We start from the raw sequence: 288,358 nt of genomic DNA on the forward strand, positions 1-288,358 counted from the left end.
TTGGAGAAGGTGATACTTGAAAATCATTCAGCAGGTACTCCAGACATTTGCAGTCAGTAGGTATGTCCACAATGGGAAGGGCAGACAAGGCGCTATGCCTGCATGAACAGGTGACCAGAAAAAAAGCTGAACCCATCTAAGAGCTGCCCATTTCCGTTATCACCTCAATACATCTGATAGGCTATGTCAACATTTTTATGAACCCAGGCTGCTTGTGTCTGGCCAGTTTAGGGCTCAGGCAGCATGAGATGGTGTGTCTTGATACGTATTGGTGTGGGTTTATGTCAGTTCAAATCAGGATCTAGATGCCTTCTCCCATGTTCAGACTACGTCAGACTCTGCAAGGTGATGTACCTTCTATGTTACTCAGAAGGGTAAACGTGCTGGCTAGGATGAGAGTCCAGCTCTTTGCTCCTCAATGTCTGAGCTGCTCAGACTTTATTCCATTTCTAGAAGAGCTGATGGATATAGAGAATTATTCTCCAAACCAACCAAGAAAAGCCAGAACAAGTTCATCAGCCGCTGCTGTTTAACACAGACTTTGCTGTCCTTCCGGCTTGAAAATTAGGTCATTAATTTTTATCCAGGACATGACATCTTGTCTTGTGCAACTCCTAGCATTAAGAACTGCAGTTCCAGTCTTAGATCCTAAAATGCAAAATAATGGCAGCCTTCCAGATCTCAGTGCCGCACCGGGCCAGGCTTAGGCAGCAAACCCTCCTTTCACTGGCCCAGCACAGGGAACCCACACTGCAAATCCTATAAAGGAGGATCTCCTAAAACCTCTGAGATTAGTCTAGTTAAGATGTTCCTGTTCCTGCATGATAAAGTGAGGATTAAAATCATGGGGTTTTTTCTTCATGCTCTCAGGACCTAACATTAACTAAGTTCTGTTCTTAAACCAACTGCTTCCTGCTTGACATTTATCTGTAGCTTTGGCTCAAAAAGTCTATTTGCACCATCTGTTCTGTTTTCCTGAAGGGAAATCACCATCTGTATTTGCCGTTGTTTGATGATTAGCTACAAATAGTATCACACACTGCTTTTTCAGGTGTTTGCTCTGGATAAAGATTCACCTGTTTTTGTTGTTTGACTTATTATGGAGCTTCTAATTAATCCAAAACTTTCTGTTCTAAAGATCCTGTTTTCTCCCAGTGGCATTGGTTTCCAGCCATGATACCATTCAGCCATAGGGTGCCACTATCAGGAGTGACTGTGCAAAAAGTCTTGAGGACTATTGCACTGGCAAAAGCCAAGGCCCAGATAACAACTCCCTGTTTGCAAAAGATATGGCTCATTATTCTTGCCTTATAGTTGTTAACTGCACTTGGCATTACAAAAACAGCAAAAATACATACGGAAAAAAAGACCATGGGAGATTTCCATGCTGAGAACACAATATTTCAAAACCACATTTCACTGTAACACTCATGCAACTGGTTTTAGCATCTCTGCAGAAGAAAGGGGAAGCAAGACGTTCTTGATGAAAGAGGAAGGCTCTCCTCAAAAGCAATGCCTTGGAAAACAAAATTTTAAACAAAGCACCAAAGTAACACTGAGCCTGATTTTTCTTTTCCTTTTCTGGCACAATATCCCTACTTTTTAAGGTATTCCTTCTGTATTAGACTATTAATATGTGACATAACTCTTTTTCCACAGAAGGTACAGAGAACAGTGAGAATTATGTACTGGTGGCATAGGAAAAAATTTCAGAGAGGAAGTAAAAAAACCCACATTATTAAATGTACAAAAACCAGTTTAGTAAGGTCATAACAAGAACTTCAATGTTTGCTAACACATTTTGCAAGCTCTGCGCTTGCCACCCATAGCCCAAAGATTAGGGGTACTTTCTCATCTAAGCACACGTACAGCAAGATTTAAAGCCCAACTCTCAAAACCAAGTGCAGACTTAGACTGAGCTCCAGAGCTTCCTTGCAGAGGAAGCCCCAGTGCATTCAATATATTCGCATGGTTATAAATTCTGTTACGTATAGCAAGCCAGACAACATGGATACTTTCATCTGACAGAGAAAAAGTACCTAGCCCATGGGAATTGGTACATGGGTACATTAACCTTCATCACCCATCTTTATGTATACCCCTGGCAGTGCTAGTTGTGCAACAGTACTACTAATTGATCTTATTACCAAGGGCAGAAGTTTGAGGTGAGCCGCATAAGGTATGTGTGCTTTGTAAGGCACGTGGCTATGGACTTGGTGACAAGAGCTATCTTCACCCAGATGGGATGATTAATGGCTTTAAACTGAAGGAGGGTAGATTTAGATTAGATATTAGGAAGAAATTCTTTACTGTGAGGGTGGTGAGACACTGGAACAGGTTGCCCAGAGAGGCTGTGGATGCCCCCTCCCTGGAAGTGTTCAAGGCCAGGTTGGATGGGGCTTTGGGCAACCTGGTCTAGTGGAGGGTGTCCCTGCCCATGGCAGGGGGTTGGAACTAGATGATCTTTGAGGTCCCTTCCAACCCAAACCATTCTATGATTCTATGATAGGGTAGGCAGCTGAGTCCTCCCCCACATCAGTGGTGAGGACTATAGGGATTTTTCCCCTGTGCAGCTACTGTTGCTTCTTTCCCCCTATTGTTTGCTTCTCCTCCTTTCCAGGATCATAAAAGCAGCTCAGAAATAGACTTGCCATTTGTGTATATGTTAGTCAGGTGAATAGAAATGCAGCGTATTGCTGTTTAGACACCAACAGACAGCTGTGTGTCAACACCCAGCATTCCAAAGACCACGGCTCCCTTTAAACATAGCATCCACCTTTATGAATTATTATTTTGCATTTGCTAGTTGGTTCCTTTCTTGTCGATGTGCTACAATTGACCATGCAGATAGCACATGCTTATCTGGTATACCTGGAGCTGTAGCAGCCTGCAGATTACCTCTGTGCTAAGTTAGTTAAGTAGAAGCATCCTGGATGTGCTAGGTATGACCTCCAGTAAACACCGCCTGTGTCCTCACTCTCACCATGGCACTCCAGCACAGGCCCTTTGTGATTAACTTAACTTGTACAACTTCGCTTTTCTTATTCGCAGTTTTTGCCATTGGGTGTGATTCAATTGCCTAAACGTAAACAGCTAGTGTCGTTTGAGACACTTTGGTGCATGAGACATCTGCATGGGACTGACAGCTATGGCAGAAAACCTACTGATGATGCAAACCCTTCTGCGGAAGCACCTGGAGGCCAAGAGAGATACTCGAAAGCATTTCAAATGGCACGAGACAGCTGTGTATGGAGCCTGTAATAATCATTTACAGTCAATCAGGCACAGTCTTCATGGAAAAATGGGACCCTGCCAACCATACGTATGCATTAATAGAGAAAATATTGCTTTTGATTATACGTTGCATTTTGTTCCCACAGAAACTTTAGCAGATTCACATGCTCCCCCACAAATTGAAAGGCTGTGAGTCAAAATAATCAGAGGCATCAGGAACCCCCACCTGGACATCAAAGAACCCACAGTGTGTTTGAGCTCAACTTGTCAAAACTGTCACTGTTATAACGCTTCCCTTTGCAGCAGAAAATCAGAGAACAGCAAAACCAAATGAAAATAATAAAATAAAAATATGGGTAAACACATAAAGGAAATAAAAAAATAAGGAAATTACATGAGGTTTTATGTCACCTAATATTTTTTTTTTAATATCCAAATCTCATCTGCCTAGGGAAGAACATAAGTCCCCCCCATGGTTTATATTTCTCTAAAAGAAGATATTAATCTATTTAAACGACTCCAGACTGTAATTATCACCCTTTACTGTGAAACTAAAGCTTGAGAATTTTTGATCTTTGGTATTATTTACTGAAGCTGTCCCTGACTCAATAGTAATCTCATAAGAAAAACTGTAATCAATATCTTATTATGGAATTTTTTTGAGGCAAATTGGCTTTTATTCCACAGAAACCTCTACATTTTCTTGTTTTAGTGAGCCTTTTCTCTCTGGTTATCTACTCCCTTTTCATTTAATTTCAAATAAAAAAAACAGGTCCAATATTTATTTTTCAAGGAAGCAAAACAAATGGGATTTTTAGATGAAGAGGAATATCTCTACAGTGGAAGCAACGGGGACCCAAGAGACCTGAATGATGCCTCCTGACTGTGACATGAGCCATCTGTGACTGAAGGCAGCCTTCGCTTCAAGCTGGAGTCGCCTCTTCTTTTGCAGGGATGGCTATTCTGTGCCTCTTACTGGGAAAAAAAAAAAAAAAAAAAAAGATAAGTTGAGCTGCAGCTTAAATATCACACAGAAAAAACGAGCAGGCACAAGAAATGAATTGTGGAGCAATACTGAACTTCTGTCCACGTTGATTCCTGTAAACAACATTCCAGACAGGGAGAGCTCACAGCTCCTGTCCCCAAATCCTTACAAAGTCAGAAAAATTCAAATTCCAGAGCAGACCTCTTGTTATCAACCTGGCTTTCCTGAGTCTTTATCTTTAATTAGCGTAAAAGTAATAATTTTCCTTTTTCTTCCATATTCAGTCAAACTTGGATAGAAAAACTTGCAATGTGCAACTAAAACAAATGACGAGCATGTAGGAGTGAACCTGTAGCAAAGCAAAAGTCAATATGGAGTTATTATTATAGCTGAAGGGCAGTAAGATTACAGTAAGGATACTTTTTAATCTTTGAAGAAGTCTTTATCACAACCTTCATTAAATAAGAAATATGTGCAGCTAGAAAGAGTCAACAAATTATGTTCAGACTACTATGTAATGTGTTAAAATAATAGAAATTGAATTGGGAAGCTTCCAGCAGCAACACAAGACCGAACTGAAGTGTGATGGATGGGTTCTGAGATATGAAACTCATTGGAATAAAAGAGGTAAAACGATGGAATGCCAACAAGAAACTGTTTAGAACCACGAATATGCTTGATGGAAAAAGGAAATGGGAAAAGTAGCAGACTGAAACTGCAGAGCAGGAGGCATCTGTGCTGTCACATTGATGCTCTCTCCATTTGACGCTTAAGTTCACGTGGTCTGTAAGTCGCTGTGTGCTCCAGATCTTCTCTCAGGTACATGTATTTGGCCAGGGAAATCAAAAGCAAAGAAGTCAGTGTTCGTTTTGTGTACCACATGGCTTTGTTTATGGACAAGACTGAGCTAGACCTGACTTCCACCCTGGCTTCCACCAACCTCCTGCTTCCAACTCATTGCACCCATAAGCACCAAGGAAGCCAAGTTCACCATGGCACAGCCCTCGTAGGTCATATGGCACAAGCCCATCTTGATCTTGCATCAAAATTATCTTGCTCTGCAGAGGCTTTTCCAAGATTTCTCATGTTACTGACTGAGCAGATTGATAAATTCAGCACCCCACCTTCATTTCTTATTCTATTGCCTAGGTGAAGTAGTCAGAGGCAAAGCCCTTCCCTGCTATACCCTCCACAAGCTCACAACTCAATCGGTTATTGCTGTAAGGAGTTTACAATCTATACGAGTCTTTTACAAATCTTTTCTTTTTCACAGGGGTAGGTGATATTTATGGTATGTTTAGCAGCTGTGGGGAAAAAGGGACTAAAAATTTATGATACCCTTCCCACCCTGCAGTGTCCAGGACATTTTCAGTGTCTGGAAATGTTCAGCACTTCAGAGAAAGGCACTCTGAAGGGATCTCAGTGCAGCAACCAACATTTGCTTAATGTTCTGTTAATATTTAAACAACAAATCTGTCAACAGATTAATTGGCACTGTCACTTTCCAGCAGTTTTATGGGTACTTCAAACCACTAGCAGTCTATTCTTAAAAGGAAGCATGTAGCATTTAAATATGTATGCATATGAGATAATAGGAATATTAAGCATCCTAAAGAAAGGCTGTAATTGCTATCATGCTGTTCTTGTGCTGCATTCCCAATGCTTCCTTCTTTCTCTAGAGAGGTGTTGAGAGAAAGAGGTCATCAAAAATATTTAGAAATTACTTGGGCACTTCTTCCCATGGCAGACATGCCATTGATACCAAGGACCAAGCATGAATTGGAACAAGCAAGACAGAAGATGTTAGATTATGTAAGAAGCCATTTTTTATATGCCTTTCAGGTAGTTGTAGAGAGTGACCAGGTCTCCCCTCAGCCTCCTTTTCTCCAGGCTAAACAATCCCAGCTCCCTCAGCCGCTCCTCATCAGACTTGTGCTCCAGACCCTTCACCACTTCATTGCCCTTCTCTGGACACGCTCCAGCACCTCAATGTCCTTCTTGTAGTGAGGGGCCCAAAACTGAACACAGCACTCGAGGTGAAGCCTCACCACTGCTGAGCACAGGGGGACAATCACTGCCCTGGTCCTGCTGGCCACACGATTTCAGATACAAGCCAGGATGCTGTTGGCCATCTTGGCCACCTGGGCACACTGCTGGCTCATGTTCAGCCGCTGCAGACCAACACCCCCAGGTCCTTTTTCGCTGGGCAGCTTTCCAGTCACTCTTCCCCAAGCCTGTAGCGTTGCCTGGGGTTGTTGTGACCCAAGTGCAGGACCCGGCACTTGGCCTTGTTGAACCTCATACAGTTGGCCTCAGCCCATCGATTAATTACAAGGAATTAATTGTAGTACTCTATCCTATCCAAGTCACCATCTCTTGAAGATTCATTTCAACTTGCTTACCATCCCACACTTAGGCATCTATTTAAATCTGTTGATCAGGCTCCTTCAGGAGCCAGTGGTGACATAGTAGCTGCAGAAAAAAGTCAGCTATTGGATGCCTATTTTAGGAAGCAATGGATCATTCTCTGAAGACTCTCCTATCCTTTTTCCCCTCACTATTGAGGGAATCTAGACAGTTAGGTTTGAACTGATGCCTAAAAGCTGAAGTTAGGTGAGAGAAATCTTAACTCCGGTATCTGGCACCACACAAACCACACTTACTTAAATACTCAACGGTTTTCCCACCTCTGCTTTGACAGGCACATCACAGTTAATTATGGGAAGAATTCAGTGAACTGGGCATAGATTAATGCATGGACTTGCTCAGAAAATTTTGCAAGAGTGATAGAAACTGCCAGTGCATAATCCCCTTGCTCCGCTTCATTAGCCAAGCATGTACCGGTTTCAAGAGCAGTGATGCAGCCTTATTTTCTCTGCAGAGAGATAAGATCCACAAAACAATGGAAAAGAGAGTAAAATGGAGAAAGAAGAAAAGGCTGCAGCCCCTACTTGATCCTTCACAAAATATATTTACTTTGTTCTCATTCCCTGGTGAATTCATTAGCTTGCACTTAGCACCATTCTTTGGTCAAATGCTCAGTGGTCAAATAAATTGCAGAAATTTATTCAAGTACTCATAAAATACTGCTTTATTTCCACCTTTTCACTATACAGTCCAGTATAGTGGAAACCAGTTCTCTTCCTGCCCTCCGGAGATTTTTGTAGAAGCAGCTCATACAAATACGTGTGAGTGTGTGTGTGCACGACAATGTAAGAGACGAAACAATTGCATGGTGTCACTACTCCACTGCAAAGAGCTTAGGGACAAAATAAAATCAAGAGTCTCAAAGTTTTCTGCCAACCCTCCAAGCTTTTCGGCTGGAGCCTTTCTCGTTGGCACTGCAAATTAGATGGGGTTAATCAAGCCCTCTTGTGCTCCATCACATTTCCTTCCTCAGCCAGAGGGTGAGCAAATGAGACATAGTTACATTTTATGTTTATAAAGATTCATAGATCTTAATTTTACTTTTAATTTTAAGCAATCAAGTAATACATGTGTTCGTTCAGCAGCTGTTCAGTGTCTCTATGGTAAGGCAGGTATCTGCCCATTTGGGAGCTAAGACCATATTTATGCAATGTATAAACGAAAAGGAATTTGATATTTACCACTGAGAAAACTTTTAAAAGTTTACCTAGTTACCCTACCAAGCCATCACTCCTTATTTAATGAGTATTTTCTGGCTGCATCTTAGATCTGTTTCTTCACTGAGGATTTCTGTAATTAACATTTCATTTAAAACTCAACAAGATTATTTGGCTTTACACCTGGCACCTTAATTGAAAGCTGAATTTTAGAAAAGCCAGGTTTTGAGATATTTGTTGCTTACTTTTATTTGCCTTGTTGGACCATTACTGAACACACTCCTTCCTCCTGTAGTACTATGTTCCAAATGCTAGTAGCTTTGGTCGAGTGTTTGAACTTCAGAAATGGGCAATATCTGAACTTCCAAAAGAGTCTTTGAACCTCTAGGAGCTCATTAAAGTTCCTCCTGAATACAGCAATCCGTTTCTACAATCACTTTCTCAATTACTCCATGCTAATGTCACTTGTTAGTAAATGTGTGTGATGTCATGACCCATAGAGCTGGTTATTTAGAATAAGAGGCTATTACTGGTTTCAACAAAGGAGCTACTTAGATAGAACTTTCATAAGTATCTGCTATATGGCTGCAAATAAACTGGCTCTGCATCATGTGTAAATTATTTAGGAATAAAAGAGACAGATTATCTCCTAGAGCCCCATTTAGCTAGAAAGCTGGCATCACTCTCCCTTTGCCAAAGAGTCTTTCCAATGGAAGAGAGGAATATTACTTCAGGATGATAATTTTTTGTTCAGTTTCATTACTATTTTTCTTCTCCCTACAGAGGAATTGAGAAAATTGTTGATTTGAGGATTTCTGTCTTCAAAGGAATGATGAAGAGATATAAATGCCAAGGATAAACCAGGCATGGTTATAATTAATATCTCCAGTATGTCCATTCTCATTTCTTTCTGATCAGTGTTACAGCTTTAAGTATTAGCAGAACTCAGCCTCAAATTTACAGTTTCAAGGCTCAAATAGACACAGCTTATGGTAAATTGTATCAGAGCTTAAAATACAGTTATAAATCATGTATTTAATTACATTGCAATCTTTTTTATACACAGAATATTCCAGTTTGCATAATCAATAGGAAAGACAGAGAAAGCATCAGTGTGAACTTTGAAATCTCAAATATAACAGTTAATTTGCCCAACACAAGCAGTGAAGCCAAAACAGCACTGCTCAGCTGTCAGCTACAGCAATGAACATCTGGAAAACCATTTTACCCTCAGAATATATTTCACTCGAATTTGGCAAGTTTTAGTTAAGAGAGAAATGAGAGGAAACGCTCTGTTCACAGGATTTATGAAGAAGAACGGGGTGAAACCATGCTCTGTTTTTGCTGTGCTCTGCAAGCACAAGTCACAAAGATGATCTTTTCCCTGGCGATCGTACAGATTTCCCTGAGAGGTTGCGATGTCTTCACCCATGGAGATATTTGAAACCCAACTGGACAAAGTCCTGTGCGATCTGCTCTTGCTGGACCTGCTTGAGTAGGGGGTTGTACTAGGTGATCTCCAGAGGTCCATTCCTGTTTCATCCATTCTGTGATGTTATGAATAGCTATCCCAGTACAACACAAAAAACAACTGTCGTCTTAAAATAAATTTAATGGGTTATATTTGTAAGACCAAATTTCTGTTCATTTCACCACAGCAGATCTGATGGGCATGCCTCACCCACTTCACTGAAGGACTAGACATGTTCAGTTGAACTATACTCTTGGAGTTGATGTGTCCACGCATACTTGTACAGCTGTTGTGCAATAAAAGCATATACATGCCTGGTACTTAGACTTTGGTTGACAAACAGCAACTGATTTAAATGAACCCAATCAGGATATCTTCAGTGCCTATGCCTGAGGAGAACGTAGATGAGAGAACGTGGCGCACATGTCTTGTGCTCTAAAAGCACTTGTCTTGCACTGGCATATATGGAAAAAACCAGGAATCAGTTCTAAGAGAATAAGACCAAGAAAGCAATCTTAAATACACTTAACAAGATTTTTAGGAAAGTTTAAATATATGCATGGAGTGGCTTTTTAGTTTTTGGGGGTAATTCTAAAGAGATCTTCAAATGCAAATTTAGCAGAACTGGAAGGAGATTTGCAGAATATTGCTTTACCAGGACAAGCAGTTAGTCTCGTACAAACAGGTAGGATGAAGCGAGACAAAGAAATAAAAGTTAAATAACAAAAGAATTAACCTTAATTTACCCTAATTAACCTAGAGATAAATTGGTCTCTGCCACTATATTCTGCCATCACATTATGGTTTTTATAAGTTATTTTTATTGGACAATCCATCTTCACTTTGACTTTCTATCTTAAGCCCTCATTACTATTCCACAGCTCAATAGCCTTTTTTTTTTCACTGGACAAGTTAAATGGTGGAAAAATAAAATGGATCAATACAGTGACTCAATTAATTCCTCATCTTAAATTCTAATAAAATCAATTTGGAGAAGTGGCGTATCATTTAGCTTACATCATAATGCAGTAATTAGAAACAACTTTCATCTTGCCAATTCCTTTGAAGATTTTAACGGCAATCAATTAAACATGCCTTGCTTCTCCATTAAAGAGTTTCAAAATGGAAATTGGATGAGAAGTTAAAGATAAGCTGGCTGATTACACAATCTTACCACCCACTCCCATTTCAAATACTCCCCACAAAATGTGCAAACTCACCATTAAAAAGTTAGCATAAGCTATGATCCTTTCCCATAGTAACCAACAGTAAGTTTTCTGTTAATATGTCATGTTTTAATAGACAGAGTGGTGCAGTGTTTTGTGGTTTGCATATTTACCAAGTAGAAATTTTGGAGTGGCTCACTGTGATCAAATGGGGTTTTTTAGATTTACACCCTTTCGCTTTTAGGAGTTTAGCTACATTTATATTGAAAGGATTCAATTTAAGATTCACTGTTTACTATTTAAATTAAAATGTCTCTGCAGATCTTAGAGAGAAGTAGATAATTTTTTATATGCTGTTTTATTAATAGTAATAATTGGAGCTTAGTGATGATCCCCCCATACTATGTGCTGCACAAAAAAATGGAAAATGACGGCATCAGGTTCAAATCATCTACAGTCTAGGCAGAAATCACCAGGTACCTCCATTAATTCTTCTCCTGCTAGGAGTTTATGCCCAGAAGGAATTTGCATTCATAAAGCAAACATGCACACCTAGTCAATGGCTGAACATCCAATTAGCTACACTAACTCTCCCCTGCATCCCTCTGAAATCAGAGAAATCCAACTTCCTTGATCACTTGCATTTCTCCTTATTAAACTGCAGCAGCATCTTTCTGACACTGGGATGTCAGCACCGTACACGCTGTTCCTGCTGATGTCCCAGCAGGGCTGCATGGACCACGCATCTCTGCACCATCCTCCGTATTATCGTCCCATGCTGCCTGAAGCAGCACTTGGGGGTTTTTTTCAGGTTTGCTAAGTCGCTCACATCTTGTTTATTAACACTTGCGCAACAAATCATTATAAGCAGACCAGAGATATTGCCATTTAGATAATCATGGGATAATTGATTCCACAACCTGAGTATCATTTATTCTCCAGGTCTCTGCATCGTCTCTTCTTGTTATTTTTATTCATTTGTTTAACTATATGTCCTTTCTACAGTCAAAGTAAAGAAAGGAGTAACATTTAAGTTAAAAACTCTTCCAAGACTTGAACAACTTGTTCTTTAGTCCATGTCATTGAAATTTTATAGATAAAGCTATTTCTGGATGTGTCAGTAAGAGAGACCTCATTGTGCCTACATTTGCATCAGTCTGAGTATCGATGAAAATATGAAATGTTATAATTAGAGTTCATTGTTATAATTAGAGTTCATAACTTTTTATTTCATTAAAAGTTAGCCTTTTGTTGAAAAGGTAAAATCAACTTTTGCCTAGCAATTTCTTAAATTCTTTCTTGAACATCTTATGAAATATTAGTATGTGAAAACAAATCTATTTTTAAGTTTTCCTGAACTTTCTTACATTTTGAACAGTAAGTGAAGAAAAAGTTAGTAACCTGTTTTAAGAAAGAGGGATGTAATACAGCAAAATTAAAAAAGAGAGGAACAAGAGCCAAAGAAGAAAATTAAAACCAAAAATGGAAAACAGGAAAATTTTATTTTTTCAAGAAATAACACCTTCACAGAAAGCAGATTAAAAATTTCAGATTAACAGCAGAAAAAAAAGAAAGCAGATTAAAAATATATTTCCAAGTAAAATTACATTCTTCAGTCAAAAACTTGTGCAATTTGGATTCATCTCATCAAAAGGTGTAAAATGTACATGCCTACATCCGAACTAGCTATCAAAGGGCTTTTAGAGTCAATGGGAAAAAATAGCCCATCATGGGTACAATTGAAATGTTAAAAATCAGTCAGATGGATAGTGCCCGTTCCTCTGCAGTGCCTGTAAGGTGAGCTTGGTGCTTCTCACACCGATAGAAATGCAGGCACCATCTAAGGCAGGCAAAATTAATCCCACCTCTGGGCCCCAACCCTGTCAATGTTACGAGAAAACTTGTTCACAGTCAAGAGAAGTTCAGGGTTGAACACCCAAGAGTCCACGGACCTCAGCAGAATTGAGGCAAAATAGCCACAACGGGAGCAGGTGGAAACTATGACTGAGGATGAGCCGGCGGATCTGTGGGTTACAGTTGGGTTTGTGAAAATCAGTGCAGAGGTTTTCATAGGTGCAGTATCATACAACTGGAACTATCTTCAGTTCATTTTTCAGAAACTGGCAGTAACTTAACCTGGGCTTCGATTTGGATTTTTGTCAATAACCTTAGTTTTCCAACTGAAAGATCAAACGGTAGAAAAATCACCTTTTATATTGCTTGACTCTGCCCTGGTGAGGCCACATCTGGAGTTCTGTGTCCAGTTCTGGGCTCCCCAGTTCAGGAAAGACAAGGAACTACTGGAGAGAGTCCAGCGGAGGGCTATGAGGATGATTAGGGGACTGGAGCATCTCTTGTCTGAGGAAAGGCTGAGCCAGCTGGGGTTGTTTAGCCTGGAGAAGAGAAGACTGAGAGAGGTTCTTATCAATGCTTACAAATATCTGAAGGGTGGATGTCTAGAAGAAGGGGCCTGACTCTTTTGAATGGTGCCCAGTGACAGGACAAGGGGCAATGGGCACAAACTGGGACACAGGAAGTTCCACCTCAATATGAGGAAAAACTTCTTCACTCTGAGGGTGACCAAGCACTGGAACAGGCTGCCCAGAGAGGTTGTGGAGTCTCCTTCTCTGGAGAGATTCAAAACCCACCTGGATGCGATCCTGTGCAACCTGCTCTAGGTGATCCTGCTCTAGCAGGGGGGTTGGACTAGATGATCTCCAGAGGGCCCTTCTAACCCCTACTGTTCTGTGATTCTGTGATTGAGCAGTCGTCTTTGCACTCAAGAGAATACTGTACTTTTACTACATAAAATTGCTCCAGACATCTACAGGTTTAAAGGAAAGCATGTTGCACGAGGGTGATGCAGCTATCTGACAAATTAATTCCACATGAGTGCCAATTCCTGGGCTTCTTTTGATTTTGAACAAGTTTTCTTGTGACATTGATAGGGAGGCATTGCACTCATCAGGAAGGCAACAAAATGCGAATTAGAGGCAACTCTTCTGGAAACCAGCTGCTGGCTAGAAGATGAAGGCCAGGTACCCATCAATGGAAGATATTGGAATATCCACCTAGGGAAGAGATCAGTCTTATGGAATTGAGCCATTTTCAGATTAGAAAATGTGGGACATACTATATGACTACCACACATTTCCCAGAAAGCCTTAGCAGCTGCATCCTCTCAGCCACTGTTTATGCTACAGCTGTGTTACATAAAGATGCAGTGGCACCAGTAATTATACTCTATTAAAACAGAGGTCTAAGACAACTCTTGCTTACCTCTAGAAAGAAACAGCACTGCTTTAAAAATGACCACTCCTGTGACGAGTCCACTGCTGAACTTGTATTTTCAAGACAGAGGATAGATAGCTGTTTGCTCAGAAACTTCTGGAAAAATCAATTAGACCTGGTTAGCGACCAAATTTGGTTCAATTAACCCGGGTACATGATCTGTACTCAGAGAAACAGCAATCGCAGGGTGTATTTGTCAGCCATGAAGGCCTGGAGAAACTATTTGTTTGCAGAAGTCAGATCACAATTCGGGTGCTGGATGGACATCCCCCAACCTCACAAACAGCACTCTGGTCAAGCAAGAAATCCAATTTAAGCTTGTCCACAGCACTGAGCTGGGTGTGAATTCCCTCAACAAAACAATGCTGTATGTCCTTTCTTAAAAGTCCTTTCCACAGCTCTGCCCTGCCAATGCTTTTTTTCCGGCACAGCACAATGCCTCAGCCATGTGAAAAGAGTTGAGATAGCTCAGCTTTCTCCTGTCTTCCAGCATGATGAAGCTGTTTAAGAAATGACACCAACCAACTGTTTTCCCATTCCTGCGCACAGTGACTTTTCCTCCCTGCTCAGCAGCAATATCCTTCTGAGATGCTGGGGATCAGCACACGTCAAATTTGTGGTTGCTTTCCAGCACTGACATCAAGGTTTGGCATCAAGTGCAAAGCATATTAACATGCTAATGGATCATGTCTGTCACTCCTGATACATTTGCAGTGATTTCTAAGAGGCGCAAGGAGACCAAAAGACATAGCAGAGAGGCAGCTTTTCTCATGCCAGCCACTTCACATATGAGGTCCATTGCATTTTGCCAAATACTGTGGTTGCCCACATCCCTCTTCCGGTAGTAGCTAATGAATAGATTCACCAGATACATCTTGCAGTCAGGAGCAGAACAGGAGAGCTGGGAAATCCCATGGCTGGGATGCAAGCAAGAATAATGTGATATTTCTAACTACTAACAAGGGGATTTGTTGGCCTTGAGGATTCACACTGAACATTGTGTTGGCAGTTTATCTGGACAGCATCTAACACTGATGAGCAGGAAGGGCCAGGAAAAAAACACTGTTCATTTGCAAAGAAAATAATTGGAGATATGATATACAGTGTTTCATGCATCTATTTAAGAAATGTAATCTAAGTTACCTTAGTGGTACCGTGAGTCATTACAGACACTAGGAGAAAAGGTAAGATAAGGCTGATTCAAAACATAAAGCCATAAATATCTGAGCAATGCTTACCTTTCAAATATCCACTATGGGATATTCACCAGAGTCAGAATTTCATGCCAACATCCCTCAAGAATCTTGTAATGGGGCTCCTGGGCTATTGATGGTCCTTTTGTTATGCTTTGGAGACAAATCAAGCGTGAAGGAAAGATTATTCAGAACTGAAAAGAAATACCAGTATTTCTTGCTGAGTGCTTTAAATTCCCACTGAGTATCAAAGTACAATGGAAGTACTCTGCTAGTCCGTGGCATTCCCAAACAGGTACGTGAGATTTCACTAAAGTGCAACATGTCTTTTACCGTTCATTAGCAGCACAAGGCACCTCAAATTTTGAAACAGAAGTTTTACAAGCAGTTAATTATTTAATGTTTGAACATCCCACAGGTGTTGTTTTACACCATTAACCTGAAGTCATATGACAATGTCTCATTAGAAGATGAATTTTCATCTATGTAATGACCTGGCAAAAGTCTTAATTGAAAAAACAAAGATCTTTTAATCTGATTCTATCTTTAAATAAATATACGAGGCTCTTAAAGAAGATCACATCGCGTAACCACATTGTCCACATGTAGCCACAGCTAGAATCTGGTCTTTTTGAAGAAGCAACAATACAGGCAAAACAGAGAAACTCAATAAGACGAAAAAGGGAATGGACTGCTTGAGAGACAAACACAAAAATGTTAAAGCTTTTAACTTTACAAATCAATTAGGAAAAGAAAGCAAAAACCCACACAAATTATTTAAACATTAACAGGGAAGCTGCAAAATTTCCATCAGAAGAGATGTTTAAGGAAAGGTTAGACTGGCATGGTTTCAGTCCAAGTCAATAACCTCTTGAGGAAATGGCTTGGCCAGAAATCTTTTCTAGCCCAGCATTTTTACAGCATTCTCACCCTCTTCTTCAGCTCCTCTATGCCAATTAAAACAGCTGAAGCCGCACAACAGGAGTTTTGCATGCCTGATTTCCAGCAGAGCAAGGAGTTTCTCCATGTCAAAACTGCAGGAAACATCAGAGGATTCTTTCTGCAGCTCCATTTGCTGTAGAGAGCATTGCCCAGATCCAACAAGCCATTCTGAGCAGGGCAAGTGCCAGCACCACAGCCCGGACAGGTGGCTGTAACTTACCCCTCAGGTCATCCAAACTCTGTCTTCCATAAAAGTGAACTTGTGGGTAAGATGCCATAGAGTCATTTTCATATAGGGGAAAGCTGTTGCATGCAGGCTGTAAAATGAGATTTTTGCTCTGCTGTGCGTGTAAGGGTCTAGGTATAAAGATCAGGTTTGGTTTGGTTTAGTTTGGTTTGGTTTGGTTTGGTTTTTTTAAACAGAACAAATAATGTTCTTCATGTTATTTTCTGCACATGGAGGAATTCTTGTGTCAGGGAATGGCTTAGATAACAATCAGCCAGAGGGTATCCAACTTTTAAAATGTTAATTACCAATTACTTTAATTCATGCCTCCCATACTGATATTCTTTGAGCAGCGTCCCTTCTGCTGTCTCTTCCCTGTCCCAGAATCATAGGATCATAGAATTATAGAATGGTTTGGGTTGGAAGGGACCTTAAAGATCTAGTTCCAACCCCACGTCTGCGGGCAGGGACACCCTCCAATAAACCACATTGCCCAAAGCCTCATCCAACCTGGCCTGGAACACTTCCAGGGAGGGGGCATTCACAGCTTCTCTGGGCAACCTGTTCCAGTGCCTCACCACCCTCACAGGAAAGAATTTCTTTCTAACATCTAATCTAAATCGACCTTCCTTCAGCTTGAACCCATTACCCCATGTCCTGTCACTACACTCCCTCATAAACAGTCCCTCTCCATCTTTCCTGTAGGCCCCTTCAGGTACTGGAAGGCCACAATCAGATCTCCCCGGAGCCTTCTCTTCTCCAGGCTGAACAACCCCAACTCTCTCAGCCTGTCCTCACAGGAGAGGTGCTCCAGCCCTCCGCTCAGCTTCGTGGCCCTCCTCTGGACTCTCTCCAACAGCTCCATGTCTCTCCTGTAGTGGGGCCCCCAGAGCTGGACACAGTACTCCAGGTGAGATCTCACAAGAGTGGAGTAGAGGGGCAGGATCACCTCCCTCAACCTGCTGGTCACGCCTCTTTTGATGCAGCCCAGGACACGGTTGGCTTTCTGGGCTGCAAGCACACACTGCCGGCTCATGTTGAGCTTCTCATCAATCAATACCCCCAAGCCCTTCTCCTCAGGGCTTTCCTCAGTCCATTCCTTGCCCAGTTTATAGTCATGCTTGGGATTGCGCCGACCCATGTGCAGGACCTTGCACTTGGCCTTGTTGAACTTCATGCGGTTCGCACGGGCCCACCTCTCCAGCCTGTCAAGGTCCCTCTGGATGGCATCCCTTCCCTCCAGCGTGTCGACCGCACCACACAGGTTGGTGTCATCGGCAAACTTGCTGAGGGTGCACTCGATCCCACTGTCCATGTCCCAGACAAAGATGTTAAACAGTGCCGGTCCCAGTACTGACCCCTGAGGAATGCCACTTGTCACTGTTCTCCACTTGGACATTGAGCTGTTGACCACAACTCTTTGAGTGCAACCATCCAGCCAATTCCTTATCCACCTAGTGGGCCATCCATCGAATCCATGTCTCTCCAATTTAGAGACAAGGATGTTGTGCGGGACAGTGTCAAATGCCTTGCACAAGTCCAGGCAGATGGCGTCAGTTGCCCTTCCCTTATTCACCAGCACTGTAACCCCATCATAGAAGGCCACCAAGTTTGTCAGGCACGATTTGCCCTTAGTGAAGCCGTGTTGGCTGTCACCAATCACCTCCTTGTCTTCCATGTGCCTGAGCATAGTCTCCAGGAGGGTCTGCTCCATAATCTTGCCAGGCATGCAGATGAGTGACCAGAAGCTATGCTACAATTAAGAAGGGTCTTTATAAGTCACTTGGTTGTCCCTTTGGCTAGGTTTACTGTGGTAGATCTTGACCTGATAGGCTTACACTCAAAACCAGGAGTGCAATGAATTTCAGGTGGTTAATCAGGTCCTGGAATTAAAAGCCAATACTGTGTTCAAGCTCCTATTTCTTATCAGTGGTGGCCTGTATATGTCCCACCTCACCTTTAACATGGTTTATTTAGAAAATAAACAACAGCTCATTAATATCATTAAATTCTCTTAATTTTTTTGAAGGCATATTTGTGTATGATTTACCTGCTTATGAAGCCTTGATAGACTTGCACAAGGATTTGGCTGAGGCTGAGCAGAACAAATGTCTTTATTTGTCAATGGTAGGCAGTTTTCCTCCTTTACTCTCACACCTTCTCCTCTCTTACTGGTTTTAGACGCTGTTGTACATTGCTTATCCCTGAGGCTGAGAGCTCTGTGATTATTCATTCATACAGAGCCCCACCAGACAGAGCCCTGATCCTTTCATGAGAATCCCTGGTGCTGCAGCAAGGCAAATTCATCATACAGGGCCCAAGAGCTCACAGCAGTAAAAGCTTGGGAATGAGAAGCAGGCACAGAAAAAGCTCTGATGTGTGGAGGGGGCAACTTGCTGCTCAGCAGTGTTTGCAATGAGCATCTCAACTGGGAGCTCTGCTCAGTTGTCCTCAAACCCCAGGTTAGCCTGGTCTCCTACAAACCGTTGATAGGCTGAGGGGCGGCCCAACCTCTGTGGCAGTCGTGATTTTCCTCAGGGAAAAAGAAAAACAACTGGGAAAGTCCCAAGAGTAGGAAGTGGTCCACTTTCATCACAAGCAAACATCTGTGAAGTTTCTGCCCATGGTGCTATAATGTGCCTTTGACACTGGTGGCAATCAGGACTCCATGAGAAATCTTTGTAGTTCTCCCAAAATTCCTATTCAAGGAGAGTAGGAATAGAGCATGAATGAGCAAGAGATCTGCTCCTGCCTTGTTCTTCCTGCTATCACCATGTGGGTGCGTGCTCTCCTGTGACTAGTGCACAGTTTGGGGACTAAGATGGGAAGCTGTTATTGACTTCCTTCATAATTATTTATATACCACTCAAAGCATATAGATTAGCAAAAATATAGATTTTTGTCAGCACCTACTTCACAAACTGAAACAGCCACAGGAACTTCACTGTTTCCCGAGATGACAGGAAGAATAAGAGACATCTCATTGTGCGTGCTGAGTCTATTGCACTGTGCATTTCAATGACTCTTGTCACTGAAAAAATCTTATCGTGTGTTTACTAAAGAATCAACATCTCCTCTCACCTGACCCAAAATTTCCCTCTCCTTTCCTTAATCAGTACAGTTGGCAGAAATACTCAATTTTCTCCGTCAGTCCTGGTATTGATTTGAATCATGTGCCTGTGTCTGAGGAGGAGCCGAATTCAAAGAATGAAAATCAGTACCAGATAGGCACTATGTCCCTTTTCTACCCCACATGGAAACGAAAGAGATTGAAACAGTGAAGGAATCAGGAAAATGAAGTTTGTATTTTTCTATAGTGCAGAGACTATCACCCTGGGCAGTTTCCAGAAGGCATTCAATCTCATCTCTCTCACCATCTTTGCCAGAAAAATGTTCTACCTAAATTAGAGAGATGCAATTATGCTAAATTGTGCAGAGGTAAATGAGACTCAGTCATGCATGAGGGTCTTAGTAGAAGAAAATGGGGCAGATTTTGTGGTTTCCATGGAATTAGTCTTCCTGTCAATCAATTGATCTGAAAAGCTGGGCTGAGCAGTCTTTCTGGATTATATTATTATAGCATCAGGAAATTGCAGTAACTTGAGAGGCTATCCACAAGCCAAAAGCACTTTTACAAATCTCAGACATTTTTGCAGCCTTTCAACAAAATTCAGGGACTAAAAGTGCCCACCTTTTGATGTGCTTTTTCAGAGTTTTGTTGTAAATGGCGCCAATTGATTAAGTAAGTTGCTTTTATTTATTTTTTGTCTTCAAAAGCTGTCAGAAGTCCTGGGGGTTTACCACCATCACTACCTGCAGTTTCTTTGAGAGTTAATAGGCAGAAAAGTGAAGACATCTTATATGCAACTAGCAGCTAGTGGTCCAGGAGGGGGGTTGAAACACTAATGGATCCCTAGAGAAGCAAAGTATCAGGAACAGTGCTGTACCACAGCAAGCAGAAGAAAACACTGTAAAATGTAGAGAGGTTGTAAAATCACCAAATGCATGTATAACAGTAAAGAACTGTTGAAGGCAATGCTGGTAGGACGCTAGAGACTGGAACTAGATGAGGAGGCAAAGAAGGATAAAGGAGTAGAAAGGTCATTTTCATGAGTCATCACCTCTCTTGTCCATGTTGATATTGTCTTTAAATGAATCCCTATATAAACAAAAGAATCCCTGAATTGTTTATTTGGAGGAGGAGGGGTTCTGATCTCTGTGCAGGCACAGACACATGCATGCAAACATAAGTACATGGATCAACCCTTTCACTCCAGGCTGTGTTGGGGCATAACCAAGTGGGGAAACAGGTTCTGGCAGCAGAAGATCCCATAACCTTTCTCTGGACAGAGCTATAACACAAGTAAGTCTGTCTGTGGGAAGTGTTTAGGAAAGCCAAGGGCAGGGCTGAGCAAAATCTCTGCTTCTCAGGTTCCCAAGGAGCTGATATAATCTGTCAGTGTTAGTTTACATACTTCCAGGAAAACAAATATTGCTGAATTTGTGATGGCTGGAATGCCTGGAGCAGCCGTGAGAGATCAGAAATCTCAGCAAACACAAGCACAGGTCAACCCTCCAAACTTGGCTCTGGGACTTGCTTCTGGAGAACAGCCTGGGAGAGGTGTCACAGCATTTATACTCTGTGATTTCCTCTGTCAACCGGGACTTCATAGCCCAGGAAGGACTGCTGTTTTACAGACTGGAAAGCACGACACAGGTATCAACAGAAGGTTGTGTCTCAGAGAGAAATTAGCTGGCGGCCTAGAGGTATGCCAGGCATCTCCCTATCCAATCCTCATCAAATCTCAAATGGAAATCAGGACTAGTTATCTCCAATTATCACAATTGTTCCCTTTTCTTCTTGTCTCCTTGACTGCATGTAGCTAGGCTCAGACTGACAATTTGGGGTTTCCTGTGTCTATCCTCAACACTTTATGTGTCATAGGCTTTGGCTGGTCTTTGAAGCTACTTAATCTAAGCAGGAGCTGTTGTTTTGCAAGCTCTCTTGCTTCTATTAGCTCTCTGCAGGCTCAGCTCACAGCCTCCAGACTCCCTTGAACCATTGTCACAGAAACAAATAACAGTCCCTGTGACTTTCATCCATGGCATTCTGCAAAGGAAAGCAAATGTATTGCATAAAACCAGACTTTTTTCCTGTGGAAACCTGAAAAGGGAGAAAATTGCCTAATAAAGAGTGAGGTGAAGATAACATTCATTCATTTTTTTAAGTTTAATGAAGTCCATGGGAAAGAGGAACTACAGAAATGCAAAGTGTTGACATGACTGAATGCAACACTAACACAAAAACAAAGGGGTGAGACACAGGTTTGAGTTACTGCAGCTCCACACGCTGTAGGTCACTCACTGGTAAAAAATGATGCTTCTGTCATTTAAGTTGACACAAGTCACCTCTTTGTTGCAGTAGACCAAAAGGAGGTCCAGTGAGTCATAATTGCATAGCCACTGCAGGGTAACCTCACTTTGCTGTGGTAACTCCACTTCCTGATGGAGCCTCCAACATGAGCATTTTAGCAAATTATTTAAAATACTGCCACAATAAAAATTTGTCACACTGTGACTTCCTTAAAGTCATAGGAAAAAAGGTAACAACATCAGGAAGATAACCCAAGCCCACTGTCTACTTTCTTTGCTTCTCTTAAGGACCAAGCTGGTACCCAACAGAAATATTTGATGTGAAAAGACCTGCCTAAATACTGCTAGTACCTCAGATCCTATTGACCTGAGCTGTTTTATTTTCTTGACAAACTGCAAATGCTTTCTGCCTTTCTCAGAGTCTTAATGCATCGCATATTTGTAGCAACAGAGTTTCTGTGGGATAGGTCCATTTGGTTGGTTGTACAGCTTGGATCGGAGATTGTTTTAGATGAATGGAGCCTGTCACTTTTAAAGTAACAGCTGTTACTCATGAAATTGGACATTTTCCAGCTGACGACTGTTATGAACGGAAGAGTAAATAGAGTCCATTTAGCAGAGGCAAGAAACTCAGCGCTACTAGAGAGCCATGATTGTCACAGGTGACAGCTGTCCTCTGAGCGGGAAGTAAGGTCAGGTAGCAGAAGTGTCCTCCCATCTGCTGCTTCTTCAACCATAATTGTCAACCTTATGCTTTACATTGGTGATTGCCTCAGGTAAATAAAGCCTTGACGTTTCTCATCTGAAGAACGTTTGCGGAAATAAGAGCATAGATTTTTGCAAGCTGTTTATTCAAGCACCCAAGAACTGGAGGAGCTCACCCAGGTAAAGGTGTAAACCCTCACTAGAAGAGCTTTCAAAAATAGATTAAATTAACTCCTATAAGGTGACAGCTCTGTTTGTTAACCTTTCCATGGAACAAGGAGGTAGCTTCAATATCCCCCTGTGTCCTGTGATATCAACTGACCTGCTAAAAGATGTGGATATATTGAAACGGATAATAAATCAATGGGCCGGTCTTATTCTTCTCTGAGGAGCTTGTATTCAAAGGTCTCGTGTTAGCTGGGACACAGGGATTTGATATCGCATTAACAGTTGTAAATATAATAGTGTCAAATGTAAGTATCTACAATATGAATATCTGCATCTACGGTGGTCTTGCTGGGAAAGATTAATTTACCTACACTTACATGTCTTGTTCCACAAGAGATATAACAGACTACTTGAGCCATCTGGGGCTGACAGATAGGGTAAAGGACTTCTGGGATGCCAGCACCCTTCTGGCAGGCTGGGTGCGGTTAGAGACTAGCCAAAATATCCCAGAGCATTTTCAATCACAGGAGGTATCTGTTATTCAGCCACTGAGAATTACCCTCAAGGCAGCCCAAGTGGCAAGCTAAGCAATGGCAACAGACATTAAAGTGACAAACATGGACAACTACTTTAGGTTGACACAATTGTGTTCCTACTTTATCTACTAGCTAGCTCCCACTGACTGAAAAAGCATCGAAGTGACGTTTTTACATCGATGTCAGAGTCTGAGAGCCCTACAAGCAGTCATATCAATTCTACCCTATACACAACAGGGCAACACAATTTCCCTTGATCTAAACCAACACAAAGGGTCGGCAGCTTGCCCTTGTAGAGTTACGCTCGGTGGAAGAGTTTGCAGCCTACAGGAGAACTCAATCCAGCCAAGTGTCCTACAGGGAGACCTTACTGGTCCTAGTCCTGCCACTGGAATCATCACTGGGAAAACACCCCTGTGAATGAGAAATACAGCATGATAACAGCAGATTTTCTGTAAGTCTTGCAACATTTATTTTCCTCTGGAAAGAACCCTACACACTGTGTGGTCCCCTCTCTTGGCTTGGCTGCTTCACAGTTCTGACATTCCCCTGAGTTGTCTGCTGTGACCACTATGTAGCAGTGCTTTATCCTACATACTGTATTGCAAGATGTGATGAAGGGCCCATGAATGTCCTTCCCAAAATCTTACTGCATTTATTCTCCCTGTGCTTTTGTTCTTAGTGACATTTACTAATAAATCTGTGCTAAGAATTATAGTCAGGATGTGTCTTGAACTTAACAACTGGGAGGTTAATAAATTTTGGAGGAAATTGGAATAGAATAGAATAGAATAGAATAGAATAGAATAGAATAGAATAATTTCAGCTGGAAGGGACCTACAATGATCATCTAGTCCAAACTGGTTAATAAAATTGTCTAACCCAAAATGTTGCATCTATTTCAGTCCAACTGCCCCATATCATGGGTGAGAAACTGAGAGTCAATAGCATGTCCAAAAGTGACATGATCAAACAACTGAAGGGGTGTCTAAGCCCTCCAGTCTATGTCTCAACTACAGAGCCATCATTAAAGCAGGTCTAACAAAACCTTCCCACAACTGTCTCTTTTTTATTCTACATGGAGGTCTTCCTATATCCCAAAATAGCAGCGCCTACTAGAGAGCCCATTCTTGGGCAGAAGCTTGTCCCATTCTGGATTTCCAAAATGTCAAGTACCAGTATGCCCTGCACATAAAAAGAAAAATTCATGAGCTCCATTTTAAAAGCACACACCAGCCTCAAGCAATGTTCAGGTCTGGCTTTTGTTTTTAAAAGAATTGAATGAAAGGCCGTGTCAGTGGGAAGAGGAGTGCTCATGCATTTCTTTGGATTTTAATTCTCAGTCAATGCACAGTTCAGAAAAGCCTAGTTATTCTCATACCTTCCATATATATAAATCTAAGTGAATCGAGTCCAGCAAATGGGTAGAATTTCATCATCTGATTGTTGGTATCTCTTCTATTGAATAATAAGGCATTATCAAAAGCTCCCTGAGATCAGATATTAACTTCAAAAAGGTTCACGGTGTCAGAATTTGCTCACAGGCATGCACTGAGATAGGCATCCCAGAAGGCTGCTTGCATCTGTTCTCAAAGGCACTTAAAGGCGCTCCCTGGCAAACAAACCCCTTTCTCTCATTGCAGAGCGGTTTGTTTGACTGCCTCCCAGAAGAGGTCAGCACTGATGTGTGAAGGATGCACCCGCATCATATAGCCATACAGTGACATTCTTCAGCTCACCGCATGCAAGTGCCTCAGCACTGTTTCACTCAGAGCACATTCCCTTCTGCCACGCAGAAGCATTATTAGCTGAAACTCAGCCCTGTATGAAACGCAATGAAATGGATTCCCAGGTCTCTCTTTTCTTCTCCTTTCTTAGTGACTGAACTATCATGCCAGCTAATTTAGAGGGAAAACGCGCTGCAAACAAAGGGAACAAAACAAATTATTTTCCTTTCACTTCAGATCGCCTCCAATTTCTCAATTTAGACCACATCCAGGATGTGCAACAAGTTGCAGCTCTCAGCATGATCTTACAGCCACATCTGCTGGGGAAGGCTGTGAAAAGATGAACCCTCATCAACACTCTCACTCTGTTACCACCATCTCTGCAACATGGAACCAGCTCATCACTTGCTGCGAATGTGTTGGCTTTATGTCTTTTCTTTTCCAGTGACCTACCATACACTTTAGAGGTCTTGATATCAAGCTATTGGCAGTGTCCTATCAGGTAAATGTATGGGTGGCAGTAAGCTCTCCAGAGCCATGAGGAAAGCACCATAACAGATACTGCAGGTGGGAGTTCCTGTTATACTGCACATCCCAGAAAAGGGTTATCTCTGGTGCACCATCCACAGAGCTATCAATTTCAGAAGTCAACACAGCTTGGCCACTGCTGCCAGGTAAAGGAAAATGAGGTAACATCACTTTGGAAATGGCCACGGCAGCATGGTAGCTCTGCTACACAGCAAAGAGAGACAGCAAGGTGATTCTGTCCCTCTACTCCACTCTGGTGAGACCCCACCAGGAGTACTGTGTCCAGCTCTGCAGTCCTCAGCATAGGAAAGACATGGAGATGTTGGAGCGGGTTCAGAGGAGGTCACAAAGATGCTCAGAGGGCTGGAGCACGTCTTCTATGAAGACAGGCTGAGAGAGCTGGGGTTGTTCAGCCTGGTGAAGAGATTGCTCCAGGGAAACCTTATTGCAGCCTTTCAATACTTAATGGGGGCTTGTAAGAAAGATGGAGATGAACTTTTTAGCTGGACCTGTTGCCACAGGACAAGGGGTAACGGTTTTAAACTAAAAAAGGGTAGATTTAGACTAGATATAAGGAAAAAAATTTACAATAAGGGTGGTGAAACACTGGAAGAGGTTGCCCAGTGAGGTGGTAGATGTCCCATCCCTGGAAACACTCAAGGACAGGTCAGAAGGGGCTCTGAGCAACCTGATCTAGTTGAAGATGTCCCTGCTCATTGCAGGGGGGTTTGGACTAGATGACCTATAAAGGTCCCTTCCAACCCAAACCATTCTGTGATTCTGTGAAATCTGCCCTTCTTGCTGCCTTTGTCCTGCTGGTTCCTATGCTGTAATGATGGGCAACAACTCCATGCTAGTGTCCACAGTCACTCTTGCTTCACTGTGTGATGATAAGCAGCTCCGTGGAAGGGTGAGCAAAGGGAGCAGCATGGGCAGGAAACGAGGGAGGAGGATTCTGCAGGAGGAAGAATGCTAATGTGCAGCTGTGGTCAGAATAAAACAATGACTGGCAAAAAAACAAAGCGGGGAAAAAAACCAAAATGCATATGCTTTCATTATTTAGCCAAAGAATCCTGAGGTCACTAATAGTTTTGGTTGGTCCTCATGAGGTCAGTGTCCAGCAGGAACTGGACCCTTTCATAAAGACCATCAGCAGCATTGCCATCTACCCTGTTTCCACTGAATGTGTCACCTGGAATTTAAATACTTCTAAAATTGTAGCTCCTGGGGGCAGCTTTTATCTGTGGGCCTCGCTGATGGTTTGAGCACCCAGGTGAGAGCTGTGGAGACAGAATGGACACTGGGCTTGCTCCATCCATCCATACTTCCATGCCTTCATCTTTCTGTCCTTCCATCTTTTCATTCCTCTATCGCTCCATCCCTTCATCGCTCCTGGCTTCCCCAAGGTCACTGGAGAAGAAAGCAACAGTGACGAGGCTTGGCTGGGCATGCCCTTCTGTTTTGACTTGGTGGAGGAACACACCCTTCCTTAGGCCCATCAGCTACTTCTCCCACTGTTCCACTTTATTCTCTAGTGGAGATGATAAGACAGAGAAAGAGAATAAGAATAGGTCACAGGCTTCAAATCAACCCATGGAGCAAATACAAAACAAACCCAAGGAGATTTGTTGTGAAGCCAGGGAGTCTTCACCACAGGATGCTGTAGGTGCTGAAAAGTAGTGAGTATTTATGGGCACATTCATATCAAGAGCCGCTGATTTTACAAAATACAGAGAAGCCACTTCCAGGTCAGGAAATGTCTGAACACGAAGCAGCTGGATGTCAGAAGACTAATTTAGGGAAACGTATGCTTACCTTGTAACCTGGTATCACCTTGCACCACTGTCAGAAACAGGACACTAGGCTACAGAGGCAATACAGCCTTTCTTATGTCCTTCTGTTAGCCCAGGACCTGTTACATCCGCCATGTAAGCGATATCCCCTCCTCCCTTCAGTGCACACACAAACACACGACCCTTTACTCCAAGAGACAGCTTTTGGGCTTTCAGCACGTCCCACCTCTTCCCACAAATATCATCCCAACTCCCTACTTTTAACATCAGCATCATGCCTGTCCCTCAGATCTCCCTTTCCAATATTAACCCAGTATTCAGCTCCAGCGTCCTTTCCATCACTCAGATGCTCCAGGGACTATGACCCAGATCCAGATTAGTCCCAGTAATGCCTTAGTCCCTTCTGCCTCAGGCCCCACACCAAGAACCTCAGATTCCCAAAGTCAGGTCTGGGAGACGGCAGAAAAGCGTGAAAGCAAGGAGACATGATTTAGGAAGGGAAGAGTAAGCTAAATATATCCACAAAACCAACAAGATGTCTTATCTTCTGCTACTTCAAAGTCTGGGTTGTTTCTTTTCTCCTAGCTTACACTTTTTTTCCTAGTTGCCAGTGCCAACACATACTCTCAGGAAGATACATTTAAAGCTTTGTTTGCTTCTTAAAATGCGATTTTTGTTGTGAGGTGTAATGACTACCTAAGAAATCTCTTGTACCCCTGTCAAAGAGAGAAATCTATTTAAAGGAGATGTCTTTTCCTAGGAAACAGCATGAGCTCAGTCCAAAACAGGTGTATGGTAGAAAATTACTTCCAACCACTTGGACTATCTTTGTCTCAGAAGCTGTTGGTCTAAGGCATCTTGTGTAACAGGGAACAAGTTGTGGTGGGTTGACCCTGTCTGGAGGCCAGGTGCCCACCAAAGCCACTTTGTCACTCCCCTCCTCAGCTGGACAGGGGAGAGAAAATATAACAAAAGGCTCCTGGGTCGAAATAAGGACAGGGAGATCACTCAGCAAGTACTGTCATGGGCAAAACAGACTCAAAATTAATTTATTACCAATCAAAATAGAGTAATGAGAAAAAAACCCACATCTTAAAACACCTTCCCTCCACCCCTCCCTTCTTCCCAGGTTCAACTTCACTCCCCAGTTTCTCTACCTCCTCCCCCCAGCAGCACAGGCAGATGGGGAATGGCAGTTGTGGTCAGTTCATCACACGTTGTCTCTGCTGCTCCTTCCTCCTCAGGGGGAGGACTCCTCACACTCTGTCCCTGCTCCAGCCTGGGGTCCCTCCCACGGGGGACAGTTCTCTATGAACTTCTCCAATGTGAGTCCTTCCCACAGGCTGCAGTTCTTCATTAACTGCTCCAGCATGGGTCCATCCCACGGGGTGCAGACCTTCAGGAACAGACTGCTCCAGCGTGGGTCCCCCACGGGGTCACAAGTCCTGCCAGCAAACCTGCTCCAGTGTGGGCTCCTCTCTCCACGGGGTCACAGGTCCTGTCAGGAGCCTGCTCCAGCATAGGCTTCCCACAGGGTCACAGCCTCCTGTGGGTGTCTCCACCTGCTCCAGCGTGGTGTCCTCCATGGGCTGCAGGTGGATATCTGCTCCACCATGGACCTCCATGGGCTGCAGGGGGACAGCTTGCCTCACCGTGGTCTTCTCCACGGGCTGCAGGGGGATCTCTGCTCTGGCACCTGGAGCACCTCCTCCTCCTTCTGCACTGACCTTGGTGTCTGCAGAGTTGTTCCTCTCACATCTTCTCACTCTCTCCGGCTGCAATTGCTCCTGGTGGTTTTTTTTCCCCTTCTTAAATACGTTATCCCAGAGGCACTACCACCGTTGCTGATGGGCTCAACCTTGGCCAGCAGCGGGTCCATCTTGGAGCCGGCTGGTATTGGCTTTATCAGACATGGGAAAAGCTTCTGACATCTTCTCACAGAAGCCACCCCTGTAGCCCCCTCACTATGAAAACCTTGCCAGGCAAACCCAATGCACAAGTGCAACATTTACAGGTTGGCTTAGGGCATCTCATTTAACAGTTTATAAACTATTCGGGCTTTGCTTGCCCACAGACTTTCCCCCCACTTCTTCCTCAAACAACCATGTCTTCAGGGAATAGGTGTGCTAGGATTGACCAAATGCCATTGACGCATTTCTTGTGCCAGAAGGGGGGTGTAATACCCACCCAGCTACCCATTCAACCATGATAATTTGATCATTACCATCCTGGAGTTGCAGCATGTTCCTGCAGGTTTGTAAGAAATTGTTCACTCTGATGGCAAACATTACCACAGCAGCAAATACTCCCTTTCATGCAGCATTGCTGGGCATGGCTCTTTTTTTCTAAAAATAGCTCTTTAATAGGTCTCAGAGATCCTGAAACCCAGTCAGGGATGTGTGTGTTGGGAGGGGATGGGGGGCAAGCAGCCACCCTGATTAACAGGACGATGATGAATTGTGTGCATGACATTACTTGTGCCTTTTCCATCTCAATCTGAGAGCTGCCTCAGCAGAGCAGCCATGCAGGCAGGGCACTGGCAAGTCACAAGGCTCTGAAAGATGCACTTTTATGTGCAGAAACAATGGCTATTTTTAATCTGCCTCACATCTCAGGGCTTTGTGCTGCTTTCCCTGCAGCGGGGAGAGGGAGGTGAGACCCTGCCAGGTATCTACTGGCTACGGTAAGATCACACAGGTCCACACTCAGAATATTTATTAAACAGGACAGAAATGAGAAGACACCGTACATGACATGTAGATCAAATATAAGCCACAGAGGTCGTAGAGGTTGCCACAAGCTCAACAACATGTTTAAAAGCTTCCTGGCAAGCTCTGACTACAGACTTGTCCTTGTTCTGCATCCAGCTCTTTGGCTGTACAGAGTGGTCTGCTCTGGAAAGGTAAGAAGGACACAGGCTTGGGCACTGATTTGCCACTGGCTAGACCACTTCCATCTTAACTTGAAGCAATTTTGTCCCCTTTCAAGTAGCTCTTTCCCAGACAATGTGTAAATATCACTTGAGGAGTAGAACAGGCCAGGGACTGCTCCCAAAGAGCAGAACTTCATCACTCATTTCAAGTAAGAGTGTTTAATCATACACATGCCAACTTGTCTTCCGGACCAAAGAATGGACTTTTACTGTTATTTACCCGTGAAACATTGCCACAGAAACTAGACTCTAAACACAGCTGATTTTATTTTAGGATGACTATTGTAGCCCAGTGGTATTTCACAGAGAAGATTAAGACCAAAAAAAAACCCCAGATCTTCTTCCTCCTTAAACTCAGACTGCACCACTAAAGTCAAAGAGGAACCAGCGGGAATGGTGGCCTGAAGGACTGCAGCGTTTGTTCCTTCCAGTGACAACTACTGATGATATGTCTCCAAATTGTGTCAGCTTACCTGGGTATTTCTATGGTTTCCCTTCACCTCTTCATTGAGAAAGATGCTCAGATTTAACCACGTATTGCAGGGCTACATTTCTGTGTGGCAATCTCACTATATACGCAGTGACGCTATGGCCACAGGATGTTTGTAACTAGGGTTTATGTGTTATTCTCCGTGTATAGCACCTGGATTGAATTTACCTGTCCCACTAGGTCACTGTCTGCACACTTCTCATCCTGGAACAGTTTTCTGTCCACACCCTCCTCTGGTGTCCTCTGGAGTCGTACCCACCCAAGCAAAGTGAGTAAGTCTCTGCTATTGGCAATGGGAGGCCAAGGCAATGATTCCTAAAAAATCATAGGTAGCATAAGACTAAAATGCTAAACAATTTGTTCCAGAGTCATACTTTTAGCCCCTTTACCCTTTCCCTGTCTAGATCGACACATTGTCCTTGGATCCATCTCCGGGTCTTTCAGCCTTCCCTGTTGGACTACCACAGCTCTTTGGTGGCCCCAATTCTTATTTCTTCTTCTGGGCTACTCAGCCGCAGTCCTAGCTCTTGCTCTCAGCACCTTCCACTCCTTGTCCTGACTATTTGTGCACCCATGGGGTCCTGCCTTGCCCTTCAGACCACTGCATCCCTTCACTTTGCCATGTCCTCACCTTGGCTTCAGTACCCCAACCTTGCTTCTGTTGTAGCTCCGGGTGTGACTGCCGATGCCCTGATCAGCAGCTCCTCACACAGATATCCAGTGTTTGCCTCCATGCACTTTGTGCTGCATAGGCAAGCAGAGTAAAAACAATTTAGGATAAGGGCTGTTTGCAAATTACAGGCTTTGGATTTGCTGGTAAGGCAAGATATCACTTCTTTCCAGAGAGAAACAAAATCTGACTTTTTTGGCTTTCTGCATATATTGTCATTGAAATTTTAGTTTTCCAAATGAACTCCAGCCTGGCTGAGCTCATGGTTTCTACAGGGCTTTGAGCCCAGGAGGGATCATAGATTTTACTACTGCCTCTGCTGCACTGCAGTGGCTGGAATTAAATTATTGACTTCTTCATGTGGAAGGCTCTGGGATTTGCAAAGTATAACTTCTTCATCAAGAACAGTTGCTTATATGAAATAATTAGAGCTTTAGGATGTGGAATTCCAACATGAAAACAAAAAAATCCTGATTGGGAAAGGATTAATGACTCTGACAAGGGCAGTCTTGGGCTCCAGCCTTTGCTGGAGGACTGCAGTGCCTGAGGGCACTGAAGAATACCAAGGGAATGGAAATACTGATTTTGTTGACAAAAATCCTGACTCTTGATTTCTTTATCAAGTCTGAGGTTTTTTCTGAACTGATCGATACTGTCCTACTCTGGTCTTCTCTTGTGTGTGAAGATGGGCTTTGCACTACTGCTGTAATTTTTATGAGAGAATTCTCTCTCATAAAAGATATATAAAGAAGTTATTTCTCATAAAAGAGAAGTTACCATGAAGCCTAGTGAGTCAGGAAGGAGATTTCTATCCAGCCAAGTGATTTTCAAGCTAGGGAGCAGGAGCAGTTTAAAGTAAAACAAGTCCATTGGCACTTCCTTCCTTAACCAGCTTTGTGTTTTGCTGGCTTCTTTGCATGCATTCAGACATACGCGTCGGCCTAACACTATGCAAAGAGCAGTTGCACTAACCATATACAGTTCAGTGGGGTGACTCACACACAAGTTTCTGCAAGATTGGTATATGCATTAGTAGGAATTTTAGGACTTTAGATGGCTATGTTTCCCTAATAAATTAGACATAGTATACATTTCTGACCAGGGTTTAACTTTTGATCAAGTTTCCGAAAGAGAAGCAAAATGTATATTAATAAAAGAGTCTGGAACTCTGTATAAAGGGAGGCTTCGAAGACATGAAATCAAGTCCACAACCATGATTTCAGAGAGAGAAGTAAATAACGAATACATTTTCCCTCCATGAGTAAGCAAACAGATGGGAAGAGATGCAGAGGCTTCAAAAGGGAAAATCATGAAGCTGTGTTCCAAAGAAAAAAGCTGCAAGATCCATTCAGATGTGTCTTGCTTGCTCATCAAACAGGCAACCCAACAAGCTGGGTGAAATCCTACTTTCTTGGAGCTTTGGTTTTTCTCCCTTGCTCTTTAATCCTCTGGCGTTTCTTGTTTTTCTTGCAGGAAAAGGAGGAGCCCAGGGTGACATCTCCCCAGGTCCTTTCCATATCAAAGCTGTAGAGCTTAACGTGCTCTAAAATTAACTGGGTTTGCCAAGCAGCATTCACCCCGATGCTTGGGACTCCTCTGAAGCTTGCCAGACACTATGACTGACCATTACTCTTCATACAACAGTCACAAAATATCTACGAGCAGAGCCTCCACCAGCATAAACTGCTAGTTTGCAGCATATGAGGACCTACCTCCCCCTTGGGCCTTCACTGCTCCCTCATGCTGGAAGGTGGCACTTCATCTCTGATGGGCCTTGTGGTCCTGGGAGGTGTGAGCAGCCATCTCCGCAGCTTCCTGATGGGTTCAGCCAGCAGGTCCTTCAGTCTGCCTGAACCAGAAAGCAACGTACGTTCACCTGTTAAGCAAATACAATCAGTAGTGCCCTCTTCAACAAAGGAAGCACAAACAAGAAAGCATATGCTGTGGCAATGCTGTCTGTCTGAACTGAACTTTTTTTGCTCTCATCCATTTATTTTTTTTAGCATGTATGTGCACAGACGCTCTCTCCCACTGATCATAATTTAAAGGTGATCTTGCAGTCTTCAACAGGTCCATAGTTTGTGATGTGGAAATTTCAGACCAAAAATTTATCCCAAACATCTCACACTCTCTCAACAACTAAGTAAATGGACTTTTTTTCCAGAACAAGCAGTGTTCCAGCCCAGGCATAATAGTCTTAAATGCTGGTGAAACAGGAATGTATGGCCTCCATCCTATGTGCTCAAGACCCTGCTCACACAACTCTAGTTTCCAGGTTGATCAGTCACTAAACCAACACAGCCTCATATTTTAGCCTTCTTCACTCTTGGTAGCTTCACTGGCTCAGCACTTGCATGGGGAATCATGAATTTGAGCTTTCAGGCACATTACCTGCATAGAAACTCCCTCTCAATCCTCAGACCGATCTGAGACCATCCAGTAACAGCCAATTACTATTTCTGGTAGTTTTTGAAGCAATATTTTGCACACGAATTTTACATATGCCGAGGGTTGAACGTTTATTTTTTCCTTGCCCATGGTGAGATTCCTTGTAGTCTTCTCAAATTTCTAATTCCAAGAATGCATTTCGATAAAGGGCACATCTCCATATTATTCCGTATAATACTGGGCAGGGATAAGATTATAACACACCTAAGAATTTTTCTGATACATTGTGCTGGTTTAGGCTGGGATAGAGTTGATTTTCTTCATAGCAGCTGATATGGGGCTATGTTTTGGATTTGTGCTGAAAACAGTGTTGATAACACAGGGATGTTTTCGTTACTGCTGAGCAGTGCTTACACAGAGTCAAAGTCTTTTCTGCTCCTCACCCCACCCCACCAGCGAGTAGGTTGGGGGTGCACAAGGAGTTGGGAGGGGACACAGCTAGGACAGCTGACCCCAACTGACCAAAGGGATATTCCATACCATATGATGTCATGCTCAGCATATAAAGCTGGGGGAAGAAGGAAGAGGGCAATGTATGGAGTGATGACATTTGTCTTCCCAAGTCACCGTTATGTGTGATGGAGTCCTGCTTTCCTGGCTGAACACTTGCCTGCCCATGGGAAGTGGGGAATGAATTCCTTGTTTTGCTTTGCTTGTGTACACAGATTTTTCTTCAATTATTAAACTGTATTTATCTCAACCCACGAGTTTTCTCACTTGCACTCTTCCGATTTTCTCCCCCATCCCACCGGGGGGGAGTGAGTGAGCGGCTGCATGGGGCTTAGCTGCCGGCCGGTGTTAAACCACAACATACATTTAAGGCACAATAACTATTGGATCTCATGCACAAACAGAAAAGTAAATATGACAGAGATGATTACACTGCTTTGAAAAATCCAGGAAGTAAGATAAATAAATAAATACAAACCAACTAGTGTGCGTTTTGTCACATGAAACCAGTAAAGAATGATATTTTTTTTCTAAGAGTATAAAAGCATATTAAATACAATGAAAAAGTTTGTTTGTTTTTTTAAAAAAGAAGGAAACAATAAATGCACACTTGCATTCACTGATAGTCACTGTCCGGGTAGATGTGATTGGCAGCTTTTTCCAGTTATGGATAGCAGATTGAAAGAAAACTTAGGGGAAGTATAACAGGCATTTTAAAAGAAAAAAAAACCTGAGTAGCCTGAGAGCAGGAATATCAGCAACATTTGTCTTTCTGAGTGGCAGAAAGTCATCAGAAGGTCAGTAACACCAGGAAGACAGCCACACAAAGTGTAGTATGGCAGTCGTAAAATCCGTCTGCATTTTTGTATTTCATATTATACTCATCTGGTTTAAACAAACAAAAAAACCAAACAAACAAAAAAAAACACCACAAAACATTTAATAACCCAAGGATGTCAAAGAGGACTGGGATTTGAATGACAGAGATTGGATTTCAACGAGATCTCCATGACAGACTATGGGAAATCTGCCTTGAGATGGGAAACCTGGAGACACTAAACAAAAGAACAATGCAAAAAGGTTAAGTCAGAGGAAAACTCTTTGGATACCTTCAGCAAAACACCATGTAGCTCAGAAAAGAAGAAAATATGAGCTCTGGCTCTCATGATTCTTTCATCAAGTAGCTAGCCAGCCTCCTCACAACCTCCAGTGAAAGCTTTGGCCCTACTGACTGTGTCAGCCAGACACTGAACCCATGATCCAGGCCTTCAGTGCACCAGTGCTTTCAACATTCCTGCCCAGGAGACAGATTAAAATGTGAATAACCATCACAGTGGGCTGAAAATCTCAGGAACCAAGAAGCTGGTTTCTCATTTGTGGAAAAGAAAAGCACAGAGCAAAATGAAAACCCCACTCAGTTCCTTGTCCCATGACACCCAGGGTCACGAAGGTTTGCTGTCCCTCATCGCTGTGAGCACTAATCTCTTTAGATACATATTTGAAAATACACCTCGCGCTTCCCTAAAGTTCAGAGCTCACTCAAGCACACAGCAGTAAGTGTTAGCTGTAGACGACTTTCCGTGCCATAGGGTACAAAATGATTTGGCAGACTTTGCTTTGCAGAGGTCTAATTTCATCCTGATAGATAGGAATATACATTGGGAAGGGATCCAGAGTAAGCAAAGTGTGGGAGGAGAGCAAGGAAGGTGAGAAGAAGCTGCTAAGCAGACACTAGCAGTGCCATCAAACGAGTTGTTTGAGAAAGAAACAGTCCAGGCACTTTCTTCCTTGAACCATTCTTATACCAGGGCAACACCCTTAATCCCTAGAGGTGTTATACCATGTTTCAGATTTTAGGAAAATCATATAGCCACACATTTCCTATGGGCAAGGCAAAAATGCTAATCCACTGAGCCACAGTCACAGCGGGGCTCAGACTTACCTTGGGTCACGTTATCTGCTGGTGTGACCTGGCATCACAGGCAACAAAGTCAACAACTCATACATTTCAGGAGGAGTTATCTGAGAGATTGCCAGAGAGTTAGTCCTGCTTGATGATGGGCCAAAATTAAGGCCAGCAATGCTGATTTCATACACGTTTCCAGGACAAATGCAGTAGCCAGAAGTTCTGAGCTGAAAGCAAAGTCTTCCTAGCTATGAGTTTAATTATAAAACAACTCCTTGGTTGGACTTGGATCTAGTGAGCAGGGGCAGTGGTTGTCTTGCAGGAGATAAATGTATCTTCCAAGATGCACAATAAGTGGGCAGTACCCTCCAGCACTCTGCCCCTGCCACCCCCTTCCATCTGCAGGCACAAGGAGAGAGAAAAGCACTGCACAATACTGATGTACACGTCTTTGCTGCCCAGAGTGTCCAGAAACACCAAGCAATTGAACCGGCTGACCGACGCAAGATGTGCCCATGTCCTATCACAGGAACACGGGCCTGGGGAGCGATGGCTACATCCAGTTGCTTTCTCCCTGGGGCAAATGTGCTATGTAGTCCCTATCGTAGCCCTACCATATGCCTGTTTAGGGCTGATAATCATGTTCTTCCCCAGAAATACACTGCATTGTTTCTCCTGTTTGGCAGCTTCATCAACACACGGAGGAAGCAGCTTGAATGAATGCATTTGCGCATCACATAAATTCTTGAAAGGTTATGCAAATATTTCATTTCCACAGCAGCAGGCTTTGACCTCAGGGCAACCTCTGTGGCTGTGTTGTCTCCGCTAAAGGCTTTCAAGTACGTTCAGATCTGGTGTGTGAGATTAATAGCCATGTAAAGGGGTTAGGTTTCGTGATGAAATACTGTTGAAAGGCATTACAGTGATTCCTCTGACTCAATAGGAGAAGAGCCGTGCTGTACAGCTCCAGTTTGGGCAGTGGGGTGATTTCAGTGCAGCTCTTTTGGAATGAAGAGTTCAGGTTCCTTCTGCAGCAGTCTAGCATCCAGCTCCTCCAAGGCAGTGGGGTACTCCATTCCCAATACACAGATGTATAAGGGGAGCAACTACATTCATGTAAGCAGATTCCTTGGACATAGCTCCTCATCCTGGACATAGCTCCTCAGCTGGCAATTTCTGCCACAAATTCATTGCTTGTGCTGGAACAAGAGCACTGTCATCATCTCTCATCTCTGGGCTTTTCTAGGGAATTTTTCCAGAGTTGTGTGGCCATGTGACTGCCAGAAAATGGTCTGGAATAAGTAATGCCTTCCACAGCAGGTCAGCTCTAGACCCATGTATTAAATCATGTATTAAACACTAAGGGTAAAAAAAGTGTTGAGCAAGACCTAGTATAATGTGAGAACAGTTATTTGGCTCAGGGTCAGCACACAGTGATAATTTTCTAGCATTAGGGACTTCCTCTGACAGAGCTGTGATCTTTACATTTAATGGCTTTTGATGGATTTTTTTATATCTGTTTCCTATTCCAGTGAAAGTCTTGCTATTCCTCTTAATTAAAACAAGCATTTGGAGAGGCAAATGCCTCTCTGCATGTGTTATCTCCGGCACTTGACTGACTAAATAACAACTTGTTGCCTCAGCAAAGGGCAACTCCTTCATCTTTCACAACTATGTACATCTTCCAGTGTGAAGTGCATCTCCTGCTGATCCTTATGTTTTATATATCCTTACATATGCAGGAATCTGTACAAGCACACTAGATGCAAACAACTACATGGGATAAGAGTATTGCTCATTATGGTGTGAGACTTCTGTGTTCAGAAATGATTTCTGAAGAAATTTGGGACAAGAATAGGTCATGGTTGAGCTACAAAAGCTTTCTTCTGTGAAGCAATATTTTTTGTCATCCTTGCTGTCCTTCCCTGCAACATCTGCAGCGCATCCTCCTTTAAGAAGTGTGCACACGGTTGCCAGAATCATAACAAAATTTCAGAGACAACCTCAACAAATCCTCTTGCCCAAACCCCTGCTTAAAACAGGGCTTTGAGATTAGGTCCGATTGCCTGGGGCCTTGTCCTATCATTTTTTTTAATATCTCCAAGGATTGAAACTCTACAGCCTTTCTGGGCAACTTGTTTCAGTGTTTGAATCAGCATTGATAGCAAGGAAATTCGGGCAATAAACATTCATCCCAGTCTTCTCTAACCATTGGGTTACCACATTCTGGAACAAATTTTGGATGAGCACCTGCCAGCCTGGACTGGACCAGCACCGTATCTCTGTTCTTTGTGTCTCATTATCAATATCTCAAACTAGTTCTTCACAAGAGTTGTGGCTCCAGGGACTGTGATTGCCTTCAAATTGATTGCTCATGGTCACCTCTTGTTCAGATCCAATTTCAGAACATTTACTGTGGCCTCATGGGCAACAATCTGGAAATCACTTCCTCCAGCCTTTCTGCCCATTGATGCAAACTTTTTATTGGTACCATAGAAAAGAAAAGTCAATGGATCAAACCAGCCATCTGAAGACACTTCCTACAGTTCTTTATATCTGAAAAAACTGGGGGAAAGGGAAAAAGTTTTTATACCTTCTCGCTTCTTCTTCTTCTTTTTTTTAAAAAAAAAAAATCCTTCTTTATCAAGACTTGAAAAATATCCTGTTTTCAGGTTTCCAGATGGCCCCAGCTCTATGATTATTTATTGTGTGGACATGAGGAGGCTGGTTGGCAGTAAACAAAGGTCCACAAATTTTCAAAGGAATTCATACCACTTGTTGAAAAACTAATTAAGTATCATACAGTCTAGATGCATGCTACAGTGATTGCAAATGCTTTGTGTCTCAAGTGCTATCTTAGCACAGACATCAACTTTATAATTTTAATTTCCTTACACTTACCCTCTCTTCAGTTCCGCCCGAGCGATTTATTTGGGCTTTTCAAGTGGTATAAATTAGCATAAATTGAAATGTCAATATCAGGCAAGAAAAAAAAAAATCCCCCAAAAACTCAATATCACTGTTGGGGAAACTATGTGTCTTTTTTCAGTTTCCTGAAGAGTCCTTATTTTTAACTAAGGAAGCATTACCACTTCAAAATGCTATGACCTCAAGTAGTTTAGTTAGTCTCATAAAGCAGAAGGAAGTGCAGGTCATGGAATAGAAGACTTTAGCTGGTTTGTCATTCTCAGTTTCCCACTCTTATAGTGTGCAAGTGGATAAATCTCATGATTTGTATGTCCAGGACAGACGACAGCACATGGCACAGAGCTTCGCTGCGTGACAGGTGTCCTGAGTGAGATGATGGGCTATGACCGACCCAGCAATCTCACGTCAGTAGCTGAGCAACTGCATTGCAATCAATAGCTGGGTGACATCCCTACCCATGTTTAGGACTTGGTCAATCACAGGATCTACTAAGAAAGAGACATTATCCCAATTTAGTAGCGCTACAGCCTGCCTGCTGTTATCCGAGTCTCATTCCAGGGAGATGAGACTTCCGTCCCCTCTCTATTTGAGGCTTATGCAGAAGAAATTCATGCAGTCTCAAAGAATTGACTACTGCTTTCATTTCATATGGAGGATGTTCAAATGGTATCATATTGGGCAGAAGCAAAATATAGGAAATTACCTTTCTTATGAGCAACTCATTGCTCTGAGTACAGACAAGGGGCTAGGCACTGGAGAAGCCTGAGAGAAAAAGATGATCCCTAACACAGTAAAATTTCCAGCTAAGGTGACAGGGATTAGACTTACAGATCATGGTGATGTGCTAGATGACACTGTTTTACGGAGGCTTTTTAAAAGCCAAGGGGCAGTAAGCCAGTGCCATTTCTACTTCATCTTGTCCCTTCTCTGGTCATTAGGAAATCCTCCATTTATCATCACCATCTGTGACATTAAATCAAATCTAGGAGCAAGCATTTGAGAAGTCATAAGCACGCAGTTGAGAAGCAAAGGTGCTTTTCCTGTAACTGTATCTGTAAGGGAAGGAGGATGGCTGGCTGTCTTCACTGTTCATCAAATATCCGAGCATCATTTGACCAAAAATGCTAAATAAGAGCCAAGTGTTACAATGTGTGACGATAGCTATATTAATGAACTATAACTAGGAGCAGCCAGGAAACAAAGTGTCTGGAATCAGTTTTCATTTCAAAGTGCAATCACTTCAAATCAGCTGCAGCACTTTGTACGTAGCTTTTTCAGCCTCGATGCTGTAGCCACCGATTTTTCACATGAGTGTAACTGTCTCACTCTGGCCTCATGATCTTCCTGCCCACCATTCGTTGTGCCCACCTCCCATCCTTATCAAGTGCTTAGACTATAAACTCACATGCCTTTGCACACAGGGGCTGCAAGTGCTAATCTTCGATTATATGCAGCCTAGCTTTTCTCTCTCGCTGTTATTCCATGCCAAAGGGAGGAACAGATTTCCAGAGGTAGCAGGAATCAAACATTTCAGAGCTGGGAGCTCCATTATTTCAATACCGCAGGTGCATTATAGCTCCTCAAGGCTCATTACTTCCTTCGTCTTCAAGGAAATCGGAGACCTTGAAGGGATCAATAAGTACATTATTACTCTTGTTCAATTACATTCCTGCCTGATTCTGAGCCGTCTGGAGGAAGACATTCATTGGATTCAGCTTTCGCGAGCTGATTGCTACACAGCCGGGCAGCTTAGCTCTGAGGTGGTGCCAGCCGTCCCCTCCTTGTACAAGGTACACTGCCTACAAGGTAATCAGAACACGTCGTTATCCGAAAGGCAGCAATGAATATATGAGGGATGAGGCGCAAAGACGGTAAAACTGCTGAATATCCTTTTTAACAACCTACGAGCTCTCCAGTTGCTCAACTGTAGAATTGCAGCAGTGTTTAGGGCAAGAGAGATTTCATTGCGTATTAGTTGGTTTGTTAAGTACAAAGATCTCTCTTGTTAGAAAGCGATGGATTCCCATTTCCTAAGGCACACTGTTACACATCTTTGCGTGTACGCCCTGTTTTTATGCTATAACAAAGGGAGACAAATCTGGAGCTGGTTGTGTTAGATTCTGCACCTAAACAAGTAAAAATTCACAAAATAGGAAACCTGCTCATTTTCCAAATTTATTGCACAAAGGAGAAAGCCATATCCCCAAATTACTTATCTGCATGTTGGTGACACTAAGCCCGAAGACCATGTTCCCATCAGTTAGTGGCACCAACACATTCATTTTCCATCATTGCCCAGTTAACTTCCAGTTTGCAGCTGCCATACTATGAACCTTTGAAATCCCTTCTACCATTAGTGTAGGTACTTGAGACAAGACAAGACAAGGCTTAGCTTCATTTTTCTTGCAGAAAAAAAGAGACTTTATGATGATCTGCAACCTTTTGCCCTGCCAGAAGCTTTCTGCTGGAGAAAGTTTCTTAATCATACAAAATTCTAGATAATAGTTGCAATCTGAAAGCCCACAAAATTTGAAATGGAAATGAGACGCTTATTTTAACAGAGGACAATTAACTATTGGAGCTTATTATCATAGAATCATAGAATCATAGAACCATAGAATCACAGAAAGGTTTGGGTTGGAAAGGACCTTACAGATCACCTAGTTCCAACCCCCCTGCCGTGGGCAGGGACACCCTCCACTAGACCAGGTTGACCAAAGCCCCATCCAACCTGGCCTTGAACACTTCCATGAGGGGGCATCCACAACCTCTCTGGGCAACCTGTTCCAGTGCCTCACCACCCTCACAGTAACAAATTTCTTCCTAATATCTAATCTAAATCTATTAGTCTAAACCCATTACCCCTTGACCTACCACTACATTCTCTGATAAAGAGTCCCTCTTCATCCTTCCTGCAGGTACTGGAAGGCTGGTGGGATGAAGGAAACAATCTCGAATGCTTGAGCCCCTCAATCGAAGTTGGATATCTTTCCGTATTGGCTCTGGCTGAGATGGAGTTAATTTCCCCACAGCAGCCCTCACAGTGCTGTGCTGTGTATTGGTAGCTAGAAAGGTGTTGATAACACACCGGTGTTTTGGCTGTTGCTGATTAGGGCCGGCACACGTCAAGGCTTTCTCTACAACATTCCACCCGTCACCAGTAGGCTGGAGGTGGGCAACATCTTGTGAGGGGACAGAGCCAGGACAGCTGACCCAAAGTGACCAAAGGGATATTCCATACCATATGGCGTCTGCTCAGCAATAAAAGCTAAGAGCAAGGAGGAGGAAGGGGGACATTCATTATTTATTATGTTTGTCTTTTGGAGCAACTGATACACGTACTGAAGCCCTGCTTCCCCGGAAGTGGCTGGACATCATCTGCTGATGGGAAGTAGAGAATAAATCTTTTGGTTTTCCATTGTTTCTGCACATGGCCTTTTGCTTTAGCTTTATTAAGCTGCCTTTATCTTGACCCCCAAGGGCTTTTTTCCAACTTAGTTTCTCCCCCGCGCATCCCAAGGAGGGGAGTGATAGAGCTGCTTTGGTGGGCACCTTGCATCCAACCAAAATCAATGCACCACACTTTCTAAAAGGAGCGGTGATAAATCATTAAGCAGGAATCCAAATGAGATTATAAAAACATGCAGAATATCCACCTAAGACATCATTTTCCACACCCTGAGCCTTTGTATCTGTTTATTCTTTCAGTGGATCTAACATTCACTAACAGCACTAACCCATCACACCCTGTCGGAGCTTTACAAAGAAGTGAACCCACACCAGATTTTTCTTAAAACAAAATTCATTATATGGTATCAGTGCCAATAAGGAGGCTTTTAACAAGATTTCTACAGGCAGGTATGTGTTTTTCCTTTAAGGAAAAAATAAAAAATCAGCAGAATATAGTCAAGCTGCAGCACAGAAAGGGACAAATGCTGCCAGTGTCACGTCATCTGCTCCAGTTCCTTCTTCTGTCGGTCTTTTCCCACTCTGGATTTTCTCACTGTCAAGACACCAGTGCTTCATTTCAGCATCTCAAGGAGAGATGGCCTAAGAATCTGTTTGCTGGATAGACAAAGGGAGAAGTCCCACTTTAAGCAAAGAAAGCTTTGGAGGGACTTTTTAAAGCATCCTTATGAATTTGGGAAAAACTGCCATTGGCATTTGAGGAATTACTTTCCCTTTCTCTTCCTGTTCAGATATACTTATCCAAGATATGATCTTCAGACTACCACAGGGAAATGGAATCACTCTTCACTCCCTAGGATCATACAAGGATTTAGAGGCCATGTACTCCAGGCTATGGAAAGGACCTGAGGCAATGATCTCTCTTGCTTTCTTCCTGAAGAATGTTATCATTCCCTGGGGTTTTGGCACTAGAAGTATTAAATCTGTGAGAAGATGTCAGGAAACATTTGGAAGTGGAAGGATCTAGACTGAATACTCTTACCCCATTTCTGCACTGGCTTTCTGTTACGTGACTGGACCAACTGCTGGACCCGACGACTTCAGTGGGCCACTACTGGCCTATGAAGATTTAAGAAGGCCCAATGAAATGCCATGGGAGGCTCAAATATTGCAAAATGCGGACCAGTTGCAATTCATAATGAAGCCTCATTCTTTCTTTCATGCCCAGAGGAGGATGGAAACCTGGTTTTCTGTCTGCCACGTTGCCCAGCCATTGGGACTGGAGCAGATGACTCCAGAGGCTGCAAGATACTGACAGGTAGCCATCCATCCAGCATGCTGCTTGTGAGGTTCTGGCAGGCAACCTGCAAGTAGAGCAGGCACGTGAGCAATTTGCTGAATGGAAAAAAAAAAGACCACACCAAAACCTTCCTTAGGACGTTGCAAATGACGCAGATCAGCAGTTCCAGCAGCAGGTGTGTTTTTCTCAGCATTTTCTTCACCATTTCTCTTTACAAGTTCAATATTTTCTCGGCCGTGCTGTATTTCTTGGTTCTCAAAGACTCATTGCTGCCTGTCACACAGAGGGCTGTTTCAAGCTGCAGGAAAAATCCTGACACTGGTTCTGGCTAACCTAAATTTCCTTTGAGACATCTCTTTCCTGGGTGTTCAGTTTAGTAACCATGTGATTTTCTGGACTATCTTATGTTTTACAAATAGCAAAAATTACCTTTTATTAGAGAACGAACAAGGAGAAAGCTGCTCTTGATTGCATGAGAATTGCAGCCTTTAGCTAACACAGTTAAAATTTACAGATGGTGCTTTGAAGGAATGACTTGGAACAGGGCCTATCTTTCCTCTGCACAACAGAGACCCATTGCAGCATAGGAGCAACACTTAATAAATGTTCTAATTAATCAATTTCCTTTAGGAACATATTCAGAGAGAATGGTTCCCAGACTATTTGACTGGACAACTGTTTCTGAGACGTAAGAATTGGATGTGATTGACTGTGTCAAAGAAGCAAAGGAGCATGGACACACACTGCTCCTGCAAGCCGCTGCCTAGATTTACCCTTCCCATTTCAACACACTGCTCTCAAATACCTCTATGGGGCAGATTCATTTGATGGGCAGAGATTTATGATAGCACTTGCCCACAGCACATACCCATTACACTCTAAAGTAGCTCCAGTTCTGAGCAGTAATAAAAAGTAAATTACATTTCTTAAATCCTTTCATCCCACCTTTAAGAACTGCCAGTAACAGCAGTTTCATAAAAGGAAATGTCTCTCTCAGCTCCAAATCTTTCCATTTCTCTTGGAATTTAAAGTGGGGAATAATTTCTTAAGAAAGATTTCTGCCAATGACTGACATTCTTGTTAGGCACAGTTAATGTTTAATAAAACGTTGAACTCACCATGCTATATTTCAAACTCTTCAAAGAACAGATAGTACATGAATATCCTATGAGTGAGATTTCAACTTACTGACTGTTCATTGCCATTGCTCTGGGGACTATGAACTTTCAAATCGCTTTGTGTTTTGGGGAGGGGTTTAGATGGATTCCTATCAGAGGAGAGGTGATGCTGGAGGAGATGAAGTCCCTTTTGGAAGCAGGAGGAGTTGAGAAGTCAATCACACACAACACAAACCCTGCACATTAACTTCACAGTACTTCTTGGCGATTGGTCTACAGCCTTGGAAGGACTCAAGAACATCTTTACAGGTCCAGAACAGAGCTCCTGGTGTCCTACCCCAGGGTATGGCAAGCACAGGGTGGTTAAAGAGGAATATAAGGACAGGTCGTAGAGAAAATGGTTCTTCTCTGATATATCCTCCCATCATCTGCTTTGGTGACTATGGTGATTTTAGGAACTTCCCTACTTGAAGATAGGACCTAAGTCACCGTTGACATGCCCCATATGTTTAATAACAGAACATCCAAGAAACTAATGCGCTTGATGGATGAGTGCCTCTAGCATACTAGTCCTATGGGAAGCAGTGAGTGTCAGTGGAAGGACAGGACACAGGAAAGGTGTTTTGCTCCTCATCATTGTTCTCCACTCTGTGCCGAGACATCATCAGTCCCTCATTTCACCAGTTCATCGCTTTCTGTGACAACTAGATCTACCTTATGAATAGCCAGAAAATAAGCCCAAGTCAGACAGTTTCTTGCTTGAGAAGCTTGAAACCATGGTGGATCCTTATGTCTTCCAAGTGGGAACAGGACTCTCAGTGACCACTCCACTGTAGCTCCTCCTCTCCTCCAAGTGGAGGGAGGACTGTGAGATTGCATTACCACAGTGATTTATTCACCACCCAACAAAGCAGCTTCCAGGAGCTGTGCTTGATACAAATTATAAAGTCCTAGCATAATCTCTGGCCCATTTGGACTGATAGCATCCCACCTTCACACTGAAAAAATCTGACGAGACCAACTCCTACCACTGCTTTCTGATCACTCCTGGTATCACAAACACTGGTTCTGCTTTTAGACTCTCGTCATCATCTTTAAAGTCCTTAGAAAAATGAATCAGACCTCCTCAGCAAGCCCATTTTTCTACTGCAGAGCTGCAACAACTGTAGTTAACAGAGATGTAAGGGCTGAGACATTGCCAGGATGATGGATGGTTATTGACTCTAGGATTCCCTTAAAGCAGTTGTATGATGCAATTCATGTCCAGCAATGGCACTACATTTACCAACAGTGACGGAAAGAGACTAACACTCCAAATTTATCCAGGGAAAACGTACTGTCGTCATAGATGAATTAACTCAGGATATCAAAAGAAGGCAAAGGAAGAGGAGCAGACTGAACAACGGTCCATCCTCTCTGTGTTGCCACAACTCTGTGATGATGAATGAAAGGATTATTAACAACAGATATAGAAGGAGAAAACCTGTCTCCAGTTCTTAAATTTTACCTGTTTTTAAATTAAATTGCTCACTAGAATACAATCACCTCTAAATAAAGAGAAGCGTTAGCTTTTTGGACAGTTATATAGGACTATGAATAGATACTTATATAAGAACATGCACATACAGGCTTGAAGACAGGGAAGGAAGGATACCACCCAGCTGTGGGATTTTTTTGTTTGTTTATTTGCTTGTATGGCTTCAGACAGAGTCCTGCTGGAATTTGACCGGAAATCATTGTTGACATGCCAGCATTTGCGAAAAGACATCAAAAACTTTTTCGGGTCTCTTTCAAAATAAAGTCTGTCCTGTTAGGCAGTGCTGGTGCTTACACACCATGGTACTGATTTAGCTGTGATTCCAGGAGAAGAACAGTGCAGGGGCTGAAAGGTTGAAGCCGCCATGGATTTACTGAGGGAAAAGCCCTTAGATCATTTATCTCTGAAGATGAAGTACCTTGTATTCACTGTACACAAGGGAATATTAAGAATATTGTTATATTACTATGGTCCTAACCCATTTAATCTCTGATTAAGCAAGAAAAAAGGAAAAAAAAAAGAAAGTTTTTAGAATTTAAAGAGTATAGATGAAATTTTCATTTTAACGGTTTCCCTCCTTCCATTTACCTGCTTTAATCTTCAGGTATAAAGAGTCTCTGCTTTAAAATAATTTGGGATGTTTTTATGGGAAGATCACAGAATTGTTGAGGTTGACAGGCAAATCGCCTACTCGAACTCCCTGATCAAAGCAGGGTCAGCTAGAGCAGTTTCCTTAGCTGAGTTTTGGATATCTCCAAGGAGGGAGACATACGACCTCTCTGGGTGACCTGTTCCACTGTTTGGCCACCCTCACAATTAAAAAAAGGAAAAAAATAAAAAAGTATTTTCTTATGGAGTTTCCTGTATTTCAGTTTCTGCCAGTTGTGTCTTATCCTGTCACTGAACACCACTGAGAAACATCTGGCTTTGCCCATCAGGTATTTATACACATTGATAAGATCCCTCTGAGTCTTCTCTTCTCCAGGCTGAACAGTCCCAGCTCTCTCAGCCTCTCTTCATATGTCAGAATCTCCCATCCTTTACTCTTCTCCAGTGTAGTCACATTTAGATAGTTGTGAGTTGCTACCACCAAATCCTGACCCCATGTGCTTGAAGACAATCCTAAAAGCCACTCAGGGAGAGAGGATAGAAAGGAAAGAGAATGCAGGTTTAGTCTTTAGGTCTTTCTCCTTTGTAGCTTCACTGTTGGGAAATTGCAAGCACAACGCATAGTCTTTGAAGACATTAAGAAAGCACACTGCATACCAGAAAAGGGAAGGCACCTTAGATCATGGAATCATAGAATATCTCAAGTTGGAAGGAACCCATAAGGATCACCGAGTCTGATGGCTAACCCAAGCTTGTGGAGGCTGTGGTCAGCGTGGAAAAGATGGAAAAGGTGGAAAAGATGAGACTGAAGAAGTAAGGCGGGCACTCTACAAAGTGTCTCCAGTAACAGAGTGGCATAGCCGACAGGGTTCAGGAGAGGACCAGATTTTGAAAGCATTGGTGAAGTACTGCTGGTGGTCAATATGACAGTAAGATAAATTAAAGAGTGTGTGAAGTAACAGGGCTGATACATTAAGGACTTCCTCTATGAGTAATGGCAGCAGACATGAGCTTGCTACTGCATAATGGCTTTATAACACAAAAGCTTGTTTCCCCCGGATGTCTGCTTTTTTCACAAAACCAGACGTGCTTTTACCTCTTGACCTGGCTGTCTTTCCTTCAGCACCGAGAAAAAAACAGTCTACGGTCAATAAATATCCAGCATCCTCTCTGGAAAGCATGGAGATAAATTTGCAAAATGGTGTGATGGAATCTCATACTATTGAAATATATGCCCCATCTCCCAGATTGTCAGATTAAATGCTTTCATAGCTTTCAGTTGGCTGAACGCTTCATTTTTTCCCCTTTTTCTCTTTTTTCAATAAATATCCATATTTCCCCTGGACTGCCAGATTATCTTCAGGTAGGTGCACATCATTGGTCTACCTGTTTTTTCTCATTAGCAACTCAACACTCAGACTGATGTCTGGAGTCCCTGCCAAACTTCCCTCTTTTCTTGCTGAGAAAAAAAAAAAAATCTCTGCCCTTTAAGTATGGAGGATTTGTTTTTCTTTTTGGCATCTCTGTGACTTTTTTTGCCCCACAAGTTCAACATTTCCAAAAGAATTTGAAATAATCTGAAGTATAATATATTAAAATAAGGTGGGCAAGGCATAACATCTCTTGCTGGGAATCTAAGATTAAGTCCTTGTGCCAGAGGGTTCTTGTACAATATTGCTGGTGAAGAGTCCTGCTTTTGGTGACTGCAGTTGCTGTGGATTTGGGAAAAGCTCTGTGTTTGACGTAGCTGAAAACAGGTTCTTAGAGGAAATTTGATTCTCCAGGCATCGGTGCCTGAGTTTCAACACCAAAAAGCATTTTTTAACTTTTCTCTGTACTATAAAGTTATTACTTCAGAGAAATATCGACAGAAAACTGGTTTTGTGTCCATTTCCTTAAAGACTATTTAAGGGAAAAATAGAGCAAGTTTCTAGTCATCTCTTTTCTGACAGTTTTCCTACTTGTACAGCCATCATCTGGTCTTTAATAATCCCAAATAATTTTGAAGAGGCGACCTAGTAGAAAAGCATCCTGCATAATTCCTATGGTTTTAATTAACAGACAGAGCTAAGATACCCTGAGATCATTTATGCCTGTTCTTCAGCTGAACAAAAACATTGACTAACACAACAATATTTGTCTTGTTTTGGATCCCTGGTTCAAAATGATAGCAAAATACATCAAAATACAATGTGGGGGGACGAGATATCCGTTACTGCAATTACACATGACAGGCAGGTTAATTAGTCATCTCAGCATAGATGGTGGAGAGGTGAGATTATAAATTTAAACTGCGTGGGTCACAACTGTAATAAAGTCAGAATATACGCCAAAAAGACTTGTGGGAAAGAGATAATATTTTAACTATCTCTATTTTGGAAACGTTCATCAATTGTGAAATGCCATAGGAGTTAAGAAAACATTTTATCTACTAAAACTGATTGAGTGTTGTTTCTCTGTAGAGAGGAAATTCTTGCATGTTGCTATTTTTTGTTTCTTCAGAAAAATTTTGTCTCCAGAGACTATACCAGGATTCAGGCCCTCTTGAACCATTGCTACTAGCCATAAGCTTGAATATTTTGTTTTGTTTGTTAAGGAATAAACTTGTTATTTTGCCCCAGTTAGTTAAATTAACTTTGCTTTCTGCACTGATCCCCCAAGCCCAGCAGAAAACAAAATATCAGCTCTCATTTATTAGAGAAAAAAAATCAGAACTGGAAGCTGGATGTTGCTGGTTTTTTAGCAAGAGATTTTCTTGCTTTTGCAAAAATAAGAGAAAGTCAACTGACTTACCTACACCCTGCCTTTTGGTTGCTTTGCAGAAACATCAGTTTATGAACAGTTCAAGAATGTTTGCCTTCATTACAGGTGCAGGGCAATCAACCTAACCTGCCATAGTTTGATTCCTTTTTCCTGTAAGCGTCCATCACACCTTGAGAGCTCAAAAGTTTTGAATTTTTTTTTAAACTATGTTTTTGGAAGATATGAATGATTGGGTTTCATTTTCTGGGTACACACCAAAAACATGGCTTTTGAGAGTTTATCAAATGAAAAAGGAGTAATGGGGATTGTGGCAACTTTGTCCTCCTCTGCCTTGCAAGACCCTGCTTTTCTTCTCCACCTCCTCTCCTTCACCACAGCAAAACAAGGTTGTGTCCCCCCTCACGTCACCTGTGACATTGCCACAGCTCTGTTTCCTCTTTTGCTGTGGAAAACAGGATATCTGCCACCATTGAGAGAGGGCTCAGAGCTTTGGCAGTTCCCCAGAACAGATCCCAATCACTCGCTGCTGTGGTGGGACAATAGGTCCAGCTCTTCAGAGCTTTCCATCGCAAATCTCCATCCCATTGTGTCATGTTCTTCTTGCTCCTCTTCTCCCATAGTAGGAGCAGCTCAGCTCCAGCCCTTGATTGGTTATGACTCTTGCTAAGAAGCTTCGAGTAGTCTCTAATGTCATAAATGGCATGGAAATTACTCTAAGACACCGTCAGAACTAATAACTCCTCATACCCACCCCTTAGGCAAGACTACAGAGGGGATGCGATTATGAGTTCTGCCGCATGTTTGCAAACACTGGAAAGGAAGGGGTCTGGCTGTCAAGGGACCTGGTAGGGCTCAGTAAGTAAAATAAGTGTGGCTCAAGGGCTTTCCTCGAGCTGGGGGGTAGGTCTGAAGCCTTCAACAGCAGAAGGGAGTCTGCCAAAGGGAGAGCGGATCTATGCAACGCTGCCTCGACATGAGCAAACCCCATTTCCAGCAGCCAGGCTCTGCACACTCATCTCCATTTGTCTTCTCATGTCGTGGGGTCCTGCTTGCCTTGAGCTTTAAACTCGAGATTTATCTTAACAGAGTGGAAAATTAGTTAAGAATTGGCCGTTTCAGTTTACACTTTTTTTGCTGGTGGCGGAGCAGGGGGCTAGAGTGGAGTTGGCTGGGGGTGATGTTATTTTGGTCAGGATAAAAAATGCTCCAAATATGAATGTAGAAAAGAATTATAAAGTAACTGGTGCCTTCCTCCTTGCAGAGATGCTAGGACGCTATTTCCCCCTAAGTGGAGGAAAAGCTGTAGAGAGATTAATTTTTACTGGAAACACAGCTCTAATGACTGCCACTAAAGACAGTCACTGAATTTCTCCTACTCTCCATCCCTAAACATTTCACCTGTTCATCTAATGGCTTTTTGGAGCAACAGGGCTGATTTATCCTTGTCACAAGAGTGAACTGGCTTTTTACAAAGATTTATCCTACCTTCACTTTTCAGGAGGCTCAGTTCTCCTTTCCAGATCAAGTCCTCATGTCACATAAAACCCAGATTTGCTGGGACACAAAGAACAGAAGACCATCAGGAAAAACTAACAATGTCCTCGGGATCACAGCAGCTTGTGCTTAGCTGATTTTTCTAGGAAAAAGAACTCGCATTTCTTAAAGCAAAGGAACCAAAATAGGGCAATTACCAAGAAGCTGCATGGTAAGGAGACATACAGGTGTGTGAAATTCCCATACCTCCAAAGGTCTTTATTTAGGTAGGCTCAAGTACCATGTGCAAAGACAGAAAGGGGAAAGAGACAAGAATCCAGGTACCCAGGACACAAATCTTGCTCCAGGAAGTCGACGTGTAAATTAAACCTCTTAACGCATACAGGGTCACAGCATGAGTTGAACAAGTGGGAATGTGAGGCTGGGTTTGGTTTTGTTTTCTGGATTATTTTTTTTTTCCCAGTATTTTGTGCTGCACACACAAAACATGCAGAGACTCTAATTATGCCAGAGGTTGCACTTGCAAGAATTTAACTGATGTAACTATTCCTCACAGAAATTTCAAACAGCTCAGGCTGTTTTGTGCTCATGTTGGCTATGGTTGGAGGAGAACGCACACAAGTTATTCTCGATAATTTTGTGCTAGGGTTAAAAAAAAAAAAAAAAGACAATGAACACTGGTCCTTCTTTGTTTGCTGTATTAACAATTTTTCTTTTGCTATTCCATAAAAGTAAGCAGACTTCTGTGATTCCACCTTAGAGATATCCAGAGGGAACAGTACCCCAAAAATTGTCTCCTGAGACAACATCTAACCATTTCAATGGGAAGTTCATATGAATAACATGTCCCAGTGAATAACTTGTTTTCTAGTTGCTTTCAGTGGTAAGGTTGGGGGGGGGGGGTGGGGGGGGGGGTGTTTAACATTATCCTGAGGCAATATTCTTGAAATCCTCTATAAAACACCAAACTCTCACAAGACAGCTGATCACCTTGGCCTGAAAGAGCCAAAATTTAATTGCCTCTTTTGGCCAATTTTATTCATAATCATACCTAATCTAAATTTTTCCCCTTCTATAAATTCAAAGCCATAAAAATTCCTCTTGCTTTCCCTTATTTTGTATTGTTGGTCTAGATAAGGGCTACTTTACAAAACACTCTGTACCTGTGTGTTTACATATAGCTTAACATAATGAGCCACTAATCTTATTTGAGGCCTCCAAGCAGTATTGAAATATAGATTGTTATTAATAATGATAGCAGTTACATATTACTGGTGCTGAAATGACAGTCCTTCCCTACCTGCTTGCAAATGCTGCAGGAGAGTATGTTAGCGGAATTTCAAATGAGTATGTCAGGGAAACAATATCAACCACAGCAGAAACTCCCTGCTTTATTAAACATTTTCCTTCTTTGAATGAATTCTGGTGGTGCAGATTCCTAAACAAAACAAAACAAAAATCCCAAAACAAACAAAAAAAACCACCAAAGAAAACAAAAAGACATTACATGTTGGAAACTTCAGACCAAGGTTGCAGCTGAATTGAGCTGACATGTCAGGCAAGGCGAGACTTCGCTAGGCCTGATAAATCAGCGAATACCTTTGGTGTCTCATCACCTTTGCTGCTAAGTGATGGAAAGGCTGTTTGTGAAGATGCTCGATCCCAAGAGGCAGGATACGCATCACGGACAGCTGAGCTGGGAAAGCTCCCATGACTCCATTCCCAAAGTTGTCCGACTCTGTTGGCCACAAAGATGCCACTTTTCAGGTGTGCCATCTTTAGAGCAAGTTGGGAACATTCGTCACACAACAGTTTTCCACCGGTAAATGACATTTCGTGGAAACGGAGACAATGTGCTGAAACATGTTGATTTTGGTGAAATATTTGACGGGAAAACTGGAGAAACAGGGATTGTTTTGACTTTCTCATTTCACTCTGATGTTGAAATGTTTTGTTTGAGTAAAGCAGAGAGGTTTCGTTTTGACTTTCTTACTCTGTTTTATTTCACCCTGATTTTATATTACGATCCTTTCAACACTGTGTTTATATATTTGCCTATTATAATAACAGTTCCTTGGGCCATCTGAAAATATGCTGAGATGAAAGAAAATGAGTATATTTCATATTTTCTCTGAATAGTATTGATTACTTCATAACTTAATGTTTGTACAATCAGTGATGGTTTTGATGGCCTTTTTTTTTTTTCCATTTCACTAAAGTTTCATTTTGCCACAAAAGCAATTTTCAAAATGGCAGCTTTTCCCACAGAAGGGAACGTTTATTTACCATCAAAAAGAATGTGCTACACTTAACAGTGTCTAATCACATTCAGCTGCCAGGACAATTAATTTGCCCACTGCCTGGCCATAGCTGCCATTTTTCCTGCTGATCTACGGGGCCTCTTTGAACAACCTTCCCCTTGCGTTGGAGTAAGTCATCTGGCCTCCTTGCTGGGAAAATCAGGTACTATTTCTCTGCAGCGTCCACAGAAGGCAGTTTTTGACTCCTACTTCAGTGTGATGGAAAACCATGGCAGCAATCAATCAGGTTAATTTTCATGTTAATCCTTGCGAGGGTGTGCAAGCAATCTAGGAATATCTCCAGAGGGTTGAGCAGCCTGGTTCTAAACAGCCTCCTCATGGGGTTAGTGGGTGGTGGCAGTGTATCTCCACCAGTCCTGCCCCCAGAGCGTTATCTCATGTTAGCTCTTGGTCCAAACAAATCCCATTAATGAGAGCTAGGGAAGATCTGTACAGTCAGCGTGGCGGGAACAGGATCTTTGCTGAAGGTTTGCCTTTGGTATCTGATTCCTGGAAGTCAGGAGAGGCAGCCTAAGTCTCCACATGGAAGTCTGAAGACTAACATACTAAGCTCAAAGCCGGGTCTGTGTACAACAGCGTGTCTCCCATGCTATATCCCACGTGAACACAGCCCTGGGAATCCTCCTGCTAATTTCTACCACTGCACCAGTGCGATAAACCCCCCTCCTATTCTGCATAGTCCAGTTGGTGCTTTCCAGTGCTCCGGGGTGTGATTTCAAGATGCTCTGGTATCCATCTTGATCTTTCCTGTGCTCTCAAATTTATAACCATTTCTCCCCACTTAACTCTTAATACTCTTCATACACATCATGCGTGAAAACTCTGCTCTTTTATTCAGGAGCAGTTGTCTCTGGCCACACTTCTGCCAAATAAAACACCAGCGGCATAATGATACTGTTGCATAGCTTCAGTTTTAATGCTCTGACAAGGTTTTTATTACTCCAGATTTTGACTAACAGATTCGTATTTCTAGATGTTTTCCTTGTTCTCACTTTTATTTCCACCTCTGTACTGCTGTTATCTATTATTGCTAGGTTGCCACAGTAACTGCATTCCTTAACACTCCTTATTTGTTCCACACCAATTGTTATATGGACTGTGTTTGTTCCTACTGTTGCCAAGATCCTGGTCTTTTTTTGTTGACATTTTCACCCTTATCTTCTCCTTTTTATCAGTGGTTTGGAAGCTTTTGGGTACATGTCATGGGGCAAGAAAGAAGAGAGGTACCTCCTTCTCCAAGGCCCCATATTCACATTTCTCATCGAAAATATAGCTGTTTTCTGAGGCAGTTGGCTCTTACACACCATTCTCTGCAGGGCATTGAGGTTTCCACATCTCTGGCCATTCTCTAAGGAGCAAGGAAGGAAACTCCCTCTTCAGCCTGGTGCAGATCGCCTCTCTCCCCAGGACTGCTCTGAGCGTGAGCTGTAGCAAACCACCCACCCCAGCAGCTTTGTCCGCTCTGCAGTAATATCCCCATGCACGGCATGGGACAACACCCAAATCCCACTCCAGACCACCGTAACCTTCCCGAAACTGTTCAATGAACTCCTGCAAGCTCTGCAAGGGCTTCTCCCTCTCAATCTCTATGTTTTGCTGCCCTCTCCTGCTCAGCTAGGAAACCTCTCAAATCTTTCAAATCGGGGACTGCAGAGCCCCCCTGGAAATTATAGTCTCCCTCATATATGTGACAGGCTTTGCCAGAGCAGGACCTCGCTGATGGAGGCGAAGCGGCAGAGGCAGTAGGCAGGTACAGGGTGTTCGTGAGGACCAGGGTTAACGCTTCCCGATTGCCTGCTCCGGGAAGAAACCAACTGTGGAGTGAATGCTCTGCAGAAGAAGCAGTAATGAAAAGCTTCAACAGCTTGACCCTAGCTGAAGCACCGATGGGGGCATTTTCCAATGCCCTCAGAGCAGTGAAGATGTTTCTCTCCCCTTTGTGCTTATCTTGCTCTTTTCCCTTAATTTGTGGGAGCTCAGGGAGTGGCCGTGGGGAGGAGAACAGAGATGTGGTGCCAGCATTGCAGCCACCGCTGTGGTGGAGACTCCAAGCTCACACTTCGGAGCTCCCAAGCAGCCCCTCGATGTGCTCCGCTCCCTGAGCAACAGCAGCAGCAAGGTCAGTGACTGCAACCACCTAAACCAGCAAAGGGCAGTACTGTCACCCCCATCACGCAGACCCTGTGCCCGAGAAGCATCTAGCTGCCAATGTACCTGTCTCAGAAGTGTTATTGCCTACTAAAGTGGGGTTTAGTCTCCTTCTCAGATGTGACTGGAGTGATTTCATGGTGCTTTTACTGATTTGTTAATTAATGACCTTGCTGCGCTGCCGAACAAAAACCTTCTTAGGGTTGAAATAGAAACCCAGCACCAAGGGCATGAATTGCTACACCGCTACAAAAGCATCAGAAATGGAGCCACTCTTCCTCCCACTAAACTATCAGAGGTAAGAGGAGACTGGGGCTGGTTTCAGTGTATTCACCCACTTTGTTTCTGAAGGGAACGCAAATGGTTTCCTCTAACTCACTCCTTGCAATCGGGCACTAGGACATCACATGGGAATGCATGAGTCATCTTCTCCTCTTAGAATCATAGAATCATATAATGGTTTGGGTTGGAAGGGACCTCAAAGATCACCTAGTTCCAACCCCCCTGCTGCAGGCAGGGACACCCTCCACTAGTCCAGGTTGCCCAAAGCCCCATCCAGCCTGGCCTTGAACACTTCCAGGGATGGGGCCTCCACAACCTCTCTTCCTTCAATGCTCTTGACTGACACTGCTGTTGTACACATTACTGAACCCACGGCTTGTTTTAGACACCAAACTGTTTTCCCCACCTGAAAACAGAATTGCAAAAATTTGTACATTGCAATATTCACAATTTCCTTGTATGATTCATAACTTTTTTTCTCTGTGGAGCCACGGTAAAAATGCCAAGCAAGATACCACTGACAGCAAAAGAATAAATTAAACTATTTTATTAGATAGCATTCGCCTTCAGCAGTATACCATATTAGTTTAAATTTTTGGAAAGGCTAACTTGACGAAATAGTCAATGAAAATATCTACATCTTCTCACTCTGAAAAAGGGCCAACTAAACTAATAACTGGTAACACTGAAGGTGAATATCCAACTTCCATTAAGATCAAACAAGGAAAGGTTGCTGTCCCAACATGGCATATAATTCCTAGGTGATTAACACAGCCATCAGGTGAGGCTTGTTCCGCGCAAGCAGAGAGGAGAGACTAAGGCCAGGGTGGTACTCAAGATGTTGCACAAATACGGACATGGCATGAATGTGAAGATTAAAAAAGTCACGGAGAAAAACGCTGAAAGAAAATGAGCTTGACAAGTCATCTAATGCAATACTTATTGGCTTTTGAAAAACGAGTTGATTGAGCAAGAAAGAATGACACCAGCTAATACAGGATGAAAATACAAACACGGTAAGAGTTGGCTGAAAGCTCTCTTCAAAGAGTAAGTGGAGGAACATATAGCAGGAAGAGGGATATATATCAGGGACCGGCTGCAGGTGAGCTGGAACAGTCAGTATCTTGGGGAGGACATTACAGAGATTCCCACCAGGCTGCAACCAGGGAAAGAGTGACTTCTCTGAACAATGACATTACTCCAAATCTTTCCCAAGAATGCAGTCCTTTATGATGATGTCAATATGTGGAGTTTCTAGTGCTAAGGAACCTCCCAGGGAAAAAAAAAAAAAAAAAAAAAAAAAAGAGAGAAAAAAAACCCCAACATCAAATCTGGCAGAAAGTGCATGAATGACTGGGAAAAATACTGACAGAAAAGAGTTTTGTTTTAAATTCAGATACTAACATTTACACTGAAATGTTGAGCCACAGGAGAACAGAATCAACTGAGCCTGTAAAGCAAAATAGGCCACATTATTAGCACTCTTAAAATAAGTTTTGATGTTCACTTAATTATATCCCCTTGGCTGAGTCAGGAAAACAGAACCTTGCCTTATTATTACCATTTCACATTGTTATGAAGGTCTGTGATTGGGTTGAGTAGATGGTCTTAATGGGATCTGTCAAACAATAGGATAATCCTAATTTAAATGAAAAAGCTATCTCTCCCAAAGGCACATTTTTTTGATAAATGGCTCTTTCATTTAGACACAAGCCTAGCAAGGCATTGAGTCATGTGTTCAAAATATAATGGCTTACATGATTAACACAGAGTTAACATGAGAACGGTATAATGTACTTAAGAAAAATCTCTTTATTCCCAAGAAGGAAAAGGCTGGGATAGCAGTATTAATATTTACTGCCAGCTCTATAGCAAGTACATCCACACTCAGTATAAATTATTATTTAAATTCCACTGCCCTCCAGTAAGGTGGGGGTCCAGGCAACTTAGGACAATAGATCATTTAGTTGCCTAAAAATGTAACTCTATTGGAAGAAAATTCCTTGATAAGCTTATCAAAATTATTACCAGAATGAGTAATTTCTTCCAACACAGTTAAACTTGAGTGTAAAATCAATCAAATCAGTGAAAGCAGAAAGGCACATTTGTCAAAGCACTATTACCAGCAAGGAGGCATATTATAGCAAAAGTGCAGAAAACTGCACTTTCTCTGCTCAGAAAAGCTATAATTTGGGAAAGAACTTCAGCATGTGCCTAAATTATAAAGTATATTACATATGATGGAAACCAACCAGTGAAGTTATTATTCCCCAGAATGGTGTAACTTAATTTCCTCCATTTGGCAATTAACAGAGCATGAGAAAAAAATACCTTAGAAATTCAAGAATAAATATATCCAGAGAAGTGGTAATACGAATCTGATTGGTGCAAGACTTTTAGCTATGATGTCCAAACCTCACAAAGCTTGTACAACTGTATCTGTTACTCATTCACCTGCAATCGAACGTGCTACAGATCTGCCAATACACCAGAGTGCCTCGGGCCTTTTTGGAAATCCATTCTACATGAGAAACAAGAAAATCCAGACTTCTATTATTTATGATTTAAAGCAGAGTTTCTAGAGCTTTGTTAAGGCTGAGAAATATTCATGCTTCAGGGCATGTGGTAACCTCCAACTAATAGAGGTCAGGAGGAACACCTCCTCGCTGGTAGATTATCCCATGATGGCAGGACTACCTGTAGCATCTCAAGGTATCTGTTATGGGCTACTGTTAAAGATAATTAGCTGGCTCTGTCTGGTAATTGCTTTGTCCCTGATCACCAGGGGCATCTCCATGAGGACCTCAAAGGATATTGGTGATGGAACATCCCTGTGAATGTTCCTTGCTTTTTCCCCAGCCAAATGCAACCCATCCAGAGGCTCGAGTGCCTCTGTGCAATGGATGTTGGCTTTCAGGTTAGACCTGAAGGGTGACAGGCAATGTAGCTGTACACTGGGAATTGCAACTAGAACTGGAAATGTGGGTAGGACACCATAACGGAGAGGGTACTCAATGAAAATAATGTGCTTTCAGCCAGAAGAGAAGTGAAGAAAGGAGATTTGGTTTGTATACAGTGTCACTCTTTGTCTTTTCAAGTCAGACTTTCAAAAGTGTTATGCAGAGACCTTTGGACTCAGGTCTCACTGATTACGTCCCTACCACCATATAACTTAGCTTCCCAGTCACCTCCAGGACCCTAGTCCCTGATCATCCAGAGATGCATAAACATCAGTTCAATCCCAAGCTATTTTGCAATAAACCAGCCAGTCCTCTCCAAAACACCCCCAGTTTGCCATGAGTAGTTTTTACACCAAAACCTTTGCTCAGTGAGCAAAGCAGAAGAGATATCACCAGGTTTGGCTCTCCCTGCCTTACAGTGTGTTCAAACAGGGTCCCAGCTGGCTTTGCGTCCTCCACAGTGCAGAACCCAACGCAGTGTGAAAGAGATTGGTCTGCTCTAGAGGACACAAGTCTTGAACACCATAGAGGAGTAGTGGGCATAACCAATGAGGGGAACAGGGAAAGGGATGAAAGGATGGCAGTAAATGGTTGAGAAAACACAGAAGACTGTGTGATGAAATCCCCAGACTTTGTAAATCCTCTATGTTGAGCGTATTATTCCCACTCAACAGAGTCCCACTGTTGAGCACACAGTTCCCAGTTACAACCCAGCACTACAGCCCCCTTCCCCAGAGTGCTGCCGTCCAATCTCATCTGCCACAATGATGGACAAATACAGCAAAGCTGAATTCTGCAGGGCCAAAATTTCTGCTGGAATGGTTACAGCTATGCTATGCTCCAGTTTGTCCCAGTAGAGCTGTGTGGATCTTTGACAGAGGAAATCTGGGCCCAGTCCTCGAGAGTTCGTGAACCTTTCAGTAAAACTTGCTCCCGTTCCAAAAAATCCTGGGCTGACATCCAAGAAAAACTTCAGCTCCAAGAACATCCTGCCTTGCCATAGCTCTTCTGCATCCATCCACCCAGCTCACGCCAAAAAATGCTAGATGCTCTTTTCATCCTTAATTGCACGCACAAAAGTGGTAAGGGATCTTGCTACCAGGAAAACAAACAAAAACAGAGAGGCCAGGTGTCTGCTAAAACCAGCTAGAAGGATCCTTTCTCCCCTCTAGTAGCTGGTACAACAAGTGGGTATTAATTCTCCCGAAATTACAGCTGCATTCCCATGGAATTACACACTATATCCACATCTGTTCTTGAACTGAATATCGAGGAAGAGGGAAGGAGAAGCTGTTAAGCTTTTCCTCCAGTTCTGCAAGGAGAAGGGCATTTGGCTTTTATTTGTTAACCTACTCTGGGAAAGTGACTTTCAAACACATGGCATGAACCCAAGGAGCCGCAAATAGAAAAAGGGATTTGATGGTGTGTGTCCTTGCAGACAATAGCTGTGCACAGGCATTGTTAGAACGGGCACAGCCAGCCCGCGGCTGCCAGACTTTATTTGCTGCCCACGCAGCCCAGAAATGGCTCTCGTGCTACGTCCCTGGACCTGCAGTGGTGCCGAGCTGCCAGGACCTCCTAGGGTATCTCACCCCTCAGTCGTTGTAAGAGATAAGCAGAGAGGATGGACATCTCAACCTCTCCAGGTGCCTGCTGGGACTCTGTCGTGTAGCCCAGCCAATGCCACCCTGATGTCACTCTGTTGTGTCCTGCCCTGCCCGTGGATTACCCCTGGAGCAGTTCCAGCTCTCCAGATAGCTGTGAAATATCCACATTTTTCAACTCACGGCCATACAGAGCATCCGGTATGCTGCTGGTGGGAGCAGGAAGGTTTCTACCCTCGAATGACAGTGTGCGCCCAGTCTGGTGTGTCTTCCCAGCTGTGACTCTTTCAGGAAGAGGTCAGGTATACGTAGGGAACTTAAGACACTCACTATGCAATAGTAAAGGGCAGAGTGCTCTATGTCATGGTTTGAATGTCTTTCAACCGCAGAGCACAGCAAGCAGCTCAAGGGTTTACAAAGCGCTGGTAGATCAAAGAAACAACTACGTGGATTTTTTTCAGGTATAGCCAGACAGGGTTAGACGGGGCTAGACAAGCATGCTGCTATCGTTTGCACTGCATTCCATGCTCAATGAACAGCAAAACTCTGCCCCTGATATATGTACTTAGTGGGAAGGACAGCACTGGAACAGCTTAGCACGACGTCACTATATAACTTATACCACTGACATTGATTTTCCTTCCAATCAAGAAGAAACAGGGGAAATCTCTGTTTCTGCCACTGCCACCTCCAGGAATTTCTGATCGTCCATGCAGAGAAGCTTATTACCATAGCTTTGCAAATTATAAGGGAAGCAAAACTTCTCCCGCTGATTTGACATGCAATGCTAACCCTCTGAGGAGCAGGTTCAGGTCTTCATGCCATCTCCTATTCCCTCTACAGCTCTTAGAAAGTTGCTTGATCTCTCTGTGTCCTTCAGATCTGTCTCTATAAAACGAGGTTAATGCTGCTGACCCAGAAGGTTGTTGTAAGGAGAAAAGTCTTCACTTATCTCTGGTACCACACAGAAGGAACTAAGAGAGACCTTAAGAAGATGAGAAGGGGTTTATTTTCAGCTCTGCTTCTTAATTGAATAAGATGTTATTTGCAAGCAATTGGGGAAAAACACTCAAGTGTCTGTGAATGGGGTGAAAGAGGAGAATTCCTCTAATTTACATCTCATTGTCGCTGAGATAAATATGCTTTAGCTTTCTTATCAAATTACTGTGAATGGTGGCCAAACTATGCAACACCAATCTGTCCTGGGTATGGATAGATGGCATATGTGCTTAGCACTGGCAGGACAGATGATTAATGAGACCTTCCTTAATGGAGATGCATTTTAGCTAAAGTTATCACCTAATACTTAAACTAACAAGTAGCTAAAGCCTGGAAGTTTCACCTGTTTGTTTCAGGAAAAGAGTTTTCTCCCTCCAGCCTCCCATGCAGACCCACTTACAAACTCCAGTTCTGCTGCAGATTTACCCAGTAATGGAACTGGGAGAGGCTTAAGCCCATTTACAGCCCTAATACCAAGATCCAGGGGAGTCTGTACAAACTGCAAGATGAAGAGCAGGTCTGACGATGAACATGATCTGGCCAAGTCTACAGTGGAGGTGGTTAGACTTGCTGTAGCCCAGACTCAAAGCAGACACATCAAAGCCAAAAAGGAATCATACCCAGCATCAATGTAAATGATCTCATGAGGTATAATGCAGTTGGTAAACAAATCTATCCTTTTGGGTCAGTTATTGTTTCTTTTCTCTGAGTAAAATTCCTACCTGACATTTTAAGCTAGCAAGTCTGCATTAAATAATCGCATCTCACTTAACTCATTTTACATTTATATTGCCTCTCGTATGTGTTTGCTGCATAGGATGCTAACTGCATTCCTTGCCAATAAGCCGTCCAGAGAAGCAGAACAACATTAATGATCAGGAAAAACGAAAGCTAGTCAATAATAACCTCCGTGGTAATTTCATGATGAGAAATTCACTCGCACCCTTATTTGTGCCTGGGAGCTCTCGTTGTTCTTATTATGAATCCTCAGGCATGAAAAGTGGATGTGCTTTCTAATTCAAATAGAATTCGTATCACCCTCCAGAAATGAATCTTCCTGAAATGATTAAGCGGGGCTCTAACATTGCATTTTGAAGAGGGCTGCATGTTCTGAATAATGTTGTAGGTGCATAATTGAATGATGGAGACAAGCACCACTGCTCATCATGGGACAGAAATGGGACCGGTAAACCATGCCTCGTAGACTTCACATAGGTACGTGTTAGCACAGAGTGGATAGAGGATCTGTGCATGGGGAGCATGGCAGGTCCACCTGCCCCAACAACACTAGAAACTTACTGACGACTGAGCCACGTCACTCCCTAGTGACCGCCATCATGTATGCACCTCATCCACAGGCAAGAGACACCTTTGGTTGATGGACAAGGCTCTCGGCCGATGAGGCACCTCAGTCCGAAGATGTTTCTAGTGACTTAGCATGTGTGACCACGAGCTCCGATCCAACTCGGGTATAAATGGACTTGGAGCAGTGAGTCTGTGACATGAGGTCCTCCCCATGGCAAGGGACACCTACCATGGATACTCCTCAAAAATGAGTGCTCTCACTTTAACTGGTGAGTGAACATGCACTACAGATCCTCCCCTTCCACCTCTCCCCAAAGCCTAAAAGCTTTTAGGTCACCCTTGCAGTAGTGCTGCCCATACTTGGGTTTGCTGTTGTTCTATAGCTAAGTGTGAGACAGCTCTGGTGGCATCCAAACTTGTTTGAGAACTTGTTTGAGAACTATACAGACATTTGTTTCTTGCAATAAATTGTAGTTAGTTTGGTTTCATCTCTGGTGGTTGGTGGTTTTGCTCCATGACAGGGAGTCTTCCCTGAGATATCCCAAGAGGTCATCATGGCAGCGAGCTGCTGACCTACAAAGGATTGAATCATAGAATCATAGAATGGTTAGGGTTGGAAGGGACATTAAAGATCATCTAGTTCCAACCCCCCTGCCATGGGCAGGGACACCCTCCACTAGACCAGGTTGCCCAAAGCCCCATCCAACGTGGCCTTGAAGGGATGCTAATGACACTGATGTTTGGTAAGACATGCTGTAGTGTAGACCATGCTTCATCCTGAATGTCTGAACATCTGGAAAAAAGAGTGACACCCATAAACCCAGAAAATTTTGCCAGACTGGTAGCATTGACAGTTAGACATGAGCCTGACTACTTCAATGAGTAAATGGAGTTTGTTTAACTGTTGCAAGTTATCAAAAGACATTTTTTTCTCTAACATTACATATCAAGCCCTGCTACAGAGCTTACGTGGACAACGCATCTTGGTACCCTTTAGACATCACAAAGCAATGTGGTATCTGTCTCATCAGAGAATCAATAAGGAACCAACAACCCTGTTCAAAGGACTCCCACACCCTTAGATATGGCATAAAATATGAACTATCTTGATCACTTGAAAAGGTTAAAGCAGAAAATAATATATTTATTTGCAGATAGACTTGCATCACTGGATTAGAGTTACAGGAAACTATGATGTCAGATTTTATTACAGTTTTGCAGAACAAAGATCGTCCTTAGCTGTAGCAGTATCTCAGATAGCTTCTGTCTCATCTTCTCCCCTAAGTGAGGTAGAATCTCTGCCCATGGATCCTCTGTTGCTTACAATGTTTAAAGCAATTTGAGTGTCAAATATAAGTTTTGAAAGTGTCTTTTACATCCTTCCTAGCCCCTGCCCTTTGGTGAGAAGGAAAGAGGTGTGGTATGAAGGCTTCTAGATCATTTAAAATTAGTGTTGCCCAGCCTTGCTCACCTCCTCCTCATGGTCATTTCGTTCCTATTTCCTATCATCAGTGCTGCATTTGTACCTGACTTAGCACGCGCCTGTCCTCAGACTTTTTGTCTCTGCTATAGCTGCCTAAAAACGCACTCATAAAACTCCTGAATAAGAACTATTAAACATAATTTCTTATGAGACTCATAATTATCTTCTCTCTGTGACAATACCACTATGTAGTACCCATCACGAGCAGGGTGATTAAACTGCGTCACACTCCACACCTCATGCACAATGACTGGGAACTCACTTTACAATGGTTGTCTTATTAATTGTCCCTTGAGTATAAAACAATGATGCGGTGATGCTGTTCATGCCGGTTTCTGCACGTCAGACACTCTGTGGCAACTCTGCATCGCTCGTTGATTTTTCTGCCAGTGGAGGTGGCATTAGCATGAAGGCAGCTCTCAGTCAGAAAACCCACCCTGATGAGCTCTTCTGGAGACTGGCATCACCTTCCCAAAGAGCAGGTCCCTCCCGAACTGGCCATGCTTCACACACGATGTCCCCCAATGCTGCACATTGCTGCAGCCACGTCTGGGTCACACACTCCAGGGTGCCATCACACCTCCCTCCTCTTGCCACGACCATCAGCGGGTCCTCAGGTGCAGCAGTCAGCTACGCTCGGGGTCACAAACTGGGGACGTGCCAGGGTAGGCAGTGGTAGGGAGTGGTGGGTGCTCCTCTGCCTCCCCGCCTCTCCTCTCAGTCAATTCATGTATTTAGCTTCAGCAAGGCCAAGTACATATTTTGGGTATGTTTTGTTTTTTTTTTCCAAAATAACTCTAGTTACTCCTACAGGAAAGACAAGGACTCAGGGATTCAGGCTATCCCGATAGCAGGGGAGCTGTGTTTGGGAAAGTAGAGTCTCTGCAAAGGATTTTGAGATCAGAGCTATCTTGCACAGCTAAATAAATCCTTAGGTGCACGAAGAAGGAAGCAGGACTAAGGAGGGGCTTTAACCTCTGTACTGCAATCCCATGTACAGTTTTGGGTCAAGTAGGTTGAAAAATATTTAAAAGCGTACATTAAACACCTATTCACTCTGTTCAAGAACGATGGAAAGGGGCTTCTGTTGAAGGTTTTGAGGAACCGATCACACAGAAGTTAGGGCTGATCTGATTCTTGCAGACAAAAATGTAGATACTGATGAGTTATTTCACAAAGCAGAGAAAGAAATGGCAATAAGCGGGGTTGTGAGTTGATATACCATTTTCTCCTTTACCCCTGCCTTTAGAAATCAAACAAAATTATTGCCCAAAGGACCAGTGTACCTTCATTTAAAAATTAAAACAAATCCTCTACTATATTTTCACCAGCAAAAAATATGCTTAAAATACTACCCTTCTGATCCTGTGGCAGTGTTCAGAGCACTGACATGGCAGAAATAACTGCAAAGCAAGACAGTGACGGAGAGTCAGGACCCTCATGGTGTAATCACTCTCTCTTCCTTGCTTCACAGAGCAGCCCAGGATAGCGAGCATGGCCTCATAACACAGCAGGGGAGAAGTTGGAGCATGAAAACTGTGTTCCTCTTTTATCTCAGAAAGTAAGAGCAGGTGGTTTGCAGAGTCAGCATCGAATGGGTATCAGCGACCTAAAAACCAGGTCATTTCCAGACCCATCTGTGTGTTATGCTGGAGGTTAAGGTGAACTTGAGGGAGTGCTGGCTGATGGGCATGAAAAAAACAGCTTGAAATCAAAGGGCCAGATTTGTTGAATTTCTCATTCTTAGGACAAGGCAGTTACTGGCAGCAAGAAATCTTTCTACAATGCTAGCAGGTGAATTAACCCCTTTCTCTGGAAATCATTTTGTCTTATAGCATAGGTTAAAAATGATCAATTCCATGGCTGGGGTCCTGCCAAAATCCACTTTAATGACAGGTAAAAAATGATCAGAAAAGAATCATTCTCTCTGTGATATACAGAGGGAAATTGAGGCAAAGAAAGGGACTGTTAGGAGATCAGAGGGAGCAGGAGCTCCAGGGGTTCATACCTGGCAGTTTCTCTGAGTGCCTGTGCATCCTTTGCACCCAGAAGTTTATGGCATATACTAAATTTCTAAGCAAAAAGAATAAAACCAGTTAAGTCTTTCATTGAAATGGATCAAAGAGAGCCCAGAGCCCAGAGATCTGAGCTTTCAAATTTGCAAAAAAAGCATCTCTTCAGCAAATCTAAATCTCCCTTTCTTCCCTCTGCCCTCTCTGGTCCACAACTCCTCCAGTGAACAACTTACCAGGACTCCATAAAGCCAAGAGAAAATGCTGCATTTAAGCAGATTAATGTGGGTCGGTGCTAGGTGTGTGGAGGTCACCTCTGAAGATTGCGCTTTTGTCGTGGTTTAGGCCCAGCCGGTAGCTGGGTGCCACGCGGCCGCTCACTCACCCCTCCCCCAGCGGGATGGGAGAGGAGAAGTCTAACAAAAGGCTTGGGTCAAGATAAGGACAGGGAGAGATCACTCGCTAATTACCGTCACGAGCAAAACAGACTGAAGGTAGAGAGGAGATTCATCTAATTTATTACTAGGCAAAACAGAGTAGAGCAATGAGAAAATACAATCAAGTCTTAAAACACCTCCCCCCACCCCTCCCATCTTCTCGGGCTCAACTTCACTCCCGGCTTCAACCTCCTCCCCCCTCAGCGGCACAAGGGGGCAGGGAATGGGGGTTGCGGTCAGTTCAGCACACATTGTCTCTGCCGCTTCTTTGTCCTCAGGGGGAGGACTCCTCTCAACATTCCCCTGCTCCAACATGGAGTCTCTCCCATGGGCTACAGTCCTTCACGAACCGCTCCAGCGTAGTCTCTCCCACAGGGTGCAGACCTTCAGGAGCAGACTGCTCCAGCGTGGGGTCTCTCCCACAGGGTGCAGACCTTCAGGAGCAGACTGCTCCAGCGTGGGGTCCCTCCCACAGGGTCACAAGTCCTGCCAGCAAACCTGCCCTGGCGTGGGCTCCCCTCTTCACGGGTCTACCGGTCCGGCCCGGACTTGCTCCAGCATGGGCTTCCCACAGGCCGCAGCCTCCTTCAGGTGCCTCCACCTGCTCCGGCGTGGGGTCCTCCACGGGCTGCAGGTGGAATCTCTACACCCCCTCATCCTTCCTCCATGGGCTGCAGGGGACAGCCTGCCTCACCATGGCCTTCACCACGGGCTGCAGGGGATCTTTGCTCTGGTGTCTGGAGCGCCTCCTCCCCCTCCTTCCTCACTGACCTTGGTGTCTGCAGAGCTTCTTACATCTTCTCACTCCTCTCTCCGGTTGCAAAAGTTTCCTTTAACTCCTTTGTTTTCCTTCTTAAATATGTTATCACAGAGGCGCTGATTGGCTTGGCCTTGGCCAGGGGCGGATCCATCTTGGAGCCGGCTGGCATTAGCTCTATCAGACACAGGGGAAGCTTCTAGCAACTTCTCACAGAAGCCACCCCTGTAGCCCCTCCCACTACCAAAACCTTGCCACACAAAACCCAGCACAGCTTTTCTAGATGGCAATTCATTGCTTCCATGCTGGAGCACTTTTGCCACTATGCAAAGGCCTGCGAGCAAAGTCTGTTGTTTAAATCTTGCCTACCACAACACATGCAATGGGACTCCTTATATGTGAAGAGCTTTGGGTGCACACTGGGGTGTGAGGAGAGGCAGGAGCTACTTCTGTCCAACCGCAACTACATTCAGGGTAGTTTGATACTAAAGCTTTCCTCCCCAAGTCATCCTCTCCGTACTGAGGGTCATACAAGTCACAGCCATGGACTATGCTATAGGAGGTCCAGCATATTACGGAGGGAAAAGTTGCAATTATATGCACAAAGAGATCATTAAGTTACTCACGGGGCAGAGCTGGGAAGAGTTAATACAGCAGCAGCAAAATCACTGGGTGCAGGTTAGTGAATACCTATTTGATAGGCTCCTCTGTTGGAGCATACCAGCGTGCCTCAGCCCTGGGCAGGACCACAGTTACCAGCTATTCCCTCTGACTTCTGATGGATACGATGGAGTTATGAGGCTCTGCAGCATCTTTTGATCCCTGGAGGAACATCAACTTCTTGTTCCCACGAGGCCATACCGACCTACTCAATATTAAGATAGTAATTTCTTTCCTGCAGAGCTAGGGTTGCTGGACCCAAAAGCTCTTTTCTGCTGCAGCTGTGTGGTTGCTCATTGTCCCTGGCCACCAGAATGCTCCTGGGGGCCAAGGTGTCCCTTACACTCCAGGGTGGCACAGCACGAACTTAACAAGTAAAGAAAGACTCCAGTTCCCCTGCCTATCCTTTCAGGCTTCATCTCTCCTCGTTCAACGCCAGAGAGTCACAGCCATGAGATCTGCTGCACCGCGCATCGGTCACCCAAAAGATGTGACACAGGAGAAGAAGAGGAGACAGAGACATACACAGCCAGTGTGTCCCTCTCCCCTCCACGTCCTCCCTTCCAAGCTGGGGGTTTCTGAAAGCTGAGTGGGTATAACCAGGCAATAAAACTTTATGGACAAATTTTCCTGTGTGGGCTCGGGCGTTGGGGTTAGATGGCCATTGGATGGGACCCATACCGCAGCTTTTGGGTTCTCATTCACCACGTCCCTCTGTTTCTGCCATGCTGCAATGGCTGTCCCACAGCTGTTTCCATAGATGTAGGAGTGGGTTGGGGGAAGTCAGAGATGAACCTTGGTCTTCTACCTCTAAGTCTCTAGTTCTGTCCTTCTCTGATGAAAGATTAGTGCTTGAGTACCCAACAGCAACTTATGTTGTTATTTCCAGTCTCCTCATCTCCATCACTGCTGGGAAATGCCTTATTTTGCTTGCTGTTATTTTAACCCCTTTCAGAACATTTTGAAGGAGCAGTTTCTCTACTAACCCTGAGCAATACATGCCATGCTACCTACCAGGGTGTCCTTTCTTTCTACTTAACCTCTCCCAGCCACGGTTGGACTGGACACATAGCCAGCGCAAGGTCTCTAAGCAGTGCCATCCTGCATAGTCTTAGTCCTCCCCTGCCCCATTATAGCACAGCTGAGTTTATTTTTCTCGTGTGCCATCCCACAGGTTCAGTACCTCTTAAAGGTAGCTCTGTTCTTCTGTTTCAAAGACAACTTTGAGGCACACACACACACCCCCCCAGGATCAGGACAGCATAGATATGGTATGGCAGAGGAACCCCTAAAACTGACAGTTTACTAAGGTGCACTGGGGCAGTCTGGATAAAGCATCTTACCACCATACTATTACTGCAGTCCATCCTCTTCAATATTAATGCACCACACAGTCTCAGTGAAAATGTGGTACCATGCTAGAAACCACATGGATATAAGTAACGTCCTCTCTACCATCTCCTACGAGCAGATCAGTGTCCCATTTAAAAGAAGTTCAGGCTGAGGAGAATGCTGGGAAGCTAAAAAAGGCACAGTAGCCCTCACCCACTCCAATCCCCTGCTCCAAGAGGAGTAACTCACAGTGCCCGCAGACCCTGGGGCTGTGGCTGACTGGTGTCAAGCAATGGGGTGTGGGGGTCACCTGTCAGCTCCCCACCGCTCCGCACTAGGAGGACAGCTTGTATCTCCAGGGTCAGATGTCCAGCTAGATATCTCCATCTTCCAGCCCAATGCTGAGACTTGCCCAAGCTCCGTTGAGTGCAATGGCAAGAACAACAACCCAGGGAGAGATGAGGATGCCTGCATTAGAGAGTCAGATCTCCCTCACACTTTGTGGGGTTGATCTGGATGCATCCCCCTGTTCATCTCCATAACAACATGCCAAACTCCTTCCCTTACACAGCAAAAATAACAATATCGGATGCCTTCTTCGTACTGTTACACATTGCCTGAACAGACATGACTAGTACATTAGGCAGATGCATAGGGAGAAATTCCTGCATGAGTTACTTTTAAAGAAAAATCATATGCCTTTCCCTTTCATGTTGATTAAAGGTTTTTGCATTTTTTATTGGATCATAGATCAACTGCTGGGTGTGGAAATCTATATTAAAGATAGTTTATGTTTCCATTGCAAAGGTTTACTTGGCAAATAAAGCTAATTTGGCTAATTAAAGGAGGAAAAAGAGAGCATGCTCCCTTTTACTGGGCAATAAACTGGGGGTAGTGAATTAATAAAACAGAAAAATTGCTACCATGGTGGAAAGATATGCTTTTTTTTCAGCTTCACATCTTCATCTCAGAGAAGGTCAGGGCTCTGCATTGCTGGGTATCCAGAACTCACCCAGAGATAGTGGAAAACATCACACTTCCCATGTCTCTCCTCTTGAACGTGTCCAACCAGCCTTGCAACCACAGAGCATCCTCAGCAAGCATCCCATTTGCTACTCATTGAAACCATCTTGCAGCTGCCGTGCTTTTCTCCATCCCTTAAGCACTGTGAGCCATAACCAACAACACCCGGTAAAGGAGCAAAAGGAGCCTGTGGTTGCTGGGGTAGCAGTGAAACCTACTGGTTAAGAAAACAGGCTCTGAAAAACAGGTGAAAACAGGAATCATACACACACACAGAATGTTGTGAAACTGGAGGGGTAGAGATCTTCCCAGGGAACAACCAGCCTGAGAGCCCCTATGCACCAGAGAGGTACACATCAAAGGATGTCCCCCAAGAACAGGTCAACCTGTCAGCTCTGTGGGGGTAAGTGACCGTACACCCCACCAGGCTCCCAGCAGAGGATGTAAATCCTGGGCACCACACAGGCAAAACTCTGCCCTTCGCTCCAGGTCTTTGGGTTCAGCCGCACATGACAGCGAGTGCAAGGGTGGGCAGGTCCGAGATGCAGTTTCACACGACCTTCCTCCCTGAACCAAAACTGCTGACGTCGACCCGGCCCTGTTTCTGGGCACAGATCCAGAGTCTGCCTGTGAAAGTTTGTCCCCCTTCCAAAACTTCTCAGCTGGAAACGCTGAAACCCTGAACCTGCTCCGAGAATAACCCTGGACTGCGGTTCACCTACATGCAAACACAGCCTGGGTCTGCCTGCCGCACAGGTCTCCAGAAACAACCCGAAAACACCCACCGCTACACCTCTGAAACAGGGGCGTGGAGACAAAAAGCAGCTTGCAGATTCACTAGGGCAATCCATAAATGAGCCTGGAAGTTAAGCACTGGCATCCTCAGTTCGTAACCAAAACCCTGTCTGTCCTACACACACTACCTGGCTTGCTACCCTGTGTGCACCACCACTTCGGTATCTCCATGCTTCTACCTCCTCCTTCACAAGCACAGAAAAGGCCAGACTTCAGCTGTGCAGGTTACAACAGAAAGACTGGAGAAAGGAGCTGTTGGTTTTGGTTTTGTTTTGGTTTGCTGGGTTTGGGTTTGTTTTTTTTCTTGTGTTAGTTTCATTTTCCACCTAAAATAAATAAGAAAATGAATTCCTTTGAGAGGTGTCCTTAACTTTAACAAGATACTTGGATTTCCATATCAAGGGGCTGGCTCTTACTTCTTGGAGATAATAAAAAAAAAATGCCCCAGGGAATTTACTGATTTACATTCAGTAGCTGGTGAGAAACCTATTGATAAAAATCAGGAAATATCGGAGGAAGAATTGGACAGATTGTGTGAGGATTATCTCTACACCCAAATAGGTGTGAAAAAATAAATAAAAGCAATAAATGTCATGCCATCTAAACAGAGATATAGACAGGCTCCTTTTGCAGTAAGAAAAGCAGTTACTATAGTTCTTATTCTCCAAAAAGAAGAACAAAGAAGAGCTCAAATTCATAAACTAGCAAGTAAACATGATTAAAATAATCTATAAACATGAAGTAGTCAAAATAGGAATGTAATTAGGACAGTGAAGGAGAAAAACACACAAATACTGAAATGCAGAATAACACTGCAAAATAACATTTCAAATAGCAATTTAGCCTCTCGCTACTTATAGGCTGGAAGGAAATTAGCTTAAAGAATCCTGATAAGCAGATAACTGCGTTATACCGATTCATTCCTCCCTCTAACACAGCTCCTTTAATGGGACCTTTGTGCATTGAAGAGTGGTGGAGAACCAGCTGCCATCCCTCATGTAACAGTTCAAATCCTCTCCTCAATAAGAAGTTTAATCCCAAGTCTGTTCAAAGGACCACAGGCCAAGAAATGGGCCGGAGTAGCTTCTGAGGGGTGTTGTGCCCCAACTCCACCAACCCTGGTGGCCACCAGCTGGTACGTGGTTGAACGTCTCTGTGAGAAACAATGACTCTTTCAGTCCCTGTCATGGGTAGATTCAGATGCTCTAAGTCATCTCCTGCTCCAAGCCAGGGATAACAGCAGAAGCGGCTCCTGCCAACATTGACCAGCAGCTCCTGCCCAGGTCTTTCTTCAAATCTGGAAGCATGATCCCTTTGCAGGAGGTCTGCTGAGAGCTGTTGTCCCACTTCAGCAGCTCCTCCTGTCTTTTCATACCCCACCTCTTCGCCCTCTCAGCTGCACCTTGCAGGAATCGCTCGGGCTCTCAGGAAAGGTCTAAGCTGGTTTATAATGTAAAGGGAGGCACATCTGGGGTGTGAGGCACCCTCCTTGTGAAAGTTTTTCCATGGCTTTAGACAAGTGCCAGCCTCCTTTGGTTGCGGTTTATTTGCAAACATTCAGGGGTGCAGGGGCTTGTGTTTAGCATTTTTTGTTCACGTACGCCTGAACAAGTGATGGCCCTCGTGGGAATCTTAGCTGGCCCCCCATGGCATGCCACAAAGGTGTGCAACCAGCACCACGCTCGTTACAGAGCTAAGGAAACCCGGTCTAGTGGAAGGTGTCCCTGCCCATGGCAGTGGGGTTGGAACTAGATGAGATTTAAAGTCCCTTGCAACCCAAGTCATTCTAAGCAGCAAATGGTAAGAAGCCCAAGTCACCCAGAAAGAGGGTGCTCTTTTCCTCCCTTATGGAGCTTCAAGTAGCTTCTGCAAGATTAAAACAGTTTCTAGGGGAGATTTCCTGGGAAAAATGCAGTTTCTTCGGGGGCTTCCTAGTGTTAGTGGTCAGAGGTAAAGACTGTCAGAGTGCAAAAGGTCTGAACACCACTTAGCTTCTATACAAACCCTCAAATGGCTAAATTTCTTACTGAAAGTCATACTTGTCTACATACATAGTGACAGCCTGGATACTTACAACCTCTGTTTACCCACAAAACAGGAACCATTTAAGGCAGAAAAGTGCTATTTTCCCCATGTCATGCCTGTAGCTCAACCCTGGGAGAAGGAAGAGATTCAGATGACAGGTCTTCCCAGGTATTCATCCATTGCAGAGCATCACAGCAGCAGCTCTTTCCGACCCTCCCGGCCAGGCCCACGCAATCTGAACTTGCCCTGCTCAGCAGACGAATGGCAACCAATGTCCCAATCAGGTCCATGGTCCTAGCAGGTGGCATCAGCAATAAGGGAAGGGCAGGCGTCGGGGAGGTGAGTGCCGGGCAGGTGGTAGGTGAATACTGTCACACCATGTGTGACAAGGAGAGCTGGGATAAGAGCTTCAGCTAACAAGTGGATAACAAGAGACAAGGAGAGCAAAGATACCTTACATCTGCTCTACAGCATGTCTTGGAAACTTGGGAAAACGCAGAGGGAGGGATGTCTAGGAAGGACTGCTGGTGCTCCGAGAGGTAAGGTGGTGGTGTTGACCGAGGGCTGAGGATGGAGGCAATTGGGAGCTCTCACATCACAGCCATGAGCTGTGACCTCTTCCCAGCCGAGCTTTGGATGGGCAGATACCAAAACACCTGGGATGGACCAGGAAAATAACCCCAAATCCAGCCAGAAACTTGAATGGGGAGTGAGCGGAAAGGAGCAGAACAGATAGGACATTTCCAAGGCAGGAGAAGCACCATGTCTTGAGAAGCCATGTGCCTGCTCTCCAGTGGGAGGGCTCTGCATCTTCCTTGTCTTCCCCCAGGCTCTTATCAGTGCTAACAGGACCCTCATAACCCCCTATGAGGCCAAAGCAGACGATTCAGGACTGAGATCACGATTCGGGGACGTACCATGAAGATGTTCAGGTCTGAGGGATTTTTTGCAGCACATCGAAAAAAGACGGGTCATTTGCAAAGAAAATAAAACTATTGGCTCCCCGCTTGGCCTTGATTTTTCTTGAGGAGGCAGATGTTTGATTCAAGGATTTTGGCAGATACTTATGCACCGGAGATATGAAGACCACAGAAAGGAGAGGGCAGATAGACAGAAATGTACACTGAATCCTAAGTATATGTGCCTGAGGGGGGTGCTGCATGTATAATAATTTCAGCAAAATGCCATAGCCTGTTAATTAACTGAAAAACTAATTTTATAGAAAATCTGTTACTTTGGAAATAAGCAGCAGCCCTATTTAAGGCTGCTTGTTTGGTAAACAAGCCCAGGTCACTGGAAATTTTGTAGCTGACTATGTGAATCCTAGGATTTATATGTTTTACTAATGATCAGCAATGTCATAGTTATCAGCCTACGGGTCAAGCGAGAAATGAAGTGATGGAAACTAGAACCTGTGCTAGGCTGTGCTGACTGCTCCCACCGTGGTGACTGGCACTCCAGTCAGCTCCAGACACTGAAAAATCCTGAGTCAGGCCTTAAAACTCATATGCCCTGCTTGAAAACCCACAAGAGAATTTGACATTTATGAATAATAATAACAGCAGCAGCAGCAACCTCGGTGTCTTTCCCTTGGCTTTCTGCCGTATTTCCAACTTGCATTTCTCAGCTAGAATTTACTTTTTCATCACGAAACCTGAGAATATACTGTGTTAGAGGCTCCCAGGAGCTGGATGTATCAGAAAAACCTCATGTATTGCAACGCTAACAGTAAAATTACCCAACAACAGTGTTGTGCCTGGCATCATTACAAAGCAGACGTATATGTATTTTTTTCACTTACCTAGACAAATCTACCAAACATCTGTCCTCTCCAGCGACTAAGGGACTTTATGGAACAGTAAAACCCCAGTGAATAAACACAGATAAGGAGCAATAAATGGAAAAAACCCTTGCCATGCAAAATATTGGAGCTGCTTGAAAACCGTCAGGGCAGAATTAAGCAGCTCTATAGCTGATTTCATTCTGCAGGCTTTGAGGGAACAGGGGTTTGCATCCCAATGACCTTCTGCACATGAAGCATTTTTAGCCCCCTTTTTTTTGTGTGTGCATTTGGACATTTTTAGTTGTGTCCTTTTCTCAATTTATTCAGTTTTGCCTTGAAAAGGCGGAATAAGACAGCAGTGACGGGAAAGCCAAAAATATCCTTGATTTTCATTTTCCAAAAATGGCCCGTTTGGAGGCAAAAAAAAAATAATGTTTTGTTTGGTGGGTTAAGGCAAATGCCCCATTTTGAAAAATAAAAAAAAAAAAAAATACTGTTTCCAATCCAAACAACCCTTCCAGCACCAGGAAATACATGACTTGATTGTGCAAGTCGAACGTGTTTCAGTGGACTTGGGGCAAAGGGAGAAGCAGTGGACGCGTTCAGGACTGCAACCACAACGCTGGTCTCTGTGCCCATCTCCGTCCCTTCTGCAACAGCCTTAAATCTGCTGCCTCAGTTTCCCTGTGTGCAAAACACACTAAATACATTAATTCTCCTCCCAGAGGAAGCTCTGAGGAATAATTAACTAATGCTTGCAAAGTGCTGGCAAGCACTAATTACTATCATTATGCAGGAGAGGAACAGTCGGGGTTTGCTTTGGTCCTAATGGTGCTTGTCTTCCTGGGCTCAACAAGCCACTGCATCAATGAGCCACTGATGGGGCTGTAAGTGGCCCCCCAAGGCGCTGCAGCAGTTTCTGAAAATATAAACACTAACAAATTAATTTAGCTCTCCAACAGCCTCCGGGAAAGTGAAGGCTCCAACCTCCACTCAGCGTGGCATGCTGGGGAAAAGAAAAAAAAAGAAAAATGTTATTCCCATTATTCTGGGCTGAGCTGTACATCTCCATCCACCCTTTGATTTGCCCTGCAAATCTCACATCACATCAGCAGGAGCAGGGCCATCGTGGTGGCTCTGGTGCAGCACCTGGTGCCCTGCCCTGGGAGCTGGGGACAGGTTCATCACTAGTCCAGGCTGATGCAGGCAGGATGGAGGAAACCACTTGCTTTTGGAGGGAGGGAGGGAAGGAGAGAGGACTTAGCCTAAGAACAAGGGGCAAGATGTGCCTTGTACCTTCTGGACAAAAAATCAGGCCCTGGCTAAAAAATAAGAGTGGTTTGGGGAAGGACCAGAGGTATGGCCATCACCAGATTCATCCATGGAGAAGGGATGGCAGACAGGCCTTTCACTGACCAGAGGGACATTACAAAGTAGAGGATCTGAGCTACAACATGCCAAAGTGAACATTTAGGTACCTGGGAAAGTAACAGATTCTCTGTCATCCTCCTTTTTTACCTCAGGAGAGGCTGCCATGTCAGTAGATGTGTGCAAGCAGAAATAACAGTGGGGTCCAGGAACATGCTGCTGTTTGTGATCTGCAGAGGTCCATCTGCAGGGCCTTTCCTGGATGATGCACCAAAGGCAGGCAGAGACAGCATCCTTCAGCAGCATGACACCACCAGCCTGCAGACTGATAAAAGGCTTTCTTCGGGTTTGAAGGAGAAATAGTCAAGTTCAGCCTAAGTGCAAGCTGGGAAACACAGCTCAAATTTAATTGCATTCCCCAATTAGACAATTGGAGAGAAACAATCTTGCTCATTAGTGTCTATTTGTGAAGACCTAATGAAGCAGGGAGATGGGAATAGTCGTTGGCCTGGACATCTTCCAAGGTGGTAGCAGTAAAAACGAGGAGCTGTTCCCATAGTCCAGGGAAGAGATGGTGTCAAGGAGTCCGCTTTCACAGCTTTTTCCTGTCTTGCAAGATTTTTTTAAATTAAATACTTCTATATGTATTTATGCATTTATGCACATACCCTCTCACAAAGCAAGGCAAAAAATCATACATTAGTGTTAGTGTTTGAAAAGTGGATCTAACCAGGCAAAACGTCTTCAGTCCTGAAATTTCCCTTACAATACTTTAAAAACTCTTTCTTTCAAAACACAAACTAAGCTTTCCAAGTGCAAAGTCATTTATGAATCAAAACCCAAAGTCTTAAGTAAAGCCTTCAAAGTCCCTTGTCACCCTCCCAAAATGTTTTGGAGATGGGAGAGACCCTCCCTAAAAAACAAATTGGTGAGGTCTCTTGTCTGGTGCCGGTGAAAAATTATTAGCCCTAAGGAGCTAATTACTGATACAGATGTGGACCAGGACTGGTGGGCATGGGGATGTGAGAGACATGGGAGGGAGAAGGCAGCCTCAGCATAACCGAGGTGTCCGAATGCCACTGAGGAAGGGTTATGGTTCCCCGGCAGAAGAATCTGGGGCAGGTCCCACCAGAATGGCAGCAGTGCAGAGCGGACCAGCTATGTACAGAGCAGGATGATGAGGTCGCAGCTCCATGGAGTGAAATGCTGTGATCCATCTCCTTCTGCCTGGAAGCAAAAGATTCTTCTTTCCCCTGGGAAGAAGGTGCCCTTTAGAGTCATATGGGCCTGACCCTCCTGCTCGCTTCAAAGCTCCCACATTTAGTAGGATTAAGCTTGGAAAAACCAGACTGTGTTACCCCAATATGACATTAGATGTCACCCATGCACTGCATTTACAGCCTGTCCCCCTGTCCTGGTCCCCACATGGGAAAGTCATGAACAGCCCTTTCCCCCCACACACCCGAGGACTGGTGATTCAGGTTGGGGGGACCTCAGGAGGACACATCGTCCAGGCACCTGGAGATGCTCCCAGCACCAGGAAAAATGCCCACAGCCCAGGGTTGGATACCTCAGCCTGGAAGAAGTGGGATAGGAGAAGGGTATCCACAGCCCCCATGGCCTTGCGGGGCAGAGGTAGGTATTTGGCTATAACCCAGCAGAGCCAGGACTCACGAGATGATCCAAGACCCAGATGTTTAACTCTGTGCACAGTCTATGACCTGTGCCAGCTAGCACCGCTCATGGGCACCCTTTGGGGGGGTCGAAGGGTTTGGAGATGGGTCCCCAGAGGGATGCAGCCCTAATTCAGCAAGAAGAGCAAACAGTTGTATGGATTTTAGATATCCTGTGCTACACTTCCATGGCCAGGGAATGGGTTCTCAGAGGGGACTGCAGCCAGAAATGACATAGGAGTGCCTGGACCACCCACCGTGTTCCACACCCCCACCCATGCTTCCCCGGCCGGAGGCCTCCTTCGCACGACCTCTCCTGCAAGGGCTGCTTCTGCCCTCCCACTCCCCTCACAAGAGAAGGGGAGGCAAAGCCCTTGGGGGTGGCCACCAGGCTGCAAAGCCAGGATGGAGCCCCCTGAGCAGCCCCACGCTGGGAACCACCCCGGTGCTGTTGGGTGCTGTCCCAGCCCTACACCAAGTGGGGCAGGATCTCTCCAAGGGCCAGCTGGGGCCGGCAGGAGGAATCCCGGCATCCCCCAGCCCCGTGGATGGGTGAAGGAGGTTTCCTCTTCAAAGCCCGTGGAAATCCCCTTCTACATTCCCCGCTGCGGTGTTTCCTCTCTTGCAAGGGCGCGCGTTGGTGGCAGGCGGGGGGGAGGCACTTTGGGGAACATGTTTACAGAGCTCCTGCCAAACCACAGGAAGTCCCAGCTCCTGGGGATGAAGAACGGAAGGAGGAGGAGGCAGATGAGGCCAAGGCTCTGTCAGCTCCTCTCCACCGCCACCGGCAAACGAAAGCCAGAGCACAGCACTGCTGTTACGCTGGGCCATGCGAGGAGGGGCTGGAGCCTTTTTCCCTTGCTGTTTTATCTCAGAGTAGCTTAGAGGGTGAAGTCCACCAGCAAAGGAAGAGAAAAGCACCTGGGAAATATGTTGCTCTTCTGCACATGTCTAGCATTAAAGCACACCATGGTGGGCACCAGAGCTTCTGGCTCTGACAACTGAGGACAGACTCCTACAAATATGACCCAAAAGTTCACAGTGCAGAAAGCTGATACTTGGTTGTCTTAATATTGATTTGTGTGGATTTCTAAACAACATTCATTGCATTTCTATTTACACATCCAAGGGCTGTCATCTTGTGCAGTTCTCCTGGGTGTCTGAAAGGCTCGCAGCAGAGCAACCCAAGCATCTGAGGAATACGCTGCCACTGCCACCACTCCCAGTGCCGAGATGCCACTTGCCTGGTGAGGCTATCAAAGGCTTGGGCAACAGCTTAGAGATGCTCCTCCTTGATCAGGTGTTGGACACTCCTACAACATACCCTAGCATGGCAAAAAGCTCTTCAGACTGCGCACCGTGGGGGTCTCCTCTGCTGACACCACCTGAGCAGGGTTTGGGCAGCAGGTCCACAGCACAGTAAGTATTTCATATTCCTCTTCTTTTCATTAGGGATGACAGCCTTACAGCAGCCAAGAATATTTCTTTATCTCCAAGTGCAAGGCCTTGCACTTGCAGCCCTGGGTGGCCTTGGTTGCATCCTTGGTGAAGACCATGCACTCATAAGCACCTAAAGAGAAGCACTACTCACCATTCACCGGAGAATTACTCAGTGCAGCTGCTCCCTGTCCTCGCTATTTCACTTGTTCAATGAGGACAGACACTCCACACCCTGATTTATCTATTCACATCTGTAGGGCACAGACAGGCAGAAAAACAACCCACCTACTGAAACATTGTCTCATATTGCTCAAGCCATTCAGAACTGCAAATTAATTCATAACAGACTGAATTTAAGACCTAAAGAAAAATATAAGTTCATTTACTGGACATGCTATTTCAGAATGAATACTATAGCTCTGTTTTAATAGCCAATAAAGAGCCAGATTCAATAAAAGAGCAAAGTTCCCAAGAGGTTTCAGCTGATAATGAATATCATATTGAACATAGGCAGGAATCGAAGTTATTGTAGTCTATATAATTAGTATTTCTCTCCACCCCTGTTTGGCAACCGCTTTATCAAATCGCAGATGTCCATACTGAGTTAAGTGTTGCTGGAACACCTTGTAGTCAAAATCCTTGCACAGGTTCTCGTATCCTACAGTGTTCATTATCGTTAATTAAGTGTATACGATTCCAGTTTCCAGAAGAATGTCCTCTTCTATTAACTGAGCTATATTTAAACTCAGGAGAATTTAACATACATTTTTAATAGAAATTCAACAGACAGTATTGACGTTTCTTTTTGATTTACAGCAGCCTTTCATATCACGAAAACCATTGTGATGACCCAGGGAGACTGCGCTTCTCCTCTTTAAGCTAAAAACCCCAGATCTCTAAACTTTTCCTCCTAAGTCAGATTTCCCAGGTCTTTCTATCACACTTTTTTAAACTTAGATCCAGAAATATATTGCCCCACTTCTCAGTACTAAGCTTTGAGTTTCAGGCTAGGCTATATGCTTGTTTACGCCTCCCAGTATGTTCTTTGCTCTCTCCAGAAAAGGGTGGATTTCCTGACTCACATTCCCTGGTAACCCATTGCCCAAACCGGTTGTTCCCCATTCTGTATTTGTGCAGCTGGATGTTCCTGTCTTATTCCACCCCACGCGTCTCCCAACTGAATCTCATCCTACTTTTGAAAGGCTGTTCCTCCACCAAGTTGAGACCACCCTCAATCCCAATTTTATCATCCAGTGCCATTCTTAGTCCTTCCTGACTCTGCATGTCCTGCAGATCCAATAATCCCCCTCTATATTCATTCATCCCCCCTGCAGACCCATGTTCACCATCACCTTCCCATCTTGGAAGCCACATTAACAAACATCTGAGTCATGTGTTTCAGCTGTTTTAGGAGAAGATCAGTGATGAAAGCGTTGCTGGAGCCAGGGCACATGGCAGCTACTGCATCTCCCCTTTCCAGAAAAATCCTCACAAAGAGAATTTGGTTGATCTGAAAGTTTCTTCTTGACCAGTCCCTAATGACTGCTACCCATCTCTGTGGTACCTGTCATGTGTTTGTAAAATGGTCATTTGATTTCCTGTCCTTTGCTTGTTCTTTGTAAGACTAGATGTTTCCTACCATATTTCCCCTGTTGGTCCTGTTAAAAACACCCTGTATAATGAGACTCTGCCTCATCATCCCCGATCCTCAGTGTGAAACAGCCCTGTAACAGGTCACTAGGGAAAAAAAGCCTATCCAAAACATATCTGATAAACATTCCCACTGCCTTCAGTGAGCATTGGGGTGTCATTCCTAACCTTAGTCCATGCTAAGACAACACTTAAATTTAAGCACATAACACATCACCAGCTCCACTGCAGGTCCACATTGCTTTAGGTCTGGCTTATAACATTGTTGACCCTAAACATCTCCATCCATGGGTTAAAATATAGCCGGTGATGCTTATCTATTCCAGGGAGCACCTGTGAAATGGATTCACACATGTCTAAGGTCTTCCAAGTCTTGAAGGGAAAACACGTGAGCCGAATCCTGCTCTCATGCTCAGGACTGTTGGTCAGCCCACAGTGACTGTGGGTGCCACTGCCTGGGCAGGCCTGGGGGTCTCAGCTGTGACGGGTTATGATGACTGACAGCAAAGCATCCTCATGGTTTGTTCCTCGCTAAGATTCTCTTGGAAACACCCCCTCCCTAACAATTAATTAAAGAAGAATGAGGAACAAGGCTGAACTTAAGTGAATTACAATGGACCCTGTCTGCTCTCCCACGATCACCCAGTCCCAGTGGTTAGCACCTGAACAACCTGGAGGTGTGATGCACTCAAGTACTTCATTAACCATTTCTCGAGGCGGCTAATGAAAGTTGTACGAAGACTGCCAGAAGTCTCCTTTCTAACCCAAAGAAACTTCCATCGTTCCTTGCAAGGTCCGCTCCCATGAGGGAAAAAGCAGTGGGAATAGGTTATGGTGCTCTAACCACGTTTGAAACAACTTGTGTTCATCTCATTGGAGAAATGGCTTTCTTCACTGCTTCCTGGCCAAGCCCATACCCCGTCCTTCTGGGAGGGCAACCATTCCCACGAAGGCTGGGCTAATAAGTGGGGAAAAAATGCGACAGCAATGAAGATTGAGCTGAGGGTGCCCGAAGGGTTTACGTGTGCAAGCTGCTTTGTACCTGGTAATGTGACTGAGACCTGTGCTAAGGTGGCCTCGGGGGAATTTCAAACACACTTGACTGAAGCACCTACATTAAAAGCCAGCTCCCTAGGGTCCTAATACAACCAATGAAAAGGCAGAGCATCACTCCTGGAGCTTCTTTAGGAATCTGTAAGATAACAAACATGAATCCCACCCCCCGCTGTTTTTTTTCCTCTGCCACTTTGGGACAAGTTGCTCACAGTTACAACTGGAAGGAATCAGAGCTTGCATTTCTCCCACTGCTCAGCTGAGATCTGCTTCAGGCTGCTCAGCTCTCCTAAAGTGAGATAAAATTCATCCCAAAGCCAGTCCCTCAGTGCCAGAAAATGGAAATGGTCCAATGCAAACAACAGGACAAATAAGCCAGCCAACGCCAACCCTCTGTCAGTCAGCCTTCCCTCTGAAACAAAAAGCAAAGCAACTCCCAGAGGTCTCTCCCACTCCGAGCATGGCTTTGCAATTATAAATTATCCCGAGATTATCTCTGTCCCCAGCACTGCTGTATTCACCTCCTCCGTGTTTGCTGGAGGATTAATTGCTGCTGCATTGGCTGCATTGAAGAATAAAAGCTGGGGACGCAGCAAACTCCTAATTACCACCATCATTCAGTGGCAGCAACGGGTGATAAATTTAAAGCCAAATACATGAGGAAACACTTTTTGGTTTAACGTAGTCTGCAATTAACCAGCACAGACTGCTGCTGGGAAGGGAATCAAGACAAACAGGACCAGGCATCCAGAGGGTCTGAGCAACAATGGAGATTAGGGTTGCACTGGGTGAGATAGCAATGCCCAGAGCTGACCATCCTGGCATCACCAGGCACCATCTAAGGACCAGAAGGTGCTTCTTGCTCTTACCATGCCCTAGCATGATGTCTGACAGTGCCTGGGTGCAGCATCCATCTTATCCCCTGACACCCTCTGCTCCCACACAGTTGGGAGGCCTCATCTGTGATCCTCAGCTGATGGAGCATCGGCAAGACAGGAGAGGCTGCAGTGATGTCAACTTCTAGGACTCTGCATTCAAAAGAGCTGCTCCAGGACAGTCCCCACACCCAACCTCTTTCTCTGATGGACCACATAGATCATATGGCGAGATGTAGAGATATCCGAAGCAAGAGACCTGTAAGTCGAGTGCCATTGCCTGTTCCAGTGCAGAGCACTGGACTTTCAGCTTGCTTTCCTGCTCAAAGTCTGGCTGTCTCCTGAATACCCTGCCTAAGTGTGAAGGCAGTGCTGCTAGAATGGGGGAGCTCTGTCTCCCTTTACAGCCGCCAGGAACATCTCTGGCTTCCAGAAGTCACCACAGCCTCACCATCCTCATCCATGATGGGAACAAGCAGCAAATCCACTGCTCCTCACTGAATCTGGGCTGAGGCAGAGTAAAGCTGAGCTCCATGGTACTGCAGGAAGGTCCTGGACACCAGTATCACTGTGACTCCAGTGCTGCGGGACTTCCTGGTGCAAGGAGATGGGGTGAGAGCCCTGGACCCGGAGGCTCAGATGAGACACCAGAAGCTCCATGGCCCTGAGTGGGACTGGGCTGGAAATCTGTCAAGCTTTCTCATGAGATTTCCTCTCTCCCTCCTGGTTCTGTTTGGGCTGGAAACACCATGAGAATAACTTTCCTCCTTGCATTTCAGCAGTTTTGCTTCTGGGCCTGGGCTAAACAAGGAAGTGCAGAGGCGTGGGAACTGAGGGGAGACACAAACACACGAGAGCACGGTCTGAACTGCTCCAAATCTCTACGTGCGACTCACTGCCTCCGTCAAGGCGCTTCTGCCAGCTGAACTCCTCTGCCTGGGCTGACACCTTCAGGTGGAGATGGTTTTCTCAGCCTCCTCTGTGGGCCAAATCCTGATCTCCCGTTGACAGCAAAGCGATCCCAGCAATAGCCACTCAAATTTTACCAGTGTTAGACAAGCACAGTTGGATCAGGATCTTGATGCCTTTTAAAGACACATCACCCAGCCCACAGTAGAGCACTAGGACACAGAGCCCAAACCTTCGGAGAGCTTTGGTTCTTTTGCTGGCTACCACAAGATGTGGTAATAGGCCTTCAATTCTTGACGCACTCAGCATCTCAGCACCCTGAGAACAGAGTGCATTTCAGGTTAAACTGATAGTGTGGAGTACCACAAACCATCGGTGCTTCAGGCGAGGTTGATCCATTCCTGCAGGATCCAAATTTCTTCACTGCTACGTGCCTTCAGCAACCACTGACAAAACAAGGTGTGCCCACGTGAGCAGGTATGGCATGGAGGGATGAATAATGCTCCTCTCACCCCATATGTATTTCAGGATAAAGTTCAGGTATCACCACAGGCTAACGCACGACCTAACAAATGTTTAGACCAAACATTCAGTATCTCAAAGCTACAAAAAATGCGGAAATGGGAAGTTTATCCCATCCCAACCAGCTTGCAATTTAAGGCAAAAGTCTCCACTAGATTGGCATGGAAATCTCTTTGGGATTATGAGGATCTGTTCAGTAGTTCAAAGGTTAATTGGAGCAACACCAGGGTTATGAGCAGAAAGGAGGGGACAATATCTAGCAGCAAGGTTGTGGAGCTACTGAGCACATCCCTCTGGAGCATTCACCATTATTTAATTATTGCTGTACTAGTAGCTAGTATGATTTAAAGTATTCAAGGTCTCTTAGGCTTTGTGAAAGAAGCAAGCCTTTTCTGGTTTTTAAGGACGTCCTAATAGGAGATGGGTGGAGCAGCCTCCTAGCCCAGCAGGCCCAGTCTCTTAGCACTGAGCACTTAAGGCAAACGACTGCGCTTACTTGGCTATATGACTTCTAGGCAGGAGCTGGCCCAGACCGTGGCCAAAGGAGTTCTACTGCACCTCAAGACCCACAGACAGTGCTGGAACTAGCCAGGAGAGGACTCAGTGTCTTGAGAGGCCACTTCCAACCCCATGTGCCTCTGCATGCTGCTCAGCACCAAGAGATCTCCATCCTACCAGAGGCTTCTCACTGGGCATGTTATATCTGAATTTGAGCCTGTCAGGGTTAGTACCAGCTGCAAAGCCATCTTCCTTTCCTGGACAATGCTACCTGCCACTACCATCACCTACCCAGATCCTGTTCTCCTCTCCTTTACAGCAAGCACTGTCGTGTGCCTGCTCTGTACGCTAATGTTAGCTGCACAGCTGGAACTGCATCCCCAGAGGCATGTGCACAGCTTCTCCATGTCCTCAGAGAGAAGCACAGCCCTGAGCCCTGTCATCCTTTCCCTATCAGAAGAAGCAAGAGAGGTAGAGATGTACCCATGAGCCATCCTGTGACTCTGGTCCGTGCCAGCTCTCTCCAATCTGTCCTGCCCAAGGCACTTTTCCCTGTCACAGTTTGGCACATCTATTTCAGATCTCAAATGTAGAGGATTGCCACATATCACAGGGAACAAGAAACAGATTCCCACTGGGGCAGGGTCCTAGAGCAATGTGGTGTCAATGACATGCCCTTGAGGTTCAGAGGAGGAGGACACAACTGCTTGTTAATCCTGCTTCCCAGCTGGTGATTTCTAGGGATAATCTAGCCATGGAATTCTAGGGAAAACTTTAAAAGAACTTCTAGTAATGCACTGTGAGAATAAAATCCCCAGCATTGCTGCTCATTGCACAATAAACAATGTGAACCACTGGACACAGATCCAAGGCATCAGGAAACAAGCAGGAGCATCTCTACACACTTCTAGCAAAATCACCTCTCTCTTTGATTGGCATTAGAAACCTGGGCATGACCTCCCGTGCTGGGGTACATTACATGATGCCTCCAAGACTACCTTTTAGCTCCATTTTCCATGATTCCACGGTTTTCTCATGTCACTTTATGCTAGGTGCTTTCCAGCTGAAACGACTCATGTTCACAGGCTCATCCTCACCATGTTCCCCTCCTTGCCCTTTTCCCCGGCCCTCTTCCCCAGCTTCCTCAACTAGCATGAGCCTTCAGCTTGTTCTTGACCTCTCAGCATCACAGTCTTGAGCTCTTTAGATTTTGCCTGCTACTTTACCCATTAGCACTTTTATTCAAAGATGCCTGTCTTGGAGGAGAGAAAATACAGCAACCTGGAAGCACAAGGTAAGGCCACATGATTGTTCCCCCAGAAGACAAGCACGTGCTCAGTGATCAGCTAGATGTTACATTGCTTAGTCCTGCCACTGATGGCTAAGAAATGAATCAACAGGACAGTGCTGCACCTTTACACAAGCGGGAAAAAGGGCAGGGGTGAAGGTAAGTTATGAAATCAGAGCCACATTACTCAGCATGGTCAGCCTGTTATCGCATTTTGCGATCGACCCACCTGAGTCACAGGAGTGGAATTCATCTCATTTAAATTTAGACACCTAAAACGTAGAATCTTATGTCTGGCCACGCAGCTTCAGCTTCTTTTACAGGCTATGATTCATTCGACCTCTCTTGGATAGTATTGTAGATTGAATCACACTCTGCTTCTTCCTATTTCTCTGCATTGTCAATAAAACGAGCCGATGGTGACTAGTTCATCTGAAGTCAGACATCTCAATTTTTCATGCCAAAATAAGAGCAAAGGAATCCCACTCTGGGTATTGTCATTTCTCCCTAATTGAAGGGCTTAAAACTTTCAAAGCAGGAGGACAATGACAGTTGAATTTGTGGTGGGGCTTTTCATGCCAACATTCAGAGACCGTTTCTCCCCTGCCAGCTTGCTCATGTCTAGAAACGAGAACCCCTGGAGCACAGCAAAAATGAGCCAGGCTCTGGCATTTGTATGAGCAAACAGTTCTTAATTATTTGACTAATACTAGCATTGTGCAGCAACCATATACACTGAGGGGTCTGCAGAGGTTCCTTTGCCGCAAAGACCCACGTACAAATCTCCACATGGAAGGTGGATCTAGTGTTTTGGAAGTGTTTCAGGTGCAAGAGCACAATGCCAAACTGCAACTCTTTCAGGGTGTTTGAGGAGTTTATAAGGTATAATGAATCTGCCCTTTAACGTCATTTGGGTCAGGAAGGATCGGAGAGCCAGGAAAGGTGGGCTAATGCTGGTCAACTAGAAGATGTATCGCAGGCATGGTGCAAACCCTCCCATGTTCTACAGACGACAGGAGAATGCAGGCAGCAGGAATTATGGGGACAACCAAAGGAGTGGGGTTTTCCACATGGAAAGGACACAATCACCCTGGAAGGAGGCTACAGGGCCAGGCTGCAGAGACGTTCTTTGAGACATAAGGATAGAGGCAAAATTACTCATCAGCCCCTGGAAGTTGGATACCTGGGGAGATGGTGTTTCCCCCTTCATTAGGAGAGGGGTCAAATATGACTAGAAATTATGATTTTGTCATTTCAGCTCCCCACCCCCAGAAGTACTGCTAGCAGACGGCTCTGGGGCAGAGCAGAGCCAGGAGGGAAGGAAATGTCCTGGGCTGTGCCCATGGGCTGCACTCAGACCCCATGGGGCTATGGCAGAGCCAGGAGGAGAGCACTGGGGAAGGAAGTCTTACAGCAAGGTCGGACAGCAGCTGTCTCCAGGAATGAATCCAGGAGTAGCGTCCTCCTGGGATGGGCCAGGAGGATCTTGTGTTGACTGACTGCCCTTCCTGAGTTCGGGAGGAAATTAATCTCCCACCATGGGCTTCAGTTTATTTTTACATTGCAAGTTAGCCCGAAGGGAAAAAAAAAATCATAAAAAAATTCTATTCCCTAAAAGGAATCGCAAATTTCACAGCGACCTAAGGAGATTAGTCAAATCCCTGTGACCGTCAGCAGTTTCACTTAGGTCAAAGCCTGGCATAACTCAATCTCTGTGAGAAGAGAGGAGAGGAGCGGCATGGACTGCCCAGTTCTGCAGGCAGGCCAGCCTCTCAGTAAGGAGTATCTGGGGGAAATATCCCTTTTGCAGTCCCGCAGCAGAGAGGCAAAACAGTCAGACTGGCCCAGAGTGCAGGCAGTGAAAGGGAGCGTTATCTCTTGTAGATACCACAGTGAGACCTTCCAAGCTGGGAAGTAGGAGGGGGACCAATTTCCCAGGCTAGGAGACATCAAAGGCTGTGTGAAACCTTCTGAAAATGCTCACCCTGAATTTCTCATGCATGGGTGGGCATATGGGATAACTCTCCATAGGGTCAGGGAAATGTAGAAAGTGGAGCAGTTGGGTTCTGATTCGCCTCTTGCTCTGGGGAAGAAAATGAAGAGAATTTATCTCAAAAGCTAAAAATAAATATGCCACCCGCAGGTTTGGTTTTGCACAAAAATTGGCCTGAGTTAGGTAACCTAGGGCCCTTTTTGGATGAAATCATTTCCATCCACCAGCAAACATGTCTGTGTTAATGGGCTCACAGAGGCATCAACCTTTCAAGCTGTGCATCAGATTTCATCCAGGGGATCAGTAATGTGGGGGAGCTGTGGTACTGCTACTGCAAAGCACACATTCAGCAGAGAGGTGTTGGAGAAGGAAATTGAGGACAATCTTTTTGATTACTCTAAGGAGAAATAGGACTTTCAGTTCATACTCCAGAATTTTAAAAAGATCTACCTCTCGCTCAGTGCGAGGAAGGAGCCTTTTGATAGAAACCCAACAGGAAGTCTCCTGCCCTGTTGTGTGAATACAGACAGTATTGCTTTACATTGTATCATGAAGCCAAATAGGATGGGAAAGTCCACAGTGTCTGCCGTCCGCTGCGGAGATGCAGGAGACTTTTGCAGCTGTTTCCCTTTCCCTGTTAAAGTTGCTGGTGCAGTTTTTAGAAGAAACTTAACATTTTTTGCAATTCTTAGCTCTCCTCACAGGGAAACTTGTTCTCTCTTGGCTTCTCTGCCATTTGAACTCTTCCAGTAGTACCAGCCCTGAGGTTTTCAAACTTGTGAGTTAGGAACTGGGAAATCCTTACACTGATTTAGAAACTAAAAGATTAAAAACAAAACAGCAAAAGACACCTCAACTGCAGGGACTTTCAGGTTGCTTTGAGCTTTTAAAGTTGAGATGGAACAGTCCCATTGTGGTGTTTCCAGCTACCATCACACCTGCTTTTCTATCTGCTGTTTCTTGTCTTGTGTTAAGAGCTCTCTGGGGCAGAAAGCATTTTTCTGTCCTGTGAATGTGCAGCATTTAGCACAAGGCAGTCTTCAGGCAGGATGCAGCCTCCTGAGCACAGGGAGAATGAATGCAAATCATTACAATCAGCCACTCTACCTAAGAAATACATAATCTGCACAAAAAACATTTGAGGAGAAAGCAAGATAGCAGATGGATAAGGGAAGGCACACAGCACTATTGTCCACCACAGCTGCCAGCGTTTTCAGTCTTTGGTATTTGCTCCTGACCCAGTGAGAGTTTTCCTGTGGGGGGAAAAGGAACAATAAGGATGATTCCCATGTTGCTGATGCACACAGAAAAGGACATTCAGGTCCAATTTTTTAATAGCTGACATTGTGGGAGCCCCTGAAAGCCCTCTCCTGATCAGGTTCCCACTTTGCTTAGCACCGTACCAACAGACAGGAACATATTCCCACTCCCAGACAGTTTACAGACTACATACCTCTGAGGCAGGGCACGAAACCAGAAACATGGTCCTTGCCTCTACAGGTGGGAAAAGCAGATCCAGTGGAGAGAAGCTACCTGAGGTTCCACAGCACTATGCTATGGAAAGGTCAGAAACAGAGACAGAGCTTCCCAGCCACATGGCTGACTCAGACACGACAAGCTCTGCACAGATCGGGAGCAGCTCTTACTCCCAGGTGCCAGAGCAGTGCAACCATTCTTGCACAGCAACCACATCTGACCACTAAAGCCAGTCAGATCTGCTCCAGCCAGCCCTCAGACGTCTCTGCTTTTGGCCCTCTGAAAAGTCAGGTTGCTCTGAGCTGGAGTTTGTAGCCCCGCTCCTCGCCCTGGACTTACAACACACACAAAGAGGACGCAAGCCCTGATCTGTTTGATAAATTGATCTCTTCGTCATTTCCAGGAACCCTGCAAAATTGCCTTGCAAACTGCATGGCTTTGCCACTTATTTCTGCTGCAGGTGATCTCTTCCAGTCCAAAATGTCCCTGATCCGGTGACTAAAGTTTACTTTGATCTTCCTTTAAGGAGTGGGAGCTTGGAGGAAGAAGTAAGGAAGCCTGAACACTTCTGCCTCCTGCAACAACCTGACTTTGGAAACAGAAATGCAAGAGCTACTTAGAGAACCAAAATACATCTTCAAAGTATTTGATCCAGATGAAGGAGCGGGATCAAAATCACAGTAGTGCCTGCTTCTCAGATGTACCTATGTAAAGGCGGAATTTGGTTCTGGATCTACAAAAATAATAATAATAAAAAAGAAATCCTCCAACATCAACACAAGAGAATGTCCTCTACTATTCCTCTAACATCAATACAACCATAAGCATAAGTTGGACTTTGCGCTAAGTGGGTTCAGGCTGGGCAGAGGTAACATGGCCCTTTGCTCCTGATGATTTCACCAAGCTGACATTTGTTCTCATGCATTTCCCCACCCTCCACTCCCCAAAAAGCTGGACACACAGTTTCCCTAACTGGAAGAGCACATTTCACAGTAACATTTTCCAGACCACTTTGCAAGAGGTAAAGCAGGATGATTTTTTTTCAGCACAGCTTTAGTAGAAGCTCACTGCTCTTACCTGGCCCCTCTGTGTCCGTATCCTGACAGATTCCTTCGGCAATCTTCAACTTCTCTTGACTTCGCCTTTTTGTGGTGTTTGTTTCCTTGCCCTTCTTAAATAAACCATTGGCAGTTACTATGGTAACACGCCTCATTCTTTCTCTCTCCTCCCTAAAAGTCTATTTCTATTTAACAGGCTTTTAAAAAGACTCTATTTATACTCTCTTTTGTTATCCTGCCCCTGCTCCCTTGCAGTCAGACAAGGGCAGGCACAGAGTAGTGCATGCACTAGCCTGTGTTACTAATAATGGCCAACCATAAACACAAGAGCAAGCCGTGGGGATCAAAGCTGTGACCTTCATCAGGAGATGCTCTGCTTCTTAGATGAACAAAAAGGAAACCTGAGACAGGGCACACACCGCGTGCTCTGGTGGGAAGCAGTGGTAGCAGGAGCCATCCCCACCTTCCCACTCTCCAGCAGAGTGCTGAGGGGCTGCAAGCCCCCAGAAACAGCCAACATGTGAAAAAAACCTTGCTATCGCTGCAGGCAGCTTCCACCTTTCCTTGTTTCTCAGTGTCAGACATTCGTCTACATTACTGGTAATTGGTTAAAGAGAAAAATATGAGCTGTGCTCCTTTTTTGTTTCCTATTCTGTAAAAAGAAAAGTTCTCTTCCTTTCTATGCTTTTTCATTTTCAGGGCTATAAGAAAGCATCAAGGTTTACTTCCTTAAGGTTCATTATATCATTTAAACATGCAGATTACAATTTATCTTAACCCTTAGCTGAAGCAGTAGGTGTCTGAATTTTTACGATGGCAGCTTTTCTCCTATTGTTTTTCAGGCATTTCTGCTAATAAAAAAACAATGAGTCTGAAGCAGTCCAAGTACAATTTGGTTCCTTTCTCCATTGAGAGGTTTCACTTGCACAGTCAGGCTGGTGCCAGAAACCACACGTTTTTTGGTCATCTTTAGGGTGTTCCAGGAAACATATTGTCGACAGATCTCAATTTTTCAGTAGAAAAAGCAAGTAGAAGAAAGACTCCCCAGCCCTCCCCTTCTTTCCTCCACATAAAGACAGCTTTCAGGACTTCTTTATTAATGAAGAATGACCCCAACAGTTGTAAATCCATTTTCTTCTCGCTTGTGATCGCTACAGCCTGGCCAGCACAAGAAGCTGTGATGCTCTCAGAGTGACACTCCAGGAAGGGTTAAGGTATCTAAAACTACAGCCTCAATAAGCAGCTCACAAAAGTGTCCTGTCCCCAGGGTAGGATCAGTGTATGAGAATTTGCTCAGATCATGTAATGTTTGTAACTTGATTTCCTGCCGGAAAGCTTCAGTGGGTGGAGTTTCTGCTGAACCAGACAGAACTAGAACTATTTCCTTCTCCAGATCGCTTGTGCATGTCCAGTCAAGCTCAACTGAATTAATAGCAACCGGCTTGTTTCCCCCACACACCCCTTCCCATTCACCTCTTGCAGTGGAGATACGGGAAGCATGTGATAATCTTCCTGCCAGGGCAAGTGCCTCAGGAGGTGGAATGATCCCGCAACCTTGGGCAAGTCCCGTTCTTTCTCTGCACCTCTGGTCCATTTCTTGTTATATTCTGGAGAAAGGATGTCCTAACGACCAGTGTCCTGCCCTACAAATTTCCTACATGACCTTGGGAAAGTCAGTTAACCTTCACCTGCCTCCACTTTCCATGAAACGGAGAGGAAACTAGCAGGCAGCTTGCTCACCACCAGCGTTAAACCAGGGCCCATGATGACTGAAAGTAGGAACCTCTCCAGTTTTAGCTTAAAGACCAGTTGCTATTGTCTCCTGGAACAGTGCAGACCTGTGGTGGATTGCCGGGAGCACTTCTGCAAGGGAAAAACAGCCCTGTAACCTCCCACACTCCCAACTGCAAACTGATTCATTCATCTCCTGCCTCTGCCATCTCAGGAACCCTGAATTTCCCTCACATCCATCACTGAATGCAACCAAACCTCCTTGGAAAGGCCAGATCCAGCTCCAGGTGCTTGGTTTTTTACCAAAGTTCTAGGTTTCACCAAAGTGGTGTAAGCTAAATCCCAGCAAGATGCTTTTGTCTCTACAAAGAGCATCCACACAGGGATGAATGCATGCCTAGCCAAGTGAGATCCTACGGATCTCATAGGAGAACAAATCAAAGCTGGGGACAGAGATCTACCCCATGTACAGCTTCAGGACTCCGCTGGCTCTGAATGGTGCAAGAGCAAGTTATTTGAGGTTCAGCTGGTAATCCTGACACTTCATTATCAAGGTTAAGATGAAGGTGGGCAAGCTCCCTTCTCTCAGTTGATTTTCAGCAGCACTTTTCGAAAATCCTTCCCAGGGTAAACAGCAAAGTCACCCCAACCGAAAGAAATGAAGCACTGTGGATTTTTTTCTCACAAGACCAAGGAGGAAACTACTCTGAGGCACAGCAACATTTCTGAGTTCCGTGTTTCTCACCCTTTTCCAATTGCTGTCTCCCTACCAGCCTGCCAGTCGCAGTACTCGCCTTTGCTGGACACCTGGGGCACACCCTCTCCCCCCCACACCGATAGTATCATGTCCTTAGGATGTGTCTACACTCCCAGGTAGAGCTGGTTACGCAGAGTAGTACTTTCCTTAGGCCTGGCTAAGTCTGGAGGCCTGGGTGTGAGATAGAAAGTAGGCACTGCCTCTTATCATACAAGGAAGATTTTGCAAGTATGTCCTTTAATGAGGTTCTTTGAATAGGTATGTGGGGTTGGCTGCAGGTAACTTCTGGCAGCGAGCAGGGTTCTTGCAGCATGTACCAGCCCAGGTTTCCAGTGCCAGATGAAGTGGGGCAACCAGCCGCCCCCAACCAACCTCCTTAAACCGAATGAACAATTCACCTTCTTTCATAAAAAAGGACAAAACCATAGCATCACTGAAAGAACTGTCACTGGGACCTAAACTCAAAATGTTTATCTATTACTGTTACTTCATCTCCTTTCTGATTGCTGGCTTGCAGGCGTGGGAATGCAATGTGTATGGTTTTGTTTTTTAAATTGCAATCATTTTGCAGACCACCTTCAGACATGCTGGGGACCACCAGTAGTGCTGGGACCGCATGTGAAGAAGCCCTGCCCTAGGAGACCCATCCTGCCTTCCCTGATGTGGTTAAAACGCCATTCCACGTTGTGGTGCCTGCAAGGATTTAAGCACGTTCTCAGCCCAGACAAAAGCCCTGGACTATGCCATGTGCCTGAGAAAGCAGGACTGAGCTTCAGCTGTGTAGGAGGGCAGTTGCAAGAAGCCAGGCTATCTGCAGCACTCGGTAGTGATCCGTTTAGAGCCTCCCCCATATCTCTGACATGCAAATGCAACTTCTTAGTCTCTGAGCCCAGCTCTTTCTGTTCTGAAGTCTTCGTTGGCTATTAATACCTGGGGAATCTGTGAAGTAGGCAAACAAGGTTTTGATGAGTGTGGGAAAAAGAAAGGCGTTACCATGTATGAGTGAACTTCAGTTTCGCTCGTGTGCTGAATTAGTCAGTGCCTCCAAGTGAATTCCAAGTGCTGGTCCAGCTGTTAAATGACTCTTCTTGAAGAGGTAAGTGCTCCATTTTGAGCCTCTTATGGAGGAAAAGCTAACCTAAAAAAATAGAATAAAATCTGAATCAGAACTATTGCATAGATTTTCTTTTTTAAAATTTTTTTATTTATTTTTACTTTCTTATCTCTCCCAGGAAGAAAAAGTATCCACTAGTCAATGCACAGCAGCTTCTGAGACCTCTGCATGCTGAAGAAACCCAGGTTGCTAGTAGTGCAAGTGACCGTGTTGTCTGTGTCAGGACTGGAGACTGGAAACCTCATCCAGATGTGAAGTCCCAGAGAAATATGATGTGATAACTGCTTCACCACAGGAAGAGGTGTAGGTAGTCAAGACACAAGCTCCAGTGGCTGAGAAACTCGGTGGATGACTTGTTCAGTTTAAACAGTTAGTGGATGGTAAGGAGGCATCAGTGCTGAAACATTAACACTGGCATATCAAGAATCCATGTTTCACTTCCTACCCTGGAGGAGTAGCTCCTCCTGCAACCTTTCAAACACAGAATTATCACTTTTCTGCTGCTTCCCTCTCTAACACAGCAGCTGTGAGAAGTGTTGTCTGCAGGTGGCAAAAAGGAGAGTAATTTTTTCCATCAGTTCAGTGTTAATGGTGTCCCGGCTTGAAGAAACCCGCATTTGGCTGAAAGTGAAATGACAGAAGGGGTAGGGAAGGACCATGGAAAAAAAAAATTACAGAAACTCAGACAAAACAGGTGTATGGATTGCATTTCCATCCTTTCTGCAAACATGGAGGCTGCGTGGGCTTGATCCAGGAAAGTGTCCTAGCTGTAATAAAAAGCACTTTGACAAGCACACATTAAAACATGTCCAGGCTTTCCACTAACACTAAGGCAAATACAGCCCTCTGGGATTAGTATCTGCGCAGAGGTTACAATCCTTCCACATTGCTTTTCAGTGCATTATGCTGAAAAACATGCTCAAGGATGCTAACATGCACAGGAGATTGTTGATATTTGTGCTGAAAATCCATTCAAATTCAGGAAATTACAGCTAACATGAAGCCTGTTTGATCCTCTTAAGGCAGTGACCTGATTGTGGAAACATTTCTCTCTGCCTGTTTCTCTAAAATGCAGAGAATTGAGGTAGGGCTTGACTGAAGATGGATTCAGGCTTGCCAGGAGACCTGAATGTGTTCCTCAGTTGTGTTGCATATCGATTCTTAATGTCTCCATTTTCCCTCCAGCGTACAGTGGACAAATGTTCCCCTACCAAAGAGCAGCAGCAAAACTGGTATGAATTTACACCCACAGCTGAGAAGCTATGCTCTCAGGCAGAGCAAGCCTTCAGCCTCACCCATGCAAGAGGGATCAAGCTGGGTTTGACAGAACTTCTGAGGCCATGTGGTGGAGGCTCACGCTGTTGCCCCTTTTTCTTTTGCCAGAGCTGTCAAGCTGAGATTGTGCTCGAGCGCTAGAATTTGCCATGTGACATTTCAAATGGTAAGCAAAGAACAGCTTGCCAGCCACTTCTCTCAGGTTCTCAACTAAATAAAAACAGATTATTGGCATTTGCTACATCTGAAAGAAAGGCGGGTCTGTCATATTCACAAACAGTAAAGGATACAGAAAAACAAACGTATTCCCTCAGAGCCAAATGCAGTTCCTCATCATGCCTGGGAATCCCCATGGAAGGAAAAGGGGTCATGCTGTTTTAACAAGAAAGGATTTGACCAAAAATACTCAACCAAATAGAGCAGCTGCAAAGTTGTTTTTCGCTGTGCTGGATTTTTTGTTTGTTTGGTTTTTTGTTTCAGTTTTCAATTTTTTGCTTTTATAAAGAGCTTTTTGCAAGCGGGTTTCTCAGTCAGTCCTACCATCACCAGCAATAGCAGGAGGACTTCTGCCCTCCAGAGCTTTCGCTAAGCTTTGCCAGACTAATTCTAGCACCACCGAAAGTCACACTCTGAGTATTTAATTAAAAACATTGATGTGAATAACAGATAATTTTCTCACTTTAAAAGTAGCAGGGAGTCAAACAGCAAAGCCTAAATGTCAGTAGCAAGGGAAGTAACAGTTTTCTTTCTGTTTTCAGCAGACATCTATTGCAAGGTGTGAATTTGCTGATGTCTAACCAAGGTTAAGCTTATGCTATGCCTCTGCCTCGAAAGGTGAAGGGGAAGGAGAGAACTAGGCATGCCAATGGATATCCCGTTTATACAGCTGCTTGTTTTCAGTAGAAACTGAATGCTTCTAATAACCTTTGCAATTGGTCAACAGATTTAAAATTTTTAGCAAAGGGTCCATTTTCTATATTGACATATATATACAGTAGTTGCGCAGTAGTTTCATCTCATTAAGAAACCTTAGTAAAATTTATGTGTTTCTTTTATTATTTTTTTTGTATGATGCATTAAAAAAATCTGAACCTTTTCTTTCCTTTTTTTTTCCTCCTCTCTTTTTCTGTTGGAAACACTCACTATGCCAAATCGTCCTTTCTCAAGTTCTGCTGGAGGACTTGCTGTAGGTCGTGACAGGTCGGCCCCTAACCAAAGAGAAGGCCTCCTGGCCCTTTTAACAAAGTATGTTCTCAGAAACATAAAGCACTGTCAGACAGTGCTGGTATAGAGGGCACCATTTTAGTGCCTTTCAGGGAAGAGGAAAAAAACATCCTTGAAATGCAAGCGCATCTGAGGATATCCCAATATTCAGCTGCTGTCCCTTCAACTCTACGTATTTGTGTATGACATCTGAAGAATCACCTCATACCTCTGTGCCTGTTTGTCACCCTAAAAATCCCTATCCTACTATTCCCAGAATCACAGATTGGTAGGGGTGGAAAGGACCTCTTGAGATCATCTAGAGCAGGATCACCTAAAGCAGGTTGCACAGGATTGCATCCAGGCGGGGTTTGAATCTCTCCAGAGAAGGAGACTGCACAACCTCTCTGGGCAGCCTGTCCCAGTGCTCGGTCACCCTCAGAGTGAAGAAGGTTTTCCTCATGTTCAGATGGAACTTCCTGTGTTCCAGTTTGTGCCCGTTGCCCCTTGTCCTGTCACTGGGCACCACTGAGAAGAGTCTGACCCCATCCTCTAGACATCCACCCTTTAGATATTTGCAAGCATTGATAAGTTCCCCTCTCAGTCTTCTGCAGGCTAAACAGACTCAGCTCTCTCAGCCTTTCCTCATACGAGAGATGCTCCAGTCCCCTCATCATCTTCGTAGCCCTCCGCTGGACTCTCTCCAGTAGTTCCTTGTCTTTCTTGAACTGGGGAGCCCAGAACTGGACACAATATTCCAGATGTGGCCTCACTTGGGCAGAGTAGAGGGGGAGGATAACCTCCCTCAACCTGCTGGCCATGCTCTTCTTAATGCACCGCAGGACACCATTGGCCTTCTTGGCCACAAGAGCACATTGCTGGCTCATGGCTTTAATGTCTGTGAAGCCCATGGCTGCCTCTGCAGTGACTTCTGCTAAGAGTCCTCAATAAATAAGAAATAAATTGAAAGAGGTAACTTGTGCTGCAGTCAGGTGATCTGTTCCCATTCCTTTGAATTTATGGTAGTTCTTTACGCCACAGATGTAGACAGGGATTGATAGCCACAAGGGTTGACAATCCAAGGTGAGGCCCTTGGCCAGAAAGGCTGAGCGATGGCAGCTCCTGAATCTCATCAGTCCCTGGGGCGGCAACCCACTGGGCGACACTGCTGTGCCTTGCATGTATCCAGCACCACTAATGGTAAGATGTTAAATATATCCTTTATAGCACTTCAGGAATGAGTGGCCTCCTCCTCACACCTGGCCTGGCTGACGGGGGCCCTTGTGGGCCTCTGTCTGGCCTGTGCTGCCTATGAGATGGGTTCACCCCTGTACCAAGCTCAGGCCTGTGCTGCCTGCCCTTTCCCTAGGCCTCCCTCCTTGCCTTCCTCTTGGTCTTCCTCATCTTATTGTTATCTTCTCCTTCTCCTCCTCCTCCTTCTCCTCCTCCAACACTCACCTTATCCCCTGCACACTCACCTCATACCCCTCGCCTCAACCTGGCCCCGCCCAACCCCCGCCTGACCACGCCCCTTCCCTGACCACGCCCACCACATAGCTCCTCCCCCGTCCCCCGCCCCTTCCCTAGCCCCGCCCCTTCCCCATCCCCACCGCCTCTCCTCTCCCCTCTCCATTGGGCACATTCCTCCCCATTGGCTCCCCGGCGCCACGTGACGCCCCGGTCGCGCGCTGCCGGAGCGCGGGGGCGGGGCCCGGCGTGGGCGGGGCCGGGGGCGGGGCTGGAGGCGCGCGCGCGCGCGCGGGCCAGCGGCGGCGGCGGCTGCATGTGCGGGAGCGGGGCGGCGAGTGGGGCTGGGCGGGCGGCGCGGAGCGGAGCGGAGCGGAGAGGCACGGCACGGCACGGCCGGAGCCGGCGAGCAGGTCAGTCTGCGGGACGGGCTCGGCGGCGTGGCGGGAGGAGGCGGCGGCGACGACACGAGGGCCCGCCGCGCAACAATGCGAGCGGGAGGGGGCCGTGCGCTGCTGTCCGCGGAGCGCAGCGCGGGGGCCGGCGTTGTTCCGCACGGGGGAGGCGATTCCGTCCTCTCCGCCCCGGGGGAGGCCAGGCGCGGGGTGATGGCGGCGGGGGGGAGGCCGGGAGCGGGGCGATCGCGGCGTGCGGAGGAGGCCGCGTACGGCGCTGCAGGCTGCTGGCCCGGCGGGGGTGGGCGCCGTGCACGGCGCTGCTCTGTGCAATGCCCCCGGAAACGGTGGGGGGCCGTGCGGGGGGTGCACGGTGCGGTAACACCCGTAGCTGCCTGGGGAGGGGGCCGTGCGGGGGGCTGCACGGTGCAATAACCCCGGTAGCAGTAAGGGGGGGTTCACGCGCAGCCTTGCACGGTGCACTTACCGTGGTAGCAGCACCGGGGCTCAAGCAAAGCGTTGCACGGTGCGGCGGCCATCCCGGTAGCAGCGGAGCGGGGTCGTGCACGATGCTGCACCGTGCAATAGCCCCGGTGTGGAGGCCATGTGCGATGCTGCACGCTGCGGTCACCCACCTCATCAGGGTGCTGTGCACGGCGCTGCACCCCACCGGGGCAGCTCCGAGCAGCAGAGCACCCTGACAGGCACGCGACCCGCTGCGCTAAAAGCTGGGTGTGATGCAGAGTGCAAATAAGCGGGCACGAACGCTTCCAGGCGCCAAGGGGCCTCGCCACCCTCACGAGGCCGGACGCGGGGCTCGGTGTTGCAAAGGGCCCCGGGGGGAAGCGCATACTTCGTGCTGTCCGGTATTGCCACCCCAATGGACATTTCCCACCTTCTTGCAAGAAAACAGCATTGAACGTATGGGGCTGCACTCGCTGCATCAGCAGTTGCAGCAGTGACGGCCTCTCCCGGGCCATATTTGAGCGTGTTTCCGTTAGGCTAACGAGCCTTTTGCTGGGCTGGCCACGGGTTGGGGGCTTTGGGGGGCTGGTGGGCCCCATTGCATGAGCAGGTGGGTTGTGCAGCAGGAGGACACCCCATGCAAACGCCTTTCTCTGCCGTAGGTAAGGTGGATTTTGCATGCGACTGGAATTACTAATCCAAGCAATTAGCTAGAATCTGGCAAGTTTGCGCTGCTGCCAGTTTGCAGTTAATTCGGTTACGGCTTCATCTTTCTGCTCTAAGGAGCTGAAACGTAAACGGGGTGACCGAGCTGGTGGGTTGGTTTTACGTGCATCCTTCTCGCTCAAGGAGGATCGGCAAGAAAACAGAGATTTACTGAAGTCGTGTGTTTATTGATAGCGGTGGAAAAAGAGTAGTGTGGATAAATGGGGTTGGTGACATGTTTGTGTAATAAATATTATGAATCTCCCTACCTTGTTGTGAGCTAGATTTAAATTCCACTGTTATGATTGCTAATTTTTTGGTCATGTTGTTGCTAGTAGCGTATGTTGAAAATGCTACAGGTGGATTTAAAGCTGGGGGCTTTGTATACCCACCAATATTCTGCACCCATACTTATATACATGTAGAAACTTAATACTGTGTTGTCACTAGGCTTCAGAGTTAACCATCCAGGTGCCAGCTAGCGGGGTCTGTTGCAGCAGAGTCCCTGATGCGGCCACGTTTTGGGAATGTCAGATGCTAGTAGCAGCCACCAAATTTGATATGTGGGGAAGTAGAGGAAGAGACTTCTAACCTTTGGTAAATGCTCCAACCTGAAATTTGTTCCTTTGGGAAAGCGATACTTCTGTTAACTTGCGCGAGGCTGAAAATAGTCGCGTCACCGGAGCCCTGCGAGCCTTCGCCCCGTCGGCTCCGCTTACGGACAGGGCTGCTTGCAGAAGCAAAAAGCTTTCGTTATGACTATTATAGTTTTATTTTTATGTGTGTCTTGATAGCTCAAAAATCACTCGCTGCCTTCCAGTCAAGGCGGTCCCTGATGAGAAGCATCCGCTGGGATTGACCTCCTAAGTATATTTCTTTGATTTGACGGCAGAAGTGCCCATAGATACGTCAAAAAAACCCCGGCATTTAGGCACATTTCCAGCTTAATCATCCCCTGCAAGCGATGGAAATCAGTGGCTTGAAATCCAACAGCACTTGATATTAAAATAGCAAACAGTAAACATTGGCTCCTATCAATAACTTTAATTATGGTTTGGGTTTTGTCTTAAATAGGCGCATGTTGCCATAGGGAAATAAAAGTTTAGCATCCAGACGTGCTCAGCAGGGTGGTAGCGTCTTTGGACGTGGCGTAACGTGCTTTTATAGCATAAATTAAAATAAAATAGGGTTTTAGCAGCATAGCGTGCTGTTGTGTAAGAAAATTGCAAACTTTGGGGCTGAGACCGCGTGGTTTCTGGGCATCGTGTGCCGCGGCGTGTTGGCGGACGACGTTGCCGGACGGCTTTGGATGGGGCGAGCAAGTTTTACTGCTCCGGAGCTGAACCCTGCTGGGGTTTTCAACCATAAAACGAAGTGCAGAGGAGGCTTTGTGTTTGCCACTGATAGCCAAACTGAAAGCAAAAATAAACACCCGCAAAAGCTTTTTTTTTTTTTTTTTTTTTTTATGGTCATTGACAGAAAAGGAAAGTGCTGGTGCAGGGGTGGGTGTGAAGTGTCGCATTCACTACGCTCCAAACCTGGAAAATACAGATCGCAGCACGCGGCAGGGGCATGCACGGCTCCCCAATGTGTTTTGCATCTTTTCTTTTTCCCCTCTGATTTTATCCAAAATGAAAGGAGGGAAAGCAGCACCCCTCGGTCTATTAAATGTTCATTTTTGCCAAGTTACGCCACTTCGTGAACATGAGACGGGACTGGATTCCTGTGGCAAGGATCCCTTAAAATTTCAACAGCTCTACCTATAAATATAGTTGCCGTGAAAGGCAATCCGGCTTTAAAAAAAAAAAAAAAAAAACAAACCACGCTCTTTTTTTAGTCCCACTGTATCTGCCTGACTTTAGTGCAATGCAATGCATCCCCGGCCGGGCGGTGAAGGCGAGGCAGCGTGGAGCACTGAGTCTCATAATTCCTCTTGCTAATTTATGTGACGAATGGGTGCAAGCAGGAAAAAAAAAATTATATATATATATATATAATTTTCGTTGTCCTAAAGATTTTAGGGGGTGGGACGTTGAGGCGCCCTGACTCTGCAGCCCCGCGGCTTTTGCAGGGGAGGGTTTGCTGATTGCTTGGCCCCAGCGGGTCCGCACCACGGGGCGATGCAGGGATGGGAGAGGAAGGAACCTGAAGCATCCCTTGGGTGCGAAGCGATGTCCCGGAAAACTAAAGAAAAAAAAAAACCATAAAATAATTAAATAAATAAAGAAAAAAGCCGGCTGCCACCTCGCCTTGGAGGTGTCTGGGCTCAGCCTGCTGCTCTCTGATGCAACCGCAGCTGCCCGGGGAGCTTGGGGGCTGGTTTTGGGCATGCCCAGGGTTGCCCAGGGACAGGCTGGCCCCTGGAGCGGGTACGGCATGTTCTCCTGGGTGCTCCTCCACGCCGATGGGACCCCCCCACCAGCCCGACATGATGCACTGGGGTGATGGCCACCGTGCACATCCCAGTGGAGAAGACACAGCTGCCTGCAGGGCTGGGATTTAACTGGAAAACCTAAAAGGAGGGGTGGTTTTGCAGCTTAGCGATGCTTTTCTGTGTGCCTTGCGCTCGCATGGCAGAAATCCACCTTTGTGACCGGAGCGGTTCTGTCACCTTGCAGTGTGAAAACCTGCTGGGGGGTTTCAGATGGGGCACGGGCTGGAAAATGGGCAAGAGTGGGGCGGGAGATCTGGACGCGGCGAATTGCTGCGTGTGCAGTTTGGCGAAGTGCTGAGCCTGGGCTGCATGGGAGCTGCAGACAGGCTCCTCACGTGACCGTCTGAATTTCAGATGATTGCTGGACCACTTTGCCAGCAGCCTCTCGCGGCTCATCAGCTGCAATATCGCGTCTTTTTTTCCTTTTTTTTTTTTTTTTTTCCCTTCGCCTTTCCCCTTTTCTTCCCCACCCTGCCTGATTTTCCAAGTCAAAGCAGGAGGGATGAATACAACGCGGAGGGTGGCTGCAGCTGCACAGGGTCTGTATCCAAATGGTTTCCTGAAATGCAAGGTTTTTTCTGGGGTTTTTGGGGTGGGGTTTTTTTTTTATTCTTAAAAATATTTTTACTGCAAGTCTCTTGTATCTGGGCTGTTTGGATGTCAGGTATAGTTTTCCCATGACATCGAACAATTAAGAGGAGGGGGGGAAAGGAGGGGTCGAACACATTTTTTACGTGCAGATCTGTCTGCGGCGTTATCGCAGCTCATCGATGGTAAATGTGCTCCCTCTCGTCTTTGCGATAGTTCTCGGCGATTTCCTCTTTTTACGTCACTGCAGTTAATAAGATGTTTAACTTGAGAGCTGGGGGCGATGTGGCGTGTTATCGTGTTGCAAGGAAGGAGGAAAGGGGGGGGGAATGACGAGTTCCCGCACAAGCTTGTGCTGGGGAAGATCGTATCAATGCAACCTTTCGGGCTGGGGAGAGCAGCTGGGTTTGGAGTCAAACTGTTGCCTTTCACCCTTAATGAACCTGACCTGGCTGCATCTGATTTTTTTTTTTAAATTTTATTATGACAATTATTATTTTTCCTACTAATACTGAGAGAAGCAACGCAATCCTCTATATCAGCTGCATTGCCAGAGTCAAGGGTGCACCCTTTGATTTTTTTTTTTTTTTTTTTTAAGCAGACTGTATCTGCCTGACTGGACTTTTGACCCTTTTTTCCCCCTTTTTTTTTTTAATTCCCTTAAGCATTGCACAAGACCACTTCATGGGGTTTTTTTGTGGTGATGTTGGGGTGACAGTGCAGGTGTGGTGCCTGCAGAGCCAGACCCTCTCCAGGAGGGTCATTGACGGTGTGTTTTGAGTTCTGTGCATGTCACCCAATGATTATAGAGTTAATAAAGCATCGCCGTTGAACACACCTTGACCAGAAATAGCATCCTTCCCTGCCGCCGTTTGCAAAGCCAGCTTGTTGAGAGTGGGCGAGTTGGTCAATAAACGCTCCGAGTGGCACCCTTGGGAGTTTTCAACCGAAATGGAAACACTTGTGTCCTTCAGCCTTTCCCTCTTTGCCAAGTTGTTTTCTTCCCCCGCTCTTTCTCCAACCTGCCACTCAAATCTTCTCCTTTCTGCTGTGTTTTTCCACAAGTGTCTTTCGAGCATGACAGCAGGGAGAAGAAACTTGGCACGGGGTCACAGGCACCGTGACGGTGGGGGCTGATGCCTATCAACCCAACCCTCACCTGTGGCTTTGGGAACCCCCTTCACTCCGGGTGACTTGGTGGCTGGCCGTGCAGCGCAGGTGGGTTCGCATCCGGCAGCGGTTGGGCATGGGGCTGCCTCTACTCGCCACCAGACCCATCCCACCTGCCTGCATCTCCTCCTGGGCTACCACCTCTTCTGTAGGGTTGGAGTCAGATAGCCCAGCCAGGGTGACGGAGGTGTCCCCGTGTAGGTGTGGAGCAGAGAAGGGCTCCATAACCCTCTCAGGGCAACGGGGTGGGCAGGGGGGCACGGAGGTTTTGCAAGAGGAACAACCACGGCTCCGGTGGTGGCATCTTCCAGTCTTCCAGCAGGACCTGTTGCTCACAGTCCTGCCGACGCTTGGCTGTAGACTTGCCGTCAGTGATTTTGCTCAGTAACCCTTTTTTTTAAGAACAAAATGCTGCTTAAAAAACAACATGCCACCAGCACGCTGGGATGTTGGCTTGGTTTTTTGGAGGGTCACAGCCTCCCAGCTCTGCTTTTGCCCCAGGGAAGAAGCAACGTGGTTGGGTACAATTTTCAGCCCTCGTGGGAACAGGATCTTAAAAAATAACCCCACCGCATCCCGGCTAAGCAAGCTCACGTCCTTGTTGCTGGATGCAGGACTTATTTTTTTCTTCCTTCTGCCCTGTACGGCAGCCCTTACCGAGCAGCTCCTGCGACCCGGGGCGAGGAGAAATTCGGGTACAACTCTGGGCGGTGCTGGCTCGGCACATGTTCCCGAGCTGGGCGACTGCCCGGGGCCCCCTTCATGTGAACGGGGTCAGCAGCTGGGAAATAGCAGAGCAAAGTGCCTCCCTGGTAATTCCCAGCTGTCGTTAAAGCGGCTTTAAAATAAATTCCCTCAAAGAGCAATTCCAAGTATTTGAGGGTTTGAACTTTTCCGGAGAAGGGTTTGGGAGCTGCCGGCTACCATGCTGCACCCTGGCATGATGGGGAAAGGCACTGGGGGAATTTCCTTGATTATCCCAACCTCTAGAAAACACTTTTTTAATGTATTTATTACGTTTATTTACTATCTGCATGCGTAACACGATGGTCAGAAATGGAGCGCTGCTGGGGGCCAAGCTTGCGTTAAACTGGGAAGATGGGATGCTGAGCAGTGGCCTGGGCTGCAGGCAGTGCCCAGGCTTGGGGACCCTCACCGTGCCCTCGTACCTGGCCGCCAGTGCTTACTCGGGGGTGCAGCCCGGCCGGGCACCCCTCGCCACGCATTCCTCGGCCGGCTCTGCTTGGTAACGTGGGCACAACAGAAAACAAACTTTGCAGTGAGCCTTGCTCTCCCAGAGCCTCTGAAGCTTGCTTTAAAAAAAAAAAACAAAAAACCAAAAAACTTTGGAGCAATGTGGTCTTTTTTTTTTTCTTTCCTTTTTTTTTTTTTTTTTCTCGTGCTCATGAAAATTCTCATACCAAACCAGTAACCTCCGCTGCCCCCAGTTCATTACGTTTTAAGGTGGCGTTAGGGGGCATTTAAGGGGAGGCTTGTCCAGCCCAGCTTCCCAGCCTCTGCGTCCCCTCCTTTCCTGCACCCCATCAGTGCCAAACTACAGCTTTGTGCTTGCTTGTGATGGGCAGAAAACCAGGGATTTTGGTCAACGAAACAGGAAAGTTTGTCTCATCCCCACCCTGAAAGGCTCTGGATGTCCCTGCGCTGGCATTCCCCAGGGTGATGGGTTGATGCATCCCCGGGGGTGCAACCTGGTAGTCACAGGGATGTCCCCATGAGGCTGGGTGCCCCGAGCTGGGGACAGCCAAGCCTTTCTTTGCAAGGATGGTGCTGAGCTCCTGCCAAAGTCCCCTCTCGGGGGCCCTGCCACCAGTGCAAGCGCAGCTGGGCTGAAGGCTGGTCATTAAACCCATGATCCAGGTCACCTCCCGCCCCTCGCAGTGCCCCGAACGATAGGGATGCCGATACCGGAGCCGCATCCAGGCAGGGAGCTTGCACCTCTGCGTGCGCGTTCAAAGGGATTGGGGATGAACTGAGCCAGTTTGGGGTAAAACCACCCCAGAAACCCCATGACAATGGGGATTTTCTCCCCACGCACCCTTCATTGCTGTGGTTCAGCCACTCCCAGCTCAAAATTATTTTGTTCGTGGGCTGTCCTTTGCTTCTGGCAGCTTCTTAATTAACTTTCTATTACGTATGTAATTTTTTTAATATTTTTTTTTTCTGCGTGGACATGGCGGAGCTGTCTCCTGAGGTGGGAGAAAACACATCTTGCTTCGTAAGGACAGGTAGAGAAACCTGCAAATTGCACGGGGAGGTTTGCCGTGGATGGGATGGCAATGGGTGCAGTCCCAGCCCAAAGTCACATCCACCAGACCACACACTTCGTTCTCTTGGGTATTTTTTCCTCCAAAACTAATTCCTCTGGCCCCTTAGGCTTTTGTTGTTGTTGTTGTTGTTGTTGTTGTTGTTGCTCCTCTCTGAATTCCTTCTCATTTGCAGGCTCGCTGCCAGCAGGCAACGCGCTATAAAAAGGGGACTTGTTCTTCAAGCTTCCCTCCGGTACGCAGCATTTACACAAATAGCAACGCGCTTGACAAGTAGGTCCGATTCCCCCTGCTATTACCGAAATGCTCGTAGGGTGCTTGGGGAGTAGAGCCACTGTCTTAAGACAAGCCAAGCTGAATTTCACAGAGGGCCTGGAGCCCAAATCCCAGCTGGTGTTTAAGCTCCTGTCAGCTGGAAAAACGGAGCCGTGCCTTTTTATTTCCCTCCCCGCCCACCCCCCCCGTGCAGCTTCCCTCTCTCCGAGAGCAAGTGGATGCGGTTTGCATCCCTCCGTACCCCACCAGTGCAGGTACGGTCACCGGGTGGGATGCGGGCTGTGGCAGAAGACCCGCGTCCTGCTGAAGCCACCACCAATTTTTTTTGGCTGGTCTGGAGACCGGCATGTCCCCCCCACCCCACACCGTAACAGGCAGCCACGACGCAAACCCCCTGCCGACTTCCTTCTTAAAACTAACGAGCCGTTTGACCCTGGCAAGTCCTCCGGGAAAGCCGCTGCCGGAGCCTTGTTGCTCGCACGGATACAAACTGCTCTCGTTTCCAGCTTAAATTTATTTGTAGATGACTCGTACCCATTTGGCCTTGTTCATCTTGTACCCGCACTGGCTTTTCGCTCGCATGGCTCTTTTCCCTGCTCTGGTATTTATCCTCTGGCAGGCTGTACCGAGTGCTGTGGGTCTGCCAACCTAAATAACCGCAGTGATCCTGGTTGAGAATGGATGGAGGGGGCGTAAGGGAATCTAGGCTTCCCCGTCCCGGCGGTGGAGACGGCCCCAGCGACGCGCGCCTGCAGCTCATCCTCCTGTTAACAGAGGAAAACCCACCGTGCCGCCTCTCGACATCCTCACCAGGGATGGTCCCAACCTGCAGAAGGACACCCCGACCATCCTTCCCGCTGACAAGAGATTCGAAGCCATCCTCTAATTTCGTTAGCGCACTCCTCTTTTGCAATGCAAAAGCCATTTTGGCGATGGATGAGATTTTTTTTTTTCCCCCTAACACAGCCTTCAGTAACACCCTTCCCTCTCCTTTCGGTTGGCAACCTCGGGTAGCGACACAACTGCTCGCGCTCCGAGCCGCGCTAATCTCATGCTAACGTCACCTCTGGTCTTCTGAAGCAGAAGTTCCCTGCGCACAGCTGTGCCGGGCGCTTTGCTCAAAGGCTGAAGTAGATTTACAACGCTTAAGTTCATCAGAGCAAAATAACGCACGTGGCTCCTTACCGCTGGGCCCCCTTGGGGTACGTTGGACCATCCAGGATGCAATACGTTTTTGATTAAAACCCTACCGAGGGGGTTTGAGGGTTTGTGCGTGAGACTTTGCAAAACTCTGCGTTCGGGGTGATGGCTGAGGAGCTTGCTCGAATATAGGAAGAGCCGCGAGGTGTTTGCTTTCGCCCCCAGGTAATTTCTCACCTTGGGGTCTCATTTTCCCCACCTGTTCTTTTCCCTGCCATGTTCAATGTCTTTGCTGCAGATTTTCTTTGCACATGGTTGCCTTTTTGCACTTTCTTTGGGAGGTCTGTGCTTATTCCCGGTGATGCCGAGACGCTGGTTTGCCCGTCCCAATTTGGACCCCTGCCTTCTCCTTGGCAGGCAGAGCTCGGCTGGTACCTTTGATGGAAAGAAAGATGCTCCGGATGCCAACCCTCACCAGCTCCTGACTTCCTCCAAGTTTTCCTTTAGTTAGGAACCTATTTTTGGTTTGGGTTTTTTTTCATGCTGCCTAATCTAAACTGCATCGGCATGTGTCCATTTGAGGCAGGATTTTATATTCCCCTGCAGTGTCCTTCCATCATGCCGCACCCTCATTAAACCACACGTAAATTGGCATCATCAAGGAGGAGCTGGGCTCTGCGGTTATTAGCAGGATTATTCTCATCTCTCACGTTTTCCAGCGAAGCTGGTATAACGCAATTCCCCCTAATGCTCGTCCCCGCTGTCAGGGTGAGCGATGCTAATCTGGCACTGAGGATCGGCGGCGGATTCCTGGGAAGAAACCAGCAGACCCCGTTGCATCTTTCCACGTTAAGTGATTTTTTGAGCCCAAACTCCTCTTCTCCAGGTCGTGGTTGTTCAGTACATCATGTCGGGCATTAACTTCCCACCCCGAGTCTTTCCCAAGCAGCCTGTGGGCTCCGCCGCAGCGTCCTGCGCTCGTCGGTGGTATCGCTGGTTTTGCTTTTCGCATCGCGTTTTCATCATCCTAAATCATCATCCACTGATTCCAGCACTCACGGTGGGTGCCGCTGGGCAGTTTCTCCCCGCAGTCGATCTTCCACGTTCCTCTCTCCCTGTTTATTTGATTTCTTGCTTTATTTAAAGCCAGGGATGGTCAGTGCATGTTTTGCAACCTTCTGCTCCTGTTATTCATTTCTTAGAAACGAAGGGGAAGGAACCACAAGCAATAAAGAGCCTGAGGTTTGAGGACTGGCTGTTTATTTGTCAAAGCTAGAAATGCAGTGGCTGAAGAGGACGAGAGGAAATCCTCAGAGCAAATGTACCTCAATTAAACTCAGGCTTGTGTAAGTCAAAACTCTGGGGGACATAGCTGTTAACAGCTGGAGGGGGGGATTTCCTTCTGCTCTAGTTTTATGGGGAGGTGTAATTGCTACCATTATTACAAATAACATCTTACTTCTGCCTTTTGCACCTCGTTTTCACGCGCGCCAGGCTGGCTTTCCTGCACCGTGCCTGGCTGGCGCTGGGGGAGCGGTGGTGCCCATCTCGGTGGCATCTTGGCACCTCTCGTAGTGGGATTGCACGTGGCTGGTGGCAAGCGGGTGGCTGCAAACCAGCCCCAGGGATCGAAATGCTGGGCAGGAGGCTGAGGCTGGCCATTAATTGCTGGGGAGAAGGGATGAGGAGCAGCAGGATGGCTCAGACGCCAAAGCCGAAGATGCTCTGAAATCCAAAAAGGACAAAAATAGGTGTCTGGCTACTTAAAGAGGGTTGGGGACTGCTTAAGATCTTTTCCTTCGGAAGCAGCAATTACCAGATGAAAGGGAACATCTTCAACCAGGCGTTTTGGAGCATCTGTTTTGAATTTCAGGCATGTGTTTGAGGAAGCGGGGAAGGCTGCTCGCTGGGTTGATGGCTGGGCAAGGCAGAGGATATCCTTCAGGGGATACTGCTGCTTGCTTACAAAATGCATTTTTGACGCCAGGAGTGATTTCCACATCTCTCCTCCTTTTCGGACCATGTTCTTCACTCGCTTTCCAAAGCGCCAACGCGGGGCACGAGCCGGATTTCTGCTTGCAGGAGGGCGAGGGGCCGTCTCCACGCGAAGCAGCGAGCAGAGGGAATGCGCACACACTTTTTCTTTTTGCGTTTTGCCCCTCCTCGCTACAGAGGAGGCACTGGCATGTAATTACTGCCAGCTTTAATCCAGCCAGACCAACTGTCTTTCTGGCAAACACAAATACAATAGAAGCCAAAGGTTATTGCACGCCCTAAATAAAACCATTACAGCCCCAGGGCCTCACCCAAGCCCAGTCCACAAAGCATCCAGGACTGGCTCGGTTCAGTTTTCCTGAGCCTGAAAGACTTGGTTTGATGGCAACGACCCATAACTTTTTTTTTTTTTTTTCTCTTACTTTCCCCCTGCAAAGCCACCTGCACGCTTGTGGCCACCGCGGCACCTGCCAGGAGCAGCACATCTGGCCGGCGTTAGCAAGCCCGCTTGCGGGATGCGCTTGGTTCAGGGTTTTCTTGCTAAAATTATTAGCGGCTTTAATTGAAACCAGAGGCGGGCAAAGGCACGTCACGTGGATGCGCACCACCGGCAGGCATGCACGGCTCAGCCCGGCGCGTGGCTGTGACCGGCGTCCTCACCAACCGCTGCCAGATGCAACCCGATGTCCTGCCCATCGGTGGGATGGAGATGTCAGGCACCACACAAGGTCCCGCTTGGCCAGGAGGAGCCACCCAGGAGCCAGTGCATCCCGCTGGGCTTTTCTTCCAGCTACTGCTCTGAACTGGGATTTACTCCGAAACCCGGAGGAATTAACTTTCTATCCCTGAGCAAATACAGCCCAAAGTGATGCAAATGCATGACCTCACCCAAATCTCAAGAAAAGGTAAATATTGCATTGCATCACGCTAAGCATGCTGTATCCTTTGTCCCAGTCTGAGAAGCTCTGCCCGAGTCCACCCTGCTTCAGGGACAAGCCAGGCCAGGGAGGAGGTGTATGGTGGGAAAGGCTTTCTCCTTGCCACCCGGTTTAATTATCGGTGTCTCGGCGTTTGCAGTGTGATGGACGCTGGTCCTGCCCCCTGTGCAAGGCTGCTCTGGCCGCTGGCATTCCCACAGAGCTGCCAGCGGGGAGGATTTGGGTTTCACAACCTGTCTTTCCAGGCCTCCCACAAGATTACTGGAGGGGGAGGAATGTGCCGGAGAAAATATCCCAAATGCTGTTAAAAGGCACAGCTTTCTGTACCCCTTTCCGGGACAACCATCCCTCGACCGCACCAGACACCCTCTTCCAGCTGGCAGCTCCCGCTGGAGCCAGCCCCGTGTCACCTCCCCGTGTCACCTCCCCGTGTCACCTCCCCGTGTCACCTCCCCGTGTCACCTCCCCGTGTCACCTCCCCGTGTCACCCTGGGGTGCCTCTGCCCTTCTGGCCTCCCCTTCATGTGTAAATAATCGCAATTGTGATAAGCGGGCTCTTTTATGAAGAAATTCTTTGCTTTTCCCTCGCGGTGCTCCTGGGACAGAGCTCAGTCACTTTATATCTGGACAATAAATCTCCAGGTTCTCCAGGACACACCCTCCACGCAAGGCAGTAATGTCTCTTAAATAATGGGCCTGCCAGATGCTTGTTCTGTCTGGGTGAAGAGCACGCCAGCCAGTTGCAGCATCTGTAAATCATTTTCCAGGAGAGCCCAGGCAGCGCAGGAGTCTCGGTCAAATCCCTTTTTTTCCAACCCTTTTGAATCCTGGTGAAGGTTTCTGGGCTGCCTGGAGCAGAAACATCTGTGAGCTGCAGCAGCCCACGGTGAAAGACGCATCCCACACGTCTCAGGAGGAAGGTGGAGAAATGTCCCTCCACAGTCTTTCTGCTTCTCTAAGGCATGAAATCCTTGCCAGCAAAGGATAAGATAGTCCATTTTCCTGGCCCCACTCTTTGCACCCGCTGTTGCTTCAAAACGGTGGGAGCATCAGATGGTGAGATGTGGTCCTGGGTGGTGGAGGGCACTGGGGAAGTTTGAACTGATTTGGTGTTGGGTTGTCTCCTCCTGGGTAATGGGACATGGAAAAGGCTGAAAGTGGGGATGGCTTTCACTGATGTGCTTTCTCTGTTGGGTCTTTTTTTTGGGCTCCACGACCCCAGTCCATGTGTTTTGCCTCTAGCAAGAACAACTCCTACAAGGTCTCCGCAGAAGATCTTGTTGCATCTGAGATTGATGGCTGGGCTGTTGCACTTGCCCTGGTTTCTCTCCCAGGGTAGTTCCAAGCCTCTTGGACTCTCTCAGGCAGCTTTGGCAGGTTCTCTACTTTCTAGCTCCAGCGCTGGGAAGCCCTGGCCACAACCATAAAGTCTTTCCCCAGCTATTAGAAAGTGGTTACGCTCCTTGTGTGTCTTTTCATTGCCAGAAGCTGGTAAATGGACAGGTCCTACACAAATAAACTTCTCAAGGGCAGGGAGTCAAAATATCCCTGGGCTTGTTTGGTGGAAAAAGGTTAACCAGCATGAAGTCTATGAATTGCTGCTGACCCAACTTTGTTGACAAAATAAGGTGTTATTAATTGGAGTTGCAGGCAAACAGCCTGGGGATATTTAGAAGGAGCTTGTCTATCACAAGGGCTGAGATCTCCCTGGGAGAAGATCTGGCTGGGTTCTCCGGAGATGCACGTGGGGTCTTGGCCATGGCTTTGGTTTGGGGTTTTGCTGCTGAGGATGAGATGTGTAGGGGTCTTGGTCTCCCATGGTGGCCACAGGAGCGTGGGGATTCACTGACAGTGGAGCTGTGGCAATTGGAGAAGGACAGGAGGAGCCCACCAAGAAGCCAAGCACCAGGTGACTCCTTTAGGGCAAGCTGAAACGGTCTCTGTTGATCCAGTTGAAGATCTCCCTGCTCATTGCAGAGGGGTTGGACTAGATGATCTTTAAAGGTCCCTTCCAACCCAAACCATTCTATGATGACTGTAATGAAACTCCTGGGTCCCTAAATTCAGGTTTCTGCTCTCAAGCTGAATCCTACCCATAGCATCATTGCCTGGGCAGAAGCAACAGCTTCATGGTGAAGGTGAAGTTCAGGACTGTAACCTGGGGTGCTCCCAGCATGGTCCTAAATCTCAGCAGCTGCTGACCACTGCGTTGGTGTGGGAGATGCTCACTGTCACCCTGCCGTTCCCCTAGCCCAGCGGCTAATTTTAGACTGTGGCAGAGCAGTGGTCGGTACGTGGCCCTGGGTGCCATCGTAGCATTTCAAACAGAGAAGAGCCGCCATCATGGCAGCTGAGCCCAGCAAGCTCCAGCACCGGCTGCTCCTATCGTGGCTGGCAAGTTCGTTCACAGCCTCTCACGGCAGTGCGTGACGAACAGCTTGCTTCCCTCGGCCTGGAAGCGAGCAGAAAACCCGCGCTGGCGCCGGCCCAAGACAGAAGCTATGGGAATCCTCCTCGACAGCATGACAGCAAACGCTTGCGTTGAGCGGGGCCAGTGCCGGGAGGCTCTCGCCTGACAAGCCCACGGCGAAACCCATCCTGTTGCAGGAAGAGCTTGCCTTGGGCTGCGAGGTTTTTTGCACCTGCGTGACTAAGCGCGCTGGAAAGCACCTTCGGTGCGTGCCAGGGTGGTGGAAATTGGGCTGCCAGCAAACAAACGTGCCGGTGCGTGTCCTGCTGTGCTTTGAGGAGGTGGGTAGCACCTGGTGGAGGTAGGCAAAGGGGCTGTGCCCTCTCCTCAGTTTCCCTAAAAGGCTGACAAACACCTCCAAGGAAAGGTCAGCCACATTTAGGTGGAGCCTCGTACGGGTGAAGGGTGCTCCTCCAGGGTTGCCAGGTACCTGTAGCCCCAGAGTTGAAGCCCCCTGTCTTGGGATGCTCAACCCTTGCCTAATTCAAGTTGTGCCGTGCAAACATGACCTGGGAGAGCCAACAGGAGAAAGATCCACATGCCTGTTCCTCTTGCACAGCCTCTCGGCATGGTCTTGCCTGGGGTGAAGTGGCCGCAGGGGTGGAGCAGCAGTCCATCAGGCAGGAGTTTGGAGCAGCTTGACCATTCTACACAAAGCAACCATGGCAAGCGGCCCACGTTTCACAAGTGGGGTTTTCCCATCAGGCTCTCCAGCTGCTATAAATAACAGGAAATGTTTTGTCGTTTTCTGCTCCGGAGAAGGTCAGGAGCTGGATTCTGTGGTTTTTGGAGCATTAATGAGGTCAGAGATTTATGTGGTATACCCAGAAATCCCCCAGGACAGCCTGCCTGGGGCCATTTGGTTCCTTGAATGGAGAAGTCTTGAATGCCAGCCTTTGACAAAGTTACCTTAGCCACCCTTTATGAGATGTCAGGTCCTGCTAAATCCTTCACGTGCTATTCATCTCCGAGGCCAGATGTTAGTGCTTGGATTGCTGCAGAACCTTCTCACAAGAGGTGTGAACTATCCTCTGTCTGCGGTAGGAAAAGCTTCTACCATGGGTCCCAGGACAGACACAGGCACACCAGCCACTGTTCGCGTGAGCTCGCTGGGACCTCATCTTGGAGCTTCCCTGACTCGTCAGCACTTGGTATTCTGCTCATGATGGGCAAAGTCCTAAAATTTCCTTTTTGCCTCTCCATCAAGGAAGGTTGGTCCTTCCTGAATCTCCCCTGGGATCTATGGACCAGCTGTTTGACTCCTGGGTGGTTGATCTCTGATGGCAAGACCATTGCATTTACCAGTGTGTTCCTGCTAAGAAATGCTGGAAGACTTTAAGCAGCCCTCAGAGCAAAGTGATTTTCTAGCTTTCATTCAAATTAGAGTATTTGCCTTGCAGCATACCCCCAAACCAAAACTCAGTCAAGCTTGAGGTGAAACTACCCATGCAGTGCCCCGCCATCTCCATTATTGGGGTCTGCTCCTTGTGCTTGTCTCCTTCAGCCATTAGGATCCTACCAAAGCTCTGGTTCTTCAAGGTTGCTGTCCTCCATCCTTACAACTAGGACTTCGGTCCACACAGTGGTGCCAAGGAGTGGTTGGACAGGTCCGAAGGCATAAGAATGGTCTCAATAGAAACGTAAAAATAACCTATTTCCAGTGCAATTGATGTATGCACACCAAGGCTGGGAGTTATCCTACCATACCTCTTAAATTAGGGAGGTGACTGCCCTTTGCTCCCACCATAGTTAGTATAAGGCATGGGGAGATGATACCTCCAGAAGTTGGTTTGCTCCACAGACATGGCAACTGCCCTTTCACTCTCTGTTAATTAGAGAGAGAATAAAGTGCAAAGCCTGAAGGGTGCTTGTCTGGGTCTAGCTGGCGTGGAAGAAAGTCATGCATACATTCTCTGGCTGGTGGCAGCCATGGATCTCCGTTGGGGTCATATTATTTCTCATTGGGCATCCCCATCTTCTCTCCTCATGGTTTACCTGGCTTGTGCTTGCAGCAGGATGGAAACCCAACAAATCAAGTGCAAAGATCCAGCCCCAAGAGTTTGCTCAGACATCTCAACAGCTTTCCTGGGTCATGGAGAGCCACAAGTATCAGATCTGTGCTGCCTGTCGCCCCAGCAGCCGTGCAGGGAGGAGGCAGAGCTGCTGTCTGCTGCCTCTCCCATTTCCCCAGCAGATGCAGGAATGCTTTGATGTCCGCTTCCCTGGCCCCGAGCTCCCAGCACCAGGATTAACCACCAGTCAGACCCTTCCACCACCTCCAAATAAATCTAACCTCAGGCAAGCCCCACTCAGAGGGTCCCGGCATTCCCCTCTTGCAGAATAAGGATTAAAAATAGCTTCTCGCCTTGCACCTGCCCCTCCGAAGCTGTGACTCTGTTTTTATTTTTACAGCCCAGATTTTCTGGTGGTTGGCTCCTCTCCTGGGGCAGAGAGGACAGGGACAAATAGAAAAATTACCCATCTCAGCAGTGCAAAGAAGGTAGGCGCCGTGGAAAGTGCTCATGTACGCATGGGTTGGAAGGAACCCTTCCCACCCTAACTTCTTCCTATAACCTCGTGCTTCGAAACCAAGGCAAAAATGCAGCTCCAGGGATGGTCCTTAGGGAAAAATACCATCTTTTGATCCTGTTTGCCTTTTTTTTAGACATCCCTTCAAGGGACAGGAGGGTGGCAAAAAAATTGAAAACGGAATTGCGTGTTTGTGAGTGTTATATCTGTCTCTAAGGGGGTTTTTTTGGGTCTAAGCTAGCATCCCCCACGCAGATCTCTGAAGCGGTGAAGGAAGTCTGCCTCGGCCCCCATTAAATGGTTTCAGTGCAGCTGAATTATTTTTTGTAAAAGCCTGTCTGTTTATATTTCATAAGCTTGTTTTAAAACACCATGTGTATACAAGAGCAGGCTTATTTTTAAGGCAGAATAGCCCCCTGTGTCCTTACCTGACTTGAGTGTCAAGGAAGCAGCTTTTTTTTTTAACTTTTTACAAGTGCAGTTTAAAATAAAATACTGGTTTGCCGCACGGCAGTGAAGCTGCCCAAGAGGAGGTCAGGGCAAGGTCTTATTTTCCGACTGTAAAAAGCTATTTTGCTTGTTTACGGAGCTTCCTCTTGCCAGCTGTCATTTTAGGTCCATCTGTTAATGACAGCTATAGGTAAAAAAAACCCCTCATTTCTGTCCCCCAGAGTCATGGCAAGCCTGCGTTGCCAAAATCCCAAACTAGCCAGGCTTCCCAGCGAGTGGCGGTTGGGAACTTTCCGTCGGTAAAGCAGGGTTTGCTGGGTGACCCTTTCAGCCCAGGTCTTGGCAAGGTTTCTGGCTTCAAATCCCTCAGGGAAATATATGAGAAAGCCTTTTCGGGGGGGGTAGGGGGGGGGATCTTGTAATTTTCTGCTTCCCCCAAGGGAAGGATTTTATTCTTGGTTTTAACCATATGAACTAGCAATGCACCAGCCTGGTGGCTGGAAGGTGAGGAGCAACTCGTGGTGGTCAAGAAGGGCTGTAGGTGGATGTCAGAGTGTGGTGAGTTGTTAAATACGGACCTTAACAGCAGGACAGGACAGGGAGGGTGCTAAGTTTACACAAAAGCAAAATGAAACTTTTGACTGTAGGACCACAAGGGACAAAAAGCCCGTACGTGTTTTTATGCTTATGCTCCGAGATATTTTTCTGCTTCCAGCAAGCTTCCGTGAAGCACATGGGCCCAGTGGGTACGAAGATGAAGTCCCAGGAGGTGGGGAGGTGAGCAGATGCCATTTGTACTCAGGAAAGAGCGGAAGCAGACGTGGTGTGAGGGATGGTTTTCCATCCAGCAGAGCTGTAAACCAAAGCCCTGACCACTGGTGGTTATTTAAAGACTCCCGCGACGCTTCCTGCGATGGGAAGGTGCTTGGCCTATGTTCAGGCTGAGCGACTGCTCTCTGCAAAGCCAAATAAACAGCAGCCACTTGAACTTTCCACCTTGCGGGCTCGGCCGGATGCCTCGTCCCCAGGCCATGGCCGGGCGCCGTGCCTCGGACGGGCTTTGCGGACAAGTGTCCGTGGAGGATTTGGGGTGATGTCCGCGTTTTGGGGTTAAGGGGTGCTTTTCCCATCACATGAAGGACCCCAACGGAAGAGTTTGGTGCTGCTTGGAGCTGAGAGAGGGCATCTGGGGAAAGGAGGTCCGTGTCTCCAGGATGGGCTGGGATGCCCTACGTGTGGGTCCGTGTCCTTTGGTGACCTTGGGCAGGGCAAAGAGAGAGGAAATTATATCCTTTAATGCTAGACCTGTACTTTAGATGCTAAATTTCCTGAGTGGAGTACAATCAAAGTAGCCGGGACCAGGAATGCCATCCATCCATCAAGGCAGACCACGGATGCATGAGTGCGGTGACCGTCTCATCTGCAGGAGCCATGGCATGAAAGCTGAGATGCCCATGGCGATGCTTCATCTGTTGGGGAGGTTGGAGGTGGTCCCTTCCAACCTCAAGCCTTCTGTGGCAGGCGCTGTGACATGTCAGGCGCTCACCTGTACGTATTTTGGTGCTTTTGCTGAGTTGTATTTAATGTGGTGCATGTCTCTCCCTGCTTCTGACCCTTGCCCGGTGACCTGAGATGTTTCAGCAACTCACATGAACCCTGCAATGGATGCTTCTTCCTCACATCCAGCAGCAGCCCCTCAGCCTGGGAACTTTTGCAAGACTTGGCAGCGGGGCCGTTGCAGGAGTATTTCACACAGGACCCAAAAATATTGCTGTCGGTGCAGCGTCGGTCAGCCTGAACGCAGGGTCAGGTCCCTAAGAAATCAGACTGTTGACGAACAAACTTGAACGTATTCAAATGTTTCGTCTGATTTTCTTGGACTGCAAAGTTTCCAAGGGAGCCAAAAAGCTGGCTGCTCTTCTTGTTGACTTTGCAGACCAGAAGTACAGCCGGGTTCAGTGAAATAAGGAAGCTTGAATTCTCGTATTGGTGTAGCAGAGGGGGAAAAAAGCTCAATTTGGAAAAGCTCAAATGTCCACTTTAGAGATAAAAATAAAAGTCCAAGGTGGTGTGACCCGGCTCTACTGCCTGCTCTGTGCCTGCACTCAGCATCAAGGGTCATCGCTTGGGCACAGGGCAGCCCACAATACCTAGCCCCAGGACCAGAATCCTCGCTTTAAATCCCTTTGAATTTCTAGCAAAGAAGCAAATCCAGGGACATTTCTCCCGATCGAGGTCAACGAGTTGGGTCCGTGCATGCATTGGGAAGAGCAGGTCCAAGCCGTGCTGGTACGCAGCGGCGCTGAGCCGAGCCTAGAGCGCGGGAGACATCAGGCAGGAGCTGAGCATCGCTTTAAACTGCGAGTGAACTCTGAAGTGACAGCGAACTCGTAACAAGCAAGTCCACGTTTCGGGCCAGGCTGGCTGTGAATCAGCTCTGGAAAATGAAAGACGAAACTTTCTGACTTCAGTTCAAGTTATGAACTTATAAACTCTCAATTATCTGGTTTAATGGACGCAAGCCAGAGACAAACATTTTTCGAGGCGAGCATTTGGGACAGTTTCCTGAAAATGAACTTGTTGAAAAAGGCGTGATTTGGAGACTAAAGGTTTGACTCAAAACCTGGTATTTCGAAGCTGGGTTAATTCCATGTGAAGATATCTTGCTGTGGATCCCAGAGCTGCTCTTGAGCTTCCTCCATCCCTTTGTTGCTCTTTGCTAAAATGTAGGGGCATGATAAATCACTTCCAAAAATGAAAGTGGAAAAAATTACCAGATTTAAGCCCATCTGAATGATAGCAAATGTGCAAAAAGCTTTTGCACAGGACAGCCACGTAAACTTACTCCTTTCCCCCGAAATACCAAGCCCAGGCTGGCAGTGAACTATGGACAAGTGGGGGCCGACGGGGCAGCCCGGCTTTGCTATTTCATGGCACAGCTTTGGGATGGGGGTTACAGTAGGGACGTCCCACATGTGGGTGCAGTTTTTGTCAGTACTGCAGGGGGTTTTTTGCAGATGCTATTCTAGAATCAGGCTTTTTTTCCTCTGTTTCCCTTCAAAATACTGATTTCTTTTCTCTGTTACTTGAAAGATGGCTGTATATTCCCCAAAACTGTCTTCAGGCATTAAGAAAATCAGAATACATGCCCGAAGCTCTGCTAGGAATAAAAACGCAGAAGAGGCATCACGCACGCAGCTGGGCAGCAGTTCCTCCCACGAGCTGCTAAAATTGGCATCTACTAAAGTTAGCGGAGATTTCATTGAGCTCTTGTTTGTTTTATTGAAGTGGACAGGTCAAGGACCGGGGTTTTATCAGCACCGTGGCATCAAAAGGATGCACCCGCAGTCCCGGCTGCTGGGAATCACCCTCGTCCTTGGGGCTATGGCCGCAAGCCATGAGGATGGCCGGGATGTACTGCTGGTGAGGAGTTCGTGATGCTGTCACCAGCTTCAGAGGCAGCAGTGCCCACAATGATACTTCTGCCTAGCTCCTGCCTGTGGTTGTCCCAGAGTTAATCATAGAATCTTTAAGGTTGAAAAAGACCTCTAGGATCATCAAGTCCAACCGTCAACAAAACACCACCGTGTCTACTCGACCATGTCCCGAAGTGCCGTGTCTACACACTTTTTGAACACCTCCAGGAACGGTGGCTCCACTACCTCTCTGGGGAGCCTGTTCCAATGTCTGACCACCCTTTCAGTGAAGAAATTTTTCCTGATAGCCAACCTAAACCTCCCCTGGAGCAATTTGAGGCCATTTCCTCTTGTCCTGTCACTTGTTGCTTGGGAGAAGAGACCAACACCCACGAGATTAACCAAAATCTCCTATTTCTACCCCTATGCAAGACTCATGCTGGTCTCCTGGGAGCAGATTTGGTGCCCATCTGCAGTTGAGTTAGGTGAAGGCTTCACGGATACATCCATCCAAATGGAGGTCACCACAGTCATGCAGGCTAGCAGAGGCTCAGCTGGGACAGCTGCCGGGTTCAGTGTCACAGGAGAGATCCATCTGCGTTTCCAGACCCTGCAGGGAAACCTCTTGGCAAAGTCCCCGAAGTCCTTCAGGTGCCACAAGTAGTGCTCAAGGGACATCCTTCTGCTGTGTTTCTAGTAAATGCCTGCCCAGGGCGTGCTAATGAGAGGATGTGCTCCATCTGTTCGATGAACGACACTTAGGGTAGATCTGGAAATGGGGCGGGGGTGTTTTATCGACCGGCTGATAAAAGAAAGTGCTGGGGAAATTCCTGCCTGTTCCCTGTTGACACCGTGCCTCAGCATTTAATTACAGTGCTCATTTCACAGCTCTTGGCTCTCCATCCCTGTCCCCGTGCTGCCCACGGAGCCGTGCCAGTACGGCTGCCTGTTTGCAGGGAGATGCGGTGGGAGTGGATCCAGCTGAAAATCAACTTTTTTTAATCTATATATAATTCCCCCCCAACCAAGGCGGAATCAGTTGCTGGGTGCCTTCGCCGAGGCACCCGTCGACATCTCGATGCTCTCGTGCCGGCAGGGCTGAGCCAAGCCCAAGCTGACAGTGCTGGAGGGGATGAGCCCTGTGGCTGGAAGTGACATCTTTGGTGTCCCTTGTCTCTGCTCCCTCGGGCTGGACCACAGTGGGAGAGCCCTTCCCTGGGCTGGTTTTGCTGTTGGTTGTCTTCTGCAATGCCAAATTTAGTTGTGAAAGGGCAAAACATCCTTTGTGCTGGCTGCTGCGAGTACTTTGTGCACAGCTCCTGTAGGGTGCTGTAGCGTGGTTTTTTCTGCGAAGATGGTACAACTTTCAGCATGGAGCCAGGTATATTAATAGGATTGCCCTCATTTGGCTGCTTCTCCGTACCGCAGGAGCTTATAATGGGGGAATTGATTGAGCCCTAAGTCAGCACTGGGTGTTTCTGCGCTTCTGCAAGGTCTCCATAGATTTTCCTCGACGTTGTGTTTTCTGTTCGCTGCAGCCTGGCTCTTTAGGAAGCAGCATGAAGAAGAGAAAAACCCTCCCTGGGGTGTACCCGCAACAGGCAGGATTGGGAATGGCTGTCTGGCTCCCTCCCCGGGCTGGAACCATCTTGTGCGCCTCTGGGAGTGGAGAGGTGGGGACCACTCTGGCCAGATCTCAAAGCAAGTATTTAACCCGGCAGACCAAGCCGCTCCTGACAACCTCTGTTTCTGGCAGACCGTGAACACCCAGGGTAGGTCCTGTGGCTTCCCTATGGAGCCTATACGTGTGGGAGCACCCGGCGCCGCTGAGCGGGGAGTGCGGGGCAGGGATCGGTGATGCCAAGCACAGTGGGGCCGGAGAGAAGAAGGGACAATAATGGGGCAGCCTGGGTTGTAGGCATGGTCCGATTCTTCTCATGGTAGGTGCAACCGGGGACGCTGAGGGGATGCTGCCCTGCGCTCTTGCCACCGACTGTGATGCCCCATGGTGAGGCAGGGCTGGTCCCATCAGCTTTTCAGAGCCAGGCGCAGCAGCTCAGTCTCCAGGGGGATGGTTGGAGCATCACTGGGGATGAGGCTTCCTGGGTTTGCCTCTCCCTTGGGTCTTGTACAAAGAGCCTTGCCTCTGCACAGCAGCTTTGGCTTTTTGATTGTTATTAGGGTTGATTATTCATTCACCTCCTTTGCCTTTTCCCCCACCAAGAGGCAAAGCATATGCATGTGCATCCCAAAAAACATTAGCCTCTGTAGCTGGCTGCTGGCTTCATCCTAAATGATGAATTTGGGGTTGAGGCTTAATTTATCCAGGAAAACACATTTGCTTTCAGCTTCGTTAGAGCCTACTCCAGCGCAGCAAGGGTGGCCGGGAAATGCCACCCACGCCGGGGTGTCAAAACGCCTCTAAAACCATCCGGGAGCCGAGCAGAGCCAGAGCAGCTTGCGTGTCTCCAGGCCATTAAAGCTTACCCCTGGGGCTGGGGAGGATGTGCAGAGCGCGGATGAAACGCCGCGTCCTGCCTGTCCCGTCGCTGCTGAATCCGGCTGTAGGAGCTGGGGAAGTTTTCCTGCTGAGCAGGGTGGGGAGGTTTCACATCTCAGCCTTTATTTAATTTTCAGCTGATAAAAGCGTTGCTTCCCTGCCTGGCGCGTCTGAGCAGCCAGCACGTTCAAACTCTTCCCTTTCTGCAGGGAATTTGCATTTCCCTAAAGGCAGCACCGGTTTTATGCAAATATCCCGATGAAAGAAAGTCAAAGCCAAAGCGTGCTCATGAGTAAGCGTTCCTGGGCATTTCTTGAGCGGTCAGATGTTTTCTTCCAAACCTTTCAGCGTTTTGGGGAGAAGCAGCACGGCATTCCCAGCTGTGGGCTCCTCTGTCCTGAAAAGCGCTGGGCAATGACCACTTCACCTCCACGTTGTCCCAAAAACGTTATCAGTCTGGAAAGGTGCTTTGTGGTTGCAGTGTCCTGCTGTTTGATTTGCGTTTCCTGGGTGTACCATTCCCATGGAATGTGGCATCTCCACTCACTGTGGTGTTCATGTGATGTTCCGCCGCAGCACTGTAGGCAGGATGGGTTTCCTCCTCTTCCTGCCATTCCCCTGAGGATGTGGGCTTTCTCCTTCAATGATCTCCAAAATCACCTGGGCACAGGCCATCAGAGCAAGCTGGGCTGTGCTGCATGACCTTCTTGCTTTCCCTGCAGGGACAAGGAGAGGAGTGAGCAGCAGCATCCCACAGCAGCTCTGACATCCCTATTCGGAGCAAGGTTTTTGCTGGTGCAGGTCATTGCAATTTCTCTTTCTGAGATGCCAGGGCATTTGCTGGCTTTTATAAAGCCACTGCTGGAAATCCTTCCTGTGAATGACAGGAATATGATTAGATGACTCTGTTAATCTTACGTATCAAAAGACAGTTCATTTAAGTGACAAGAAGCACTGGGATCTCAATTCCTTTTTTAGATGGTTTTGCCTCCAACAGTGGCTGGGAGCAGCCTTGGCATCCCAGAGCATCACTGTCTTGCAAGTGAGAATGTGATTTAAAACGTGCTCGTATGGAGCACCAGTAGCCTGATTTCTGCTTCTGGTTTGCAGCCCAGAAGGAGACTGGCTTGATTGAAATGGAGGAGCCCATTTTTGCAGTCTGAGACCACACCTGAAGTTGCGGCATTGTAGGACTCTGGTCCTGAGTAGTTTTCAGCCCGTTTTCCTACTGCTCAAGAGAGTCCTGTTCCAGCAAGGTTTTTTAATCTCTCGATTAATCTTGAATCCAGTTTGAACCCCAGTCAATGAAGAGGCAAGCTGGGAGCTGAGTGGAAGCCAATGTGGAGAATCTGTGAATCTGTGAACCCTGGGGAAGGACCATGGTGGTGCCACCCGGCTACCCTGGCCATCAGGCAGTCATAGAATCACCGAATGTTTTGGGATGGAAAGGACCTTTAAAGGTCATCTAGCTCAGCCCTCCTGCCACAGGCAGGGACATCTTTCGCTAGATCAGGTTGCTTAAAGCCCCATCCAACCTGACCTGGAATGCTTCCAAGGATGGGGCATCCACAGCTTCTCTGGGAAACCTGTTCCAGTGCTTCACCATGCTCATCATAACAAATTTCTTCCTTATGTTCAATCTAAACCTAACCTCTTTCAATTTAAAGCCCTCGCCTCTTGTCTTACCACTACAGGCCCTAGTAAAGTCCCTCTCTAGCTTTCTTAGAAGCTCTCTTTATATATTGAAAGGCTGCAATAAGGTCTCCCCAGAGCCTTCTCTTCTCTGGGATGAACAACCTCAACTCTCAGCCTGTCTTCATAGGAGAGGTATTCCAGCCCTCTGATCATCTTTGTGGCCTGCTATAACAGCTCCATGTCTTTCTTGTGCTGGGATTCCCAGAGCTGGAGACCTCCAGGTGGGGTCTCGAGAGAGTGATGGAAAGGGGCAGAATCACCTCCCTCAACCTGCTGGCCACACTTCTTATGCAGCCCAGGATGCGATTGGTTTTCTGGGCTGCAGTTGTACATTGCCGGCTCACGTCCCGTTTTTCACCCACCAGTATTCCCAAGTCATCCTTCTCCACAGGGCCGCTCTCAATCCATTCGTGATATTGGGGATTGCCCCGACCCACTTGCAGGACCTTGCACTTGGCGTCGTTGAGCTTCATGAGGTTTGCATGGGCCCATTCCTCAAGCCTGTCCGAGATCCATCTGGATGGCATCCCTTCCCTCTGGGGTATCAACCGCACCACTCAGCTTGGTGTCATCTGCAAAGTCGCTGAGGATGCACTCAATCCCACTGTCTGTGTAGTTAATCGTTTTTGAACAGTACTGGTCCTGATATGGACCCTTGCCCAACCCTACTTGTTACTGATCTCCATTTGGACTTTGAGCTGTTGACTGCAGGTCTTCGGATGTGATTGCCCCAACTAATTCCTTATCTATCAAATAGTCCATCCATCAAACCTGTCTCTCTCCAAGGCCCTGATAGCCACTGATTCCTCAGCTGGAGGAAGAGCCGCAGCCACATCCTCACCTTTTTATGCCCCTGTGAGCCCAGCTGCGAGATGCACTTCCAGGGGGCTTTGAGTTTCAGGAGCTCCCTAGTTTGCAGACCCTGAGCAACCCGAGCTCTGCTCTGGCTTAATCTCCTTCCTCTAAAGCGATGCTCGATCCTCCCTTCTCCTCCTTCCAGTTTGGTCCCCCATCTCCCATGTTGACAGGGTGTGAATCGGGCTGAGAACAAGGGGCAATGCTTTACACGCCGGGCAGGCTCTGCCCAGCAAGTGGAGACACTGATGTCCCACCAGCAGGAGTGGCTGCAACTTGGAATTTCATCCCCTTTGATCTTTTAATTGAAAGAAAACCACCTTTATGTGTTCTGCAAGCTCTCGTGGGCAGGGGACACCTCTCGGCACCTGCCAGCACAGCATCTCTTGGTGCTGGGTTTTTGCACAACAGCAGCGGCAGCTCAGACCAAAGGATTTTGTCCCTGTTGCTGGCGGTGGCCAGGTGCAGAGGCGGGAGCAGAGGGTACAGGATTAGGCCGTGCCCACAGCTGTGCATCCAAAACTGGCAGCTTGGAGGTACCTGCCTTTGTCCCTAGAGCTTTGTTGACGTGTTGCCTTTGCAAAGCAGTGCTCCCGTGGCAACCAAGGAGCTGTGCCGTGGCTTTTTGCTGGAGCTAAGGAGGTTTCCAGAAGGGATTTGCAGGGAAAACCTTCTCTGCAGGACCTGGGCTCAGTGGGATGAGCCAGGAACTTGGCGTACCGGTGGTCTGCAGCATGCCTGGGCGCCATCAGACCTTGCAGCATCCCACGCAGGAGCAGGGCATTTTCCCATCTCCTTTCGCTTGCTCCACGGCTTTTAATTATCCTGGCTGACACCCATCATGTTTCCCCTGGCATCTCTCCATATTATTAGTAGCTCTTGGGGGGGCACTTACTACCTGCATGCAGCATCTCTGTCCCATCCTACTGGAAAGGGGACAGCTCTAGAAGGGCTAGTATCTGCTGAGAGGTGACAGCAGTCAGGGCTGGTGAGGACAAGAAGGAGCCATCCCAGGTTTTTCCAGGCAGCACTGTCCTCATGGGCTGGTGGCTGCCTTCAAAAGTGCTTCAGTGCCCACTACGAGAGAGAGGGCCGCTGGTCTTGCTGCCCCCCAGCAGCCTGTCACAATATGTGTGGCCCTGTCTCCGTGAGGTGAAATGTGTAGACCCAATACTGGGGAGCAAGGGTGAGATGGTTTGGCAGGATAACCCCTAAGAGCACAGGGTCTGGATGGTGGAGGAAGCTCAAGGGCCCACAAACCCCATCTCAGCCTGATGCCATTGACTTGGAAGAGCTGCCTTTCTCCAGAGCTTGGCTTCTCTGGTCAATGCTGGCTATAGTGTGATCCCACCAGAGAAGACCTTTCCATGGAGCCCATCACAGGCAGAGCATGTTTTCTTCTCTTCCGTGTTGCCATCCCCAGCATGTCATGGAGCAGGTTGTACTTTCAACACTATCTGCAGGTCGAAATCCACCTGTTGGGTAGATTGAGTCCCCTGGTGCTCCCTTCCTCGTCAACAAATGTCTATCAAAGCCACCACGGCCAGCTGGCGTTGGGGGTTGTGCAAGACACGCTGATGACGCAGAGAAGGCTACCAGTGCCCTTTGGTCAGGGCTGCTGTTGGCTTGGTGAGGAGGTAGGACCTGGCAGGATGGGGACATCTTCACATCAGGATGCCACCACTGAGTGAGGACATCCAAAATAGCAAAGTTCAGGTCCAGTGGAAAATGAGGCAGTTGAAGACCAGGGGCCAAAACACCAGTGCTGGGGTAGGCAGTGGAAAAACTAAACACAGGCTGCACCTCTCCCAAAAATAGCTTCCCTGGCACGGGCTCAAGCTGTGCTTGGAAGGGGAGGTCACAACAGCCACCCCATGCCCTTCCTGGGGAGCTGCTGCTGCTGCCCGTGCTCCTGATGCTTCCCCCATAAGAGGCGTCGTTCCCAACCCCCCTACGCATTTTGCCGTTCAGACACCTGCCACGAGTATTAAATTCGCTCAAAATGCTGCGAGAAGCCACAAGAAAAGATGAGCAGATGTTCAGCCGCACCAGAGATTCAGGGTGGGAGAGGCACGTGGTGGTGGCAGTTGTTGGGGGGGGGGACCACTGGTGTCGGTTTGCCCCCCTATGTGTGTTTTGGGGCGAGGATGCTGCTTCAGGATTTTTTTCTTTCTGAGGATGATCTTGGACAAGGCAGGAAGCCTGGAAACGCCCCATCAGATGCAGAATTCCTTTATTATTATTTTTTTTTCTCCCTGATTCCTCTGGCCAAAAGAAATCCCTGAAGGATGGGAGCAAGCTAGCCCCCCAGTATTTGGGGTGCCCGACTTCCCTGTGCATCTGGTGCCAAAGCGTGGGGACCAGCCATCCCCAACCAACCGAGCCTTTCACCCCCCCAAAAAAACCCCTCCAGGGTGCACCCTCTGCAGATCCGGGAGGCAGCCAGCCCAAAGCCTGCTATTACTTTTCCCCATGGAGTTGGCCTCTCTTCCGCCCCCCTCTTTTTTTTTCCCTTCAAATCCGAGCCAGGAAAAGCCTCTGACGTCGGCACCGTGGCTGCGGGCTCCTCGTGGCTGCTGGGGGAAGGCGGCGGAGGGGATATCCTGGACCATAAAAGTAGGATCTCGCTGCGGGCAGGGTTGCCGCCAGCTGCCCGTGAGTCTTCTGCTGCCGGGGACGGGGTGGGAGGGACGGGCAGGGGTCTGCATTTGGCTGGGGGTGGTCCTTTTCCCCCCCAGTGCTGAACGTTTGGTACCTTTTTGTGTTTTTACGAGCTGCTCACAGCAGCTAAATCTCTTACGGCGCAAGAAGGCATTTGGTAAAAAAAAATGCCATCCTTGCACACCCCAAATTCGGGCTGCTTGGGGGGGTGGTTGCATGTGGGGGTAGAACCTGAATTCACAGCTGAAGGGTTCTTCAAGGATGCCTGGAACGTCTCGTGTTACCTCTGGAGCATTGCTCCTCACGCTCTGGATGGGAGAGGCAGCCCCGGCACCGGTGGCCATCGCGGACATCCTCACGTAGGCATGGGGTCCGTGTCCCATCAGGGTTGAGGACAGGTACCAAAGCGGGTGAGAAGGAAAAACAACTCCTGACGGGCTGTTTTAGGCACTTTCCACTCTGTGCCTCGGCCTCTCTTCAAAGAAGAAAGGTGCGAATAAAAGATAAAAAGAGGTCAATCATCTTATTGGGGCCTCTGGTGCGTTCTTGGCTTGCACAGCACTGGGAAGACTGTGCTCTTCTTTTTATCTGGCTGGCTCACTGTCTCCTCTTCCCCATTCCTCCCTTGTTCCTGGTCTCCTGATTGCCTCCTGCTTGTGAATCTCCATGTCGACATCATGCCGGCATCTTTCCCCGCTGCCTAAATACCACCAAATTCCTTAAATCCGACCGGGGCTACAGAATCAGGGGCTGTATGACTCTTTTCTGCCAGTTTACGCGGGAGCCAGCATTTACTGAGCACTAAAAAGGATGTGGGGGAAGACGCGTGAACTAGTTTATCTTGCAGATGGGTTTCGGTGGGCTGCCGAGAGCTCGCCGTCAGTCTCCCTCCGCACCCGTGCAGTTATAATCCTCTTTCTTGCTGTTCTGTTCAGAAAACATCCCCTGCGGCAAAAGAAACAAACAAAAAAACAACCCCTCGGAGGAAAAACTCCACGACGTTCTCCCAGCAGACAGTACCGGGCAGTGCTCCATTCCCGGCGGCAGATACCCCGCAGCCGCCGCCGCCTCCCTACAGTGTCCAGCACAGCTTTTCCAGGACATCCCTGTCTGCTCTTTCCAGCCCTGCACCTGGAGCAGGACGTGCCGGTGGCCGCTTGCACCTCTGCCCCCAGACACCAACTGCTGCGGGGTGTTTGGTTTCCGTCGCTCTCCTCCCGGATCTTTCCTGTTTCCTTCCGCGCAGATGTAGCCGGAGGAAATCTCAGTGTGTTGGCTTTCCTCTGGCTGGACCCCGGCTGTGGTCACGAGCTGGGGACAGCACCATGGCTTTCCATGTCCTGGGACGTGACCTCCCTGGTACCGGTGCTGGTGGTGGCAGTGGTGGTGCTGCTGATGGCAGTGGTTGCAGTGGTGGTGCTGATGGTGGTGCTGGTGACAGTGGTTGCAGTGGTGGTGCTGGTGGTGACAGCGGTGGCAGTGGTGGCAGCGGTGGTGCCAGTGGTGGTGGTGATGGTGCTGGTGGCAGTGGTTGCAGCAGTGGTGCTGATGGTGGTGGTGATGGTGCTGGTGGCAGTGGTTGCAGCAGTGGTGCTGATGGTGGTGGTGATGGTGCTGGTGGCAGTGGTTGCAGTGGTGGTGCTGGTGGTGACAGCGGTGGCAGTGGTTGCAGTGGTGGTGCCAATGGTGGTGGTGATGGTGCTGGTGGCAGTGGTTGCAGTGGTGGTGCTGGTGGTGACAGTGGTGGCAGTGATTGCAGTGGTGGTGCCAATGGTGGTGGTGATGGTGCTGGTGGCAGTGGTTGCAGTGGTGGTGCTGATGGTGGTGGTGCTGGTGGTGGTAGGTGTCCTCCTGCATGTGACCAAGCACGATAGACTCACTGTGGTCACACGTGGCAGTGGTAGATGTGTACAAAACTACTACATGGGAATAACCAGGACTACTCAGAAGCTTGCATGCAATTTTCAGGGCGATGGAAATGCTCGTTGTGGAGGTGGGTTTGGGAGCAGGGAGAGCAGGACGTGGTCAGCCGTAAGGGGAAAGGGCTGGTCGATATCTTGCTACGTGGGCTGAAACCAGGAGAGAGGTCGAACAAATGTAACACAGATGGGTGTTCTGTTAGGTTTTTCTGAAGGTGAACTTTGAACGTGAGATGTGCTCACTCGGGAGATGATGGCTCTATTTATATACGGGTAAGACACAGACTGGTTGGGTGAGTAAGAGCCTTTGTTCCAAGTCCCACTGCTAAAGCCCACGTGGAGCGACAGTTTGGCTCTGCAAAGCTTCCTCTTCCTTTGCTTGAGGAGTTGCTACGCTTGGGAAAACCTGACTTCACCAGCTGCGTCCCGCTAGCCCGAGTACCAGCAGCGTAGCCGTCAGGTCTGGCATCTGCTCACGGGTCCAGCCAAACCCTTCCGTTGACCGCAGCGAGGAAGCCCTGGCCTTTACTTTGCCTCGGGGTGCTGGGAGGAAGAGCAGCCCCATCCCTGCTGTTGTAGGGTCCGTCCCCGGACAGTTGGGAGGCCAAAGTATGTGTAACGGAGCCGCTGGTCTATTTGCAATATTCCATATTGCACAGGAATAATTAGGAGAGCCCTGTGATCCTTTCCGCTTTGGGGTGCAGGCAGGGAGGTGATGGCTCAGTGGTCCCCATCCCCCAGAGCGGCATCCTCATTGCTCTTGCCACGCCACAGTGCATTCACCCTGGATCCTCACCAGGCTCTTGACTGCAAAACTTCTTGTGGAAGAACCGGAAACTTCCACAATCGTGGTGAAAAACATCATTGCGGCTCATGGTACATCTGTCTTTTGGGGGGCTTTGCAAGGAACAAGCCCGCCGTGTCGCACAGCTCCGGCTGGAAAATGAATGCTTGTACAAATTCAAAGGCAAACATCACGGGCGAAGCTTTAAGATGAGCTTGCAGATGTTGGGGTGGCAGTGATGGGTACGTTGCAGGTCGATGGTCCCCAGCCTTCCCTGGCCTTGGGCATGGCAGGGGGACAGTGGCAGCAGGGTACCCAGCTCCTCCGCTCGTCCGTGCTGGATTTCCTTCGTTGGGCTTCACTCCGATGGGTTTGAGCCTGAAATGCCAGTACTGCGCCGCTGAGCATCTTCATCCAGGGCTTGCTTACTGCATCCTCGCATGCTTCATCCAGATCCAGATCCCCTGTAGCGCTCGAGTCGGAAGGATATTTATTCACTTGGCAGGTTATTAAAATTAGCCGAAATACCCTTTTCTGCATTGTTCTGCCATGCTTAATATGGTGATCAGCATCACAGCCTGGGGATGATTTGCGATCGAATATCCATTAGGGATTTATCGGTTTCGGGGCTGAATTGCCGGGACGTGTGATTGCCAAAATACTTGCAACGCTTCCGCTGGAGATGAGACCTTGTGGGAAAGGAGCACTCGTCGTTCTCCTACGCAAATGGTTCCCAGCGAACCTCCGTTACTGGCAGCGAGTACACCCAAGCCCATAAAAACTGATATCCAGAGCGCCAATGGAGCATGAACCGTGTGTCGGATGACGATGGAGACCAAGCTACCGCTCCCAGTGTGCAATGCTGGTGCTTGGTTGCTCAGCGGGTGGATTTGATTAACGGACATGATTAAACACGGGCACGGTTTGTATCAACACGACCCTGCAGCTGGTTAAAATGAGGTCCAAGGTTGTTTGGAAGGGGAGTTACTTTTTGCTTGAGGCAAGACATTATTAAATGAGGCGGAAGCTGAGAGATCCGAGAGCTGAAGGCGTTAAAAGGAAAAGCAGAAGATCCTCAGGTCCTTTGCGTCAGAGAAATTGGGTTTGCAAGGGGATGATTTGGGGCAATACCTGCTTTCCAGCGGCTCTTCCCTTTCAGCAGGCGTCTGTGGCTGCCCATCCCTCCCACCTCCCCTCCCTTCGGAGGGTTTTAACCTTTTTTTTCCTTGAAGCGAATGGAGAAGGAAGGAAGAAGCTCGCTGAGGGGGTTGCCAGCAGCTTTTTCTTGGGAAACATTCACTCGATGGGTTGCTGGCTCTTTTTGGGGCCGTGCTGGCCCGCAGCTCAGCACCTGGACCTGTAGGAGCCATGTAGCCAAAACCAGCTTAAAATTACCCTCCAGAAATACCATTTCTTACCTGGGCACCGTGTGCTCATCTCGAGGGGGAGCAGACCCTGCAAGTGAAGCGATGGCTGGGAACATCACTGGAAAAGCACGTTAAGCCCAGGGGGAGAGCACGTTTCCCGTCCTGTCTTGCAGGATCATTGCAAGGTTTGAGCACAGATCCCAGCTGCCGTGGTCCAGCTGGGGAGGGTGAGCAGCCCCAGGGGGGTCAGCAAAACCTTGGGGCTGAGCTGCTCTGAATCAGACCCAAAATGCTGCTGGGAAGCGGCTCGCACCTTTTCTCCCATCCCTCAGCCAAGCTTCCAGCCTCCATCAGCTGCTAAAATCTAATTTTCTTGATGGGGGCTAAAAAATCCCCCTCTGGGACGTCCCGCTTGTCCCTGCAGCCTGGACTGGGTTTGAACTTCACAGAGCATCCTTGTAGGGCAAATTATTAGTTTTCTTCAGCACCCTCAAGAAAAGAAAGAAAAAAAAAAAAACCCAACGCACCCTGACCGAAGGAGTGCACGGGTCGACGCCGCTTGCCTGTGGGTCACCGTCACAAACCGCGGAGCTGGCTCCATCCCATCTCTTCCTGGCTCTGGGGTAGCTTTACCCGATTCTTTTACAGGGCAGAAAAAAAAAATAAACGGGTCAGGAGTGATGTGATGCGGCTGACAAAGGGGTTCGGGGCGACTTGGGAGTGGGAAGGAAGGGGACACGTCAGGGTCTGTGGTGGAGCTGGGGATGGCTCAGTGCTGAAATCCCCTTGAGTTTTGGCCCTTTCCCAGCTCCTAGCCCCCTCTGAGCTCCTTTCCAAAATCCTGGCTGTAAAACCATGGGCGCAGAGATACGCTGTGTGCCGGGGCAACGCCACGGCTTGCATGTGCTGCCAATAATAAATAATTAGTGTCCCGCCAGCAGGAAAGTCCACGATTTTAGCAGCCGAGCTGGGCGCGTTCAGGAGAGCAGCCCCGCTTCCCCCTGTACCTCGCCTGGCTTTTTTTTTTTTTTTCCCCTTTGCTATTTGATTTTTTCATTCCCGGGGACCGTTGGCGAAGCAGGAACCAGCAGGCGGGTTGTAAATGATGCTCAGGCCTGGAGGAGCCCGACGACGGCACCCGGGCAGTGTGACGAGCTGGTCGGTGCTCAGCGCACCTCCCTGCTCCCACCTTGTCTTGTTGCATTGAGATAAAACAACCCGAAAGGGAAAGTTTCTGGGTGCTGGGACATCAGGAGGAGAAGCGAGAGGGTGCATGCCAGCCCAGCTCAGGTTACTTATGTGCTTATGGTCTATTTTGAGGCTCCGGCCACGCGGCGCTAAGCAGCCGCTGACCCAGGGAAGGGAAAAGCTTCAAAACAAGAGTCTGGCGTGGAGTGACGCCGGGGAAGTGCCGGGTTCCCCTCGGCTCCGAGAGGGGCTGGCAGCACCGTCGCCTCCCTCCTCGGCCCATCCTCTCTTGGGTTTTGGCATTTCCACAGTTGGAATTGATTTTCTTTTTTAATTTTTCCCATTGCCATCCTTGAAGGCGAAGATGCTCCAAGGTACTTTATAGGGAGCGATGCGCCGGTGGTGATGGGGACGCAGATGAGCGAGCAGGGGGACGCATCCGTCACTAGCGTTGATGAAACTGCGCACCTGCGACCCCCTCCTCTGCTCCCCCCCTCCCCAAGAAAGCTCATTTGCGGGCGGCTTAGTTTGCGTAAGAGCATTAGAGGTACATTTGGTGGACATCAGCCACTCGAGCAGCGCCGGCAGTGTGTGGCCGATTAGAGGCAGCGGCAGCTGGTTCGGGGCCGAGCGGCGCATTCGGGGTGGAAATATTCGCCGTGCGTTTCGGGGATACAAAGGTGAGGTGTGGGGTGACGGGATGGGTGCTGGGGGGTCAGCTCACATGGCTCGGGTGCTTTAATACGCCAGCTGGGTGTTGACGTTGGGTGGCATGAGAGCAAGCCCCTTCCCTGCCATGTGCTTTTCCCTTTTGCAGGGAAAATGTGAGTTGCCCTTCTGGCTTTCCGGTGCCATTTCAGCTTTTCAGATGACACTTCATCTTTTTCTTTAAATACCACCTCGCTTTCTAATCTGCGGTCTCGTACGAAGATGAGCATGGTCAGGGATGCTCATGCGGGATGCTGGTGCGTTTGGGGGCACCCGTGTGTGTCCCCCAGACCGGGCAGGAGCTAGCCTGGGGAGGAGGAGACCCTCACCACCGTGTTTCCCTTTCCCTCCCTTGCAGCCTCGCTCTCCGCTGGGATTTATGGAGGTGCTGATGAGCAGCTCTGAGCCCCGCAGCCCCCGACAGCCCGCCCCGTGAAGCAGTGCCCGGCCGCCTCGCCTCGTCTCGCCCGGCATCCCGACCCTCCGACTCAACCATTCAAGGCTCCCGTGCATGGATCGCCCCAGCGAGGCACCGCTGCCGGACGCCGCCGACGCCGCCCCGTAGGCTCCCGGCCCCCCGTGCCGCCCCTAAGTACTCCACATACCCCGATGGGGTAACGTGACGGGGGTCACCCTCCCGCCACCCCCCCCATATGCAGAGGCCTTTCTAGAGTGCCAGGGAGCGCGCGGCACCGGAGGCGGCAGCCGCTCGCCATCGCACACACGCCGAGGACGCCGACACTACAGCAAAGGGATTTTTTTTTTTAATTATTATTATTATTATTATCATCATCATCATTAATATTATTTTTTTCCCATCTGGCTTTTTCCCCGGGGGGCTTGCGGTGTGTCAAGGAAGCCGGCGCACTCCCAGGAGCTGGGATTATTTGCACAACGTCTGTATATTGAGTTCTCGATCCTGTTTTAGTTTTATTTTTTCAGCGCAGAGGGGTGGTGGTTTGGTTTTTTCCCCCTCCACGCCACCCTTTTCTTGGGTTTTTCCCCCACCGCCGTCAGCACCACCTCACCCTCTTCCTGTCCCATCATGGCCCGGATGAACCGCCCCGCGCCAGTGGAGGTCTGCTACAAAAACATGAGGTTCCTGATCACCCACAACCCCACCAACGCCACACTCAACACCTTCTTGGAGGTAAGGAGGAGAGGCTGGAAGTGGGGGTCTGGGACCCAGCCGCATGTTTTGGGACTAAAAGCCCACGCAGAGATGCAACAGGGTTCAACCCTCCATAGGATGAGGCAGCAGCACGTCCACTGCGGTACCATGACCGCGGTGGCATCCTGTCACGGTGGGTCCGATCACCGCCAGCTTTTTATGGCAGTACATTTTGGAGGACCCCAAGCGCAGCGTTTGGGCATGGCGGAGATGGAGCAGGGTTTCCCTGTCCCCGTTGCATCCCCTGCCAGCTCCACCAGCACATCACATCAAGGGGCTTTGCAGCAATGCACATGGGTGCACGCAACCTCCCCTGCATCTCCCAGCACGTCGATAAGGACTTTTCATCCCAAATATCCCAGTGTCTTTCCGATGTCCAGAGCGCGTTGGGTGGTGCACAAGGAGCTGGAGGGCTCGGTGCCCTGCCTGGGAGCACTGCGTCCGGCACTGGTAGCAGCTGGGAGTTACGGGGGAATTAATGGATGTGTGTCTGCGGTCCAGGGTAAAAGATTCTATGATTCTATGACTTACTCTTTTTATCAGTGCCTGGGGGAAAGGCAACATCCTGCAGGTTCAGTCGAGCTGACACAAGCAGCTTTTGCTTACAAGAATGCGTTTTGGGATGTTGCTGTAATTGCAGAGGGACCTGGGGCTGCGCACAAGCCCAACAAGGGACTTTTGCCATAGACCTGAACCACGTGGAGGTTTGACAGGCCGGTACCGGACGCATCCTCCAAGATAAAGGAAACTCCCCCACTGGCACATCCAAAAAAGCGTGTGTGAGCACCACCAGGTCGGAGAGCCACAGGAAGAGAGGGTGGGATATAGGAACAGCCGCTCCACGCCCCTGCATACCACGCACAAGGCGATGGGGATGGCACCAGTGGGAAGGGGCAAACGTTCCCCTTTCCTCTAGCTTCTTCAATTTTTGGCCAAGCTACTGAGCGCGTAGGGGTTTGCCATGGTCTGGCAAGCACGCGCAGGGAGGGATGGAGATGGATCGCTGAAGGGGACGATCTCACGTGGCGCCTGGCAGGGCCGAACACGTAATCCCAGGGCAATCCTTGCAGCGGGCGATAAGCCACGCTGGAAACAGCCCAAGTCCCGCACCCAAGCCTGCAGCGCATCGGAGCGATGACTGGATACAGCAACGAGGTCAAGAAGGAGTCCCTGTGCAATCTGCAGGATGCTGAGCACGGTCAGCGGGGTGCACTACGATGCCCCCCCCCCAGCCACCTCCGTGCATTTCTGCAGTGGGAGTTGAAACCTCACCGGGCACAAATAATTTCTCCTTTGGGGGATTTGCAGCCACGTCAGGGACATTTCTTTGCCTGGGGTGTAAAGGGGCCGCTGGTGTGGCCGTCGGGGCTTAAAAATAAACGGCACCGTTGGCGCTCGCAACTTCAATGAGCCATGGAGGTGCTGGGTAAAAATTCTGTCGTGGCCATGCAGCTTTGGTGCCCCGGGATTTAATGTTTGCTTGTGCTTCCCAGGCTGGATGGACCACAGCGCATTTTGCTCGTGGGTCCAGAGATGTGGCACGGCGTGGTCATAGCAAGGGCTCGGATGTGTTGGGGTTAACCGGGGTGCGACCCACAGGGTTTCTTCAGACCCCTCCTTCTCCTTCCTTCCCCAGGACCTGAAAAAATACGGTGCCACCACGGTTGTGCGAGTGTGTGAAGTGACCTATGACAAGACCCCCCTGGAGAAGGACGGCATCACCGTCATGGTAGGTTGCCCACCCTCCCCCATGCCTAAATACCCCTATCCCTTGGGTCTGCTAAACACCTGCGTTTCGGATAGACCGAATCAGCATCGCACGTGCCCGGGAGCGGAGTTTGAAGCCCAACTTCATCCTCAGGGCAAGGCAGGTGAGCTCCCCGCTCCTGGGCTGAGGTGGGGCTGGTGCTTTAAAAAAAGAAAGTGCTGCCCACGCACCCGAAACTGTGACTCATAAAGGTTGAGTCGGCAGCTGCCTTCCCTGCCTGCCGCTCGGGCTTTAAAGCATCCAGGGGATGAGAGCGCCTGATCCCACTTGGAAGATGCGCATGGTTCCCGTTACCCCCGGCGTTATCTTATCTGGGGGAGGTGTGGGTTTTTTGCTCTTCCAGCAGCTTGCTGGTGTAGCTCGGGGGGATGAAAGGGAGCAGGCAGCAAGCAGGAAAAGGCAAGGAGGCAGAGCAGGCAGCTGCCTGGGCTGCATCTTGGCTGATAAGTAATTGGAGATGATGTCAGGCGTGATTGCCCTGCCAGGGAGTTCAGCTCCAGCTGGAAAGTGAGGCTCTGCTCATTATTTAGGAAGGGTTTGGAAGCGCCTCGTGTCTCCTGGGGTGGTCCTCTGTGTGTAGATCCTCTAAATATAGTTTTCTTTGTATAATGTGTATCCAGAGAGATAGCTATATCCTAAATCCTCTGGGATATAGGTAGATATAGATATAGATCCTAAGTCTCTCTCTAGGTACAGATCCTCTAGATGCAGATCTCTGTAGATATAGATGCTATAGGATGTATCTTATAGAGAAAGCTGTATCCTGCGTATAGAATCTGTATGTAGGAGATCATCTCTGCTCTCTTACAGACCAAATTCTGCCTTTTACCCTGTTTCTGGCTGGGATACTTCAGTCTGAGTTTCTATATCTAGGATATACATACCTCTCTAAGTATCTTTTATAGAGAGATATCTGTATCTAGGACATGTTTTATATATGGAGATATCAATATCCTAGATATAGAAACTATATAAGATACTGTATAAGGTATATCTTATCTAGCAAGATATCTATATCCTATGTATCTATGGATAGATATATCTGTGCAGATACAGAGGTATCTCTGTATATACCTGTATCAAATATATCTCTGTATATAGACTACGTCTATATATTCTATCCCTTTCTTTGGGGAATAGGCACAAGCTAGTTGAGGCCTGACTCTGGTGTGGTGTGTCTGGGTGCCAGCATCTGGATCCGCGGTGCCCACATGTGTGGTGGTCCCATCCTGGACGTGCCTCCTGGGTGTTTTGGATGCCTCCTCTGCTTTCGGCTCCTCTGTGTGCCGCAGGGGCTCCCGAGCAATCTCTCGAGCTGATGGCGGTTGCCAAGTTGTGCCAGACATGGGTGTACCATGCCGTGGACATCTGCTTGGCCAGCTCTTCCAGCAGATCGGAGGTGGGGCAGAAATCCTGCCGCCGAACTGGCACTGTGTGGGTTTCACTGTCGGAAGGTTTATGGTGCAGGATGGATATACTGTGTTGGATATACCAATAGCGTTTAATAACTTCATCCGTGACGTAGATGGTGGGATTGATTACATCCTCGGCACCTTTGCCGATGACGGCAAGCTGAGCGGTGCAGTTGATACCCTAGAGTGAAGGGATGCCGTCCAGGGGGACCCTGACAGGCTTGAAGAGTGGGCCCATGAGAACCTCATGAAGTTCAACAAGGCCGAGTGCAAGGTCCTGCACATGGGTTGGGGCAATTCCCATTATCATGAATGGATTGAGAGCAGCCCTGAGGAGAAGGACTTGGGGATGTTGGTTGATGAGAAGCTCAGCATGACCTGGCAATGTGTGCTGGCAGCCCAGAAAGCAAACCATATCTTGGGCTTCATAAGAAGTGTGACCAGCAGGTCGAGGGAGATGATTCTCCTCTGCTCCAGTCTCCACCTGGAGTGAGTCCCCACCTGGAGTACTGCATCCAGCTCTGGGAATCCCAGCACAAGACAGACATGGAGCTGTTAACAGCAGGTCCAGAGGGCCATGGTCAGAGAGCTGGAACAGGGTCAGAGAGCCGGAACACCTCTGCTGTGAAGACAGGCTGAGAGAGTTGGGGTTGATCAGCCTAGAGAAGAAAAGGCTCCAGGGAGACCTTATAGCAGCCTTTCAATATATAAAGGGAGCTTATAGGAAAGATGGAGAGAGACATTTAGAATCATAGAATCGTTTAGGTTGGAAAAGACCTTTAAGATCATGAAGTCCAACCATTAACCAAGCACTGCCAAGTCCACCACTAAACCACATCCCTAAGCACCACATCTACCCGTCTTTTAAATACCTCCAGGGATGGTGACTCAACCACTTCCCTGGGCAGCCTGTTCCAATGCTTGACAACCCTTTCCGTGAAGAAATTTTTCCTAATGTCCAATCTAAGCCTCCCCCCTGGCACAACTTGAGGCCATTTCCTCTTGTCCTGTCACTTGTTACTTGGGAGAAGAGACCAACCCCCACCTGGCTACAACCTCCTTTCAGGTAGTTGTAGAGAGTGATCAGGTCTCCCCTTCAGCCTCCTTTTCTGCAGGCTCAACAACCCCAGTTCCCTCAGCTGCTCCTCATCAGACTCGTTCTCTAGACCCTTCACCAGCTTTGTTGCCTTTCTCTGGACACGCTCCAGCACCTCAATGTCCTTCTTGTAGTGAGGGGCCCAAAACTGAACACAGCACTCGAGGTGCAGCCTCACCAATGCCAAGGCCTCACCAAGGCCTGTAGTACTTTACCAAGGCCTGTAGTGACAGGACAAGGGGCAACAGTTTTAAACTGAAAGAGGGTAGGTTTAGATCAGATATAAGGAAGAACTTTGTTATGGTGAGGATGGACACTGGAACAGGTTGCCCAGAGAAGTTGTGGGTGCCCCATCATTGGAAGTGTTCCAGGTCAGGTTGGATGGGGCTCTGAGCAACATGATCTAGTGAAAGATGTCCCTGCCCTTGGCCGGGGGGTTGGACTCGATGATATTTGAAGGTCCTTTCCACCTCAAACCGTTCCATGATTCTATGATTTTGTGGTACGGCATGTCATCCTCAGTGTGAGCCCAGAGATCTGCACTCATGGCTGAAGCGGTGCTTTCCAGGCATTACGGGGAGGAGATGGTCTTGCAAGACGAACATGTGCTGTGCAGGGTGGGCTGGCTCAAGCATTAGTACACCCTGAAGCCCGTCCTGCTCCTTTCCTAGCAAAGCCCGACTGAAATCACATTACCTGGTCAAACACTGAAGTGAAGCTCAGCAGCTTCTTTTGCCATCTTACACCAAGGATGACTCCAGCACGGCAGCTTAGTGACTCCTCAAACGGAGGATTACAGCCCCCTGCTTCCCACACGCCGGGGCTCACCATGCCGCATCCCCTCCAAGCGATGCTCCCCTGCCCATCCCTCTCCCCCGCTGGTGCATAGGAGTGGTCACACTCCTCCTGTCAAAGCCATTTTGGGAGAGAAATCCCCATCTTGGGAGAGACATACAACCTCAACTGGCTGCCATTGCCCATGGGGAGAGACCATCCTTTCCCCAAAATGCTGTGGCAGTCGCAAGCAAGCAGGGAGGGAAGCGGGGGACTCTGTTCCCACAAAGCAGAGCCCAGGGCCTGGGGGTGCTTGATGCAGCACCCGTTTTATCCAGTTCATCACCGTGCCCTGATGTTGAGTCCAGGCAGCTCAAGGATGAAGCTCGGAAGAAGATGGGTGCTTTTTTTCTCCTTTCCTAAAGAATGCTATTTAAATGGCCCTGTTTGGATGGATCTCCCTCCAAAAAGACAGAGGACAGAGCCCTTCACCTCTATGGTGGCATTAGGGGGTCCCTCGAGCATCATTTCAGGGCTTGTGTGTTTACCTTCCCTCCATGTGTTGCAGCAAGCTGAATTTCAGCACCACATCAGAGATTTCAGCCGTTCTCCAAGCCACCTTTGCTCAAACTTCCTACAAAATGGCTTTGCGCTCCTAAGCACTGGATTTAGGCAGGAGCTGGTGGGGGGGGAAGGATGGGAGTTGCATCACACCGAAGCTCACTGTGGTCATCCGAAATGGGGAAGAGGCAGGCGATGGCCACCCTGCTCTGCAGAGGCAGGAGGACATGGGGACCATGTTGCAGATCCTGTAGGTGCTCCTGACGGCTGAACCTGTCTGTAGGAGATGGGAGGACCGCAGACCTAGACTTGTATGGCTGCAAACCCTGAGCTGAAGCGGCCAGGGGATTTCTGCATGCCGGACAGCGCTGCAAAACCTGCTACATCCCTGCAGAGCTGCAGTGTGAGCCCAGTTCCTGGCATGCACATCTGCCTCTCCACTGCCAAGGTCCAAAACACCATCACCCTGAGTAAAAGCAATCCCTTGACTTTTTCCCCAGGGTCTGACAACATTTCTCTCCTCCCCTCAACCTTGCAGGATTGGCCGTTCGATGATGGAGCGCCTCCCCCCAGCAAGATAGTAGAAGATTGGCTCAACTTGTTGAAGACCAAGTTCTGCGAAGACCCCGGCTGCTGCGTGGCCGTGCACTGCGTGGCCGGCCTGGGGCGGTAAGTCAGAGCCCAGCACCCTGGCTGCCACCCACCCATGAAGGAGGGAGGGGGAAAACCATGCCTGCTCTCCTCCTTGCCTGCCCTAGTCCTCCTTTGAGCAGGGTTTTCGCATGCAGTGGAGACCTTGGTGGGAATAGGCGTTGATGGGGGACGCTGCTGCCTGACCTCCTCCTTGCACTTCTCATGGCCAAATCCTGGGCATGGGGGGAGACCCGGGGTGCTCAGCACTGTCCTACCGGTGCCCTGTGGCTGTTTTGCTTTTGCTAAGAGCTTATCGTGGAAATATCACGAAATGCCTCTTGCTACAACGGGGAGCTGATGCTTTTCGAGAGCTGCTGCATTTTACTGCTCCCCCCACTGCAGGTCAGGTTCTGCACGTGTATTTACATCCACTTTTCCGATAGATTTGTCTCCAAAGTCCTCGTGCTCATTAGAAGAGCATCAGACAGCTGCCAACCCCTTCCTAGGGGTTTTAACCCAAAATCCTCCTTGGGGAAGCGCTTACAGCCAAATGGCAAGAAATTACAAACTAAAAGCGAGCGCTGGCGACTGCTCGCGATGCCACCGTTACAGCCCCGCAGCGTGTCCCCCCGCCCCAGGACGGGATGTCAGCCTCTGGGCTGCGTGGCTGGGGAGTGACTGCCACCACCTTTGCCTTTCAGCGCTCCTGTCCTCGTCGCGCTGGCCTTGATCGAGAGCGGGATGAAGTATGAAGACGCCATCCAGTTCATCCGGCAGTAAGTCGAGCGGCATTTTGGTGTCGGGGGAGAACTCAGCCCTTCTCCAAGGGAATGGGGAGATCTGGCATGTTACCAGGGTTTTTTCAGGGCACCAGGGTTGCTTTTCTCTCCTTTTGGAGGGGGTGAGGAAGAAAAGGGAGGGCCAGCGTTTACAGATTCACAGATTCACAGATTGGTAGGGGTTGGAAGGGACCTCTGGAGATCATCTAGTCCAACCCCCCTGCTAGAGCAGGATCACCTAGAGCAGGTTGTACAGGATCATGTCCAGGTGGGTTTTGAATCTCTCCAGAGAAGGAGACTCCACAACCTCTCTGGACAGCCTGTTCCAGTGCTCGGTCACCCTCAGAGTGAAGAAGTTTTTCCTCATGTTCAGATGGAACTTCCTGTGTTCCAGTTTGTGCCTGTTGCCCCTTGTCCTGTCACTGGGCACCATAGAGAAGAGTTTAGCCCCTTTTTCTAGACATCCATACTTTAGATACTTTATAAGCATTGATCAGATCCCCTCTCAGTCTTCGCTTCTCCAGGCTGAGCCCCCTTTGCATCGGGGCTGTCGGAGGCTGAGGTGGCAGCCGGGAGCATCCCTGGGGGCTTTTGGCAGGCACCCTGCTTTTGGGCAGCCTCCCCAGGCATTTCTTCCCTGGCTCTCTCCATGTCCTAAAGACTGGCAGAGTGGATGAGCAAGAAAAGCTGCTGGGGTCAGTGCCCGTCTCCGTCCCTGGAGGATGCACACAGCTGCAGCCTCCAAAATCCCTTCCTGCTCCAGGCAGGGGGATTCAGCAGCCTGACAGGGGTGGGTTTGGGGTGCAGGGTCTTCTCCCACCGCACCTCTGACTGTGCCGGCCCTTTTCTGTTCCCGCAGGAAGCGCAGAGGAGCCATCAACAGCAAGCAGCTGACGTACTTGGAAAAATACCGACCAAAGCAGAGACTCCGATTTAAGGACCCTCATAACCACAAGAACAAATGCTGCATCATGTAACCTCAATGACCTCTTGCCAAAATCCGTGCACACAGACACCCGGGCACTCGCATGCATCCCACCCCCTCACCCCCCTGGCCCAGCCCTGTGCACCCCACGCGCTGCCCCACTGCCAGGGCTGGGGTGGGGGGACGTGGAGCACCACCAAGGTGTTCCAGCACCCACAGCACCGTCGTCTTGTCGGACCCCTGAAAAAAGCTGCTCTCTCCAGCTACAGCCCCGAGGAGGGAAGGCAGCGCTGCCCTTTGACTCTTGGCGTTAGCAGGCAGTGAGCTCACGTGACGGTTCTTCATCGTCTTCCTCCTCCTTCCTTTTCCCTCCCGTTGCACTGAGAGGGATGGGCAGGGGGTGCTTGGTTTGGGGTGATGCAGGCAGGGCTGTGCCAGCTGAGATGGGATGGGGAGCAGGAGGGCCGGACCACCCCCGGAGAAACCCTTTCCCACCTCTTCCGTATAAATAAGGGCTGCAGCAGCGGGGACGGAGGTGGGGATGGTGCAGTGGCCTCAGGGGGGAAGCAGGGAGGGGTGAAGGGGGCTTGTAGCTTGGTGCTGGCCTCGTAGCCGTGGGAAGGGCTGAGCTAAGTCCCCTCCAGCACCATTCCCTTTCTGCTGCCCCCTCTGCCACTTCGCCATCTCCCCATGGCCTCGATGCCAGCTAGGATGCTGCAGACGGGGCTCCCTGGGGGCTTGCTGCAGCGAAGGCAGAGGTGCTGGGAAACTTGGGAGACCGTGGCAGGGCTTTGAGGCACCCAGCTTTGCCATGGTGCAGGGTCAGCACTGGGTCCCCCAAAGTGTGGGGTGCTCTTATTTATAGCTTCCAAATTCAATGCACAGGGTGGTGGGTTCTCTCCTGTCATGTTCCCATCACCGCGCCACGGCACAAACCCCAATTCAGGCTGCGATGCCCTGGGGACACAACGTGTATCTTGAGGCACGTCCTCATCCTCCACCGCTGCGTTTGCTGTAGATGTCCTGGGGGATTTTGGGTGCTCCTGGCAAGAGCACTTCACCAAATTTTGCACCTGCCTTTCTCACACCCAGTGGCATCTGTAACGCAACGCCTGACACCCCAAAACCCCCCCGGCACGGGCCCTCGTGGGGTGGACTCGGAGGTGTCCTTGAGCCGGGACATTAAACATCTCTCAACTTTCTGCCTTTGAACGCTTGCAGCACCTGGAGCGGTGGGCATGTAGGAGGCGTGGGGGTGTTTTTTCTTTTGACGAGGATAAGAAAAAATTTGCTAATTAAAGGAAAAAAAAAGTCTTTAAAAAAAAAAACCTGTTTGTCTTCCGCACGTCCTCTGGCCTTTCTTTCTCCCATCGCTGCCCGGCAGAACCTGGGAGGTCACCCATGGCCCCCCCAGACTGATCCTCGGCACCGGGTCACAGCCGGCCGCCATCTGTCACCAGGGCATATGTGTGGCCCAAGGGATGCTCCAGGTATCTTCTGGGCTCGCTGCTGCTCGCCCCCCGCAGCTGCAGAGGATCGCAGATGTTGGGGCAAGGGAGGGCTAGTCATCCAGCATCTTGTGGTTTTAGGCTGCCCAACTTGAGGTGCCTTCAGTGCCCTGTGTTTGGTATCTCCAAATGTTTGTGTGCCTTCCGAAACATAGTATCCAGAGACATTTGCTTCAGAGGGTTCATCTCTTGGGATAAGTGGTGAGGAAGGCTGGTTAGACACTTTCAGTACCTGCAGAAGGGTAGGGGACAGTTTGTGCCACCGCACGTGGGCAGAGGGAGCTCAGAGCCATTTCCAGAGCCACTTCTCTCCCGATGGGAGCCAACCCCACTGCGCGGCAGGGATGGCCATCCCATGGGATGGGCCGTGGTGCTGAGCGAGGTGGAGACCCTCCACGCATGGCACCAGAGCTGTCATACCCCACACCTTGGGCCTGTCCAAGCCCCCACATTGTGGGACAGCCCTCGATCCCTTGAGTTTCTCCTGCCCCGTTCCAGGCTGTTGGTTCCTATGTCTCGTGGGGAAGGTGGCGGTGATTGAAGGTTCTGCGTTGGTTGGGAAGGGTGAGAAATTGGACTGATAAAAAGGCCTGATCCTGTATTGCAACATTCCCACTGGGTGGGTCACCATCCTCTTCCTGCCCCGTTGTGTCCTCCTGCTGCTAAAATAGGTGCTGCTTCATCCCCAGGGGCAGTAGGAGGTGGCTCAGCACAGTGATGGGGACAGCCCCGATGCCTCTTAGCCAGGAGATCTCGTGGTCTCATGTGCTCCCCAGTCACAACAGTCTGTGCCATGACTTCCGAAGAATTTAGGATAAAGCGGTGGGAACCGTTGCTTTGCAGGCTTGGAGATGTTTCTGCCCTGGCAAGAGGAGGGGAAATGTTTTCCTCACCCACACTCATGGGAGCATTGCATGGCAGATTGCCCAGGGCAAGCGGTCCAGGGCTTCAGCCACGATGCTTTCGAGTTGGGATCGGGATGGGGACAGAGAGGCTTGAATTCAGCCTCCTTTGGCCACAGGAACTCTTCACCTCCTCCATGTAGGGTTTGATGGTGGAAGTGCTCGGTGCTGAGCTCTGATGAGAGTACACTCACATCTCAGCTTGTTGGGCTTGTTTGGGGGGAACACAGAGCGGGGGACAAGCTTTGCAGTGCTCCTTCGCTTTATGTAGCATCAACCCAACCACCTTAAAAATAGAGAGCTTCTAGTGTAAGTGATGTCCTTGACCTGGTACAATCCATGTGGCCTGAGCACCTCTGGCTAGCAGAGCAGCATCTTGACACTCTTCAGTTTTGTGAGTGACTGCAAAATACCCCAAACCCATGCTGCTTTAATTGTCCTATTTTTTTTTTCTTTTTTTAATGGGTGTCTCCCCCTTGTCCTGGAACTTGCTGTCACCTGCTGTGCTGCTCCATGGACAGGACACCTTGGCAGCCCAAGAGCTGCTGCCCTTGTATGGATAGCTTGAACCCACTCCAAGGTTTCTCTAGGTTCGACTGCCAAATATTTGGGATTTTTTTTTATATGGACTTGGGCTCCTACCTCTGAGGTACCAGCTCCTTGGTGTTTCAGCCTAGAGAGGGTTATGGAAACATAACAGGCTGGGGAAATTGAGGGATCTTCCAACAGGGTTTTGGATTAGAAATCTCAAAGACCCCAGTTCCCTCTCAAAAATCTTGGGAGAGTTGAGGAAGAGGGAAAGTTGGAGCTCAGTAGACACATAGCACCAGAGTGAGGCCTAAGTGGCCAAGGGCTCATGGTTTGGGCTGGTTTTTGGATCTCTGCTTGTACACAAATCCTTGTCTCACCTCAGATGCCAAGATGTTGAAAGGAGAGCCTTAAAAATTTGATGTATTTGTTGATTCTGTTACTGCTCCAGTTGTCTCCATTGGGTCTTGGCAGATGTCATAGGGAACAGACATCCCCATGGCTTTGGCTACAAACCACCCACCTTATCCTGCCCTTTTCTGCAAAGGCACAAACTTGGTTTTATACCTCCTCACCGCTATCCACCTCTCTCACCCCCTCCATGGAAACCCACCATCTTTCCATAGTTTGCAGGGACAGGGCTCCAAACTGGTAGCAAAAGCTGTGGAGACCCAAGGGACGGTAAAGCAGAGGTGCCCTAACCGTCAAACCAAGAGCTTGTAGGCTTTGCCCAGGAATCAATGGCTGAACCTCGTGTGGGGGAATAAATCTGAGCGAGAATTCATAGTTGGGTCCTCTCACCAGTGGTACATGTGTGCCCTTATCTGCGTTTCGGTTAAGAGGCTCGCGCGTCCCTTCTGTTCTCCGTGTTTGCCAGACGTATGGAACGCATAGTGGGGGCAGCGGTGGGAAGGAAGGCAACGTGGCCATCACAAATGGCCAGCTCTTTATTTAAGAAAGGTCTGGCGACGTGTATTTAAAGACTTTGCATTTGTGAATTCATGAGTCTTGCAATAAGGCTGACACTGTGGTGCTTGGGCTGAGAGCTTCAGATGAGGACGTTTATGAGTAACAGATTTCCCGAGGAAGCAAAAGAGTCTTTATCTACAGTAGAACGAGTAATTTTCTTTTTTTTTTTTTTTTTCACTGGGTTTGTTTGGTTTTTATTAGTCTCAGTGGGAAGGCGCACAGGGAGATTCGTGACTTCCATGCAGTTTCCAGGGTTTTATATCTTACTTGCTTCCAGCGGGCTGGGTAGGTGCAGTTTGGTGGGTGGATTTGGATGGGATACTGTCTGGTGGGAGAAAAATGTGGCTGGTTTCTTTGCGCAGCGGGGGGTCACGGGCCGGCTGCGGTCCCGCTCGCAGGCTCTGGCAGACATTCCCGGGGAGGGGGGGGTGTCGTTTTTGCCGCGCTCGGCTTCCCTTTAGACGATGATCTCCCAATGAACTCTCGACTTCCCTGCTGTTTCTTTCTGTGCAACAAAGAACTGCATATTTTCCTTTTTAACTCCGTGGGCAATCGTAGTAGTATGTAGATTAAGCCCAGATGACTTTTTTTTTTTTTTTGTCTGAGCCATAGCTAAATTATTATACCCAATGCTTTTTGTATCAGACGGCATCACTTTGAATATGCAGATGAGGTATAGGATCTTGACACTTTATAACCTTTTTAAAAAGAAACTTGTCTGTTTACTTACATCTTGTGTAAAAAGGAAAAAAAAATGTATGCCTTTTAGTAATCACTTTTTTTTTTTTTTTAGTTTTATGAAATTACAGTGGTTTCACTCCAGCAGCGAAATAAAAAGCGTTCACTGTTTTGTACATCCCTGTGTGCTGCAGTGCTGCTAATGGGGGAGTTACCAAGATGGGGGAGGCAAAGGCAGAGCCAAACTCTGGCCAAGGGGCGGTGGGAGGGGTGCATGGGGGGATGTCATGGTCCTGCTGCTTCCCCTTGCCTGGAGACAGCCCACTCCCACCCCAAATGTGTCCTAGCTATATTCTCCCTGGGTTATTTTCCCCCTCTAATCCCATTCCCCTTTCCTGGGAGTTCCCAGGACAGACAATGGAGGTGGCTGGGAAAGGGTTGGACCTACTGCGATTAGATGATGGGCTGCAGCCAGATTAGGTAAAAAGTAGAGCCCAGGGCAGAGAGAATTGATTTGCCCATGCCAAGGCTGGTGCTAGGGGTGCACCCAGGGCTCCAGGCACTCGCATAAAGCCCTTTTCCCCATGGGCTGCTCTCTGTCCCATCCAGCATAGTCACTGCATGGTCTATCTCCAGCCCTTAGCAAAACTTCGTGCGTGTCTTCAGTGGTGATTGCCAGGCCAGGTAGCCCCCACTTCCAGCATCCCCCCAACACAGCCACCGTGATCACAGCAGGGTCAGGAGCCAGTGCCTTGCCAGAGACAATCCAACCATCACAGCATTTACTTCCAGTCCAAGAGAGGCCTTCTCCAGAGGAAGGTCTGGCAGCAGGGAGACCCCAGGGCTGGTCTGCAGCGGCGAACTTGCCTTGGCTGAGCGAGCTAATTGTGTTGCTCACTTACCAAAGTGTGTCACGGGTTTTAAGTACCCACTTCATCATCAAATAATTGGCACAAGCAGAGCCCACACACACCCTGATCCTGTGTCCAGCATGCCTCAACTGATGCAGTTGGATAAGAGATGTTGTAAGGCTCAGCGATGCCTTTTATCCCACGTGGAAAGCGCTGACCCCACAGCAAAACTGTAAGGTGCTGTTGGACAAGCTGCCCAACTGAGCACACCGGTTGGGCCCCCAAGGACCCATGGGTAATAAATCATAGCGTGCAAGAGCCTACTCACTCCTGAGGTCACCTGTGCAATGGGCAGCCCTTGTACCAGAGACACACCAAATACCTGTATCAACTGTGACCAGCCTCTCTGGGCTCTGGCATGAAGCAGCAATAGGAGGAACCAGCTCCTAAATATGCATCATCCGCCAGCAGAAACACACCCACCAGGGATGCCTGGGTTAGGAAGGTCTTGCAGCTGGAGATCTGATGGCTGCTTCTCCCTCCCTTGCTGCTTCTCCTGTTATAGACCAGTTTAACAGCTAAATCTACTGGGTGGAGAGCAGCTGCTCAGTGACTGAGGTCTTGGGACAGCGTCTCCCAGTTGAGCAACACAAGACATGTTGACCTCAGTCCACCCAGGAAGGTGGACTGGGTGGACTGGTCAGCACACCAGCAAGGTGGAGCTGCGTTGAATATTAGGGTAGACTTACTGCTGGCGAAGTGAACTTTTAGAGGCAAGACATGTTATTCAAGCCTTTGGAGGACTTCTAAGAACAGGACAGATGTTTTGTTCCATCCAAGGTCAGGATGGGAGGATGACCTCTGTAATGGGATTTCTATCCCAAACCCCACTAATGCTTTTTGGTCAGCTGTGGTCCAGCCTAGCTCTTCTCCAGGCTCAGGACCAACTGAGCAAGTTAAAACTGCAGAGACAACTGAGCTAGGCTGGACATGGGATACTCAGAGACATGGCAGATATCTCAGCATTTCTGCAGGAACTGGATATGGTATCTTTGGGAAAATATCCTCCCTTGCCTAGGAAACGGGGAAGGCTGAATAGACCTGGACTCAATGTTTTCTGCAGGAAGGACCTGCTAGGAAAAGAGGTCTGATTTGGAAGATGTGAGATGGGTTTTACTTACTCACTCTCGCCATCCACTTTCAACTCCAGACCCCTCAGTCCTGACCCATAGCTGAGACTCCTGGAGGAACCAGGCACTATAAGGTACCAACCAGGCTGCTGAAGAGGTGGGCTTTTGGGAACCACCAAAGCTCAACAGAGCCAGCAGATCTGGGGTAGATTTGACCCTCTCCAGTGACTGTTGTCCATAGCAAAGCTCTTCGAGGGGAAAACATTCAACCAGCTCAGCCTTGGGTTAGGGCAGGGGGGCATGGGCCAGCTAGGTTGCTACATGGGAAGCTGCTGCAAGGTGGGCACTGACATTACAGCTTCAAATTCAGGAGTGTGATCAGGTTTCCTTACAGTTCCACTGCCAGACTGATGGTTCAGTATTAGTTTCGATGATTAAACTATTTGCAACAGGGCTTGTAAAGCCCGTTTGTCCATCTCTCTACCCCAGGAATTTGAATCCAATGACTGATTTAATCTTGCAGACCATGAGAATGCCTGAAGACACCATGTTCCTACAAGACCAATGAAAATAGCAGATAAAGGAAAGACCTGAGTGGTATGGCCAGTAGAGCATGGCTCAACCTTGGTTAGACAGCCAAGAGTCCACCCAGATGAGGCATTACAGACACTCCACCCATTGAAGATCTGCTCAGTGCTTCACCACTGGCAGAGACCACCCACAGGGCATGAAAACAGGCTTCACCCACAAAACCAGTTAGGTTTTTAACCTTGCCCCCCGTGACCAAGGCAGGAAAGCAAAGACTAGAGGCTCCATGGAGGCTGAGGAGCAGGAGCTTGCATGAACAGGCTAGTAAGCAAGGAAAGCTGACGCTAATTGTGTGAGCTCCCGAGTAATTACAAGGGGTTGGGTGGGGTAAGTGGGGAAGGGGAGAGGAAACTCCCCTTGTGCTGCTGTAGGCTCAGGAAGGCTTTTTGTTGAGATGCTGGCTTGAAAGAGGAGAGGGCTGCAGGTCAGAGCATAGTGGGGTGGCATGGCCAGAGCTGTTCTTGGATTGCCCCAGCACTCCCCAAGTGCTCTGCAAGGCAGATCCTTATCTCCTCAAAGGCTTTGTACCACCCAGCTGCAAGGGGCACTGCCTCCAGGGTTGTGCAAATAAGCAACTGGGCTTCAATCAGCCTAATTGCTGCCTCGCCTCCCAACCAGGAGGGCCAGAGGGACTTCTGAACAAGGGCGCGTGTGCTGGAGAAACACCCGCCCGTGCTCCTGCCCGTACACGCTGTCTCCTACCTGCCTGCATTCCTCCTCACTCTCTGTCACCTAAAACGTGCACCCCTTTGCCAGCCAGACCCTGACTCTCTGTGTTAGGCTGTTGCCAATCCATGTACAGGTTCCTGCCCTCCCCAAGAGGAGCACTATGAAAGCCCATCAAATTGGGGTTGTCTGGAAAGGTCTGAATTGGTCTCTTACAAGTCCTAGGATCTCTTCCCAACGCACGTGACAGTCTGCAGTGCCTTAGCCTCCTGTCAGCAGAGGAGGTGGGTACCCACAAGCCCCATCACAGCCATGTATTTCAGTGCCTTCAGTCCTGCCATCACCTAAATTATTGAGCCAGCTCAAGATGGGTGTGCAGAGTGTGGTCTCAGCCCAGGCTCCCTTTCCAGTCAACAGAGATCAAGTCAAAGGTCAGTACTGGGGATTTGGGAGGGATTGATCTCATACTGGCATGGACAATTCTTTCAGAGCTCCCACCATTGCAGAGGGTCCACAGAAGTCCAGCTCACATAGAGACACTCATGCTGGAGACACCCACATCCTTGGGAGATGACCCATGGGTCAGACCTCACCCTGTCAATGTTACTAACCCACCTCAGAAAATCAGCTCTCTGCAGAGCCGCGGAGTCAAAGGTTGCAGGGTCTTCAGTAAAGTCTAGACCAGCCATGGTCCAGGTTCATGAGACTGGATAAAAAATTCACTGTGAGGGCTGCCTTGCTCCCTCTTTGCTACGTGCTGAGCCATGATGAAACCTTTCCTTGCTTGTTTTGGACCGCTGCTGGCTGTCACAGCCAACACTGGCTCTTCCTGGGCACAGCACGGCTCTCCATCGCTCCTGTCAAGCTGCTTCGGCCCTTTTGCAGCATTTCCAGCTGAGGACATTGTGCTGTCTGAAAGGGGTCTTACGGCTTCCCTCTGTGCCCAGGGAGACATGCACCATCAGGGAGAGCCTGTGCAGCGATGGGGAGGCTGCAGGGGTGAAGGTCTCACCTGCCCCCAGGATCTGGGGGACCATGTGGGTCTGGGCACGAGGCGCAGGAGGGTGGGAGGTGCTGTCCTGCTTGCACTGCGGTATCTGGAGACTTCCATGCTCATAGGTATGAAAATGTAGGGCAGAGCTTGGGTTGGGAAGAACATTAAAATGTTCACAAGAAATGTAGCTGAACAGTCAAGTGGGGAATTAGGCACTGCTTGGCAAAGGTACAGTAACGCAGATCATCAGGGGTGGGTTTTGCCCTGGGAGCTTTCCCTGCAAACAGAGCAAGGAGGGAAACTCTTTGCCCAGACTTACATGACCACCTCCATCGTTCAGAAAAGGGGTTCCATGCCGTGACCACAGCAAGGAACTCTGCTGCCCTGCCTGAGCTGCTCACTGGGCAGAACCTCGGGGCAGAATTTGTTTTAACCGTTGGAGAGAGCAAATGTTTGAGTGGCAGGAGGGGAAGAGGCTTGCATAGAGCCTGGAAGGGGCTGAGTCACTCGCTGTCGGCGTCAGCAGCCGAGGAGAAAGCGCAGCTGCCAAACAGCCACCTGGAGCTTTGTCAGCGCATCCTTTAAAAAAAAAAAAAAAGAAAAACTGACAGCTTCTCCCGCATCCTGCCGGAGAGCTACGTGTGCTGCACGCAGCCAAGGAGTTCCCTGCAAAAGCAGTGGCTGTGGAAAATGCCCTTCCCTGGCTGCAGGTGCTGGTTTCTGTTGCAACATCTCCCTTGGGGCTCGCAGAGCAGAGGAGGCTGCGCGGCTCTCCCACAGCAACCTCCAGGGACATGTCATGGCCAAGCTGGGGCTCGGTCCAAGGACCGGGGGCGGGAGATGATTAGAGACCTGACGGCTTGGCGCTGGGAGAAGCACGACGCAAGAGCTGCCTCTGCCTCGCAGAGATAACTGTGAGGCTGGCAGTGCTGCTGACTTCAGCTGGGGACTGACTCACCTACGCCAGGGCATCTTGTCTGGATATCAGGTGGAGACAGGGAGAAGCAATGCATTTAAATGAGCTTTGATCTTTAAGGCAAACAACACTGGCTTGTTTTGCAGTGCTCAGGCAGCCATGGGTGACAGAGAAGGATGGCAGGATGGGTTTTGGGGTGCCCAGTTCAAGGCACTTGTTTTCAGTGGATGGATGCTCAACACTCAAAACAAGGGCTGTGATAAAGGGCTACTGTGAAAATTCACCTGGTGCCACCAAACACCAGGGCCAAACATCTTGGGGCTCTTTCTGTGTTGCAAATCTGCTAGGTTGAGGGAGACAACACAGCTTGGTAGTTCAGAGAGAAACATGTCTGTAACTACCCCAGCTGTAGCCAAGTGATCCAGCTGGGAAGTGAAGTTGAATCCTTCTGGTTGCACTCCTCAACCTGTTACCTCTGCAGTATCCATCCTGGGAGGGTTTCAGGATAAAGCCATGAGCAACTGGGCTGACTCCCACAGCCAACCCTGCTTTGAGCAGGAGACTTCCTGAGGTCCCTTCCAGCCTGAATACTATGGTCCTATGATGATCCCAGCAGAGAAAGAATATCTTATAGCTCATAGGGTGCAAAACTGGGTCACTGAAAGAGATTCCAGAAAGATACTCCTCTTGGTGCATGCACCTTCTCCTGACACTGCAACTGTCTCCTGCAGCTCCTTCTGTTTGGGTCAAGGTGTCCATAGTTGGAGAGGGAATTCTGTCCAGACGGCATGCTCCCCACATGGACAACTCAGCATCGTCTCTAAAGTGTGGACACCAGAACTATGTGTTGTACCCAACATCAGACTCCATCTAAAGCGATTAAATCGCTTCCCTGCACAAGCGCCTTACTCAACCCATCATCTGTTTTCTATTGAAAGTGTTTCTATCATAGGATGCAGATTTACAAAATGCAAAGCCCTGCAAAGAGATGTCTCTGGCTCCATCAGCTGTCGCCACACAATCTGTCAGGAGGTTGAGCTGCAGCCTATCACACTTCAAACCCTCAGCCCACCGCTGGGTCCTTTTCCCTGGGGTATAACTTTCCAGCTGGCTGGGCTAAACTCTGCATGGAAACAGCTTCTTACCAAGGACTGACCAGTCCCTGTGGCTGTCTGTCCTTGTCCATCTAATTTTTTTCTCATTTTTCTCCCCTCCCAGCTTCTTCAGGAGCAATTTTGCCTTTATTTCCAGCTCACTGGTGGAAAAGGCTGCATAGTTTTAGGCCTAGGATTTTCCTCTGAAGAAATAGATTCAGTCACTAATGATTCTCCATTGATCACCACTTTTTGAGTTCTGTCAGTTAGTCAACTCATAGCTCATTTAACACGTGCTCTACTGATGTGCGGTGCTTTTTTCCCCCACTGGAATGCCACGCTGTACAAATGCAATATTTTAGAAGCACCTTGCATATACAGTTATGTTTATGAACCAACCTTGCGATCTAAAAGAACGAAATCAAGGTGGTACAACAAGACCTGTTTTCCATAAAACCACATTGACTGGCATTTATTATATTTCTCTCCTTTCTGTTTTCATGAATCAGATCCTAGATCAGACTGTTATTATTAGCAGTCAGCGAGGATGGCAGGGATCAGGCTGGACTCTGCACAGCTGCTGGGATGCACAGCTGTAGGAAGCTGTCCCTGCCCTGAGACATTTAGGAAGCGACAGCACCATTTTTAAAACCTCAATTCCTACCCAAAATCAAGAGGTGAAGCAGCTGACCCGCTGGACCACACAAGAGAATCCCACTTGACCATTTCCATAAGGAACCTCCTGTTGCCTCATCTTGGGCTCTGCTTGGGGCTGTTTGGTAATAGACTGCCCTCATTTTATTATCACCATTTTATACATGTGCAGCTTCCTCCACAATATGCATCTTCCTCCACAAATTCCTGATCTGCCAGGTCCCCTGGTAGCCCACAAAACCTCAGTGCAAAAGAGAAGATGCCTCATGTTTTGGACCCAGGGTCAAGCCAGATCCTGGTGCCCAGTTCCATCGCCGTCTCACCCTGAGCTCGCACCCACCCCAGCCTTCTCCTCTTGCAGCCTGTGCTTGAGCAAAATCCTTTGCACACTAAAAAACCCACCAGCACAAACAGCCAGCTGCCCACCCATGCTTTCAGCCTGCCACCGGGGTAGAGAATCCCCATCCTTAAGGACGCAGCCTTGAAGAAAAGCCAAGGAAATAAAAAAAAAAAAAAACCAAAACAAGCTCCTCCACAGCCTGACCTTTTATTATCCGTAAGGGGCTGCCAAAGCAAACTACGCCGCGGGTCCTTCCCACTTCTTGCATCTCATCCGAGATTCCTCCCCGCCCTGCCATGGCTCATATGGTCGCAGCCCTGGCTGTGTCATCGGGTCTCCCCAGGAGCAAGGAAAATAACGGGGGGATTCTCGGGGTGATGTGGGCAGCTTCTTCTGTCTCCATCCAAGGAGGGGGTCCTGGGAGGGAAGACTCAGTGGAGGATGGGATCTGCAGTTCCTGGCAGATGGGACAGTGAGCTACGGTGGAAGAACATCTGCAGCTTTTTGGAGCTGACCACATTGGAAGGACCAGAGGGGAACACGTCAGGTTTAAATAATCTTCTCCCCTCCAGGGCCCATTTGGGCCACTTCAGGAGGAAAAGAAAGAAAAGAAAAAAAAAAAAAGAAAAAAAGAAAAAAATAATCCTCCTGAGAATGTCTGGTGCCAGCTGCCAGAAGAAAAGCTTAGCTCTGGGCAGTGCTTGCCCCAGCAGAGCCTGCCTCACTTTTATTGCCCTTCACATTTCCCCACTGCCCCCCCCCCCCCCCCCCCCCCCCTTAGCTCACGAGCTCCTGAGGACACGAGCTGAGCTCGAGCGGCTGAGAGCCCTTCGCCTGGACGTGGCAAGCCGTGCCCTCCCTGCCTGCAAGCACACAGCCAGTGCTTGTCCACATTAGACAGAGCCGGCTGCCTCTAATTAGCAGCAAGTGATAAATCTGAGAGGGAAGATGACAAGCCGGCAGGATGAATCCAAGCATCCTGCCTTTTCAATTCTCTTCCTGCCATCACACACGGCCGGGCTTGCCCAGTCCTATCGTCTCCTGTAGCAATAAGCCAGACGGGGAATGAGCTCGATGGCTGTGTGTGCAGCCCCATCTGATGGCCTAACCGAATGGGGCACTTGCTTTGTGCCCTCCTGTTGGGAAGCAGAGGTTGTCCTGGCCTCCTTATCCTGCTGACCGTGGAAGGGCATGCCCCTGTTAGACCATAGAGGGGTTCAGCGACATTGTCCAGCATGTGCCAACTGACCTGGAACCCTACTCTGAACACCACTTTGGTTTGGTAGGCAGCTTGGGTGAAGAACCACCTGTTCTCATGGTTTACTTCATTGTCTGTGTCTCCTCCTGCAAAACAGGCTGTTGCAATTGCGAACAGGATTTGCGGAAATCAATGTCCTGCTGTGGACAGCCAAGAGAGGTGGTTAGAATCATAGACTGGCTTGGGTTGAAAGGGACCTCAAAGATCATCTAATTCCAACCCCCCCTGCCATGGGCAGGGACACCCTCCACTAGACCAGGTCGCCCAAAGCCCCATCCAACCTGGCCTTAAATGTTTCCATGGAGGGGGCATCTACAACCTCTCTGGGCAACCTGTTCCAGTGTCTCAACTTGCACTCCCTCCATAAGCCTTGGTCCAGCCCAGGAGACTGGGAGGGGCTTTAAAAGGCAGTGTGACATACATGAGGCTACATGGAGACCCCACCACCAAGACCTAGGGGAGCCATCAGTGCGAGCCTTGGCACTAGCATGACACACAGGAGCCTGGAAAGGGGCCTGGTACGTCAAGAGGTGGGGCACAAAGCCAGGCATGTTGGGAGCAGGACAGTGTCCAAATACAGGGTTGTATGGGATTTCTGCCAGCCCTCTCCTGCACGGCATGAGGGGACAGTCCATACCTGCAGATTGATGCATCAGCTAGGTGGCATTTCCAGCGGAGGTCTACAAAGATGATTCGGGGACTAGAGCATCTCTTGTATGAGGAAGGGCTGAGGGACCTGGGGTTGTTTAGTCTGGAGAAGAGAAGACTTAGAGGGGATCTGATCAACACTTATAAATATCTAAAGGGTGGGTGTCTAGAGCATGGGGCCAGACTCTTCTCAGTGGTGCCCAGTGACAGGACAAGGGGCAACAGGCACAAACTGGAGCATAGGAAGTTCCATCTGAACATGAGGAAAAAACTTCTTCACTTTGAGGGTGACCGAGCACTGGGACAGGCTGTCCAGAGAGGTTGTGGAGTCTCCTTCTCTGGAGAGATTCAAAACCCACCTGGATGTGATCCTGTGCAACCTGCTGTAGGTCATCCTGCTCTAGCAGAGGAGTTGGACTAGATGATCTCTAGAGGTCCCTTCTAACCCCTACCAATCTGAATCTGTGAATCTGTGAATCTCATGCCCAAAGCCATGGTCCCACCTTACCACCTATCCCTTCTCCCAACCCACCCCATGTCTCCTGCTCACTGTGCATCCATGCCCCTGCCACTGGCCCCCACTCTCCCCAGCCAGAGGAGGGCCCTGCTGACCCAAAATGCCACCTCTGCACATTTTCATCTGGGAGAGCTGCTGGTTTGGGACAGGCTTCAGACAATACCTTTTACACCTGGGGCTGACGGGGTGGCTGGACAGAGGCAGGTGCCAGGCTAGAGGGGGTCCCATGGATGGAGAGGCACAGCTCAGCCCATTTTTTCACCCGTGATTTCAGCAAGGCTCTGCCCTGGATCCTTCCAAGCACAGGGAGGGCCCCCTCAGTGCCATGGTCCCCAAGGGCACTGGCTGCTTTTCCCCTGCAAATCTGGAGGCAACATAATGTCCCTCAGAGCTCTTCTACTTGGCATCATTTGGGTTGAAACTGCCCAGGATGATTCACATAAATTTTGCTTCTTTAGGAAAACAAGGGAAAAAAATCAGGGTGTGGTGTAAAAGCAGATTACTGTGCCAAGAGCATCCCTGCTGGGTTTGCAAAGTCTTCCCTGGTGTCTTGCAATCCTGCTTTGTGATCAGCGCTTTTGGGAGACTATAAACCATCTCTGGGACTGGCACGGTTTTGGGGACCGCCAGCCCTGGGGGTGATGGAGACCAGTGTCTGCTCTGCAGCCCAACACAAACTGCTCAGAGCCCAGCCCTGCTGCTGGTCGGGGTGGACAAGCTGTGAATTCATCACCCTACAAGAAAAAAATGGACTCACGACCATTTCTCAGCTCTTCTCCCATAAGAAAAGTGTGCACCTCACTGGGGAGTTTCTTCACAGTGTTGTACAGTCCATGTTTTGGTTTATGGTGCATTTCCCATTGTACCAGACTTTCTTTGAGGGGGAAATAAAAAGTGAGAGTGGATGTAGGAAGATGCAAGCCTTGGGTTTGGGCTCAGGCTGGCCTGGGATGCGTGATGGAGAGGGGAGGAAAGGAGGAGCCGTGGGACACGGTTTCACAGTAATGCCCAGTTACATGCAGGGACACCTCGTTCAAGGCTGGAGGTTTGTGGAGGCTTTTCAGATCCTGTCAGCAACCTGGGGAGGCAAAAAACACTGTTAGTTGGAGGAGGAGTCAGCAGGTATGGATGCAGAGCTGGGAAGTCTGGAGGTTTGGAGTGTACCCTCAACTCAGCCACTGATCTGCTGGCAAATTGATTCTCTCCTCTTTTGGAGCAGCCTGACTCCTTTTTTTGGGTACAGTTTTCACTTGGCTTTGGTAGGGCAGCGCCTGGCCCAGTGGGGATGGCTGGGACATAGGGCTGGGATGGGAAAACTGCTAGTCCAGCCATAGTTAGCTCACCCCAGCACCGGCCTGGCCATGCACGGTGCATCAATGCCCTCTTCAGGAACTGTGCAGGCACCATCGCACCCTGCAGAGAAGGGGCCATGGACCACAGGGTTTCCCCATGCAAGACAACTAGGACATGGTCCTAAGGCAAAGCTCCTTGGACTGGAAGAGGCTGAGTCAAGAGAGGGAGGCTGAAGGGATGTAATTCCTGACAAGTCAAACTCATTTCTCCTTCTTTCCTCTCCACTGACCTCCTTGCCAGAAAACAGTGGGGAAAACAAAAGGCTAAATAGAATAAAAAAGAGTGAGAGCACCTGGGAGGAAGTCTTTGCAGCTCCAGTTGGAGTGGACTGTTCCTGAGCAGATCCTACAACACTTGGACAAGGTCAACTTGACCATCCTCCAGGCGGGCCAAGTGAACGGTAAGCACATCAGCAAAGTTGGCAGCTCTTTCATGAATTTCTTTAAAAAGAAAAATGATAGAATTAATTGCAGGCCAATTTAACACACAAAACAATCATTGTTGAGCATCTCCATTGTCCTGTGCTGTCATGAAACGTGAGAGTGGTAAAACAGGTCCATCCTTCAGAGTGGGAGTAACAACAAAGTGTGGTTTGCCCTGCTCCAGCACCACAGACCCAGCCCAGACCTTCTGCAAGAACAAAATACATATTGCAAATTTTTTTTCTGTTGGTATGAGAGGGACCTTGGGATGCAACAACTACTTCTTCTGCAGGTGCATCTCATGACAACTGCAGCTGGTATGGCGTCCTCTGGGATCAGTAATGTCCTGTTGGCTGCAGACCCCTTGCCACAGCCCATTAACAGAAACAAGCCTGTGGTGGCTTTAGGCAGAAGCAGGGCTGGCTGGAGGACTGTGCGGAGTTGCTTTCTTTGGCCAGAAGCTGGAGTGTTTCCTCCTGGGGATAGGCAAGTTCTGTTTGTCCTGGTATTCAGTTATGTAGAGCCTGCAGCACTGAGCTTCAGGCTGGGGCAGTCTGGGGATGGCTGCTAGGGCGGTTCACCCAGTGTTATAGCTGAGGAACTTTCCCCAGGCTTTCCAGACACCGGGGCCTGGTTCCCATAGGATCTCAAACTCCCTGGCGTTTGGTTACTGAGTCCAAGGTAGATCCAAGACTTTCATGGCTTAAAGATGTCAGGGATGGGCCATGGCTGGTCGTCTCAGAGCCGTGGACACTGGGATGGCATGAGGCTGTCTCAGCATGGTGTCCTTCACATCTCCTGCCTTCCTGGCTCAGGTGGATGCCACCAACATGGTTAACCGAAACTTCCAGCATTGTGGCTCTGGGACACACGGGCTGGAAGACCCATATTAGTGTGAAGCTAAGAGCCTTCCACACACTCCCATTTAGATGGCCATGGTCCTTCCTGGCCCCTGACACCCCAGGGCTCTCAGCTTTCTGCTGTAGACTCACAGGAAGTCCAGCACCCACAGGTGTGCAGTGAATATTTTTCACAGTGTGTCTCATCTGCTACTCCAGGCTCTGGGACAATTGCAGACTTTTATAGCAAACAGGTGCTGGAAAAATGACTGGTGTAAGAAAACCAGCCCCAGAGTGTCATGAGGGAACCAAGGCTGCACATGACAGATCTCCATAAGGTCTCACCATGTGGGATTGGAGGCATTGCTTTGCCACCTTGGAGGTAAAGAAGACAAAGCAACATGTGCAGCAAGCTGGAAAACCTCACATCTCATCTGAGACTGGCCCAGGACCAGAGGAAATGTTGACAAGGGCTAACAAAGACTCACTACATCTCTGTCCCTCAGCCCCGTGCTGAGTGCCAGGTGCAAGTAGTTACAGGAGCTGTAACTTTACTGCTGCTGCCTTTGGAGCAGCTAGACCAACCCTTCTTGAATGAAGTCTGTCAGGACCAGTCCAAGCAATTATGCCAGCGTGCTGGTTTTTAAGAAGTCCAGCAGTCTCCAGATCAGTGGTCCTAGGAGGGCGCACAAGAATGACTGCTCTTCCAGAGATTTTTCCAAGAGGAGCCCCACATTAACTTGAGAATACATTACTTTTACTGAAGCCATACATTTCACCTTTGGCCTCAGATAAAGTGTTCCTCGGGGAGTGCAAAGGCTGGGGAGCTACGACCTGTGTCCTGATGGGCATTTATTAGTAGTAATGTACAGAAGTAATGTACAGAAGGTGTCTTTCCCAGCCTGGGATCAACCACAGCATAGGCAGGGTGCACCCCAAATGAACAGCACTTGAGCAAAATGGCTAACTACGCTTTGAGCTTGCAGGTGGGGCTAGATGTTCATGGATGCCTAGATCAAACTGGGTAATGGGAGCTGAAACCCATGATCTACCTCGTGAGTGTTGACTCAGGTCTTTTTCCTCCCGTAAGTCATTCGGACTCATTCCTTTGGTGCCATTATTTGGGGAGCTGACATCATTGAAAAAAATGGTCCCGCCACGTGGTGAGGGAGATAGATGTGAGTAAAGACCTTTGATTTTTTGGCCTTTATCTTCATTACACAATTTGAACGCTCTTGGAGGTTTTTCTCTGCTTTTTTCCATTGCAAAATTGCATGCGTAATAATGCCTTGTGTTTATAGGTAGCCGCGTGATGTGCTTGCTTATTGGGCTAATAATTACTGGGAAAAGATTAACAAAGAGCAGATGTTTGAATAGTTGATTGAAGTCCATTTTTTTTCTTTTATTAAACAACAAAAAGGGTCGAGTGCCTTGACTGGCGCACCAGCCACTCATCGGATCCATAAGATTTGTGTTCCCTATGTTCTTCGACTAAGTTAACAAATATTTACAGGCTGAGGCTCTGATTCAGCAAAGCGCTCAGCTGTGTGCTTAAATCTCCTTGGCCTTAGTGGAGCTTAAATGCAACCTTGTGCAACTTGCTAAATTTGAGGACCTTGGGTTTTTTGGATAACAAAGACAATATGTGTCATTGCCAAACTAAGGGTCATCAAGTCACATTGCTGGCTAGCAAACAGCTCTTCATCCTTTTTGTTCTCTCTTAAATAGTGAAATAGTAGCTGACTAGGTGAATTTCACATGTTTTTACTTTTTTGTGTGGCCATGCTGTTGATTTCTAAATGACCCGTATGAAAATATTTTAACCTGGATTCTGAGTTTGGAGGGTTCACACTTATTCTTATTTGCTTTTTTTTGTGGTGCTGGTACTGCTGCAAGGCAATCGGGAGATTTGCTGTCATCCACCAGGTGAAGAAAAGATTGCTGAGAAAGTCTGATGTCCCTTTTGTGAGTGAAAACACAAAAGGACTCACTCGGCAGGTGGCTGGGAGGGTCACTTCTCCACAGGGCTAGTTCGTCTCTGAGTGAGGCTCACGGAGCACCTCAGGAGATCAATCCCCCCCCTTACATTCAGTGTGTGCATTTCTTTTTTCCTTGCTCTTGCACTCCCTCTGCTGATCTAAATGATCTATTAGAACAGAGAAATGCTGATGCCAGAGCTAAGCAAAGTGCAGGGTGAAAACAGCTGTACAGCAAAAAATGAACCAGCTCATCCCAGATGGAGATTACCTGAAATTCAAGGGGCAGAAGGGAAAAAACCATAGTGAGAAATGGAGATGCGTCAAATACAGTCCCAAAGCAAGGGGCTTCCAGCAGTCCCAGCCTGAGCATGAACTTCTTCAAAAGCCCAAATTCCTCCCCACTGAAGCCCCCATCTCTGGACAAGCTCAAAAGTGGTGTTGTCTTACTCATCTACAGTGTTGTCTGATGGAGAGCTGAGCTCCCTCTTCTCTCCAGCAGTGGCCATAGCAGAGGTCATAGGATTCATGGGGTAATTCAGGCTGGGAGGTACCTCAGAAGGTTTCTAATCCAAATTCAATGTGCTCAAAGCAGAGTCAGCTTCAGCAATCAGCCCAGGTTGCTCAGGGCTTGCTTCAGTCCTGAAAATCTCCAAGGATGCAGATCGCAAAGCCTATCCCAGTGTTCGATACCTTCACAATCCAGCTAGATCTACTTCAGCCCCTAAGACAGCACCAAGGTCTTGAACTGACACAGCCAAAGCTGTATCAGGCTGAAGACACTCCTGCACATCTGCCTTTGTCATCCCTTAAACTAAGTCCTTCTGGGTACAGAAGAGAAGCTCAGCTGAACCTTTGGAAACAAGCAAGTGCCTGGGTTTAGAAAATAAAGCTGTCAACCTTCTTTCCTTGGTGCACTCACACACCAAACCAGTTGCCTCCAGAGATGGAACACCAGACCTCCAGCAGTTGAAGACAACTGACTCTTTGGCCATGGCTGGTACAATCTGACCTTAGCAGGTCAGGTCCATAGGATGCACCATCAGCAGAGAAAGGAGGCAAGGGCTTATACCAGTGCCAGCAGCTTTCCCATTCAGCTTGCATCTTGAAGGGCTTCAGCATCTGGCAACACTTTGCATGGCATCATCCCCCAGACTTTCCCTGCTGTGGCGATCCTAGGCTGAGGTGGCGTTGCTCCCAGTGGCCAGATAAGGTGAGAGGTAGTGACCAGGTTTGGAAGGGCAGGAGGCAGCTTTCCACTCTTCCATATGTCTCTTCATAAACAAAAGCTGCTGTCCCCTGCTCTCTTTTCCTCCTCCAGCCTTGTGGAGACCGCTCAGGTCATGGTGGCTCTCTGCAACCCAAAAGGGAGCAGGTAGGATTCACCTTTCTATACCCTTTCCAAACCATGACCAAGGACACATGTCTGTCTGTCACCCGCTCTCCTCTGCGGATGCCTCTTGATCTTTTGTGGTGAACTTCGGTTCTACCAGCACACTGGATGCCTACCCCTCAAAGAAACAAACCCAAAATAAGAAGCCTCGTTGTCCAGCTTTGGAGGCAAGCTCTGTAGGCCAGAAGAAATATAACCCACAGGGGCCCAGTTAACCTTTCCCCAAACTGCTTTGCCTTTCATAAGCCAAAAAGATGAGAACTAATGGGGCTGCTGGGAAGCAGGGGAGAAGCAGAGAATTGGTCTATGTGTCCTTTTGAAGATCCAAAAGGAAAAGGTCTCTGACAAGGAGTTTATTTTCATTAAAAATGACAGGCTCAGCTCAACCAGTCAAATAAACAAAGCAAGTCTGTAGAACAGCAAGTGCAAAAGGTCCTGGGTTATTTATAAAGGGCTTTTAAATATATTAGGCCTAACACCAAGATAAATCAACCCTGCTAGGATTCCAGAGGCATATCACATGTGGTTCTAGCTGTTGTCAGCTTTGTGCTGGAATATATTTAGCAGCCTGTTATCTTCCAAACTCTCCCTGCTTTTTCCCTAGGGACTCCCCTTTGAAAATTAATAGATTGAGACCAGACACAAGTTCCTGTCTTCAGTCACACATTGACCAGCTCAAACCCTTCAGAAGCATTCAAATCCTTGCCATTGCATTCAAGAGATATTTTGCTGCCCAGCATGTTGCAGAATGGTGAAAGACCCTGTTCAAGACCAGGTTTGCTCAAGGCAACAGTTTGGTTTTTTTTCCAAGACAGGCTATACTGTTCTACCACTGTGAACTTCAGTTCAAATAAATTTGAGGGATTACTTCCCAGCTGGTCATAAGGAAGACGAGGATGTTTGGGATCTTGTGGGGCTTGTTCATATGGCCAGTTGAAGACCTTGCAATCCAACTAAATAAAACGTGAGTGATTTGTGAAAGGGACAGTAGGAGTTGGCTCTGTTGCCTCTGGTCTCTGTAGGACTCTGAGAACCAAGGCAAGATACAGGAGCAATGGATGTAAAAGGGAGGCTCAGTCTAAAAAGCTGGCTCCTTCACTTTGACAGCTGGTCCCAAAATCTTGTAAAGCAACTGGAAGAAAATTAAGGGTCTGGTTTACCTAAGACACAGATATACATCATTTTCTGACAACCAGTTCTTCATGTTCAGACCCTGGGCAAAGCTAGTGCTAGGAAATAGCCACGTGTTGGTCTGTTGCTGCCAGAGCAACCTCTCCTGCATTTCAGATCACTCCTTACAGTGGCACAGGCACAGAAGAAATTCTTCTTGAGTGCTTTCTTCTCCAGTCCCACCAGCACAACTCTGTACCCTCCCAAAGCCAGGGTCCAGACCAAGTCCAGTACGACGTGGCATGTTCAGGACTGCACAGAGAGGAAGAGGATTTCATTTGGAGATTGGCTGTAGAGGTGTCTACATGTAGGTGTTACTGTAGGGGTGAAATCTAGTGTCCTAACTCAGTTGTTTCATACTGTATATGGTATTTTCACTGACCTCCAGCTGTCACAACAGCAGGATATGGGTGTCCTATGGGTCTATCTGGCCTTCTCTATATATCTCTCAGGTATTCTGATGCATCTCAAACAGTACCAGATGTTTAGGCAACTGCATTATTCTGTACATCCCAGAAACCTGGAGACAACTTGGGGGAAACTTGTCCCATATAGCGCCTTGCACTGTAAAGCTAGGGATAGTCCCATTTTAAGTCTCATTTCTGGCTTTAATTGCTCCAGCTCTTGTTTGGAAAGAATGCTACGCCAGGGGAAAGGACTTTTGGGGTAGAGGAAAAATGTTCTTAGAGCAATGTTCAGATGGGTGCCCATCCCAATTCACCTGCCAAATAACTTGGATGTTTGTGCATCCCTGCTGGACCAATCTGGACAGCTGGATTCACTCTTCCAGAGATGATTCAGGACAAGCTTTTCATCTTTGTTTTATTGTGAGGTCAGACACCTCTGTGCGTCACTGCCTGGGAAAGTGAAGGGATTCTTTCATCATCACAAAGCCAAGGCCAACATCATAGGTAAGGTTTCTGAAGTGATGTAGAGAGGGAAGTACCTGATCTGGGGAATCCTTTGGATTTGCTTTTCAATGCCAAATGCCTCAGCTGTTTCCAATTTATTGAAATTAACTCCAGTTTAGTAACACCCAATAATTGCCTAATTGGTTTGAACTAATTGACTACATACAGCCCAGAAGATGCCAGCTGGTGACCCCCTGCCTTTCTGAAAAGGCTGTGGGAATTGCTTGCAGGAACAATTGCTCAGCAGGAAAGACAAGTTTTGCAAAAATCAAGCTTCACTGTGAGAAAAAGCTGTGGTTTTGCTCAAGTAATTCCATTTTTTTGTTTGTTTGTTTTTCTTCCCAGAAAACTCGAATCAAATATCTTCATTTGGATTAGTTTAGTCTCAAACATTTGCTTTTAACTTTGTGCTATGACACATGGAGCCCCAGCAAACTTCTTGCTTCAGCTGAGCTGTGCTGGTGATGCTGCTGAACATGGTTCCCCTTTTCCTTAGCCAGACATGAAGCAGATGAAAGTACTGAGATTGAGGAAAATAAAAATTTGACTATTTGGTCTTATATAAGGTTTTCTGTGGTCTTTTGCCCCCCTAAATAGGAAATTAAACTGTTTCTTTTCCAGGGCGATACTTAAATACATGAGTTAAAAGATCATCTGTCTTAAAAACCAGAGTTAGCCAAATTTTAGCAACTCCATAGATTCAGATGCTCCCGATGAAAATCAGGGTTCTGGCCTCTACTGCTGATTGCTTTTCTTTCTTTCCTCCATCCCTGCACTCAGCAACTTGTTGCTCCATGCCCCAAATATTTATGAGGGGAGAATCAGGCTGGAAAATGCTCAGTATCAAGGTGATCTCTCCTTGAGCCATTCAGTCCAGCAGTGCTGGGCTGGGACCAGCAATACCAGCATTGATCTGGCCACCTATAAAATCCCAGGCGAGTATTTTCATGCTGGAGCTGCTCACAGCTGGTTAATTCCTAGAAACTTGCACCAGATGGCAGTGCCAGCCCATCTCTTAATGATTGAATTAAATAATTGTAAAGGCAAGCTCTGAAGGATCCCTGAATTGTTTGCTGGGTTGGGGGTTTTTTTTGTGTTAATGGCTGATACCTCCTGGAGTGCCATGGTCCATGCTAAGGTGTGCCTCCTTAGACTCCCTCTGCTGTATCTTGCCAATACCCTGGGAGGAATATATAGATAGGAGAGAAACAGCCATCACTATGTTCAGGACAAGGAACCATTTATAGACGTGAAAGCATGGCTGTATGTAACGGGTCAGAACAGAGTGGGAATGGAAGGTGCTAAGAAGAAGATCAGGGATGAGCAGCACAAGCCAGCAAGAAACTGTCCTGTCCATTGGCCTAGTAGATATTCCCCATCTCGGTGGGTTAAAAACAGCTTGTACAGAGCCCTGTCAAATGCACGTGTCTCTGGTCACTGATCTGTGCCCCTACATGCTGCCACACCGACCTTGCAGTGATGCTAAACAAATTTTGTTGTCTGTGACTCTTTTCATGCTCCCCTCCAGCAGCTCCCAGGGGCCCAGCTCTGGGAAACAGGCTGCAGCCACCACAGTCAGCCTGGCCATGAGCATTTTCATCACCCTGATGTATGTTCCCAGTGGTCCCAGAACCTGTCAGGGAGCTGCTCAGTAAACAGCAATTGGATTTACAGAGCTCATTCCTGGACGGGAAGTGCTGGCAGGTTGACAGGCCAGATCCTGCACATACCAGATTACCTCTGGCCACGTGGAATCACAGCCATGCAACCCAAAGGGCTTGTCCTGTCGCAGTGGGTGGGAGGTAGAGCTCGTGCCATGAGCCCTGACTCACGTCCTGCCCATGCGTTGGCTTGGATTGTGACGCAACGTGAGCAGGACTTTGGGCTGCATACGGAAACACCTCCTGCGTTGACACAGGTGGCGTGATGAGCAAAGCTGGACACAAAACAGGCCTGTCAAAATGTTAGCCGAGAAAACTAAACTTTTTCTGTACGAGCCTCCAACATGCTGGTCCGAAAAGGAGCAGCCAGCGAGCTGGGGCTGGCCCTGTTATCACACTGGGGACGCACAGATTGAACTGTGTTGGTTGAAATACACAACTTCCTAGCCCGATTCTTCTCTGTCTAGCATTTTAGGCTTATTATTTCCACTTGAACAAGACTGAGAATGTGATTTATCTGGTCAGATAGGAGCCTGGTCTCCCTCCTACCCAGAGGTGAAGGATGGCCCTGGGAGGAGGCAGGGACAAGATGGATGGGTTGAGAAAACCAGTCTGGCCTCACTACGACATGGAATTTGCCATCGCCTGCTGCAATAATAAGCAACTGCTCTACGCCATGGTGGTTTGAAAGCCCTGGTCGCAGCCAGCAGAAATTTCCATCCCCCATTTGCCCCTTGCAAGCACAGTCTGATCCCAGGGGAATTCTGCATCAGAACAAAAATATGTCATAACATTAACATGTGCAAAGGTTTAGACCGGGCTGTCAAACAAACCCTGATCACTCATTGTTTAGCAGTTATGGATCCAAGCTACATAAATCGGTGACAGAGTACACTGGGAATTCGTCCACCTTTCTCTTCTGGAAACTCTCAAGGAATTTAGGCATGACATGCCTAATGACCCTGCTGATCTCTCCAGCCAGCCAGGCAGATGTGTTTGCAGGTGGTGACAATCCCCTGCATGACAGTACGAGCACCATCTGACTAGGGCAAGAGTTCAGGGAAGGACCACGGAGGGCAGGATGCAGGCAGCTTGGAAGTAAGCACCTGCTCAGGGTCATGTCTCCTCCTCTATTAAATGGGGTGGGCAATAAAATGGTTTCTTTATTCTCAGAACTACTGAAGAACTTCTGACTGAGAGAAAAAAAAAATGAAGTTGTCAGATTTTTCATAGAAAATCAGACAGAATGAGGCAGATGCAGTTACTTTGGCTTGACCAATCCATAGACAGGTCACTTAAACGGCCTACCATAATCCACATCTCTGTTTCACCCTCATCCAACTCAGTTACCCAGCTTCCAACCACTGCCACAAGCAAGCCCATATTTACCCCGGTTATTGCAGAATCATGCGGGCTAGAAGGCTACCAACCCTTCCCAAAGCTGAGCTGACCCACAGCAGGTTGCTCAGAGCCTTGCCTGGTCAAATACAGCCCAGTAAATGGTAAGTCTTCATCGCTGTAAAGGCACGTTGCTGTCACATCTGTGTTGAGTTGCTCCGCTTTGTAAAAGCCAGTATTCACTGCAGCAGGGATTTGAATCTCTGTCATCCCTGTGCTATGGGATTTCCATATCCCCCAGGCTCAGAAAAAACTGCACACAAATTCCCTTCCTCTCTGGTTTTGATCACAAATTCAGTCTGGGACCTGAGAAACATTTCTCAACTAAGGTTTCATTGAAATTGTTATGTTCCCATGGAAAGTTTCAATTTCAATTAAATCAACATTTTTTGATGGAAAAAAAAAATAATCAGAAACCAATCCAGTCAGTTCTAGACAAATTTACTAATATCTACCCCAAAAGAGATCCTCATGGCAGACTTTTGTTTCACTACCAAGATGTTTGGGTAAGGCTCTGGGTTTTCAAGTTATACCCAGCAATCTTCTTTCTGATGTAGAAACATGACATGAAAGGTTTTGGCTTGATGATATTAATATGTCTGTCTTTACTTGATTGGGACTGTTAGTGTTGGCCCGCCTCTGTTCTGCTGAAAAACCTTTTCTGGATTCAAAAGCATATTTATTGCAATCTCTAAATTCTTCAACTGAACAGGGAAAAGAGGTTGAATCCTTAATAAAGACTTCCTTCCTCCCAGTGTTATTTATTCGTTGGATAAAGATAGGCCAAAATAAACATAAATTACTGGTAAAGACTTAAAAACTTCAGTGATTAAAACATCATTCTCCTGTCAATGCTCCACATAAATTCCTTGATTCTTAGGATACTATTACTCGATTTCTCTAGTTCGGCCTAAATGACCTCAGATGGCAAACAAAGCCAATCTCTATCATGAATGAAGGTTGCAGATTTTTGGAAACAACGTATTCTGAAATGCATGGACAGTTGCTCTGATCTCCCCAACTTGTAGATCTGCAGTTCATCAGCGGTTTGGTCAGGTAAGGTTTCTTCTGCCTGACCTCCTGTCATATTGCAGTAGTTGCGTACGTTGTCAGGCCCTGTTCCTATGTCAAACATTTGTCTCTACTCTGTGCTCCCTTGAAAGGTTGTCACTCACTGCTTTCCCCAACAATTCCCCTGCAGAAGAAACATCTTCTTTGGAAAAGGCTTGATGATTAGGACCAAAGCTGACAGCCTGTGTTGCCTTCAGGGTTGTCCTAGTTCTTCCCCGAGAAGGACACAGCATGGAGCTCATTCTTTAAACAGACTTGAAGCACTTTTGGACATGGATTTATGGCAAAACATTGATTAGTTTGTTATATGGCAGAGGCACCTGCTGTTCAGTTCAAAGTGGTAAGAAAGCTAAAAGGGAAAAGTTCAACTTGAGGCCACTTGAGCAGTTACTGGCAAAACCACTTATTTTCTTGTTGAAGATACTTATGTGTTTAGTCCTTGGAAAAACAGATCACCTGAGAAAAACACAAAAAGCATGTGATCATCATCTGGATTTTGAAAGAGAACAAATGAGAAAAAACTGTGCATTTCCTCTGGCGCATCTCCATATCCATATCCCAAGGCACTGTGTGCTTTGTGCTTCCTGAGGTGGAGCTCCTTAAATTAGGGACCAGCTAGGGAAAAGCACACCATACATAACAAAAAGAGAATGATTTCTGACCATGCTAGAACCCAATTGATATCCAAAGAGATAGTCAGATAAAGGGTTTGATATCAACAGAAGGACCAGGGTAGCAAGGAAAGATTGTGGATTAAGGACATAATTATTTAATAGGATGTGGAGGGCAGATTTTCAGCTGCTGTAAATCAGTTTAAGTTCCTAGTTTTCCATGAGGCTCTGGAGATTTACCCCTCCCAAGGATCTGGGCCTCTTTTTTTTTTTTTTCCCCCCAGACCGACAGCACATTAGTTTCCAGCATGCCCTCAAGAGCTCCCCTTGTATTTCAAAGGGTCCTACCAAAGCCCTTGAGACTTACTGGAGGTACACAGAGTTCCCTCATGTCCCTTCACCCTTTGGACCTTCACAAGACCCTCATTGCAATACCATGCTCACACAAGCCATGCAAATGTCATGATGGAGACATTCAGACACTTCATCACCAGCCAAATGCAGGGGGCAATCAAGGGGCAAGCCAAGGGGCCTTTCTCCAGTGCCAAGCCATGCCTCTTCCTCTCTCTTCCCCTGTTCTCAAACCTTTTTCTCTCCCATCAGAACTGCCTTCAGCAAGGAGGGGAGGATTTCTTAGGAGAAGTGCCCCAAGACCAGTTAGCTTGGGAGGTTTTCAGTGCAGTATGGACTTTACTTAGAAATGAGCAACGCACACCTCTTGGGATCTACCAGCCACTTGAACTTTGAGTCGCTGAGTAAAGGTATACGTGTCTGCTAAACTAACCAGGATAAAGGCAAGCCAGTCCTTCACACATTCACAGATTGGTAGGGGTTGGAAAGGACCTCTGGAGATCATCTAGTCCAACTCCCCTGCTAAAGCAGGATCACCTAGAGCAGGTTGCACAGGATTGCATCCAGGTGGGTTTTGAATATCTCCAGAGAAGGAGACTCCACAACCTCTCTGGGCAGCCTGTTCCAGTGCTTCTCAAAAACAAAGGCAGAAACACTCTCTTGCCAGCAAAAAAATATTGTGCCTACTAAACACAGAGTGAGCAGCTGCTTGGCAGCCCTCATCCATTCCCATGGGACCTCTCTATCTTGTCCTACAGGATTTGCCACCATGTCATAACATTGTAAGGTTTCTTTCCCTGTAAGACCCTAAACAAACCTCTCTAATACCTGTAATGTGAACTGATCCCAGCTGCTCCAAAGACGGACGGCTGTATCACAGATCAGTATCAGATACTGACGTAACACTCAAGAGCTTTGCCTTCCCCACTTCCCACCCCTTACGATACCGTATTTCACAAGAGTAATGGTTAGCAATTCTCAGCCAGCAGCTCAGAGGCTGGAAATTATACGTGGAGAGGAGATCTGCTCCTGCTCTGGAGGATTTATGCCAGTTGACTGAGTTTCTGTAGGCAACTAGGGAGAAATGTTGCCTCCACATGGTAATAATATGGCTGGCACATTTTGGGGTTCCTGCTGGTTGACACAGACTCTGCCTGGGATGGTGGCAGCCCATGGAGAACAGGTGACCTCAGCCCTTTCTCTGCTGGTTTGATTACCAGAGACCCCCCTGCAGAAATGACATCAGCTACCAAGCTATTTGGGATGAGAGGCTTGGGATTCATTGTCCTCGCAGACCAAAATACCATCTTGCTGCTAAAGGCTGTGCCTTCCACCAAGCATTGGCAGGGCAGTATGAAGAAGATGCTATGAAGAAGATGCTGTGAAGAAGCTATTACGTGCAGCCGTATCTGCCAGGTCTGTATTTTTGCCTGCGATAATAAAATGCACTTTTGTGCCAAGGTAAAACTGATCACCTGGTCCTTGTCATGTGCTAAAAGCAGAGACGGTGAATGGGCCTTAGCTGGAAGTGTTATATCCCAGCAAGACTCATGTGAGATTTCCTTCTTCAGTTTATTAGCTGCAGCCTATTGATTAGTCTCACAGGGGTCTTCTCAGGGGTCTGTCCTACAGAAGACAGTCAAAGGTTTGGTTTCATCAGTCTTCTGTCCCACACCAGAGCAAGCACTTGCCTAGGAAAGAGCATGCAAGCACGTCTGGACTGCGGTTGAACTTCCCCGAAATATCCCCACTTCAGTCAGAAGAGTTGTATTTCTCCCTAATAAACCTCATTGTATTTTTCTTCCAGGAATTTGTCCACGCATAGCAATCCTTTTCTGTATTCACAAGACTCTGTGGTCAGGAGATCCATGCTGAGCTACACACTTGGTGAGAAGGAATCTACAACCAGGACCAGTTTAAATATGAACCAGTTCCTACTGGTTCTAGAACCAGAGGCCTCGCAGCCCTTGATTTGGAAATGGTGTTAGTTTTATGTATTTTCTGTGCTGCCAAAAGCCACCAAGCAAATCCAGCTAACACATGCACATGCACTCATGCAGAGAGTGACTCATCCATGCTCCATCTCTCACTGTATGGAGCCCCAGAAAGGTCTTCGAACAGATTACAGTCTCTGGTTCTGGACAATATCTTCTCTCCCTATCTGATGTCCTCTGGGTTTCCACAATTTTTTGCCAGCATCTGTCATGGATGCCGTGACCTGGGTAAGACTGAGGATGCTCTCGCAAAGCCGAGGAGAGAGCACATTAAGAGACCCGTGATGAACAGTGCACTGGAAGATGGGAAACAGTGGATTAAAATATCGCATTCCCACTTGTTTATACAATTGACTAAATGTGGGTCCTATGATGGCAATGTCCACCCCCGAGCCAGTGGCTTTCCCAGAGTGAGTCAGTGGGGCTTGGGGCATGGAACACCTCACCCTAAAGCAGATGCAGGGAGCAGAGCTGTGTCTCTGCCTCACAGGGGTGGTCAGGGCCAGAGGTGGACCAAAGCCTGGTGCGTGCCCAGCACACATCATGCTCATTTTGGCCTGGCAGTAGCCATGCAGGAAGGTCTTCTGGGTGTCCTGTCTGCCCAGAGGTGATGCTGAGCATCACTCCAGGTATCTGAGGAGGGCTGAGCCAGAGATAACCCATCCACACTACAGGGTAATACCTGCAGGAGAATGCCCAAAGCACCACAATACGAGGCGTAGTAGCAAATGTAGTAACAACCTCAAGAGCATGGTCTGCACTGTCCTGCATTTCAGCTTTCCTTCTGCCTCCAGACTGGTGAATCCCACCCCCACCTGGCCACATGCATCAGTCTGCAGAGCCCTAATGCAGACGGCAATACCATAGACACCATAAACACCCTTCCTGTCCCTCTCATGCTCTCATCACCGAGCAGCTAGCCAAGGCTACTCCATAAGCTCGAGTCTAACAGAGACATATTTTGGAGTTAAACATCCTGCAGTTCAGAAGGGGCTGCCAAAAGAAAAAAATGGTTTCCTTCCTTGTTTTAAATTCTTCATGCTTTTTACATCTGGAGAAATCCCAGGGTCTTGCTGTTGTTCATTAGTCTTCTCTCCCCTGTCCCCACTGGATGGATGCATCTCTGTTGTAGCACAGGCCAGGGGTACAAGTATTTGGACCCCTGAAAACCCAGAGCCTGACACCAGGAATCGCTATCCTTTGTCCCCAGTGCCAGCTCTGATGTCCATTGCTGTGTGATTATGGAAGCTTTCGCTCCCGTTTTGATACCTCAAGACAGCACCACTCTGCCCTATGAGAGCACCTCCTTCCTTAGGCATGCTTTGGAGTTCTCGTACATCTCTGAGATAGAAGAGTAAGGCAGTGGGCCAAGCCCTGGGAGAAATCTCAGGTGTCCTGGTGCTCAAATTTGTTTTCAGCATCTATTTCCTTCCTTGCACCAAAATAAACCTCACCAGGAGGTTGCCCACTGCTCTCTAATGCCATTCAGTTGGTTCTTGGATGTATATAAAAAGGTGTTTGACCTCCCTCTGGGCTGGTACCTTCTCTGCCTGCTTCTGCTGCCAGATCTTGGTGTCTTCCCTGTTCCCAAACAGAACTGGAAAAAATGTTGTTCCTCCTGAGTCTTGTGCCCAGCAAAGGGCTCAGAGTAGCCCCCAATAGCTGGGGGCAGTTTAACAACAACACGCTTGTTTCATGCATTTAACTAACTTAGCCTTTCCTTCCTGACCCTGTGATGCAGTTTGATAGCCTTCCCTGGTAGCCCATGGGTCACACTGCAGCCCAGACCATCTTCCCAAACCCAAATCCCTGCAGCAACCCCTGTTCTTCATCAGCAAAGAGGAAAGGCCCTTCATAGCAGTCATAACCAGCAGCAGAGGGTTTTGCCAGCTCTTCCCATGACCCTGGGAAGCTCCAAGCACGTCTCTTCACCCTACGCTACCTGATCATCCCTCTGGGTCCATCCACAGTCCCATGTTAGCCACCAGCGTGGGCGTGAGCTCCCCTGAGGGAAAAGAGACTGAGGTGCCAAGGGATGTTATTGCACTGACAGCTGGATTTACACTTTCCTCATCTGGTCCAAGCGTCACTTTTCACAGCTCATTGCTCTGCTTTGTGTCCAGCCCTGCTTCTCCCTCCCTCCTCTCCCTTTATGTATAGATATTTTATTGCAAACACTCTGGCTTTTACGACCGGATTTTTCACGCTCCGGCCCACTTCCCCCATCAATTCTTTTGTCACTTTTACTGTCTGCTGCTCCTGGATAAAAATAACAAGAAGGTCCAGGTTTCCTGAGCTGGTCTCTGTGCTTAGGAAAACCTGCAGGGAACAAGGGGAAAATTACATTGAATAACAAGGCTACCTGTCAGGAGAATCAGTTGCTAATAATAATATGCTGGGGTGAAGAGCATGGTGCATTGTAACTTAATATGTAATTGAAATGCTGTTCTGTTCTTCTTTGAGGTCCTCTTCTTCTGACCAGAGAGAGACTGGGTGTTCATTAGAGAGCCACATAGTCCACCCCAGCCCGAGCTGAGAGCAAACAGATGCTGCTTTAATTCCCCACTGAGACCATGTTCCCATCAGAGCTCTGTTCTGTCCTGCTCCCACCCAACCTGGGACTCACCAGCCCCTCTCCAAGGCAATCCCCAATGACTGATGTAAAAGGCATCATGTCATGAAGATAAATCCAGAGGAAAACTCATCTATTCCCTGGAGAAGTTCACAGACCCCGGGCAGGAGGGTCTTCCCTCACAGCCCCATACCAGCAGGGTTTCACTAGGAACGGGAAAACCTCCAGAGCCAGGAAAGGCAGATCATTCTTTTTGGCTCAGTCAGTCCTTGCTGCACCTTGTGAGATTTTCAGCAAAGAAATCAGAATAATCCCTAATTACATGCTCAGAGCAACTAATGCTGGTTTTCCACCACCACTGAATAACTAGAAAGGGACTCTCTCTTGCAGATGTTCATAAAGCCCACAAGAACTCAGCCAAGTAGAGTTGATCCTGCTTCTGTTGGCACAACACTTGCCATGACTTTGGCTGGGAACAGCTATCGCTCTCCTAAATGATCGCCCAGCACAAAAATCAGGAGTGAGCACTGGGCTTTTCCCACCAGGCAACTTGCATACAGCCACCTCTCTTTGGATGTAAGGAGTGTTTAGCAGTACAAATGTGCCTAGATCATTCCCATTGAGCTCAAGGTAATAGAAAATTCCTTGACACTGGCAAATTTACTGTTGTAGACATAGGTGACAAGTGTAGATGAGCTGGCATTGCAGCTGCTGCCGTTCTAGCCTGAGCATTACTGAAACCATAGAGCCTTGTAGGACGATTCCTTATGGGACCAGAAGTCAGTGTTACAGCCAGGGACTTTTCTAGTGTTCATGTTTACTTACAAAAAAAATCTACCATAACTCATCCTTCACAGCAGTTCCCACCTGTTGTGAACCAGCAGATCTGCTCTCTGCTGGCCTCTGTCTCCAAGAAAGCTCAGGCTCCCTGCTTGTTCCCCTTGCTCAAAGCTGTTCTTCTGGCTTTCTATCCGCAACCCAGGCCAAAACACTGGCCCCAGTGTTAGTGGCTCCAAGACACCACCTCCCAGCCTGCACTTTTCTTCTGCTCCTCTTACTGTTCATATTTCCTACTGTGGTTTAGCCCCAGCCAGCAACTCAGCACCACACAGTCACTCGCTCACCCTCCCCTCAGTGGGATGTGGGAGAGGATCAGAAAAGTAAAAATGAAAAAACACATGGGTTGAGATAAAGACAGCTTAATAGGTAAAGAAAAAGCCACACGTGAAAGCAAAGCAAAGCAAGGAATTCATTCACCGCTTCCCATCAGCAGGCAGGTGTTCAGGCATCTCCAGGAAAGCAGGGCTCCATCATGCCTAATGGTGATTTAGGAAGACAAATGCCATCACTCTGAACGTCCCCCACTTCCTTCTCCTTCCTCCAACTTTATATGCTGAGCATGACGTCATACGGTATGGAATATCCCTTTGGTCAGTGGGGTCAGCTGTCCCGGCTGTGTCCCCTTCCAACTCCTTGTGCACCCCCAGCCTACTCACTGGTGGGGTGAGGTGAGGAGCAGAAAAGACCTTGGCTCTGTGTAAGCACTGCTCAGCTGTAACAAAAACATCCCTGTGTTATCAACACTGTTTTCAGCACAAATCCAAAACATAGCCCCATACCAGCTACTACGAAGAAAATTAACTCTATCCCAGGCAAAACCAGCACAAGTCTCCAAAAGATCTTCCTTTTAACAACAGACCTTCTGTGGTTGGTTGTCAGCCAGCAAAGAATGGGCACAATCGGGCACTTTTCTTCTCCGCAAACCACAGATGTGGGCTGCTGATTTAGCTCTTTCTCTTTCCTAAGGCAGGATTGACTGCCCTTCACATGGCAGCTCACAAGGGTTAGTGGGCATTCCCCTAAACAATGCTTTTCACAGCTTCAGCCGCGTTGCACCATGCATGTCCAGCACGCTTCTCTGGAGGAGAGCAGCTCAGGAGGCAACATCCACCAAAACACCACCACGCATGGGGCACCAGTCCCAAAGCCAGCCTGGCTTCCCCAGAGTGGCGAAGGGGAGAGCAGTGTCCCATTAGCCACACTGAGATATCAGTGCCTGCCCTGGTCATGGAGGCAGAGATTTCTACAAAAATTTTCTCTTTCAGTAGATTGCCATGTTCTGATAGAACAAAAGGCAGCTGTAAAAAACAACCCAGACACCTCGGCTCTGCAAAGAGAGAGAGCAAAATTCATTTCACTTTACTGCAGGCATCCAACAGTTTGGCATTAAATCTGAGCCCATCATTTAAACTCTTTGTCTTGTGAGTATCTGAATGGACCATCCCATGTGTACTGTAGCTGAGTCTTTTCAGATGTTAGCTATTCCTGATAAAAATACCTTCTTATGGAGATGGAAGATTCTCCTTTAAATCTATGAATATCTGCCAGGTAATATGGGTTACAGTAAGCGAGGGCTGAATTTGTCACAGAATTCAGTTCCTTGCAGGGCAAGAAAGACTTGATTTAGAGGCTAAAAATTTTCATTTGAAAATTACACTGAAAAAGAATTTCTCAGTGCTTTTTCACAAGCACGGAAGGAAATGTGGTACAGCATCTCATAAACACCTGGATAATGCAGCAGCTCATCTCCAGGGATATAACTTTCGTTTATATTGCAAACTAAACAAAGTCATTAAAGTTGCACAGGTTTTTTCGTTTGCATTAATTAGACCGAGAATATCACAGACAAAATGACACAATTGTGACTATAATTGGCAGGAAAGCAGAGTTTCCAAGTTGACAGGGAAAAAAAAAATAATTCCTGTCCAAACTGGATTCAAATCAGTATATGTATAATTTCTAGTTTCCTAGAAACTGGAAGCTTTCCAGACATGGTGCACAACACCCAACAGAACTGGCATTTTGTCAGATCCACAGCCAGTAGCAGCAAAACAGAAATTGATACCAATTGCACTGAATTGCCGCAGGCAGCACCCATGTTCCCCTGCTCCTGGGGTTAATCACTATATGAACTCACCCAGGGCTCAAAAACCGGCAGGTCCAAGAGTTCCTGGCCCATAATCCTGGCCAGGTTCCACTGAAGCCTAACCTTGGACTCAGTAAAATCATTTTAAACCCAAGTTTTTTTCAAATGAAGAATTTTGTGTTTGCTGAATTAGTATTTTCCCATGACCCTTTTACTTTAGGGAAAAAAAAAAAAAAATTAATAATTCCAGTTGCTACAGTAGGTCTTTCATATGCCTGTCCTTGATTTTACATGGACATCTGTGCAACCTCTCCTACCCAAGCAAGGGCCAAGATGCATAATATAACCACATAGCTAATAAAAGTAGTTCGTGTCAGAGATAGCCTGGAAACAGGAGATAAAACCGCAGATTAAAAATAACTTATACCCAGACAAAGTCAAGGTTGAAAGCATATCAGCAATTTTCAGGTAAGCAAGTTATAGTGTATAAGTGCCAAAATAAAGCATTGCAAACACGGGAAATCCACTTTACATTTAAAATTAAAGAAGTCCAAGCACGTTAATGTAAAGAAATGCAGTTAGGATAGCCAAAAATATTAACTCTGCCCTGTAGCAAGTCCACACAAAAACCATTTTATTATAAGTGGTCTAATTCTATTTTTAAGTCATCAGATAGATTGAGCTGCCCAAGGTCACATTTGATACTCTCACTTTTCTCTTTTGTGATGCAATTTAGGCAAAATTAACAAACAGACTTCAAGAGCTTTAAAAAAGTGGTTTTGCAAAAGTACGTGTAGGCAGTGGAATTTTTTTGCAATAACAGTCTTATCGCTGGAGTTGTTTAAATCTAGATGAGGCACTTGAGAACGAAGCAAAGAGACAATCCTGTTCTGCTCCTGCCGGGGCATGTGGACAGGATGACCTAACAAGTCTTTCCCATCTGCCATCACAGTAGTTCTCTGAGAAATTAAGTCCCAGGAGACCCAGGGCCTGATCCTGAGAGGTGAACCCAGCAGACTAGACTTCACCCTACTAAGGCTTACTATAAATAAGTTTGTTTCGGGGCCAATTACTGGCATTTGCCTCTTTCTCAGTCCTTTCAGTCAGACCCTCTTGGCATTTAACGACGTGATTTTTCCAGCAATATATGGATTGCTTTCACTTCCATGTTTTTCCCAGCTGTCTGACTCAGAAATGTGGGCTGACTTGGTTAAATCTAGGGTGCCAATGCTAGAGAGATGGGCAAAGATGTCAAAAAAAAAACCCCCACACCCTAATTTTGCAAATATTTGTGCAAAGGAAAAAATGAATCTGCCTCTCACATGTCTACCCTCTTGCTGAGTTTATAGTGAGTATGCCAACAGATGACTTTTCTGGCAGGAAAACTGGTGTAAAGAGCACACATTAAGTGAACGCTCAAAAATATTTCAGGAGGGTTAATTTTTATTGCACAGACCTCATCCTAAATGTCATTAATCTCATCAAAGATCAAAAACATTACTGTGTAATCTGTGTACCCTATGAAAAGTTAACCAGACATGAAACTGTCACTAGCTGAGAAATATTTACTACAACTAGATGAAAAATAATATCCAATAATGTGTACAATCAAGAAAACCTTCATTCCCTAGGGGACAAATTAAAAACAGAAAAGGAGGCTAAATTCCTGGCATGTGTTATTTAACCGAATTACATTCTCAGCCTTCATTTCAGTTTTTTCATATGTGCCTTCCAATCTGGGGAAAGCGTTTGACAACATTTTAGAGCTGTTCAAATTTGTCGGTGGGAAACTACTTATTTGTATGAAATCAGCCATTTTCTCTCAAACTGGGAGTTTACACAAGACGTTTCCATTTTTCATGTAATAATTTTAGCCAGCAAAAATGCCCTTGGACAGACATTTCAGTCAATCTAATGGAAGTTAACAATTAAGTCCAGAGTGAGTTGCCGAGAATTTGAAAATTATTTGCATTCATCTTTCAAACACAGAAAAAAATGGAATTTTAAATATGCTAAAAACTGTGTGACGTTTACACAAAATAGCCTTTTTTCATATGCATATCTGGGGGCAGAAGGCGGCCATATAGCACAGCAAAATGTCTTCCCTTTGTGCTGGCACTGTGAACAAGATCAGCAGCAGTGTTGATGCCAACCTGCTGTGTCCCATGACTAGCAGCTACAAGAATATGCCATCACCAGGATTACCCCTTAATGCCCTGGATGCCTTCTCCTTCATGCCTCACTGGGTCAGATGCCATCAAGGTATCAACTGTGGAAAAATCATGCTGAACAAAAAAGATGGCATCTGACAAAGACAAGAGCTTCCAAGTTACATTCACCAGCACACATGCATATTATAATTTCTGCAGAAAAAGTGGCTAGAGGCTTTTTTCAGACCTTTTTCCCATCTACACAGAGGTTTGAACCCTGGCCAGGACTCCCTACATCTCTTCCATATGAACAGGTTCTAGTACACGAGTGTTGCTTCCTGTCACTTTTGACTGAAAGTCCAGAAAACCACTCCTTGTCACCTCAGCAGGAGATATAAAGGAGCCTTTTGGTGTACAGATGGGTGATTTTCTCCTTCTGGTCCATTCACTCATTCCCATTTGCCAAGTCCTGTCTAGTTTCCACAGGACTATTATCCATGGCAGAGGTGATGGATGGATCCAGTGGCTGCCTGGAAAGGCCGCTGAGCAACAAGAGGACCAGAGGTGAATATGTCACAGCTGAATGAAGAAAATGTAGACCTGGTGCCCTGAGAGATGGTAAAGACCTGGGGACATTCCTGGTTCTCTGTACCCTTCTGGATACAGACTGATATGTGTCCATCTTGGATGGAACTATATCATGCACCTGAAGGCAAGGCAACAAAGAGAATGTCCTTCATGCCCTATTGTGGTTGTATTTGTCATCCCTATCCCTCCACCCAAGGCCTGTGTCTGGAAGGTGCTGAGTTCTTCTTGGTGGAAAAGCAAGGCATTTTCTTCCCATGTCCACATGGTCTCAGCACTTCTCAGCTGAACCACGTCCTGGGCTTCCATCCAGCCTGAGTGGGCTTTGGCAGTTGGCAACCTTTCTATTACAGACATAATCTGTAATAATCAGGTTAATAATTAGTGATAATGAGAAATGCATTTGTGAGAAAGACTGGGGCCACACTGGGGAATGACTCCATGTAAGGAAGAGACAACTGCATGCTCCTTCTCATGGGATTTTCCCCCCACTGAGCTGGAAGGCAGGCAGACCAGCAGGTCACCAGGCAGGCACTGAGCTCAGGGATGACTGGACCTATTGCCAGTGATGGAGATGACAGTGCTGTGATCTCTGCACCTCTCCAAAGGAGCAGCTGGCTATAGAAAGCTCCCACCAGCATAGACTTCTCAATACAGTTCTGGGAAAGCCATTACAAGGAGTGTTACCCAGCCCTCCCAAGCCAAAACGTATACCTGCTGTCCACAATGGTGTGGCAATGATGTGAGTCATGTCTTCAGCCCAGTCCATGCAATGTCTTGCCCTTCCCAAAGTAACTGGTTCCAAGGGGGAAAAACAGATCTCCATTTATCTGAGCCCTGAGAAGAGCAAAGGCCAGAAAATAGGCAGCAAGGATAGAAGGAATTAGGGCTACTCCATGCCTGGTAGATGCATGCTTCTGAACCTCTAGCCACAAATAGAGACTACTTCTCCTCAAAGAAAGATCATGCTCCTATCTCAGTCAACGGCAAAATGCCCAGCGATTTCAGTGGCAGCAGAAAAAAGCCTTGTGGAAAAAAGGGCAAAGAAGAAGGGCAGCAAATTCAGAGTTGCCATAAAAGTGCTTGCACGTCAGCTTTCTCTCTGCAAAGGCTTTGTGTGAGCTCTCATCCCCGTCACCACAAGCCGTCAGCCTGCGTGTGGGTGGTCAGGGCAGTGTATCATGGCAGGGCGGGTGTATATCAACGAGCCTCTGAGCACCAGACCTCTGCTCTGCTCAGAGGGGAGGTCCCACATGCTGAGATCGCCCATGTTAGGTAGTGCTCAGGAGACACGTGGATTGTGCCAATCCATCATGCCAGACCAAGGAGACAGATGAGGGAAGTCAGGCACAGGGCTGGGAGCTTCCCAGCGTTGCCACACAGCATCGTCTTTCAAAGGTTACTCATTCTCTATTGATTTCAGAGGCCATGTACGTCATCATTACGCCACGCTGCTGACACTGTGCAGAGGAAAGTGATAGTACTAGGAGGGTGGCATCTGCATATTGTTTTAAAATACAACTTTTCTGTGGATTCCTTATTGCCGAGGAAAAGGAACAGAGCCCAGGCTCCAAGGCAGCTTGCCAGGCAAGGATCCTGGAATCTTCATCTCTGGGTAGTTCAGCTGTTGAAGCATTCTGAAGGTCCACAGAAACCTTGGTCTGCTCAGCAGCCTCCACACTAAGCAGAAGAGAAACATGGCAGGGATGCACTACGATCTATTTTGCTAGGAGCTTTATCAACCCAAGTGGGTCTGCTGGCATGTCAGAGCCATACAATACTCCAAGGTATGGGAGGGTCTGGACTATATTCCCACTATAAAGGTAATTATTCTTCATCTGCCTGGCTCATCACATAGGCAGTTAGAGTGGTGGGGATAGACATCTCACTTTGTCTATTCACAAAACCTCTCTCCTGAAAATCTTTCAGAGTAAATTAGTGCATGACAGACTTGGAGATACAATTATTTTCTTAGAGATATGTCAATATTTTTTTTTTTTCCCCGGGGGGAAGTCTTGAAAACTTTTTTAGGGAAAGAAGAAGAAATATTTTTTAAGATGAAAGAGGGAGGCAGGTGCAACATGAGCTCTCATCTTGCTGAGCTGTGGCCGTCAAAAGAAGTATTAGAGCATTGGATTCTGAGGCATTCATCTCCATCTCTTGTATAAACAGAAATATAAATGATCAAGCAAAGGCTTTATCTCCCAGGGAATTTAACCTCTTTCTTGAGTGCTCTTCAAAGGAAAGAATGTAGCTCCAGAGCTGGACAATTTGCTTTAAGCCATTCTCATGGTTGATGTCACCACAGATAAACAAAGCAATTTTGGGACAACCATGACAAAAATGGCAAATTTTTCCTTGAGCAGTTACACTGAGAGCTACTTTGCCTGCTCTGAGGGCAAAGCAAGCTCCTGCCCAGCTGGCCAGAGGGCTCTTTGGAAAGTGGAATAGACCCTGAAGAGGCCACAGAGACCCAATTGCTGACCCACGTTGTCTCAAGAGTACCACCATTTTCCTCAAATGCCAGAAAAGCCCCAAGAAAATTGTACTTGAGGCCAGTTCTCCCTTATCAGCCCTCACTTTGCAAAGTGCAAGGTACAAAAGAAATCTATATGATGCGACCGTGGGGCCACAAGTGGAGGATAGGGGCATTATTCTGAATAACAAACAAATGCTGCATTCTCCTGAATTTGTCTGAGGAATGAAAATAGGATGAAATAGTTTGCATTCATGTCATGTTCTCACCGCCATCCTCCTGATTCTCCTACCTAGGAGGCAGCACAGATTGAGACTCCCTCCAGATTAGGACACCCAAGTTTAGGTGCTCCCATGTAAATTTGGTGCCTGAGTTTCCACTACAGTCACTGGAGAGCAATTAAATGGAGCTTAGAGCTTGATCCAGACTAACCTGCAGTAGATACCCAGCTTGGAGTGGATTCATTTGCCTAAAAGGAGACTCCTGGAAACATCTGAGATACACAAGGGTATCTAAGACATCCAGATGAGTCTGATAGATAAGACAGAGGATCCATTTCAAATGAGGAGTGTTTCAACAATTGAATCCCATCCACAGCTACTCCATGGAGGTCAATGACATTGACAAATCAGGTACCCGGATATGTCCTCAGGAAACCTGAATGATCTGTTTACTTAAAACATTCCACAAACTCTGAAAATAGTGTTAGGCAAGTGTGCAGTCTTTTCTGCAGGGTCTGACAGAAACCCATGCCTTTGGCTCACAAGGGTTCCAGACCAGCATTTCTCCTGAATGCTTTCCTCAGTGTCTCGTCTTCAGGAACGATCCAAATTTCTTGTTCATGCTAAAGAAACTTGTCAGGACAAATTGAATGCCATCGTCTGTTCAGACTCTGGATATGCCCGACCCCTAACAATGCCTTCTGCTCTGACCTCTGTGCTGTCCAGCCTGCAAGCCACCTGCCTAGCAGAAAGGCAATAATCCAGAGACATCCAGAAAATATCAAACCATACTGGGAACACCTCCACAAAGCTCATCTAACATTGCAGATTAGAAAAGATTCATCATTTAGCCAGAAAAGGGTCCCTGTATAGTATTCTGCTCTTACGGTTTTCTGTTTGAAGCAGCCTGGATACTCTGTTAACTTTCTGAGGAGACACCTCAAAAGAATCACCATTCTGCAGCCCAATGCCAATAAATATTAAAATCAAATATTAAAAATATTAATACAATCCCTTCATTTCTTGAGTTCAGAAATGTTCATTGCATATTGGTCTTCCTGCTATTTAGGGGCCATTTCCCACATACTTGTTGCAGTGGCTTCACTAGTGTTGGTGGAACCTCCATTCAAATCATGCTCATCATAGAATCATAGAATCATGGAATCACAGAATGGTTTGGGTTGGAAAGGATCTTAAAGAGCATTTAGCTCCAACCCCCCTGCCATGGGCAGAGATACCTTCCACTAGACCAGTTGCCCAAAGCCCCATCCAACCTGGCCTTGAACACTTCCAGGGAGGGGGCATCCACAGCTTCTCTGGGCAACCTGTTCCAGTGCCTCACCAACCTCACAGGGAAGAATTTCTTCCTAATATCTAATCTAAATCTGCCCTCTTTTAGTTTAAAACCATTACCCCTCGTCCTATCACTACATGCCCTTGTAAACGGTCCTTCTCCACCTTTCTTGTAGGCCCCTTCAGGTACTGGAAGGCTGCTCTAAGGTCTCCCCAGAGCCTTCTCTTCTCCAGGCTGAACAACCCCAACTCTCTCAGCCTGTCTTCACAGGAGAGCTGCTCCAGCCCTCTGATCATCTTCGTGGCCCTCCTCTGTAGGTTTCCTTTTTGTGTTTGAGTTTGTGCAGGAGCACCTTGTTCATCCATGCAGGCCTCCGGATGATTTTGCCTGACTTTCTCTTGGTTGGGATGCATCACTCCTGAGCTTGGAGGAGGTGATCCTTGAATGCTAGCCAGCTATCTTGAGCCCCTCTTCTCTGCAGGGCTTTGCCCCATGGTACTCTATCAAACAAGTCCCTGAAAAGGCCAAAGTCTGCTCTCCTGAAGTCCAGGGTAGTGAGCTTGCTGTGCACCCTTCTCACTGCCCTCAGGATCTTGAACTCCAACATTTCATGGTCACTGAAGCCTAGGCTGCCCTTGAGCTTCACATTCCCCACCAGCCCCTCCTTATTGGTGAGAACAAGGTCCAGCATGGCACCTCTCCGCAGTGGCTCCTCTATTACTCGGAGAAGGAAGTTATTATCAACGCGTTCCAGGGACTTCCTGGATTGCTTATGCCCTGCTGTGTGGTCCCTCCAACAGATGTCAGGGTGGTTGAAGTCCCCCATGAAGACCAGGGCTTCTGAATGTGAGGCTACTCCTATCTGTCCATAGAGGGCCTCATCTGCTCAGTCTCCCTGGTCAGGTGGCCTGTAGCAAACCCCCATTATAATGTCCCCTGTCCCTGTGCTCCCTTTAATCCTGACCTATAAGCTCCCAGTCAGCTCTTCATCCATCCCCAGGTGGAGCTCCATGTACTCCAGCTGGTCATTGACATAGAGGGCAACACCGCTCCTCATCTCCCCTGCCTGTCCTTCCTAAAGAGCTTGTATCATTCCATTCCAACACTCCAGTCATAGGAGCCATCCCACCACGTCTCTGTGATGCCAATAAGATCATAGCCCTGCAGACAGGAACACATCTCTAACTCCTCATCTTTATTCCCCATGCTACGTGTGTATTCATAGAGGCATTTAAGTTGGGCCCCTGATGAAGCTGACTGACTGGCTGCGGTGGCTGGAATTTCTTTGTGCTGCTCATCAGGTGTTCTCCTGCTGACCTGCAATCCTTCTCCAGGCTTTGGGCATCTATTGCTGGCACTGGCATCAAACTGGTAGGAGCGGGATGGATTGAGATTCCCCTTCCCCCACAACTTAAGCTTAAAGCCCTCTTCACCAGCTTGGCAACCCCGTGACCAAAGATGCTCTTCCCCTTCTCTGATAGATGGACCTCATCAGCCCCCAGCAGACCAGGTTTCTCAAAGTGAGTCTCATGGTCCAAGCAGCCGAACCCCTGGCTGTGGCACCAGTCCTGTGACCATTTGTATCATGTTTGATACAGGTTTTTTGGTCCTGGAAGACTACATTTGAATGTCAGCCATGTCAGCCTATGTCCATGCTAGCTCAAAAAGAAGGATTCAAGAAAAAAAACCTGAGTTGCCAGGCTGCCTAGCTATGTCTGAACCCAAGGTTAGTATATCCTCAGTGCTATTGCAACATCTCCGTTTGGTGTAGAGGTCTCCACACTGTCAGTTCCTTCAGCATGGAGGCTGAGACAATAACAAAACCTAACCACATCCATTTTCCCACTAAAATAAGAATTTCTTTGACTCCATCCAAAATGCTTTCATTCCTCGCTCCAGTGCACTAAGCTATGTGTACACCACCTCTTCTGGACACTTCAGCCATCCCCTGGGACTAATGGGAGAACAAGCTGGGTGAGTCAGCATCCTGCCTCCAATAGTGGACGCCCAAGAAAGAACATAGGGTTAGGACAAATATATAACAATATTTCCTTAAAACACTTCCCAGCATTCAACAGCCTGTGGGTTGGGAATTTCCCAGGTAAGAAAAGGGATCTCTGCATTTAGTAATCTTCAGTGAGCTTTTCTCCCAGGCTTTTCCAGTCTCTTTCTGAGCATACACAAACTTTCCAGATCCACAACCTCCTGCAGCAAGGCCCTCCACAGTTTTATGACACATTATGTGAACAACCACCTCTTCTTCTTGAACTTGTCCCTCAGTAGCTTCCTTTGGTGTCCTCTAGTTCTTACATTGGCAGGGATTCTGAAGAATCATCCCCTAGTGTCCGCCTCTGTGCTGCTGGAGTCATACACTCCTTCAGTCCTCACTTTCCCAGCCTGAGGATTCTGAAAATTTGGCAGCACTGCTTCTCTGCAGAGCAGGTCAGCAGAGGGAGCTGATGGTCTGAGCCCTTCCAGCAGCTTATGTCTCTTTGCGTGTTTCAGCTTTTAGCGCTCAGTCTAAATATAAAACAATAGCTATTGTTTCTCCCAGCTGCATGTCTGAAAGTTTCAGGGGAATACAACCAAATAGCCAATTAAGGCAATGCACTCAAAAGGAAGAATACTGGTGCTTAAGATAATGGTTTATTCTGCACAAAGGCAGATTTCAGGGCTTGTCCTAAGACACCAGCCGAGAGAATGAGACAAGCAAGAGAAAAAATCCTGATTCAGAATAATGCCTCGACCTTGGCATGTTTTTAGACAGTTGCTTTCACCTGTGTTATCAGAACGTGAATAATTCTGCCTTGAATATCGTGTACCACCAGGGTCTGCAGAAGCATAGCTTGCCTTTTGCTAGAAACTCTCTTTAAGCCTTGGCGACATCATCTGAGTGCTCTGTGCCTCAGTTTCTTCTCTCCTCTATGCTTTGTCCATCTTTATGGTAGCTACCTCAGGACAGGGAGCACATCTTGCTGTGGTGGTTAGAGACAGCCCCAACTGATGTGACACAGACTGGCCCAGATTTTACCACTATACATGAGCGTTGACACAGGTTCAGCTTGGAGGAATTAATTCAGTTTCCAGAGTCTTTCCCCAAATTCTCGGGCATGTTTCCCCTGAACCTTTTCTGCACAGTAATAGAATTTTGCCTCAGCGTGAAGGAAGCCAGGAGCTGAGGGGATGTTGCCTCAGAGGAGGTGATGTTGGTGCGGTCTGTGACGAGATCCAGGGCATTGAAAGCTCTGGTTGCAAGCCCTGAGCTCCCCATGTGTCCCTAACCTGGGCTCTGGAGCCACCAGCCGAAATGGGCTCCCTGGGAAGCTTGACTGCATCAGGAGACCCAGGAGCCTGACGCCTTCCAGTCCTCCGGAAATTTCAGGGGGAAAAAAGTCTGGTTTTTGTTCAATTTGGACCCAAACCAGCTCATTAAAAAAAAAAAAATAAATACAACCCACACTTGATGACATTTCCCGCTAAGCGGAAAGCCAGCGAGCTCTCACTCCCCCCATCACCCCTGGTTTTGGCATCCTCCAGAGCCCACGTGCTTTGGCCGAGTTTCGTTTGATCCACAGTGCGAAGGAGCCTCGCCTCTCGTTTCTGGCAGCTGGATTGCACCACCGGGTGATTCTGTGGCTAAACTGTTTAAATAATGTTAATGGCTTTACAAATTCACTTTCAAAACAGCCTGAAGTGTAAAGCCAGCGCAGCTGAAGCAGCGTGCTGGGGCTTAGGCATGTTTAGATAAGAGTGGGTGCAGAGTAAGCTTTCAGAGTGCTCCACACGAGCTACTCAAAAGCTGGGAACCGTGGATTTCTGCCTCTTCACCACATGTCCTGCACTGTGATGGGGTAGATGTTTGCTACAGCAGGGCAAGGATTGAAAGCCAGCACAGCTAGAGGCTTTGAGGGATTAGTATTTTTATTTTTCTTGGCAGCCGGCTCCCTCTGTGGCAGGTGCTATTGGAGAAAACAACAGCAGATCCATGGGTATTCTCAGGTTTTCAAAACAGCAATAAATAAAATATAAAAAAAAAAATTATAAATAAATCAAAGGCTTAGCTGAGGGTGCTGAATGTGTGATAAAAGGTCAGGCTTTAACATGAGGCAAATCTAGCTCGCACCCACCTACTTGAGGCAAAAATTGCAGCTGTCTGGCACGGTGCCCTGCTCTGAGGTCGTAGTTGGGATGCGCCCTGGCTCCCCAGCCGGGAAGGAGGGGGTTGAGAAACGCAGCGTGGCTTGCTGGAGGGCAGGACTCAGCCACATGAACCTGGGGAGAGCGCAAGCCATAGGGATGCAAGTCCAAAAGGCAAAGGTGAATGGCGACATGGGCAGCAACTGCATTTCCACACTCAGACCTTTTCTGGGTTTGGCACAGAAAGCTATCAGGGAACACGAGAGCTCTCCGTGCTCAAGTGTTTTTGCACACCTACCCCTCCCTGGTGCCTGCACGGGCTTTGTGCCTGGCACATAGGTCATGCTGTGATCGTGATAGTCATAACAGCATCACGCGGGATTATCTGTGCCTCTTAGCAGCCCAGATTTCACAAGGGTCACCCACTGCATTCACGTAATCGCAGCTGTACTCAATAATCTCTCTTGGCCAAATAAAAATAGGTTTGGGATATGTTTGTGCTTTGATTTACATCAGGATAAATCAGCTGTTCTGCCCCAGTGGTCAGCTGTCTACCAGCAAAGGAAAAGTGAGATAATGTCAGCACCGACCTTTGGAGTGTACTGCAGGAGAGATTTAATGTGTGACGGCATGGCTCAAACTCGCGTTTAGGAACCCAAACACATTTAAAAGAAAAAGTAAGTGCATGTTTTAACAATATGGATGGTAAACCACTAAAGCAAGTCAGTACGGGAAGGGGTGGATTTGCCAGTTCTTGATGCCTTCAAATCAAAACCAAAGGCTTTTCTAGCCAAACACAACTTGTGACAAGTGAGACACTCTGAAACACCATTCACTACAAACCATGAACGTAGTGTAAGATTTGGGGTTCTGACCAAGCAGGAAAGATAGGTTTGCAGCCAGTGTGCAGCCATCCTCACACTGATCCTGACACGAGCTGAGAGGAAATCCAGCCATGACTAGATAAGACCCCAAAGCCCTAACACAGTCCACGCTCCCAAAACAGCATTCATCATGTCCATTAAAGATGTGTCCCAACATGAACCAGGAACTGCTGGTTCCCTCTGGATCCAACTCTTTGTTCATGCAGCGCTCTGCCCAGAGGATCCACGCTCCTCCCATGTGTGAACCACTGTGCTCTAAACACGCTCTGCACACAGTTGATGGTGGCATAGACTTCGCGTGGTCCCAGGGCTGGGTCTGGTGGGACAGCCTCATGCTCAGAGCTGGACCCAGAGCTGGGTTTAGGCACTGTGTGGAGCATGGTTCACCCTGCCATGCCATTTCCACGTCGCTCGGTTCTGGCACACTTTCTATGGCACTCAGTGGGGACTGCCAAGAGTCACTGCTCTCATGAGCTCCTCCCCTCCAAGTGGTGAGAGTGTTTTGTCCAGTCTGCTGTACCCAGGAACAGAAAAAAAATGCTAATATATACTATTCTGTCAAGCTGCCCCACTTCCCCTTGCCTCCAATTGCACTCCCACAGGTTTTGTGGAAAAGGAGCTATGTCCAGAAAGATAAGAATGAGTCATTCAAAAAGAGAAACTTGGAGGAAATTACTTTGCTTTGCCAGGCCACTAGATGCTTCTCAAGCATATTGTTCAATCTGTGCACATCTGGAGTTAATACAGGTAGTGAACAAGAGCATCCAGAGACTTACATGTGATGGCTGACCACTGGTCATCTACAGGATCCTTTTTCTTAAGAGTTGCTCCCAAAATTGTTTTGGGCAATTTACTGAGCAATGATGTAAAAGCCTGAGGCTGCTGAAGTCAGGAGAAGGTCTGGCAATGACTCTGAAGGTTTGCAGTCTGGTTTTAGCCTTGATAGGATGAGAGACATCAAATAGAAAAGAGGGTTTGGGAAGAGAGGCAGTGTCTGGCCAGCACAGAAGAAAAACCAGTCTTTTGTTACAGTGGTGGTTGTGGGCACCCTACAGTAAACATGGGCCACTGAAGGATTCAGGATTCAGCTGGCCAAGCTGGGAACTCAAAGGCAACAGAAGTGTAAAGGACAGGATGGAAATAAAAGGCATGAAGACAAGCTATGTCCATTGCTAATGCTGTCTCACATGGCAGCTTCCTCCTGGCCCGGTGGTGACCTGGGACATGTCCACCCCATGGTGATGGACATACCACAACATGCTGCCTGGGATGGTCCTGGACCGTAACCCCCAGGTTACGAATCCAGTCTCATCTCCCAGGATGGAGACTGGACAGCCTATCTCCTTGGCATTGCAACCTGTTCCTCATTCACCTCAGCCGGGCTGGGGTGAGGTCCCACACACAAGCTCAGACATGTCAGAGTCACCTTGTCACAAGCACCCCCAGAGGAGGCAGCCCAGGGAGGACGCACAAAGGAGCAGGGCCATGCTCGCAGAAGCTGGACACAGCCTGGCAGCCTTCCTCCAGCTCTCCCCAGGAGCAGGCAGGCCTATGATCCCACCCAAGGGGGTGCAAGGGGCTTTGCCCACACCCTCAGTCCCCATCTCCTCATGGTGTTTCCCAGGCTGCAGGAGGCCAAAAGCACCTCGCGCTGCTCAGTGATGGCTGTGGCTCCTCCCAGCTCAACCTCTCCTTCAAGGGTGCCCTGCAGTCCTTCTCCAGCTCGCTGCCTTGCCGTGATTCATGGCTCCTCTCCTGCCCTTCCTTATATGGGTACTTTGCATTTCCTCACATTTCCTGCACTGGGAAACCCAAAGAGTGCCTTTCTATATGCTCTGCCACCAGCCCCATTTGTTCCCCCCCCGTGACCAGGGGCAGGTCACAGATCCAACACACCCCACGGTGCTCCCCACGCAACAGCAATTCCTTGGGGTGCCCGTGTCCCATGCCATCTCCTACCACCTGAGGCATCACAGATGCCATCCACATCCACAAGAATGTGTCCCTTCCCCATGTAGCAACCGCTGGTCATTCCCATGTCCCCATATGATGGCACATGTGCAGCAGAGCAGATCGGCCAGGCAATACGTCCCTGCTGACCGCAGCATGGGCAAGGGGCTGTGGTGTACCAGCCTCTCTCAACGTGTGCATTCACTCTTGAGTACTGAGAAACTTGCCAGCACATTTTCTCTTTGAGGTCTCCAACCCGTTTAGTTCCAGGTGGCCAAGAGACTGAAAAGTTAGAGCTTAGAGGAACACAGGGAGAGATGGACAGGCGCCCATTTCCTTACGAAATCAGGCTAAAAATAGGGCGAGATCAGCCCTTGAGAAGGCACCCGGTCCATCCCTTTGTGGGACCACTTCTACGAAAGCATTTGCGACAGAAACTATTTTTAGCCCCCTCCAGCTCCTCCCCAGGCAAGTTGCTCGTGTTTGTCCCCACCACCCCGCTCCATCGTGTCAGGGGCACAGCACAGAGTTGCCCATCTCTTTCCACCAGCAATTCTTCCCTTCACAGCAGCCATTTATGGATGCAGAGGCTGTGACCGTGCACCTGCATCCACAAGGCCCATGAGATGGTGAGTCCTCACCCTCCTCTTTCTGCTCCCATTTCCAAATGCATGTCAGACACACAGGCACTAACACCCAGGGATTCAAGCTTTTGTACCCAGACAAGATAAGGCACAGAAGCAATGAGCACCTTCTTAATTTTTATAAAATAAAATGGAGTAAAATTTCTATCTATTCCACTTATTTCTTTATGGTTAATCTCTGCCTCTAGACTTCATGGCTGATTTTTTTCCCAGTCAATCTATTTCTCTGGGAGATGCTTTCCTATGGTGAGTGCCATCTGCTTCAATTCTCCTGTCCCTCCTCAGCACCAGATACAGCCTCCTTGTCCTGCTAAATATGAAATGGATCTAGCACTCATATACAGGGTAAGATGGACTAAACCTGACGATTTTCCAACCATCTCAAATCCACATCCTCAAAGGGGGTCACATCCTTGGAAATGCCATCCCTGCTCATTTCAAAATCCTTCTCCCAGCCAGCTCCTACCCTGGCAGTGGTGTCCAGGGAGACCTGCCTCTCAGCTCACCCCTCTGTTTTGAGTCAGAAAGTTTGGCTTTCCCCATTTTCCTTCCTTTTTCCTATTCTGCCCCAATGCAACAGCCATCCCCTGTGGCTGTTTAATCCTGATTAAGACGTCTGTTATAGTTTAGTTGCAGCAAAATCAGAATTTTTGACTTTATGTTGGGAAGTGAGGTTTTGTTTTTATTTTGGGAGATGAGGCTCTCCACATTCAAAAAATAAAGGCTGAGGATTTATTTAGGGAGCAAAAATGAAATAAAAGAAATGAAAATAAAATAATAAAATAAAAACACAGAAAGGAGTGCAGTAGCTAGATCTTAGAGCCATTAAACCACACGCTTTTTACTGCCTGTGTCCTTGATGGGAAGATTTTGATGTGTAATGACAATCTGGCTTCTCAGCAGCCCTTTCTTGTCCAGCAATTTCCAGACAAGAGTATGTCAGTCCTGACTATGGCAGCCAGCTTGAAAATGCTCCTTTTTGCAGCCAGGGAAACTGTGACACAGCAGATGTGGCAAAAAGGGAATGGTAGTATCAGAAAGGCAATTCCCACAAAAAAAACCCAAATCTTCTGTCTGGTGAGAAAGGCATGGAAAGGAAAACTCTCCTGGGACAGAAAAGCCTGTGGAGGAGAGACAAGATGATGCAGAGCTTCAGACACTCCAGCTCTCTCCAAACAACTGATTCTCCTGAATATAAAAATGAAACAAGGGAACACGCAGGGACAAACAAGTGTGGTGTAGGAATGAGCTGGTCAGAAATTCTGGAAAAGGAAAAAGGAAAATCATCTTTTCCAAACAGATTGGACAGGAGAAGAGCATCCAGCAAGTGGGCACACAAGCCCAGCAGGACAGGGAATGGTGAAGTTGCCCCCCATCCCTTCCCTCCCAGCTGATGTCAGGCACAACACCCACAGCCACAGCCCCACCGGGGCAGGGGACCATTGCAAACATTGCAAGAGACAGGAGTCTGAGTAAGAGGGAAAAAGGGACACTGCTGGTTCCTGACCCAGATGAGCTAAGGTTTTTTGCAATTTCTTGTTCATCCCTTTCTGTTTTGCTGTCTCTCCAGTGTTTTCCACTGCCACATCTCAGGGTAGCTTTGAGCTGTGTTCAACCCAGCCACTTTCCAGTAGGCTAAGCCTTCCTCCCTCTCTGTGCAAAGCCAGGTTGTCCAAATCCCCAGGGGACTGCAAAGGGATGGGAGATACTGCAGAAGTCCCCAGGGTCCTGGTTGCACAGTCACGTTCCTGGAAGGAACAGGGAGGTTTAGCCAGGGTGATTCCTGTTTGCAGATCTCACATGCACAGCTGGAGTTTGCAGTTTCAGAGATTTGGCTCCGAAGCCCCGGGTGTGATTTCAAATCTGACAATCCGTGCTGCCTCCCTGCATTGCCGCTCATTTTCCATGTCCCTGGCAGGTGAACAAGGAGGAGATGACACGTACTCTCATGGGACATGGGCGATTATTGCTTTTGCTGCTCACATTTAACAGCCACATATTCCCATTGACATTTATTTCAGATTACTTCCGTTTCTTCATAAAATGATCACATCTCTCTGTATGGAAAATTTAGCTGTTCTAAGTATCAAGCTGTGCTGCTTGTTCCATATGGGAAGGATCAGAAATGGTTTAAGTGGGGTTTCAAAATGCAGATTAAAATGATGGGCTGGAACAAGATCTTGGTTTGGAAGCACCATGAAAACATCATCTCAAGTTTCAGCAAGCTGAAAGTTAGGAATGAATTGCACGCCAGGATTTTTCAGGCTGGAAAAAAAGATGAGCAATAGGAGGGATAACAGAGATTTGTAAAACCATGAAAGGCACAGAAAGGATACAGAGACTGATTTTTTCATGGTCTCTTTTAATGCAAAATCTAGGCCTTTAATCAAACCAACACAAGGAAGATTCAAAGCAAATGCAAGGCGCTTCTTCATGTAATGTGTGGTCAAACTATGGAAATTCTTGCCACAGTATTTTGTGGGTGCTAAAAATTGCACAAGTTAACAGGACAGTAGGTCATGAAGAAAAAAACACTGAGGATTGCTAAATAGGTAAAACCCACATGCAACTCAGAGCACCTTTAATGCACAAGTATTGGAGGGAGGGAGAGTACTTGGAGGAAACATTTCATGCGTGTTTACTCTGTTCTTATACAGTGTATGTACATACAGACCATAAAGCTTCAGTTCCCCGGTAAGCACAGAGGAGACATCCAACCACCCTGAGTTGGGTAGCACACAGCAACTTGAAAATGTCCCTGCTCCTTTCATTTTAATCAGATGAAAACAAAGGTTGCGCAAAATAGCCCAGTCACTGGTCAGGGACAGTTCGTTCCTTCTGTCGATTGCCAGTTCTGACAAGCCCTTCTCCAGTGAGGAAAGGATGAGTGAAGGGAAAATCCCCATTTCACCATTACCCTGGGGGTGCTGTCAGGAAACAGCAGTTTGAGCAGAGGCGACTGTGCATGTCCCAGGATGCAACAAACAGCCTTGCTTTGCCACAGGTTAAGTTCCCCAAGGTGTGTGTGTGTGATAAGGTACCTTCTTGGTGTTTCACTACAAAACAAATACCCAGCATCCCTGGATGTCCCTGATGCTACTTTGAGCCAGGAGAATGGATTAGAGACTGCAGAGGTCCATTTCGACCTGAATTATCTCATCACTCTATGATCTGGTGTTTATTCGCAGCTGTGGTTGGAGTCCTCCATTGCTTCCTTGGCAGTGGATTGGTCGATCCTCGCAGGGTTAAACCCACAGTAAAGCAACACAACATTCTGGTGCGACCAAACCACAACCACACCCTGTAAGCTTGTGTTTAAATTCATAGAATCATAGAAACATAGAATAGTTTGGATTGGAAAGGACCTGTAAAGATCATCTAGTCCAACCCTGAGCAATGAACAGGGACATCTTCAACTAGACCAGGCTGCTCAGAGCCCCATCCAACTTGACCTTGAATGTTTCTAGGGATCTACTACCTCTCTGGGCATTGTGTTCCAGTGTTTCACCACCCTCATTGTAAAACATTTTTCCTTACATCTAGTTTAAATCTACCCTCTTTTATTTTAAAACCATTACCCCTTGTCCTATCGCAACAGGCCCTGCTAGAAAGTTTGTCCCCATCTTCCTTGTAGTACTTTGAGTACTGAAAGGCTGCAATAAGTTGTCCCCAGAGCCTTCTCTTCTTCAGGCTGAACAACGCCAGTTCTCTCAGTCTGTCTTCACAGCAGAGGTGTTCCAGCCCTCTGCCCATTTCTGTGGCCCTCCTCTGGACCAGCTCCAACAGCTCCATGTCTCTCTTGTACTGGGGACCCCAGAGCTGGATGCAGTACTCCAGGTGGGGTCTGACAAAAGAGGAGCAGAGGGGCAGGATCACCTCCCTCGACCTGCTGGTCACGCTGCTTTTGAGGCAGCCCAGGACACGGTTGGCTTTCTGGGCTGCAAGCGCACACTGCCGGCTCATGTTGAGCTTCTTATCAACCAACACTGCCAAGTCCTTCTCCTCAGGGCTGCTCTCAATTCTTTCATCCCTCAGCCTGCATTGATGCCAGAGGTTGCCCTGTCCCAGGTGCAGGACCTTGCACTTGGCCTTATTGAACGTCATGAGGTTCACATGGGCCCACTTTTCAATCTTGTCCAGGTCCCTCTGGATGGCATCCTGTCCCTCAGACATGCCAACTGCACCACTCAGTTTGGTGTCGTCTGTGAATTTTTCAAGGCTGCACTCAATCCCACTGTCTGCATCACTGATGAAGATATTAAACAGTCCTGGTTCCAGTACAGACCCCTGAAGAACACCACTTGTCACTGATCTCCATCTGGACATTGAGCCATTGACCACTACCCTCTGGATGTGACCATCCAACCAATTCCTCATCCACCAAACAGTGCACCCATCAAATCCATAACTCTCCAATTTAGAGAGAAGGATGTTGTAGGGGACTGTGTCAAAGGACTTACAGAAATCCAGATAGATGAGATCCATAGCTCTTCCCTTGTCCACTGATGTAATCACTCCATCACAGAAAGCCACTAGGTTGTTCAGGCAAGACTTGCCCTTGATAAAGCCATGCTGGCTGTCTCAAATCGCCTCCCTGTCCTCCATGTGCCTTAGCATAGCTTCTAAGAGGATCTGTTCCATGATCTTCCCAGGCACAGAGGTGAGGCTGACAGATTGGTAGTTCCCAGGGTCCTCCTTTCTATCCTTTTTAAAAACGGGTGCAATGTTTCCCTTTTTCCAGTCACCAGGGACTTCACCTGATTGCCATGACTTTTCAAATATCATAGAGAGTGGCTTGGCAACTACATCAGCCAATTCCAGGACTCTGCGATGCATCTCGTCAGGTCCCATAGACTTAATGTAAATTCATATTCCTCAGGTAGTCACAAACCTGATCTTCTCTTACAGTGGCAGGGACTTTGCTCCCCCAGTCCCTGCCTTGAGGTCCATCCAAGTTAACTAGATCATATTCAGGTCCCTGGGATGCTCCTGTATAATTTATTGATGTAGACATAGCCTGTGCATCCTCTCAGCTGCAGCCATGGTGGGACAGGTGAAGCCAAAACAGCACCAAGGCCGAGCACCATAGTCATCAAGGTGTTGGACAAGGTGAGTTCAGCTGTGATTTAAGTCCCTAGTGTTCCTCATTGCCTATAGCTGTCTGGACACGCATGGAGAAGATAACATTTTCCACCTGATTCAACCCTGTTGCTGATGTTCCCGAGCATCAACGATCACTCAGCATTGATTAATCACTTGGTCTCTCCCTAAGCGCGTGTCTCTCCCACTCCGTGCCCTCAAGTTCAGTCTCGCCTCAGGGGAATTGCAGCACAACTTGACTTTAACCAAAATAAACTGTCCTGGCACGAGGTCCTGTTTTTCAACATAGAGCTTTAAAATAATAAGGAGCAATTTTCCCTTTTTCTTGCTCCTACAAGGCAGCATGGGCTCCGTTGTGAAAGCTTCAGAGATTGTCACCTACAACACCATAGTGACCCCAGAGTACCCGTCTATTTGCTTTCTCATGAGAGGCAATTCTGTAGCCGATGGAGATTTATAAGTTGAAAACAGGCAAGATTTTCCATGGCTTGTAAACTTGTGGAAAAACCAGAGGGACAAAGACAGCTTGGGGCTTCGAAGCTGTAAAACAACACTCAGCCCATCTGATTTTAAGTGCTTTAGACCTTATATCAATATTGTTCTTCCATGGAGGTGGGGGTGGGGTGGGGGTGGCGAGTAGGAAGAGGGACTCATCTACCCCAACAGCAGGAGAAATCTTTTGGAAACAACAACAAAACCACAGGCCTGGGTAATCCCTGTTAATAAAAACAAAGCTGCATCTCAGATTGTATGTACAAGCTGGAATCAGGCAAATTTATTCCCGTGGTGCTGTGAGAGCAAAGAGATAACAAAGTGGTCACAGAAGTATTTTGGAAGCTCCCCAAGTGCATCCTTTTGTCATCTTCTCTTTTCTCTTTTAATTTGAAGGAATCAAGCCCCAAGTACTATAATCCAGCTTGGATCTCCCACTCTGTTCCTCCTGTTATTTTAACTTCAGGCACAGCAGTCCTTTGAAAAAGTGCCCCGTTCCCACTGCCTGGGAGCTATGGGAAAAAGCTATCTTGGTCCTATCAGGAATGTGCCTCGCCTCTGCCCTGCGGTTGTGCTGCGTTTGGAGAAACTGGTGTCACGAAGCACCACAGAAGGACAGGCCACGGCGTTCCCTTGGAAGAGCTGGGGCAAGGCGGGGGGGGGAACAAGTGGATCGGGCTGTGCTGTCCCTTTGCTTCTTAGAGTTGGAGGAAAGTTGGAGAGACTTGTTTTGGTTTTTTCCTGCTTCTTGGGGATGGGAAGAGAGGTGGAAAGTTTCAAACAATGTGCGGCAGGGCTTTGGAAAGACCATGCCCTGTGAGCAGCTGGAGGCCAAGTGAGATGCTGGAGAGCGTCACACACAGCGCTAGGAGCCTCCACATTTGCAACTGAATCAAGACCTTTCTGGCTGGTATCTGTTAACTAGCTCTCCGCAGGATCTAATGGGAGCTCAGACACCTAGCACACATGGATACATGGACATGGAGACTCCTACATGTCTGGGTCTCCATCCAAAGCTGAATGCCACCCTGGAGCTGGTGAGATGAATTCTCACCCACATGTCCAAAGGATTTCATGGGTACAGAGACCAGGGAAATTACACAGCAAGGGTTGAATGGGGAAGAACAGGTTTTGTAACTTGGGTTTGCTGCAGGACTTACCTGACACAGTTCCCAGAAAGTTCATCTTTAAACCCAAAGGTTCAATCTATTTGAAGGTGGAAGAGCTTAAGCAAGAAAAGAGGAGTCCAATGAGCAAGTACTGACCCATGATGTGAGCACCTAGTACTTGTCTTCCAGTCAGGAGGGGTGTTGAGCTGGAGGATATTACATACTGAAAAGATATTGCTGGCATTCCCCAAATAGACACCCTGCCCATGGAAAACTAGAATATCCTGCCCCAGATTCCCTGACAGAGCTACAAGGAGTGACCAGGAGGGACATGCTGAGACATCAGGACACCCAGTCTCAGAGGATGAGTCTGTGCATTAGTTCAGTCTTTGCAAACAGGGCCAAAATCTACTTTGCATGTCAAAACCACTGTCTCCCTCTACTCATGCCACTACCTTCCATCCCACAGCCTCTGAAAACTCCAACCATTGCCCATACAAAAGATTTTCATGCCAAGGTGTCTTAGAGGTCCATCTGGGACCCCAGGATTGGCTCACCTTCTGAGCCAATCAATTAGGCAATATTCCCAAGGGCATCTCAAATACCACTAAATGCCCCTGTTTAGGCAACTGGTGCCTGACCGTGTCTGACCAGCTTCTCATGCACCCAAACTCAGCATCTCCATCTGATTTGCAGGTTCAGCTTGCAACATCTGTTTGTTCAGAGTCCGGAAATGGACAGGTCTTCCTTCCCTTGGTGTCCGTAGCAAAATTCTCACTGACCTCAGAGGAGAGGGCCAGAAGTCACAGCCCTCAGTGGTGGAGAATGCACAGACAAGTCATGAGGAGGGAAATCAGAAAACAGCTTACCCAAAGCTCCTCCAAGACACTGTCATGGCCCCCTCCACCTCAGCCTCATCCTCAAGCACATAGACCCTCATCCACAAGTGAAACTGCCAGGGACATTGCACTTGGCACCTGATGTGCCTCCCCCAAACACCTTCAGCTGTACAAAACATGGCTGGCTCCAGTCTGGAAACACAAGCCCCTCTGAGAAGAGCTCTTCCCCCACTAGCTGTGATCAGATAGAGCTGGTTAATCCTTTCGCAAGGGTGCTAGGCCAGCTGCCAAGCCTGCCTGTGGGGAAACCATCCAAACCTGACTCATCCTCAAGCAATTCAGATTGTTCCCTTTAGCACTTTGGAAAAGGTTATCAGTCTTCTTGCTTCAGGCCAGAGCAGGATTGATGGATGGGGGAAAAAGGCAACACGCACCACACTTGGCGTCCTTCAGAGAAGAGGACTTTATCTGTGGAAGGCAGAGACATGTGATTCAGGACTGGCTAGTTGCTTGCCCTCCACAGAAATACATTTTCCACATGTGAAATCAAGGGGTTTGCAATTCTCTGCAGTATCTGACTGTCTCAGGAGATGACCTCAGGCTAGCCAAGCAGCCCAACTCTACTAGATGGGGACCCCGTCAAAAGCAAAACAAGTGATGAGTCAAGCACTTGGTATGCTGCCCTTGCAGCAGCACTCTGCAGTAAATGCATTGGCCAGAGCACAAAACCCAGTCAAAGAAAGAGCATGTCCAGTGCAAGCACAGCCTAGAGCAGGGAATGTCACACTCTCCTTTCCACAGACACCCCCAAGATCATGCTGATTTCTAGGCTCTGGAGAAATCTGGGTGAGAACTCCTTATCTCCACTGAACCACAAAAGCCAGGAGAGGAGAAGATAAGCATCAAGTCACAGGTAGTCACTGCTTCCTTCCATCCTCTCTTGGAGCAAGCAGGTTCCTCATCTGCACACTCTCAGATGGGTAGGATCTCCCTCACCGGTCATTCAGCCATGTCAATGTGTCTTCTGCTAGTGTCAGGACTGGTAAATAACTGTAGGGAGCTTGGAGGAGGCAGAGGGGAAGAGCAGCAAGGGTAGCTGGAAAGGACTCGGGTGACAACACCAGGCTCCACACGTGGTTATCCCACCAGACTGTATCCTCTTCGACTGAGCCCACATCTGCTCTCGCAGGGACTCTGGGGAAGGTTGTACCTCAATCCCTCCTGTTTTTTGTCCCTGTTCGAAAGGGATTCAGCAGCTGCTCAGATTCTGTGCATCCAGCATTTGATCTTTCCAGCCTGGTTCACTTTCCAGATGCATTTACTAAACTATCATAGGCAGGGAACACAGATGTAGTTATAGCACTTTTAAGACCAAGGATATCTTGGAAGGAGATTTATAAGTCCTTCTGATTGAGTAATGAACTGAAACTAAGAACAAAGAAGATCAGAACATCACTTGTAAATACAGACTTTCCGAATAGTGGGATGTCAGAAGAGTCCTAGTTAGATCAGAAAAGACATAAAAAGCAGGTCATGGCAAATATAATGTAAATGGGAGGGCATGCTTACATCATCGTGTCCTACCCAAAGTTGTCAGAAGTAACCTTGGAAGACCTCAGAACCGGAGGCCATTTCCAGTAACAGCAGAGAGTGACTGCACAGCCCGCATTTGTTCATCAACACTTGATACAGCTTTGCCTTAGAGCTGTGCTGGCAGCCAAAGATAATTAACAACATCACTTTCCCGTTAATCTGTGGCCCACACAGCCATTGGGTGCAAAGAAGCAAAACAATATGTTGCTGAGATCTACTTCTTCCCCCCCATTTTCACATCCACTGTCCTTTGCCAAAAGCTCCCAAAGCCATCAATAGGAACAAATCAATAACAGGCCTGTAATCTCTTCCAGGAATGAAATGTGTGCCTGTATCTAGTAAACTCCCAAAGGAAAGACCTTGGCCTCATTGCTCAAGCACACAGAAAGACTCCATAGAGTGCAGATTAACCAGCTATAAAATATATCAATGAACGAGCTATTCCTTAAACATTTTACTGCTTCTTTTTGTGTTAACATATTTTCTTGGGGGGCTTGAGGCTGAAGAGAGTTTGATGGGTACCACCAGTTATGTAAGTAGATGGAGGGAGCTTGGCACCTTCTCTTTAGCGCACGTTGGCCAAGCTTACACAATGCAGCCCCTCCAACAGGCTGGTATAACGGTGCAGATGGTGATGTTAGAAGCCAAGTGCACATCAGAAAAGATGCATTTTCTGAGCTCAGAAGGGTAATGTGTTGAGGGATTGAGTCCTTACCAACAACTGACAGAGTGTAGCATTGTGGTCATCTCCAACCAAGGTAAGTCCATGCCATTGCAGCAAGAACAAGTCCTGCTTCAGCCACCATGACCTACCTATTTCCAAGGCATATTGCTGACACCCCATGATCTGGGTGTAGACAAGGCTAAAGGCTACTCTTTAGATACGCATACCCCTGCTCATGGGAGGAGGAGCACTTGGCCATGACCCCCATGATCCTTATGCAGAAGATGAATCAAAATCATTTGGGCTCCAGCTCAGGTTGTGGTTGGTTGTTTTTTCACAAATTGTTTTGGGAAACTGTTTTACCCAAAATGACTATTCTGGAGAAGTCAAGGAAAAGCTACTACGTCTCATGTAAAGACACATAAAGTCCTGTGACAGCTCCTGTATTCACATCATAGTGCATGACACATTGCCTACCATAGTTCGTGTTGATGGTCCTGCCTTGAGGCTGAAGGATCCAGAGGCAGAACTCCCACTGATTTCTACAGGAGTAGAATTAGCTATAAAAGATTAACTCCTTTGACTGCATCATTAATGTACAAATTGTTAGATTGTTATTCATCAACAAGGTAAGATTGCCCGGGAGTCTACCTAACACCAGCAGGCTGACTTTGGCCCAGTAAAGTCCTGGCCATTCCTCCACTGGCTGTACAACTTTACATAAAACAACTGTGTTATTTTCTTTCCAAACAGCTCATTCCAGCCACAAATCTTTGAGTTCGCTACACCCTTAGAGCAAACTGGCCAAGGGACAGCAAGGACTTACTTAATGAGAGCAGGGCAGGACTTGAGTCAGTGAAGCTGGAAATTAAAGGGAATAACTATTTCCCCCCCTTTTCTGCTCTGGGATAAATGAATCCCACTAATGTCAAAGTTCATGTGTTACCAGAGATGGTCAGCGCTGATTACCAAACCACATATGAAATACGTTTTACCTGGCAAACTCACTTTAGGTAGCTAAGGTGCAAGTGCAAAAATGGCCAGCTTTGCATAGAACTGATGTTCCCATAATACATAGCTTATGTTAACTCTCGTCAAGGTTGCGAACAGCTCTGCACACCAGCCCAGCTGGTGTTGGCATTGCTGCTGTGCTGCATGTTACCCCTCCCGTTGCAGTGCAAGGAGGTGAGGAGGTGTTTCCCTCAAGAACCTGACCTCCTCCATCAAAGGTTAAACCATGGAAAATTCCCAAGTACCAGATGATCTGCCACTTGCAAATCAGGCAGTCAGTTATGTGTGTCCTTCTCTGACCAATTCAACTAGGACCTATACGAGTTGTCCTGTTGACTAATGGAAAGTTAAGTCTTAAGGGCTCTGAAGGCTAGGCCACTGAGCCTTAAAATCACTGTGCTTTGCCAGTTTGTCTGAGACACTTTCGACAGCACAAGACATTGTTGTTGGGTTTTTATTTTTATTTTTTAATATTAATTTTAGCCAGAATGGAAGAGCAAGACGATGGAAGAAATGTTGTAAGGGTATTTGAAATGGGCATGGAATTTTACACAGGACAGAGCTCCCAGAAATAGCTCCAAAACAGACTGCTTTAAAAAATTTGAAATAACAGATTTTATTGGTGTTAGAAGGGTGATTTCTCAGGGCTCTGTTTACTGTGGCAAGCCTAGAAGGGAGGCAACGTGTATTTCTACAAAACAGAAAGCAGGAGACGTGCCATTGCACAGCCAGACAGCACATAAGACCAGGCTGTTCCACCATATATGCTGTTTAAATACTGGCATTGCAGTCTTGCATGGTAGTATGGAAAAATGCTTTCATAGCTATAGATTAAAGACTCCTGGAGATTTGCTCAGATCACAGGCTTATTGCTTTGAGGAGAGGAAGAGTAAAGATGCAGATAGGTTGCAATCTGCTTCTTCCCTTGGTCACTGAGAAAGGGGAAAAAAATATCCAGGTAACTGCTGCCACATGTTCATTTTGTAAGTAAACTCCTCGGATATGGTTTCGCATTTCCCTGCGTCTGGTCTGAAACCTAAACTTCTGCAAAATGGGAAAGGAGGGAAAGGAAAAGCTCTTAGCAATATGAGCTCAGCCTGAGTTCCCACAATCCTCACCCCGAAGCCCCTTTCACAGAGGTCTGTGAGCAGCAAAGCAAGGAAAATGCAGCCTCTGAATGCAACCTTCAGCTCAGGCGAAAGTGCACTGGGAGAAATAATAACCCCTGGCAGGGCCCCAAATGAACCATTATGTCTTTATGAGCCATTGTTTCCTCTACTGATGGACCAGCTCTCATTCACAAAAAGCTGCTTTTGCAAGGCAAGAGGAAAAAACACATTTGAAAACGCAAAAGTGAGGCCCTATGTGGTCAGTGCACCATGGGAGTGTTGTGAGAACCCAGCTGTTATTTAGCCTGGACAGCTGCATGGACAGTGTTGAAATGTCTTCATGGACAAATCTGCTCACTCTCTGCTTTGGTCCCCTATGCCTGTAAACTTTGCTGTGAAGTTTTCCCTACAGGGCTAATGTCTGTGGCAGCATTACAGCTGAAGAATCTCTAGCAGTTTCCCTTACCTTCCCTCCCACCAAAACACACCCCACCAATCATACAGAGAAGGCATTGCTCAAGGGCTTAAATGAAGGGGAAAGAGGCTGAATCATAGAATTGTATAATGGTTTGGGTTGGAAGGGACCTTAAAGATCATCTAGTTCCAACCCCCCTGCCATGGGCAGGGACACCCTCCACTAGACCACGTTGCCCAAAGCCCAAAGCCTTGTGCCAACCTGGCCTTGAACACTTCCAGGGATGAGGCATCCACAACCTCTGTGGGCAACCTGTTCCAGTGCCTCACCATCCTCACTGTCAAGAATTTCTTCCCAATATCTAATCTAAATCTACCCTCTTTCAATTTCAAACTATTACCCCTTGTCCTGTCACTCCATGCCCTCATAAACAGTCCCTCGCCAGATTTCTGGTAGGCCCCTTCAGGTACTGGAATATAAGGTCTCCCTGGAGCCTTCCCTTCTCCAGGATGAACAACCCCAACTCTCTCAGCCTGTCTTCATAGGAGAGGTGCTCCAGCCCTCCAATCATTTCATGACCCTCCTCTGGACTTGCTCCAACAGCTCCATGTCCTTCTTGTGTTGGAGGCCTCAGAGCTGGATGCAGTACTGCAGGTGGGGTCTCACAAGAGCAGAGTAGAGGGGCAGAATCCCCTCCCTCAACCTGCTGGTCACATTTCTGAAATCTGAAATGCTGAAATCTGACCTGTTTCATCCCTCAATTAATAAGTTGGCCAAGTGACAAGACCACTGGCCACCCAGCTTGGGAGAGGGTGCTGGGGCTCAATTTGGTTGTGCACTTGGTGGCAACTTCACCCATTGGAATTGTCCTTCAGCACACAGTTAAGGCATGTGGGAGCCCATGCAATTAAAGAATAGCAGAGGCCAAGTTAGCACCTCTAAAATGGCATCTGCGTGTAGGCAACAGACTCGAGACCCTCCTGGCCTGTTACTGAGTCTCTGTCTAGACTACCCAATTGTATTGACTAGCTGTCTAGTGACTGGAGCAGGAATTTGGACACCCAGAGGACAGGAAAACACCAACACTTAGGAGTCTTCACATCACACTAAATCCAGCTCTCTGTGCTATGACAAGGTCAGATGTCTAGTGATGTCTGAGACGCTTTCGTTAAACTTACACTCCTCACAGGGCTGGGAGATAAGACACAGGTCCTGCTGGAGACCTGTGAGCTCAGTGGCTATGCTTCAGCATCTCCAGTGGGACCAGACACCTTCATACAGACAGCTTGAGTCCAGCCTCAAGCTTTTCTTCTCTGCTTCCTCCTCTAAGCCACGCCGTGCAGATCTGTGCCATGAAATGCACTTGGGTGCAGAGCTCATGGTGCCAGGCAGAGCTAGCTACAGGCATACAGCCCCAAGGGGACCAGCCATGGGTACGTGACCACACGGTCCTGTCTAGCAGAGCTGGCTCTGATGCTGTTGCTTCTCACAGCCCAGACTGGCTCTGCAGAAGGACACAGCAGGCTGGCTGGGAAAGGGATGTCTTTTGCAAATGCTACTGTAGCAAAGAGCTCCCACCGTGCTCACAAGGAGTCTGAAAGTGATGTGTCCTCCTGTGCTGGGCAAGAGGGATTTTTTTTTTTTTGCAGCATGAAGTGCTGAACCTTGTTGGACTTTACCTCTGCATGTTCACTTTTGGAGAGTCCTCTGCTGTTTCTGGAGAGATGCAGACTTGCCTGCCTGCAGAGGTGGTTTGGAAGCAGCTGTTGGAGCAGAGAGATCCCACTCTGCTCTCACTCTCCCCAAGAAACCTTGGATGTTTATGTCATCAAAGCACAGAGCCATGCTCCTGAAGCCTCCGAGCACCACCTTCGCTCCCAGCACTGGGAACTGCAGGGAATATTTTTTTTCCACCCTAGAAAGCTCCTCAGATATGTGCCAAGCTAAAATCTACACTGTTCCAGCTGCTCTGTGCTCCTCTACACAGCGTGGACTTGGAAAGCCAGTGCATCAGCTCATCTAAATACCTAAAAAGGCTCCCCAGCAGCTTGAAGCCTTATGAGTCTGACACTGCCTGGGGTCCCTGCCCTGGGAGAAGGGGGAAGCTGGGAAAAGGAGCATCTCGCTTGGAGTCATGAGCAGCTGAATACGCACCAGGACATCCTAAAGGCAAGGAGCAGCCAAGTCTACCCTGCAGGGCCTGGACAGCTGCCATTCAGCTTTGAAGAAGAAAACAGCCCGCAGGGCTGCAGCCACCCAGCAGTGGACCTGCGGGACCCCATCCTCATGGAGAGTTTGAGAGCCTACAGCCTCCCTAGCTCCCATGTCAAGCACAGATGTCTAAAACTGTGGTCCTAAACCTCTCCTCCATCAGCTACACTGGAGCCTGAAGACCCTGGTGTATCCAGAGGATTTTTTGCCAATCTTTTTCACCAGGATCCTGAAGATAACTGCTCAAGCCTAGAAGTACCTGTGTTTTCAGATCTGGTCTGCTCACCAGACCCACCTCACCATTGAGCCTTGCTGAGATCAGTGGCAGTTCAGCCCAGGAGGCACCTCAGCACAACTAGCCCTACATAAGAGCAACCAAAGGATGAAGACCTCCTTATTCAGATTTTTTTTACCCAATAGCTTGGAGACTCACCCAAAATAGGAAAAGAACTCTTCTTCTCACTGCAAACCTCCCAGTTAAAGTCCTTCCTGCACACAGACAGGTTCAAATCCACATCACCTGACTCTCAGTTACCAAGTTAAAATATCCAGGGATGAGGGAGGGCCTCATATTCACCTCTGTAGAAGATCTTCCACATTCCACTAGGACTCTGTATAGACAGAGCACATTATTGTGCAGCTACACAGCCAGGGTAATGGAAGAGATGCCATGGCAGTCCCCGCTCTAATGAAAATTAAGATATTTAAAAAAAAAATCAGACCCTGAATATACTCCTCCAGAGTTGACCAAGCAAGGACTGCAACGCAGGTTGCCAGCAAGAGCTTGCTATCTATGACATGAGACATATGACATGACAGAGAAGAGACCCCCAAATCTCCCTGAACAACCCTTCACACCCTCCTAAAGCTGTGAAAGACTGTAAAAATCCCTACCAGGGAAATGAAGAGTTAATATTCCTACTACCTGGGAGGTTATCACTACAATGGGACTCCTGCCCAGGAATGATGGCTTGTGGGCACAGCTCCACTGTGATGGTTTCTTCAGAACTAGTTGGTCTGTCTTCTTCTGTTCAGGAGGTTTATTTGTAGTAAATATCTATAAATAGTCTGATAGGTTGGGAGAAGAAATGAAAAAGGGCAACTGCTGGGTCATTTAATGTATAGACAAATACATATTCAATTCATCTGCCATGTAAACCTCAACTGTTCAAGTTTATCATTCACTGCCAAAAATGCTATTACAGCAGCTTGAGATTTCAAAGACAGTTTTATTCCTGTTTCTGACTGACCTTTGGATGGATTTTTCAACTCGGAAAAAGAAAAAAAAAAAACTTTATGTGCTCTGAAATGGAGCTTAGAAGGTTTAACACATTTCTAAGTATAGACATGGTGATTTACGAGGACCTCTTTTTCTGGTTTTTATAAGACTCTGTCTTTCTTCAGCCATGAACAATGTATTGGTTCTGACAAGGACACTGGGGATCTTTGAGGCTTTAGCTTTATTTATGACGGAAAGTGTGTGATCCAATGGCCAAGAAACTGGACTTACTACTCGGCTCTTCCATGGACATGCTGAACAACCTCAGAGCTTTCTCTTCCTGTGTCTCCTCTTCTCTGTAGTGATGATACACTGGGGTCAAAAATTATTCTCCCACTGCTGGTTTTCAAATAAACCAGTAGAGCCCAGTTGTTCTGGTGGTACCAGATGATGTTTCCTTGTCAATAATCCCTGCTCCCTGCAAGGTTTTATTACTACAGTTTCCAAGGGTCGACCAACCCAATTACATCGATATCATCAGGTGGTTGGGGCTGTTTATGAGGGCTGGTGCCTGGATTCATACAGACTAATCTCAACGCTTACTCCTAAGAGTTTACGATGAATGGTTTGCATCAAGGTATCAGACAGATGGTCTAATAACATATGACACATCAGTTGCGTTAAGAGCTGGACAAATACATCATAGAAAGGTGATCCATGACCAAGGGAGAGCACAGGTTTAATTGCGGTTGTGCAACAGCACTGGAGCAAACTCCATATTTGCTCTTACCTGCGGCTCTAACATTCGAGTGCTCGAGTGTTTGCATCACACTACCCAAGTGAACGAGTACTCATGAACCTAATAGAAAACTGTCAGCATTTAGGGCATGAAAGCCTTACGTTGGAATTCCTGGAAGTTGTTTGGCCATGCAAAGAAATCTGGCTTTGCTCCCAGCCAGAAAGAAGCCCTAAACATAGGTGTGATTAATGTGCAGTGAATAATTCAGTGTTAACGATCACACTTGCAGGTTCCGCTTTCTGTGTTCTCCAAATCCCTCACAAGCATCAGCCCTTTACATGCCCCAAAAACGTGTCCATGCACACGTCCTCTGCACAGTGGGTGCACAGGGCTGGGGGATGGATGTGCACACCATGCAGCGAAATTCCCAGGATAAAATCTGAGCCTTAACCTGGCAGAGCAGGATCTCCGTGGGAGACAAGTAGTCTCCAACCTTATAAGGGTCTAGGGAGAGGTGAGTTATTCAGGTCCTTGAATATGACTACGAGATGCTGCAACCTGTAAGCCTGTAAAAGGCTGATCCACGTGCATAGACAGGCACATTCAGGTGCACACCTATCTACAACTGCATGACCCATGGAGCCCACGTCTGTAAGGCCATCCTTTAAGGTGGTAAAAGCAACTCAAATTGTCACCTCCCTGTTCCCTTGGCGACAGACACTGGCCCTGGCCTGGGCACAGAGGCAGCACAACTGGGCAGCTGTGTTCATGCAACATTGTGTAGGGGCACCAGACCTCCCTCGGTCCCTCAGCATTCCCTCACCCCTTGAACCAGCACCCAGGTGCAAACAGCTGCCAAAGGTGGGGGAAGGCAGAGCTCGTGCTCCCAGTCAGGGTGCTGGTGCAGTTGGGAAAGCAGGTCTCCGTGCAGACATGAGGGTCAGGTCTTCAGCATGCCCACGTCCAGGTGATGATCTACACTCAGGGTCAACATGGGCTCCATAAGCACCCCTTCTTTCAGCATTAGCCCCTAAAACTTCCCACCACTGGCCGCCCACATCACAAAAACTCATCTCCAGCTCATCCTCACTCCTCTCCCTTTCCAACCCCTCCCCTCCACCCTGAAGACATCCTTTTACCAAAACGAGCCGTGGAGGCTAGAAAAGACACTGACGTCAATGTAAAAGTAAACCAAAGAGGTCTGGTTCCTGTATCATCACTGCGCCGGACTGAGCGCTGGGGAGCGAACGCACGGTCACTCAGTCGAGGAATCTGGGAGCGGGCTCAGGGATCAGCAGCTGAGCTTTCTCATTCAGGCTGTGTAAGTACCGGCTGCGGCACGCTTTGGGCTGGGAGAGGCGGGCAGGCAGCGAGGGGGGGAGAGGGAGGGAGCTTCACCAGCTGCAGCTGGGGAAGGCAGCGTGCTCTGGTCCCGGCTGGACTGAGAGATTGGAGGCGTGCGGAGAGGGATGGGAGTCTTCACAAGCCAGGTCCAGAGCGAAGCACGTGGGTTCGAATGTGGTTTTTCTCCACACAGGTGGGAACGACACGGGAGAGGAGGGTTTCCTACATAGGATGCTGCAGGGGTAGAGGAGTGTTGGGAAGTTTAGGGCTGGTGAAAAGGAAGAGAATGTCTCATCGAGGGAAATGTGGGTGTTTCTAGATACTGAACTGATCCATCTGGATGCCAAAGTGCATTTGTGCTGGTCCATTATCTCAGTCAGTGATGTGCATCTGAGGACGCACAAATGTCTATACATAAAAAGCAGGCTGTCAGCAGAGCCATCTGAGGGATTCTGCATGAAAACTTGAGTATTTCTGGTATATCTCCATATACTGATTACCTCTGCCACGTACAGCTACATATATACATAATGCATCCTGCAAGTGTCTCTGTATAGCAACGCAGAGCTAGACACAACACTTTTAGACTCAGGTCATGAAAAAGTGGTCTGAGAGGGCTCAAAATGAACTTTATAATACAGGGTTAAGAAGCAGAAAACTTTCCCCAGGGAAACGGTATGGCAACGTCCTTACTTTGGGTGCTGTGTGGATGGGGGAAGCGGCCAGGACAGAGCTGGGGTGGGTGAGAGGGATGAATGGCCCCGCTAGCTCCAACAGCAAGTCGCTGCCAGCTGAGTCGTGTCCGGCCGCAGTACATCATATAGAGAGCATCTCCCATCGTTTACACAAACTATACTCAGTGGCAGAGTGTAATGAATTGGCAACATGGCTCTTCATTTCAGCTGTGTTTTGGTAACATGAGGCACCTTTTCTTCTAACATTTCTCACATGCCAGGGCCGATTTCTCTTCTTCAGCAAAAAGCCAACCCTTTTCCTGAAATGGCAGCTCCTTCAGCAAGGCTAAAACTCCCCCATTCAGAAATAAAAGAGTGCGCATACAAATTTAATCCCTATTACATGCACATGACAGTCCCAATTGAAAACCACCGGGGCAAACACCTCTGTTGCCCATGATTAGATGCAATGCTGCATCCCAGCTCGCTCTGTAAATCCCTCCCTGAGCAGAGGAAGAAAGGAGGCAGAAATGCCCACCACCTCCATGTTGTAGCATCTACCAGCACAAGTGAGGGCAGAAGCCTGCCTTTGGTGGACACCTCTTTACTAAGATACTTTTGTATAATCTCCTGCGTGCACAGAAATCTCTGCCCATCCACAATTAGAAAGAAAATCCCCTTCTTCCCCCCTCCTTTCTTACAAGGACACATGACAACTTAGCAACGCAATTGAGCAGCTACTTTATTAATCAATCGATTTCAGCACATTTTGCTTCACTCTGCTCAAGCTGCCTTCCCCATCTCCCCAGGGTGTTGAGATAAAACACAGACAGGGAGCCGTTTGTTCCCTCCTCTCAGAACGTAAAGGTGTCAAAACCACCCTACAAGTCTTCCTTCCCCCGTTTTGAAGAAGGAGGCAAAGGCCAAGGAAGGAATTGTACATGAAACTTCTCTCACAGCACGTTCTCCCTGAGGCAGAGCAAGCAGAACGGGGGAGGCTGCTGAACAGAGCAATAAATCCCACCACACGCACGTACAACACCGCCGCAGCTCTGCTCCCCCTTACGTGCATCATGCCCTGGGGATGACGTGGTTCCCGCAGGGGCGCAGACTGTCCTGCCCCTACATCCCCTTTCAGGGGGGAAGACCAAATCCTACACTCCAGCTTGTCAGAAGGGCTGTGGGATTTTGGCTGTCTGCATTTTAACAGGCTGGATGCACGTAAACAGGGATGTTTAGCAGGCAGGTGCTCAGCACATTTGGGGAAACCTCACCCTTTAAGGAGATGTGAGTTCTGACATCTAAAAACAGAGACATCCAAATTCCTGAGCCCTTTTTAAAGCCAGAGCCAAAAATCCCCCATGGGAGTAACGCTCTGACAAACACACAAAGCGCGCATTGTTTGGACTTTCCTTTGCACCGTGGACTGTTGTAGCAGGTTTCTATAAATGCCCAGTTGCTAGGTTTAGGTGAGACAATACATTACCTAAATGTGCATATTAGCAAACCTCCTGTGACATCTAAGGTAAAGTCTACAGCCCCTTCTGAGAAACGTCTCCTGCTTCTTAGCAAGCCCATCTGTAAATATTGCAAGGATCCTGCCATCTCTTCTTGCTCTCTCTTTTACCTCTCCTCCACTTTTCATACTTGCATTTTAATTTGTAGCTTTTAGCTGTAGATTTTGCTCCCGCTCAGAACGACTGATCAAGGATAGCTGAGCAAATCCTATTCACGGTTTAGCAGAGAAACACTTCCCATCCCGTAAGTCCCAGAGAGGCACGGCAGAGTCCAGCTAAGCATGAGAAAGTCCAGAGACAGAAGTAGTTGTGCTGAGGTGAAGGGTGAACCAGGGGAATAGAAAAGTGAAGCCCACAGCCAAAGCACAGTGGATCAGTAAAGCTGTGTGGGTCAGATGGGACTAGGCTGAGCTGGCTGTGGCACCCAAAGAAATGATGTCACCTGTCAGGATGACACTAACCAGAGATGCTGCTGTTCAATCTCAGCGTGATATTTACTGGGATCAATACACCATTAGTGTATAGACACAGAGGAACTCAATTCTTTATTACCTCTTATGCATAATCCATAAAAGATGTGCATCTCATCTATCACAGCCTGAAAAGCACCACTACAGCCATTATCACACAGCAGAAAGGATGACTTCTTCCACACCAGTGCAAAAAGATTTACTGTCAAAAGTCCCCTCCTCTTCATGGCTCCAGCCACCTTCTCTACAAATACCTGTCAAAAATACGGGGCTGTGGGAAATGCCCCCTAAGGCTAACAAACATGGGGTATGGCTCCTGGTGTGGTAGTCCAGTAGACAGCTCCCCATCCTTGCATGTGGTGAGGTTGTCAGTCCTCTCTATGGGACACCTGGAGAGATGGATTTGGCTCTCTTTGGGGAGCTGCCCCATAGTGAAGCTATCACAGTAGGCTTTGGCCTCATGGATGAGGCTGGGGACGCTGTGGAGGTTATCCAAAATTCTGTTTGCTGCAAAGAGTAGCTCGTTCACCACAGGTAGGCATTAGCAAGGTGAAATGGCACTGAGTTCTCAGCACATGGACCCACACAGAGTCCACGGCAGGCATTTGTAACCCACCAGGGTCCTCTCAGAGCAATGAACCCAGAAGTACATAGAAAAGTGAGTACCCAGAAGGACATAGTAAAGTGGGTACCTGGGCACAGCAGGAGAGGACACCGACGCAAGCTCAGTAGGGCGACCAACTTCTTGTATGACATGAAAAAGGCATTTCTAGCATTCAGGTGCAGAGGACAGGAGATATTGCTGGTGAACAGCTTACATGGCGGAGTGGTGGGCACAGACTTCTACCACACAGAGCCAGTACTGTGCAACCAGACCCTCGCTCCGTGGGGTGTATGAGCACCGTCTTGCTGGTCTGCCTGTTCTGCAGGAGCCCACCGATGGGCAGTGCAAACTGAACACGTGGAGCATGCCTTCCCCTACAACCAGCACGGCCTGACTTGTCAGCAGCAATCTCAGCGGGGAGGCCAATGCATTAGCAGGGTTATTAGCAGGACACTTAGCCAGGTGTAATTTCATCGTCTCCCTGGGTCCTCTTCTGGCAGGATGGAGAGAGAAAGTGAGGTTGTCACGCTGGGTTTCACCTGCTCGGCACTCACAGAGTCACAGTCCCCCAGCAGCCAGGCTGGCCCCTTTTTTCCCTGGTTGAATATGCCAAGCAATACATCTCTGAGAAAAATCCAGGCTGCTAAGCCATGTTATGCTGTCTCCAGCTACCAATTATGCGGATAAATTGATTGTCATTAGAGTGATGAAGTAGCTCAGCAAATAAACTTTCAGGAACAAGGCAGCCCATTTTTCATATGCCAGCCTCAAGGCTTCCTGCTGCTTTGATCAAACACACAGAAAATTGTCTCCAGGCTGCACCGGTTTTCGAGACACAGACTCGTGAAGACTGGAGAAAGCCAGCGAGGGACAGAGATTTATGATACACCAGTAACTCCACATTTGTGCACTGTTGTGCAAAGCCAGTTGAGCAGATACTTTCCAAAGGGGTCCAGGACTGAGTTGTGGAGCAGGGTTGCATGGAACAGGGTTGCACAGAGGAGGGTTGCATGAAGCAGGGTTGCACAGGGCAGGGTTGCACGGAGCAGGGTTGCATGGATGAGGGTTGCACGGAGCAGGGTTGCACAAAGCAGGGTTGCATGAAGCAGGGTTGCACAGGACAGGGTTGCACGGAGCAGGGTTGCATGAAGCAGGGTTGCACAGGACAGGGTTGCACAGGGCAGGGCTGCAGAAGGTACAGCCTAGGGAAACATGCTGTCCCCAAGCTACCCCTTCTGCCACCACCCTCAAAAGGCTTTGGCAGTGTTGGGAGTAGTGCATAGGCATTTCCCACCCCTGTCTCAGCCACATATATTCAGGTCAGCAGCACAGAGCCAGCTGTCACATCCCACTGTTGCATGAAGCCACCATAAAGTTCAGTCCGACCGGCAGCCGCTTGAAGGATACCCAGGACTGAAATAGCAAGGGGCAGACATCAGGAATCAGAGTCACTGGCAGGAGAGGGAAAGGAAGGGAAGTCATGCTGCCTCCGGCCCCTGCCTAGATTAGGTCTGTCTCATACCAGGGCTGTTGATCTCCCACTCATGACAGTATTAAGTTCACCCAGAGAATCAGAGCTACTAAGACACTAACAGTAATAAATCCCAACCGTATGATTCCTCATGAGCAGCTTACCTAGGAAAGTGCATGATTATTTTAAACGTGCTGATTTATTATTACACTCAGGATGGCTCAAACCACTAGTTCTTGCCCAAGGGAGTTCAGCAGTGGAGCTCAGCATCTTGACTCACAGTATTGGGACTGATATATGACTAGCTGTGATCAGATGGCATATCTAAAAATACAGAGCCTGCGGTTTATTTTTCTTGGAAAATGGAAAGACACCCAAAGAAGCAGGGCCCAGTTTAGCAACCACAGCAGGCTGGATTTTTGCTTTAAAGAAGCCAGCAGAATTTGCCCAAAAGAAGGTACCTCTTAGGCTGTGTTACAGCCACGGGATTAACCGGCAGCCCCAGCACCATGGGGGGATCCTCCGGCTGCCCGGGCTGCTGCTGTGGCTCTAACTGTATTACAGAGGGCAGGGATGCTGATCACACATCCCTGCCCTAGAAGACACAAGCAATAGGATTGCTCTTAATCAAAGGAGGTCTCTACACTGGGATGACCACAAACTGGGCTGGTCATTTAGTACAGACTTGTATGAATGAACTAAGCCCTGCGAGATAAACCCGTCTTGTACCATTCCCAGAGAAGCTGCTGCAGACATTTCTGGACCTGTTATCAGGTCTGCCTTCAGTCATCTCTTCTCTAGACTAAACAAGCCCAGTTCTGTTGCTCTGTCCTGGTGGGTCATGTTTGCTGGACGTCAGGTCATTCCCACTGCTTTGGTTTGCACTTTTTCCAAGGCAGAGACACATGCCTCTTTCACTAGCCCATTTAACACTATTTATTACAACTAATAGTGCTTTTGTAGAAAAAAATCCCACCAGACGATGCAAAGGGTATGTCAAATACCTAACGTAAAAAAGACTGAAGCTATCAGTAGCAAGATGAAGTTACAGAAACGAATGATTCAGCAGCAGCAGGTTGAGCTTTTGCTCCTGATAAAAAAATCTGCTTTGAGGCCATAAACACAAACTGGAATAGTGCCTCGGTCTTCCCTCCATCATGCCATCCATTGCTCACACCTCTATGAGCTCAAGGTCTCCTTGATAACCAGCAGTGACAATCTGTTCATGTCCATGACCTCATCCCAGGCAGAGAAAATATCCCCCAGGATTTCTGAATCGTGTTTCCACCTGACTCAGGTCCACAGCAGGTTCCCTCTGCCCCATGTGAGAGACAAAAGGGTCCATGATCCTACAGCAAAACCCACCCCCACCACAAACAGTGCCTGCTGGATTCTACTGCCTACCCATTTGTCTTCAAGAGAAAATTGATTATTCTGGCATTGTGATTTTCAGTAAGAACCCCCTTTAAATCACACGGACGATTCCCTCCTTCCCTTCCTGAAAACTTCACAAGACTTGTCTGCACCTTGGGCTTAGAGGGGTTCTTTCAATGACTGGGAAACTGAGGCACCTCCCCAGGAAGTGGCTCTTTGTCCCCATTGAGGCCCCTTGCACAGAGCTCGCCACGAGAGCAGGGACTGCCTGCAGGGACAGGAGCTGTAATTCCAAACAGCCGAAAACACAAAGGAAAACACCCCCTCCAAAATAACAGGAAAAAAAAAAATCAACAAATTTACTAGCCTCTTCCAGAGGCTGCAATTTTAGGAATCACTTGTAACCAGGCAGCAGCAGATGGGGTTTTTTCATTGTTGTTGAGTGGGGTTTTTTTCCAAATGGGGCCCTTTATTTTCTTCTTGTTCCTATAGCGTTTTTCATCACTGTGGCATTTCCTATGATAATCCATCAGATTTATGCTGCCCTGTTTCAGATCAGAGCATCGCTGAGCTCTGTGCATGTCTAACAAAAGACAGCCTTGTCCTGACCCGTTCCACGGTATTTACAAACCAGGCGAACAAAGGGGATGAGAGAGGAGGATTAGCATGTTTGCAGAGAGCAGGGAGGGGATGTCTTTAAAGCCATTTGAGGAGTGTGGGTCCAAAGACCAGATTTTCTGAGTTGCAGGCGTCCTTCCTCGCAGGCTAAGTTGCTCGTACAGCAAAGAACCCCGGCAATTGAACAGACGGCCCTGGAAGCACCCCGCTGCCACTTACCAGGTTTGTGCTTGCTGCTGATCAGAGCAGGTGGAGGTACCAGACTGCTCCCCTAAGGTCCCCGCCACTTCCTTGCCATGTGTTTGTGAATGCCCTTGCAAGGCACAGTGCACCTCGCGTTCAAGGTTTTCTGGCTCAGCCCTGCCGCGCTGTGCTTCCCACCTCAAATGCAAGAGCAGAGTGCTGAGAGCTGCCTGGGGGCTCTCTCGACCGCCCTCGAGCCACATCCCAGTGCAGCCACACCAAGCATCCTGATGATTCCTGCTTTGCAGCCCTCGAGCCAGAGCTGGGCAAGAGCTGCTCTGCTCAGCTCTGACCTCCCCAGGGCACATGTGCCCAAGTGATGCCAAAGCCCTGGCTGCCTGCGTAGTTTTCCCCTCTAAGCACCAGTGTCCCTATGTGCCCAGTGACAAACAAATCTGGCAGGAAATACTTCGCTGGGAATGGGGAGAGCTCCGCAGTGAGGTTATGACACTGGACGTTGTGTTCTTGGCAATTAGCTCCTGAAACGTTGAAAAAATAGCAAAAGAAGAACAAGAGGTGGCTGCTGGCCAGAGCTGGGTTGGGGGGAGATAAAGAGCAGAGCGGGACCCTACAAGGGATCCCAACATCGGTTGGATTGCAAGGGGCAGGGGAGATACGACATGCCTTATTGGGCGGCCAAAGGGTTTCTGTAGCTCATTTTGTTGGTGTCTTGACTGAGGATCCTTGTCAGAAACCTCACTGTTGCGAGAGCAGTGGTGAACTGGGCAGTCTGGGATGGAGAGAGGTATCCTGTCTCACCCCCACAGGGTGCGTTTACACCAGGATGGGGCACATCTAACTTCACATCCCTTGTCATGCCAGAACTGGAGACAGGCAGCACCAATGTACTCCAAACCAGTCACCCAGGAGAGACCTCAGGGTCACCGAGAGGAGCAGCTTGGTCTTTGTGCCATCTTCATTTTCCTTTCAGCTCAGCAGGTCCATCAGCAAAAATGCCATGGCCTGAGGAGAGAAAAGGAGGGGGAGGCAATGGCCAGAAGAGTCAATTCCCAAATATGCAGCAGACAGACAGGAAACTGTCGCTTGCACACTTTCTCCCCCATGCCTGACTCTCCCAACAGGACCCATGACCGTCCTTTGGGAACCACTTGTCTTGCCCTGTTCCTCATCAAACGGACAAATCGCGGCTGGATCCCATCAGCAGAGGCCCCCATATGGCGACTGTCTGATCTCCCTCCTTGCACAAACACGCAGATGCGGAGCCTGTTCAGAGGCAGGGCTACATGCAAATGGTGGCCTCTGGCCTTTGCAGTCCTCTGAGGACAGTGAGTGACATCCAGCAGGCACTGGGAAGCACCTGTGACTGCTCTCTGCTGAGCTTATGTCGGGTAGGTGCAGCTGCCTCTGGGCCCTGCTGAGATGCCATTACAGAGGCAGCTGGACCATGTTTTACAGCTCACCACAGCCTCTGCTGTCCATGCTGAGAGTCCGGCAATCAGCCCTGGGAGTGTTGAAGATGACTAGGGGCAGTGGTCCAAGCCTTCCTTCTCTAGGCAGAAGCAGCTCATGTTTCTTTGCCTCTGGTGTTTCTGCCCCAGCATTGCAGGACAGGGACACAGGCTCCATCTAGGGCTCTGATCTTGCCCTGCAGCCCCTCCAGCTACCACCTTACTCATGGATATCATGAATGTTTCAGGGTTCAGATCCCAAAGGAGTCTCTGATCTCCCAGACGTTCCAGCATGGCATGTCTGGATCACCAAGAGAATGACCTCTCAATAGCCCAGAAGCTGAAGCCATTTCCTGCACTGGTGATGGAGTAGGACTGAGTGAGGGACAAGGTACAACCTTCAGCCCTGATCCCCTGTGAACTCCCTTTTCCCTGCAGACCCTGCTGCAGCCACCCAAGCCTCTCCCTCTGCCACAGGGTTGCTGCACCCGCCTGAGTTCTGGCATCCCTGCAAGGGCCAGTTTTGACTCAGCTTAGGAAAATGGAGTCCTGCAGGGTCAAATCCAGCCCTTGAGCTCCTTCCCATGGCTGTCCACAAGGCATCCCACCCTTGTGCATCACTGGCAAGGAGATTGCCACCCACAGCACAAGCAGGACCAAACCTGGATGTAGGAGTTTTTCCTGGTCCTTCTCAGCTCTACAAAATCAAAATAGCTACAAGTTGTTCCCACCTAATATCAGCTTCTCCCCCCTCTCCTCACTACTGGCAGGGAGCTGTAAAATTTAGGGCAGGTGCTTTTATCCATCAGGCAGCACCTGCCAGATCCCTGCTCTGCTCCGTTACAATCTGTGGCAGGGCTGGGACAGAAGCCAGTGTTTTGTTTCTCATCCTTTGACAAAGTTCCCACACTGCTGTCCAAGGCTTTCCTTCCAGGGGAAGGCAACGTACGTCCCACTCATTAACAATAAGGAAGTGTGATAGGATTGAAGCACAAGGCCCCTTGCAAGGAGGAAAATTCCTACATAGTTGGGGAGAGTCTCACTGTCCACAGATTTCCCCCTAAACCAAATGCCATGTGGTGCTTTCCTGGCAGTTATCCTCTGTAAAAGGTGACTTCTGGAAGGGGGTCCAGCACAGCAACTTCTCCACCCTTGGTCCATCTGTGAGAACCAACACAATTCTCTGGGTCAATTCTGCGTCTGACTCACAGCATCCCACAATAGCCCTAGAGACCGTAGAGAATCAAGAATTTAGGGCTTGTGGGGAATACATGTCACAGGGACACACACGAATGTTTTCCAGCATTTATTAAAGTCTGAGCTCTTTTGCAGAAGATTTTTCTAGCAGGAAGAGTAGTTGGGGAGGATAAAATGGATGTAGACTTTCCTCCATGCCATTAACTTTCTCTGCCACGGCAAAGGGTTTACGCATGTGGCAAGGAGCAGAGCCCATCTAATGTCGCCTCTCCTTCAAGCCTGCAGCTACATCAGCTGGGCAACCTCCCCTGCGAGCAGTCTTCTGAGGACAGGCTCATGCTTGTGTGTGTGTGTTGTGACTGTGGGTATTACTTGCTCCCATTTCTCCTCCTGGTTCTCCTGCTTCCTGCTGCAGGAGCAAGACAGTGGAAAAATGTTTCAGGAACCTGTGTTTTGGAGGGAAAATGGGAGAATGTTCAACAGGGGTGTTCTATGGGCATGTGAGTTCACTTTCTCTGAAGCTGCTGATAAAAAGAGGTTTCCAGACAGCTCGGTGAAGGTTCTACCCTTCACTGTCCTCTGTGCAATGAGGATCCCACTCTTTGATTTCCTCCATGCAGTCACGGTAAAGGCTCCTCAATTTTCTGAGCTCTGATTCTGTCGGGTCTGGGTCCAAGACCTTACTGAGTAGAAGATCTCCTTCACCATTGAAGAAGATAATTAATTTGTGAGGATCTGTTCAGTATAACAGAGCCTACATTCAATATCCTAAAAAAACCCAGACATGTTAAGATACTGGATTCTGGTTTGAGTCCTTACAGAGCTGGTCAACAGAGATATCATGAAAGCTGATCTGGCCATGTGCCTTAAGCCCATCTCAGCAGTTGAATCGTTTGTTACGCTGTGCCTAATCTCAATCTCTTCCCGCACAGCAGAGGATGAAGGGACACTCAACTCCCCTTTTTGAAAAGGACTGGAAAAGTATACCCTTCTCCTGACAAAAACGGAGAAGACATCTCCCCAGGGTGGTGCGTGGTATGAGCTTTCTGCCCACATCCTTCAGAGCCGTCTGGCCTCCTGCTTTGCTGCTCTGTGCCACAGAAGACTTGAAAACAGAGCCCTGTCCCACTCCTATTTTATGTGGAGTGGTTAAGGCATTGCTAGGAGTTATTATGGGTCAGTAACATCCTTCTCTGCCATAACTATTATTACTTTTCCTAATTTCAGCTAAGTCAATACCTTCTTCCACCTACAATCTCAAGACATTCAATGCGATATTTAATACTATTGCATACTCAGCGAACAAGCTTGAAAATTTTCCACTTCCTAAAGCTTCATTTTTTTTTATTGCTTTCCCCCTCCCTCTGGGAGAGTGATAAATGACTGAAAATCAAGATATGATAGCAGCTCTTCATTCTTCGGCTACGGTTGCAACTCCTCCTGAAGTCAAGTGTGGGAACCGCGTCTGGGACAAAGCATGGCCCTGAGCCCGGATGTGCCTTCTCCACCTTAACAGCAGCATCTGCTTCCCAATATGGCATGCTCTGCACTATCTCAGGCACAACTTGAAACTTTGCAGCTGTTGCCACTCCGAGTCTAGCTCTAAATCCAGCAAGGAGGGAGAGGCTGGGATAGTGGGGGAGTGCAGGGCACTCATTATTCTGTGCACAAGGATGGGAACAAAGCTCGCATGCATCATGCAGAAGCACAAAACCAAGACGGTCCTCACATAGGAAGGGCCAGGCAGTCCCTGAGCAGGTGAACAGAGAGTAGGTACCAATGTCTCATCCTGGAGGAAAGTCTCCTCTTTCTTTCAGTCTTGCATTTGTAACTCCAAAGAGCTATTGTCTAAGTACAAAAGTTTTGTTGACGGGCTGGGGGAAACGTAAGCATTTGCCACCGTAGGCTATAAGAACAATAGGGTTCAAGTTCATCCACCCTGCCCAACGTTGGACTATAGTTTGGTTTCTTCTCTTTTGTTCTTCCCCCTGTTCAACTCCCAAGATGGAAGGAAGTGAAGGCAAGTTTATTACCCAGACTCATGGAGGCCTTCCAATCACACTTGCTTTCCTGGTCATAAGGAAGTGAAAAGCAGATGAGAGCCCAGGCACGTGCCAGAACTGGAGGTCAGTTGTGAAATGCTGGATGCCTGCATCAGGGGGCACATAAAGTCAAGGAGGATGTTCCTGAAATTGGGGGAAGAATCTGCCCCTCGTGTGGAAATTCAAAATAGAAAATCAATAAAATAACCAGACAAAAAAGATCAGCTCAGTCTTTCTGGGAAAGATCCAAGGGTGAAAAACTAATTCCAGAAAATGAGGTCAACCTTCTCTAATAACCATAGCTACTGTTTGTGCTCCAGTGAGACACGCATTTGTGGAGTTTACCTCTCCTCTATTTATGGATTTGGCCTCTTGACCTGGAATTCAATGCCTCTCAGTTGATCCTGTTGTGTTGTGACGGGCCATATCCTGCATGTTTATTGCATTGGCACCAGCATTGTCTTTATCTAAAGGGTGAGGGAAAAGACCAGTCCAGGGCTGACACTAAAATCCAGCACCCATCCTCCCTGTTCTTCTAAACAACTAAATTTGATGCAACTTCTCACTTTATTTTTTTCTGCCTTCCATCTAAAGCTACTATAAACCCTCCTGGAAAGAACATCTGTGCAAGCCCCACAAAAGAGGGCTTTTTTTGTACCCAATTTAGAGCAGGAAGTATCCCATCATGAGGTGGGACTTTGGGGGATTTGGGACATTTGGGTCCTTACAGCACAGAGGTCAACAGAGACATCTTGAAAGCTGATCTGGCCGTGTGCTTTGAACCTATCTCAACAATTGGATAGTTTGTTACGCTTTGCCCAATCTCAAGCTCTTCTCATGCACCCAAGGGTGAAGAGACATTTAAATCCTCGCTCTGAGATGGACCTGATACAATGAATATACCACCAGTAGGGAAGGGCTGTGTGAGGATGGAGGAACGTGTTGGGGGGCTCCTCAGTGGAACCTCAGACTCCCTGTTTCCACCCTCAACTCATCTCCATTCCGCCACTTCAGCCCAGTCCTTGGACAGGTCTTATTAAGCCCTCTCCCAAATGACTGCAGCCAGAGCATCACCAAAGTGTGCAGGGTCACCCTTTGTCTCCCTGTGCCAGGTTTCTTCTCAGGGTCTGGACAGTTGGAATGGTTCAAAGCATGTCACAGGCTTTGTGGCATTTGGTCCAGCACCTTCCTGCAACTGCCAGGAATGCTTCTGTCTAATCCAAGTTCATATCAGGAAGATGAAAAGAGATGTATTTTCCTCTTGTGTCACACGGTGGTGGCCCAGTGGCATTGCAGTGGCCTTGAGCTGGCGAGTTCTCAGCAAGGAGATTTTGTTCCCACAGAGACGCAGGAAAATTGACCCGGGGAGGGGACAAGAGGGGGGCAGGAACATCAGTATTAGTTTACTAGAGATGTTCAGGCATTAGCACCGTGAGGACGGCTGGAGCCCTCTTTAGCATTTCCAGCACTTCACAAATTTCAGAGACATTTAGGGCAAGGAGCCAGATGTTTGGGGAGAAATTCTGAACGCTAAAGACAAGTGGAAATTTTTTTTTTTTTGGTAGTGTGTATTTTTTCCCATTAGTTGCAAGGCTATATTTAGAAGAGAGAGGGAGAGAGAGAGAGAGCGCGAGAGAGAGATTAGGCATTTCTTCATATTCTGTAGTCACTCCAGTTGTTCTGCTTGTAGGAACAGATGTCTCTTTCCTGGGGAGACAGCATTCAGGTCCACAAGGAAATTTTCTTACCGGCAGCTCCTCTAACATAGAAGGGAGATCGGGCCAGAGGTAAGTCAGTCCATCTTGGAGGAATATGCTGTAGGGACGATTGCAGTGCATGCTTTGGGATATTGGTCAGAGAGAAAGAGGGGGCATGGGATTGGAGAGGTGACAGCAGGGGGGCCAGGACAGAATCACTGGAGACTGGACCCCAAGTCCGGAATGAAAGCATGGCTATTGCAGCGGGGAACCCTGACAGGGATGGTGGTGGAGAGGGTCCTGCACCGAACACATCATGAGCAGCTCGGGAAGCCTCTGGCTCTGCCCTTGCAGTGTGTATGGAAGTTCATCAGGAGGTGCCCAACCTGGAGAGCCCGGCTGCACCAGCAGCTGTGAGGGGCTGTGAGAGGCTTCCTCTGCTGTGAGCTCCTCTGCCTTTGCGTTTTGGAGCAGTGCTGTGGTATTTGGTTCTTTCCTGAGGAGATGAGGGGTGATGAAAAGTGCGTGAAGGTACTGGCTTTCCCTCATTGAAAAGTACTGAGCTAGCTCTTGTGAGGAGTGGGATGATGTCTTGTTTGTATCATAATGAAATTCTGGGGAAATGCATTCAGGCAGGTTTTGGAAGCTGGGAGAGGAGACGGTGCACTGCCTGGCATGGGGTCAGCTGCGACTGGGGATGTTTTACCTGTTTGGCCGTGCAGCAGGGTGGGAGCTCAGCTCTAGGAAAGATGCTGTTTTCTTTTTCTGAATCCATTTGCTGGGTCAATCTAAGGAGAAACAGATCCTTTCCAAGGTCATTAACCAGGGTCCTTCAGAAATATCCCCTGCTATCATAGCAACACACCACTAAAAGCTCAAAGTTTTTCCAGGTTAACCTGGAAAATCCAAAACTTGCAAATCCCTGAAAGCACTGGGAGCAGAATGGTTAACAAAGGAAACCACAGATACCGGTCTCCCAAACGGTTAAGATTTGGTTATCCATCCTGGGCTGCTTCAGAAAATGTCTGCTCCCTGGCCAGGTCTCCCATCTCACTCCACTCCCTGGGCCAAGCCCCAGCATGGCTCTGTGCCTCAGTTTCTCCCTGCAGCCAAGAAAGCAGCACAACTTGAAGTGAGGACTGAGCTGCAGAGCTGCATCCATGGTGGTCTGGTCTGCTGCTCATGGTGCACCTGACCCCTCTCCCCTCTGCGTTGCCCCTTCATCCCTACCTGCATTTGTGTCACTTCTGTTCCCCGTGCTCCCTGGGGGGTGAGTATCATCTCTTCTGTCCTGCATCCCTGGGTGATGCAGGGCACCGGGTATTCCCCAACAGCAAACCTCTGTTGCTGCTCTTCCCGCTTTGTCCTTCTCAGGCTTCTCGCCAAGGGACAGGGCAAGCAGGCAGCTAAAGGCAGAAAGAGGGAAAAGCGCTCAAAGATTACTAAATTTGCAATTAAAAATTTCCTTTTCAAAAGCAAGCAGCAATGCACAGGCCAGATGTTGCTCAGTTTAATCTTCCGCAATGTTTTTTGCACTTGCCTATAAAGTTCCTGTATATACCGATATGGTAATTCTCACTGCAGGATTCTCTTTGTACATAGACAGGACAGCTTTTATTCCAAGCTGATATTTCTAGCACTGTTGTCTCAGGCACCCTTGAAATGCTAGATGGATTACTGTAATCCCAATAAAATCAAATGCATTTCTCTAGTACTGTTACAACTTCCCAAGAAGACATGCATAAATCCATCTGTACTGGTTGGACCTATAAAACTCCAAATCCACGTTTCTTTCCAGAGTTAGCTTTTAAAAAAAAAAAAACTTAAACCCTCTTGGAGAAAAATTTTCCCCAAAAAAAATGTGCTTTCCCCTCACATTATACTGGTCCACAAAGGACAGAGAGGGATACATGCAGGAAGTCATGCTCTGATTTCTCTTAAAGTATCAGAGCTAGAAATACACAGCATCTACTGCAGAGGTGTCACTCCATGCTCCCTCGTGACAGATGGCACTTGGTACTAGCCCTGACAGGCTATGAGATATTGGTCCTTTAAATGCTAACAGCATGATTTATAGAACATTCACCAAGACACTTAATATTTATGTCACTCCAAGGCCATGACCTGGTAATGCAGAAAAAAGGGATATGAAAACTGCAACTGTATCAATAAGGCATTGTGTATGTCCAAATGTTTCAGGAGGGACTTTTCTACACAGTGTGGTATAAACAAGCAAGTGGAGCCATAAATCTTTTATTAGCACTTTAAAGTGACCAGTACTAGCAAGCCTCATTAGAGATCTGCTGAAGGACCACTGGGTGCCCACCACTGCTGGTTGCACATTTACAGGTCTAGAGAGGCAACATGTATACAATTCCACTTCTTTGTTTGCTTATACATGTGCATCTGGGCTCCTTCTTTCAAAGGCTGAGGCATTACTGCTGCCAATGGGCATAGAGGAGGTAAAAGTTCATAAGAAATCTGCTGGCACGTTAATTTTGTGCTCTGTGTATCTTTGGGAGCTTCATTCCATATTTTCCATGCATGCTCAGGACAGGGCTGGGAGAGGACCATGCAGATCTTTCCAAATTTTAAATAGATTGTCTCTGCAGTGTCCAGGACTGGTGATCCATCACCTGGTTTTAAGCAGCAGGTGCAAGCCTAGATGCAGACAGTGGGTGTCTGGACCAAGCGGAGTGGCCTCCCTCCCATCTGGGTCACTTTGCTCCGTGAAGAAGAGGAATGCAGTTTGGAGAGTTGTGCTCTCCCCCTTCTAACTGGCGGTGATCCCTCATGGCCTAGGATGACCTGTTGGGCTAAATCATTGCTTGGGCACCCACAGGCTATTGCTTGTCCCAAACCAAACCCGGCATCTGAATCCTTCACTCTCAGAGGACCTGATTTGGGCTTTAGGTTTGCTGGGGAGAATGAGGTCCACCCATGTGCACACGCAGCATTGAACACAACATGGTGGGTGGAGCTCAGATCACAACTCATAGAATCACAGAATGGTTTGGGTTGGAAGGGACCTTAAAGATCATCTAGTTCCAACTCATGGCAATACCCATTGCCCATCCACAGCAGGGCCTGGGAGATGAAGAACATGTAGGCTAACTGGGCATATCAGGCAGGAGGCAAATGGCTCAATAGCACATCAGCAACACTAGCCCAACAACCAACATTGCATTCATTAGCCTCCGCATATCCTTAGTCTGTGATTGCTTACATGACTTGAAGGACAACCCCTGGATATGCCTGGGACCGGACATCCAAGCTTTTCCTTTGGTCAGATGGGAAATCTGATTTTCGTAGGCAACTTTAGAGATGTAAAAGTCAGTAGCAGCAGTTAATCCCTCTTGCTGTTGTGCAAAGTAAGTTCACACTTTTCTCCTTCCAGACAAAGGCTATAATTCAGCACGTGACCGTTCAAACCACTGGACAAAGTAGGAGTTGCTGACCATCACGTTCCTCATAACATACAGGCAAGCATGCCATGGCTGACCAGTGCAGACACCAGGCAATCAGCTATCATCTGTCCCCAGTCAGGCTGGTTCTGCCATGAGGAAGATGCGATTTGGTGTAAATCTGAAATTATTTCACTTCAGGAAAACAATGAGAAGCAGGCAGTGGTCTTTCTTTGAAAAGAAGTTATGAGCCCTGTTTGCAGTATTTCAATGCCGAAGCAATTCTGAATTTGCAGGGAATAAGGCCTAAATGAAAGGATGTGTGGTGGAGGGTGCTAGCAAACTGTTTGCAGGTTCATATGAGAGGTAACAAGGATCACCCTCAATGCCTACTTGTGTGTTTGTCAGCTCCGATTTCCTCCATCCTCCTAATGTTTTTCAATCTGTTGGCTAATTTCAACCAAAATTTGGCAGAAAGGGAAGGTCACCTCAATTTTCAGGAAATTAGGCTGCAAAGAGAGGAGAAAGTCAAACAAGTGTCAGAGCCAAGGGAAGAGCTGGAACGCGAGTGCTCATTAAGGCAGCCAAGTGTCCACATGGGAAAAAGTTATAATAAACATCTCAACCAGGGCAAAGCATTCATCCAGCCCTGCGAGCCACTGCAAGTCATGAAACAGTAAGAGAGCAGGTGTCATTTAATCTGACACAGAACTATGTGTTTTGTGTCTCCAAAGCACCTTTTATTTCCACGGCATTGGAGGGGAAGGAATAATCCAACTCTGCACTGGGTTTGACTATTTCTAATTGCAGTTCCCCAGCAGCTGGGTGTTTCACACACTCTGTCCAGCCACCCTGAGACCTGGAGGCTTCTAGGAGACATCAGTGCCCAGGAATCAAGTGAGAGCAGAGATCTGATGCCCGCAAATATGGGATCTTGCCCACCCTGGGAAGAGCCCCATTTCTGCTTCAGGGTGGGATCTTTCTCTCCCAGACATGAGCTCTCTTCTCACAACCTGAGAGCTAGATGGGCACCAGCTTTTTCCTTTCAGCAGCTGGATGCATTCCCTTTCTCTCCCTTTCTCCCTCGGTTCCCACCGTCAGCAAACCCACCCTCCCCAGGCTAAGCATGAGGCACACAGAACAATCTCTACCACATATAGGGCAAGGTCCGCGACATGCACAAAAACACCATATTTGGCCAGTTTGAGCCAGAGTTGAGCGAGAGCTTGCCAGAAGGAGAATCATACAATTTAAACTGAAAGAGAGTGAGTTTAACCCTTCATTTATAAATACGATGATAAATCACCCAAGGAACTTTAAACACGGAAAGGCTGCAAAACTAAACACATGCGGCTGCCATCCCAAGCAGCAGAGTAACACAAGCAGGCAGGACGGTGAGGGGGACAGGGGGGATGATAGAGGAGCCAGGTTGCCATATCAGATGTTCTGATTCAGGACAGGGAGATGAGAAAAGCTGAAACTGTTTATACTAAATACCACTTTTCATCTTTCCCATCCCAGTGCATGGCTCTCTTGTTCTCTGTCTCTGGATCCACATGCAGAGATCCTATCTGCACACACCAATAAATAACCCTTTTGGAGAGCATTCAGGACAAAACTCAGTTGCCTGACCTGCCTTTTCTTTTTGTATCCCATTACTTGAATTGATGAGCCAGATCCAAAAGTCCCTTGGGTCAAGGAAGTGAACCCTGTTAACTTCAGCAAGTGGAGGGTGAGGCGTAAGGTTGACATCAAGCAAAAAGCTGGGTGGAACGAAATACAGGATGGTCAAGGATATCCTTCTGGGGTAGACGTAGCACTGAGCTGCCCATGCTAAATGAACAAGTGTGATGCCAAGCTGTGAGCAAGCAAGGGAAAAGGCTGCAGGACCTGGTTTCAGCACAGCAACCATCTGTTTCCTATTTGGCCCAAGAACGATGGAATTGGTTGTGTCATGCAACAATGAGAAAGTATTTCAGAGCAAGTCCTCCTCTCCCATTGCTGAGCAGGGACCTTTATCAGAACGAGGGAAACCAGGTCAACTTCCAGTCTCCGTCCCTCCCCTTATCCCATTTCTACCCAGATGCCTGCTGTACTTTTAAGGAAATGCTACCCACAGTCTCACAGACAAAATCCAGCCTGAGAGGTATAATATAACAGCATAGGCCAACTGGCGCGGTCAGACCGCGCTCAGAAGGATGCATGTTTACCCATCTTGGGCTTTGCAGACTGGCAGCTCTGAGGAACAGGGATTGCATGGAAATCTAGGGGGCTGAGAGCTAAATTAGATATGAAGAAGGCTGAGCTCCAAACTCTTTGATTTTAGGAAGGGTGTTAGCACAAGGGCTATGAAAGCAAAGGTGATTGTGGTTCTTGTAGCTCTGCATAAGCTCATGCCAAAGCTGCGAGCAATAAATAGTATGAAAAATAGCAAAATAAAGGATTTCAGAGGCTGCAAAGCTTGTCATGTATTTAGCCATGACCCCACTGGCTGCTATATGCCACCACTCCATGGTGATGGGTAGCTGAACTGACTCACTTTAATACCTGCATGAATATTTCTGATGGCAGAGAGAGACCTAGTTGGCATTATTTTTTGACTGAGGAGAGGGGGAAGAATTGGAAATCTTTGGAAATGTTTGTTTTTTCTTAGATGCGAGGTCACGTTGCCATTCCGTGTCTTGTTCAGTCTGCTGCAAAATGGGGCAACATACCTTTGTCAAGTGCTTGGAGACCCACGATGGAAAAATACTTAGTAGCTGTTAACCAGGGGTTTGGTCCAGCTCCATCTCACTAAAAGCACTCAGAGGAATGCTGTTGCTTTGCCAGTCCAGCTCTCCATCCCTTCTGCTTGTGAGCCATGAGTTGAGGACAGTCCCACAAAGAAAGGAAAAGGCCATTCACCCAAACATCCATCAGTAACAATGTGATTAGAGGAAGACTTTTCCCACTGCAGCCCAAGAGACAGCTTTTCCACAGGCTGTCAGTGAGGAAATCTTCATAATTAATTAAATTTGTTGGGACTTCTTTCATGTAGTTGCTTGGATTTTGAGATCAGACAGGGCAGCGATGGACTGGGAAAAGGCACAAAGTGTAATTCAGCTCCTCCCTTGCATATTCAATTTGGCAAACACAATGCTACTTGTTTTTTAGCTGTTTATTCTATCTATCTGGAGTTTATTTCAGTGCACATGGGGCTCAGTGGAAGAGGTGACTACGTAAGCCACCACACTGTATATGCTGATGATTTTAAATTCTGCGTATGGACAGTATTCATTTTGGATCTTTTTCTATTAGTCTGTAAAGTGCCCTACATATCGCAATGGCATTGTGAGGGTGAGGAACATTTGAATGCATTTTGAATTACTGATTTCACTGAGGCAGGAAAAGAAAAATGTAAGATTAATATCAGGTGTTGCTGATAAAGGATCTGAGACTGAAGAAAAATCTCCCAGTGGAGGCAAGCTACTAACAAGATGTAAAATCAGAGCAAAGAGCTGGTGCTTTAGTATTACAATAAGAAGACAAATGCATACACAACTCAGAACACTCTAGGGCATGCTAAGGGATGGAATGGGTGATTTTGTCTTCTCCCGTTGCTCAGCTACCTGTATAAACACAGATATACAAGCTCACATGCTGCACTTGAGGGGCAACAAAGTCTTTATTTCTTGGTTTGCCCTGGTGCAGTGGCTTCCACAGTGCTCCTCTTGACAGCATCTGCAAAGAGAAATCTAGGAGCAGATCCAGGCATCTGCTCATTTCAGTTTGTTTTTTGTAGTTAAAGAGCAAACCAAACAAACAGAAAACATCAGACAGAGACTATTAGAAAGTCATTAGAAAATAGGCCAGTGTTCTGCATCTTCCTCATGCATCTTTCCCAGGTGCCAGACTTTGCAACTAAACTACCTTCAGCCAGCCTTAGGTCCAGTTTTTCCTGTTATTCACTGACACCGTGCTTGGCACAAAGTGTAAAGAGACAAGGCTCTACCCCAGGAGTTTGCAGGCTCAATCAGACCCAGACAAAATAATGTGAACATGCGTGCTACTTTGGCTGCCACAGGAGTTCAGTGCAGTGAGATAATCTGGTCATTCGTAAAACATGAGATGTTCCTGTTGGAGATGGCCTAAGTGCAAAAGTGGACAGAAGTTAGCATTGCTCCTCTTTGCCCAACAGATCTTTGGGGCATTACAGGTGGTCTGACCCCAGGCTTTGGGATTTCAGTCCTGCAGCATAATCTGGCACTGAGTTTGATCTAAGGAGTGCTTTATGGTTGAGCACCAGCCATTCCAATGGACAACTCAACTACTTGGGCTTGAGTGGCTACCTAAACAGAACAAATTGCCATTTGATTATAAATATCCTTCCAAGTTCAAGGATATTAAAGCCCAGCTTTTTCTTTTACACCACTTCCATAGACTTGATGAGAGGCAAGAAGAAAGTAGACCAATCAGCAGACTCCAGGCCAACAGCTCCATCATGATGGCAAAGACCCTTCTCCAAGAATTTCCAGAGGGAACTTCATACCTGGTCTTCTAAATTCTCAGTCCTAATCTCTGCTTTTGCTCAACAAATGTTCTGCTTCATGCTCACCTGGCTTGAATGAACCATACAGAATAACTACGAGTAGGGTGTAGCATCCCATGAAGACTCTTGATCTTGAACATTGACCATTTACCAACCATACTTCATTCCCAGCCCTCTCCAAAATGAAAAGGGGCAGGAAAGCACCCACACTTTGGTCACTCAGTCCTCCACAGAAGCCTACCTGGTCATATCCCATGATCCCATTCACTAGAACAGGCTGAGAACTGTTCTACTGAAAAGGATATGTGTATCGCAGTGGATCTTAGGCTGAAAAAGAACCAGCAAGCAGTGTGCACTGCAGAAAAGGCAAAGTACATACTGTGCTGCATTAGGAGGTTTGTGGTCAGCAGATGGAGGGGAGTTATTACCTCCATCAGTTCATCACTGGTGAGGTGTCCAGTTCGGGACCATGCTGTTCAGGGGAATATTGAAAGACAGAAGAGGGTTCAGCAGGGGCTTTACCAGGATGGGAGGAATGCACCAGTACCACCTGAGGCCAACCAGCTGGAAAGTATCTTTGCAGAGGACTTGGGGATCCGGGTGGATGCCAAGTTGCACATGAGCCAGCAATGCACCCTTGTGAGAAAGCAAGCCAACAGCCCCCTGGATTGCCTTAGGAGGAGCATTGCCAGCAGGCTGAAAGAGGTCATCCTTCCCCTCTGCTCAGCACTGCTGAGACACATCGGTAGTGCTGTGTCCAGCAAATGCACAGAGACTTGGGAATCTCCTCTCCTAAATCTCAGTTCCCCAGCAATTTATCCCAGAGAGCTGGAAGCCTTCTGCTTTTGTCAAGAGGTATGGAGGTGTTCAAGAGCTTAGGAGTTATGGCTAGCAGGGATTTGTAGTTCATTAGCCCAACAAGCAAGCTTTTGGTGGCTGAGCAGGAAAAGCCTTTGGCACTTTCAGGACTGTCCCTGCAAAATATTTGCTTTTGGCCAGCAGGAACTTTCCTGAGGACCCACTTCTCAATGGAAGGCTTCTGACCTACGTAGCTTCTTCCTCTGTGTTCTATATGGCCACCAACAGCTTGGAGCATCTCACAGGCAATGTGACACCTTTGGTCCATCCTTCCAATCCCCATAAGCAGCAAAAAGAATTAGTGCAGGCAGAAAGCCAGCTGCCAGAGGATTGGACATGCTTGGGGGAGCTGGACATCCAGACCCCCTTAGCAATTCAATCCTTCCTCATTGAGACACACAGCAGTTCCTGTAAGCACTGGAAGATGTGTTTGCTGCTCCTTGTCTCCTAGCCCTTCCACACTTGGCTCTTTGGTAGTAGGGATTTAAAACCCTCATAACTCAAGTCTTTCAGCATCATTCTCTGCTGATTCAAGACAATTTTTTCGACCTCAAAGTCCACTCAGCTGCTTTGACATATTCCAGATATTTTTCAACCATTTATTTTTATTGAATCCAGCCAAGTCTCTGTATATATTGGGCTTTTTTTAATCTTTTTTAATATACAAATCAGTTTAAAATAGTGTGTAAGTCAGGAATGATTTGCAAATTAAACTGTCAAACCCTGGCAGGAGTAGCGGCTGACGCCCTTGGTTTGAAATCTCCCGGCTGCTGTTGCTGTGAGTGCAGATCTCTAGAAGATGCCACACAACCTGCTTGTGCTTTCCTGGAAAATTGAGCCAACCTTTGATTTTAGCAAAAGTCTTACAGTTCCTGAAAATGCTGCTGCATCTAATGGGATCACCTGGGGAAGGGATGTGATATTTTAGGAATCAGACGCTGGGGCTACGGTTGTGCCAATAGGTTGGGCAAATGTCTTCTGGCCACCAGCACTATCCTGCTCCCATGGTAGGGCAGGAAGAACCTCCCATCAGGAAGAAGCTGCTGCAATGGAGGAAGGACTCAAAAGAATAAGCGCCATGTTCAGGAAACAAGACTTGGTAGCAGCTGCATATTGGCCTGACCCTCCCTGTCACAGTGGAAAATGGCCTGTGCCCTCCATGAACATCAATGCACCCTGCTTGGACTGAGCAATCCTGACTGTTTCTCTGAGCTGTTTGCCATGTGGCTGGCTCAGAAATGTGTAGGTCTCCCTGACTTTCCCTTCTCCTTTGCTCCCCTCAGCATAGTTCACTTCTCTGTTCTTGCTCAGGCCTTAAAACCCGTTCTGCACAGGGCAGAGGAAGAGAAATTTGAAATGGGGATTGTGTGTCTTCTCCAAAACATGCATCTGGAACCGCTGGAAGACAGTAATTATAAACCCAAGTATTTCCCTAGCTATTATTGGTAACCCTATATTGACAGATAAGACACTCAAAGAGTACAGCAATATCTATAACTACTGAAGATGTACAAATATGTTTGTTAAAATGTTCTTAGTGACAATATTTTGAGCCCTAAGGAATGCTGACATAATCATCAATATACCTCTGCTTCGTCTCTTCCAGATCACTCGGAAGTCAGTGACCATGCCGACCTCCTCCACCCAATTGCTAGCCCTTGACTCTATCAACTCCACCCAGCAACCCAACTCCAGCATCTACTTGTTCTCCAAGTTCATCCACCCTGACAAAGAACTGTACACAGAATTCTACAGCCTGTGGATTGCCCTGATGGTAGTCAATGCCATAATTTTCCTAGTGGGTGTTGTGCTGAACAGCTTGGCACTGTACGTCTTCTGCTTCCGTACCAAGACAAAAACCACCTCTGTTATTTACACCATCAACTTGATTGTTACTGATCTCTTGGTGGGCTTTTCCTTGCCTGTTCGGATCATCATGTTCTATAGTGCAGGGGACTGCCTGAATTGTTCCTTGGTTCATATCTTTGGCTACTTTGTCAACATGTACTGCAGCATCCTCTTCTTGACGTGCATCTGCGTTGATCGCTATCTGGCAATCGTGCAGGTGGAGGCCTCACGTAAATGGAGGAACCCCACCTGTGCCAAGGGGATCTGCGTCTTCATTTGGATCTTTGCCACTGTGGTGACTTTCTCCATCCTGACCATGGCAATACAGTTTGCTGCATGCTGCCTCTCCAAGATCCTGGTCCTGATGGTCTGTGAGTACTTCTTCCCCCTCATCATAATCATCTTCTTCACCACCAGGATTATGTGTGCTCTGTCCAAGCCCAGCCTCATGCACCAGAGTCGGGAGAGAAGAATGAGGGCTGTGCAACTCCTTATCACCGTCCTCATCATCTTCATGATCTGCTTCACTCCTTTTCATGTACGACAGGTAGCAATCTCCATCAACCCAGACATGCCCCATGATGTCAGCCTCCTCGTCTACCATGTGACAGTGACTCTGAGTAGCCTCAACAGCTGCATGGACCCCATTGTCTACTGCTTTGTCACCAATAACTTTCAGTCAACCATGAAAAATATCTTCAGGAAAACTGAGCCTGAGCAAACCAGTGTGGACATCTTGGGTATGAACAAGAACACCAAGGGCTCCAATGCAATCATTGCCTTCTCAAACACAATAGGAAGCACAGTGAGCTTGCCATCACCAAGCAGTGTCCAGATATAACCCACACCTGATGGGACACACTGCAGTAAGCCAGTGTAATGATGCTGGAATATTGCTAGGGTGCACGGTACTATCATCTTTGACCTCTTTGGTTTTTAGGCTGACAGCGTCATTTCAGAATGGCAGTGGTGGAATTTATTCCTCAAGAACATTGTCGTCTGTTTGGAAAATGGAACTTACAGGACTATTAGTACAAATACAAAAGAGAGTCTATAAATTACTGTTCCCAACAGGAAAGTTTTCTTTGTATTTTAATACAGACATTTTGCTAGCAACAAATTCTTTACTGTGGTTTTCTTTTTGGGTTTGACATTGTAATGCGACACTCCTAGGATGACTTAGAAAGCAGTAAATCTCTGTTTTCTATGAAAGCTTTTGGGCCTTGGACATGTGCTTAGGAGTAAAGGATGAGAGGGATGTTTCCAGAGCTATCCACTACAAAGATTTTAGATCCAATATAGTGGGAAAGAAAGCATTCCAGTGCACCTGTCATTATAACTACTAATTTTTTTCTGAAAAAGTCTGAACCTTCTCAGGGAAGAGAAGTCAAGCAGTGAAGTCTCCTCTCCTCCTCCTATTTCGGCTATAATAAAAAAATACATGTGGGTGTATATGTTTTCATACACATTGCCTGGCCTTGGGGAGAGGTTAAGAATATGTTCCACCTTCATTTGGATCACTAAGTCCCCTAAACTGCAGATGAGCACACAAAAAAGCTGTGAAAATGAACATGCTTTCCAGCAAACTCTGCTGTTCTGCTTTCTCTCTGTGAAGAGCAGCCAAGATGAAAAGCAGAACCAGACTATGATGCTATACTACTCTTTTACTTGATTTTTCTTCCTGGCATGTTGTGAAATCAGGGCTTGCTGTCCTAATTCCCACTATCAGTCCATCCACTCAGCCACTTAAATGCTGATGCTTCCAAGGACAGAAAAAGAATCCATCTCAGGCATCCAGGTTGAAATTCACCCCAGCATAAAGTCACTAGGATGATTTAAGACCCATATTTAAAAGGTATGTGAGGCTAAGGATGCCGGAAAATTCTGTCCACAAAAGTGTGTAAATGTTTTAGATTACACTGTACCAATTAAGCAATACAAATACAAAAAAAAATATCCTAGGAAAACAGCAAAATGTGCAGCACGAACAGCAGTAACTGTTGTTACTGCTCCTATGTCTCCTCACTCACATGCCTATTGCCCCTCCAGCTGGAAGGCTACTATGAATTCATCAAGTCTAGTGAACAGTTTTTCCTGGCACTCACTGGCTATTCCCACTCAGAATGGTAGGCTTTATGGTTGTCCAAGCTGGGCCATGCTGGAGTACTCTGCTTCCCTGGGGTGTGACCATGGGACAGCCATCTCCATTTCACAGGAACACAACGTAACCAATGCTTCAAACTGCCTCTTGCAACCGAGTTTGCAAGAGTTTGCCTCTTGCACCATGTATGTTTCCCCTAACCTGTTTCCCTGACCAATCCAATGGTAATAAAAATTGAACATCACTGCAATACAGGGACCTATCCAGAGTTGAGTATAGCTGTCCCTAGGAGCACTGGGTGTCCCAGTTCCTGTTGCAGGCAGAGGAGTCCATGGAGAGTGATTCAGCTCATGGAAGCAGAGACCTCCCAGCTAAGTGACCCTGACCTTCATGTTGCCTGGTCTCCAGGGACATAACAGAAGCCCAGACACCACCTGCACATTGAGACACTTTAAAAAGTGTCTTCCAGCTCAGGGGGCTGGGTACCCAGAGAACAACCAGTCTTGCTATTAAAGACTAAGGCAAGGAAGGCATAAAGTACCTCAGCCTTTTCCTCATCCTTTGTCACTATGTTTCCCCTCACATCCAGTAAAGGATGGAGATTCTCCTTAGCCCTCCTTTTGTTGCTAATGTATTTGTAGAAACATTTTTTGTTGTCTTTAACAGCAGTAGCCAGGGCTCAGCTACTGGGCTTTGGCCCTTCTCATTTTCTTCCTGCATAGTCTAATGACATCTTTGTAGTCCCCTTGAGTTGCCTGCCCCTTCCTTCCAAAGGCCATAAACACTCCTTTTTTTCCTGAGTTCCAGCCAAAGCTCTCTGTTCAGCCAAGCCAGTCGTCTTCCCCACCGGCCCGTCTTTCAGTACATGACAGCCTGCTCCTGTGCCTTTAAGATTTCCTTCTTGAAGAATGTTCTTTTGAAGAGGATTTTCCTTCCAAGAGGTTGTGATGAGAACCACCAACACTGTGGCACTATCCCGTGGGATGTAAGACTGTTGTCCTGGTCATTGTTTCCCATTCTAGACATGGCCATGAACATGGTAAGCCTTCCCAGGGCCCAGTTGTACTGTGTTTTCCTTCTGCCTCATCTATTTCCTTATTCATCTGAAATCCCTGGCGTAGGCACCTAACAGCCAATGCCACCTTCTTGGCAGCTCTCTGTTAAATGATGCATCAGCGCACACGGATTAGGCTCTGACTTTTCGGCCAGGCTGGCGACTTCACATTTCTGCCATCATTTTCCACTGGCCCTTCATTTGGAGAAAATATTTTATGCCTCAAAGGTCTGCACTTCCCTGCAAACCCCCAAAACTCATGCCCATGAACCCATAACACACTCTCAGACCTTTCCATGCCATCTAAGCCGTTTGTAATGAAAATGTGTCAGGTATACAGAGCTGTTAACAGTACCGTCTTTTGCCAAGAGTACTTCAGAGAAACAGGAGCAAAAGTGCAGGCTCAGTGCATAGCTTATTTTAGTTTCTTTGTTCCAACAAGCTACAGCTTCACACCTCCCTTTCCTTTGCTATCAACAGTGTTTTTGCCATATACAGAAATGTCTTAACATCTTTCTCAGTGCAGTCGCTCATTTGAGCTCAGTATAAAATCTCTAAGATTATTTGCTTAGATTTTTAAGTTCCTAAACAGGGTCTCAGTTGAAGCTCTGTCTTTCTACTGTAAACTGAACTTGTAGTAGTCTGAATTCCCTTTACTGTCAGTGCATTATTCACTCCCCATAAAAGCCACCTGAGACTGGATAATTGTCTTTATTTGGTAATGTCTATTGCCTTATCCAGAGCTTTCAGTGGTCCTTCTTTATTTTATACCAGCTCCAAAGCAGGGTCTGGTCCCTTATCAAGGACACAGTGTCCAAAAATTGGAAAGAGGCTAACCTATTCACAAAGTATCCTATTTTTTCAGTGACTTTTTGTGCTCTCTGTTTAATCCATATTGTTTACACATCTTGCTTTTCCTCAGGGTGCAGCACTTGCTGAACTCTGTCCTATTTAAAGTCACTCATTTCTGCTCAGGGCACAAAGCTGAAAATCAGAACCAAAACCTCAGCTGTCATCAGAAATCCTTTCCAAAATGGCACAGTTTAAGTCGGCACCTTCCACCTGCCAGTTCTCATTGCTGCTGAAGCCTCCCTCAGTTGTCTGTGTTTCTGGAGATTTAGGTGAGGTCTCTCGCTCCTCAATCTGCACCATCCCTCTGCTCAGGGTATCTCCTTGGGTTGCCTCTTAGTGATCACCAACAGGGATTGCAATAGTCTTGTTCCTACCCCAACCTGTCCTTTCTCTGATGAGAACAGCCACACATGGCATTAGGGGAAGCCTCCAAGGGCAATGTAAGTAACTCCATGCATCATTATATATATGCAGAGACTGCTAAGCTAAAGTATATCCTAGTCAGCTTTTGCAGGGCAGCCTTTTATGCAGAATATTTAAAGATTTAGATGTCACATTCCCAATGATTTCAAACAAAATCAGGCATTTAACAGCCTCTGAGGATCTCGCTCATTACTCAGAGGCTGAAATAGTAATAGGGATGGGCATTGCATATCATACTACCACCACCACCACCAAGTCTGCAGTAGACAGAATACACCATTCCCTAAAGAGCTTAACAGTAGTAGAGAGCTCTGTAAAAAGCCCTGATCTTTCAGGGGAATTACAGCATTCATTCCTCTTAGAATCATAGAATCATTTTGGTTGGAAAAGACCCTTAAGATCATCAAGCCAACCAACACTCTTTGATGTGCTGTGGTTGTCTTGTGTATCTAAAACCCTATAAAGCAAATTAGAAATATTCTCTTCTACCAGCCACCCCGAGGCTAGCAAAAAAGGATCATGAAATATCTCACATGTATTTCTTGGGATCTCAGCCATTCTTGTGACAAGAGATCTCTGCTAACCATGAGCTCGCCTGCTTGAGTCACAACACACAGAAGTCTGTAGTCTCTTGGCATGCCAGGGGATGGGTATCCAGGAATAAAATTTAGTCTTTTTCTCTTCCTGCTGTGTGTCTCGCCTGCATTGCATCCAGCACAGCCCATGTTTCAAAGCACTTCTGTCTTTGCAAGGTGTTTCCTACTACAGTCCAGAAACCTGTTATGAGGCAGAGGTGCAGAATAGCCAGCCCTCAGTCATACTGCAAACATAGCTGGGCACAGTAAAGCTGAAAATCTCCAGTTTTGCACTAGAAAAGCAGCCCCTGACTCCACACATGGAGTTATCTGCCAGACTATCTTCCTCCTGGGCTCTGAGCAAGTTCTGTCCTCCCTCCACAACTGCCTTGATAACTGCAAAGAGGAAACAGCACATCTTTGTGCAAGGGCAATTTCTTCCTTCCTTGTCCTTCTGGGTTTGTGCACAGATATGTGCACAAGAGTCTCATTAGTCAGCCTAATCAGCATTAATCAGTACTGTTAGCAGGTGCAGGCTGGACTTGTGGAATGGCTGAGGAAAGTGGAATTGCCGGTGTTAGGGCTATCATCAGCACAGGTCACCTGCATTAGCACTGAAGAAACATGGGCCTGCCACGCTGCCTGTTCTGTACCTGTCGGTACCTGTCTCCTTCCAGCTGTAAGGGCAGGAGTGGCTCTGGGCAAGGATTTGGGACAAGAAGGCATGTCTGATCCCCACAGCTGCTCTGGGACAGGGGAACATGAGGAAGAAATTGCAGAGGAACCAGAGCCCCAGACAAAGTAATAACGGAGGAAGGAAAGGAGAGGCAGCCAATGGGTTAAACAACAAGTGGAGCTCCATGGAGGGGAGGGCTGGTGAGAACAAGGATGAGGAAGCTAATACAGGGCAAAGTGGCCAGGGAATGCAGGGACCTGATATCCAGCAAAGGATGACAAAGAAAAACAAGTGAAGGCTTGGCTTGCTTTTCCCCTTCTGGGCTTCATTAGTCCCAAAACAGAAGCTCTGGGGAGGATTCCAGCACTTGGATCAGAGCTGGAAGACTCCCATTTTAGGAAGAAAAAGCCTAAAAGCAGAGCACTTTATCCCCTTCCCATGGTGAGGCCCAGGAAAGGGACAAGAGTGATCTCCCAACATCCATCTGAGCTTTTGTGGTCTTGTGGTAGAAGACAGAAAAGTCTCCTGTTTGCTGCGAAAGAGAAAAAGGGCCTTCATCCCTCCACCCTTGGGAAGAGGGTGCAGGAGGGGATCTGGTGTGGTGTGCGTGCTCGTGAGCTAGTAGCAGTATCCATTGTGTATGTTGGCTACGTGATGAGCAGGATTGTCATGGGAAGTGCTGGGTGATGCTTATGCTAGATGGTGCCACCTGAAATCTCACATCACAGCACATGTTCCACGCTTTGCAGGGCATCCCAGGCAGACTGAGAGATTGCAGCATGTCCCCAAGCTCAAGAAATGATTAATTATTTCACTGCAGTATTTCAGTGCTTTGTGGTAGGTACCGTTCAGCTTTTGGGACCTTACAGGGATGCAGGGAGGAATATCAACTGCAATACTCACCCACTTCCAGTCTCTCTGATCCCTTCTTTTCCTCATGTCTCCAGTCTGCTCCATCCCCGTTCCCTTTGCTGCAAGACCCTGTCTCTGTATATTCCCAGGTCTCCAGGTGTTATCTGAAGAGAAGTCCCAAAGGCTCAGTTCCTTCCATCCTGAGGTTTTTTGCCATCACACCGTGTGTGGTCACAAGTCAGCTGTTCTCTGAGATCTGCACACTGATGTTTTCCTCTGCTGACTGTTGGCTGTCCATTTAAACAGCTACACAACAGTCCCATACCAAGCTGAGAAGAGGACATTGGACCAGCAGAGTCCTTACCCTGAGCAAAGAACCAGCTCCATCCCTCCTGTATACCCAGCAGACGTTGCAAAAGACACCAAAACTTCCCTGGCAGAGATGTGAGACTTTTTAAGTGTTTTTATAATCTGCCAGTGCTGGCAGTATATCAGGGTCTTAGTTCATGAAGTTCCTTCTTCATGGTGCTTGACTGTAGCATCAGAGATCAAGTTAATTTAGGTATGGGTTTGAGTTCTAACACAAGTGATTTTGCTTTTCTTTCATGGCTGTATGTAGAGGTAACAGCCCAACTCAGGACTAAGTTTCTCCTTTCCAGCTGCCCATGCAACAAAAAAGAGTCTGCCAGATGAAATAAAGCTGAGTTTACATGCAGGAGAAAGTCCTTGTTCACCTCGTGGCAATCTCACAGATTCACAGATTCACGGATTCACGGATTCACAGAATCACAGAATGGTAGGGGTTGGAAGGGACCTCTGGAGATCATCTAGTCCAACTCCCCTGCTAGAGCAGGATGACCTACAGCAGGTTGCACAGGATTGCATCCAGGTGGGTTTTGAATCTCTCCAGAGAAGGAGGCTCCACAACCTCTCTGGGCAGCCTGTTCCAGTGCTTGGTCACCCTCAAAGTGAAGAAGTTTTTCATCATATTGAGATGGAACTTGCTGTGTTCTAGTTTGTGCCCTTTGCCCCTTGTCCTGTCACTGAGCACCACTGTGAAGTCTGTCCCCATCCTCTTGACACTTCACCCTTTAGATATTTGTAAGCATTGATAAGATCCCCTCTCAGTCTTCTCTTCTCCAGGCTAAACAGACCCAGCTGTCTCAGTCTTTCATCATATGAGAGATGCTCCAGTCCCCTAATCATCCTCATAGCCCTCTGCTGGACTCTGGGGAGCCCAGAACTGGACACAATATTCCAGATGTGGCCTCACCAGGGCAGAGCAGATGGATAGTGAAAGCTCACAGAGGGAAGCTTCTGCCATCTCAATGAGAAGGTAAGTAGCCCTCTCTCAGCTCCATTCGCCTTCTTATATTTGCCTTAATAAATCCAAGTCTTCATACTGGGAAGGCTAGGCTGCTGTCCATTACCTGTCAACACCAGGCCACAGAAAAGCAAAGGTAAATATTTACATAGATGTTTAATTTAAGGTCCATTAATAGCAGGAAATTATACAACTGGCAGCCCTTGCTGGTCTGCTTTCTTCATTGACTTGACAATATAAGGCCATCTTGGCAACAGCCCACCAAAAAAAATGAAATGTGCTTAGGACCACAAGGAGAGATGAAACAAAAGGGTAACATGGACAAGCATGTCCCCCATGACTCTTGATGTTCTGTCCTTTTGACTCAGTTTGAGCTGGACAAAGAGATCTCTTTACCTGCCTCCTTCCAGCCCCACCGCTTACTCAGTCCAGTTCTCTCAGGTAATGCATCTGACTTGCAGCTGCTGTAAAAGGGCTGAATGGGACGCGAAACGTTGATTTTCCTTAGGCACTCTCCTCTTGACTACAAGATGTGATTGGGTAGGTGTGGTACAGCATGTAAGGCCTCTTGTAAGGAGGGAAAGGTGTCACTTCAGGAGAGCTTTCTGGAGACCTGACTTGAAGCTGTTCATTGAAAGATAAATGTGGGTAGAGGTCAGAATGGGCTGCAATGCCATGCCTCACTGGGCAAATGTGATCCAGGGTGATCACATCAGTCATGGAGGGAAGTATATTTGGCACCAGCTGGCTCTCAGACAGCCATGTAAAGATGAACAATGCTCCATGAATGTGTAGATCTGCCAGAATAGGTTTTTTATTTTGTCAAAACCTGTTGGCTTCTCTTTCATCCCCCAGTGGACCCTAACAGGACGTTCCTGACATGATCTTAAAGCAGCCAAACAAAATTCCATCTATGTGGTTCAAGCATTCAGGAATCAAAATAACAGCCAAGATTTTACTCAGACCAGCTTTACTTCCATGTCCTCTAGAAGAGGCCTCTAAAATAGTCCTAGAAGTGCTTGTTTGTCTCTACAGATGGAGAAAATTGGAGACTGCTGCAGGTCAGTCAAACAGATTACACTAAGAGACTTGCCATGGGGAAGTCCATATCAGAGTAGGGCATGGCATGAAAGCCTTGGGCCAGAGCCCAGCCATTGGCTCATCCTTCCTTTGATCTCACAGGCAGCATCTCTCCAGCCAGAGAAGGACCCCTATAAATTCATTCGTGAAGCTCATTAGACAGGAGTCTAGACCAAAGCCCAGTATCCAACTCCTTGACATTTTGGATAGCTCAGAGACTGCCCAAATCCTGGCTTCGCGGGGCAGGCCTCTCTTGATTGATATTATTTAGAGTTGGAAATGCCGTCCTGCCAGCATCGCTTGGAAAACACGACGGTGCTCAAGACGCCGGTTCAGACGGACTTCTCTGCACAGCTGCCCATTCGCAGTGCATGTGGTGGGAATCTGTTGATAGGTTCTTGACAGAAGTTATGGCTTGTTTATCTGGTAGCTTTACTTTGTGCCTCCTACCCAACCCGGAAACCCTTCCTCTTCTAACCTCTTGGCCTGCTATTATATACAGACTAGTCTACATGATAATTTTGGTAACCATGCTTCATCTTATGACAAACACTGCATAGAGCAAACAGATTGGTATTGTCATAATTAAAGCAAACTATTGGATGGTTTATCTATACAATCCTAACAGTTCTGCCACTGCTAAAGCTTTACCTGGCCTGCAGAGGTTTCAGCAAGCTGCTGAAGGGTATATTAACCCATGCAATATCAACCAGGCACAACAACCCTGATGCCTCCCAAGACTGGAAGGACATGGAAGCCAGCAGGACTTCTTTCTAAGGTTACTGCATGCCTAACAGATGAGAAAGCCTCACCCAGTCATCCCAGCATCAACCCATTTAAACTGGAGCCCCTTTCTCAGAAAAGCCTGTAGTTTTGCTCTAAAATCTCTTTGAGGTTTAGAGAAGATAAAGCGCCTTCTTTGTCTTTGCAGTGTTACGTTCCAAGTCACAGATATTTGCTCTAACAGATTACTACACCCCCTCGATGCCAGATTTTTTTTCTCCCAGCAAAGGTATTTGTAAACAACACTCCATTCCTGCCCTTGGAAAAAAATTAAATTATTCTGTCTCTTCCTATGAGGCATGTTTCCAGGGTCAGACTTTCTGGTGGTTATTTGCTGAGCTTCTTCAGATGTTTCAGCTGCCTTTTTCAGGTAGAGGCATCAGAGAAAGATGGGGCTGGGGGACAGAGGGGTGTTAGTCTGTCAATTGATTTAATGTAGATTAAACCCCTTCTTTACACTGGGGCAGATGGAGGGTGATACAGATGGACCGAGGGACACAGCTGATGCTTAAGGACCATGGGACCATGGTGTTTCTCTACCCAGAGCTTCAGATCTGCCAGCGCCGATGTGTATCCGTCATATTTTTTACTTCCTTTCAGCCCCTACACTACCTGGCCAGACCTGCTTAGAAAAGCCCACATATTCTGCATTTGGCAGCCATGTGTGTGGCTCTTCCAAGCCCACAAGGATTGGAGAAGCAGCGGGGAGGGGTGGTCATGGTGTGTGTTCTCTGCACGTCGTCTCTACAGCTGCCATGTTTAATACCAGCACCAGCAGCTGCCAGTACAAAGGGATGCGGATGTGCTATTTGCAACTTAACGTTCACGATCAATAGAGCAGCTGCTTGTCCTGCAAGCTCCTGGGGGGGCAAGAAAAATCAATTGGTTCTGCTAAGAGTATCCTGGAGGCGGCAATGCTGAACAAGGGAACAGGAGAGTCCGAAGGGAGAGCTGCACAGAACAGAGTAGGACACTGGCACACTGATATAGGTGTGCAGAGCCACACGGGGCAAGTACGGGTGGCAATGCAGAGTGTACGTTTCCAGTTACAACTGTGTGACGGAAAAACGGGGAAAAAGGGAGCCTGACAGAGACAGCTGCAGGCAGGGAAGTCCTTTTGTCTGTGGCAGGCAGCAGGAGCCTGTGGGCTGTTAACTACACCAACAAATTCCTGCTATATGTGATGCAAATCAGAGATCACCTAAATCCCAATCCAGCACTCACTAGCAGCCAGGGAGGATTTCAGTGGAGGATTTTGGATCTGTTCTGGGCTATTCCTGGAAGTCTTTCTACTTGCAGCTCCAGCAGTGTGGTGCAGTCGGTGACTTTGCCAGTAAAAGCACTCTTGGCTCCCTGCCCTGGGGTCTGAGAGAGCTGAGTACCCGTCTGAACACCCAAGGACCCAGTACTCTGAGAAACAGTGAAAATAAATAAATGCACCATAAATCCAAAAGGGACAAGTAGGCGCAATGATGTGTCCATGCGTGCGTGCATGTGAAGAGAGAAAGAAACACTTCAATGTGGCTGGGGAGAGGACTTGCAGGCCTCTACTACAAGGGTATAAACCCTGAGGAGACAGGGGACAAGAGAGAGACACAGGTACAGCAGCGAGTTGTGGGGTGAAAGCAAGAGGGAAACTGAGGCACAATCTCTGCATGCAGTTTCTAGTGAGAGGTGTCAGGAGTTTATCTACACCACACCCAAGGGGTCTGTGGAGTTTCCCTTTCCCATGAGCCATGTTTATGGTGGGAAAGCAGCCAGCAGCATGAGCATGACCAGTGGACACGAGCAGTTAAAAAACACAAGACAACTTTTGGGGCTTTAGTTGTTTAATGCAAGCCAAAAGGGGCAGGGGATCCCTTCATGCTCTCTCCAGTCTCCTCGAGGACACAATTTCCTTCCCACTCATGGCAAGGTGCAATTTTTTTCCCCCACCATCAGCAAAAAAAGGTCACAGATTAAATATGTTTTAATGGCTCTCCAGGGGGGCCTCTTTGCCCAGCTAGCAGTGCGTAAAATTACAGGAAACAGCCTGCCTGAGGTCTTTCCAGCAACTGGAGAAAAGACAAAGCTGCTGCAAAGCACGAGTAAATATCCTACCTGCTCTTTTTAGACTTGGGCCTCATCCTAGGAAGTGGCTCATCCCTTTTTGCCTGCAGCAGGAACAGAGGACACTCAGCACCAGGCAGGACTGGCGTTACACCTGTACTGGGTGCTACACCAGAGCAGGCCTCCCATTTGCTGTGGGCCCTTCCATTTTTCCAGGCTTTCACAGCTCTTCCCAGCTGGAACACATATGATATATAACATATTAATTATAATTAACATATACAGTTAATTTTTCCTGAGCAATTCATCAGCCCAGGTCCCTCCCTCCAAAGAGCAACCCTGCCAGCAGAAGTGTGGGAGTAAGGAATTGCTCAAACAGTTGCTATTTTCTGGCTTGTTCCTGTAAGCCAAAGTGAGACTGTCACTTGTGCCACCAGGACGTGCCCCCTTTGTACCCTAAGAGGTACAGAGGTTGGGCTGTGCCTGGTCCCAGAGCAGTCAGCGCTGAATGTGGAGTAGGCTTTTGACCCAGGTTTCACATTTAAAAACCCCATATATCTGTGTGGGGAAGGGGACTGGGCCATGGCAGACACATGGTGAGATGAAGGGCCCAAGCTGGGCAGGCAGGTCATGGCTAAGTGCTTGATTTTATTTTTGAACTTCACTCCCAGTTGTCCCAGTCTGTCTGATTCCTCACAAGCTTTGCTCTGCCTTTATACTTACGTTACAGTTGTTCTCCCTTCTCCTCTCATCCACCCTTACTCACAACAGCGCACACAGAGTCACTGAACTAGAATCCAACTCTTCCTGCACAGAGGTGGGATCCTCAAGCTGGGCTACTCCAGCAACCCCAAGGTTACTCTACACTGACAAGTTCGATGTCATGTGGGCTGTCATCAGCCTCCTACAGAGCAACTGGCCGGGAATCCCCGGCCTTGGCTTCCTTCCCGCAGCAGCATCTGGCGTGCCAGCAGCCGCAGGGGACCATCACAGGAGTTGTCCCCTGGCGTTCCCTTCCCAGGCTTTCTGGAGCAGCTCAGAACAGCTCCACGCCAACTTTGCTGTGTTTAAGTAACTTTCCCAAGGCCACCTAAGACACGTTGCTCGGTCCAGGTGGCTGGTATCCTTGTGGTGCAGGAATTTTTCCATTTTCCCGTGTCTTTTCCCTTCCCACGGGAACAGAATGCCTGGATGATGAGATGCTGCGTGGTATTCTTTGCTCACATGAGCAGTACTGGTTACATATACTGTTTAGGAAAATTTTATAAACATATACAGCAGGTTTAAGGGGCGGGGGTGGTTTATTTATTTCAGTTAAACACTTGCAGATAACAAAAATGCCAAACTTCTTGAAAAACAGCAGTAAATGAGCAGATTTAAACCAGGTCAAGGAATCTTTTTTTTTTCTTTTTTCCTTGGAAACTCTTTTTTAGTTTTGTAAACTGGCACAGGGTGGGAAGAAGGAGGTTTGCTGAATTTCCCCAGGTGATTTCACTGACCCACTGTTACCTCTGCATTACACTGATTCAAGGCAGGGAGGATCTGCTTGCACCATCCTTTTCTACAGCTTTTTCGGATACTCTGCAGCAGAATGATTTCAGCAAAGTCCATGGCAGTGGTTTAAGAAGTCTGACGCTGCCAGCCAAGTAGTGACCAAACCAACCACTGCCCTCTGCTGAACACAACCCGAAATCCCTATGGAGCTCCCAAGGGTATGGAAAATTACAGTTGAAATCTCGTTTTGCTAGGAGGATGAGAAAAACTCAAATTCCTCCCTATCTTAGATCATGAATCTCTCCTTCAGGTCAGCTGCCAAAGTCCTATATTTTGTGGTTTCCATGTCACATCCCTGCTACACCGTTGCATCTCTACAGTATATTTAAATATGCATTGCTACACAAGGCTGCTATTTTGTGCTAAGCACTGAGCACGCTTTGTGTTTATGTCTAGCTAGTTCACCAGCCACCTTGGTTAAGGATTTTGGCAAATGCATAAGAAGACGATGACAGTTTCTCATGAGAATTACCACAGGAGCACATCCACATAGGCAAAGACATGGGGAATGTATTACATTTGAAGAGAATCACCCACAGAAACAGATTTCTAAGGGACCTTGTGGAATCTCTATCACAAGAAAACAAGCCTCCCCAAAGGCACACCAACATCCAGCCACGGGTAGGAGGTGAAGTCTCTCAACCCTCTTTGGGTGAAGGCCGGACTAAGTAATTACACCCCTCCTTCAACTTCAGAATATTAATTGCTCTCTTGAGTAACACAGTTTGGGCTCAGTTTCCCTCACCGGGAAAGCCTGAGGAGCCCTGAGGGTTACCTCATGCACACCTTGGTGTGCTGGACCCCATGGAGATTCCTGGTGGGGTCTCCTGGCCCTGAGCTCCAGCTCTCTGCTGGCAACAGAGAGAGTAGCTTGTGTGTGGCCCAGGACAGTAAGGACTTCCTGTCCCCCTCAGAGCCTGTTGTACACCTGTCCCCAAATCTCTGAGGGTCAGTCACCAAATGCCCCCAGGACAGCCCTTGCTTCAGGTCCTGTGGCCCTGGAATTTCACCCCCGCCAGATGGCTGGAGATGGTCTCCTGTGCTGCTTTTAGCTGCAGACAAATAAAAAACTGTGTCAGAGCGCACGACAAAGCATCTTTAGGGCAGCACCTGGGGAAGGAATTGATGTTCGCCCTTGTCTGGGAGGAGGGCAGTGGCATGTGTCCTCCCTGCGCTCCTCACCACCCCTGTCAGGACTCCAAAAACGGGCTGGACTGTTCTCCCTCCTCATTCTCCTCAGCCCTTGCCCGAGCTGCGAGCTCAGATCTGATTTCTGGGTCTCACTGGGTCGAAGGTGTAACGCGGGCGGCCGCCCTGTGCCCGGCGGCTTCGGGGGGAGGCTGAGGGGAGAAGGGAGAGGGGAGACGAGCCACCCGCCATGGCCACCCTGCGCACCGCGGGCCGCCGCTAGATGGAGCTCCGGGAAAGGCCGACGGCCGCCATGGCGGGGGGGAGCTCAGCGTCCCCTCAGTGACAGGACCCTCGGCCCCTCTGTGGCGAGGCTCAGACCCTGTCCCCTCAGAGGCTGGACCTCCACTCCGTGCCCTTCATCACAGGACCGAGGGTGCTGGAGCTTTTCAGGCACTGCTCCAACTGCCTGCGGTCCGGAGCGGGGCCCGGACAAGGTGTTGACTGCTGTGGGCAAGGGGAAGACCACTGAGACCATGGCCGTAGTAAGGGACTTGGGCTCAGCAATTGAGAGACCCCAAAGATTGCTTCAGGCACCCTCTGCTTCCTTCAGTCAGTGAAATGAGGAAAGGGGACGTGCTCCTCACTTTCACTCACCTTGGCACACAACATTTGGCCCCATCCACTCAGTCACTCTAGGCACTGAGCTGCCTAAATGCTCCCAAAGCCAGTGGCAGCCAGGCCTGGGACAAGGTCAGGGCTGGAAATTGTCTTTGGATGATGCTGTGCAGGGGCAGCTCCTCCAGCTAAGGGTGTCAGATGGAAAGGATGTCAGCCTGCTACAGACCCTGCTTGTCTTTGGGTGGTGCTGGCATCTTTACAAGAAGGGTTTCCCTGTTCTTGTCTTGGGATGCTGTTGCAGAGATGACCCTTGGATAGTCCTGGGATAACCTCTCCCACTACAAGTCCTTCCTCTCTACACTGTAGCCCTGATTCTGTCTAAAGGACCCCTTTCATCCTGTAGTTACACTGCCTGTGTCCTGACATGCCTGCCAGGCTGTACTCAGTGTCCCAGACACACCTGGTTAGAGCTGCTGTAATGGTCTGCAACTCATCCACCCCAGGGACAACTGGTCCAAGCCCAGGCCTCCAAAAGAACTGTGGTTAGTATCCAGCCTGGGTGCACTGCTGTATCCAGAACTTGGAAACGCTCTCGGTCAGTAATATCACATATAGCATGTATGGGAATGCTTCAGCTCCAGTACAAACCTGCACAGTTACACACTGCACTAGACTCCAACAGTTTCCCATCTGAAACTGTGTTTTATTTGTCATCTTCTCGAATTGCTAGTAAATCAGAGGGGAAAAAAGGCTATGACTTATCCCTTCCATTCTCAAACACAAAGTGCTCCTGGTTAGGCAATGCCTACATCAGGAATTTCCTTTGGATTACCAAGTCACTACGGAAGGAAAAGGTCCTGATGGAAATAAGTCACCACACATCAGCCTTGTGAACCCCTTACTTTGGAGTGCAGAGCTCCAGATCAGACCACCATGGTCACCTTTATGCATTTTCCCCAGGCATTAGCTGCATGTCTGAAAGAGCCCGAGAAGCCCTGTTCAGAGTCTTGCTCAACCACTGCTCTCCATATGCATCCCAAGCAGTTCGCAGTCAAGGAGAAACCTGAAATACAAAGGAATTAAAAGCGTCCAAGGACAATGTGCCATTGCAAAAAGGCAGGAGACAGCAGATGTGTTGCCAAGGTCATGGGTCCATGTCAAATGATGTCACCCACCCTCTCTGAATTACAGAGAAGGAAGGACCCAGCCCAGTTCCTCTCTGACGTTAGATGTGACTCTGGGATAAACTTTGGGTGTGTGGATGAGATGGGCACTTGAAACATTTCTTTCTCCTTCTAAAAGCACAAGTGGAGTGGTTGCCACCCCACCTCTTCCAACAGCCTAGTTTTAACTTGGGCCAGTCCAGCGCTAACAGGGAAGGGAGAGAAAAAAGCCCCCAGAATAAATCAAACCCAAAGCCAAGTTCTGCATCAAGGAGAAAAGGTTTCCTTCCTCTTAGTAGAAACCCTGAAACATGGGAATAATTCAACACAGTCAAAGCAGCATGTAGCAAACTGAGAATAGATCATTCCCTTCCAATGCCCTCTTGAGGACATCAACTAATCCCACACCCTCATCCAGGCTCTTTTCACCTCTGCCTACAGGATGTCACCTCTCCTGTGCAGTCCTTTCCTCAACTTTACCTGTGACACACTGAAACAGTTTTGATGCATGCCTTTGGAAAGGTTTCCTAAAAACATCTCTGAGGCTTAGAAATATTATTGTCCTTCCCAAGCTGAAGATGCCCACATCCAATTGATTCCCATTTGATCCTCCGTTAGTACCATCTTCAAACATAAATACCTCTTTTGCCCCAACATATTTAACATAAATACTTCTTTGTCCCCCAAAGTTCTTTTGCTTTGCTTACAAAAAGCATCTTTCAGCCTTAGTTGACAAAGAGATCCATATGCTTTTCTCACAAAACACATCCCTCCTTTCTCTGATCATCCAAAGGATAGGCCAAACTTCCTGAGACTGTGCAGCACTCTGGGGACTGGCTTGCAAGCCACAATGCTTAGTTCCTCCTTGGTTTTACTGAGGCACAGAAACTTTAATGGCTCAAAATGCAGCAAGGGAGCCAATATTTCTATTATCTTGCTTCTACCCCTGATTGCACATACCTCTCTCCATGACACATAGCCCGTTGCAAGACCATGAGACATCCATATGCTGGGAACATTTTTTGACGTTCCTTTCCTAATCCATTTGAACCCTAACAATTTGACAGGTCAGGCAGACCTAACAGGTTTTGCTACCAGCTGGTGGAGCAGAACAGAATAGCTCATCCCCCTTTAAGTAGGACCCAAAGGACTAGGAGGCCATCGCAGCCTCCAGCCCTGTGAAATGCACAATTCGGTGGGCCGCTCACGGAGACAATTGCCAGTAATCCTGGAGCCTTCCCTCTAATTCACACTCACGCGGACACGGACACGGCATGTAACCTGCCTGTGACTCATCTCATTCTCAGGCAAACTGCCACAAAGGAAGAACGTTCAAAATGGCCCACGATGACTCTCCGCTGCTTCGCTCCAAATAAAACAGGAGAAGGAGCGGCAGCTGCAGAGCCTGTTTCAAAACAGAGCCACGATGAAACAGTGACACAGCAATTCACACAAGCCCAAAACAGAGCAAGGCTCTGACATAAGCAGCCTCTTTTACAACCCAACCTACAGAGGCAGGGAGCTCACCTGGCTCGTGATTTAATCTGTTTCTCAATGACAAGTCAATGCAGAAAAATGTGGTGATGTATCACATGATGCACAGCAGACAGATAACTCCTGCAGCTGCCCTTTTCCCCCTTTTCCCTTTTAGCAAAGCAGTGCTGTATCCCAGGTGTCATTGCTGTTTCAGAGGCAGGGGGTCCCCAGCCTTGTAGATGAAATGTAGACTCCATGGAGGAAGCGCAGTAAGTGGCTAGATCTGGCTAACTATCCATACAGAGAAATGATCCCACCTTGGCACTGTTGTCCATCAGGGCTCTATGGCTCCTTATACCCTCTACTCTAAAACAGAATCATAGAATCACAGAATGGTTTGGGTTGGAAGACACCTCAAAGATCATCTAGTTCCAACCTTCTGCCATGGGCAGGGACACCCTCCACTAGACCAGGTTGCCCAAAGCCCCATCCAACCTGGCCTTGAACACTTCCAGGGAGGGGGCATCCACAGCTTCTCTGGGCAACCTGTTCCAGTGCCTCACCACCCTCATCGCAAAGAGTTTCTTTCTAATATCTAATCTAAATCTACCTTCCTTCAGCTTAAGGCCTTACCCCTTGTCCTATCACTCCATGCCCTTGTAAACAGTCCGTCTCCATCTTTCATGTAGGCCCATTCAGGTACTGGAAGGCTGCTATAAGGTCTCCCTGGAGCCTTCTCTTCTCCAGGCTGAACAATCCCAACTCTCTCAGCCTGTCCTCACAGGAGAGCTGCTCCAGCCCTCTGATCATCTTCGTGGCCTCTGCTGAACTCACTCCAACAGCTCCATGTCCTTCTTATATTGGGGGCCCCAGAGCTGGACACAGTACTGCAGGTGGGGTGTCATGAGAGCAGAGGGGCAGAATCCCCTCCCTTGATCTGCTGGTCACGCTGGTTTTGATGCAGCCCAGGATACGGTCAGCTTTCTGGCCTGCAAGCGCACATTGTCAGCTCATGTTGAGCTTCTCATCATCCAACACCCCCAAGTCCTTCTCCTCAGGGCTGCTCTCAATCCATTACCCTACCCTTAGAGATCTTACGGTTTTCTCAGTATACTGACACATTCTTGCTTAGACCACATTAAACCTCTGTGTTGACACTGCAAGAATTATCGTAACTTTATTTCTATGTAACTTCATTCACTTTGACCTGGTTTAATGAGCACACTTTAAATTCACCCCTTTGGGTAGTCCAGTTGAACTTGCAAAGATGTCTCTGCAGAGATGAGCTCCCCCATAACTGCTCTGTGCTACTTCTTTGTTACACACCACAGGCTTCCCTGCACTTTAGTTTAGTCTTGTTTTGGAAGTGGAATCTCTGAAAACCCCAGCAGGAAGGATTAACCTGGCTAGTATCTGTAGGGTGCTATCTACATCCTAGCTGGAGATGATTTCAAAATAAGCATTCACAGTATCTACTACATTTGCTAACATAGGATCTACTTAATCCTCTTCACAGTCACGCCCATCTGGTGAGCTGAGCCTAACCCTTTAGATTTCTGTTGATACCAAAGCCATTGCATGGGAGGGCAGAGCAACGTGCGGGGCAGGGCAAATAATACAGCTACACCCATCCAGGGAGAGGAGCTGGCACAAGCTGGCAGGAGCAGAGAGAATGAGGCATGGATGTTAGGTAGACAGGGTGTCCCCCTGAGGCCATGCGTTTGTTGGCAAGTCTAAGGCTACGGTGGTTGAAAAGAGGAGAGTGCTAACACCTCAGTCAGCAATAGCATAGGACATCCTAGCTCAGACTTTATTTGAAACTCTTAGCCCATCATTTGTACACACAGAAATGGGGTGGGGGGGGATCCTCCTTCACTTACAGAGGAGGCAACACTACCCAAGTCAACCTCACCAGCAGAGGATGTCCCCAGCCAAAGACAAGGAAGAGGAATAGGCACTAGTGGCTTTTGTGAAGAGGTCCAACTGCATCCCAAATAATCTTGCTTGCTGACAGTACAGGAGCCAGCAAAGCTTGGCTGTGTTGCATGTAGATCACTACCAAAACAGAGAACATGATGGATGTCTTGAGGAGGACTATCAGGCATGTGAAGGGAAGCTCACAGTAAGATGAAAGGAGTTACTGTATTTTTCTAAGTGTAAATTCTGCCTCTGCTTGTACGTATAGATCAGATTTCCCATGGATTGGAAACTTTGCATTCTCAGGAACGTCGAAGCTGATCTGTATCTCCATAAAAGCCTAGTCTTCATTAAACCAAGTGTGTTGGGTTTGCGTGGCAGGGTTTTTGGTAGCGGGGGGGGCTACAGGGGTGGCTTCTGTGAGAAGCTGCTAGAAGCTCCCCCTGTGTTTGATAGAGCCAATGCCAGCCGGCTCTAAGACGGACCCGCCGCTGGCCAAGGCCAAGCCAATCAGCGCCTCTGTGATAACATATTTAAGAAGAAGAAAAACACTTAGGGAGAGAGCTTTTGCAGCTGGAGAGAGGAGTGAGAAGATGTAAGAAACTCTGCAGACACCAAGGTCAGTGCAGATGGAGGGGGAGGAGGAGCTCCAGGCGCCGGAGCAGAGATCCCCCTGCAGCCCGTGGTGAAGGCCATGGTGAAGCAGGCTGTCCCCCTGCAGCCCATGGAGGAAGGATGAGGGGGTGTAGCGATTCCACCTGCAGCCCGTGGAGGACCCCACGCTGGAGCAGGTGGAGGCACCTGAAGGAGGCTGCGGCCCGTGGGAAGCCCACGCTGGAGCAAGTTCCTGGCCGGACCGGTGGACCCGTGAAGAGGGGAGCCCACGCCAGGGCAGGTTTGCTGGCAGGACTTGTGACCCCGTGGGGGACCCCACGCTGGAGCAGTTTGCTCCTGAAGGTCTGCACCCCGTGAGAGGGACTCCATGCTGGAGCAGGGGAACGATGAGAGGAGTCCTTCCCCTGAGGATGAAGAAGCGGCAGAAACACCGTGAGATGAACTGACCGTAACCCCCACTCCCCGTCCCCCTGTGCCGCTGAGGGGGGGGAAGGTTGAAGCCGGGAGTGAAGTTGAGCCCGGGAAGATGGGAGGGGTGGGGGGAAGTGTTTTAAGAGTTGATTTTATTTTCTCATTCCTCTACTCTGTTTTGCCTAGTAATAAATTAGATGAATTCCCTCTCTAAGTTTGGTCTGTTTTGCTCGTGACAACAATTAGTGAGTGATCTCTCCCTGTCCTTATCTCGACCTGCAAGCATTTCGTTATGCCTTTTCTCCCCTGTTTAGTGAATGAGGGGAGTGAGAGAGCGGCTCTGGTGGGCACCTGGCCCCAGTCAGGCTCAACCCACCACACCAAGCAAGTGCTTCCTTCATTTGAAGGAAGCCTTTGTGCACTCAAGACACTAACTTCTCCAAAATCCCCCCAGCTGAGGCAATTTGCTTGGAGAGTTCACCCTTCTGCTGCAATACAGGCAGCCATTGTGTATCAGCTGACATTCTGGTTCTGGGAGAAGGTTCAAGTCTGCCCAAGGTTATAACCAATAAGTGAAATTAGCAGTGGCTTCATCTCAGTTAACCTCAAATTGCCTATGTCTACACAGACGCGCCTTGAAGCAATTGAACTCAAGCTTTCCCTTGGCACTGGATCAAGCACCATGAATTTGCATTTGAGTTTTAGCTCACACTTCACATAAACTTTATCCAGACAGCAAGCATATATGAGCATTTACAATCAGCTTTCCTTCTTTCCTTCTTCCTATTTCCACAGCAAATTACTGAGGAGTGTTTCTGACAGCCTTTTAAAGCACAAATGGTCAAAATATATAGGTACAGTATTTATAGACTATTACGGCTATAGGAATAAAAGTAAGAGTCTGCTACTTTGCTGCAAAGCTCAGATTCAATCTACATTGGATCATGCTGTTTGCAAGCCCCTCCGTGCACAGCACAAGACCTTATCTCTGTGTAGAGATTGTATTCACATGTGACACAGGTCACTATAGGTGAACTTACAGTACTTGCAAATTGTCCCCTTCGCCCTCGCCATTCCCAGCATTTTGAGGCACAGAGGTCACTAGGGCTGGGTTCCTGGATCTAGCGTCAGTCACTGAGTTCCATTGCCTTCCCCACTAGGAGAAACAGGCAAATGGAAAAAATCAGTGGTGCTCTGAAGAACCTGGGAGTTTGGCTTATTGCAACCGAGAGCAGGGCAGGAGCTGGCGATGCAGTGTGTTTATACAAACTTTGCACCTGGGTTTTTCCCACATTGCACCATGATGTTGAGGAGAGCCTGATGACCCATGTGGACTGCTAAATCAGATCTCAAACAATGAAATTTTCAAAGACCTTGACTTTTGTGCAGATCAACACAAGCCATTTTAAGGTATTTTTTGGTGCTTGAGAGTGAAGTGGGCTCTATGTGGAGCATAGCCATTGTATGAGGAGGTACAAGCCTCACTCTACATTGCACAGCTTGACTCAGTAGCAGGTCCATAGAGACAGCTAGGACTAGCCAAAGCACAGAATAATTCATGTTCTATGCTACAAAGGATGCAGGTCTGCTGAAGGTCACTAGATCACTAGAGTTTGCTCCGTGGACTCTACCCTCATTAAGGCAAACCCAGGTCTCCTCTAAGTGCCTGTTTCCAGTGCTAAAGACCATAATTTAAATCTTTGCCGTTGTTGTCACTGTGGCTATTACTACTGTGTATTAGCAGCATCCCTTCTCAGGGGAAACGGGGATTGGAGTGAGAACCCACCCAGCAGGTCATCCATCCTTGTGCTCATTACTTGATTCTAATGAGGCCTTTTATGTTCCACAGGCCATGAACCATCCTGTTACCATGAGCCATAAAGCAGCTTGACCCAACAACACAAACACTGGCCTGACAGTGTTTCTGGCATGGGATGCATTGGGGAGGGCAGATCATGCAAAGAAATGAATTAGCGGTTAATGTTCAGAGGGGTTTTTTGTGTAAATAGCAATGTCAGCAACTCGTTATTCTTGCAAAATATAGCTATGGGTATATCATGGCCAAATCTCTTCTACAGTGCCCTAAAACTGGCAACAAAACTTTGCTAAGATGTATAGATGTCCACATGTAAGAAAACACACAGAAAATCACAGAGCCATAGAATCAGAGAATGGCTTGGGCTGGAAGGGACCTTAAAGAGCATCTAGCTCCAACTCCCCCTGCCATGGGCATGGACACCTTCCACTACACCAGGCTGCCCAAAGCCCCATCCAACCTGGCCTTGAACACTTCAATGGATGGGACATCCACAGCTTCGCTGGGCAACTTCTTCCCATGCCTCACCACCCTCACAGTCAAGAATTTCTTCCTAATATCTAATCTAAATCTACCCTCCTCCAGTTTAAAACCATTACCCCTTGTCCTATCACTCCATGCCCTTGTAAACAGTCCCTCTCCATCTTTCTTGTAGGCCCCCTTCAGGTACGGGAAGGCTGCTATAAGGTCTCTCCGGAGGGGATTGTCAACCTGGTCTAGTAGACTGGGTCCATCTCTTTCTTCCAATGTGGCTGCCCACAACTGGAAGGAGAGAGAAAAAAATAACCTGTGCACCAGATTTCCTCAGCAACCATCCCAAGGCCGTGACGTCTATTTTGATTGCCCTTGGACTACAAAGTGTGGCTTCATTGCCACCCACATGAAATAGCAGTAATGGGTAGCAGTCCGAGGGCTGTACCAGGCTAGGAAGGTTCCTAGTGATGTCCTTAACCCAGGCCCCAGGGAGGCAGCAGACTTCCTTAAGAGCAGGGTCTGTCCAGCATATCAGACCCTCCATACCCCTCAGAAGGGAGTCGTGTACAACTATAGCCCGCTTTTTCTTCCTCGTGGAGGTGGTCGTGATACAGAGGATAGGTCTTTCTGACCTTGGCAACACCTCTGGTGTAGATGGACCATCATCCACGTCATCCATTGACTGGCCTTCCACATCCAGAGCCTCATACCTGTTGCACAGAGGCACCTGGGGAGGCAAGGAGGGGTTCACCTGCCTGAACTTGCCTCCATTCACTCCTTTCCTTTAAGTTGCTGCCTTCATCCTGGCAGGGGGAGGACACAGAGTCCCCTTGATCTTGTTTTTTGTCTGATGGCTGTCCCTGTTTCTTTCTCAGGGAGGGCAGAGCATGGCTCCACCAGTCTATCTCTTCCTCAGCCTCCCTCATGCTCCTTAACCTTTCCACTTCCTCTCGTAGCTCTGCCACCAGGCTGAGCAGATCGTCCCTCTGGTCACACCTCACACAGCCCTTCTCACTACTGCCAGCCATTCCCTGTGACAGGTCTGGCACTCCCTGCAGCCTGGGGCCTGGGTGGCTGCATGTTTTCCTGGCAGCTCTCTCTGGGTTGCCACATCCGTTCTGACAAGCGCAGAGAACAGAGCTTTCTGCCTGGTGGATACCATATCTAAGCTCCTTCTGAGAGGGTGATGACCACCAATGGAACTCCCCTCTTGAGCTGGTAGGGTGACCAGGCTCTTCCCGTGCGCCCTCCCACGCAAACTGCCGCCCCACACTCTGGTCGCTTATGGTCCCCAGGTGGCTTTTTATAGGCATGGGGGTGGCCGTGCTTGCTCTGGCAGCACCCAGGCCTGGTCAGTGCCTCCCGCCAGAGCTGCTGGCTCCTGGCAGGTCTCTCCATTCCCCCAGTGTTTCCCTTCCTCAGGAAAACCCCTGTGCGCCGAGATCTGCTGCTCTGCTGCAGGCCAGGACAGGCTGGTGCCAGAGCAGCTCCCCTAGGCGACATAATGCAGCCAGAGACAGACACATTCCCTGTGCCTTCCCATATCTCCAGGACTTTGCTTTGTTGTTCTACTGAACACATTGTGCTTCACCCCACAAAGCTCTGTAGAAGGACAGCCTTGCTATCACTACTGATATGTTACAAAACCTCAAAAAGTGACAAGGTTGCTTGGGTTCTGGGTAGAGGAACTCACAGACATGCCAAAAGTGGAAGGTTGCCTACATGGGGAAGAAGTTCTGCTGAGAGATGCTAACCGCCATTGTCTTCTTATGGGGATAAGACCCATTGTGCAAATCGGAGATGTCCATAAAAGTAATACAACCTGAACGATGGCTGGTGGAGGTGGTAGGAATCTGGCTCAGAGGAGAGCACAGGCTGAGCCGTAGCAGATGTCTGCTCAGACACCAGCAGGGCAAAATCCTGTTTTGTCTCTCCCCTTATAAAACAGCAGTCAGATCCACCTCAAGATCTTACAATGTTCGTGAAATACTGTGGGGTCTTGGCAAAAGAGACAGCGAGATGCCTGGGATTTGCTTACCTGGTCCACACATCTGGTAGTTCAACCAGGAGAAGCCAGGGTTGTTGTTTTTCAAGTTCACAAGGCCTGAGATCCTGTTCCCTTCATCGTTTCTGTTTCTTTAGCACTTTGGAAAAATCCTCCTCTGTGCTGATTCTCATTTCCATCTGAAAGTCTCGACTCTTGGATCCAGGTGTTGTGAATCAGGTACTGTCAAGGAATAACAATCTGTCTCGTTAAAATGACAATGGGTCCCTTGCTTTTAAAAGAAGACTCATTGCTATTGATATATTTGACAAGAATGAAATTACTGCCTGCTGGTCCCATCCCCCGTTAATCTGTCCCCTTTCCCACTGTCCTTCCGGACACACAGACATTTGCAGATTGTAATGCTGCTTTCCCATCTCCTGGTAAACTCTCCCGCAGACAGTTACCCACATATATCATTACAAAAGTATGTTTTCTGCCTCTTTCTTTTTAAAAGAACCTGGAACAATTTCTGCATCATTGCTGCTAAATTTCAGACCATCTTCCTCAGCTGTCTCTAGAGACCAGAGACTGCCACCAGCCCAGGCCTGTTGTTTCAAAGATGATTTCACAGCAGGGACAAAACAGGAGGATAGAAGAAAAGGACACACTCACAGAAACTTCCAGAGACTCCTTTCTCTAATCTTCCCAAACCACAGCACTTATGACTAGCGTAAGAGTCAGGCAGAGGCATCTGGAAGACATCTGTGTCTCCAAGCCCTTTGGAAGCCCTCTGCAACATCTCCACCTGGTCGAGCTCTCCCATCGCACCTTGTCCAGGTTACTCTGCACAGGCAAAATGCAGATTTTGTGCCATTTCTCATATAGGCTGCCTGTTTTACCCCTACAAAACCAGCTGAAATAATATCTGTAGGGTTTAAACCCCTGGTGCTACACCTCATGGAAACTCTGAGCCAGAATCTGGCATGGTATAAATGGGTATAACACCACCAAAGTTGTTTAAGCTGCTGTAAATCAGGAATGATCTGGATCCTTTACCTCTGGTGCATCCTTGCATGTGTTGTGACTTAATAAGCAATAGCTAATAATAACATTTAGTGTCCAGCCTGAGTGCTGTGCAGAATATCAAAGTATTTCACCAGGAGTGCAATAACATGACTTTCTCTGTCCTTCACAATCATAAAACTGTCCTCACTGTGAAGTCACTTATCCCCTAAATTATACTGAAGTCAACAGAAGCGGTAGAGTCCTTGTTTTACCTGATGTTCCACTTGAAAAGGAGTAACGCAAAAGCCTCTGTCATGGCAACTGCTCGTCCCTAGCAGACGAGCTGTCTCCAGGCCTCTCCGATTACATCTTTGCCGTTATAATTCACATCCTGCACTTATTAGTAATAAGGTCAATGGGAGCAAATACAATGGGAGCTGCTGAAAACTCTGTTGTTGCACATGCTCCCAATGATACTCGTTGTGCTACAGAAACCAAAAATAACTTCCTGGTCTCCCAGAGTGGCATGGAAAATATTTCCCTGTATTTTCTGGGTTATGGATAACTTCCCTTCTGTAGGTTTATGGTGGCTATTTCTCCAGGAGAGATGAATACAAATATCCCTTGGGGGCATGTGCCGGTTTCCTCTGTGCTCTGCAGAAGTGCTCTCACCCTGGAGATCTCCGTGCCCTCCTTACAAGAGCAGAAAATCACTCTCCTTCACTTTCTCTGACTCCTACTTATGCACGCACAGCTTTAACTCAATATTTCTCCCTTTCTTGGTTTTTTCCAACATCCTCAGCCTTATTTTCCTACTAATGAATTCTTAATACTTGTATGAAAGTGTGAGCTCTCAGCGCATGCCCATAACAGAGAGCAGTGACATTGCTTGTGTCATCTGTTGTTTCTCTAAATGAAGTACACACAACCCCTGAAAGTCCCAGAGGCTCTTTCCTACTTGTTTTTAGGGCAAGAGAAAGTGCTCCAGGAGCTCCATTTCTTCCCTAAGAACAACCACATCTGCAACTGCTAAACAGCATGACAGTAATGGACCAGGAAAATTACTTCTGCTCAAGCAATCTAGATTTTTTTGCTTCTTCCTACCACTTTTCCCATTTTTTTCCATGCTGTCCCTCACTGCCTTTGCCTGGCTCTGAGTGGTGAATGCAGAGGCTGTCTCTCTGCTCTGGCAGGATCTGCTCTGCTTAAAAGCTCGTGAATTATCTTTGATGCTCTGCAAAACCAATTTTTTTTTTCCACACACAGCTGTGTGCAGTGACACCTGGAGACCTCAGGAGCCAGCAAGGCCCCATTGTGCTGTCGTATGGAGACACATTGTAATTCCCTGACCTCAAGTAGGATAAACAGGCAGGGCAGAGCAGGAACAGGCAAAGCATTCCCTTGTTGGGCAGGGGAAGAAGGGATTCAAAGCCGCTTCACTATAAATTTATTATTGCACAGGCCACAGAGAGAGATTCCTTTGCTGGGACTGATCAATCTGGCTGACCCCAGACTCCCAAAAAAGCAGATGAACTTTTGTGGTTGTAAGTACGCAAGAGGCTTTGACTTTCCCTGATCCAGCTGCAAAAAAACACCAGCTTTCTTGACAGCTACAACTGTGGTAATGACTCATTGTCAGAGCAAACATCTGTGTCTCATCTAACATATGGTGCAGCACAAAAAGGGACCAAGTTATTCTGTAAAGAAACCAACAATGACCTGCTGATCAGGCCAAGAGGAGGAAGGCTTCAAGCTGGTTTGCACTGTTCTGCAGTCTCTAGAGTACGATTAAAACGTACAAGGATATCCAAGACCTGGAACAGGGATCACAGGCCCTTTTGTGACCTCATATGCTGTGTCCAAGTTTTGAGATACTGAGGACCACAACTTCTGAGCAGCCAGCTGCTTGGGAAGCAAGCCTGCATTCAGTAGGAAGGATTGAATCCTGCAGGGCAGGAGTAGGATCTCCGCTGAAAGGTAGAAGTCCCAACAATCACTGTACTGAGACTGCAAGGAGTCCAGGAAGCTCTCCATACCTAATTCTGCCAGCAAGAAGGGCTTCCACTTTCAACCAATCAGTAGAAATAGCAGCGACACATGTTGGATGTGTGCAGAGTGGTGTGTTTGCTCTCTCAGACAGAGAAAGTAGGATGAGCAGGCAGAGTTACCATAGGCCACTGAAATCCTGCTCCATGTCCTTAGACCCCATGGGTCATACTGGGAAGGGCTGTCCTCAAAAAGCCACTGGTGGTAGTGGGGGACTCTGTCTACCCTGGGACATGGTTTGAACAATTGCACTGTGGGGTGCAAATTCAGAAGGACCCTGTACACAATCCAGCTGTCCGGTGCTGGCCATGAACCCCCAGCCTCCAACATGGCTTCAGTCACACCAGCTTTGGGGTTCAGCCTGGAAACTGGACTCAGTTATGGCCCTGCTAACTGAAAAATGCTATGCTGGGGACAGTTGAGCCACTTTGGAGTCTAGGAGCCTGGATATCATGCTAAACATGGTCATTTAGCCTCTGTGTACCTCTGATCAGGGCCCTGGCTTTGCAGCAGGCAAGAAGGCCAGCTGGTTTCAGGTCACCAATGTCACCAGAGTCAATGACTGACATCTGTGGGAAAACTGAGCCCAGAAGTATCCTGCTGCATTGTCACCAGCATGTTACCCAACCTCTCATTCAAAGCAAGGTCTGCTATGGGAGTCAGACCAGGTTCTTCAGGGCTTTACTCAGCCTGGTCTTGAAAACCTCAAAGGATGGAGAACACACAACCTGGCCCTGTCCTGTCCACGCAGATAAAAAGCTGATATGGGGGTCCCACTGAGCAAACCCCCACCTCCTTTCCCCATCAGCCCAGGTAATGAAGCCATGGGTAGCCCTACTCTGTTGAACGTGGGGCCTACACATCCACCGGGACCAAGAAAGGTTGACACATCACTGTGTACATGGGGAAAAGCTCTAGAGACATCAAACCATTCACAATGCTAGAAGTCCACTGTTGAACTTGCTAAAATAGTCCAGAGTTGTACTTGCCTCTGCTCATTGCCAGCCTGTCCCTTGCCGTTCCAAGAGCTCTACTACCCTGCTTGGCTCCCTGCTTTTACTAGCAGAGGATCTACCTGCTCTTTGAGTCAGCCAGAGCCACAACACTGCAGATGTAATGAGAACTGCCATCCCAAAGGATGTCATCTCTTGGCAGCTTGGCCTCCTGATCCAGGCCTTGAGGGAAGGATAATGAAGGAGCAGAAACTCCTGCTTCAAAAGGTGCCTCCACGCTGGCAGCAGAAGGATCTTGGTGGCACTGGATTGCCACAGCCTTCAAAGTAACCTGGGAGGCTGTCTTATACTGCTACTGGGAAAAGGCAGCCTGGACTAAAGGGGAAACCACTTCCTGGTTGCAGTGTTGGAGGCTGTGTGGGGCTGGACACTTCTGCTTTCACACACAGGTGTCACATGGTGGCTTGTGTCCTTTACTTGCAGGTCATCATGGATACACACAGAGAAAACATAGCCAAGGGTCTCCCTCAAGGCGGTTTGATGGACACTGAAGGGGAAAGGAACATCTTTCCAGTGAACTCTGTGATGTTCACTTCTCCAGCACTAGCAAGGCCAAATTTATGTGGGGTGCTCCAAGTAAGAAAAGCAGAAAGCTCCCCAGACTGCTGGAGGTTGGGCTGGGTTTAGTATTGAGGCTCATGGCCCCAGGGAACCTAAAGACTTCCAAAAAACCGGCAGAGCATTTCAGCCTCAACTCCAGCTGCTGCTGCTGAAAACCTTGCTTTGGAGTCTTCAGCCTGAGATGTCCAAACACCTGGCCCTATGTACTGAAAGTGTATTCTTAAAGTGGGAAAATGACCCAAACATCTCAGATATCACTGAAAAATCCTTCATTCAGTTTCGGATTGACTGAGGAGGGGAACAGTTCAGAAGAGTTATTATTTCATGTAAATCAAATTTGGGTGTTCAAATGCTCCCCTGACATCAAAACTAAGGTAAAATAGCTTGAACAAAAATCAGGGACATGAAGAAATCTCCTTCACTCCCAGCCAGCCACACAGCCGCTGCCCGAAGTCTCAGGCAGTCTTCTTGTCCCTTGCACCACTGTCTCTCCCAACAGAAACCCTCTCACCTGCATCACTACAGACTTACACCCTTTGCCTCCTTAAGTCCAACCACATCTGCTGTCTGAACCAGATCCATAACAGGGCACATGGTCTATGGTCACTTCTTGCCCTCATATGTTATTGCATTGGGTTTGCATGGCCAGGTTTTGATACCAGGGAGCTAAGGGGTGATTTCTGTGAGAAGCTGCTAGAAGCTTCCCCCATGTCCAATAGAGCCAATGCCAGCTGGCTCCAAGAGGGACCCAACGCTGGCCAAGGCCAAGCCCATCAGTGACGGTGGTAGTGCATCTGGGGTAATACAGTTAAGAAGGAGGAAAAAACACCAAGAGCAATTGCAGCCAGAGAAAGGAGTGAGAACATGTGAGAGGAACAACTCTTCAGACACCAAGGTCAGTGAAGAAGAAAGAGGAGGAGGTGTTCCAGGCACCGGAGCAGAGATTCCCTTACAGCCCACGGAGAAGACTATGATGAAGCAGGCTGCCCCCCTGCAGCCCATGGAGGACCCCACACTGGAGCAGGTGGAGGCACCTGAAGGAGCTGTGACCCCGTGGGAAGCCCATGCTGGAGCAGGCTCCTGGCAGAACCTGTGGACTCATGGAGAGAGAAGTCCACGCTGGAGCAGGTTTGCTGGCAGGACTTGTGACCTCATGGGGGACCCACGCTGGAGCAGTCTGTTCCTGAAGGTCTGCACCCTGTGGAAGGGATCCATGCTGGAGCAGTTCGTGAAGAACTGCAGCCAGTGGGAAGGACTCACATTGGATTAAGTTCAACCTCCTTTACTCCAGACTATACAACCCCAGTTCCCTCAGCCGCTCCTCATGAGACTTGTGCTCTAGACCCTTCACCAGCTTCGTTGCCCTTCTTTGGACACAATCCAGCACCTCAATGTCTTTCTTGTAGTGAGGGGCCCAAAACGGAACACAGTACTTGAGGTGCAGCCTCACCAGTGCAAAGTACAGGGGGACAAACGATCACTTCCCCAGTCCTGCTGGCCACGCTCTTTCTGATACAAGTCAGGATGCTGTTGGCCTTCCTGGCCACCTGGGCACACTACTGGCTCATAGTCAGCTGTCTGTGGACCAACACGCCCAGGTCCTTTTCCACCAGGCAGCTTTCCAGCCACTCTTCCCCAAGGCTCTAGCATTGCATGGGGTTGTTGTGACCTAAGGGCAGGACCCAGCACTGAGCCTTGTTGAACCTCATACAGTTGGCCTTGGCCCATCAACCCAGCCTGCCCAGATGCCTCTGTAGAGCCTTCCTACCCTCAAGCAGATCAACACTTCCACGCAGCTTGGTGTCATCTGCAAACTTACTGAGGGTGCACTCAATCCCCTCATCCAGATCATTGACAAAGACATTAAACAGAACTGGCCCGAATACTGAGCCCTGGGGAACACCACTTGTGACCGACTGCCAACTGGATTTAACTCCATTCACCACAACTCTTTGGGCCCAGTCATTTGTCCAGGTTTTTACCCAGCAAAGGATACCCCCATCCAAGCCATGAGCAGCCAGTGTCTCCAGGAGAATGCTGTGGGAAAGCGTCAAAGGCGTTACAAAAGTGTAGGTACACATCATCCACAGCCTTTCCCTCATCCACTAAGTGGGTCACCTGGTCACAGCAGGAGATCAGGTTAGTCAAGCAGGACCTGCCTTTCATGAACCCATGCTGACTGGGCCTGATCACCTTGTTATCCTGTATGTGCTGTGTGATGGCACTCGACATGATCTGCTCCATAACCTTCCCTGGCACCGAGGTCAAACTGACAGGCCTGTAGTTTCCCCAAGTCAAGTTTGTTTTGCCCGTGATCGTAATGGGTGAATAATCTCTCCCTGTCCTCATCCCAACCCACAAGCTTCTGCTTTTCATTATATTTTCTCTCCCCTGTCCGGCTGAGGATGGGAGTGGATTTGGTGGGCACCTGGCATCTAGCCAGGGTCAATCCACCACAGTTGCCCACCAATACCGAGACACAGCTGCCTTCACACCAAACTCTTCCTATGGTCTTGTTCTCCATCCCAAGCCAGATCCCCTCTAAGCTTATGGCCTCCTACCATCTTCTTCCTTCTCACCTGAAACCAAGACCCCAACCCTTAGCCTCTGCTCTCCACCTCTATAACCTTGTTGTCCCTGATTCCCTGTCCTCCTCAAGAGGAGACTTCCCTACACCCATCCCATAAACCTCACCAGCCTCCTGTTTCTCTGCCATGCTTTCTACATCCTCCATGGCCCAAACCATGGGTGTTGTAAAGCCAGCCCACCTGAGTGTAGGGAATCATTTGGTTTACTCCTGTTCTCTTACGGAATCAGATGTGACAGCAATGAACACAACAGAAAAGCTCTCACTAGAGACAATATACGGAGACTGGACTTCAGATCTAATGACTGGGAACCATTTCAAGTGTTAATCATTCTTCTTTGTTGTTCTTTATCCAAGTTGAAGCTAAATCTTAATCTCCTTAATCCCACTATTTCCATGTGAAAGGTCTGCGGGCAATGTGGGAGATAAACTCATTTATTTCTCTTAGAAGTTATGTCAAGGAGCACGACAGGAAGATCCGCATAGGCAGGAATTTTTAGTTACAGTCCCCCAGGGTGTGAGAGCTGTGTTCTTTTTTCAAATCTGATTAATTCTGCATCAGCTGGGCACATTACAGACACCATTTTCCTGAAGTCTACAGTGTATTTCCTGGGCCACAGCTGCTGCTTCTGCCACTGCTTGCTATTTGTGGAGTGATTGCGTCTGACAAATAGCAATGGGAGAGATTTCAGGAATGACTCAGAGGCAAAGGCAATTTCACATCCAATTTTACATCCAAGGACAGCTTTTCACTGGTTACAGAAATATGAACGAATGAGGCTTATTCCTGCCCCAGCACCCTCTTGGGATCTTGTTGAATGTCACTTCTTAAGCCATGGGCAGTCCATCACCCTTCAGCTTTTCTCTGCTCCAGGCACAAGGGACAATGACTATCAAGTCCTCAGCACATTTCTTGGGTTTCTCCCAGGTTGGTAACAGCGTGCTGGGTTTGGATGTACCCTTTTTTCCCCTGAAGGAGCTGCCAGTGATAGGTCCTTCCATCCTGTCTTACCTTTGTGAGTCACCAGGATTTACCTACTGGTTTCTGTCTCCCAGTCTGGGTGTCCTGAGACAGTGCACGTAGATGTGCGGGGATCTTGCTGATTTGCTCATCTAGGGGCCATTTACACCTGCCATTTTTGCATCCCTTTTGCTGTTTGTCCCTTCTGGTGCTTCTACACCAATCTTCATCCAATCTCCATTTTTTGCCAGTCTCAACATTTCCATTATAACTCCCCAACACGTGCAATATCGCTTGTCCCACTGACAGCATAAACAACATTTTCACGATGGGGAAAGATGTCGCCACACAGGAATCTGCACACACAGACTGCAGCTGAACCGACCTGGTCTGAACCTTGTCCCTTGTCCTTGCAGGCCCACAAAAAGTATTTGGGACCAACACACACTGTTGTGCCTCCCACCAACCAACTAAAATGTGGGAAAACACAGGAGAATGGCATTGCCTGAAAGCAATGCAATTCAGTTATCTAGCCAGGGGAAGATTTGCTGACCGCTTGATGGTAGCTTCGAAAGGCATGTCCATATATGCTTAGCAGCAAAGTACATCTGAGACATTTCAAACACAGTTCCAATCTCCTGTGGGAAATATTGCAGGATCAGCAAATTCAGGCTATTGCTCTTCAAATCCTTTTGCTAGAAACAGCTGTAAAATTTTAGCCACTGTGGTGTAATCAGCCAGGCAACATACCCTGAGCCAGGGTTATATGTTCCCATTGAGCTGTCCCTAGGAGATCATTTCTCTTTGCTGGTGTGAATTTATCTCAGGGAGGGCTAAGACATCAGCAACTTTCCCTTTCTCCCCTCCAGCACCACCCAGCAGAGCACTGCGCCCTCTGCTCCATCCTGGGGAGGTCTGTAGCATGCTGCCTCCTCCTGTCAGCCCTGTGGCCACATGCAGCCCTGGCATGGTACCATGTCTTCCACTCCTCAAAAGCCCAGCTAGCCTCTGTTCCCTTTGGAAACAAGTTTCTGTGTTTCATCACCAGAGACGGATGTTGGCCTCCTGTGTGCTACCTCAGATGAGACAGCGCAGCCACCAGTTTCGCAGCATGTGGCACCGCTGGTGCAACCTGCCAAGGTCAGCATGTGCAGTAGGGGCATGGTAAGAGCATCCTCAGGCTGGAGTGATGAATTAGCAATAGAAAGCAACCAACCTGGCAATAATGAGCACTCAAGCACCATCACAGAAATCAGAATTGAGACCATTCCCCTTCATCTAGTCCTTCCCACAGCACTAGCCAAAGCCCATTCAGGAAATAAAGCAGCAAGCGGCAGATGTCAGTAGAGTAGCTTGCAAGCTGCAACGTTGATGAGTTTCTGATACAATCCCAGAGCTGGCATAATCCCCAAACAATTAAAAATGGATCTTGAGTGCTCAGTTTCCAAAGCACCCAGGATATTAACTACTGGTGACAGAACATCAAGCAGGGTGGTATATAGCCGCAGCAGCGACTTCCCTGCACCTTCAAGACTCACCTGCTAATGGAGACCTAGAGACCCCTTATCCTTCGCTGTTGGTAAAGTAGCCCCTGTTTCCATGTCCCTGCTTCTGCAAAACAAGCAACGTCATCCATACTGCATACCATGGGAGCACAGAGACCTGGGCCAGAGTGTGCCTGCCATCCCAGAAAACCATGTGGACAGGAGCTGCTGTTGCTCCCACATTTTAGTTTTTAGAATCTGGCTTTGTTCCACATCTCAAAAATATTGCAAAAGTTTTTGGGTTTGGGTTTTTTTTCCACAGAAGAAAAATATGTGACAGGTGATATAGGGGAGGGTGGAAGGGGAACTTCTTTTTTTCTAATTGGGGTTCAGTTTTGATGTGCTAACTTTGTGTTAAAAAATCATTATTTCACAAGTTGGAAACAGTCTTCTCAAAACACAGATTCAAAAAATATCTTTCAGAAATACTAAAATTCAGCTTTTCTCTGCCATTAGAAAATGGGAAAAAATCTCCCTGGCTCCAGGAACCCCCCACTTTGCAGTGAAGGCACATTGACCTCCCAGGGAAACATCCTCCTACCTGTACATCTGTCGTTGCGTGATCAGGATGATCTGCGGCTACAAGGCAGTGATGCACACAAAGCTGTTGTCCAAACACAGGGTTGGAAATTCAGGTGGGAAACATTCAGAGTGAACAGGACAAGTGCCACCCTTGCAGTTCTGAGCAGCGTCCCTCTGATGTACTGTCAGAAGTCAACCCATGACCACCAGCAGCTCCTCTGCACTCCAAATATTCCTTATATTCCTGCTATAATTCTCAACCCTGGAAATTACACATCTGTGCATCTCCTCCATTTCTAGAATTTGCCCATTCTGTGATTTTTTTTCCGCTCTCAGAAATAGCCTTGAGCACCTTCACAGACAGGTGTGCAGCAGGTCACTCCTACCTTTTTTCCTATGGTCTGATCTAGGCTGAGCCTTTCCTTTGTGACCTTTTGAAAGTAACGTGTCTCACAATGCCGAATCACTGCCCTCCAATTTCAGGAGGACTAATAGCAGAGATTATAATTAATATGATGGAGGAGTAGCAGTAATTACCGGTAAATATTAACCCCTGTTTTTACTATCATTGTTATTACTATTAGTAATTGTTATTATTCCTTTGGCAATTAGAAGAGTAATAGTGTTATTGCTGTTATTATATGTGGTTGTCATTGACTCGTAACCCTGAAGCACCTCAGAGTGCTGGTCACAGGTGAGGACACCCTCGTTCTAGGCTTTCTATGAGCCGAGCCAGCCATGGTGGCCCAAGCCTCAAAGCACAAGCCAAGAGGCAGCTTGGGGAGATGCTGAAATGGAGATGAAGGAGGTGGGGACATGAGATGTCTGTGTCAGCACTCTGGCGTGAGCGAATATGTGCTAACGTGCAGGTCAGGGAGTCAGGAGATCCAGAGGCGTTCCCCGTCTCCACCACAACCTTCCCACATGACGTCCAGGCAGGCATTTGGGAACAGGAGGCAGCTGCAGGTTATAAATGCTTAATTGTAGGTGTCTCCATGGGCGTTAAGTGCCTGGTCTCACATTACAGCCACCAAGGAGCTAATCAGCACTGTCAGTGGAGACTAATAAGCAATTTAACTGACTGAATGTACAGCTCAGCCACTTGCCTAAACATTAGCACCACACGTTATTTGAGATGCTTGAACATACCTTCGTGCCACAGTTCCCCATCGGTTATATGGAGATGTTATGGCTCACTTTTCTACAACTGTGTGTTTCAACATGTCATCCTCCATGATAAGAGGAGTCCAGAGCTCTACACCTGACTGATAGACATCAATTATATCACTAACAACATGGGAGTTTTGTTTTGTGGAAAAGCCACGATGCTCAGCGCCTGATTTAACTCACAATGCTGGGCTCCTATATGAATCTCATGTCTGGATGTAAAATCTCACGATAAGCCAAATACTACATATATATTTTGCATATATTTGCACACTCTGACCCATCCTGGCAGTCTATGACATCTGTGGATGAGAAGACAGTCCAGCTCCATGTGCTGACCACATCTCTAACAGTAATTCACCACCTACCAGCCAGGAACTTTGCAGAAACCAGTGTTGGTCCTGCAGGCCACCCTCTGTTCTCCAGGAGTCACACATGAGAAAAGGGACTCCTTGTCCTCCCGCCAGGTATGCAGCAGGTTGTACTAGAGACCTCCCAGGGTCCACTCCAACCTGAATTATCCTGCGACCGTAGGCGCCTGCAACAAAGCGTGGCTGCTCCCATGTGAACATTGTGTGTTCCATGTGCACTAGTGTGGCCTCATTTCAGGGGCAGGTTTTTGTTGATTCCAGAATAACAGCATTTGTGACATTTGTCCTTTGCTCACATCTCCTCTGTGTCAGGTGGCCTGGAGGGCTCTGCCCTGACAGTAAAGCCCAGGCTGGCCTGAGCAGACCCGGCCGTGGAAAGCTTGCCAAGACAGGGTGGCTGGGGCACACCATCACCTCAGTCCAACTCTGGGCAACTGCACAGCAGGACCAGAGCATTGTCTTTGACCCCTCTCCAGTGGGTGACTGACCTTCTCGCTTCTGAACAGGGCTTTTGCCAACAAAACACATGATCAGTATTTATTCGTGAGCCAGGCAGGTAATAGCAGCTAACCTGCTGCTCTTACAGTCTCCTTTCCTTACGTGCTTTGCAAGGATGGCTATTTTGAGCCCTGGACTATGGCTACACAACCAGTCTGGCTCCCCATCCCAAGATGTTTTGACTTTTTCTGCATCCAGGTCCTCCATTCACCGTATCTCGTAAGATGACCTCCCTCTGCCCATCTGGTCTGCCCATACCACGGACAGACACATCTTTCAACAGGACCATGAATGGTGTGTGAGAGGTATAAAAAAGCCTGTTAATGTTGGCAATGCTTGTTAGATGGAGTTTGTGATTTCCTCCTTTGGCCCAGGGCCACGGGAAGGACTCTTTGTTACTCAGTGCCTTGTTTAATCATTTACACCAAGGCAAAGTCAAGGTGGGACAGACACTGTGTTCCCAGGACCTCAGTGCTTGGGGAGGTGTCACACTGCCGGGACTCCCAGCCTGCCCATCCTGCTTCTGCAACCCCACACCAGGCTGACCCAGGGACTCCTCCCCTGCTGCAGCAGAGTCCTCCTGGAAGGCTGGGTTATTTGGAGGGGGTTTCAAACCGCTGTTAAGTCCACATCCAGCCACAGATCTCCCAGGTAACGCCATTCCTGTGTTTCACACTATGTGCTTTCTTGACCCACACCCAGTTCCTTGCCCTCCCCACCCAAGGAGAAATTAACTCCTTCCCACCCACGGCAAGACTCCCTGTCACACCCAGGGAGCCCCGGCCGTTACCTGGTGACCTGCTAACAAACATAATCTCCGTGCTACAATGCTGACACTCTCTCTGAGCCCCGAAAGGTGCCAGTGGGCATCCTGGTCCCTGCCCTGGGGTCAGGAGCACCTCTTCATTCTCCATCCCCAGTGCCATGCATTGGGGGTATTCATATTTCTGGTGGGTGAGCCCCTGGCCTTGTGCTCTTAGGAGAGCTTTGCAGGAGGACAGATACTACCTGGTGTAACAAAGAGCACGGCATGCAGAGCAAACACCTGATGTGGCAGAGAGCTGATACAACATTAACCCATCAGTATTTTGTGCAGAAGCAAGAACCAGCAGCATGGCTTGATCTAGGGATCTCTTTACAACATGTACCATTGGCAGGTCAAGGAGCTCTGTGCATGTCATTCACTGAATCATCAGCTCCCAGCCCCAGAGCCGCAAGCACTGTAAACACTGTGGGAACAAGAAGATCGTAAGACATAAACAGGAAGACTAAGAGAAATTTGTGTGTCATCGATGGGAGGGCCTTGTTTCCAAAGTAACTGGGTGGATCTTCAAACCACTAAGAAGAGGATTGGGAAGGACATGAAGAGGTGACCTCCTCCTTCCCTCTGCCCCAAGGCAAGTTCAAGAGTGCCTGAACCAGTGCTGAGAGCTCTCAGTTTAACCTGCCTTTGGAACATCCAGGTCCACAACATTTGTTGCCCCCAGCTCTGCCAAGTCCCTGCCTCAGTTTCCCTACATGTAAAAGGAGGAACAGCCAGAACAAGTGGATCCGTTGCTGGGTTATTGGAGAGGAAGGAAGTGGGGAAGGGAACTTTTGGTTGATGGTCGATGATTTGCAAACCTCTGGGGAAAAGTAAGAAATAAGCGTGGAGTATTGTGTACGTATGGGTGTTTACACCTGCTGATGTGAGTTTGATACAGCTACAAAGCGCTGTCACTGTCTTACGCAAGATCGTCCAGGTGTGCACGCATGTGCATGTTTGGTTCTTCTTGTGCTCCTCCAAGCATAAGATGGGCATTTTCCTTTTAGAGGAGTTCTCAGTGCAGGGATTATGACCAGATTTCCAAGAGATACCAGGAGTAAAGGTATCTCCTTTTAACTGTAGGTTGTAGCGAGTTTTGGTTTTATATTCTGTTGAGCATGGAAAAGTGTGGGAATCACAGGGCTGGCCTTCCTAAAAAATGTTTGGTAGATTGGGACAGCATCCTACTTTAGTAAGGAGAGTAGCGAGAAGATTATTATATAATAATGCTGCATATATCTGATGCTTGCATGAGCATGTGATTGCAAGTACACTCAAGGGTGTTTTAAAAAGGAAAACATTTTTATGGCACTAATTGTGATATCCTCAAGCGTTGAACTCTACTGCTTTGGAAGACATCCTGAGCCTCCAAAGCTGGTTAATGTGGGTCCAGGTCTCTAGTCAAGACCAAATCAACACTTTGCCTGAATCAATAATTCTCAATTCTGTGCAAAACCATGCCACCAGTTTGGGCTTGAATATTCATATCGCATCAAGACAGGCCTCAGACAGGCTCTGTGTGCAGCAGACATCTCAGAGAGCCTCAGAGATGTCTACCAGCCCCTCCTGACACAGAGAGACATTGCAGGATCTGCCCAGTATCTACAGGTTCTCGGTGTGATTCACACTGCCCCATATTAAACATTATGCTTATCCCTGTGCAAGCAAGCGTTTAGCTAGCTTCCCACAGGTACCATTCCTACTGAACCATGCGAGAGACAGGGAAATGGACACCACCAGAAGGACCTGTCAGCTTGAGCCACTGCCTCAATGACTGTGTTAGATGTAACTAAAAGCAAGAAGAGAGCCTGTTCAGAGACAGGAGGTGGTGAAGGCTACAACACAGGCTGTGGTTCATAGCATCCTTTGGGGGCTGGGGCTCATTCAGAGGCATAAGCCTATTTCAGCTGGCTGAAATTGCTATCCGATGGGCTGCACCTCCACTGGAAAACGTGGGGAACCACAAACAAAGCAAGGCTGAAAACCAGGCTTTTAAACCCAGATGGTCTCCTGCACTGTAACAACCATTCAAACATACATCCCAGAAATCTCCTGTGACTCCAGTTTGCCAAAGAAGCAGAGAAAAAAAGCAAAGACAAGTAGAACTTTTTTCTCAAATTTGGATGATAGTTTTGGCGCCTGCCAGAAGACCACAGCAAACTTAGCTGAAGTTGGTTTGGTGTCCTATACCTTACTGTGTTCCTTATTTAGCTCTTAAGTCGCCTCTCCAGTCTCTACTGGAACACTTTAGAACACTAAACCTGTGTCATTAAATCATCTCACAGCCCTCTGGGGAACAGTTAAGACTCAGGATGGCCTCTCGGCATTACTGTGCGATTTAGTTCTGTTTAATTCCTGTTAGCTGAAAAATATGATGAAAATGTATCTAGGAGACCAGTGATCAGCCATACAGCTTCTATTCTTGACAGATGCACAAACCCAACTTCCTATTGATAGTAATTGCCAAAAACTAGGACCTCATGATTTATCCAAGGCTCTTAAGAGCTTGATATCTGCTGTTTTTCCAGCACGGAAATGCAAAGTTTAAATATAAAATCTGCCTTGAAAAGTTCTGTACAATCCGATCAGCCAGTAAATTTCTTACAGATGATAGCACACTGATCCTGGCATAATCTAATGTTTCATAAATGTCTTAAAAGATTAAGGCATCATTTTCTGCCCAAATGGCAGAGGAGATTCACATCTCTGCAGAGTAAACACTGGCAACAGTCTTGCATAAGAGCCAGCAATATCGCTAAAATTCTCCTCTGTGCTTCCTTACAAGGGCAATTACATAATCAGAAGCCTTCATCTATCAAAAGCAATCCTTTTCATTAAACAAGATGCTCTGGTGTAAGTGCATAAGCACACATCAAATGGGAAGGTAGATGGATTGCATCACCCGACTGACCTGGAAAGAGGATTTTAACCCTTTAATGACTCAGCCCTGCTCGCCATCTTCTTCGGTTAATTTCTAAGAGTATATCTGGAGTGCATCAAGACTCTTTGACTCATGAATCGTGGTCCCCAACATGCAAGGCACTGTGCTTACAGACTCACACATGTCCCATCCTTTATAAAAGACAAGTATTGTATCTGCAAAGGAGAAGGGGTCAGAGCAAGACTCTGGCAGAAAGACCTGTGGGAGCAGAACTGCCAAAGAAACCTCAACTGATGCTTGCCAGAACTTTGAAGACCTAAGACACCATCCTGCTCATCCAAGCTCCCTTAGGGACTAGTAGTTCTGCTGCTCCCTCTGCCCAAGGGTCCCTTTAGTTCCTAGTTTATCCTACGCCACAATGAGATCTGAAAATTAGGGCAATTACTGCCTGAATCTTAAGGTCACTGCAAAAAGGAGTGGGTGTCTGCCTGTCAGATTGTCACCTAGATTCTGTAGCATCCATGGGGAGACCACCTAGGATGAGATGTCTTAGTCATGCCTGTTTCTCTCAACTGACTATGAAGGCTGAATCTGTCACAATCTGCAATACCCCAGCTACTTCTCTGCATCAGTTCTGCAAACAGATAGAGCAATGGGCACCGCTGGCACCACCTCCTGATCAGTAGAGAGCTACAGACAGCAACTGTCTCAGGACAAATGACATCAAGAGCCATATACTTGTCTACTTGTCCCGAAGGACCATGTCCAGTTATAAAACCATCAAATATACTAACTAACCTGTTAGAAAAGATCTCTGCTGTGTTGGTAACAAGAGCCCCTGGGAGAGCCTGGGCTCTGACAGAGTTTGCTGCCTCACTGGAAAGCCATGGTATCTCTTGCCCTCACTGGGGCTTCCACTTGAGTTGGTGGCTCAGATATATTGTCCTCAAGGAAGATAAGGGCAAGTTGTGCAGGAGCTTTGAGGATACCCATCTGTGTTTGGGATGGGCCTCACATCTCTGTTCTTATTGCTTCTTCGTCATGCATCTGCAAGGGGAAAATAAAGGACTGAAAGGACCAGATTTAACACACGCGATCTCCTGTAAGGCAGCTGAGTGAGGGATGTAATTCACTGAAGTGCCTTCCCTCAGCAGGAGAGACCTCCCTGACTGCTGCTAATGAAATAGCAGGAAACAGTGTTTTCCTGCTCAGACCTGGCAAGCAAACAGCACGGAGGGGGGATTTTTGGCAGAGTTCCTCTAAGAGAGCAGAAGGTAACATGATAATTGGATGAAGGCAAATGGGAAGCAAAGAGAAGGAGGCCACGACAGCAAGGTCGCTAGGGAGGAGGTCAGAGTCTGCAAGACAGCTCGGAACAGAGTCGTGAGCTGGAAAGGGAAGCGAGCACAAGGAGGAAGAGATGGAGCAAGGAATAAATGGGACAGGGAAGGAGGGGCAGGAGGTGGGTATCCCCAGAGAGTTCCCACCAGGGGCAGAACTGGCAGAGTCCTAACATACAACACAGCTGTGACCTGCTAATGTATCTGGGGCTCCTAAAGGCACCATCTCCCCTACAGAGCAAAAATGTGAAAGCAGATGGATTTTGTTGACATTTTTATTTCTGAAAAGATCCCACCTTACATTCAGGCTGATCCACTTGTGACCTAAAAGTCCCATGTTATCTTTCACTACCATTTCTCTGGCTTCAATTCAGGCCTCTTAGGTTTCAAGGCTAAAACAATGCAATGTCCCCCCCACCATGACTCATCCAACTTCAGTACTTTCCTCCAGTAAATTAATTCCTGGCTCTAAAGCTGCAGTTCATTCTCATGAGTGGCAAAAGGAGTTGGTATAACCAGCACAGAGACACGTACCAAGGCTGAAGGATACTGCTGTGGTCCTCCGTCCTATCATCAGTATGACCCAGGCTACAAAGCCATCCTCCTGCAATGACGCAGTTTTGGTTTTATATCAGCTCATCCAATCCAGGACATACAGAGTGGGGAAGTACAAGCCCAAGAAGATACGGGAGAGAACCTAGCAAACTTGAGGACCTAGCAAACCCTTGCAAATCATTCACTGAAAGGGACAAGCTGTCCTTGGAGAAATGGAACAATGAAACCTGGTTTCTTTAGAGATCGGAGGGGGTTTTAGAGAGAGATTTTGGAAATTTTTAAAGACTTCTGCTCTGGGGAAATATGTAGTGTACCAATAGCATTGTATTTCCATTAGTGGAGACACTGAAAGAGACTTTTCCTTTATCCAGCAACCATTATTTGCCAAAATGGTAGGAATTTTGATATCTACGATCTTTGGCACTTCACCAGACTTGGCTGAAATGGGTAAAAGATTCAAAGGTGTGGAAGAGTGAAGGGGGAAAAGCACATCAAGAGAAAGCAAGGCAGTGTTAGCTTTTTATCTCTCATTATATTAGAAATCAACATCCTTAGCTATTGACTGTGATATTCATTAGCCATTACAGAATTTGCCCTTGAAAAGCTTTGAAAAGATGGCTCGGTCATTTCAGAGGTTCAAGATGACTTTGCCACTTCCAGTTAATATTTTCAGGAAAAGCTGGGCACTCACTCAGAGGAGGAGAGTAAACACAAGGCGATTGTCTGACTAATTTTTGACATACGTTCACGCGGGCGGTTGTGCAGTGAATAGACTCATTGAAAGTGTGTTTCAAAGCCAGGCATGAGATCGGTTGCAGAAAACAAAGTTTTTGTTGGAAAGCATTAGCACTGGAACTAAATACCTGTTGTGCTCTGCCCATGGGAAGGCTGCAGCTTATCTCGCCAGCAGCAAGAAAGCAACCCAACCCCACCAGCAAAACAGAAAACAGCTGCGGGATTAATCAATAGCACTCGAAGAAGAGAAAGTGCAGGAACAAGCTGTTAATACTGTACTCAGAAGACAGACCTGCTCTAGGAAGCCACTTTCAAATACTCTAGGATGAGACAAAAAAAAGGCTTTTAAGATCAATTAGTCTTTGCAAATGATCCCCTGCAATCGAGTTGCCATGGGTCCGGGGAAGGTAACACACAGGTTGTGGTGGGAACCAGGGACACCTCTCCATCCTCTGTGTCTCAGCAGGGTAAACGTGATGCTGGGACAGTAGAAATGTCAGAGCCTGCACCAGGCAGAAGAAAAAACACAAGGAAAACTGCTGAAGTTGCAGCCAAGGGGATTGAAAAGCTGAACTGACTTAAAGCAGGTCACTTCCACAGAGCCTGCAAACTGCCTTCAAATTATCCAGTCAAATGAGCGTCAGATAAGCAGAGTCTTTTCGGGCCTTCAGGGGAATTCAGACAAGAGGGTTATTCAGCAGCTGGGTGATGACTAAAACTTTCTGAGGCAGGTGGGGGATAAATCACTGCTGCAAACCAAAGACTCAGCTGGGGCTGTGGGGCAGGCTGGGAGGGCATCTGAGGAAACCTGGGTGGCTGAGCTGGGGCAGGGTCCATCCTGCCCAGCTACCACGTCCCTGAGCTCTTTGAGGAAGATGATTTCAAGAAGGGTTTTTTTGCTTGGCTTTGTTTTTCAGCCATGTTTTCTCAGTAGCTGGGAATTCCCCTTACGCAATCACTGTGCGTGTCTGTAACTCTCCCCCTGCCCAACAATTTTTATCCCACCACCCCAGGGCTTTCAGAAATCCAAAGAAAGGTTTTTTTCCTACACATGCTGTGAAAATAGGTGGGCGAGGAGAGTGAGATGTTTGGGATCAGAGGTGTGAGCAAAGCATCATGGGGTCACAATCTCTCTATCCCCTCCATAACACGAGAGGAGGGGACGAGTGTCTGCAGAAAAGGTGGAGGATGCCCACCCTCAAACACACATCAGATTGTGGAGATGGACAGGAGATGGAGAGCATTCCCATATGGTGGGGACCATCTCTGCCTGTCTGCAGCCAGGGCTGGACCTGCTCTGAGACCCCGGTGAACACACTGAGGCTGCTGGCAGAGGAGGGACCTGGAGAGTACCACATCTGTGGTCTGGCACAAGACTATCATAGGAGATAGCATGACTGCAGACGAAGAGGGCTGGGAGACAGGAGTCTGGCATCTGCTGGTGCGTCATTGCAGAGCTGGGCAAGCTGCCTATTCTCTTATGCCTCCAGTTCTGGCAAAAAGTAGGATACAGATCTGTCTCCATGTTGGGCTCTGAAACCCTCTGAAGGAGGCAGGATATGTGTGTTAGCCATCACAAGCCCGTCCTCGTGACCCTTGAAAAGGGAAAGTGCACAGTTTCTCTCACAGCCAGTGTTTAGCAGTGCCATGCAAATCAGCTGACGGTGATTCAAAGCGTATCAATAAGGTTAATAAAGGTCACTGAAGTAATTGCTTCCCCCTTCTCTCTCCTTTCCTCTCCTTGTCAAAATAAACATATTCTCCTTCCTGTGCTATCTGAAAACCACAGAATAATTTAGGTCAAAAAGGACCTCTGGGCATCTCCAGTCCAGTCTCCTGCTCTAAGAAGGTTTATCTTCAAAGTTTGATCAGGATCTTACCGAGGTGACTTCTGAGTATCCCCAGGTGTGGAGATAGCACAGTGTCCCTGTGCACCTATCCCAGCACTTACCCATTCTCGGAGTGAAAAATGTTTCCTTAGCTGTGCAAGGCACTGTAACGGAACTGTTCCAACTGATGTGAATGGGGATGTTTTGTGTGGACGCACCAGAAGGAACAAATGGCAGGGGAAGGGCTACAAAAATGGCTCATGCTGATGGCACCTAGCAGAACAAGTCAGCAAGATCCCAACACATCTCCGTGCACCGTCTCAGGACAGCCGGGATAGGAGGCAAAGGCCAGTGAGTAAATCCTGGTAACTCACAGACACGGAACAGGATGGAGAGATTGAACAACTGGCATCCCTTGTCCTCCGTGGCTTTGCAGGGAACCCTGGACAGATGAGTTGGACACTGGTGGGTACACACTTATTGCTGCTTGTGTGCATGAAGGTCTCAATGCAATGAGTGACAACTGGTTTTGGATTGGTTTTAAAATTTAACGAACTCCTCCCCTACGAGGTCTCACATCATGTGTTACTACATTGTCCCAACGTCATTTCCTACAGCCACAATTTGTGTTTGTTGCCTCATCCTTTCACAGTGCACCTCAGAGAAGAAACTGACTGTCTTGTCTATAAGAAATGTATTTTTGCTGTTTTGAAGATGAAATGGTGCTTTTAAATCATTAAGAAAATACAGTGGGTTTTTTTTCTTGTTCCAAAGCAGGAGCCCAGATCAGCTTTTAATTATCTCCTCACCCCTACGGCCTCCATTGGCAAGTTATTCCCCTGGCTGATCGAGCTCGTTGTGGTCCAGAAGCAAGAGTAGGAGGCTGCAAGACAGGATGTCTGGGTTCCCTTCTGAAGTCTGTCCCTGACCTGCTGTGGGAAGCACAGCTTGGCCCTGGTCCTGATGGGCCACATTTGCAGATGTTGAGGCCGAATCTGCCTGAGCAGTGGCTTTATGCAGCATGAGTCACTGCAGCTGTGGTTTCCACTGCACTTATCATTATGGCACCGCAATGCTTCCTTGTCTTATGGAAGTGTCAGGAAGATTAGTTGATGTTTGCGCAGCGCCGGACAGATGTGAGGAGAGGGAGAAGATCCCCTGCCAGCTCTTTCTTCTCACTGAGCAAATGTCTCTCTCATGATGTTTTCAAGCCCTGCCAAGAGCCCTGCGCTTGCCTTTGTTTCCTCCCCTCTGGTGGCCCTTGCAGACCAAGGTCCCAGAGCACAGCCTCTCCACCCAGCACAGTAGGAACCTTCTCATGGGAAACATCAGGGCTCTTAAAAAGCCCTCCTTTCTCACACCTTGCTTTCGTGTCCCTGAGCTCCACTCTGGACAAGCTGAGAAACGTCCTTGTCCCCGAAGCTGACTTGGCCATCAGCCCTGGGGCATGAAAAGTGCCCCCCACCCCTGCTCTCGCTGCCTTCCTCAGACCGCACCTGGGCTAAAGCAAGCAGCAGAATGTCCCTTTGTCTGAGACAGTGTGGGAGGGAGACTGAAAGTGGTGACATACTGCCACAGAGGTGACACACACCACAGCGTCACCGCAACAGGATGCAGTTCAGCCTGGCTGCTACTCGCTCTGAGCACAATCTGCAATGCAGCAGCCTTTCTTCTGTGGGTGGCCAGCCAAGAGCAACACTAATTCAAAAGCACAAAGCCAAGACAGGATCTGCCCCTGGCAGAGACATCCCATTCGTTTCAGCCATGGTCGCATGAGTTTTTCATTCTCCACGCTGATCAGGGATTGCCTGCATTCACTGAGCATCTCCTGATGCCTCAAAGTCCAGTCTGAGCTGCCAGGCAGTCTGCAGCTGGGCTGCTGTGTCCTGCAGGTCCCTTCCACTCTCTGGGCACAGCTTGTAGGAAGCACCAGATAGACCAAGTGTGGCCAAGCTGGTCACTGCTGTGTCCCCATGAGGCTGGCTATGTCAGGAGCTCTGGTTTTGTGGCCATATCCTATGATGGGCGGACCTTCATTTCTTCCCAACATGTCCTGATCTTCTCCCCAGCTGATGGTCTTTCATGTTTCTCTTTGCCCTAACCCTTTCTCTAGCCACGGCCTAAAGAAAGCACATGCTGCTCTGCTCCACACTGCCTCCCAAGAGAGCTGTGGCCATTTTTCCAAGCCAACATCACCACGGTGGCAAGCACTGTGGTTTTAATGAGCCCTATGGGCAACAGCCACCATGAATGCAGAAAAGCAGCAGCCAAGCAGAATCACGGGTCTGCACAGCTGAACTACTGTTTGAGGAATGAAGAAAGAAATCTGATTTTATGTGACGCTGCATTTGCCCTGCTCCACTCCCTCTTCGCTGCCTGGAGCGCAGTATTGTGATAGATTCGTCCCCAGGAACAAGAGGCAGGTTAGCTCTGAACTAGCTCTGCTCTCTCACATAGCCTGGTGCCTGCAAAAATCCCCATTGCTACCAGCGGAACCAGCTGCTGCTGAGTGCTGAGCCCATCTCTGAGGTTCTTCTGGGTCACAGACCAGCAGAGCTGTGGGGCAGATGTGCCCCAAGAGCAGAGGGGGAGCAGGGATACAAAACCAGCAGCATCACTTCAGGAGAACAACACACATCTGGCTGCAGCGGGGGGAAAAGGGATGAATAAATGCACTTGCTTCCAGCTAAAAGCTGACTTCAGTGAACAGCATTTGACTTGATGCCAACCCCAGAACCGGCAGATGTTGAGGGAAAAAAAGCAAGCCAACAACAAAAGCCCAAAGTGAAGCATTCTTGTAGTCGCAGGGGAATGTTTCATGAGGTCTTGACCCACAGTATTTTTTTAAACCTTATCCTTTAACATAACCAAAAAGAGGGCAGCCAGGAGATAGGAATCTCAGCAGTTGAGGGGACCTTGATCAGGCCAAGATTTCAAACAGTCCTGAAACTTTTCCCATGAGGTACCTTCTGGGATTACCCAGCTATGAGCAGCCTCTCTCCATCCCAGAGCCTCTGCTGAAGCAAGGCTCCTGCTGTTGCCAACCTTCCCAGCTTCAACAGAGGATAGCAGTATGAGGCATCACGGATAATTTATGCAGAATGCATCCGCCTCCCATGAATAGGGAGCTGCCTCCCAGCGTCATGGCCCAAGCCCATCCACCAGGCACAGCAGCACACCCTGGTCACACTACTGAGTCAAGCAGTACATCAGGCTCCTGCTTGTAGGAGGAAAAGAGTTTCTGCAACACACCATGGTGCCTGGCCACGGATTGCTAGTTAGCATGGGAGCGGTTGCCATGGCACTGCAAAGCAGGAAAATTTCTGGGCTGATTAGGATTAAGCATCGGCTTCCCGAAGACCAGGCTCCACTCACCAAGCACTTCTCTGACGTTTCTGCCGGGCCCTGCTCTGCCTTGCATGCGCACATCCAAATGCCAAGGGAGCAGTTCAGGAAAGGGTCCAGGGAACATGGGGGTGGGCTAAGGGCAGGACCGCTGCAAGCTTTTCTTGCAGGGAAACTGGCGTGTTGCAGACAGAGGCATTGCACGTCTACAGGTCTCCCTCCTTTCAAGCATCTCTTTTGCTCAGTGGTTTGTGGCCAGTTCAAAGTCAAGGCATAAGGATGGCCCCCTTATCTCTGTATCAAATTGTCCCCACATTTATCTGCACAGGAAGTAGAGATTTTGTAAGCAATGCTGCAGAGCGCCTCGCTCTCCGTGGAAAGGACCCATAAAGCTTCTCAAATGACTCTGCCTAAGAGGGACCAGTGACCGACTGCTGTTTCAGAGTCACGGGGTTTCAGGCACATGGTGTGTACAGTGCCAAGCAATCTGCCCTCTTGCAAAACCCAGCACTGACCACCTCTGCCAAGCCCACAACTTCCCTTTGAGTATTAATTTTGCTGTGTTGATTTGGAGGTTTCCAGCAATGGAGAACCTACTGTCCACCAGCTACCCCAGGTGGCTGGTCACAGTGGTTTACAGCCTCCACCAGTTAAAAACAGGAGGGCATCTGACTGTGTCTGAACATATCTGGCCTCTGCTCCACATCACTGGATGCCATTTAGTTTTCTCAGTGTGGCTGGAGTGTTGTTCACCCCTTGGCACCTCCATGTCATCTCCTTCACTTCTGCACTTCACCACTGTTTTGGGCACAGCTGTGCCCGGTCATCCCCAGTGGCTAAGAGGAGCCATTCTCTGTTCCCTGCTCTCATCCCCTTGATTTCCTTCCAGGCCATATGTTACACAAGACCTTCTCGGATGTTCAATCAACAGAAGAGCCACCTCAGGGCTGGGAAAGGCCAAACCAGTGTCCTGCCTCTGCCAGGCAGGTTTCTCTAACAGAAATCATAGCAGGGATGCAGGATGGACACACATGTCCTGTGGATGGCAATATCTGGGTGTATTTTTATTAGAACTCAACATCATGTGCTGTCAGAGTCTCCAGTGACCCCCAGCACACACATTTTTGGTGATCCTGGTAGTGCCAGCAGCCTGGGACCTCTGTTCTAGTCATCCTGCCTTCTTGCTGGCCCATGGGTAGAGGCAGGTAATCTGTCCCCAGAGCATCTCATCCTTCCAGAAAGAAACTGCTTTCAGGCTGGAGACAGGCATTTTCATTGCATTCAGGTTCAGCGTGCAGCTCGTTCTCCACAGGAGCATCAGATCCCTGGGGACACTCTGGGCATCTGCAGCTCCCTGTGCTGCAGGTGTGTGTGGGGGGAGAGAGCTTGGGTCTGATTGTCCTCAAGTCTAAATCCCAGGCAATTGGGTTGTTGAATCCCTGTGATAACCCCCTACAAGCGCTGATAAACCCAAACCTCATTAAGACCCTTTTGCATGACCTCAATAACCTACCAGCTGGAGAACTTCCCCCCAGTTTCCATCTCACACATCTCCGTGGCCATTTCACCTCTGCTCTGGTTATGTCTCCAATGCTGTTTTCTGATTTAAGTCGAACCTCCTCCCTAGTATTCAGTGCCATCAGAGAAGCCATTTCGCCTTTCAGCCACCAATTTCGTGGATGTCTTTGATATGCCAGCTCCTGCCAGGTGGGACACCACAGGATCCCTAAGCGACAGAAGAGCCGCAGGGATGATCCATGTAATGCCTGAGCTGCAGCCGGATCTCGAGAGGAGTAAGAGAGGGAAAGTTAACGTGTGAGAGCTGACAGGCTCATAACAAACCCAGCTGGCTGGTACACACACCAAGCCCAAAACACCCCAGGCCACCCCCCTCCCACCCTCCTGATACCATCACACCCCTCTGTATTTAATTAAAAAAGGATTAAAGCAGGCTGTAAGGATGTGGGCGATGGCTGAGGTCAGGGGGTGCCTTGCAAACCTACGCCAAGCTCCGCAGCTGGTGCTGGGACCGTGGGCTGGTGATGCCAGCTTCTCCAAGAGTAAGGCAGGTCTAATCTGAGACCCAGACAACTTCCTCGGGCCGCTTGCCTCTGACAGTGCTGCTCTGCAAGGAAAGCTGCAGGGCAAGGATGGCATCAGGGATATAGGAGCCTGTGGGGAAATGCTTATGCTGCTGGTAAGAGAGCAAGAAATGGTTATGGCATTCCTCCGAGGCCTCTGTGCTGTCCTCCTGGCACTTCCCAGGGCTTCTGTTTGGCTGTGTCTCCTTCCAGAGCTCAAACCTTTATCCCATATGAGACACGTGCAACGGTCCCAGCCCTGGCAGTGAGGTTCGGCTCAGGCAAGCAGCTCTGTCACAACAGTGCAGGCTGTTCCAACCTGCTCCCCATTTCCCAAACTATAGGACCATCTAAGGAACCTGAAGGTGCACAAGTCCATGGGACCTGATGAGATGCATCACCAGGTCCTCAGGGAACTGGTGGATGAAGTTGCTAAGCCACTCTCCATCACATTTGAGAAGTCCTGGCAGTCCAGTGAAGTTCCCACTGACTGGAAAAGGAGAAACATAACCCCCGTTTTTAAAAAGGGAAAAAAGGGACACCCAGGGAACTACAGGCCGGTCAGTCTCACCTCGGTGTCTGGCAAGATCACAGAGCAGATCCTCCTGGAAACTATGCTCAGGCACATGGAAAATAAGGAGGTGATTGGTGACAGCCAGCATGGCTTCACTAAGGGCAAATCATGCCTGACAAACTTGGTGTTCTTCTATGATGGGGTCACAGCATTGTGGATAAGGGAAGAGCAACTGATGTCATGTACCTAGAATCAGAATCATGGAATGGTTTGGGTTGGAAGGGATGTCAGAGATCATCTAGCTCCAACCCCACTGCCATGGGCAGAGATACCCTCCACTAGACCAGGTTGACAATCCCCTCCAGGGACGCCTTATGAGCAGCCTTCCGGTACCTGAAGGGGCCTACAGGAAAGCTGGAGAGGGACTGTTTACAAGGGCATGGAGTGATAGGACAGGGGGTAATGGCTTTAAACTGACAGAGTAACTGACATCATCTACCAGGACTTACGCAAAGCATTTGACACTGTCCCGCACGACATCCTTGTCTCTGAATTGGAGAGACATGGATTCAATGGATGGACCACTCGGTGGATGAGGAATTGGCTGGATGGTCATGCTCAAAGAGTTGTGGTCAACGGCTCAACGTCCAAGCGGAGAACAGCGATGAGTGGCGTTCCTCAGGGGTCGGTACTGGGACCGGCACTGTTAAACATCTTTGTCAGCAGCATGGACAGTGGGATCGAGTGCACCCTCAGCAAGTTTGCTGATGACACCAAGCTGTGTGGTGTGGTCGACACACTGGAGGGAAGGGATGCCCTCCAGAAGGACTTGGACAGGCTGGAGAGGTGGGCCTGTGCGAACCGCATGAAGTTCAACAAGGCCAAGTGCAAGGTCCTGCACATGGGTCAGGGCAATCCCAAGCACAGCTACAGGCTGGGTGGAGAATGGACTGATAGTAGCCCTGAGGAGAAGGACTTGGGGGTGTTGGATGATGATAAGCTCAACATGAGCCAGCAATGTGCGCTTGCAGCCCAGAAAGCCAACCGCATCCTGGGCTGCATCACCAGCAGTGTGACCAGCAGGTCAGGGGAGGTGATCCTGCCCCTCTACTCTGCTCTCATGAGACCCCACCTGCAGTACTGCATCCAGCTCTGGAGCCTCCAACATAAGAAGGACATGGAGCTGTTGGAGAGAGTCCAGAGGAGGGCCATGAAGATGCTCAGAGGGCTGGAGCAGCTCTCCTATGAGGACATGCTGAGAGAGTTGGGGTCTTTCAGCCTGGAGAAGAGAAGGTTCCAGGGAGACCTTATTACAGCCTTTCAGTACTTAAAGGGGGCCTACAGGAAATCTGGAGAGGGACTGTTTACAAGATCATGGAGTGACAGGACAAGGGGTAATGGTTTTAAACTGAAAGAGGGTAGATTTAAACTAGATATAAGGGAGAAATTCTTAACTGTGAGGGTTGCGAGACACTGGAATAGGTTGCCAAGAGAAGTGGCAGATGCCCCATCATTGGAAGTCTTTAAGGTCAGGCCTCACAGAAAGCCCTGGGAATGTGTCTGTGAATGAGGCATACTGTCAAGGAGTTCCCCATCTTACCTGGCTGAAGGAGCCATGGACATAGATGGCTGGAAGTCACCTATGAAAGCTGGAATTTGCTAGCACAGAAACAAGGACATGGGTCTGGGTCTGCAAGCCACCCCTGAGTAATGGGACACGCTGTGTGGTGGGAGGAGAAGAGATGTCTCAGGCTGCTGGATGGACTGTACTGCACTAATGTTCCCACTGGGAGCCCTTGGCCTCTCAGCCTGTATTCCTGCACGGAGAACTGACCTGCAGGATGTAAGTTGGTCCCTCAACAGCAGCTTCGTGGCCCACCCAAGCCTATAACATGGGGCCAGTCCCTGCATGGAGGACTAAAGCATTTCAGTTCAGCCCCAAACCCACCTCTTTCAGGGTGGCTTGGCCATAACAGAACCACAGAATCACAGAACGGTAGGGGTTGGAACAGACCTCTGGAGATCATCCAGTCCAACTCCCCTGCTAGAGCAGGATCACCTAGAGCAGGTTGCACAGGATCGCATCCAGGTGGGTTTTGAAGAACTGCAGAGGAGACTCCACAACTCTCTGGGTAGCCTTTTGCAGCTGAAGAGCCTTGTGGTCTTTTTAGCTCTTTCTGCTATGAATTCATTGCCTTCCCCTCCATAGCCTAAGACACTCCTGCTCCCCTCAGAGCATCCTGCTCTGCACAGGATCTGACCTCTCTTTTAAGTATTTCTAAATGCTTCCAGTCCCAGCAACCTCAGTATTTGCTGCTGTCCCCTAACCAACCCATCATCCTGTCACCCAGCCTTTTCTCCCTCCTTACCTTGCACTTGCCAGAGACCAACTGACTCATCCACTATCTGCCTCACACAACCCACGCAGCCCCTGATGAGTGAGTTACTTAACAATTAAGCAGAGCCTTAAATCTTTGTAGCACTTAACATGTATTGACTAATTAATCAAAGCACCTATCTGAGGTAGGTTAGTTCAGTCTTGCGTGTAGCTTCCAAACATGCCCATGGCTGCCTCATGGGTCAAAGGCAAAGGCAGGTCTGCAGAGGTGACAGGAGATCCGCCATCCTCATTGCCCACACCTCCAAGGGACCCGTGCAGCACTTGGCCACTGCGTCATAGGACCCGCTGCAACTTCAGAGGTCACCAGGCCCAGGGGACCATGTCCCCAGCACAGAACTCTTGCAAAGCTTGCCCTTGAATGGGCTTTTCTCCTGCATCTTCTCTGGCCCTGCATGGTTGCTTCACTCCCTGGCTCTCCCACCACCGGTGAGGCACCCTGCACATCCAACAGCTGAAGCCAACTTGCTTGGACAAGCCACAGGCTGCCTGAGGCTCTGCCAGACCTTGAGTGCAGGTGGAAAAAATGCTCCCCTGGGGTCCCGCTGCCAATGCAGCAGAACAAACCTGGCCTTCAGACGGTGACAGGAGAGCACAGCACGCTGCTCTGCTGCATCCCGCTTAAGTGCCACCCAGAGGGAGCCAGGCTTTCCCCGCAGCCCGCCAAATCAAGCCTATTCACGCAGGCTGTCTCAGCCACGTCAAAACCCACCTCTCAGTCTCGGCTGTCAGCGAGGAACGAGGCCAGGCGTGGGAAGCAGGGAACCCGCTCCCCGCTGCAAAGGAGCTTTGTGCAGATGAGTGGGCTGGGGAGATGCAGGGATGCACCAAGGTTACGCAGAGAGTCGGTGGCAGAAGTCAGTGCCTAGGTGACTCCTAGCCCTGGGCTTCAGGAGAGAGAAAAGCAGGAGGTTTGCCGTAGCTAAAGCTACGGGTAGAGACTCGGAGAACTGAGCTGGGCTCGCACAAGCCTTGGGGCCTGATCCTGAGCAAATCATCTAACTTTTCCCTTTTTCCTCCAAAGCAGTCACTTTTCACCTAGGCAAGACTAAAGGAAAATGACACGTCCTTATGCCACGCAGGTTCCCAACCAACGCAGACATCAAAACTCCTGGCCATGCCATGGTCCTCTTGCACTGAAGAGTACAGGATCCCCCAGCACAAGGACAGAGACCCCAGACGTACGTGACGCGGTTTGACTCCTCGGCACCAAAAAGTTTCAGCCCATCTGAGTTCTCCGAGCAGCTCGTGCCCTTTCCCTTCCTCCCCGTCACCCCAGGGCTTCAGCACAGTGACACCCCCTCTCCCCAACAGGCAGGTGACGAGGTTCAAGAAAT

At 47.8% G+C, this 288,358-nt stretch overlaps 2 protein-coding genes and 1 long non-coding RNA gene across 5 annotated transcripts; 2 read left to right on the top strand and 1 right to left on the bottom strand.

Moving 5' to 3' along the window:
* Window positions 1-13,709: 13,709 nt before the first annotated feature.
* LOC129203117 (uncharacterized) lies at window positions 13,710-90,876 on the bottom strand. The gene is made up of 4 exons (XR_008575916.1): window positions 90,724-90,876; window positions 32,727-32,890; window positions 14,970-15,077; window positions 13,710-13,827 (listed from the first exon to the last, which is right to left on the bottom strand). It is a non-coding gene; the product is annotated as an uncharacterized LOC129203117 (long non-coding RNA).
* A 7,640-nt stretch (window positions 90,877-98,516) lies between these two features.
* Window positions 98,517-147,066, top strand: PTP4A3 (protein tyrosine phosphatase 4A3). 2 transcript variants are annotated; one of them, XM_054817111.1, is made up of 7 exons: window positions 98,519-98,664; window positions 108,912-109,055; window positions 133,543-134,334; window positions 135,992-136,084; window positions 140,505-140,635; window positions 141,301-141,375; window positions 142,238-147,066. In XM_054817111.1, the coding sequence occupies exons 3-7, from the start codon at window positions 134,230-134,232 to the stop codon at window positions 142,353-142,355; spliced, it is 522 nt and encodes a 173-aa protein (XP_054673086.1). In that variant the 5' UTR covers window positions 98,519-98,664; window positions 108,912-109,055; window positions 133,543-134,229; the 3' UTR covers window positions 142,356-147,066. The 2 variants fall into 2 exon arrangements, with proteins under 2 accessions (XP_054673085.1, XP_054673086.1); XM_054817110.1 differs by lacking the exon at window positions 108,912-109,055 and having other exon boundaries at window positions 98,517-98,664.
* Window positions 147,067-209,263: 62,197 nt separating this feature from the next.
* GPR20 (G protein-coupled receptor 20) lies at window positions 209,264-234,452 on the top strand. 2 transcript variants are annotated; one of them, XM_054817108.1, is made up of 3 exons: window positions 209,268-209,355; window positions 222,688-222,784; window positions 233,091-234,452. In XM_054817108.1, the coding sequence occupies exon 3, from the start codon at window positions 233,112-233,114 to the stop codon at window positions 234,171-234,173; it is 1,062 nt and encodes a 353-aa protein (XP_054673083.1). In that variant the 5' UTR covers window positions 209,268-209,355; window positions 222,688-222,784; window positions 233,091-233,111; the 3' UTR covers window positions 234,174-234,452. The 2 variants fall into 2 exon arrangements, with proteins under 2 accessions (XP_054673084.1, XP_054673083.1); XM_054817109.1 differs by lacking the exon at window positions 222,688-222,784 and having other exon boundaries at window positions 209,264-209,355.
* The last annotated feature ends 53,906 nt before the right edge of the window (window positions 234,453-288,358 follow it).

The sequence above is a fragment of the Grus americana genome, chromosome 2 (assembly GCF_028858705.1).
Source record: "Grus americana isolate bGruAme1 chromosome 2, bGruAme1.mat, whole genome shotgun sequence".
Lineage (NCBI taxonomy): Eukaryota > Metazoa > Chordata > Aves > Gruiformes > Gruidae > Grus > Grus americana.

Excerpts from the sequence above, each read along its gene's own strand:
- GPR20 (XM_054817109.1), top strand. The coding sequence starts at position 233,112 with ATGCCGACCTCCTCCACCCAATTGCTAGCCCTTGACTCTATCAACTCC.
- PTP4A3 (XM_054817110.1), top strand. The coding sequence starts at position 134,230 with ATGGCCCGGATGAACCGCCCCGCGCCAGTGGAGGTCTGCTACAAAAAC. Across the intron at positions 134,335-135,991 it reads CACTCAACACCTTCTTGGAG|GACCTGAAAAAATACGGTGC; the intron begins GTAAGGAGGAGA and ends TTCCTTCCCCAG. Across the intron at positions 140,636-141,300 it reads TGCGTGGCCGGCCTGGGGCG|CGCTCCTGTCCTCGTCGCGC; the intron begins GTAAGTCAGAGC and ends TTTGCCTTTCAG.